The following is a 238061-nucleotide window of genomic DNA, read 5'->3' on the forward strand; positions in this document are numbered from 1 at the left end:
ATACATGGAAACATATGCTTGTGTGAGACTGATCTAACATCCACTTTCCAGATTATGAAAAGATTAAAGAGTGTGGAAATAATATCACCAAAAGTGAAGGTATTGGAGTTTTCATGGCAGAGTCGTTTTGAGTACCAAGATCACCCCACCTCCTGAGATCATTCTACTGGATATAGAGGACCACAAACTAACATAGATAGAACTTCTGGGGCCCCAGAGCAGTATTTTAGACAGAATAACATATGCTTGGGAATTCTACTGCTGCTGGGGCAGTAGTAGAGGAAGACTGAATGGATACTAAGGTGAAATTAACCCCCTGAGTTGATGTGACAGAAAACATAGTTTGGGAAGATCACTGAACTTTGTAGAGAAAAGAACTGGAGAGGAGAAAGCAACATGAAGAATGAGACCCAGAATCCTGCATAGGAGTCATCATAAGAAATCTGGAGTGGATATATTAATATTAGAAAAATTAAATTTCAGAACAAATAACCCTAACAGAGATTAAGAGGGAAATTATGTAATGATAAAGACTACATAACAATCTTAATGTGTAAACACCTAATAATAGATCTACAAAATACATGAATTGAGAGCTGAAAGAATTGAAAGGATAAAAAAGTACATCTAGATTTATAGAGATTTCTTTATTCCTCTCAGTAATTGATAGAACAAGTAGACAAAACTCAGTAAAACTATAGAAAGCTTGAACAATACTATCATCCAACTTGACCTAATAGCCATTTATAGAATAATCTTCACTCTCCCCAACAAGAGAATACACACTATTCATGTGCAAATGAAAAATTCACCAAGAATACTGGGGGATAAAACAAGTATCAATAATTTGAAAAGATAGAAATGCTAGAGTATATACTCTGACCATAATGGAGTTAAATTAGAAAACAATAACAAAAAGATATCTGGGAAATTCCCAAATATTTGAAAAATGTACAACAGATTTCCTAATAACTCATGGGTCAAAGAAGAAATCACAAGGACTATCAGAAAATATTTAGAACTAAATGAAAATTGAGATAAAATATATCTAAATTTTGGAAGTACATCTAAAGCAGTGATCAGAAGGAAATCTGTGCTCTAAATGCTTATGGTAGAAGAGCAATGAGATCCCAAGTGAATAATGTAAGCTTTCACCTTAATGAGCTAGAAAAAGAAGAGCAAATAAGTCCCAAGTAAGTACAGATGTGGCAATAATGAAGATAAAACTGAAATAAATAAAAGGGGAACAGGCAATATAATTAATGAGACTGAAGCTTCTTTTTTGAAGAGATCAATCAAATGAAATACCTTTAACTAAGCTTATCAAGTGAAAAAGAGAGAAAACATAAAGTACTAACATGAGGAATAAACAACGAGACATCAATTATTAAACAAATGTTAAAGAAAAATAAATATTATAAATAACTTAAGGTGAATAAATCTGACAACTTAAATGAAATGGAAAAAAACCTTGACAGACACAAATTTCCAAAACTGGCACAAGAAGAAATAAAAAATTAAATTGTCTTTTATCTACAAGCAAAATTAAATTCATAATTTAAATTTTCTCAAAAAGGAGACTCCTGGCCTGGATAGCTTCATTGATGAAAGCGTTCATGTAAATCAACCATACGTCAATAAAAAATAAGCTAAAAATTGAAAAAAAAACCTTTCAAACCTTTAGGAAATAGATTAAAAAAATCGTATACAACTTCTTCAGAAAGTAGATAAGGAGCTTCCAAACTCATTTTATTGGGCCAGAATTACTCTGATAACAAACCTAGAAAAAGACATTACAAGAAAACTACAGACCAGTATTCCCAATGAACTTGGATTTCTTAATATTTTTAAAGTTTAGCTGGTAGAACCCAGCAACCTATAAAAAGTATAATACACCAAGAACAAGTTTGGTTTATCTCAGAAATGTAAGGTTGGTTTAATATTTGAAAATCAATCAATTTAATCCATCATCTCAACAATCTAAAAAGGAAAAAAAAAAAACAAAAACAAAAACATAAGATCATCTCAATAGATGCCCCTTGAAAGCATTTGGTAAAATTTAACACTCATTCATAATAAAAACTCTCAGCAAATTAGGAAAGGAAGGGAACTTCCTCAACCTGGCAAAGGACATATGCAAAAAATCTAGAGATAACATCATATTTAATGGTACAACACTGAATGCTTTCCCTTAAAATCAGGAACAAGGCAAGGATGCTCTTTCTTACTACTTCTGTTCAGCATTATACTGTGTGTTCTAGTAAGTGAAATAAAATGGGAAAGGTAAATAAAAGCATACAGAATGGAAAGGAAAAAGTAAAACTCTCTTTATTTGCAGAGGTATGATAGTGAACATGAAAACTCCCAAGAAACCTATAAAACACTACTAGAACTAATATATTCATTAGCAAATTCTCAACACACTCCACCAATATTAAAAAAAATCAAGTGTATTTAAATATACTATCAATGAACCATTAGAAAATGAAATTAAGAATCCATTTACAATAGCATTAAAAGCATAAAATACTTCAGGATAAGTATATGCAATACCAGTACTATCAAAAATACAAAACATTGCTAAGAGAATTTAGAGAAGACCTGAATAAACTGAGATCTATACCATATTGATGGATGAGAAGACTCAGTACTGTTAATGTGTCAGTTCTTCCTAAATTGATCTACGTATTAGCAATCCCAAATTCCTGGAGGTATTTTTTCAAAAATAAAAATTAAATAGCTAATTCTAAAATTCATGTGGAAATGCAAAGAACCTGGTAGAGTCAAAATCATTTTGAAAAAGAACAGATTTGGAAGATTTACGCTTCCTGGTTTCAACACTTTCTAAAGTTATAGTAATCAATACAGTGTAATAAAGATAGGCTTATAGTTAAATGGAATGGATTAAAGAGTCCAAAAATAGACACTGAGTTTTCACCAGAGTTGCTAAAGCTAGTTCAGGGGGGGAAGGACTGTCTTTTCAACAAATGGTGTTGAAACAATATTATAGCCATTTAGAAAAAAATTAACATTGACTCTTTCCTCATACCTTATGCAAAAATTAATTTGAAATGTATTATAGTCCCAAATGACAAAGTTAAAACTAAATTTCAAGAAGAAAACATATTAAAAAATATTTTCTCTGTAGGAGAAGGTAAACTTTCTTACATATGTCATAAAAAGCATGAGTCACAAGACAGATGATAAATTGAACTTTGGCAAAATAAAAACTCTGTTCTTCAAAGGACATTGTTGAGAAAATGAAATGCGAGTTTAACTGTTCCTGTGTAAAAAATTTCTCCAAAGCCTAGTGACTGAAAACTACAATAAACAATTATTATTTCTCACAGTGTTTATGGATTAGGAGTATGTGAATTGCTTGGCTGGCTAGTTCTGGCTTGGAGTGTCACATGAGATTGCAGTCATCTGAAGGTTTGACAGAGGCTGGAGGATTCATTTCTAAGATGCTGCATATGGCTGGTAAGTTGCTGCTGGCGGTTTATCAACAGGTCTTAGTTCCTCTCTGCATGGATCTTCCCAAAGACATTCTCTAGAGCAAGCAATCCAAGAGGGCAGGATGCAAGCTACAATGACTCTCGTGACCTAGTCTTAGAAGTCACATGCCATCACTTTCACAATTCCTCTTGGAAAATCTGACATGGGTCTGCTCTAAAGAGGAGGAGACTGTATAAAAGTATAGACACTGGGAGGCCAAGATCAGTGGGGTCCTTCTTGGAGGCTGACCACAGCAAGCCACAGTCTGAGAGAAAAGATTCACAACAAATGTATCTGACAAAGGATTGGTATATAGAACACATACTGAAGAGACAAAAACAATTGGAAATGGACAAAAATTTGAACAAATACTTCACAAAAGAAAATATACAAATGAGCCATAATCACATGAGAAGATGCTCAACATCATTAGTTATCAGAGAAATAGAAATTAAAACACAGTGACTTACTGCTACACATCAACTAGAATGGCTAAAATCAGAAAGGACTGACATTACCAAGTGTTGGAAAGGAAATAGAAAACTGGAACTCCCATACATTGGTGGTGGGAATGTAAAATGGCACAACCACTTTGGAGAGCAGTTTGGCAATTTCTTATAATTAAATATATACTTACCATGTGACCCAACAATTCCATTCCATGGCATTATTTACCCAAGAAAAATGAAAACATATGTCATCACAAAGACCTTTAACCCAATGTTCATAGAATCTTCAGTCTTTATAGCCAAAAGTTGGAAACAAATTAAATGTTCAACAATAAGACAAATATAAAAAAATTGGCAAATCCATACAATAGAAATAATAGTCAGCAACAAGAAAAGAAGCAACTACTGCTACACAGAACAACAGGAATGAATCTTTAAAATATGCTGAGCTGAAGAAGCCAAACACGAAAAAGTGCACACTGTCTGATTCCATTTACACCAATCCTTTGAAAAAGTAAAGTTATTCTCTAGTGACAGAGAGCAGGTCGGTGGTTGCCTAGGACCAGGGGTAAAACACGGTAAAGCAGCAACCAGATGAGCAAAGGATATGAAACAAGTATATGTGAAAGAAAGAAAGTTTAAGGTGCAGGGAAAACAGGTTAGTAAAGGTTTTCTCTTGTGTATGTGTGTGCGTGTGTGTGTGTGTGTGTGTGTGTGTGTGTGTGCTGGCCTGTGCACTGAAGGATGTTTAGCACTCTCTGTCCTTTACCCACAAAATGCCAGTGGAAATCTCCCCCAGCTCCCTAGTTGAGATAATCAAAAATGTCTCACAACATTTACAAATGTCCCCTGGGATACAAGATAGTCCCCAGTTGAGAACCACTGGGTTAGTGTATTTATTATGTATTGCTGCATAACAACTTATCCCCCAAATTTAGTGGCTTAAAACAATGAACATTTATTACCTCACAGTTACTATGGGTCAGGTATTTGAGAATGATTTAGTTGGGGCTTCTGGTTCAAGGTCTCTAATGAGGTTGCAGTCAAGATGTCTGTATTATCCAAAGCCTGACTGAGGCTGGTGGATCCACTTCCAGGATGGCTTCATATACATGGAGATTGGCAGGAGGCCTCATATCCTTGCTGGTTGTTGGCAAGATATTCAATTCCTTGCTATGTGGGCCTCTGATAAGGCTACTTGATATGTGCTCATGACACGGTAACTGCCTTCTTCAGAGCAAGTGATCTGAGAGAGAGTAGAGAGGAGCCACAATACCTTTTTAAGACCTGCTCTTGGAAAGTACATACTGTCACTTTTGCTGTATTGTATCCATTAGAAATAAGTCACTAGCGCACTAATGCCTTTCCTTATGTAATCATGTGTGGGAGAAGAGAATGAACTCAGAGTAATGGCATTGCAATCCTGTTTCTACTTGAGAGTAAAATTCTGTTGAAAGAAAAAAAAAAGAAATAAGTTCCTAAGTACAACCCACATTCATTTGAAAGGGAATTAGACTCCACTTTTTGAAGGGGGGAGTATTGATGAATTTGTGGGCATATTTTAAAACCATCATAGTTGGAGAAAGATTCTTTAACAAATGAGCTGGGGGAGACCATGAGCTCTTTAGAGAAAGAAAAGGTAGATCATCACACCAAAATAAATCTGAAAGGATTAAGTTATTTAATGGATAAAGTAAAATGATCAAACATGTAGAAAAAAGTAAAGGCAGATAAATGACATGATCTCAGGATGGCAATGAAGTTTCAAAGCAAAAAATAATAGAAGAATACAAAAATGGAAAAGACTAATAATTTTATTTTGGATCAATATCTATATTGTATAAAGCGACTTTTTGTGAATATCCTAGCAAGAAAATGGACAATGGACAAACAATGAGATACCGTATTTGCCCTGTGATGAGAATATACCAAGATGAGAATATACCATGATGATTTTGGCACAGTGAAGAAGGACAATCACATACTCTCATATTGTGCTGTGGGACAATTGAGAATGACAATTATAATATCAGTAATTTATTGATCATGTGCCACATAGTTCTAGGTATTTTATTTGTAGCAACTCATTTTCTTCTAACTACAACATCATATGGTAGCATTATACCTATTTTCTGGTTGAGGCACAGATTAAGGACTTTGGCCAAACCTCATAGCTCATAGGTGGCAGAAGTGTTGACTTACCCAACTGCCACGATAGGCACAGTGCCTCAGGCTCACCATACTTTTAGAGGCCCATATAATGTTTTAATTTCTTTTAAAATCAGAAAGAAACAAATGAATGCTTAGGTCAAAGAAAATGTTTTAATGCACAATATCAGTATGTTGTCTTTAGAACAATTCAGTTATAAATATAATTTTAAATATTATTTTATGGAAGAAGAGACCCACAAAGTAAAAGTATCTAGGATCCATGAAAATAGGAATTTGGCCCCAGGTGGCAGAGCTGGGTTTTTATCCCAGGCAGTGTGAACCTAGGCCTAAGTTCTTCCTGGAAGGTAACTTGCCAATATGTTTCAAGCGGGCTAAAATTGTTCACACTTCCGATTACTTTTAAGGATGTAAATTAAGGCAGTAAGTAAGGACATGGGCAATGATGTATGAAAAGATGTTTGTAATAGTGTTCATTTGAACACCAAAGAAATATTTAATAATGAAAGGCTGGTCCAATGTTTGCTGTCAACGTAAGGGCCTAGGTGAGCACAAGGAACTTCTGAATGGAGCTCACCTGAGGCAGAAACTGAGGACTTGGGTGAGCTGGAAGTAGAGTGGGAAGTGGGAGGAGGCATGTGTGCACTCTGCAGATGGAGCGCAGACCTCTGCTGGGTATGCATAGGTTATGTCTGAGAGTGCACTTGGGAGCATGTTCTTGAATTTATTTTTAAAGGAGCTGGACAAGCAAAAAGGTGAGGGGAAAGGTTAGAGGAAACAGTACCCTTCAAAGTAGAGATGAGTGAGCACAATCAGGAACTCTGAAGAGTTTGTCATAACAGGAGAGACAGAACATGTGAGCATGAAAGAAGCCTTGAAGACCATGTTAACCTTTGTCTTGAAAGCTCTGATGAGCCAATGAAAGATTTTAAGCAGTGGAGTGATGGACTCAGATGTATGTTTGAGAATAATCATTGTGGATACAGTATGCATCAGACCCAGGTAGGAAGTCAGAGGGTAGAAACTGATGGAGTGGAGAGGAAGAGAATGTGCATTTGCATTTATTCAGTCGAGATGTTTATTGAATCCTACAAATACTCACAGAGTGCCAATGTTCTTGGTACACAATTCTTTCAAAGGTTTAGTTATGACGGAAGAAGAGAGAGAACTAGAAAGAAGTTTAAAAGTCAAGGGAAAGTTTCATACAGAAAAGTCTTAAACATGATCATGCGGAAGAGTTGTACTCAACAGAAAGGATGAGGTTAAAGATATGCCAGGGAGGGCCTTACAGGAGGGAGCAGTCAGTGGAGAGTTTCGGTTGGAGGGGAACAGGGACAGCCAGCCTGAGATAGAGGAAAACTAGTAAGCTTGGGTGTGGGTGTAGGTAATTTGTGGGGTTTGGGTGAAGCATCTGGCAAAAATTGTAGAAATCCATGCTGGATGACCTTTATTATCTCTCTGAAGTAGAGGAACAGGTCATATGGTGAGTAACGGGGTCGTTACTGATTTCTATTTGCAGGGTGGCCTTGGTTCTAAAAGCAAGGCACAGAACCAAGAGCTCTTCTCCAGGCTAATTGACTCATTTGTATAAATGGGGATAATAGGCCCTTCTTTATGGAACTGCTGTATTCCTTAAGTGCACAGACACATTGCACTTGCTCAGTATTAGTTCTATCATTGTACTCTTGTGGGGTTGGGGTAGTGAACGTTTTGGTTACCAGTAAAAGTGGACTGGAACTCTTCTGGTATGACCATCTGCTAAATGCAATTATTTACTCTTGCAATGGGTTGTAAGTCAAACACTCATCTAGGTCAAGGAGTATTTATTAACAGCCTCCTTTTGCCGTAAAGCGTTCAAGAAAAGAACGCCAGTGCCCCAAGGACCTTACTGAGAGTCATCCGCGGGTCCGGCCACGAACCGGAAAGTCAAGTCAGCAGCACCCACCACGACTTGCTGAAGCCTCTTCCCAAATCTCGGCGACGGCCCCTCCCCTTCCACAGGTTCAGGCCTCACCCCCTCCCTCCCATTGGCTGGCTCTCCCCCTCCCTCGACCGCTCCGAAGACCCGGAGAAGCGGAGTCTTGCAAAAGCAGCCTCGGGTCTCCCTCGCTGCGCATGCTCGCGGGAAGCCGGATTCCGGGTCCGGAGTTGGAGGCTCTGGGAGGCCGCGGCGCAGAACGCGGGGTCGAGCCGTCAGGGAGGCGCGCGCTCCGGGCGCGGCGCGCTCCCGAGGAGGGAGGCGTGGGGTCGGCCGGAGGTGGCGCGTGGCCGGGGTGGGGGTGGGGGGAGGGTCGGGTGTCGGCGAGCGCGGCAAGCGGGTTCCGAGTGGCTGCAGGCGGCCTGGGCTGCCGGGGCCGACGCCTGGGTGGCTGTCGCCGCCGCGCCTGCTGCGAGATGGCGATCTTGGGCACGGAAGGGTGAGGGCGCCCGCCGGTGGAGGAGGCGCCGCTGCCGAGGCCGCCGGGCCGCCGGGAGCAGACGGCTTCGCGCCGGGTAAGGACGCCGCGGCGCTGGGCTAGGGGCGGGGGTCGCGGGCGGGGCGGGGGCTCCGGGGGCGCGGGCCGGGAGCCTCCGCGGCGGTGCCCTGAGCCCGGCACGGTCCGCCGCGGGGCGGGACCCTCCGAGGGCAGTCGGGGGCCGTCCGCGCCGCCCTGGCTGCCGACTCCAGCCCGGGGGCTGGGAGTTTTCTGGGGTGGGGTCACGGGTCCTGCCCCTAGTTGGCCCTGGCACAGGCCTGAGCTAATGATACTGGAGCGGAGAAAAGTGTTTCCGTGACTCGGCAGCCGCAGTTCTCAAGCTTCCTTCCCTTCTTTCTACCTTCCCTTCCTTTCTCTAACACCTCTCCAAAAAAAACCCTAATATATGGACTTACTCCCAGTGCCCTGACTTTCCCCGCAGTTCCACCGTCCCAAACCAAGGACTCCCCGCCTTAGAACGTCTTTTTCTGACATGTTTTTATCACTCCTGGTTCTTCACTGACTCTGCAGCCTCCCCGCCGCCCAACACAACCCCCACCTCCACCTTTGTGACCTGGTAGGTCCCAGTGACCTTGCAGTTTTCACTAGCTAGTCCTTATCTAATCTGTGACTTGGACCTTCTCCTTTCATCCTTTAGACATTTAAAATTTTTTGTACTTTACCGTTGCTTTTACAGGCTTTAAATGATTAGTCTTGTGCACAGCCCTTTCTTTGCTCCATCAATACGGAGTTGAGCCCCCTTTGCTCCTGCGATTATATGAAACCTTCATTACCAAAGAAGAGAAGTATTTGTTATTTTGACATTTTTACTCTTCCAGGATAAAATATTTTCCAGGGGCTTGATGTGGCTTTCTTTTTTCTGTTTGATTGGTTTTTATCTTTTTGTGTAGCTAGTGTGCAAAATGTGAGTTCCTGCCTTAAAATGTTGTTGGTAATAATAGTGTAAAAGAATAACGTCCGAAGTTATCTTCCCCCTCTTTGGTTTCTTTTGCCTGAAATACCTGGTGTACAGTTGTATGCAGGTTTCTGCAAGAGTTCATGCTTATGTATAAACCCACTTTACCTGTCTAGTTAAGTCTCTGTATGTATTATGCAAGCGAAATGGACCTTTTAAAGAAGAAAAGCATTCTTTTATTTATGTGACTTGCTTTTACTCATAAAATAGATAGTTATCGGTGGCTGAAATGATCACTTTTCATAAATGGTTAATATTTTTAAAATTGAATACTTAGTGGCCAAGTATTGGAAGCTCTTCAGATTGAGAAGTGTGAAGTATGTGGGGGAACAGATCTTTCTGAAGTGGCTTATTAACACTTTCAAATAGTTCTTCCCTTCAAATGCAGTTATATGACCTATAACATAAGGGCTTTGAAAAGCAGTAACTAAAGGTTATGTTTTTGGAAGCCTGGTATGATAAGAGGATGTTGCATGTAAGGTCTCTGCCTTCAAGAGATAGTAATCTGCTTACCCCGCGAAGGCTGAAATTTCTTCTACTGCCTTACACAATTATTAAGCATCTACTGCATGACTGCGATGGATTCGGGGGACTATAAAGATGAAGGTGATAGCAGTTTCTGCCCTCACAGACTAGTTAGGCGGGTAAGACTATACACAAATGCCTCATTTGTCTTTTAAGACATAGTTACGTTTCATACTGAATTCAAATTCAGAGGGGGTGGAGCTCACATCTCATAGGGGGGTTATTTCATAGAGCTTCTGGTTTTTGAAATCTTTGGTTTGAAGTATGACTGTAGACTTTCGATAGGCTGGGAAAGGTAATCCAGGCAGAGAGAAGGGACTAAGAGAGCACAGAGTTCATACATTTAGGGAGAGGCAATTATGTGTGGATGGAATATAACGTATTTGTACCAGTATAATGGGTGGTAAAGCGTAAAGTAAAAATTTGGACCAGTTTATGGATTGCTTTTAGCGCTGGGCTTATAACCTTGGATTTAGTAGGCGATGAGGGTTATACAGATGATTTTTGAGTTGGGAATGAAACGATTAAACCTTTGTTTTCAGAGGATTAATCTGGCAGCAGCTTGTAGTGTGAATTGAAGTAGAGGGAACCTGGAGGAAGAACGACTTCTTTCTTCATTGCTGTGGTCACAGGTGTGAGGGTCTGAACTCTGGCGGCAGTAATAGGAATTGAGGAAGGAATGGAGGAAGGACGTGCAGTAGACAGAATTTGATGATGAGAGAGAAAATGAAGAAAATAAAAACTGAGATTCTGGTCCAGGTTGATTGGGAGAATAGTGGTACATTTTGAGCAACATCTTCAGCGTATGTGTGGTACTTTACAGCAGTAGTTCTCAGCCTCTGGGGGATTAGTAACCCTTGGTGAAACTAAAGAAATCTGCTGGCCTGGAAAATTTCCATATGCACCTGTGCTTTGTGGATATAATTTTAGGGGAGTCTCTGGACCACCTAAATCTCATCCATGGAACCCAGTGGGTTGAAGCAGTGCTTAGAATTACTGGGGGCCTTTTAAAACTATTGAACCTTCAAATGCTTCCATTTACCAATAAGAACCTCTGCTGTAGAGACATATTGTATGTACACCTAGAGACAATACCTCCTTAGACTTGTGTTGTGGTTTACAGCTTACAGAGAATTTTGACTAACTTATCTTATTTGCTATTCTATTACAGAACAGACTAGTCCAAGAGGTTAAATGATTTGGCCCGAGCATTTCAGTTAGCAAGTGGGTAAAGTAGAATCAGGAGTTGATTGACAGTGATGGTTTTCTTGTATGGAGATAATGTGCAACAAATTTACCATCAATTGGATGTAGTCACTGCCTTTAAGTGACCTCATCAGTAGGGACTAGATGATCCTGGGAGGTTCCTTTCCGTTCTTAACATTTTGTGATTCTTGGGTTTTAGATTTTTATTGGACTATCTGTACCTTTCTTGTTTTCCATGTGCAGGAGAGCTGGTGAGGCTGAGGGGTGAATTGGGTGTATGGAGAGCAGATAGAAATATCAGAACAGTCATGTTCTCATTTATTTCCTTTGTATCTCAGTTTGGGTTGGAGAGGTGGGGCTGGAGGGGAAGTAAGTGAAACAAGAAACTTTAAGAACTTTTATCTTCTCTATTCAGGTATTCCCTACTTGAAAATACTTCTTCAGTCAGGAACCCTTTATCAGGTCAAAAGTAAAACTTTACAGAATAATGAAGTGCTGAGACCTAATCAGTGAATTTTTTCATTGGATTAAGTAGCTACCTCTGGTTAAATTATTACAGATGAAGGCTGAGAACTACCGCTGTAAAGTACCACACATACGCTGAAGATAAAGCTTCCAATTGATGTTGCTCAAAATGTACCACTATTCTCCCAATCAACCTGGACCAGAATCTCAGTTATTTTTACTTCATTTTCTCTCTCATCATCAAATTCTGTCTAGTATACTTCCTTCCTCCATTCCTTCCTCAATTCCTATTACTGCCGCCAGAGTTCACACCCTCACACCTGTGACCACAGCAATGAAGAAAGAAGTCGTTCTACCTCCAGGTTCCCTCTACTTCGATTCACACTACAAGCTGCTGCCGGATTAATCCTCTGAAAACTAAATATGGTTAAAGCATAATTTGATTAGTAAACAGTTGACTTTTGTGCATCTATAGGATTGTCTTCCTGGTAGGGAACCAGAGCAGGTTATTACATAGTATCTGTTATAGCTCTAGAAAATTTGATTCTGTAATTATTAGAAAGGCTAGGATCTTTTTTACTCTTTCTGTAAAAATATGACGTACTTATAACAAGCAGTGGAAGGCAATAAATTAGCCTTAATAGTGGTTTTTGAAGTAACCAGTTACTAATACATAATGGAGGGAAAATGTCTAACAAAAAGCACATACATAGATGATTTTTTACTCTTTGCTGGCATTAAGAAGAATATCATATTTTATATATACAGTATTTTACACTTTTTCAGCATGGTTGCATATATGTCATCATTTGATTCTCATGAAAATTGATCCGTAGGTGTGTAAGGAGATAATTCCTTTTTAGATGAAGACACTGAAGCTCAAAGAAATTAAAAAATGTAAAATTTCCAGGGTATATGGCTGGCAAGTGGCCAAAATTAGAACTAGAGCTAAAACCTATTTTTTTTGTTCCTGAGTCAGTATTCTTTTCCCACCAACTCTTCATCTAAAATGGGAATTTAACTGAAGGCTCTGTGTGAGAAGTTTGAATTTACGTGTTTGGAATCTGTTAAACTTTTTTACTGTGTAGATCTGAGCTTGTTTATTTCCTCCTTTGTGTGAAAATGGTAACCTCATTTTAGTGGCTATCGGTAGGTAAATTTGAAAATTTTAAGTATTTATCACAGTTATCCTCCTATCAAGGAAAAAGCAAAAGGTGATTTCTTGTCTGAAAAAGTACATTGGTGAAATGTAGGGATTAATACCCTTTTGAAAATTTGTTGATTTTTAATTCAGGTGTTTTTACAGATAAGTTTTTTCGTTTATAAAAGTTTTGTCTATGAAAATTTGTATTTTTGGAGCAATCAGGATCTGATTTTCAAAAGTACATATCATGATATTCCGTGGTTTTTACCAGTACATAAAAAGCTTTATCATTTAAAAAGAAATTTACCTTAAAAAGCTCTTAGTATACATTTTAAATTCATATGTTTTAATGACTCTTCTTGGAGTATGTTGTAAAACCATTTGTCAGATAGTTCCTAAGGTATAAGAAACACCAGCATCTGTCTTGATGTTCCTTAAATCATTTGTTCATAACCCATCGTGGTGTCCCTGCTGCCTGTCATTACACCCCTCCTTTTTTCCTGGGTTTTGAACAAATTAGGCAAAAAGACAAGGAACCAGGTGAGCATTGTTTTGGTTATTTATTGCTGTGTGACAAAAAACCCTGAAACTAAGTGACGTAAAACAACCAGGATTTTTGGCTTTTTGTTTTGTTTTGTTTTTGGCTCACAGGTTTGCTTTCCTGGGCTGGGCTCATTTGGGCAGTTCTGTTGGTTTTGCGGGTGGTCACTTTAATAGCTGGCTTTCATCTGCATGCTAGTCTTCTCTCTCTTTCTCTTACTTTCTCTTTTACCATATAGTCTTGTCTCAGGGCCACTTCTCTCCATGTGGCCTTTCCAGAAGGATTGCTGGCCTTACATGGTGGCTTAGGGCTTCCAGGAGTGCAAAAACAGAGGCAACCAGGCCTTCTTAAGACATAGGCTTGGAACCAGCATAGCCCCATTTCTGCCACATTCTGTTGGTTAAAGCAAGTCACAGGTCCAGCCCAGATTCAAGGGAAAGCGACTAGACAAATATGTGAATCCCAGGATTACACCACACAGCTGTATTACCCCAAAATGGGGCTTCTGGAAAAACTGTTTTGGAAGCTGAGACTTGAGCTGCCTGGTACTTTTAGTACTTTGAGTCTCGGCCTGTCAGGGGGAAAGCTGAATCTAAAGTGCAAATGATAGCATGTTTGGCTTATTACACAAATAGGAATAGTCAGCACTCCTGGGGTAGAGAAGAAGAGAAAGTTTTGGGGCTCTGGGGTTTGACCCAGTACGCTACCATAATGGGGCAGGATTGACTTGCTGTACTTGAGGGCAAGAAAGTGCAGGACCCAGAGCCCAGGCTGCTCTGAAACGGTTCCCTCTGGCCTTGACTAGCCTTGAGCAAACTGGTGCCTCACAAATAGTATTTTCTGTTTGCAGTGTCTGGGAAAGTTTGGGATAAGCCACCCTTCCTTGGGGAAGAGTCATTATAGTGGAGAAAATATTCTTTCCTTGTGGAGACTGGAATGGAAGTCCTGTCTGCTTAGCGAAATGTAAGGAATGAGGCAATGCTCATCCTTCCCAGGAACAGGTAGGTTAATTGATTGCTAGCTGGTGTTTTCTCACCTTACCGTTATCTCACTATCACTCTATCTCAGTAGTATCTTTTTTTTTTAGTTCAAGTTATATGCTGAGTAATGTTATGGCTAACTGTGGAATGAAGAAAATGGGTGTTTTGTTGTTATTACATCATAGCTTTTGAGTGGAATAATGAATCAATATATTACATTTAAAGAATTTAGGTGTAGATTTGGAGCATTTTTGAATTTTGAATAGATTAAAAGATGGGCCCCTGCCTCCTAGTGCAAATCTCTTTGCAGATTTCTGAATATAGTAGTATGTTGGCTGTTGTGGGCAGGACTTGGTGATTGAGTGTACTGAGAAACATTATTTATATAAATAGGAGAGGCTAGGGCACAAAGAAGGGTGTAGATAGAGTTACCTTAAGGTGTTTCTTCATGGCTCTCCTCCCTGCCCTAAATTACAGGAGTGGTTTAAAAACGTACTAGCATTAACAGAATTGTAGGTGTGATACCTTTTTAACTAAGGAAAACAAGATCTTTAGATAGCTGTTTAGTATACCCATAATTAGGACTACATAGGATGAGTAGACGCAAACTGACTTGAGTCCTGACTTGAAGTAGGATATTCCTGTTAAACCTTAGCTCCAACTTGCCAAGATGAACTAGTCTTTGTGTTTAGTTAGCGTGGGGAGGAGAATTAGTCAAATGAATTTGCTGTGTATAAATTAGGGCATACTTTATCTTAGAAGTAAATGAACTACATCGTTCTGCTCTTAAAGTTTAAGAATTAAAGGCATTCCCGCATGTGGGTCAAGAGCTGTAGCTTTAAAGTCAGGCACAGCTGACTTCTGTCAGTGGTGCTTAATAGCAGTGTTGCCTCAGTTTCTTCTTCTGTAAAAGATAAAGAATATCTTCTGTACTGGATTTTTGTAAGGATTCATTGAAAGAAAGTTTTAAAGCAGAAAATGTGATCCCTTGGACATGAGCAGCCCTTAAATCATTTCTGTTGCTCTTAGTTCATTATTATTAACAAGTTGAAAATTCAAGCAAGTAGAGCAGTTTTCTGTGAGCCACTCATTTCTCCAGGACAGTTGTAGTTTAGTTTGGCATGAGCAGAGCTGCATATCAAATCTCACCTCTTAGCTTAAAAAACAGGTTGCCGAAAGGTTAAGAACGACTCTGAGAAAGATACTGACTCAGCATGGCTGCAGTTATCAGCTGGTGACGGTTTGGCTGTACAGTCTGGGAACAAGAAATTGTTAACACCGTCATTGGATGAAATACAGGGTAGATAAGTATTTGTCAAAGTGCAGTCCCTGCATCATGGTCATCTGGGATATTGGTTAAATGTGTAGATTCTTGAGTACTCTTCAAGATCTATGGTATGGTCCTTGATAGTGGAGTTCAGGAGTCTTCATTTTTAGTCAATACCTCAGATGATTTTATACACATTAGTTTGAGAGCTGCTGGTGTAAACTAAATCGGTAATTTGGGGTTCTGGTGTTCTCTGAGACCATTTTTTAAGCTACACTGTTCAGTAAATACACATGTATAATGTAAATACAAAGGGAGCTTAACATCTAAACCTTTCAGATATTTAAAGAGGCTTGAGATAATTGCCAAGGACTTGATCCAAACTATAGAAACCTGATACTTGGTGATTACAGTAAGAAGTAGGCAAGAGAAGTAACCCTGCAGGAGGCACCCATCAGGACTCCTTGTTCAAAAAATTACCCTAGGGCTTCCCTGGTGGCACAGTGGTTGAGAGTCCGCCTGCCAGTGCAGCGGACACGGGTTCGTGCCCCTGTCCGGGAGGGAAGATCCCACATGCCGCAGAGCGGCTGGGCCCCTGAGCCATGGCCGCTGAGCTTGCACGTCCAGAGCCTGTGCTCTGCAACGGGAGAGGCCACAACAGTGAGAGGCCAGCGTACCGCAAAAAAAAATAAAAAATAAAAAATAAATAAAATTACCCTATACTTCTACAAAATACATTTTTATGAATGAAGATGTTTCTTTTAAAAAAATGCTTTAGCTGAAACAGTTAAGTTAGATATTGGATTATTTATCCGATAATCTTACGCTTTTCACTTAGTTAAGATAAGCTACTCAGAAATTGAGATTTTGATGGAAGTGTGTCTAATTTGGTTGGATGGGGACCATGATCTGTCTCTTGTGGGGAAAAGACATTGCTTAGAAGAAGGATATTGATTTGAGAAGAAAATCATAAGAGAAGGTTTAAATTTTAGATCGATCAATCCAAAAGAATAAAACAAAACCTTGAAGCTTATTTTCTCTGACTTTTGCTTAGGGCAGTGGTAGTGACAGCCTGCATCTACGTCACTTTAACCCTCCTCAGTCCTGTGATCATATCTGTCATTGGAATGGCAGATCTTTAAATTGGGGCTGTACTTGGAAAAACTTAACCTGTGTTTGTATCAACCTTATTTTTATTGTGTGAGTACATTTTGTGGTAAAAAAAAAAAAAAACCATGCTAAACCCATGATTCTTTCTAAATTTGAGTAGAAAGGATTAGTTGGCATTTTTTTGAGGAGCCTGTTGTTTTTGTTTGTTTTCCCTGACTGTGGCCAGTTCTTTGGGAAGAAAAGCAACAATAAACTCATCTCTTTTTGTCCTTCGAGCTGTGAAATATGGTGTTGGTGTTTACATATGAATACCCAGAATGGAAAGTATACATCATACTCAGGAATTTCATTGTTCTACATTAAAATGTTTGGTAGTTATAATTTGTTTTAAAACTTTCTTTGTAATTTAATTTTCCTGTGAACTATTAGCTGTTTAAGAGCTTAGGCCTTCAAGTAAGACAAGCCTAGACTTGATTTCTGGCACTTACTTATTGGCTAAACCATCTTGGTAAAGGTAACCTTAGATTAAGCCCTAGTTTTATCATGTAAAGTGGATATTCACATGTAAAATGGTAATAATAATACCTTTTCATAGATTTATTGCATGGCTTAAACCTAACACTTAGTATTGAGTAAATAGTCACTAGGATGGGTTTTATAATACCTTGCTTTTGGTGTCAGATGTGTTACAGAAATAATTCTTTTTTAAAATTTTAGAAACGTAATACACTCCACATTTTGTGTTACATAAAACCCCAATGAAGTCTTAGGGCAGCACTCTATACTTTCCTTGGCAATTGTTTAATTATGGATAAATAAGGACAATACATAGTCACACATCTGTTCAGATGCTGCTGCCAAATGAGTTCAGGTCAGTTCAGTTTTCGTCACCATATGAGTTGAGAAGGAGCCTTAAGTTTGTATAGGTTTTGGAGTTTTGGATTTGTGGATTGTGTCCCTGTGTTTTAAACTTGAGACGAATTACATTATTCTAGGAATAAAGTCTTAGCTGTTTAACTGATTATATCATTTTGGAAAGTTTCTGTGTGTTTTGGATTCTAATATTTTCCTCTAAGAATGGGGATATCTGAAAGTTCATACCTAGCACCCTGCTTTAAAATGCTTAGGAAGAGTATTTGTAAATAGTAAATTAATATTGTGTTCTGTTACTGGAGTAGCTTTAAAATACCTTGAAATTGTGTATTTACAACAAAGAATTTAGCAGTACTATACTCCTCTCAAGTGTTTAAATGTAATTTTTTTTAACATCTTTATTGGAGTATAATTGCTTTACAGTGGTGTGTTAGTTTCTGCTTTATAACAAAGTGAATCAGCTATACATATACATCTATCCCCATATCTCTTCCCTCTTGCGTCTCCCTCTCACCCTCCCTATCCCACCCCTCTAGGTGGTCACAAAGCACCGAGCTGATCTCCCCGTGCCATCCAGCTGCTTCCCACTAGCTATCTGTTTTACATTTGGTAATGTGTATATGGCCATGCCACTCTCTCACTTCATCCCAGCTTATGCTTCCCCCTCCCCATGTCCCCAGGTCCATTCTCTACGTCTGCATCTTTATTCCTGTCCTGCCCCTAGGTTCTTCAGAACCATTTTTTTTTTTTTTTTTAGATTCCATATATATGTGTTAGCATACGGTATTTATTTTTCTCTTTCTGACTTACTTCACTCTGTATGACAGTCTCTAGGTCCATCCACCTCACTACAGATAACTCAATTTTGTTTCTTTTTATGGCTGAGTAATATTCCATTGTATATATGTGCCACATCTTCTTTATCCATTCATGTGTCGATGGACACTTAGGTTGCTTCCATGTTCTGGCTATTGTAAATAAAGCTGCAGTGAACATTGTGGTATATGACTCTTTTTGAATTATGGTTTTCTCCGGGTATATGCCCAGTAGTGGGATTGCTGGGTCATATGGTAGTTCTATTTTTAGTTTTTTAAGGAACCTCCATACTGTTCTCCATAGTGGCCGGATCAATTTACATTCCCACCAACAGTGCAAGAGGGTTCCCTTTTCTCTACACCCTCTCCAGCATTTATTATTTGTAGATTTTTTGATGATGGCCATTCTGACTGGTGTGAGGTGATACCTCATTGTAGTTTTTTTTTTTTTTTTTTTTTTTTTTTTTTTTTTTTTTTTTTTTTTTTGTGGTATGCGGGCCTCTCACTGTTGTGGCCTCTCCCGTTGCGGAGCACAGGCTCCGGACGCGCAGGCCCAGCAGCCATGGCTCACGGGCCCAGCCGCTCCGCGGCATATGGGATCCTCCCAGACCGGGGCACGAACCCGTATCCCCTGCATCGGCAGGCGGACTCTCAACCACTGCGCCACCAGGGAGGCCCCTCATTGTAGTTTTGATGTGCATTTCTCTAATGATTAGTGATGTTGAGCATCCTTTCATGTGTTGGCAATCTGTATATCGTCTCTGGAGAAATGTCTATTTAGGTCTTCTGCTCATTTTTGGGTTGGGGTGTTTTTTTGATACTGAGCTGCATGAGCTGCTTGTAAATTTTGGAGATTAATCCTTTGTCAGTTGTTTCATTTTCAAATATTTTCTCCCATTCTGAGGGTTGTCTTTTCATCTTGTTATGGTTTCCTTTGCTGTGCAAAAGCTTTTAAGTTTCATTAGGTCCCATTTGTTTATTTATGTTTTTATTTCCATTTCTCCAGGAGGTGGGTCAAAAAGGATCTTGCTGTGATTTATGCCATAGAGTGTTCTGCCTATGTTTTCTTCTAAGAGTTTGATAGTGTCTGGCCTTACATTTAGGTCTTTAATCCTAAATGTAATTTTCATCTGATTCTTACTGTGGATGTGGGGAGTTTGCTTTGTATCACTTTGCAGCATGGGCATGTGATGGAAGTGCTTCTTAACCTGCTGTCCTCTGTATTGTTGTGGAAGTATGGTGGGAAAACGTTGGAGCTTCTCAGAGTAATTGAGAGTGTGACTGGGGTGGTGGTGGTGATGGGAGGGTGTTAGGAAGTTATCAGTTATTGGGCACTTTCTCTATTCCATTCTAGAAACAGTTCTGATTTCCTAGAGTTAATGTTAACACTTCTTTTCCCCTTCACAAAACGGAGGTGGTGTCATCATTTCACAGTAAGAAAACAGACTCAGAGAGGTTAAATACACCTGAAGAGTAGAACTGAAGCTTGGACCTAGGTTTGTTCAACTCTCTTACATTACCCAACGTGCTCTTCTCACACTAGGGACTGGCACTTTGGAATTGAAGAGTTAGCAAATCTCCATGGCTACTTAAATGCTGGAAAATTAGAAACCTTAATATATTTAGAAACAATCAGGACATGTTTTGAGGCGAATGTAACTTTGGGTCATGCTATCCTAGTGACCAGTGCAGTGTAGAAGAGTGCTGGCCTTGTCAGCAGACCCAGGTTTGGCCTGACATTAAGAAGCTTTGTGTCCCTCAGTGAGTCTCTTAATCAGCTCTCAGCCTCATCTTCAGCTCTATTTCATGACTCTGTGCTTTCTGCTGCTTCATGAGATGTAGTAAATACTATGTATTTGAAGAATACCAAACCTTTAACATTTTTGGATTTGAAGGAAAAAAGTCTGGTAAGCACGTATTATATTATTAAATACCACACTTCGAAACAAATGACAGATTATTTATGGAAATGTTTGTGTCATTTTGAAACATGAGATGTTACATGATGTAATTACATGAAATTTGATCTTTGCAGAGTGAGAATGTTATGTTGCCCTGGATGTTTTTCCCAGAATACATGGAAATGATTTATTAAACACAGCCTGAGCAGCCTACCTTCTTCATTGTTAGTGTGTTTATGCTTTTACACATTTGCTGTTTTAGATTACTTTCTCAGCCTTCAGGAAAAACGTTTTCAATGACCTAGCTTACAAGCCCCACAAAAACACCCTGCTCTGAAGTTGCTTAAGTGATAAAAGAATAGGAACATCAGATTGGTACAGCAAACTGCTTATTTTAAGGTTTGGGTTTAGCTCAGCATTTCTTTTTTATATTCTGTTTTTGTAGCGCAAATGTAGTGAAAAGAACATTGGCTTTGAGCCCAGGAGATCTGGGTTCAAAATCCTGACTTTCACCAGTTTTGTGACCTTGGGCAGTTTACTTAAATTCCTGAAACCTCGTTTTTCTTACCCGTTAGTAGAAATAATGACTCTGAAGGGTGATTGATAACATTAGAGATAGTTTTTTTTTGGCAATGTGACTGCCAAATAATAGGAGCCTAATAAATGGTCACTGTGATTTTTACTATTTTTGGAGTCAGACACCTGATTCAGATTCCAGGTTTAAGATTGGCCATGTTTCTGTGTCACTCAGGCACCGCGCGTAAGTGCTGCCAGGTAGTTACGCTCTGTCATCTTATTCTTCTGCTTAGGGAGTATTTACGCAGCTCTTTTTACATATTAACTTAAGTTGATTCTGTAGGTCTGGAACTCAAGTTTTAAGATGCTGTTATTTGATTTTTCTTTTTAATTGACATTATATAAGCACCACAGGAATGGGAAACCTGCCTTCTACTGATACTTGCTAAGGTATGGGGAATATGACCAACTGCAAACATTTTCTGCATGAAAAGCTTTGGTAATTTGCCATTATAAACATAATATTGTATATTATAAGAAATTGAGAAATTATAGCAAATTAGAAAAGAAATGATTTCATTCTCATTTTGGTATAGTTTACTTTTGTTGATGGAAATACATTTGGGTATCAATTCTTTTAAAACAGGGAAATAGGAATTATCTCTCTAAATTAAGAATAATTATGAAAAAGTTAGTCAATGAATAAGTGAAAATGTAATTTTTTTTTTTTTTTTCATGACCTGAGGAAGGAAGGGGATGGAGCAGAGAGGGAAGGGAAGATTCCTGTGATAAAAGACACAGTGATAGTGCCAGAGTCCTGTGTTCTGTTTTGTTTTTAAGGACCATAACTGTTTAGCTTGAAAATTAGAATAGTTGCTGTTAAATTTGATGAATATATTTTCTTCCTCATTAATGTTTTCTAGTAAATAGAGTACAAGCATTTTTTTATATCCTTTACTTGAAGTGGAGGAAAACTATTAATTTCACTTTTTGGAAAGTTGGTGTAAGTTATTCGATTATATTTTTAAAAGGTGCATTTTATGGAGCAACATCACCATCTTGTGGCCTTCTAGAAAATTGTTGCCAAAGGTATGTTGTAAAAACTACAAGCGTAAATAAAATTGTTCTCAGATGTTGGCCAAGGGCTCAATCAAATTTGTATTCAGCAGTTCTTACTGTAAATGGGAGGTGGGAGTTAGAAAATAAAATGATTTGTACACTAGGATTTCAACTTTGTAAAAAAAAAAATCTGTATTGGAGGAAAATAATGGTACAAAACTGGACACAGTTGTGAGTTAGGTTGATGCAAAGATTGTGGATGGTTGTTACTCTCACGTTTTCATGAAATATGCAGTGTTTATAGTCAAGCAGTTCTAAGCTAGAAAATCTCAATATGTTCTGTCCTCCATTTCTTAATCAATAGGATTACCAAGGCCCAGAGAAGTTTAGATGCCCTGTCTCATTCAGCCATTTAGTGAGACTGTTATCTGGAGCAGTGTCTTCCAAGCTGGTGACTCTTGGAGGAATATTTTCTACATGAATTTTTACACTTTTTTCCTTCATCTTGATGGTAGTTTTAAAAGAAAAAAAAAAATCAATTTGAGAAGTACCGTAGTTCATTTAAAAGAGCACCTAAAAACTAAATGAGGCTATTTGGTTTTAAGCCTGTGTTTACTTAGTTGTTTTTAAGATTCAAATCGCTGACAACAACTATCCAAATATAATCATCTAAATAGTATTAAACACTCCTGTGTGCCAGGCTATGAGGGAGACATGGTGGATACAATGGCCAATGGCCAGGATTTGTCCTGCATGCTTGGAATTTATAGTCTAGGATGCAGTGAGAAAAATAAAGCTATTTTGATGAACACAGAAGTTTGAAATCAGGGATTCTGGGAAAAAATAGCTATAACTTATGGCAAATACTCATATTTACCATGTATTAGGCACCATGCAAAGTGCTTCTGGTACTTTTTCTCAGTGTCAACAGTTTATTTTGAAATTTTGCTTTCGTTTTTGCATATGCACACAAGTACGTATTTGTGGAAGGTCTGAAACACCTCTGTGGACAGTACAAGTGGTTTGACTCTTAATGGGTTTGGTAGGCTTTTGTGTCTTGGTCTTGGTATCTCACCACCATTTATAACATTTCTGTTGGGAAAATCTGTACCGTGTTCTAAGTAGCCGTCTTTCCCCTAGACTTTGAGAATCCAACTGATGAATAATTTGGGGATTAATTTAAGACTTCTGAATTATTTTGAATATTTAGTTAGGGACAGAAAGTGTCCAAGTTTAATGAGCTTTTCTCTTGTATATATACTGTTGGACATTTGAGTATTTAATAAGTCAAATGAACATTTTAGGTAACACTTATCCTTTACTTTTGTATTGGACATTTTTGTATTGAGCCTTTATTGTGGGCTGTGGAGATAAAATCACATTGGTAAGGTGGACATGGACTTGGCGCTCAGAATTATCAGAGCAAAGATGGGAGAGGGTATAGGTGGTTTATCCCACCTGTATAGGATTTTCTGTATAATATTTTAAAGTTTTAGTTCTGTGCTATGTAGGTACACTTTTTTTTTAAACATAACTACTCTAACCATTTCTACAGGTTAAATGTTTTATTGATTGGGAATCTTCATTTAACACACATTTTCTAAGTATATAGTAAGGGCTGAGCAGTGGGCTAGGGGCTGGAATTATAAAGATGAGTAGTAATAAAGAAATTTCTGGTGTAATGGGGGAGATAAAGAAATAACCTGGTTATAGTGCTATGTTTGCTTGAGCTGAATCTTTAGGGATGATTAGAAATTAGGTAGATGAGCAGTGGCAATAACATGTAGGAAGTCATGGGTGCCTAGATGTGTATGTGAGAGTCACTTGGGGCGCCTGGTGGAGTCCCCAGGTAATTCTGACATGCAGCCAGGTTGAGGAAAACTGGTAGTGGATTAGAAATATGTGTCATTAGTGAACTTTGGATAAAGAGCTTTTTTGGAGAATACCAGTTATTTTATTTTCTCTAGCTGAATTTTAATGAACAAAGGTGGCAGAGAGTGTGTGTGTACGTAATGCATCTGAATAACCAGAAGTAGTTTGATAGTAACTAGGGTATGCCTTTTTCTCTTCTGGATCCTATGTTCTAAACAGCTCTAACATATCTTTGCTTCTAAACATGAACTATAAAGATGAGTTGGAAAAAAAATCACACATCTGTGGGGATTGGTGCTGCTACCGACCTGGGCCCAAGTCTCTGCTCTGTCTGCCTTGAATTCCTTACCTACCACATCCCTGTTAAAACAGGGAATTTGGTCCATGTTTATTGACCATTGTATTCCCAATGCCTCCTTCACCGAAGGAATTGGCAGGTAAAACCTCCTTACCTTTCTTTCCAGACAATTTCAGAGATATCTGCACTTTCACTCATTCTTTTCTCTTTCTAGTCTCAGTGTAAGAACTGTGTCTGTACCTCTGCATTAAATCTCAACCAATCCTGACTTCTCAGAGATCTTGTCTTAGTAATCATTGTCTTTTCTGTGACGTCAGCTGCTTGCTGTCTGAAAGCATGTTCAAGTCTCTTCTGTCTTCGAAAACAAACCTATGTACACCTCCCTTTAAGACTATATCGCTTTTCCTATACAGTCATACATCTGAACAGAGGTTTCTGGCTGTTCATTTACTTCTGAAGCCTCTGGCCTCTGGGCCCCTCCCACTCCATTAAAATTGCTCTTGCTGGGCTTCCCTGGTGGCACAGTGGTTGAGAGTCCGCCTGCCGATGCAGGGGATGCGGGTTCGTGCCCCGGTCCGGGAAGATCCCACATGCCGCGGAGTGGCTGGGCCCGTGAGCCATGGCCGCTGAGCCTGCGCGTCCGGAGCCTGTGCTCCGCAACGGGAGAGGCCACAACAGTGAGAGGCCCGCGTACCGCAAAAAAAAAAAAAAAAAAAAAAATTGCTCTTGCTAAAGGCCTGGTAACATCCATACAGTCCAGTAAACAGTTTTCTCTTTTAACTGATCTTACTGGGGTGCTTGGTGGGCCTAGCCACCCTTCTTTTCCTTGAAATTCTTTCTTGAGGTTTTCTTCAACCTGTGCATGGTCCTCATCTACTGTTCAGCCTTTCAGAATTGCTCTTCCCTGCTGATTGTATGCAATAGGCCTTTCCTGGATGAAAGACCACCTGTCGCAGCAGGTGGCTTCAGTTCACTCTTGCAGTTCACTTTTGAACTCTGCTTACCTTTACCTCCAGTATCTATTTTCTGAGCTCTGTTTCACTCAGTCAGTAATACTTTTGGGGGGCCTTCCCTCGGCCAGGCTTCATTCAGCCTGGCTTCTGGGAATGAATAAGATGGAGTTGCTGCCCCTGGAGGTCAGCGTGGGGTTGGAGACAGAAGTAAGACGATAAGATAACTGAACATAAATCATTGAGAATGATACAATAGGGTGAGGTGTAGAGTTGAAGGAGTGAGGCTTTGGCTGTGCCTGGGCTGACTAGAGATGCTTTCTGAATGGATCATACTTTAGTGGAGCCCTAAGGCTGAGAAGGTAGCCAAGGGACTGTCAGATGGAACAGTGAAAACAGAGGTCTCTCAGCAGCACAAGGTATTCAGGTTAGGGATGGCAGGAATGCCAGTGAGAGAGAAAAGAGGGGAGGAGAGAGGTAGGAAATGTAGGGGCAGCCGGTGACATGGGGCCATGTATGAGTTTGGATTTATTGTCGTTAAAAGGAGAGAACGCTGGGTGTGAAACAGTTTTTGTGACGCGTACTGTCTTGGAAAGCCCACCCTGACCGCTGGCGGAGGATGGATGTGGTGTGGGAGTAGGATTCGAGAGGTGGTGGGAGCAGGGAGACCATGTGCCTGTAGTTCAGATGAGCATTTGTGAAGCTTGGAGAAGAGGGTTGTGTTGGGGATGGTGAGAAGTACTCTCCCTGGCTTTTATCCCTGCATCTGACTAGTCCACCAGTTATAGATTCTGGTCCTTAATATCTCTGCTTCTTCCTCTATCTCAGGCCAGTTCCAGCCTAGCCCACTTTCAGGCTACCCTCACAACACTGTTAGAGCAGTTCTTCCGAAACGTAAGTGTGTTGCTTCCCTGCTGAACGTGCATTGTCTCTCTGTGGCTTTCTTAGTGCTCCTCGTGGTGCAGCTTCCTTCCGCTTTAAGCTTTCATCTCTTGCAGCTCTCTCTCCACATGCTTCCCTGAGCAGAACGACTTGTGTTTTTGCTGCCCACCTTGGTGGTCTCACTTCTCTGAGCACAGAAGGTCTCGATAGCGCTTCTTGCCTCTCACGTTTACAGTGCCTATGCAGGAGTCCTCCACAACTCATGTCAACTGTTACCATCTCTCAGAAGCCTTTCCTGACACCTCTTCACCTGTCCCACAAAATCTGATTTAGATGCTCCTTTTCTGCACTACGGTAGTATTCTCTGCATAGCCCTGTCAGTGAGCTTGAAGCTGCTGATTTCCTTGTCTGTTTCCACTGCTAAATTATAGACTCACTGAAGGCAAAGAGCATATCTTAGACCATTTTTGTTATTCCTAGTGTTTAACACACTACCTGAGAACATGCCTAGTAGATATATATGCTGAATGACTTAAATCAGGAAAAGAGTTAAAAGAAGTACCTGTTATCTACTTTGTTTATTGATCAGCTCTTTTTTGCCCCATGGTAAATTGATTCACTTTTACTGGAAAGATTAGAGGCTTGAGTCAGGATTTCATAGGGGGTGCATGGAGGCCCAGTCTGTTTATTGAGTGAATCCTTGCCTGATGGTGCAGAGAGGTCCACGAGAGAATGGGTATGCGGTGGCCACCGTTTGGTCATGGAAGAGGAGGGGAGATAATTTCAGTAGAGAGATGAGGCGGCAACCAAATTGCATGGGTGGAGGAGTGAGTAGGAGGTGAAAAAGAAGGTTGGCTTCCCTTTTCTTTTTCTTTCTTTCTTTCTTTCTTTCTTTCTTTCTTCCTTTCTTCCTTTCTTCCTTCCTTCCTTCCTTCCTTCTTTCCTTCCTTTCTTTCTTTCTTTCCTTTTTTCTTTCTTTTTTTTTTTTAATGGCTCGTTTTGTCTTCTTGTTGTTTTTTAATAGTACACAAACCCCAAGTCTGTTTGGTGGCCCAAAAGAAGAGGCTATAAATGTGGGGAGGGAGTATATCTTAGGAGGTGAAAGTTGTGTAGGGACTCGGTCACTTTGGAAAGTGGGAGGGTATACTTCATTTTCAGAGACTTATACTAGGACAGGGTTATGTAGTATATTTTTATAAGAATCTCCATCAGAAATTATTTAAAATAAGATAGATGGCCTGAGTGTCTCAGAAGGCTGAAGTGTTAGGTTTCTAAGTAACCTCCGTATTCAGAAAAATTAGCTGGTAAAATTGCAATATAGTAAGACTGTGTTTTTCTATGAATGCTTTATTTTTCATTCTCATTTTTAATATTGTTTTTTCATGTTATATTCTTAATAATTTAGCATTTATACAGCACTTAATAATTCACAAACTGCTTATACGATACTAATTTCTTCTAAGACATCTGCTGCTGAGAGAGGTTAAGTTACTTGTCCAAGGTCATGTCAATTTATTTATTAAGCATTTGTGTGCCAGGGAGTTTTCTTAGCGATTTGTCAATATTAACTCATTTAATTCTCTTAATAACTCTGTGAGGTAGGTACTATTGTCTTTGTCATTTTATAGATATAAAAACTGAGGCACTGGGACTGCCCTGGTGGTGTAGTGCTTAGGAATCCGCCTGCCAATGCAGGGGACACGGGTTCGAGCCCTGGTCCGGGAAGATCCCACATGCCGCAGAGCAACTAAGCGCGTGCGCCACAACTACTGAGCCTGCGTGCTGCAACTACGGAAGCCCATGCGCCTAGAGCCCGTGGTCCGCAACAAGAGAAGCCACCGCAGTGAGCAGCCCACACACCGCAACGGAGAGTAACCTCTGCTCGCCCAACTAGAGAAAGCCCACGAACGACAATGAAGACCCAACGCAGCCAAAAAATAAATAAAATTAGAAAAAAAGCAACAAACAAACAAAAAAACCCTGAGGCACTGTGGGGTAAAGGAGCTTGCCAGTAGTGGAACTGGGATTTGAACCCAGGCAGTCTGGCTGCAGAATTTACTCTCTCAACCACTGTTATGCTGCCTCTTAGTAAATGTGGGAGCCGAAGTTCAAATCTAGATTCACACTGGACTCTGGCACATGATAGTTTCTTCTTTTCAATTATTTGTTTCTACCCCCACCCCACCTGTCAGCCAGGCTGCAGATCTTCTATAAGGAAAACCTTGTTGACAGTATCTGACTTGGGTTTCTTGTAATTTCTAGCATTACTAGATGTTGAGAGTTTTATATTAACTTTGCAGTAAATGTAATTTTTAAAAATTTGCCAACCTCTGACTTGGAAAAGAGCAAAAACAAGTACTTCTGTCGGCTCAGAATAGAAGTATCTTTGATATTTGATCTCTGGACTGGCCTTTACTTTGGTATGTTGTAGTTACTGCTAGCTTAGCCTCCAGTCCTCAGTCCAAAGTCTATTATTAATTATTTATTGCTTTTCTGGGAAGGAATTTGCATTCTGTATGGACAAAAAGACCTTGTAAATTTTGCTGGCTTGAAGTTCACATGAAACACGTTTTATTTGAAAGGGTGGGTTGTTAGTTTTGCTTTGGGTAGGTAATTGTAACTATTATTAATTGGGGGCAAACACCTTGATAGGAAAATCAGAGCAAGTTAAGTTGCTCTGATTGTGTTTTGTGCTGTGACTGGAGCCTTACTGTGATGGAAAGCTGTTTTAAGGCAAAGAAGTAGATAGAATTTAAAGTACCCAGAATCAAGAATTACCTTGGTTAGAATTAACGAGAATGAGGAAGAGAACTGAGTAAGTAGTTTGACCAGCTATTGGATGTGAATTTTTAGTGAATAAATAAATTGCAGGAAATAAACTAGGAAATAAATTGCAGGGAATTAATGGGCAGCGGGTATAAGGGTGTGTGCCATGATATTTGAGGAGGCATAAGGTTAAATTCAGCAAGGCTTTTGACTGGTACAGCAAGGGGCATGCAGTAACAATACAAATGTTTGTAGATTTGAGAAAGGAAAAGAAATTTGTTTTAATTATGTAACTGATAGTTTAAGAGCAGATTGATTACACAGAACAATTTTGAGAGCAAGTTGGTCACATAGTTTGGAAATGGTTAAAGGGGAATCTATAGATGGATCAAGATTTAGTGCTTAAAAAATTAAAATTGTGATGTGTATGGTGCATTTCAGTGTAAGATTTTTTTTTGCTTATTAGCTTGAGGTGGCAGCAGATACATATATTAATGAGAGGCACATTTTGAGACAAGTTAACTATAAAGCAGACTTTCCACGTAATTGTTTGAGAGGAGTAACACTTAAAAATAAAATAATACGATTGATTATAAACTCATTGGACACAAGAAAGTGAGATAGGTAAAGACTAGGAAGAGAATGAACTTACGAAAGGGGAGATATGAGATACATCTGAAAAAGAAAAGTCAAAGAGGCCTAGATTTGTGTTGCTGGAAAAGTAGAGGTAAAAATTGGAAGATGATTGAAAACAGAACCAAAAGGCTTGGGGAAAATTCATATATTTATTTACCTCCTCTGGTTGAAAGTCTGAAACTGGGTGGGGATAAATAATAAGAGTTGGATATTAATACTGACTTAGGAAATTTGGCATTTTGAAGATAAATACATTTTCCTCATAAAAAGTACTTCCTGTGTTCTTCCCATAAACTGGCATATATTGTGCACTAAAAGGAACTTTGAAATTCACTGAAAGTACAGAAAGATGGAGGAGAGGAAGTTGTGGTTATTAGATCCTATGATTAGATAGGCATTTTTACATGAAAATAAACACCCAAGACTATATAGTTGGAGGATAAAAAGTACCTGTGGATGCCTGTCTTCATTTGTCCTTTGTCTGGTAGGTAATGCAAGTGCTCTTCAAGTCACTGGAATAGCACAGTTTAAAAGTGTTATTCCTTTTCACCCAGTGGCACTTGTAAATTATCAGGAGGGTAAAATTCTTAGATTTTGTATTAAGAGGATTAATCAGTGAAGTTTATACAGAGAGGTCAGTGTGGAGAAGTAAACTTTTTAAGAAATCACCTAGCTTCTATCCCAAACAATTAAAAGTATGTATTGAGACCTTAGCACCAAGTTTATTTGAAGGTAGAGGAAAAGGCACAGTGGTTGAGAGATCCTGGTAAGAAAAGCCCCATGGGAGATAGAGTAGGAATTAAAAATAATGTTAATGTTACAGTATTAAAATTTGAAATGGTTGTACTTAGCCTACTTCCTTGAGATAGGAATGTGAAAATTTGGAACTGTGAAGTGCTGTGCAGACATAAACCAGGGATGGTATTGCCACTAGGTGCTACTAGGACAGAGGAGAGCTGGGGGGACTGAAGGCAGACAGAATCTGAAGAGAGAGTGCAGTGCTGGAGATAACTGCTCGGAGATGCCGAGCAGAGTAGCGCCTGCAAGTCCAGCGTGGGGTCATCCCTGCTAGTCAGTGGAATGGAAGTGTGCAAGATACAGTATTGGCACAGAAGCGGAGACTGGAGTGAGGGTGACTGCATGAGGTGAGGAAGAACAGTTGGACTGAGTGTTTGGAGGCTACGCAGGAAGTTGGAAGTGTCTTCAAATCCGTAGGATACCAGAGTGGTGATTATTTGGAGAGTTTGGTAAAAGTAAACAATTCTGAGGTTTAAAGGCATTGGGTATTGAGAAAGATTTTGCTCCTTCCTCTTCCCTTCTCCCTACATGTAGTCAGGGTTGTGAAATTGAGGCCTAATGATGAGTAGTCTCTATAAAATTGATTTTTCCTTTCTGAATATTTAGGTCATACAGAAATTGAAAAATCTAACAGAATTATGCTTTATTATAACAGGATTCCACTAGAAAAATATCCTTGAGATACATCCAAAAAGCTGTCTGTGCAGTTAGAGCCATTACATTGTTTACTAAGGTTACCCTTAGTAAAAGATCTCAGCATGCCCAGAAATGAGAGGTTCCCAAGAAGCAGAACTCAAAACCTAGATGGTCCTGTGCAAATCAGGATGAGCTGTTTACTGTCCTGTTTTATAAATTCATTGAAACGATCAACAGTATATTTTTATAAATGATCTCTATATAGAAGTAATATTCTTGTACTGTTTAAAATTAAATCCCCTATTTTATAGTTTATTTTTTAAATTTTTTTTCAAGGGGTAAGTTTTTGGTACTTTTTTTTTTTTTTTTGGCTGCGTCGGGTTTTAGTTGAGGCACACGGGATCTTCATTATGGCGAGCAGGCTCTTTGTTGCGGTGTGCGGGCTTCTCTCTAGTTGTGGCACGCGGGCTGCAGAGCGTGGGGGCTCGCTAGTTGTGGCACACGGGCTCTAGAGTGGGCGGGCTCAGTAGTTGTGGCATGCGGGCTTAGTTGCCCCGTAGCATGTGGGATCTTAGTTCCCCGACCAGGGATCAAACCCACATCCCCTGCATTGGAAGGTGGACTCTTAACCACTGGACCACCAGGGAAGTCCCTAGTTTATGATTTTATGAAATACTTATTTTCTGCTTTAGAGTTGTTGAATCTTGGATATTTTAGGGAGAGGGAGGCTTTGTTCATCTATCTTTATCTTTGCCACACTCACTGAATTTTAAATTTTGTGCTGTTGCCTAAATGGAGGCTTTCTAACCTTTCAAGTTCCACATTCATTGGACTAAACTTCTTTAGCAACTGGTATGTACCATCCTGTCTTGTTACTGAGATGTTACCTGTGTATTAATATCATCTTTAAAACTAGAGTGCCCGTATGGAAATGGGGGCTTTTGTCTTGTACCATTTTTGTGTCCTTGCCATACCCACTTTACAGACTAGGCAGTCAGTATGTTTATTAATTGATCCAGGCAGATAGATATATGATGATATTTCTCTGTCTTTTCCAATCTTTAATGCTATGCATAGTATGCAAAATGGATCAGATCTTTTGATATTTTTTTAAAATTTTGCTTCTGACTTAAGAATGACATCATGAAGTAAGCAGACAATTAAGATGTACCTTCTAAGTGAGGAGTAGATAGGTCTGTAACCTTGGAGGACTGGAAATGTATTTTATTATCTACATTCAGGACTCTTACTCTGTTCTTTGCAGTTGAATAATAATGAACCCATATTCAACTTTGTGGCATTTTTAAAGGGTTGAGCTGGACATAATCAGCTTACGTATAACTGGCCATATCCTCTGGGCATAGGTTATGACCTAAATTCATTTGGATGAATAACCAATTCACTTCGAAATTTGTTAAAACTCAGACTTTGTTTTTTCTTTTGCCACACTTGGTCACACAGCTGTTTAAGTGGCAGAATTGGAAATGAAATTCAAGTAGTCTAACTGCAGAATTGGCTCTTGAAAACTTTGAGCCATATTGTCTCCTACAATTTGCTTCACTTCTGTTCCCTATCCTGGCTTATGGCTCCATCACCCACCCAGATAGTGAAGTGGGAAATTTTGGTTGTTCAGAATCCTTCTTTCTAAGCCTCAGCTATCCCTTAATCATCTGTCAGAGATCTTATACATATGCTGAGCTTTTTCCTTCACATTACCAGTGCTCTGGTTCAGATAAACTGATTATTTTAAATCTAGACCCCTTGCTACCAAAGTTATTCTTCTAAAATGCAGTTCTTGCTGTGGAAACCTATCAGTGTCTATCAGTTACCTTCAGGATAAGCTTTAAACTACTGTGCTTGGTATATTTTGGATACCATATGAACTATCCCATAGGATCCTGTACAGTTTAGATTACCTTTTGCCTGTTGGCCTCATCACTTTGCACCAACCTTACCAAGAGTTCTCCAGCGCTCCATACTTTCCATAATTCTTTCTTGAAGAATTACACTTTAAGACACAGTTCATTCAAAGGTTACCTTCTCTGTGAACCTTTTCCTGATTCCTGTAGGTTGGATTATCCATTTCTCTTGTGTACCTCAGATGTACTAGTTGACATTTTGCATCTATTTTAGTAACTGTCACACTGAAAGCTGTTTATTTGTTTATAGGTTGTCTCCTCACTAGACTATGAGCTCCTTGAAAGAAGGAATCGTGTCTTACTCATCTTTCTATCTCCAGTATCTAGAACAGTTCCTGGTACAAAGTAAGTGATTAACAACTTTATTTAACTAAGACTATATTTAGGAGTTAAACTCCATACATGCTGACAGTTAATTATACCTCTGTAGACTGAGAAATACATTGCCGTAAAAAATATGGTTATAGATTTTTAACACTTCTGAGCCACAGTTTCCTCATCTACAAGATGGAAATAGTACCTCCCTACTCATATAGTGTTATTATAATGCTCAGAGAAAGGAATATATAGACATGGAAGCAACCTAAGTGTCCATCAGCAGATGAGTGGATTAAGAAGATATGGCATATAAATATAGTGGAATATTTTTTTTTTTTTAATTTTTTTTTTTTATTTACTTATTTATTTATTCATTTATTTATGGCTGTGTTGGCTCTTCGTTTCTGTGTGAGGGCTTTCTCTAGTTGCGGCAAGTGGGGGCCACTCCTCATCGCGGTGCACGGGCCTCTCACTATCGCGGCCTCTCGTTGCGGAGCACAGGCTCCAGACGCGCAGGCTCAGTATTTGTGGCTCACGGGGCTAGTTGTTCCGCGGCATGTGGGATCTTCCCAGACCAGGGCTCGAACCCCTGTCAGGCAGATTCTCAACCACTGCGCCACCAGGGAAGCCCCAATATAGTGGAATATTATGCAGCCATAAAAAGAATGAAATTTTGCCATTTGTAGCAACGGATGGACTTGGAGGGTAATATGCTAAGTGAAATAAGTCAGACAGAGAAAGACATACTGTATGATATCACTTATATGTGGAATTAAAAAATACAACAAACTAGTGAATATAACAAAAAAGAAACAGACTCATAGATATAGAGAAAAAACTAGTGGTTACTGTTGTTGAGAGGGAAGGGGGAGGGGCAATGTAGGTGCAGGGGATTGATTAAGAGGTATAAACTATTATGTATAAAATAAGCTACAAGGATATATTTGTACAAACTGGGAATACAGCCAATATTTTAAAATAACTATAAATGGAGTATAATCTTTAAAAATTATGAGTCACTATACTGTACACCTGTAACATATAATATTGTACATCAACTATACTTCAATAAAAAATTATCACATTAAAGACGAATGTATATAACAGTACATTACATGTATTTTAAGTGCCATAACATCTTTGTTATTAAATGAAGTGTGAGAACTAATTGCATGTTGAAGTAGATGATTTTGTTTGCTGTGTATCTTCCCTCTTAAGGCAAAATAACACCATTTTTGAAGGATCTTTATCATTTGCAGTTTAAATTTGCAGTTATTGGTGACTGGAAGCATGCACTCTTGAGTCTGAGGGTTGGTTTATATAAGACAAAGTGAGAAGTAGCTTGGAGGTGAGAATCTGGGTACAGAAAAAGTTTTAAGCTGTTAGAGCGAACAATCTTTTGCCTAGTTGGCATTTTCCCAGTCTGCACGGCATTTTAAACTTTACAATTCTTTTTTATGTACCTTATTCTCAACCTCAGCAATTACCTTTCTGTCTAATTCACTAATAAAGTCCCTCAAATTTCTTTTAATCTACCTCCAAATGAATTCTTATCTTCCCTTATCCTTAGGTCCGTCATTTACTGTTCAGAGGAAGAAGTGCCTTTTTCGTGGAAGACTAATTACACATCATCTGTATGAAAGCTCTGGCTTTTCTTTCTTTTTCTTCTCAGGCTGCAGACATACTCCCTTACCACCACCTTTGATGAATTAGTACTCTACACTTTGCTGTGTCTACCTCCTTGCCTTCCATGCATTCTTTACATTTTTAAAAATTCTGTAATTTGAACATGCCAATTCCAGATTATATGTAACATATGGAATTTAATAATAGAAACAAACATTTGGGAACCAACCATTCGACTTAGAACTAGGTCAGTACTAACACAGTTAAGGAGCTACCTGTGAGTACCTCTGTAACCCCATATTCCTGTCTTTCCCCAACCCCTGAAGTAACTGCTATTTTGAATTTGGTTTTTTTAAATCTCTTTTTTAAAAATAGTATTACCACAAATATAGTTCTTTGTTTTGAGTTTAATGTTATGTTTAGAGTCTTTTTAAAGCTTGCACAAATGGTATTTTATTATAGAGAAATGTCTAATTTATAAATCTTTATACATTTCAAAGAAAACATTTAACCATCATAAAAGAATAATAGAAAAATCTCAGAATGCATATTCAAATTTATGACAAGAAAATAATCATGGAGACTTATTTTTGTACTGTGTGGATATTGTTGTACCATATATGAAAGAAAGCTCCTTATTCAGAGTGTAGCAGGTGTATTTCCACACACTAATTTCTTGAGTTTGGCAGAAGTGTCTCAGTTAGATTGATAGTGTACTCCTTGGAGGAGTCACAGCTTGTCATTTGTTTGCCCTTTGGACCTCAGCAGTTCTTCAGTGGGCTTCATTCAATTGTTTATTGATAGTATAAGCTTTTGAGACTCAGGATCCACAATGCCCCCATGTTTCGGGATTTCTTTTCAGTCATGGAATCGTGGCATTTTCAAAAGAAATGCATAGCAAAAGATGAGGCCATGCTAACTGCCAGAAGAATTCATTTCTTTCTTCTTTGTCATTAGGAGTTGGAAGCATTTCTTGATGCTCAATGTAGAACGTTAAATCTTGGAGGTGGGACTAAGTGAGAGGAAGATGTTAATACCTAAAACTCCTGTTTGTCTTTTTTCATTTACTATTGTGTTTCTAAGATCCATTCATGTTGTTGCTTACAGCTATAGTTCATTCATTCTCACTACTGTTCCATTGTGTATTAGCCTAATTCTTTTTTTTTTTTTTTTTTGCGGTACGCGGGCCTCTCACTGTTGTGGCCTCTCCCGTTGCGGAGCACAGGCTCCAGACGCGCAGGCTTAGCGGCCATGGCTCACGGGCCCAGCCGCTCTGCGGCATGCTAGATACTCCCGGACCGGGGCACCAACCCGTGTCCCCTGCATCGGCAGGTGGACTCTCAACCACTGCGCCACCAGGGAAGCCCAGCCTAATTCTTTTAACCATTGTTCTACCAGTGGACATTTGAGCATTTTTGTTGTTGTTGTTATGAAGAATGCTTATACTTGGCACGCAAGTACAAAAATTTTTATAGTATGTAACTAGAATTGCTTATTGAAGGACATGCAAATGTTCAACTTTACATAATAATGCCAAATTGTTTTCCAACAATTTTACCAAATTTAACACCTACCAGCAGGACTTTACCAACTTAAACACCTAGTAGCAGTGTGTAAGAGCCACCACTGCTCCTTTTTTTTTTTTTTTTTTTGCCGTTATTTGATACTGTCAGAACTCCTAGTTATTACCATTCTAGTGAATTTGAAAACAACATCTCATGTGGTCTAACTAGTATTTCTCTGATGAATAATGAGATTCTATATCTTTTAAAATACTTATTGGCCAAACAAGTTTCCTTGTGTATAAAGTTTCTGTTCAGGTTTTTTTGCCCATTTGCTTTCTGTGTTTTTGTTTTTTGTGTTTTTTTGAGGTTCTTAAATAGTTTAAATAATAATCTTTAATCAGTTTTAAGTTTGTAAATATCTCCAGTTTCTGGCTTGTCTTTTAATTTTTTTTTTTTATGATGATTTATGGTAAACAGAAGTTCTCAGTTTCCACATAGTTAAAATATTCATTCTTTTCTTCTTTGGTTAGTATGCTTGTTTAAGAAATCTTTCCTTCTGGGAGGACACAAAACAACAGTTTTCTGCTGTACTTTCTTAAAGTTTTAAAGTTTGCCTTTCATATAATATCACTAGTCCATCTTGAATTGATTTTGTATATGATATGAGGTAGAGATCCAGTTTAATTCTTTCCATATTGATAATATCAGGACCATTTAATTGTCCCTCCTTTCCCACAGATCTGCATTGCTACATCTGTTACCTGAGTATGTCCTTAGATACTTGGTCTTTTGGGGGACTCTTTATGTTGTTTCATTTTATTTACGCTTCTTCAGTCTTGCCAGGCATTTATTTGTTTTAGTGTTTTCTAAGAACTATGATTTTGTTGATCCTTTCTGTTACACTTTTTCTACTTCATTAATTTCTGTTCTTTATTATCTCCTACATTCTTTGGATTTACTCGTGATTATCTTTCTAACTTAACAGACTGGCCTATGAACTCATTCATTTTCAGCCTTTCTTCTTTTCCTAGTATAAGTCATTAAGGCTATAGATTTGCCTCTAAGTATAACTTTTACTGTATTCTGAAAATGTTTGTATGTGCTGTTTTTATCATTTAGTTTTTAGTATTTTTAGAAAAATTTCCAGTGGGGTTTCTGATGACTCATGAAATATTTAGAAGTGTTATTATTTTCTATTTGTATTTTTAAAATTTTTCTTTCATTATTGATTTTTAACTTAATTGCATTTTGATCAGAGCCGGGGAACAGTATGATACATATTCTTTGAAATTTAGTGACATTTTCATTATCTCCCAGTGTGTGTATTATTTTTCTATATGTCTCATGTATACTTAGAAGAAAGTTTATTTTCTAGTAACTGGGTATAAGGTTCTGTTAATTAAATCCTGCTTGTTAATCATTTTGTTTTTATTTATTTATTTATTTATTTATTCAATTTTTTTAAAAAATTGGGGTATAGTTGCTTTACAGTGTTGTGCTAGCTCCTGCTGCACAGCAAAGTGAACCAGCCATATGTATACACATATCCCCTCCCTTGTGGATTTCCTTCCCATTTAGGTCACCACAGAGCACCGAGTAGAGTTCCCTGCGCTATACAGCAGTTCCTCACTAGATAATCTATTTCATACCCAGCGGTTTATATATGTCAATCCCAATCTCCCAATTCATCCCACCCCGCATTTCCCCCCCTGGTGTCCACACGTTTATTCTCTTCATCTGTGTCTCTATTTCTGCTTTGCAAATAGTTTCATCTGTTTTGGTCCACTTGATCCATGGAAAATTAGTGTGTGTTGAAATCGCCCAAGGCAGTGGCCAATTTGTCAGTTTCCTTCTGTGGTTCTAACAATCTTTGGAGGCTTTTCTCCCCCCAGGAGATGGTGAATTTTATTTTGCCTTGTCTGGATAGAGATTTGATTTGCTTAGAAATGTTCCAGGGTAAAGAGAGACTAGGAGAAAGCACAGTATGTAGAATTCTATTTTAATTTTCACTGTCAACTGGGAGAGCAGCATACTCACAGTACTGAACTCAGAGGCTGGATTCTTCAGGGTTCTTTGGCTCAGCTGCGGATTGGAGTTCTTGATCCTTTTTTTTTTTTTTTTCTTTTTTTTTTTTGCGTTACGTGGGCCTCTCACTGTTGTGGCCTCTCCCATTGCGGAGCACAGGCTCCGGACGCGCAGGCTCAGCGGCCATGGCTCACGGGCCCAGCCACTCCGTGGCATGTGGGATCTTCCCGGACCGGGGCACGAACCCGTGTCCCCTGCATCGGCAGGTGGACTCTCAACCACTGCGCCACCAGGGAAGCCCCTCTTGATCCTTTTTGTTATGTTTCCTTTCAGACTTCTTCCATTAGTCTTTGTTCCTTCATCTCTTGGTCCATGCTTGAGTTCCCACTTTCACCTTTTGGGACACTCACCAAATCTGTTTTATTTTCATCTTTCCAGGTTGATTCTTCCTGAGATGTTGAGCTGGAGTGACTTTTCCTCCATCACTTGTAGGGGATTGCTGCTCTATGTTTGAGCTCTGAGATCAAGCAGAAAGATGAGCACTTCACTTCACCCAAGCATTCTCTGTTGATGGAGGGGTCAGCATTACCTTTAGTAGCTAATCAGGTTTGGGAAGCTTAGAAGTTGGAGAGTGACAGTCTTTTGCCTTACTGAGTATTTCATTTTCCAGAGACATCTCACTCTCTCTCCTTCATGCATCCCGGTCTGACTTCTGGCAGATGTGGCAAGGTCCCAATCTGAGATGACGCACTTCCTGTCCTTGACCATCACTGTTCTAAATATTCTTCACTCTGCCAGTTTGGGTGTCTCTCCTGAGGCTGTCATTCTAGTTTTGGTTCATCGAACTGATGCTGCGATTTCTCCCTTTCCTTCTGTAGCTGGTCTTCTACTTGCTGTCTCACAGGTGGGTCAGCAGGCTTTGCTGCTGCAAAGATAGAAGCTGCTTGACTAAACTGGGAAGTACCAGCAGAGGAGTCATCTTCCTTAGGAGTACTCTGAGGCTTTAGATGCAGTTTGGGTCTCTGGGAGGGTCCTCTATCATCACACCTGTAATCATCTGGAGAGCAGTTGTCTTTGGTGCTCCACGACTGAATGTCCTGTCTACCCATCTTCACAGTGGTCCTGCTTCCTCTGTAGTCGTCATCCCTATAGTACCCACTACAACATGCATTTCTGCCACTGTTTATCCTGAAGTCATAGCCTCTACCATGGTCTCTGCTGCCTTAGTCATGATAGCAGTCCTGGCCTCTGTAGTGACCACAACGTTTGTCTTCAAACTCTCTTCACCTCTCCTAGGTGGACAGTCAAATCCAAGCTGTCTGTTGCAGAACAGCTCCTCCACTCTGTATCGGTTTTGTGAGAAACCTGATTTCTTTTTCAGCCAAAAGAATGATCATCCTTGTCTTTTTCCTGTGCTTAATTAGCAGTGTCCCCTGGAATTCTGTTACCTAGAGATTTTTTTTATTGAGGTTGAGGACACTGAGCAGGGACTCCAAGTTCTCAAACTCAGCATTTTTTTTTTTTTTTTTTTTTTTTTTTTTTGCGGTATGCGGGCCTCTCCCTGTTGTGGCCTCTCCCGTTGCGGAGCACAGGCTCCAGACGCGCAGGCTCAGCGGCCTTGGCTCACGGGCCCAGCCGCCCCGCGGCATGTGGGATCTTTCCGCACCGGGGCACGAACCCGTGTCCCCTGCATCGGCAGGCGGACTCTCAACCACTGCGCCACCAGGGAAGCCCTCAAACTCAACATTATTAAAACCTTTCAACCTCTCTGGATTACTGGGTTCGCATGGTAAATGCACTGCACTGATATTTAATCCTCTAAAGAATTCCTTAATGGAGACTTCTGTCTGTCACAAGTTGGGTTCCCCAGAAAAGCAGTGTAGGATGGCAGATGGGGAAGTGGCTCTGGTTCCCAAGCAGGCTGTGGAGCAGTGGGCAGGATGTAGTGGTTAGTTGCAGGTGCCTTATACATGTTGTCATCATAACTGTGCCAAGTGCTTGAAACATCCTCCAGATCATCTGTTTTATCAGTCCAGCTGACTGGTGTGGGGATATAGATGCTGCTTCCACCAGTGTTACCATCCTCAGCCTGTAAGCCTGTTAGGGAGATAGTGTTCCCATTCTTCTTGGCTCAGTTCACTTTGCTGGGCTGGGGGGAAGAACCAAAACGAGGCTTTTTTTTTTTTTTTTTAAGCCTGCAAATTTGGAGTTTTATTTCTACTTACTAGATTGGATCTTGTATCATTTTCTTTGTTCTCCCTAATAATGCTCTTTTTTCTGCTATTATAACTAATCCCAGCTTTCTTTTTGTTTATATTTGCCTAATATGTCCTTTTCCATATTTTTGCTTTCATCCTATCAGCATCTTTATTTTGTACGTGTCTCTTATCTTACTTTTGAATTTGTCCGTATACATTTATCGTGATTATTTCTATATTTGAACTCTGTGCTTTCTGATAGTCGTGGTTGTTTATACCTTTTTCTTTTTTTCTTTCCTTTTCTAGCCTTTTTTTGGGAGTTGATTTTTTTAAATTGTATTCTTTTCTCTACTAGTTTGGAAATTACACTCACTTATTTCTATTCTTTTATGATTACCCTTGAAATTCTGCTGGCATACTATTACTATATAGGCTAAAGTTAAGCCAGATCATAATCCCTCTGCTGGACAATGCAGAATTTACATCATCAACTCCTGTCCTCTCTCTTCCTGCCCTGCTCCTCCATTATATGTTCTTTATTCCATATTTGAACGGTTTATACGGATTTTATTTAAATACCATAATAAGATATTGTTATTTTATTCAGAGAATGTTTATTTAGATTTATTTGTATGCGTACTAATTTCTTTACTCATCTTTTCCTTCTTGCATCTCAGATCATCCTTGTGTGTAATTTTACTGTTTCATGAAACGTCCTTTAGATTTTGTTGAAGTAAAGGTCTGCTGCTGGTAAACTCTCTTTTGGTTTATCTGGCAAAGTCTTAATGCCTTCTGTGTCCCAGAGAGAGTTTTAGTGGTTGAATAATTTTTGTCTCAGTTCTTTGCACATAGATGCTTGTTCTACCTTTTGTGCTTCCGTTGCTGCTGTTAAGAATTCCGCTATCACTTTACTCTCTTCTTTTATATGTAATCACTTTTCTCTTTGGCTGCTTTTAACATGCTCTCTTTTGGTGTTCTGCAGTTTGACTGCTTTGTGTCCAAATGTGAGTGCCCTTTATGTTTATCCTGCCTCTTTTATATATATTGTATTTCTTAGAATTGTGAATAAATGTTTTTTATGGCTCCAGAAAATTAAGTCATTTTCTCTCCCGGTATGACCTCCTCTTTCTTCATTTTCTGAGATTATGAGTAGAAATATATTTCAAGTCACGTTTTATCTTTCACGTCTTTTAGCTTCTTTTTGATATTTTCAAGCTGTTTATTTCAGCATTACTTCTAAATGATTTTTTTGGTTTATGTTCAAGTTTACTGATTCTTAAGTTCTGTCTAATCTGAATAAACTATGGATTTTAATTAATAATAATATATTGATATTGGTTCATTGATTATGACAAGTGTAGCATACTAATATAAGAAATTAATAGTAGGGGAAACTGGGTATAGGGTATATGAGAACTCTGTTATCTTCACAACTTTTCTGTAAATCTGAAACTATTCTAAAGTGAAGAGTTTAAACAAATTCTATATGATTCTTTTTCAGATATGCAATGCCATTTTCATAGTCTCTTTGCTTGACCATGTTTTATTTTATCTTTTATTGCTAAAACTAATTTTTAAAAATTTATGTTTAATAATCATAATATGTAAAGTTCATAAAGGGTAAGAAACATATGTGTTAATATTTCTCAATCTTGCCCTGAATGTTCTACTTTATGTTAGTAGGTTAAAGGTGTGTAGAAGGTTAGCCTTAAAATATTTGCCATGCTCCCGTGAGCCATGGCCGCTGAGCCTGTGCGTTCGGAGCCTGTGCCCCGCAACGGGAGAGACCACAACAGTGAGAGGCCCGCGTACCGCAAAAAAAAAAAAAAAATTTACCATGCAGAAGAAAGCTGCTTTGTATTTTATTTAAAAAGTAAAAATTGGGTGGAGCAGTGAAACAGAACTTGAAAAATATTATCTATAAAAAGAAACATGCTGGGGCTTCCCTGGTGGCGCAGTGGTTGAGAGCCTGCCTGCCAATGCAGGGGACATGGGTTCGTGCCCCGGTCCGGGAAGATCCCACATGCCACAGGGCGGCTGGGCCTGTGAGCTATGGCCGCTGAGCCTGCGCGTCTGGAGCCTGTGCTCCGCAACGGGAGAGGCCACAAGAGTGAGAGGCCCGCGTACCGCAAAAAAACAAAAACAAAAACAAAAACCAACCAAACAAAAAAGAAACATGCAGGATTTACTGGGGACATGACAACTTAATGTAATATATAAACCTGCTCTAGGTACTGTATTTAAAGATTATGATAAAGGACATTGTTGGGACAGGTGATGAAATTATAATATATGGACTGTATATTAGATAATAATAATGTACTAGCTAAGTTCCTGAATTCTATTATTGTATTGTATTGTGAGAATATTTTTATTCATAGGAAATACATACTAAAGTATTAAAGAGTAAAGGGACAGTTTACTTAGGTGGTTCAGGTAGTAAATTAATAATGTATAATATTATATAATATGTAAAAATAAACATAAAAATTATTTATGTATTTGTTTGATTTATAAATCAACACATGACCCTGGATTCTTAGTACCATCATTTATTTTGTTGCTCAAGTTGACCCAGATATGGTTACTTAGCCATATTCTCTTGTAATTCTTACAATAATACTAAGTCTTAATTTTAAATGGAGGACAGCTGTGGCTGTATCAACATGTGATGGGTTGAAGTGTGGTTTCTTAGTTAATCCAAGTAAACTGTTAATCATATTGAAAATTATAATCTCTAGTCTAATATATGAATAAATTAACTTTTTTGTAGGTTTAAGCTGAATTTTGGGACATGGCCACTGCTTCACCAAGGTCTGATACTAGAAATAATGACAGTGGAAGGTTACAGTTACAGGTAACTGGTAAGTTATTTTCACAATAATTTAAAATAGTAGTTCCTTGATGAAACTTTCTTTTTAATGCCTAATTCAGCAGACTTATTTCATAAGTATATTCTCTTTTAGATTCATGCCATGGTGTATTTGTTGCAATAGGCCTCAAAGCTAGAAACCCTCTAAAAATATTTTATGTATTCAGTAAGTATTTATTGAACCTGTGCTAGATGCAGAGAAGCTATATCCTCTGGTGGTGGGAGAATTTGTGTATTGGAATAAACACCATTGATCTGGTCCTTAGATGATTATTAGGATGGAGAAGGATGCTAAAAGCCTCTTTTCATCCATTTAAGCTATTCATTCAATCATCGGGCAAATATTTGTTAAGTGGAATTCTATATATGAAAACACACAAGGCCCTAGTAGTCCAGGAACTTACTATATAATGTTGAGACAGGTTTGTTTTGCATGGACAGTTACCATGCAAAGTGATCATTAACTGGATGCAATGAGAACTTAGAGGAAAGCATCATAGGTCTGCTTGGGATTGGAGATGGCCTGTAGATCTAGGAGAACAGGGTAAGAGAAAGACTCACAGAGGGTAACACTTTGACTCTTGTAGGAGGGATCAGAGTTCATCTCAAATTAGATTGGCAGCTAAAAGCATGAGAGAGAGAGGGAACAGCACATGTAAATGCATGAAAGAGCCTTTTTTTAGGTGACTTCAGATCATTTATTTTAGCTAGTTGGAATAATGATTCAAGGAGTGGTCCTTAAACCAGCAATTTTACTAGTAGAAATTTATTTTGCAGGTATTTATATTATTTATTTATGCATATAAATAATGTCCATATATAATGTATGTATATAGTTTTTATATATATAGTTTATATATAAATATCTACAAGATAAATTAGTAGAAGTAACAGAGAGAGAGTGAGGGAGAGAGAGTTTTTAATAGCAAAAGACTGACAGTGGAATTCTAGATAAACAATGACATGAAATAAATGAATATTTATTTACCAATAGGAGCCGAGTTCTAAGATAGTATTGTTAAGTGAAAGAGCAAGGTGTGGAATAGTGTGTTTAGTATGTGACCATATGGATGTGAAAAAGGAGGGGTGTTTGTATGTGCCTCTATGCTTATAACATTAGAAAAATACTTGCCTTAGGAGGGGCAGGATTGAACTGAGAATAAGAAGGAGATATACTGTAATTCCCATGGTACTCATTACTCTGAGGTCAGTTGTTTCTAGGAGTTTTCAGTGAACAGAGCTAGGAAATGTTTATTGTCTTAGAAAGCAAAAAACAAATCCTGAGTTCATGCAGATATTTGCAATTCAAAATAATAGCTATAGCCTCTAAGTAACCATTTTCCACTAAAAGGAGAAAAAAGTTATTTTTACTTCATTTGACTTTATATTTCTATCTCTTTTCTCTTAACCTCAGAATTTTAATTCTAAATGACGTTAACACAGTTATATCTGTTTTATCCTAACATACACAGAATAGCAATGTTAAAATTACCAAAAGTAACAGGCCCACTCATCACAGTTTTAAGATTTCTTTGTGAGCTTCCCCTCCTTAGGATGTATAGTCAGAGTACCATGTTTCAAAGTAACTTAATTTTCCATTTGGTTATGCCACCAATTGGATTAGTTAGATTCACTGCTTTCAGTTATTTATTTTTTATTTAATTTTGTTTTATCACCATATAAAGCATTTATACAGTTCTGGAGTCAAAATTATTAAATTAAGGTATATTTGGAGAAGTCTGGCTACTTTTTTTTTTTTTTTTTTTTTTTTTTTGCGCGGTACATGGGCATCTCACCGTTGTGGCCTCTCCCGTTGCGGAGCGCAGGCTCAGTGGCCATGGCTCATGGGCCCAGCCGCTCTGTGGCACGTGGGATCTTCCTGGACGAGGGCACGAACCCGTGTCCCCTGCATCGGCAGGTGGACTCTCAACCACTGTGCCACCAGGGAAGCCCAAGTCTGGCTACTTTCTTTATCCCATTCCTCCCCTGTCTCTCCCTTGCCCTTCTGGTAAACATTTTTTTTTTTTTTTTTTTTTTTTTTTTTTTTTGCTGTACGTGGGCCTCTCACTGTTGTGGCCTCTCCCGTTGCGGAGCGTAGGCTCCGGATGCGCAGGCTCAGCGGCCATGGCTCACGGGCCCAGGCGCTCTGTGCCATGTGGGATCTTCCCAGACTGGGGCACGAACCCATGTCCCCTGCATCGGCAGGCAGATTCTCAACCACTGCGCCACCAGGGAAGCCCTGGTAAACATTTTTATTAGTTTTCATTTATCCTTCCATTTCTTCTTTTTGAAAATATAAGAAGATATGCACAGTGTATGTATTCACATCTCTCCTCCCAACCCTCTATTTCTTAGCACCTAGTTTCTGCACCTTGCTTTTCTTCATTTAACAGTAATATCCTGGAGTAATATCCATAGCAGGGTATTCTATACACCTTTTGATAGCTACACAGCACTCTATTGACTAGATATACCAAAATTAATTCAGCTAGCCCCCTATTGATGGACATTGGGTACCGTCTTTTGTTATTGCAGATAGTGCTATTGCTATAGTAAAGAGCTTCGTGCGAATGTCATTTCTTATTTTTGCTCATGTGTCATTAGGATAGAATCCTAGAATGAGATTGCTGGGTAAGAGAGTAAGCACGTGTAATAATGTCAATCACAGTTGATCCCTGAACTGCAGGGTTTATAGGTGCTGACTCCTGTGCAGTCGAAAATCCGTGTATAACTTTACAGTCAGCCCTCAGTATCCATGGTTGCACACCCGTGGATTCAACCAACCGCTGATTGTGTAGTACTGCGGTATGTCCTTATTTTTAAAAAACCTGCGTGTAAGTGGATCCACGCAGTTCAAACCCCTGTTGGTCAAAGGCCAACTATGTTGCCAAGTTCCTCTCCATAGGATCTGTACTATTTCTGTGTTCCCACCAGCTGTCTGTGAGAATGCCTATTTTCCTATAGCCTCATCAAGATATGCTGTCAGGCATGTTGACAGTTAGGTCAGAAGTGGTATCGTAAGTGTCATTTTAAATATCATTTCTCTCATTATAAGTGAGGTTGAGCCATGTTTAAGGGATATTTGTATTTAGTTTTCTGTGAACTGAGAACTTACATATTTTGAAGCAATTCCCTGGTGATTCTGATGTGTATTGCACTTAAGAACCAGTTATAAGTGTAATTTCTAATACTTCTGCTTTTGCTCTGCATAAGCATAGAGCCATATATTTGGTTACAGTGTTGCTTGTGCAGGACCTGTGGCCTACATATCTGAGGTGTGACTTTCTTCCTGTTCTTTACCTAATGTATGAGTACTTAATTGAAGTAGCAAAGACCTGATCTAGCTGATTTGAGCCAAAAGGCAACTTATAGAGAAACTATCAGGTAGCTAATAGAATCACCGGAAGTCTAGAGAACCAGTTGGAAAATAGATATGGACCAAAGCAATGTAATTAGCCAAGATAGTGCCTCTACAGTATTTATCATTTCGCATATCAATTATTATTCTCCTTTGAAATACAGTGATGCTCTTGGGAAACCAAACTTGGACCTGTGCTAAATGGCACCAGGTTTTAGTGCCTTGCTTTTCCTCTCTTCTTTTTTCCTTGCCTTTGCCTTTCTTTCATTTTGTTGATCTGGTTTTTTAAATTACAAAACACCTTAAAATCCACAATCTTATTGATCTAACAGTACCTTGTGTAATAAATATGTACTCCAGTTTTACCCAGGAAGGACCTGAGAATCAGATTAAATGCCTTCCATTAGTAATAAGAAACCAACCAAGGACTTAGGTTGTTGCTCCTTTTATTAGGTAACAGTGGCCTCTGTATTGATTTTTCTTTATTTTTAAAATGATCAGATAGTACCAGAATTAAGGTCCCCTCTGCTTTTGCAGTCTGGCAGGTCATGGTCTGTAAACTGAGACACTCTATTAGCTTATATATTTTTATCCTTATTTCTGTTCTTAACCCATATCTGATTGGCAGCAACAGATAAGAATAAGAATATTGGTCATGAAAGCAGGAAAACTATAACAGAAAAAAGCCAAAGTGAAAACTACCTACCATAGCGTGCTGTAACGTGTACTATAGAGAAGCGCCTGTACATAAGAGTTAATAGTACACAGAAGTGTATCATCTTCATTAGTCTAGATTTCAGGCTTTCTACAGGAAAGTGACAGAAACAAAGTGTGCAAGATGGATAAGAAGATAAGATTTGAGATTGAAAAACTAATGGGCTGTTACATTCACATTTATAATTTTTTAACTATAGTGTCTTACAGTACCTTAATAGTTTAATTTTTAAGTTAAAAAATGTAACCATACATATATTTTTGTATGAGTGTTGTGAATTATGGGTTTAACTTTATTCTTTTCAAACGCTTCAGCATTTATGGAATAATCTACCTTTTCCCATTGATTTGAAATGCTACCATTATCATGTACTAACATCTTATTTGTTCTTTTCTTTTCACCTCTGCCCTTATAGCACAGTCAGCCTGTTTTATTTTCATTTTACAGTACTTCTAAGAAATACATTGGGGGAGAAATCTATTATTACTTTGCATTGTAAAATATGCCTTTATTATTCTCTAATTTTCTTTACATTTCATTTGAATTTTAGAGTTTTCTTCCCTTCTCCTCTGTCTCCCTCGCCCAAAAAAAATCCCAATATTAGTGTTTTCATTTAGGTCATTTAAAAATAATGTATTAAAGTGCTCGCTTCAGCAGCACATACACTAAAAAAATTGGAACGATGTAAAGAAGATTAGCATGTCCCCTGCACAAGGATGACATGCAAATTCGTGAAGCGTTCCATATTTTTAGTTTATCAGTTGTAACAAAGGTACCACTTTGGTAACGGGGAAGGCTGTGCGTATGTGGGAGCAGAGAGTTTATGAAAAATCCCCCTCAATTTTGCTGCCAACCTAAACTGCTCAAAAAATAAAGGTTTAACGTAAAATGAAAAAAATAAAAAGTATTAAATTGGAGATGATTGAAATCTTTCAGTGTTAAAATTTCCAAATCCAGGAATAATCATGTCATTCCCTTCAAGTTTTTTATGTTCATCAGTAAAGTTTTATAGTTATCTTCATGTATGTACATTTCTTACGTTTATTACTAGATTTTAGGGGGGTGGTATTATGAATGGGGTTGTTAAATTCTCACACATGCACAGAGGACTCTCTTTTTCTGATGGATTTCCCATATTTATATAACCTTACAATAGAGGATATTCTGGTAAAACACCAAAGGAAATTCATGAAATAGGAAAATAAAATCTATCTTATGTATTCCACTAATTAGAATTCATATTTGAATTAATGAGGTTATCATTTAGTTATTTAAAATCATAGTATTCTCGTTATTTATTATATATGCACATTTTTGCCCGCATGTTATGAATTCCTTGTGAGATTAAAAATTAGCTTTTAAAAATTACTTTCCTTACCCTGCCAGCATCTGGTATTATTGAAGACTGTGCCAATTAAAAATATACAATGGATATATTTTGAATATGTCTGCAATTAACTCAGAAGAGTTAATACTATACAGTAAGTCATAAGAGTTAATGAGTAATAGTCACTATTGTTGGGTGCTAGGCATTCACTGATAATAATGGTACTTTGGATTCCTTCACTCACCAATCATAAGAATCAGGTACTGTTTATTGTTCCCTTATTTTTCAGATGAGAAAATTGAGGGTCAGGGAGGTTAATTGACTTACTTAAAGTCAGACGTCTAGCCAAGTGGCAGAGTTAAAATATGAACCCAGATGTGTCCAACACTTTTTTTTTAAGAGCAGCTTTGGAACCGCAGCAAGATTGAGAGGAAAGTACAGAGACTTCCAGATATGCCAACCCCCACACATGCATAGCCTCCCCCATTATCAACATCCCTCACCAGAGTGCTACATTCATTACAAGTGATGAACCTACATAGTCGCCCTAAGTTCATAGTTTACATTAGGGTGCACACTTGGTGGCGTACATTCTGTGGGTTTGGACAAAAGTCTAATGACATGTATCCATCATTATAGTATTATACGAAGTACCTTCACTGCCCTAAAAATCCTTTGTGCTCCATCTATTCATCCCTCACCCATGCTTCCCCAGTCCCTAGCAACCGCTGATCTTTATACTGTCTTCATAGTTTTGCCTTTTCCAAAATGTTATATAATTGGAATCATGAAAGATACAGCCTTTTCAGATTGGCTTTTTTCACTTAGTATTATGCATTTAAATTTTCTCCATGTCTCTCCATGACTTGATGGCTTATTTCTTTTTAGCAGTGAATGATATTCCATTGTTTGGATATACCAGTCATTTATCCATTCACCTACTGAAGAACATCTTGGTTGCTTAGAAGTTGTGGCAGTTATATAAACAAAATTGCTATAAATATCCACGTGGAGGTTTTTGTGTAGACATAAGTTTTCAACTCCTTTGGGTAAATACCAAGGAGTGCAATTATTGGATCATATGGTAAGCCTATGTTTAGTTTTTAAGAAACCGCCAAACTGTCTTCCGAAGTGGCTGAACCATTTTGCATCCCCACCAGTGATGAATAAGAGTTCCTGTTGCTCCACATCCTCCCCAGCATTTGGTGTGGTCAGTGTTCCAGATTTTGACCATTCTAATAGGTGTGTAACGGTATCTCATTGTTGTGGTGTGGTCAGTGTTCCAGATTTTGACCATTCTAATAGGTGTGTAACAGTATCTCGTTGTTTTAATTTATATTTCCCTGATGACATATGATGTTGAGCTTTTCATATGCTTATCCATATATCTTCTTTGGTGAGGTGTCTGTTAGGGTCTTTGACCCATGGGGTTGTTTTCTTATTTTAAGAGTTCTTTGTGTTTTTTTGACAGTAGTTCTTTATCAGATATGTCTTTTGCAAATATTTTCTCCCTGTCTGTGGCTTGCGTTTTCACTCTCTTGACATTGTCTTTCATAGCACAGAAGTTTTGAATTTTAATGAAGTGCACCTTATTGGATATTTCTTTCATGAATCATGCCTTTGGTGTTGTATCTAAAACGGCATCCACTGCCATGCCCGAGGTCATCTAAATTTTCTCCTGTTATCTTCTAGTTTTATAGTTTTGTGTTTTGCATTTAGGTCTATGATGCATTTTGAGTTAATTTTTATGAAGGGTATAAGGTCTGTGTTTAGATTTATTTGTTTGCATGTGCATGTCCGGTTGTTCCAGCACCATTTATTGAAAAGATATCCTGTGCTTTTAACACCATCCAATAGTGCCTTTCCCTTCTTCCCCTTCTTCTAGTGTGTAGATAAGTCCTGCATATACTGAGGAAATGACTTTTATTTGGAGTGAAGAACTTTGATTGGGGGATTTCTTGGGAGAGTTCTGTGCCTTCTGTCACTTCAGTGGTGTTGAATTTAATGCAATTTGGAACAGAGAAGGATGGACGTGAGTTTTGCCAAGACCCTGGTAGTAACACTTCAGACATAACATTGGACACTCGTTGATTGCTTTATGTTGCCAGTACTTAAGTAGAGTATTTCCTTTGAATCTTTTCCTGTTCTTCAAACGTGAATTAAGGACTACTGTATTTCAAATACTCTACTTCTGCTGCAGCGTTTTTCATATCATATTTTGGTGATTTATTTGTGTGACTACTGATTTACATAACTGTTTGCTCAAGGTAGAATGGAAGCTTACATCAGCTTGTTTATGTTCATATTCTTAACATGGGGTACACGTATGGCATGGAGGGGGCTTTCTCCTTTCTCATCTCAGACCCACAGTGTTCATAGGTAGTTGATTATAGATGTGATCTTGATAAGTTCTTATTACTACTTGGTAGTCAGGACTTTGCCCTGCAAGTATGTATTCCCCATTTGAATTAGTAGTTGTAAACATTATTTAAAAATCAAATGCTTAGCCTAAATTAAACAAGTCTTCCTCCAAGTCAGGTAAATTCAGTTTAAAATTCACTTTCTGTAAAGGGTTATGATTAACTTCTAGTGACATTTTGATTTTAAAGTTTTTCTTTGAAAAGGCAGATACCTCCTTTTTTTGAAATCAACTTTCTAGGAAAAGCATTTTTTAAAAAATTGCCAAAGTTTATGTAATTTCAGATAGGTAAGTTATGAATTCTACCTGGCAGAGAAGTTGATAGGCAAATTGAATCTGAAGACACTTCCCTTTCTCTTGATGCTTGATGCAGTTCAGTATTAAGTTCAAATGGTTGGCAAGGATGTGGATAAATCAGAACTCTTATACACTGCTGCTGGGTGTGTAAAATGGTACAGCCACTGTGGAAAATAGCCTGGCAGTTATTCAACAGAGTTACCATATGACCTAGCAATTCCACTCCTAGGTATATGCCAAGAAAATGAAAACATACGTCCACACAAAAACTTGTACATGAATGTTTATAGCAGTATTATACACAGTAGCCAAAAAGTAGAAACAACCCAAATGTCTATATCAACTGCTGAGTGGATAAATACAAAGTGGTATGCCTATACAGTGGAATATTATTTGTCAATAAAATGAATGAAAATACTGGTACATACTACAACATGGATGAACTTTGAAAGTATGCTAAGTGAAAGAAGCCAGTCACAAAAGACCATTTCATTTATATGAAATGTCCAGAATAGGCAAATCTATAGAGACAGAGTAGGTTAGTAGTTGCCTAAGGCTGGTGGGGAGGAGGTGGGATGGAATAGGAGGGTGACTGCTTAATGATATGGGGTTTCTTTTGGGGGTAATGAATATGTTTTAAAATTGCTTGTGGTGATGGTTACACAACTCTGTGAATATATTAAAACTATTGTGCAGTTTAATACTTTTCTAGTACAAAAGTTATGTGAATTATTTCAATAAAACTGTTAAAGTCAAATGGTTCTCAGGCATTAACAGTAGCCCTTTTATATTGTTTCTTCATCCTGCCAGTGAAAATAGTTTGAGTTGCACAAGACGCACAATTCCATTTTTATTGATTTATACTACTTTGTGGCTAAATATATTCACTAGTGATTATCATGTTTCTGTTAGTTTCTAGTGCCAAACTAAAAAGAAAAAAGAACTGGTTTGGAACAGGAACATATACAGAAGTAGTTGTAGATGGAGAAAGTAAGAAAACAGCAAAATCCAGTAGTTCTTCTAATCCAAAATGGGATGAACAGCTAACTGTGTAAGTATCTGGTATATAAAGAATGCAAAATTTTCAAAAGAGAGTGTGCTTCTTGGAATGTTTTTCTTTTGGTGGTGTTTTTTGTTTTTTTTTTTTTTGGTAAGATGACTTCAGAGTAAGGAATGCTATTTTTTAGTGTGACTAGACAATTTTAAGTATGAAAAAAATTTTGGTTTATTTGATTTTATTTAGAAATGAAGCATAGTAGTCCTTGTTTTTGCTTTACAAACTAATGTTTTCCATATAGTGATATTTTTTCTTGTTGTCTTATAAAGATACATAGGGCAGAAAATCATTTGGCATTTCTGAAATATAATATTATAAATTTGTGTATAGTAAAAGTGTTATAACCAATGCAATCAACTGTCTTAAATCTTTAGGTATTAGTTCGAGTAGAAATTGTGTTATTTTGAAGTCTTAATAAGACTTTTGATGTATTGCTGGTGTTTTGGTTTGTCAATTACAAAAACTTTTAATCTGGGTATTAAAGTCCTAATGTACTTGAAAGTAAATATTTGTTTTTATTTATAATTCAGGTAGTTTACTGTTTCATATATTATTTTTTCCTCAAATAAACTGAATTCATGGCTTTTCAAAATTATTGAAGTAAATCGTACTCTCCTGTATATTTGTTATAATTTTACCCTTACAGAAATGTGACCCCACAGACTACATTGGAATTTCGAGTTTGGAGTCATCACACTTTAAAAGCAGATGCTTTATTAGGAAGAGCAACAGTAGATTTGAAACAAGCTCTGTTAATACACAATAGAAAATGTAAGTTTTTTGTTCTAGTCTTTGTTTCTTTAAAAGTTTATTTTAGACACTTTGAAAATATTCTGAAGTCCAAAAGCAAAAAAAAAAAAAAAAGTTTTGTATTTATAAAGGAGGACTTCATTTATTGCCTATGATTGCTTTTAAGTTTATAGCATTATGTGAAATAGGAAATATTTACCCTGGCATTTCTCTATCCAACAAATTTATACAAAATAATCCCAGCCATCCATGAGTATACCCAGTTATCAGTGACCATCAGTGATTTATTATATACATAAAGACTTGTAAAAAATGATCATTATCTGAACCTACTCTACTTTGTTTCTTGGCTAATAACAATTTTGTTTGTACAAAATAAATTCTAACTCATAAATTTTCTTTTTTCATTATCTAACTAGTTCATTTTAGAAAATATGGAGAATGTAGAAAATCACAGAGGAATATAAAAATTATCTGTAATTTTTACTGTCCAAGGATAACCATTCCCAATAATTTGGTCTCTCATTCATAGATGTAAATTTTTTTTTCTTCTTTGTATCTACTGGTTTATCCTCTTCCTTTTTTCATTTAAAAATATAATATGAGCGTTATGTTTCCATCGTATTAAATTTTTCTAGTGTGAGGATTCTTAAAGTAGTTTAAGCTTCAATTATTTGTAAACTCCCTATCATGGTATGCAAAAACTTGGGTATATATACATGTATTTCTGATTCTGAGGAGGAGGGTTCATTGCTTTTATCAAATTCTCAAAATACTGTGTGATCCAAAGAATATTAAAAACTGGACTCCTAGTTTATGATTTAACTAATTTATTATTTGATATTTAGGTTTCTAATAGTTCACTCAAACTAATACCGCTCTAAATCTTTATGTTCATCTTATTTCCTTAGAAATTTTCTTACTCCTAACAGATGTGCTAGGTTAAGGGTTAAAATGCTAATTTTTAAGATAAGTTAATTTTTTTTTAAGTTTAAGTTTTAAACCATGTTCCTACTGTTGCCATTTAGATTGTTTCCAAATCTGTTATATTAGACTGTACTGAACCTTCATAACAAAGATTATAATATTTATCTGCCAAAGTAATTTTGTAGGAAGGTTGTAATGTCTATATACTTGGAAATGAAACTCTTATAAATTGTATAAACTTAAAGCTATCTCTCATGATTTAATTGAGCAGAATATGCTCAGAGGAAGAATAAAATTTTATAAACGTTCGTGCATGTCTGAAGTCAGTGGCTTCAGAAATTGTAGTAGCAGCATCTCATACACCTTAGGCAGTCAGTAATTTTTTTTTTCTTTTTTTGAAAATTGAAAAGTGTATTAGTTTTCCAGGGCTGCCATACGAAAATACCATAGACTGGGTCGCCTAAACCAGGGGTACCCAACCCCTGGGACATGGACCAGTAGCGGTCCGTGGCCTCTTAGGAACCAGGCCTCACACAGCAGGAGGTGAATGGTGGACGAGCGAACAAAGCTTCATCTGCTGCTCCCCATGGCTCGCATTACTGCCTGGACCATACCCCCACCCCCACCCCACCCCCCCAGTCTGTGGAAAAATTGTCTTCCATGAAACTGGTCCCTGGTGCCAAAAAGGTTGGGGACCACTGGCCTAAACAACAGAAATGTACTTTCTCACAGTTCTGGAAGCTAGAAGTCTGAGATCAAGGTGTTGACAGGGTTGGTTTCTTCAGAAGACTCTCTTCTTTGCTTGTAGATAGCCATCTTTGCCTTATATCGTCACATGGTCTTCCCTGTGTGTGTGTGTATCCATGTCCAAATTTCCTGTTCTTAAAAGGACACCAGTCATATTGGATTAGGGCCACCGTGATGACCTCGTTTTAACTTAATTATCTCTTTAAAGATCGTGTTTGCAAATAAAGTCACCTTCTGAGGTACCAGAGGTTAGGACTTAAACATATGATAGACATATAAATGGGATGGGGTTGGCGGGGGGGACACAATTCAGCCTATAACAAAAGGGAAGTAAATGAATTTCAAAAATTTAAAGCTGTGATAGAATCATAGTGCTTTAAAGGCAGACTTAAATGCCTGTGGGCATTAATCCCAGTCACTCATTTCATTGATTAAATAAATTAATCTAAGTGAATTGCTCAAGCAAGAAGTAATTGCAGTTTTGACTAGAGCACAGGTTTTCTTATTCTTAGTTGCTTAATTTTGAATAGAAGTAATGAGAAGTTAACATGGTTCTAGACAACCTGTAGAATTTATAAATGTACTCATAATTGATAAAATCCTTGGTTGTCTTTGATTCAGCCTCTTGGTTTAGCGCTTGGACATGTCCCTCTTCAAATTTATGAGGCTAATTTCTTCCTATACTCAGGACCTTAACATTTTTTTCTCATAAGTTCATGTTTTTATGTATCCCTTCTCCTGATATATTTGGGGTAAGGGCAGAGGATTAATTCATTTGAATAGGTTTTTTTTTTTCTGAATATATTTACTTTCAGCCTTCATGGTATAGTATGAATTGTTACAGTCATCCGTAGCCTTAAAATTCTCAACTAATCCAATATAAAACCATCTGTATTTTCCCAGTAAAAGTCCAACTGCAGCTTACTAGGGGAGTTCTTTCACTTCTTCACATTTAAATCCTAGTGAGCCTTCAAGTCCTTAACCTTCATTTGTTTTGCCTAGTTGGATGGCGTCCAAACCCATGCAGTCCTCTGATATATTGTCTCAGAACTTCTGTGGATTTAACCCATCATTTGCACCTCAGCCTTTAGTTAGTTATGTGTTGGGATCACTTGAACACTGTTCTAAATTATGGAAATTATTTCATTGGCTTTGCAGAAATATGTGGTATTTTTAGCTCTTTTTCTTTATGTCAGTAGCATTAGATACTGATATATGAGGTATATTTCTTCCTCTCAAACCTACTATTTCTTAAATTGCAAAGAAGAAATCCTTCTGCTGTCAAAGAAAAAGCCAAACACTAGTGGTAAGGACATATTTTAATCAGTAGTATACTTTTGCAATAAGGAAGAGGGTCCAGCTTGATCTGAACTCAGCTTCGGTTTATACAGAGGTAAATGGGCCTTTCAAAGGAAGAATGAGGGAGTAGAAAGAGGGGTGAGCCGAAGCTAAGTGGAGTTAGGGAAGTGAAAAATTACAAGAGTTGATCAGTGTGAATGCAGTTAGGCCAGCTTTCTCTATTATTTAGAATTTTATTCTCCCACGGAGACTAAGACCGACTAAGACCCATCGTTCCTGATGGTTACTTTTCAGAGGAATAGCTTTCAGGTCCCTGAGTAGGAGACACATATACATCTTAAAGGGACAGAGGAAGGATCCACCATTATAAGCCATTTTAATAAATGCTTTTAGAAAGGGTGGCCTATCACAGGTGTTGCCTTGATCAAACAGTAAATTCTTTCAAGGCAGGCTAGGGTCTCCTTGAGTTGTTAGAAGTCTTTTAACTTTGGGGAGAGTAGGGTGGATAAAATCTTTTGTGCTGAGAGTTTGCAGTATTTATGGGCCAAGGTTGAGGCCTAGTGGAGAAGGTGGCTCAGAGGAGCCTGAATTGAATTTGGGCCAGGAGAAAATCTTAGTCATCATATTCATGGGTGAACAGTATAAGAGTAGTGTAGCTAATTCCAAGGTTGAAGTGAATACAGAACTTCATTTTATATTTCAATTTTGAAACTGACAGAGCCACGTTAAACATTCCAGAGAGGAGTCAGATAGATGGCTGCCTTTCAAACACTGGAATTACACTGGTTTTTTTTAGTTTTTAGTTTTTTATGGTGTTAGTAGCTTTTGTCAACAAAAGTATTTTGAAATCCATTAAAATCACTTCAAATTGAATTATGTCCAAAATGATTTACAGTGAAAATTATCTCTTTACATTAAATGGTAGGGAAACAGAGCACAGAAATGTGTCATTTATGATAGAAGACAGAGCATAGTCAAATTTAAGTTTATTAAAGCAGTTGCTTTTAGCCTTATTTACTTAGTCAATACTAGTTATTTGCTTAGTTTACTAAGTCTTAAGTTCTCTTTTTAAAATTCACTTAGCATCAGCACAAACTAAGATATTTTAAGCCAAGGTTTTGAACAAACAGTTTTTTCATTACTGGTAATAAATGCAGATAAATGCATTTCTGTTCTTTAGAAAGATTTTTAGGATTGAAATTACTAGGTGAAAGGGAATGAACAGTTTTAAGCCTCTAGCTTTGCATAGCTGTCTAGTTGCTTTCCTGAAAAGTTATAATAATTTGTACACAAAATGTAGCATCTGAGAGTGCCCATTTGGAAATATACACCCCACTAATAGATAAAAAAAAAATGTATATTTTTCTTACCAGAGTGTTTCTTTAACTATTAATAAAGTCAGATGTTTATTGATCATTCATATTTCATCATTTGTGATTGTCATGTTCTTTGTACATTTTTTATTAATTTCTTTTTTTCCTCACTGATTTATAAAGGCTCTTAGTTTTTCCCCCAATCATTTGCCTCTATATTTGTCCCCAGTTTTGATTTATAGAAGTTTAATATTATTTCAGTCATTAAAGTTTATTCATTTTCCATTGTTATTATTCTCAAAGAATCCTTTCCAGTCCTTATATTTAATAGTTATCTGTTTTCTTCCATATTTTTTACTTTATTTTTACTTTAATTTCTTTTATAAATTCTGAAATTTATTTTGTCACATGATAGAAGATGGGAACCTAACACATTGACTCATAGTATGATATAATGGAAAGACTTAGGATTCAGAAGACCTGGTTATTCTTGGGATTGTTACTACAAGCTTTTGTAACCTAATGTACTCGTTCTTTTCTAAAATTCTGTTATAATACATTCCTATATTATATAATGTATATAATACATTCTGTTATAATACATTCCTACCTTCTGCTATTTCGTACATTTGTGTATTCCCCTCCCACATTGAAACAGAGGTGGTCTGTGTGACCAATAGAATATGCAGAAGTAATGGTATATGACCTCCAAGACTTGGTCAGTGAAGACATTTCAGCTTTTGCCCTGGTCTCTTAGATTACTCACTCCAGGAAGAAAGTCACCGCTGTGAAGACTCTCGACAGGTCTGTAGAGGGGCCCAGGTGGAGAGGAACTGAGGCTTCTTCTCAGCAGTCAATCCCAAATTGTCAGCTCTGTGTACGAGCCACCCTTTAGGCAGATTTTCCCACCCCTACCAAATTCCTGGCCCACAGAAACTGTGAGCAGTATTAAGTGGCTATTGTTATTTTAAGTGACTGAATTTTAGGATAATTTGTTACTTAGCAGTAGATAATACTGTGTGCAAGAAAAAATAGCTTCAGAATGTGACTCTGAGTTAAATCTAATTCTGTAAAATGCCTTGAAAACCAAGATTTTTGAAGATCTCTTGTTTTCTGTGGGGACAGAAAGAGTGTGTGTTTTTGACAAGTCCGTGATGAAAGAATAAATTGTCTAGTCATATATGTAGCTTCCTAGAAACTCAGGTTCAGACTGTTCTTTTCCCCGATTAAAACTAAGGAAGAATGTCCAGGAGGTAGGAAATAATCAGCTACTGCCTTGTAAGTTTCCTGAGGACGGCTCTATCTTAATAGTTTATTTTAAGTTTTATTAAGCACCTACCTTCTGTCAGATACTGAGGATACATCACTGAATTAGCTGAATAAGATCTCTGCTCTACTGGAGACTTCAGTTTAGTTGGGGAGATGGACCCCGCTGCCCCCCCCCCCCCCAATTCTGGTGGTAAGTCCATTGAAGGACATAAGTGGAGTAATGGTAGGGAGGAGGTCTACTTTAGGCTGGTCAGGGTTTATCCTGCTTTCCCAGAGTGCACTATCTGCCACACACTAGGCAATCACATATTGAATGGATGAATATGTCTGAGTTGGCTTGTTTATACCGTAATAGAGTAATACCCTCATATTCCAGCCCCTCCCAACACGCACGTAGAGAGAATTATTTATGTGATAGTCCTCCCAATTTTATGACTCAGAAATATTATATCCCAATCTTCCATATTATAATTGTGAAAGGCTAGATGTTGTGAACAGCTAGGTCTGTAGAGGGGCCCTGCAGAACAGTTAGGTCCTGGATAGGACGAGTTTCTATGGCATTGATGAGTTTTGCAAAGAGGCAGGAGTGGTCTCCAAGGGCCCCCTTCTTCCGAAAAAAAAAAAAAAAAAGACAAAACCGTATGAACTAGAGTTAGATTAGTGGATGATGCTGATAGCACTTTTGGTTGACAGCCAGCTAGGGGAGCTGAGCTTAGACTCCTGTAGTCTTGACTCTTGGGGTGCCCTCACACCACTGAAAGAATAAGAAACTGACCCCGCCTGTACTAAAGCCCAAAGATTACCCTTAGATGAATATCAGAAAATGAACTCACCATCAAAGATTACAAATTGTAAGAAGCCACCCATAAGCAGAGGTTGGCAAACATTTTCTGTAAAGGACCAGATGGTAAATATTTAGGCTTTGCAGGTCCTATAATCTCTGTTGCATCTATTCGGCTCTTCCATTGTAGTTGGAAAGCAGCCATAGAAAATATGTACATGAATGAGCATGGCTGTGTTCAAATAAAACCTTATTTACAAAAACAGGTAATGGGCCAGATTTGGCCTATGGTCTATAGTTTGCTGGCCCCTGGATTCATTGATATCCAAAGAAGGATGATAAAGAGGAGGTCATGCTTTCATTAAAGTGAAATGCATGACACCAAAGACAAAAAAAAAGCAGCTATGGAGAAAAACAGGTGATTTGCAAAGATTTGTAAATCAGGCTTACATAATTAGCAGTAATAGGATAAGATGGTGGAAAAATATCTTCAAAGAGTTGAGAGATCATTATCAATACAAAGTTGGCATGTCCAGCAAATCTTTCAGGATGAGACTCCAAACATTTACAGATTTTAAAAAAATGAGAGCATTTACCACCAAGAGACCTACTTTAAAGTGATTTTGAAAGGCTATTCTTTTTTTTTTTTAATTTTTATTAGAGTATGGTTGCTCTACAATGTAGTGTTAGTTTCAGGTGTACTAAAAAAGAGTGAATACATATATCCACTCTTTTTTAGATTCTTTTCCCATATAGGCCATTCTTTAAGAATCTACTCAAAGCCTATTGAGTAAAAGGCTATTCTTTAAGAATCTACTCAAATAGCTAAATATTTTAGGAACGAGAGCTAAACCTCCAAATTCCAGATACTTTAAATAGAGAAAGGTGACAAAAATGAAATAGAATGAAATAGAATGTTGGTCAATATAGTTTTCTTCAGACATAGATTATTAGAATCTAGATAAAACTGAAATTCATGCTTTTGTAGGGTTGGGTTTTTTTTTTTTTGGTACTTTAATATTTCCTCTAGTTTCTCTGTTTTTATTAATGTTGATTTTGTGATGTGGAGTGGAAATGAGGTTTATGGTGGTGAAAATGGTTGGGGTAGGTCTTCTACAAGGTTTTGTTTATTACATGGTTCTTAAATTTTTTGCAAAGAATTCCTGTCTAATGGTTAGTTGTTATAGATTTTTTTTTTTGGTCTTGTATTTTCTGTACTTGGGTAATTAGTCAGTATGTTTGTGCTAGACATTTGGTAAATAGAAAAAAAAAAAACCCAACAAATTTGTTAAATATAGGAGGGACCAAAGTCAAGGACATAATCTAAGAAGAAAAATGTTTCATGATTTCAGAAGTGAAGATCAGATTGAAGTAACTGGCCTCATTTTGGATAATAATGGGATCACTAATACTTTTGATGTGTATTCTGTGGGATAGGAGAAGTTGAAGCAAAATGACTTTGAGTTTAAGTAAGAATTAGATATCCTAATAATAGGAAGAAATATTTGGCCTTATATGAAAAAGAAATAATAAACTATTACCATTTATTGAGCGCTTACTGTGTGTCAGATGTGGTGCTAAGAACTTTCTCTGTGGCTTTGCATTTGGACCTTATGACAGTTCCTTTAGTTTGATGATTCTATTATCTCCATTTTGTAATGAGGAAACTGAGGCTGTAAGTAGCTTGACTACTTACTCAAATACAGCTAGAAGTTCCTGAGCTGGGATTAAGAACCAAACCCCCTGACTCTCCTGCAGAAATTTTGCCTTAACCACAAGTCTTATGTGGTACCTTGGGCCAAAGAGCAAGTTTAGGCAATTGCTGAGCTTATCATCTAGATATATTTGTATGTTCTCAGAGGTTTATACTGTACAAAGGGGCAACTAAAGATGATATTGAAAGTATGTGGTAGAGGGAAAGGAGTTATTCAACTAGGTGAGAAAGGAAGTGATGCTGGTGTAGTATAGAAGGGCCTATAGATAAAAACACATATAATTCCTTCCACATGTAGCCATCAAGCACTGAATTAGAGTAATTCTTGATATGTAGTTTTGATTTCTAAAACATTTTTATATATAACAAAAGTGTTTAAATTAGGTTTGTTTTTTTTTCCCCTAGTGGAAAGAGTGAAAGAACAATTAAAACTTTCCTTGGAAACCAAGAATGGTGTTGTGCAAACTGGTGAATTAACAGTTGTGCTTGATGGACTGGTGATTGAACAAGAAAATAGGACAAACTGCAGCTCATCTCCAACCAGTAAGCTAATAACTTCATGTGTTTTCAAAATTTGAAGGAAAAAAAAAACCAGCAAGAAGTATATAAAAACCTAGTGTCTTTCTTTTTTGTCATTCAGTGGAAATACAGCAAAATGGTGATGCCTTACATGAAAATGGAGACCCTTCGGCAAGGACAACCACCAGGTAGAATGTTTTATTTTAGTATTTGTGACAAAGTAATTAACATTTCCCACATATGAAGTTTTTAACCTTAGTTTAGAGTTTGCCATAGAATTTAAAAGCTTATATCTAAGCATGTCATTTGGTTGAATTCTTATCAAAGTAGTTTTTAGAAAGATAACTGCTTTAATGAGATAACACACATATCATAAGAATAACGTGTATATTTCAGTGGTTTTTAGGTTAACAGAGTTGGGTAACCATCACTGCTGTCTAATTTCAGAACATTCTTACCATCTTCAAAAAGAAACTGTACACGTGAACATTCTCTCTCCATCCCTCTTTCCTCCCAGCTCCTGGCAGCCACTAATCTTCTGTCTCAGTGGATTTGCCTGTTCTGGCCATTTCTTGTAAATGGTATCATGTAATATATGATCTTCTGTCACTGGCTTCTTTTACTTAGCATAAGGTTGATCCACGTTGTAGCAAGTATCAGAACTTTATTCTTTTTTATTGGAAATGGCTTTTAAAAATCTGTATTTAGGCATATTTTATCAGTAAATAGAGTCAAATAATGTGGGAAAATGGTTATCTTATTGCTGTCTGAATTGGCAGCTTCCTGTAATCACTGGAAGTTAGATGGTGCACAGATTGCGGTCTCCCCTCAGAGATCATCCTGCCATCTCTCTGATTCCCATACGTTCACATTTGATGACAGTTAATAGAGACTTCCTGTTTGAAATAATTTGTATTAGAATAAAAGCATGTAATAGCTCAAATATAGTGGAATGAACACATGAAAATATATTGCTGTGAAATTGACTTGTTGCATTTGAAAAAGCATGCTGGTATATGACAAAGTGTGACTTTCATTAATCTACAGTTACTAATATTACTCCTAAATTGCCATTAAATGATTTTCATAGAACACTTGAACAGATCAGTATGTCTTCTCAATATATATTTGGCTTAAATTTATTTAGTACCCGCATTATAATTTACACTGAGAAAATTCAGGACTGAAAGGGTACAACAGGTAGATTAAAATGCATTAGCGTGTGTGCATGTATATATATGTACATATATATATCTGTTCTTGATAATTTTTGAAATACAATTTTAGATGGGTAAAGGAGCTTGAATCACTACCAGCCTAAAACCTAATATTATTTTTTGTATAGTAACACATTTTGAATCAAAGATTAGTTCTACAAGCACCAGGAGAACTTGAGTTGGATTCTTTTACTTGGACTGCCAGATCACTGATCCTTGCTGGGTGGCTTGGGAGGGTTGTACAAATCAGAATCACTTGGGAAATTTTTCAAAACTTCACCTGCCTGAAGTTCCTCAACACATCTCATTTCAAATATATAGGTGACAAGGGAAAGTATTGTTTATCATCCAGATACTTACTGAGTGCCTGTTTGGTGCCAGACACTAGTCCAGGCACTAAGGATACAGTTCTGTTCCTGTGAATTTCCTTCTGGTGGGATAGAGGCAGTTAGTAAACAGGTGAAGAAATAAATTAGCTAATCGGAGACAGCGATACGAACTATGAAGTCATGGAAACACAGGACAGGGTGACAGGAATGTAAAGGAGCCTGTTTTAAAGAGAAATGTTAGGGGATCATCTCTGAGGAAGTGCCATTCGAGCTAAAATTAAAAGGCCAAAAATGTACCATCCATGGAGAGATTTCAGGGAAGAGCATTCCAGACAGAGGAAATAACAAGTAAAAAGACCCTATTTCTAGTTAATTTACTCTTATAACTCTAGAATATATTTAACCTTTCTTTGATAATCTTCTAAGTCATTATAATTTTACTCCCTGTATCTAATAATTTATAATAAACATTTGAAGACTTTTCTGCATGATTTTCATATAAAATTAATTTACTAGTATATCTGCTGCAAGGTGGGCAAGGAAGAACTTGGAGAGAAATAGATCAGAGACATAGATGGGGTGGGACAACTGAGATGTGATCTGATTTATATTTTTTTTAAAATTAAGGCTGCTCTCTGGAGAAGAGATACAGGGTGACCTGTGTATATGGAAAAGCTCTCTTGGTCACTTACATGGTATCGCCTAACTCCCTGCCAAAATGTTTGATTTTGTAGATTTATTTATTTGCAGTAATGAATACACTGTAAATTCTTCTAACTCTGGGATATAATATTTAGCTTTTTCTGATCATCGTGTACTCGTTATTTTAGTGCTGGTATATAATAACTTGTGATGAATTTTTAAAGAATTTTTTGGTCTTTCAGTATTCAATAAAGTTCCAATAAACAGTTTGGAATTGGTTTTTATAAGTTTCATGACCTTTTTGAAAATACTTTCAGAACATTTAAAAATAAATATTAATATTCTTAAGACTATTTAAGTCTATTTAAGACTATTTAAAATGTACAAATTGAACATTGGTTTGAGGGACTGAATTCATTTTGACTTAGTATATTTGTATATCTCAATATATTGATACATTTGTCTGACACTGTGGATGCACTTAGAACTGAAAGTAATTTAAACTTTAATATAGCAAAGTATGTAATAAAATGTAAAAAATAATCTGTTAAAAAAGTAATCAGGGACTTCCCTGGTGGCGCAGTGGTTGAGAGTCCGCCTGCCAATGCAGGGGACACGGGTTCGTGCCCCAGTCCGGAAAGATCCCACATACCGCGGAGCAGCTGGCCCCGTGAGCCGTGGCCGCTGAGCCTGCGCGTCCGGAGGGAGCCTGTGCTCCACAACGGGAGAGGCCACAGCAGTGAGAGGCCCGCGCACTGCAAAAAAAAAAAAAAAAAAAGTAATCAGCGTATCTTTTGTTCATTACTCTTTATACCTGTCATTTTGCTTCAATGTTAAGAACTTGGTAAATATTTCTTATGAAACTTCTGATGAAAAGTTATTTAATTGTGGACTTCCCTGGTGGCACAGTGGTTGGGAGTCTGCCTGCCAATGCAGGGGACACAGGTTTGAGCTCTGGTCCAGGAAGATCCCACGTGCCTCAGAGCAGCTAAGCCCGTGTGCCACAACTACTGAAGCCTGTGTGCCTAGAGCCCGTGCTCCGCAACAAGAGAAGCCACCTGAATGAGGAGCCCGTGCACTGCAACGAGGAGTAACCCCCGCTTGCCGCAACTAGAGAAAGCCCACACGCAGCAATGAAAACCCAACGTGGCCAAAAATAAATAAATAAGTTATTTAATTGTACTTAATTCATTGAAGAAAGGCTTTTTTCTTTTTTTTTTTAAAGGTTGGCTGCTGAAGGTACTAATGGAATAGATAATCACGTACCTACAAACACTGTAGTACAAAACTCATGCTGTTCATATGTAGTTAATGGAGACAACACACCTTCATCTCCATCTCAGGTTGCTGCCAGACCCCAAAACACACCAGCTCCAAAACCACTCACATCTGAGCCTGCCAATGACACTGGTAAGCACGGCTGCTTATGACACATTGTTTAAATGAAAACTAAATTAAATTTTATGTATCTATACATGTACTTTTCTTATCGTACAATCTTTCTTAATCTTCAGTTTTATAAAAGGAACGTGAAGATTGCAATACCTGAAATTTTTTCTAGTAATTTGAATTTTTCTAGATTATTTAGGAAGATATTCCAAAAATGTATTAGTTTAGAAATAACCACACATTTCACTAAGCAAGTACTTACTTGATAGCTAGATGCTTAGGCTGTATGCTACAAAAAATACTATTTAATTCATAATATAGAATATATTTCTAAAAGAACTTGAGGGAATTCATTGATTTGTTAGTAATGAATGGTTCCTTTAACCTGTCTTTTACCATACAAATATTTACTTCTTGGCACGTAACTTAGTAGTAAAATGTACTGTGAACTGATGTAACTCTCCAAAAGTTCTATATTTTCTAAGAGTAAATGTTATTCTATTACAGAAGGACTGCCTAAGGAAGATTGTTTTTTATAATCCTGTCTTTCAATGGATTCAGCTGTCATATTCATAAATCATTTTTTGTTTGATCTTTATAAATTAACTCAGATGAATTTCTTGAAACTCAAATCTTAGGACTTGCTTCAGATTACTAGCATATGCCTTGGGGCTAGAGTTGGAATCCAATTCTTTCTTTTTTTTTTTTGCCGTTCGTGGGCCTCTCACTGTTGTGGCCTCTCCCGTTGTGGAGCACAGGCTCCCTCCGGACGCGCAGGCTCAGCGGCCACGGCTCACGGGGCCAGCTGCTCCGCGGTATGTGGGATCTTCCCGGACCGGGGCACGAACCCGTGTCCCCTGCATCGGCAGGCGGACTCTCAACCACTGCGCCACCAGGGAAGCCCTGGAATCCTATTCCTTTCATTCCAGAGCCTATATTCTTTCCTTCATCTGTTTATGGGAAGGTATTAAAAAGTAGAAACATGTAAGGAAGTAATTTAGTAATTAAATGAAAATAGATGGGTTTATAGATAAGACTATTGTATATTTATACCCAAGATTGGGGGGATATTTACCATGCATTTTGTAAGTTTTTTGTAAACGTGGGAACTGACATGAATGGTTTTTTGAAAATTTAATTTGTTTATTAATGCTGCCCTTTTTAAAAAAAGATAGACTTAAAGATCCTAAGTACCCACAATAAGTAGACTTATTAGTCATTAATTTAAGGTGTCTGGAAAATTCAGAGAAGATAAACACAGATAACCAGGGTGAAATTAGTGAGCAGAATGCATTTATTTTCTGATTCTGGTATCCTTTCTAGTAAGAACATTTGCCTCAGATTTATTAGCAAAAGGGAAAAGGAAACATTTTAGATTATTCAGGATTGTCTCCAAATTAAGAACAGACCAGTTAAAATAGCTCCTATTGGGAATTTCCTGGCGGTCCAGTGGTTAGGATTCGGCACTCTCACTGCCGGGGCCCTATTTCATCTCTGGTCGGGGAACTAAGATCCCACAAGCCTCGGGGCCAAGAAAAACCAAAAAGCAAACAAAAAAAAAACAGCTCCTATTCCTGATATTCCATCTTTTGTGAATCTATATGAAAAGGTACCATAATGTGACCAGCATCCTCACTAATTCCAAGAGAGTAAATACAATAGTGAGTTTCCTAGAACTCTGACTTATATTATCTCTCCTAAATTAAATTTACAGTTTTAAAAAATAGTCTGGGAAAAGTACCTATGGCAAGGACAAATAATTTTTTTTTTTTTTAAATATCACACATAGAAAAATGGCTTATCTGAGTACCAGAGTTCTTAACAATGAAACATAAGTCCAGTGCTTTTGGCCTATGGATTTTTAGGTTATCAAATAATTACCTATATTTACCCATACCAAAAACCACACACACACACAAAAACTAGTTATCTACCCATGAATAAATTTACATTATAAGCATTGTAGCTTCCTTGAGAACACTCCAAAGAGTTGTAAAAAATAAAAATAATACCCTTATGTGACCAGGCTTGATTTGTTATATGGGATTATCATTGGATTCAGAATGGTACATCCAATTCCATTATTTCTGGAAGTAATTAGATAGCAGTGACAATTCTTGATTAAGTCTACTCTTTATTCATGAGAAGTATAAGAATGTTGAATGCTCATTTCAGAAAGGCTTATGCAACCATTCTGTTTTGTTCTCGTCATCACCTTCCATTTAAAGTATATGGAATTTGGGGATTTATCTCTTCTTTCTAAAATATTTAGCTGCTAGAGTAGATTGGCCAAAGTATCCATTGACCACTACATAGTTGCATGTTTCAGCTTTCAGGCTTATTCAGATGTTGATGCAAAAGAGAGAAGGACTTACTGCGTTCTCCCTCATTGTAGAATCTCTTATTTATATTCTACAGCTTGTTAAATACTTTATAAACTGTTTCTGTTGGAAACAGATTCACTTTCCACATTCTTCTGTTATTTAGCCTTGCCTGAAATTTCAAGGTGAAAGTAAAACACACACATGGGTGACTAGAAATGAAGGCTCCATTGTAAATAATTCCCAAGACATTCACAGTAATTGCAAGGAAACCTAAGACAATCAGAATAACAGCTAATATTTGTGCTACACATGTGCTACTACATGTTGTAAACACTATATGTTCATTGACTGATTTAACTCTCACAGTAACTCTTCAAAATAAGTACTAGTATTTTTCTTGTGAAGGAACTGAGGGATCCCAGCTAGTAGAGGAGCTGTAATTGGCATCCACCTCTTCGGCTCTCACCTCTCTGCTTTCCTGTTCATTTAGATGTGTGTGATTTTTATAGTGTCTCATAGTTACGATGTTCATCTTTTATACCATGATAAGCTTCAAATAATATTCCCCCAGTCACCTTAGTGATTGTGTTTGCATGTTCTTTTTGTTGTTGGTGACATCTGACCAAGCAATCCAACTGTCATCATTCCATTGGCTGGTTTACAAAGGCTTCTGGAACCTACTCTGTTGGTAGCAGTCACTTAACCAATGTCGTCTGTATGATCTGTCATCCCTTAGTAGGATGATGAATTCAGGTATCTTTTCAAGGGGTAGTCTGCTTTAAGGTGTTGGTGTAAAAATAGGGTTTTTTTCTAATCAGGAACTTTAAAAATCAGTTTTCACTATTGGAGTGCTGATGGGGTGGAAGTGTGCATATTCTGTGTATAACACATTACATGTTTTTAATCCATTACTTGTGATCCCAAAATCCTAAAATCTTTTTTTTTTTTTTTTTTTTTTGGCTGTGTTGGGTCTTTGTTGCTCCGCGCCGGCTTTCTCTAGTTGTGGCGAGTGGGGGCTGCTCTGTTGCGGAGCGCAGGCTTCTCATTGCAGTGGCTTCTCTTGTTGCAGAGCACAGGCTCTAGGTGCGCGAGCTTCAGTAGTTGTAGCATGCAGGCTCAGTAGCTGTGGCACACAGGCTCTAGAGTGCAGGCTCAGTAGTTGTGGTGTGTGGGCTTAGTTGCTCCGCGGCCTGTGGGATCTTCCTGGATCAGGGGTCGAACCTGTGCCCCCTGCATTGGCAGGTGGATTCTTAACCACTGCACCACCAGGGAAGACCCCCAAAATCCTAAAATTTTTAAAACCAAAAGTTTTTTTGGTAAACTCATTTGATGGCAAAATGACTGGGACTGACTTGAGGGTTTTTATAAGTTTTTGTGCTTAGTATGAGTATCCTTTTGTTTTGCTACAGAAGTCATACTGTGTTTAATTAGTGTGTAGGCCCCAATCTGAATTGGTATTAGTCTAATAAACAATATATGTGCCATACTACCTTTCTGAATTCTGAAGTTATGAATTCTGGAAGTCACTTGGTCCCAAGAGTTTCAGATAAGGGATTGTGAGCCTGGAGCTGAATACAAATGATTTCTTTTCACCAAAGACAGTACTGTACATGAGGACTTTTGGAGGGGAAGGCATTTTCCCCTCACCACCAATCTGTTCTTTTGAGTCTTAAGAGGATCCATTTGATCAGCTTAGTTGGTACATATTGGTAGTTATTTTAAGCTCAAATGGGAGGCAGTCATGACTGAAGAGATTAGATTTGGCCTCTAACAGGACTGGGTTCCAGTCCCAGCTCTGCCACTTAATGCTTTAACCATGTGACCTTGGACAAATTTAACATCCTCAAAATGTAGGTTCTCCATTTATAAAAAGAGACTAATACTCAATAATACCATATAGGATTGTTTTGAAGGTTAAATGAGATAAATTTAAAACATCTACCATAGTCCTAGGACAGTGGTATTTAAGAAAATATTATTTTCTTCTTTACTTTTTCTCCCTGCCCCTAGCTTCTAGTGGAAATGACTTTTTCTAATGTATAATTACTGTTGTATTAATAAAGTAGAGCTCAGTATGGTAAGTTTCAGGCAGAACTGATTTCAAAGTTTATTAGACTTTTGCTTTTAGTTTTTTTATTTTGAAATACAGATTCACAGAAAGTTGCCAAGAAATGTACAGGGAGGTCCCATGTTCCCTTCACTGGCCTCCCCGAATGTTAACATCTTGTGTAACTATAGTACAATATGAAAATCAGGAAATTGGCATTGACACAATCCACATTTCACCAGTTATACCTGCAGAGAGAGAGAGAGAGTGTGTGTGTGTTTATAGTTTTTATCACGTGTAGCTTCATGTAGCTAGCACTGCAAGCAAGATACAGAACTGCACCATCACCAAAGCCTCCCTTGTCCTCTACCTCCTTTAAAGCTGTAGCCACTTTCAAGTGTGAATTGACTTTTACAGAAATTTAGGGTATATATACAAGCAGTTTTTCATGTCATACTTTTACAAAGGAGTAAACATAATACTGAGATACTCCAGAATTTCTGCCTTTTCCTGCTTTATTTGGCTGAACTGTTAGAGTGAGGACAAATGCATGGTGCTATGAGATGTGCATATCATAAAGTCCATGGGAAACTTACTTCTCAAGGATTAAACCTGAAGTGATGGAGATTTGTCTCCTAACCCAAAAGTCATAATGGCAGAAAGTCAGGCTTGAGATACACTCATTAAGAAGCCAAGTCAGTGGGTGTGATCTTATATCTGTAGAGAAGGAAGTGCTTTGCATAAGCTTCTGCTGTCATTCCTGTCACATAAGATTTTAATTATTTGCTTATATAAAATTTTCCTATTCTTTCATGAGCAAGGAACCTGTGATCGTTCCCTCCCTGCCTTCCTTCCCTTTCTCATTTGTCTTTACGGTTAGTTTGTCTATTCAATCATCCTTATGTCATTTGTTAACAGGTGTTTATTTTGCAACTACTATAGCCTGGACGCTGCCTGGTAGCTGGGTACATACACATCAGTGAGGGTTTCTCAACTTCAGCATTATTGACATTTTGGGCCAGATAATTTTTTGATGTGGGTGGGTGGCTATCCCTGTGCTAATAAGATTGTAGCAGCATTCCTGGCCTCTACCCACTAAATGCCAATAACATCCTCCCTTTCCCCTAGTTGTGACAACCAAACACATCTTCAGACATTGCTAAATGTCTTTGGTGGGTGGGGGACAAATATGTCCCCAGTTGAGAACCACTGATATATATGAATAGTAATCTCCCTAATCAAATACATGCTTCCAATACCCCACTCAGAAGAAATTATTATTAACATCTTGCATTACTGTGGTATGTTTGTTACAATTAATGAGCCAGTATAAATGCATTGTTATTAGTGAAAGTCCATACTTTATGTCAAGGTTCGCTCTTGGTGTTGCATGGGTTCAGTGAGATTTGAGAAATGCATATTGCCATGTACCCACCATCACAGTATCATACAGAATTGTTTTATTCTAAAAATCCCTGTGCTCCACCCATTCATCTCCTTCCCCACGTTCCTAGCAACCACTGATCTTTTACTGTCTCTATAGTTTGGCCTTTTTCAGAATGTTATATACTTGGAATCGTACAGTATGTAGCCATTTCACACTGGCTTCTTTGACTTAGAAATATGCATTTAAGGCTCTTCCATGTATTTTTGTGGCGTGATATCTCAATTCTGTTTGTTGCTGAATAATATTCCATTGTATGGATGTACCGTGGTTTGTATATCCGTTCACCTATTAAAGCATCTTGGTTGTTTACAGTTTTTGGGAATTATGAATAAAGCTGATATAAAGATTCTTCTGCAGGTTTTGGTGTGGACATAAGTTTTCAACTCAGCTGGGTTGAAGACTGTGACTTACAGGATTGTATGATAAAGAGTATGGTTATTTTTGTGAGAAACTGCCAAATGGTCTTCCAAAATGGCTGTACCCTTTTGCATTTCCACCACCAATGAATGAGAATTCTTGCTCTGCACCCTTACTAGTTTTTGCATTTTGAGGAGAGTTTATTATTATTACTTTTTTTACTTTTAAGCAACACTGAATCTTCTCATCCAGAGATATTTTATGTCTCTCTCCATTCATTCTTTGTTTTAAAATATCTCTTAGTAACGTGTTTTAGTTTTCTTCAGATAGGTCTTGAGTATAATCTTGACATTGAACTTGTATCTATCTGATCATGGTGCTGATATGTTTTAGTCAAATTAATGATTGGTTTTAATGGTTTTTCAGTTGATTCTCTTGTGTTTTAAATAAATAATCTTATCTTTCTAGATGAATTTACCATTTTACATCTGTTATTTTTCACTTCTGTCTTGTCCTAATGCATTGTCATATATAACCAGCAGTATTGACTTGATTGTGATCTTCCTTGTTTTGTTCTTGATTTTAATTTGTTCCTGATCTTGATAGAAGTTCTTTTAATGTTTTACCATTAATATATCATGCTTACTCTAGGTTTCTGGTGGATAATCTAGATTATTTATGAATTTTCCTTGATTCCTCTCATCAGTAGTTTTATCAAGATTTTATTGAATGCTTTTTGGTTTGTATTGAAAATAATCATGTGGCTTTTGTCTTTTAACCTGTTAACATAGTTGTTTTCCTAACATAATTTCCTGATATTGAGCCATCTTTTAATTTATTCAGTTTCAGTTGTAGGGTTATATTACCCTTGCAGAATAAATTAAGGAACTCCTTTTTTCTTTTTCTCCACCAATGTACTATCACACTTCAGACAACACGGGGGTAATCTTCATTGAAGACTTCAAAAAACTAACTGAGCCTGGTGCCTTTTGGAAGGATAGTGTTAGGTCTTTCGTCACCTTTTCCATTTCTACTCTGATCTTTTCAATTTTTCTTTCTCTTGAATGAGTTTAGTTAATATAGTTTAGACTTGTTGATATGAAGTTGTACATGGTATTCCAAACTATATTTTTCTTTATAAAATTTGGAAACGTTTATTTCATGGTTTCTCCAACTTTTCCGGTAAGAATTCATCTGAAGCATTTGTTAAAAATACAGATTCCCAGACCCTTCCCTAGAGATTTCCCCTAGAGATTCAATAATTGTAGAATGGAAACTGAGACCTATACTTTCTATAAGATCCCAACTGATTCTAATCAGGTAAGTTAGGAAATTCTGATCTATTATATTGTTCTTTTAATTCCTTTCCTTCTACCATTTTCCCCTAGCTCTGGAATTGAATGCTAAGCTCATTTATTGCTATTTGTTCTTATATCCTTGGGTACTTCTTTTGCCATGTCAAATATTTGATACAAATATTTTCATTGCCCTTAGTTTCCCTAAAGTTTGTGATTTCATTATTATTTATTTCTTTAACTTAATAATTAGTTTTCTTTTTAATCTTCTAAGCAAAATTGATTGTGGGTGGGGAAGAACTGTCATTTTTATGGACATATAAGCATCAATTTTCTCACCAGTAAAATGGGAATAATGCTGGTATCTGCCTCATAGCATTGTTCTGTTAAATAAGATAATCCTTAAAAAAATGTTTAACAGACTCTGCCAGACTTTTAGTAAACATTTCAACAAGTTGTACTTTGTTTTGTTTCTAGTTTTATTGAATTATAGTTAGAATGTCACCTTCTGATTATAGAATTGGGATTTTCCTTTGGTCCCTTACATGTCATTTTTTTCTAAGAATTCTTAGATTGTTTGGATGGAATATATATATAATGGAAACTCAAAACTACCTCTCTAACTCTGTAATTTAGAACAGGTGTATTGACTGTGTTATTAAATCCTTCATATACTTAATATTTTCTACTAATGCTCTTTTTATCTGCCTAGTTTTGACAGAGGTATGTTCACTTCTTCCTCTGTGATTTGTCTTTATTTAAGATTTATTGTTTTAGTATGCCAGGCATGTTGTAACTGTTGAAAATACAAAAGTGAACGAGCCTGACAGTGTTTGCATTCTGAACTCAATGAAAAAGAAATAAAAACAAATAAAATATTTCAGAACGTGAGAAAACAGTCTAATATGTAGCCTGGAGGGACGGTGGGGCAGGTGCAGCATTAAGTAAGATACCCCAGCACTGCCTTTCCTAAGGAGTGGTTGAGTCTGGACTCTGTGTGATAAGAAGCAGCCAGTCAGAGCTATTCTGAGACGGTGGGAACAGCAAGTGCACATCCCTGAATGGGAGGGAGTTTGTTCTATTCAAGGAACAGAAAGGAGACCATTTTGAGAAGTCAGGTGTACCTGTGGAGTAGACTGTGTAGAGTCTTTTGTCATGAGCTGTGGTAAAGAGTTTGGAATTTATTCTGGTTGTAATGGGTATGTTTAATTAGGGTGTGAAAACATCTGTTGTGTGCTTTTATAAGATTATTTTGGCTGCTATTTGGAGAATGGATTGGAGTTGTACCGGAGAGGAAGCAGGCAGACCAATTAGGATGCTATTGCAGTAGAGTAAACAAGGAACGGTGGACAGGGGTAGTGGTGTAGACGGAGAGGAGAGCTGAGAGCACTTGCAGTTGAATTGTTGTAGGAGAGAGGTTTTTGCCTTGAACAACTGAAAGGTGCTATTTAATAATTAATTTTCTTCCTCTGTTTTTTAACAGTTTGTGTAGCATGTGCTATGTTTTAGTATGCCTAAAGGTTTATAATTCTTTCTTATTGGACTGGATTGTCTTTTGTCAAATATTCCTCTTTTCCCATTTAGTATTATTTTGCTTTGAAAATACTATTGCTAATCTTTTCTTTTTTTGGAAATTAATTTCTGCATTGTTGAAGAGTGAAAATGAAATGAGAAAATTCAGTTTGACCATCATATATCAATTCTGAACATCATGTAAGAGACCCAGAATTTAGTCTCTCTGCACATTCTCTTTTCTTTTCTTTTCTTCATGTTATGTAACAGTGTTGAGTACCAGTAGCACTATATAAACATTTTATTTTTTATATTTTGTTATTGACTTTTTTTCTCCCAGAGCTACTCTCCCCTGTAGTTGGTACAGAACTTCATTGGTTCTGTTGTTTTTTGTGCTTACTGTTTGATTCCTTTAATAGTACTCGTTTCTCTCCTTCCCACTATTTAAATCTCTTTCTTTAAAAATCCACCTGAACGTTCCATTACTCTTAATTATGTCTCCCTTTTCTGTTTCAATTAAAACTTTGATGTGTGATTTTCTAATAGGTTTTGTTCAATAATCTATTCTCTTTCCAGTTTTAATTTGACTCACTTTTATAGTGACACATAGTTGAAATGGATGAATCACATTTAAAATGAAAATAAAGAAAATGATATCACTGGATCCCAGTGCTGGGTTATTTCTTTAGCAAGTGTAGAACGAGTTCCTGGATCTTTTTGTAGTCCCCTGTAGTACTTTCTTAAGAATTAATGCCACTTTATATTTGGCAAGAGTTCTTTTGATATTAGCTGCATTTGAATAGGAAAGGGAGCTTGAACGGGGTCATTTTAAGGTTTTTATATAACCCATGCAGATATTCAGAATTGATTCTTTGGAGGAAAAACGTTTGTTCATGTTGGTTTCTCTTTCTCTAAGTTAGGGTTATTGGTGTATATATATATATATATATATATATATATATAGTCTTAAGTTTTATTATTTAAACGTTCATCTCTAAAATGTAAACGACAAAAAGTATCGTCTGTCTTATTTCTGTCAGTACCTGATACATTGCTCAGTATAAATTAGGCTCTGAATAAATATAATTGATGAGTTAACTGGTTGCTTTGTCATTCCTTGATAGATCATCTTACTAATTTTCCCCTTTTCAGTTAATGGAGAATCATCCTCATCTGCACCAACTGATAATGCTTCCACCACGGGTACTGCAATAGTATCTGGAGAAACCGCCTTGTCTTCGAATTGCACTAGTACTACTGTCGAAGATCCTCCAGTTCAAGAAATACTGACCTCCTCAGAAAACAATGAATGTATTCTTTCTAACAGTGCAGCATTTGGGTCTGAAGCTAGAAGTACATTAGATCCTTCTACCTCCAGTTCTGGAAGTAGCTCTGCCTTTGAAGCAGCCAAATTAAGACAGCCAGATGTCTGTGTGGAACCTGTCCGGCAGCAGTCTGGAAATGCCAACACAGAAACTCTGCCATCGGGGTATGTTAAATTAATGATTGATTGTCTCTGCCTCCAAGAAGCTTGTTTAGTGGCTCGGGTTTTTAAACATACATACAATACAGTTTGAGAATGCTGTGATAAAAGTACGGTGTATACAGTGCTGTCCTGCACAGCTTACAGCAGTTAGAATTTCTACTCTCTAGCTGTGGAAACTGCACCTCTAGAGGTCTCTACCTCATTGCCATCATTTTCTCATCACAGTCACTGTGTCCATACCCTTTCTTACTTTCTTTTCTTTTTTTTTTTTTTTGCGGTACGCGGGCCTCTCACTGTTGTGGCCTCTCCCGTTGCGGAGCACAGGTTCCAGACGCGCAGGCTCAGTGGCCATGGCTCACGGGCCCAGCTGCTCCGCGGCATGTGGGATCTTCCCGGACCGGGGCACGAACCCGCGTCCCCTGCATCCGCAGGCGGACTCTCAACCACTGCGCCACCAGGGAAGCCCCCCTTTCTTACTTTCTGAACTGTTTTTTCTCAGTGCTCTTTACTGGCTCATCTGATTTTGTCTGTTGCCTAATCGTGGTTTCAGCCTTTGGTCTTGTCCTGCCTCTCTTGAATCTTATACTCTCCCATCATTTTAACTATTAAATCTATATATCCAGACCAGACCTTTCTCTGAGCTTATTTTTATCTACTTGCTGGAAATCTCCACTGCTTCCTCCAAGCATTTTTGGCCATACAGTATCTTCCCTTTCCTCTCAGAAATCTCTCATTGTCCCTTTGTCTTCTATCTTTGGCAACTTAGGCATTTATCTTAGTCTCATGTGTCTGCCATTATGACACCGATATAGAAGAAGCTCTTCTTACTGTCAAGAACCTCATGATCTGATGGGGGGTAAGATAAATAAATAGTCATTGTCTATACAGTTCAATTAAAGCTAAGCTAGAGGTGTAAGTTTAGGGTGCTGTGGGAGGGAACATGTATAGAGGGAAGTTAGTGGGGAGTAACCTGCTATACTGAGATAAAGAATACTTTTTGGAAGAGACGACCCTTGAGTGGATTTCTGAAAGAGGCGTAGGAGTTAGCACAGCAATAATGGAGGCACAAGTGGTGAAAGGTTTCATTCTCAGTGGAGCTAACTGCACATTCGGATTTCTGACATCCATAAATGAGTAAACTGAACTCAGGAAATGGTATTTTGTTACAGCTGGAGTTGAGCATTGGAGGAAGCAAGCTATGTAGTACTGAAGAATAAACAGTCCCCTGAAGAATTTTGTATACCTGCTAAAAGTTTAGGAGTTTTTTCCTGAAAACCATGAATAAACATTAAAGAATTTTAAGCAGGGGAGTGCCACAGTCATATTTGCATTTTAGTAAAATTATTCTAGGAGTGTTATAGACAGATTAGGAGTTAAGGAACAAGCTAGAATAGCAGCTAGGCTGCTTCGTAAATGAGAGAAGTGGGCACATTCCTGTTTAAAGTGGTGAGTACATAAACTTAATTCTGTGCGGCCAAGTACATGCTTCAGCATGCCTATAGCCACCGTATGTGATCTTTGCATTAGGAGAATTTTGTAGGGATCTAGATGAGTGATTTTCAAATTGCAAGTTGCAGCCTATTAATAGATGGTGACCAGCATTTGAAAACATAATAAAGTAAGTCAACATGGACTAGAATGGAAAACTGAAGTGTGTTAGGTAAACATTGTTTTGGGAAAGTTTGTTTTTCTGATGTGTGCTTGTGTGTGTAAAATTTGTAGGTAAATAGCAGTCTAGGGTGAACAAAGGCATTTATGTAAAGTGTATTCTTACTCTGTGAGCTGTTACCTAGAAGGTTGAGATGCTACTAATCCAGGTGAGAAGTAAAAACAGCCTGCGCTAAGGTAGATGCTAGTCTCCTGGGGCGACTACGTTACGATGGGTGTGGTAATTAGCTGTGGGAGGTAGAGTCGGAGGCTGGAGGCAAGGGTGACCCCTCTGGCTTATGCAGCACTTGGCTTGTGTGACCATCTGAGCCAGCAGTTTCCAATCCACGTCATCTTCCCTCTTTCCTCAACAATCTTCTTAGCTGCCGTGTGTCCACTCTTGGATAACTTACGTGGCTAACTACACAGTACAGTCGTAGGTGCTAGAATCACGAGTGTTCTGAAGGAAGCGTATTCCAGCCCGAGTGAGTGTTATGCCAAGCACGGTCTTACCTAGAGCCCTTTCTTCGCTTGTGCTCTGACTGTTGTGCGGAGTGTTATTCCTCAGGTATCTGCGTGTCTCTGCTCAAATGTTACCTTGCTCCAGAGGCCTTTCCCGATTCCTTCTGTCCAAATCAGGTCCCTCTGTCCCCGTCCCCTGCCTCATTTTTTCCCAACCTTCTGTTATGAAAATTTACAAGCACGCAGAAAAATTTAAAGAATTTTACAGTGAACACCCATATATCTATCTACCACTAGGTTCTGTCGTTGACATTTTACTCTGCTTGCTTTATCACACATGTCTTCATCTCTCCATTTGTCTAATAATTTCCTGATAACTAAGTTGCAGATACCAGTACATTTTGCCCCTCAGAACTTCGGCTTGCATATCGTTAACTAGAATTCAATATTTGCTTAAAGATTTTTTGGTAAAGTTTACATAGAAGGAAATGCATGAGTCTTAAATGTGCCATTTTGATGAGTTTTGACAAATGCTCATTTGTCACACCTTTATTAAGATTAGAGTATTATCATCACCTCAGAAAGTTCTCTCAAGCTTTCAGTCAATCCCTGTCCCTACTTTGAGGGAGGCAGCCACTGTTCCTCCTTAAAAGCTTTTTTCCACAATAGCTTATAGATTCGTTTTCCCTGTTGTAGAACTTAACATAAATAGAATCAGTATTGTACTCTTTTGAGTAGGGTTCTTTTAATCAGCATGTTATTTGTATTACTTTTCTTTATAACACTTAAATCACCATGAAACATACATTTGTGTGTTTTTGTCAGTTTTCTCTCCACTAGACTGAAAAGGGGGCTTTTATTTTGTCCATTTCTGTATTCCTCGTGCCTAAAACTATGCCTGCCATGTAGCAGGTACTCAATAAATATTTATAAGTGAATTAGTGCTTGATTAAATGATTTTGAGTGAGTGAGCAATTGGGCAAAGGCCCTGGCTTGTAAATGCTTTGGAGGAAATGGTTAACAAGGTCAAAAGCTACGGAAAATTCAAGTAAGATAACTGAAAGGCACCCACTGAATTTAACAACAAAGAGATTATTTATTGTTGATCTCTGACAGAATAATTTCTGGGAAATAGAGCTGTGTTCAGACTGCTGTGTGATGGAGTGAATGGAAGGGATGGAAGTGTGATAGAAAACTCTTTGAAAGAGTGAGAACTAATGCATAAAACTTTTTCCCTGTGAACACACAGGGAGAGAGGAGTGTTTGGTAGAAGCGAGCAAGAAAAGGTACAGTATTGAGGAGTAGTTTTTTGTTTTAAAAAATGGCAGTGACCTAAAGGGTGGTCAGTTGCTGATGGGCAGGAGCCAGGAGAGAGATTGGCAAGCCGTACAGAAGAGAGGGGCAGCTGTTGGTCGTGGTTTATGAGAAGGCAAGTCTTACCACCCACCCCATTATCCAAGTTTGAAACCAGTAGTTATCCACTCAGCAACTAAATTCTATCATTGTTATTGTAATATGTTTAATAAAAGTCTTTCACATTTATTATTATTATTATTTTAACAAGGTCTTTCTTCAGCAGTAGGTTTTGGAAATTTATGAGAAAGGGAGGCTACATCTGAATACTAAGAAGGGAGAGTATTATGGTTGAAGGTGAGGTGTAGCGGTTATAAGTTAGCACTTATCCCCATGAAATTAAATAATTCTATTGAGAAGTCTCATCAATCAACGTGGTAATTTGCAACTATTTGAGGGGTACTCATGAATTTCCACTGCAGGGATAATCTAGTCTCTGGGCAGTTCCAGCTCATCACTTTTATAGTACCCCCGGGTACAGCTCTAGTTTGCTGTCACTGTGAGTCTCCCACATCAAGCCTGAGACCACGCCCCTTTATCCCGGTACCGCCTTTTTCCCCTGCCAGCACCTTCCTTCCTCATTGCTGCCCAAGGCCTGCTCTGGTCACCACTCACACACTGGGGACTCATTCTTGGCAACCGTCATGCCCCCAAAGGTAGACTCTCACTCTGGGAGTAAAAACTTAGCAAGTTGCCTTCCCGTGATTCGGCTGCCAGGGCAGGAGAGAAAAGCACACTGGGATCCTAGAGTCACTGGGTCAGGCGGTGAAACTGACCAGGCTCCTCCCCTTTGGGCCAGGAGTTCTTTGTCCCAAGAACGTTGTCAGCAGAGGGCAACTGGGTGCACGGCATGTCCACGGCCTGGGATGCCCTACCCCAGGAAAACAGGGTGGGGCATGACAGGAGTTTTTTTGTTTTGTTTTGTTTTTTGCGGTACGCGGGCCTCTCACTGTTGTGGCCTCTCCCATTGCGGAGCACAGGCTCCGGACGCACAGGCTCAGCGGCCATGGCTCACGGGCCCAGCCGTTCCGCAGCATGTGGGATCTTCCCGGACTGGGGCACGAACCCGCGTCCCCTGCGTCGGCAGGTGGACTCTCAACCACTGCGCCACCAGGGAAGCCCAGAGCTTGAATATTTTGAGAGGAGATTTATGCAACTAGAAAAGTATTTGTAGTTAAATTAATAAGTATGAAGAAAACAAGGAAATGGGAGGAAAGGAGACAAAGAAATCATGGTGTGTTCACAGCTCAGCTGTCAGGAGGGTTTACACAGTCATAATAATTATAAGGGAAGGACACAGTATATGTGTGTATTTGGAACAGTTGGAAGGAGGGTCCAGGTTACAGTGTATATGCGTACATCTGTGGAGGAAAGAGACTTACAGCTTCATCTTTCATAGTGAGAAATCAATAAATTATGCTTGAAATTAAATTAGAGTAAGCTTGTTAATAAGAAAAAAGAGGTAAATACTAAAAGAATTGGCTAAAACAGTTGAAAATGTTGCCTTTGGGGCGTAGAAAATGAGATTAGGAGACAGTAGGCACTATTGTTTTTTTGTAATGAGCCTCATAGACTATCTGATTGTTTAAACTGTGTGGAGGTTACATAATTATATAACTGTGAGATATATATTAAATAGTATGTGAAAGTATATATAATTTTGATAAAAAAGCTAAATTAAAAGTAGTAAAGAATATTTGTAAAGAAAGTTTGGAAACCACGAAATTTTGATATAGAATAGCAGTACAAATTCAAGAACTGATTATAGGAATTAATACCTAAAAATAGCAAAAGTACCATTATCAGGAAGCTCTTAAAACTTGATATATTTTGTAGGTATTTGGTTTTAGCTGTTAAGCTTTCCTACAAATCAGTAACCCACTGGTATGTGTCCTAGGTATTCCAGAAATGTTTTAAAAATGAAATTCCATATTTAAATCCTGCCTTCCCGTGAACATTTATTATTATATAAAAACATATGAAGTAAATCTGAAATTTCAGGTTATTATTTTTAGTAAAATACTTATGAGGAATATCTAAATTTTTGTAGTTACAGGGTAGCATGAATGTTCCAGTGTAGGATTTTATACCACTGTTTCATAATAGATAATTTTAATAATCTATATTATCCTGAATCGGTTGTGAACTTGGGCATCTTTATTGTTCATGGTTACTATTTAAGTTTGTTGTGGCTAATCTTTGTCAGATGCAGCTTAAACAAATGATTATTTTTTGCATGCCATTTAAAATATGTATGTATGTGTACACCTTGTTAGGGAATAACTTTAATACGGTCATTGTGTAGGAAAATAATTTAAAAATTAAAGGCCTCTCTAATCAAAAAGAAGTCAAATTAAATTGGATCCTTGTGTTTAAGAGAAAGGAAAATATTTTCCATTTATTCTACTTTCAGGTGAAAGCAAGAATATTAAACTCAGAAATACCAGGTTTTTATTTTTTATGTTTAAAATTTTTCTTCTATACCATTTTAAGGAAAGACTGGAAAGGAAGAAACGGGGATCACAGAGGAGAAAATGAGGGTGGGGAAAATAAGAGGTTGAGTGTCTTTGAGATAGAACAGAAAAAGATAAAATTGGATGTCCATAAACTCAGAGGCTTACCAAAGACAAGAGAGGGATAGATGTGCACAAAAAGAGGACACTATATGCAGATAGAAGAAAGAATTTTCATGGAGCTGTGTCACCACATACTTTAAGGAGATTTCTGCTAAAATCTTTTAGATGTGTATTTTCTAAATTGCAAAAATGGGTATTACTTCATTGACATTTTGTGCTCTGGGCATGATATTAGGCTGAAAGTTCCTCTGCTCTTAATTGAATTTCTGTTTTCTGATGATTTGGAATTCTGTAAATTAGTAACTTTTAAAAACTTTACGTATTATTCTGTCTTCCTCTGCTAACTGTACTTACTGAGTTGCCAGTACTGTTGATGAAAGGTGAATAATTAAGAACTTAAAAGGTACAATAGGGACTTCCCTGGTGGTGAAGTGGTTAAGACTCCACACTCCCAGTGCAGGGGGCCGGAGTTCCATCCCTGGTCAGGGAACTAGATCCCACATGCATGTCTCAACTAAGAGTTCGCATGCCACAACTAAGGAGCCCGCATGCCACAACTAAGGAGCCGGTGAGCCTCAACTAAGGAGCCCTCGAGCCACAACTGAGGAGCCCACCTGCCGCAACTAAGACCCAGTGCAACTAAATAAATAAATACATACATATAAATAAATAAATTTTTAAAGATATCTTCTTTAAAAAAAAGCACAGTAATTGAGAAAAGAAACAACTTTATTTTATGTATATATGTGACCTTTTAAAGTAAAACTTATCTGTAATTTTTTGGATTATAAGAAGGAACCATTTTTCAGATTGTCTTAGTTTGTTATCTTTTATTTTTGCTTTTTCATTGAAGGTGGGAACAGAGAAAAGATCCTCATGGTAGAACCTATTATGTGGATCATAACACTCGAACGACCACATGGGAGAGGCCACAACCTTTACCTCCAGGGTAATGTAGCATCTTATGCATCTTCAGTTGTGTTTTATACATGTGATTTTAAAAGTTTATTTAATACAATATAAAATGATTCATTCTACATGTTATGTTTCCTTGATTTGCTTTTGTGAATAATAAATGTTCAGTAGATGAGATTTGTTACATTGTGTCTCTTTTACAGTTAGTCCTAAGGGCTTCCAAGAGATTGTCAAACATTGGCATGAGTTTACTGAGAGTAGTTGTAGAATTTTGGTCCAATTTCAGTCCTTGTTATTTTTTAAGGAATGAAAGTCATATTTAGGATAGTTTATATGTATGGTTCTCCATAGATAGGGATCTAAACTATGCTATTGAATGACACTTACGTAATAAGTATTAGTGTCATTCAAAATATTATCTAAAAGATTGCTGCAAGTAAAATTATATTACATTATGACTAAAATTATAGAGGGTTTTAAATTTAAAAGCATTTCTATTACATACTAAATAAAGTTTATGCTCTTAAGTGGTCATTCAAGGTCATTCACAAACTGTCCTTCCAGATGCAACTCAGGGTCCATCAATATAAAACATATTCAAAGTCCAGAAAATTCAGGACAAGATCTATGTTATTTTTGTGAGATTGGTTGCTGAAAGGATACTGAAATCATATAAATTAATGACACAGATTGGCTTAAGGTGAACTAAACTCTGGAGGATGGGGAGAATTCTGGCTGGTAGAGAAGGGCATTCTGTTCTGAGGGGATGTTAAAACAAAGGCATGACAGAATGAAACATATGACACATTTGGGGCCAGCAAGTAATTGATTTGGCTCTCATATGGGTCCCTTGAAAGACCTTAAGGGAGGTAAGGCTGAAATGGTGAATGGGTTCATTTTTATGCCATGCCAGGGAACGGTGATAGGTGGAATGGCATGGCTCGATCTGCACTTTAGTTCAGCAGCAGTGTAACCGTGAAAGGTAGGTTAAAAACCTATATAAGTTGAGTTAAAACCCTTTACATGGGCAGGCATGATAGAGGCAGATTGCTAGGTATACAGTAAACACTCAGTAAATGTTTATCAAAAAAAGAGGGAGAAAGGATAGTCAGACTGTTACTGTTCAGTCTGTGGCCTCTTTTTTAGACAGCTCTTAGAAATCATATAGGGAAGAATGGGAAGGTAGTTTAGCTAAAATAGATAGCAAGTTACATGTTCATAATTTTTCTGAGGAGTATCAGTATTTACGTTCTTTTAAACTTAGCTCTTGGACTTGATTTTTAAATTATTTAAGTGAAGTATTACCTAACTACTTTCCAGTTTCTTATAGTAAGAGATTATTGTTTATTTTCATTTTTACTATTGCTTATTTTATTTTTGGTAGTTGGGAAAGAAGAGTTGATGATCGGGGAAGAGTTTATTATGTGGATCATAACACCAGGACAACAACCTGGCAGCGGCCTACCATGGAATCTGTGCGGAATTTTGAACAGTGGCAGTCTCAGCGGAACCAACTGCAGGGAGCTATGCAACAGTTCAACCAACGATACCTCTACTCGGTAATTAGGAAATGATAAGATGTTAATACAGCTTTTCCTCCAGGCTTTTCCCTTTTCTATCTTGGTGATTTTTCTTAAATGTTATAGATTACAAGGTATTTTTTAGTTGATCTTTAGTAAATAATTTAGCATTTCTGATATACATAAGCACTTTTAAGATTTTTTTTTAAAATTCTAGTTTACTGTCATAACTATACAATCAGGTTTTTGTCCTTATTAAGTGGTAGTTTCATAAATGCAATTTCTTAATAAAATAACTTGTCTTTACCAGTTCCTAGTCTTCTACTTTTAGTTATAATCATTTGGTTTGCTTTAAACAAAACCAGTTACCTCCTGATTTTACTTAAGGCCAGTCTTGCCATATTCCAGCTATTCTGATTCCCATCCCAGATTCTCAGAAATGCTTTCATCTGTTTTGGCCCAACAAATATATATTCTTGGGATTGGAGGTAGTTTTGTCCAAAAAAAATCTAATGCTGTCTGAAACTTTGACCAATTGGTGATCTATTTATTGCCATAAGAAAACATCCACAAGAATGGAGGGTAGGGCTTCCCTGGTGGCACAGTGGTTGAGAATCTGCCTGCTAATGCAGGGGACACGGGTTCGAGCCCTGGTCTGGGAGGATCCCACATGCCACGGAGCAACTGGGCTCGTGAGCCACAACTACTGAGCCTGCGCGTCTGGAGCCTGTGCTCCACAGCAAGAGAGGTCGCGATAGTGAGAGGCCCGCGCACCGCAATGAAGAGTGGCCCCCGCTCGCTGCAACTAGAGAAAGCCCTCGCACAGAAACGAAGACCCAACACAGCAAAAATAAATTAATTAATTAATAAACTCCTACCCCCAACAACTTCTTTAAAAAAAAAAAACAGGCAGAGAGGGAGAGAGAGAAAATAAATATAAATTAAAAAAAAAAAAAAAAAAGAATGGAGGGTAGAGGGGACTTCTGTTAAATAGGTTTGATCGCAAGAAGTAGAAATTATAAATTTTAAGTACTGGGGATCTCTAGATAATGTTTTGAGGCAACTTGAAACCCCAAAATGTAGAAAGGAATTAGGAAAGATACAAAAAGAAAACTTAACTCTTCAGAATCCTACCTCAGGATGGCTCATTCAACTCCACTTTCTTTGGAGGTTAAGTAATAAGTTCTCATTTGTAGGTTGATCCACTCTCCTGGTTGTCTGTAGCCAGCAGAGAGAGAGTGGGCCAAATCAGCTTGCACAACATCTTGTGCTGTAAATTGCTGGTTCTTTAGCAACTTACACAGAAGTCTGTGGTCAGGTTCCATCTTTAGCTGTATATACTAAACAAATTATGTACTGTGTGTGTGTGTTTTGGTTGGACTTTGTTGTATGTATGAAAACCTTAGGGAAACAGGGCAGAATTAGGCAAGTTGTGTATCAGAACTGTGTTCTACACATAACAGAACATCTTTAGACAGATTGAGGTTTATTATCTAAATAATATTGAGTATAATTAACAGTATCTATTACAAGTTTATAAAATATTTATCAAGATACATGCATTTTATCATTAAGAAATGATTTTTCAGGTAATGATTTTTATATTTGACACTTTAAAAATTGATGGTAAAATGTTTATATTTTCTTTTGAATGTATTTCTGGGTTGTGATAATGTGTATGCATTAATGTATGTATGAATATATAAAAGATATTAATACTAAGGTAAAAGTTTACTTGTATAAAGATAATTCTAGTGTTTAATACTATTTATTAATAGGCATTTGTTTTTTTTGTGGTTTTTTTTAGCATCTTTATTGAAGTATAATTGCTTTACAATGGTGTGTTAGTTTCTGCTTTATAACAAAGTGAATCAGTTATACATATACATATGTTCCCATATCTCTTCCCACTTGCGTCTCCCTCCCTCCCACCCTCCCTATCCCACCCCTCTAGGTGGTTACAAACCACCTAGCTGATCTCCCTGTGCTATGCGGCTGCTTCCCACTAGCTATCTGTTTTACGTTTGGTAGTGTATATATGTCCATGCCACTCTCTCACTTTGTCACAGCTTACCCTTCCCCCTCCCTATATCCTCAAGTCCATGCTCTAGTAGGTCTGTGTCTTTATTCCTGTCTTACCCCTAGGTTCTTCATGACATTATTTTTCTTTTCTTAGATTCCATATATATGTGTTAGCATACGGTATTTGTTTTTCTCCTTCTGACTTACTTCACTCTGTATGACAGACTCTAGGTCTATCCACCTCACTACAAGTAACTCAATTTCATTTCTTTTTATGGCCGAGTAATATTCCATTGTATATATGTGCCACATCTTCTTTATCCAGATATGTTGATGGACACTTAGGTTGCTTCCATGTCCTGGCTATTGTAAATAGAGCTGCAATGAACATTTTGGTACATGACTCTTTTTGAATTATGGTTTTCTCAGGGTATATGCCCAGTAGTGGGATTGCTGGGTTGTATGGTAGTTCTATTTGTAGTTTTTTAAAGAACCTCCATACTGTTGTACATAGTGGCTGTATCAATTTACATTCCCACCAGCAGTGCAAGAGTGTTCCCTTTTCTGCACACCCTCTCCAGCATTTATTGTTTCTAGATTTTTTGATGATGGCCATTCTGACCAGTGTGAGATGATATCTCATTGTAGTTTTGATTTACATTTCTCTAATGATTAATGATGTTGAGCATTCTTTCATGTGTTTGTTGGCAATCTGTATATCTTCTTTGGAGAAATGTCTGTTTAGATCTTCTGCCCATTTTTGGATTGGGTTGTTTGTTTTTTTGTTATTGAGCTGCATGAGCTGCTTGTAAATTTTGGAGATTAATCCTTTGTCAGTTGCTTCAAATATTTTCTCCCATATTGAGGGTTGTCTTTTGGTCTTCTTTATGGTTTCCTTTGCTGTGCAAAAGCTTTGCAGTTTCATTAGGTCCCATTTGTTTATTTTTGTTTTTATTTCCATTACTCTACGAGGTGGGTCGAAAAGGATCTTGCTGTGATTTATGTCATAGAGTGTTCTGCCTATGTTTTCCTCTAAGAGTTTGATAGTTTCTGGCCTTACATTTAGGTGTGTAATCCATTTTGAGGTTATTTTTGTGTATGGTGTTAGGGAGTGTTCTAATCTCATACTTTTACGTGAACCTGTCCAGTTTTCCCAGCACCACTTATTGAAGAGGCTGTCTTTTCTCCACTGTATATTCTTGCCTCCTTTATCAAAGATAAGGTGACCATATGTGTGTGGGTTTATCTCTGGGCTTTCTATCCTGTTCCATTGATCCATATTTCTGTTTTTGTGCCAGTACCATACTGTCTTGATTACTGTAGCTTTGTAGTATAGACTGAAGTCAGGGAGCCTGATTCCCCCAGCTCCATTTTTCGTTCTCAAGGTTGCTTTGGCTATTTGGGGTCTTTTGTGTTTCCATACAAATTGTGAAATTTTTTGTTCTAGTTCTGTGAAAAATGCCAGTGGTAGTTTGATGGGGATTGCATTGAATCTGTAGATTGCTTTGGGTAGTAGAGTCATTTTCACAATGTTGATTCTTCCAATCCAAGAACATCGTATATCTCTCCATCTATTTGTATCATCTTTAATTTCTTTCATCAGTGTCTTATAATTTCTGCATACAGATCGTTTGTCTCCTTAGGTAGGTTTATTCCTAGATATTTTATTCTTTTTGTTGCAGTGGTAATAAATGGGAGTGTTTTCTTAATTTCACTTTCAGATTTTTCATCATTAGTGTATAGGAATGCCAGAGATTTCTGTGCATTAATTTTGTATTCTGCTACTTTACCAAATTCATTGATTAGCTCTAGTAGTTTTCTGATAGCATCTTTAGGATTCTCTATGTCGAGTATCATGTCATCTGCAAACAGTGACAGCTTTACTTCTTCTTTTCCGATTTGGATTCCTTTTATTTCTTTTTCTTCTCTGATTGCTGTGGCTAAATGTTCCAAAACTATGTTGAATAATAGTGATGAGAGTGGGCAACCTTGTCTTGTTCCTGATCTTATTGGAAATGCTTTCAGTTTTTCACCATTGATGATGATGTTGGCTGTGGGTTTGTCATATATGACCTTTATTATGTTGAGGAAAATTCCCTCTGTGCCTACTTTCTGCAGGGTTTTTATCATAAATGGGCGTTGAACTGTGTCGGATGCTTTCTCTGCATCTATTGAGATGATCATATGCTTTTTCTCCTTCAGTTGTTAATATGGTGTATCATGTTGATTGATTTGCATATATTGAAGAATCCTTGCATTCCTGGAATAAAGCCCACTTGATCATGGTGTATGATCCTTTTTATGTGCTGTTGGATTCTGCTAGTATTTTGTTGAGGATTTTTGCATCTCTCTTCATCAGTGATATTGGCCTGCAGTTTTCTTTCTTTGTGACATCTTTGTCTGGTTTTGGTATCAGGCTGATGGTGGCCTCGTAGAATGACTTTGGGAGTGTTCCTCGCTCTGCTATATTTTGGAAGAGTTTGAGAAGGATAGGTGTTAGCTCTTCTCTTAATGTGTCATAGAATTCGTCTGTGAAGCCATCTGGTCCTGGGCTTTTGTTTGTTGGAAGATTTTTAATCACAGTTTCAATTTCAGTGCTTGTGATTGGTCTGTTCATATTTTCTATTTCTTCCTGGTTCAGTCTTGGCAGGTTGTGCAATTCTAAGAATTTGTCCATTTCTTCCAGGTTGCCCATTTTATTGGCATACAGTTGCTTGTAGTAATCTCTCATGATCCTTTGTATTTCTGCAGTGTCAGTTGTTACTTCTCCTTTTTCATTTCTAATTCTATTGATTTGAGTCTTCTCCCTTCTTTTCTTGATGAGTCTGGCTAATGGTTTGTCAATTTTGTTTATCTTCTCAAAGAACCAGCTTTTAGTTTGGTTGATCTTTGCTATTGTTTCCTTCATTTCTTTTTCATTTATTTCTGATCTGATCTTTATGATTTCTTTCCTTCTGCTAACTTTGCGTTTTTTTGTTCTTCTTTCTCTAATTGCTTTAGGTGCAAGGTTAGGTTGTTTATTCGAGATGTTTCCTGTTTCTTAAGGTGGGATTGTATTGCTATAAACTTCCCTCTTAGAACTGCTTTTACTGCATCCCGTAGGTTTTGGGTCTTCGTGTCTCCATTGTCATTTGTTTCTAGGTATTTTTTGATTTCTTCAGTGATCACTTCGTTATTAAGTAGTGTATTGTTTAGCCTCCATTTGTTTGTATTTTTTACAGATCTTTTCCTGTAATTGATATCTAGTCTCATAGCATTGTGGTCTGAAAAGATACTTGATACGATTTCAATTTTCTTAAATTTACCAAGGCTTGATTTGTGACCCAAGATATGATCTATCCTGGAGAATGTTCCATGAGCACTTGAGAAAAATGTGTATTCTATTGTTTTTGGATGGAATGTCCTATAAATATCAATTAAGTCTATCTTCTTTAATGTATCATTTAAAGCTTGTGTTTCCTTATTTATTTTCATTTTGGATGATCTGTCCTTTGGTGAAAGTGGGGTGTTAAAGTCCCCTACTATGATTGTGTTACTGTCGATTTCCCCTTTTATGGCTGTTAGTATTTGCCTTATGTATTGAGGTGCTCATATGTTGGGTGCATAAATATTTACAAGTGTTATATCTTCTTCTTGGATTGATCCCTTGATCATTATGTAGTGTCCTTCTTTGTCTCTTGTAATACTCTTTGTTTTAAAGTCTATTTTGTCTGATATGAGAATTGCTACTCCTGCTTTGTTTTGATTTCCATTTGCATGGAATATCTTTTTCCATCCCTTCACTTTCATTCTGTATGTGTCCCTAGGCCTGAAATGGGTCTCTTGTAGACAGTATATATATGGGTCTTGTTTTTGTATCCATTCAGGCAGTCTGTGTCTTTTGGTGGGAGCATTTAATCCATTTACATTTAAGGTAATTATCCATATGTATGTTCCTGTTCCCATTTTCTTAATTGTTTTGGGTTTGTTATTTTAGGTCTTTTCCTTCTCTTGTGTTTCTTGCCTAGAGAAGTTCCTTTAGCATTTGTTGTAAAACTGGTTTGGTGGTGCTGAACTCTCTCAGCTTTTGGTTGTCTGTAAAGGTTTTAATTTCTCCATCAAATCTGAATAAGATCCTTGCTGGATAGAGTAATCTTGGTTGTAGGTTTTTCTCCTTCATCACTTTAAATATGTCCTGCCAGTCCCTTCTGGCTTGCAGAGTTTCTCCTGAAAGATCAGCTGTTAACCTTATGGAGATTCCCTTGTGTGTTATTTGTTGTTTTTCCCTTGGTGCTTTTAATATGTTTTCTTTGTATTTAATTTTTGATAGTTTGATTAATATGTCTCTCGGCATGTTTCTCCTTGGATTTATTCTGTATGGGACTCTCTGTGCCTCCTGGACTTGATTAACTATTCCCTTTCCCATATTAGGGAAGTTTTCAACTATAATCTCTTCAAATATTTTCTCAGTCCCTTTCTTTTTCTCGTCTTCTTCTTCTGGAACCCCTATAATTCGAATTTTGGTGTGTTTAATGTTGTCCCAGAGGTCTCTGAGAGTGTCCTCAGTTCTTTTCATTCTTTTTTCTTTATTCTGCTCTGCAGCAGTTATTTCCACTATTTTATCTTCCTGGTCACTTATCCGTTCTTCTGCCTCAGTTATTCTGCTATTGATCCCTTCTAGAGTATTTTTAATTTCATTTATTGTGTTGTTCATCATTGCTTGTTTCCTCTTTAGTTCTTCTAGGTCCTTGTTAAATGTTTCTTGCATTTACTCTTTTCCAAGATTTTGGATCATCTTTACTATCATTATCCTGAATTCTTTTTCAGGTAGACTGCCTATTTCCTCTTCATTTGTTAGGTCTGGTGGGTTTTTACCTTGCTCCTTCATCTGCTGTGTGTTTTTCTGTCTTCTCATTTTGCTTAACTTACTGTGTTTGGGGTCTCCTTTTTGCAGGCTGCAGGTTCGTAGTTCCCGTTGTTTTTGGTGTCTGTCCCCAGTGGCTAAAGTTCGTTCAGTGGGTTGTGTAGGCTTCCTGGTGGAGGGGACTAGTGCCTGTGTTCTGGTGGGTGAGACTGGATCTTGTCTTTGTAGTGGGCATGTCCACGTCTGGTGGTGTGTTTGGGGGGTGTCTGTGGCCTTATTATGATTTTAGGCAGCGTGTCCAGCACTGTAGCTTGCTGGTCGTTGAGTGAAGCTGGGTCTTGGTGTTGAGTTGGAGATCTCTGGGAGAGTTTCACCATTTGATATTACGTGGAGCTGGGAGGTCTCTTGTGGACCAGTGTCCTGAAGTTGGCTCTCGCACGTCAGAGGCACAGCACCGACTCCTGGCTGGAGCACCAAGAGCCTTTCATCCACACAGCTCAGAAAGAAAGGGAGAAGAAGTTGAAAGAGAGAGAGAGAGAGAGAGGGAGGGAGAGGGAGAGGGAGAAGAGAGAGAGAGAGAGAAAGAAAGAAAGAGGGTAAAATAAAATAAAGTAAGATAAAATAAAGTTATTTAAATAAAAATAAAAAATAATTATTAAGAAAAAACTTTTTTTAAGTAAAAAAACAAACAAAATGGAAGGGACAGACAGAACCGTAGGACAAATGGTGAAAGCAAAGCTATACAGACAAAATCTCACACAGAAGTATACATATACACATTCACAAAAAGAGGAAAAGGGGAAAAAATAATATATCTTGCTCTCAAAGTCCACCTCCTCAGTTTGGGATGATTCGTTGTCTATTCAGGTGTTCCACAGATGCAGGTACATCAAGTTGATTGTGGAGATTTAATCCCCTGCGTCTGAGGCTGCTGGGATAGATTTCCCTTTCTTTTCTTTATTCGCACAGCTCCACAGCTCCCGGGGTTCAGCTTTGGATTTGGCCCCGCCTCTCTGTGTAGGTCGCCTGAGGGCATCTATTCTTCGCTCAGACAGGACTTGGTTAAAGGAGCAGCTGCTTCGGGGGCTCTGGCTCACTCAGGCTGGTGGGAGGGAGGGGTACGGATGCGGGATGAGCCTGCAGCAGCAGAGGCCAGCATGACATTGCACCAGCCTGAGGCCCGCCGTGCGTTCTCCCGTGGAAGTTGTCCCTGGATCCCGGAACCCTGGCAGTGGCGGGCTGCACAGGCTCCCGGGAGGGGAGGTGTGGATAGTGACCTGTGCTCGCACACAGGCTTCTTGGTGGTGGCAGCAGCAGCCTTAGCATCTCATGCCCGTCTCTGGGGTCCGCGCTGTTAGCCACGGCTTGCGCCCGTCTCTGGAGCCCCTTTAAGCAGCGCTCTTAATCCCCTCTCCTTGCTCACCAGGAAACAAAGAGGGAAGAAAAAGTCCCTTGCCTCTTCGGCAGGTCCAGACTTTTCCCGGACTCCCTCCCGTCTAGCCGCGGTGCACTAACCCCTTCAGGCTGTGTTCAGGCAGCCAGTCCTCTCCCTGCGATCCGACCAAAGCCCGAGCCTCAGCTTCCAGCCCCCTGCCCATCCTGGCGGGTGAGCAGATAAGCCTCTCGGGCTGGTGAGTGCTGGTTGGCACCGATCCTCTGTGTGGGAATCTCTCCGCTTTGCCCTCCGCACCCCTGTGGCTGTGCTCTCCTCCGCTGCTCCGAAGCTTCCCCGCTCCGCCACCCGCAGTCTCCGCCCACAAAGGGGCTTCCTAGTGTGTGGAAACCTTTCCTCCTTCACGGCTCCCTCCCACTGGTGCAGTTCCCGTCCCTATCCTTTTGTCTCTGTTTATTCTTTTTTCTTTTGCCCTACCCAGGTACGTGGGGAGTTTCTTGCCTTTTGGGAGGTCTGAGGTCTTCTGCCAGCGTTCAGTGGGTGTTCTATAGGAGCAGTTCCACGTGTAGATGTATTTCTGATGTATCTGTGGGGCGAAGGTGATCTCCGTGTTTTACTCTTCCGCCATCTTCCTCCCAATCTAGGCATTTGTTTTAAAGAGAACTGTGATAATTATTTTATTTTTCAACAAATAATGTTACCTCATTTTAACACTACAATTTTCTTTCTTCTTTTTTTTCCTTCAATTTTTAAAGTCTTTATTGGATTCATTACAATATTGCTTCTGTTTTATGTTTTGGTTTTTTGGCGGTGAGGCATGTGGGATCTTAGCTCCCCGATCAGGGATCCAACCCACACCCCCTAACACTACAATTTTCTATATGCTCTTTTCTCATGTCATTTCACTCCTGTGGACTATTATGGAAGGGCTAAGAGATTAAAGTACTGATGTCGATATATTATTTCTAAATCATTTTAGAAAAACTATTAATTTTATCACTTAATTGACTCCTCTTAACTCATGACATTTTTAGGACTTTGTGTCTTGAAATTTCTATATTCACATTCCTTTATCGTGTTTTTTAGAAAATTACTGTAAAATGTGATTCTGCCAAGTGCTTAAGTTTATGCTTTTATATTAAAAACCTGTTTTTTAAATTTCTCCTCCCAACCCTTTTCTCCAATTAGGCTTCAATGTTAGCTGCAGAAAATGACCCATATGGGCCTTTGCCACCAGGCTGGGGTAAGCTAATATGTTGTTGGTAAAAATACCTGAAATGTATATATAGCAAATAGTTATTAAATGCTATGCTCACTCTGTTTTTAGAAAAAAGAGTGGATTCAACAGACAGAGTTTACTTTGTGAATCATAACACAAAAACAACCCAGTGGGAGGATCCCAGAACTCAAGGGTATGTATATACTGCAGCCTTACTTAAGTGATCTTACACATGTCTGAAGATGGAATCAAGTAAACCTTGATTCAGACATTTTTAGCACCTAGAAAATGATCGCCTTGTGATTGTAACTTTATCTTTTAGCCTACAGAATGAAGAACCCCTGCCAGAAGGCTGGGAAATTAGGTATACCCGGGAAGGCGTTAGGTACTTTGTTGATCATAATACAAGAACAACAACATTCAAAGATCCTCGCAATGGGAAGTCATCTGTGTAAGTGAAGTTCTTAAATGCTGTTTAATGAGGACATAAAGTTTCACTTCTAATCTAGCGTCAAGTTTAGCAACAAATTTTACTTTGTGTATTAAGAAAATGTACACAAGTAATACCCTAGTATACCTGCCTTTGCTCTACTTTATTACAGAATAGATTTCTGTCACATAATTCCTTAATAAGAACAATAGCAAATATTTAGTGGTTACTATGTGCCAAGGATTCTTCTAAGCACTTTATATAAATTAGCTTTTTATCTTCCAGAAATTCCTTGAGGTAGATACTGTTATTTTCCAAGTGTAGAAACTGAGGCTTAGGGAGCATAACTAACTTATGCAAAATCATAACGGCAAGTAATGGAAGTGGTTTCAGACCAAGGCAGTCTGTCCGCAGAGTCTGTGCTCTTAACAGATGCATCATGCTGCTGCAACGTCAGAGAATGAGACATTCAGCAAAATTGAACTTTCCAGGTAAAAAATAGCTTAATTAAGTATTTGAAAGATCTCTCCTTCATCCTTACTCTTAGGTGTGATATCTTTGCATCACTAAGAAAATAGAAGCAGCCATAAAGTTTTGTACAAATTCCTACCATTACACCTATCTACCTATCGGTATCTGTCTTCCCTCCTCATTCTAAAGATGAACTGTCATTGTTCCTATCAAAGGCCAGTCCCTCTGGAGGCACACTAGATCTTTCCCCCTCTTTTCCAATTAACTGCTCCATCAGTGATCATGTTTCTATCTTCCATCTTTCTCTGATGAATTATTCTCATCATCTGTTAATTCTCTTAGATTGAAAATGAACAAGTAGAAAGCCATAACTCTTCAACTTATAAATCCATTCAGTGAAAACTCATTTTTATTGCCACCCTTTACAAGAAAACTAACTGAAGGAGTTGTCTCTATATTGCTGTTTCTAATTTCTCTCTCAGACTGACAACAAGGAAGTTTCACTGACCCTGACCTTACTAAGGGTACCAGTGACCTCCACATAGTTGAGGGGTTGTTTTGCAGTTCTCTTTTGACACAATAAGAAGGATTTGACAAAAACTTCTCTCTCCTGGCAAAAGTATCAATAGTACAGGGACTCAACTTTCATGATTTCCTTCTGCATTTTGGTCTTACTTCTTCCTCTTTTTGGGGGGTTCCTCCTTTTCTCTTTAGCCTGTTAACATTGAAGTACCCAGAGCTCTGTCCTTAGATCTCTTTTCTTTTCTGTCCGTGCTCATTCTCTTGGTGAATCTTATCCAGTGTCATGCTTTTAAAAAAATTTCTATATGCTGATGACTCACAAATATTATCTCTAGCTTTTCACTTTTCACTTGAAATATTGGTTCATATATTCAGCTGCTTACTTGATAGCTGTTCATAACTCTTTCCTGATAACTGCCATCAGTCAGGCTTGTCCTACCTGGGCTATTTCCATCTCAGTTGAAGGCAACTCCACTCTTAGGTGTGCTTGAGCCAGAAATCTTGGAATTATCCTCGACTGCTCTTTCTCTCTTACCTCACATACAGTCCATCAAGAATTCTAGTCACCGCACCTTCAGAAGGTATCCAGGACCAGCTGTGTCTCGCCACATCCACTGCCACTGCTTTGGTCCAAGCTACCACGCTCTCTCACTTGGAGTGGTGCCTCTTAAGTATTGCTCTGCTTTCTACCCACACCTCATGTAATACTATTCTCCATAAAGCAGCAAGACTTTTTAATTTTCTTCTTCTAATTTAAGTAAAAAGTTATTCCTTTGCAGAAAACCCTGCAGTGGTTTCCATCTCAATCAGACTGAAAAGCAAAGTATTTACAGTGGCCTCCAAGCCCTTATGGCATCTGACCCCTATTATCTCTTCAACCTCATCTCTGATATTTCTTCTCATTCACTCTGCTTCAGCTTCCCTGGCCACTTAGCTGTACCTCAGACATCTGAGGCTTCCACATCTGGGCTTTCATTTCCTCTGCTTGGTGTGCTATTTCCCTCAATATTATCTATATGGCTTATACCCACCATGTTTTTGCTCTAATACTGCTTTATCTGTGAACACTATTCTGTTTACCCTTTTCACAATTTAAAAATTCTTCCCCACGTCACTCCTTGTCCTTTTTACGCTGCCTTTTCTTCCTTCTTGAGGAGCGGGAGTAGTGAGGTATTTATCCCCTTCTAACACTGAATATATATTGATAGTATACTTATTCATTCTGTTTCTTGTCTATCTCCTTCATTAGTACATAGGATGCACAAAAACAGGTATTTTAATGTGTTTTATTAACCAATAATACTCTCACTATCTAGAATAGTGCCAGGTACATACTGTGCATTTTGTAAATATTTGTTGAATGAATTCACTTGAACCTGACAACAAAAGAGAACATTTTCCATCCATTCCAAAATGTGCCCTAAGACGGTGAAAGTTCTTTATGCCTCTCTCTTGTGACTAGTGTCAATGTGACTAGAACCTATCCCTACCTGCCACCCACCCTGCTTCTTCCCTCACTGACTAGCTGAACTGGGTGACCGGATATCACTTCTTCCTAGGAACTCAATTTTGCTTTGCTTACTCTCTTCAGCAATATTTGTTTCGATTTCAGATTAGTTTTAAGATGTGGTAGAATTTCCTTTCATGTCTCTTCTATCTAGAGCCTTTCTCCTCGTTGGATTTAAGGGTTGTCAAGAAGTTTTCTTTGAAATAGTCAGTAGTAGACTTTAGTATTTTATTTAACTAACTTTTTTTTTAATAACATAGCTTTTTATTTTTGCAATCTAATATATGGTTGAAATCTAAAATGCGGTTGAAACCATGACCTCCCAAAAAGTGTAGAAAAAGCAACATATACCATCCACAGACAATTCCTGTTGCCAGTCCTGGTGTTACAACAAAATTCAATTTTATATTTTTATATTGTAGGTATCATGCCTACATGATGACATGTGTCATGCCTGTTGGTTTTTTCCTCCCCCGCAGTCTACACTCCTGCAAATCCTAATGTCAGTTTATTTTTGTTTTCTAATAAAAATGTAAATCTCAATATGTTAGTGAGAATTAACCCTTTTTTTTTTTTAGTCCAAGGCTTTCATTGAGCACATTATTATAATTTTTTAATCATTAAAGATCTAAAACCTATAACATGAGTAAGGCTTTAGGAATTTATATTTAAAGTTTTTCCACCTACTTACACGTCCAACAATAAGGAATTGGTCCAATAAGAATTAACCCTTTGAAACATTTTTTTTCCCTACAGTACTCTATTAGGACTGCTGGATTATTTGAAAATCTGTCAGGTTTTTTTTAATATCCTTTTAAAAATTTTTTAAATTTTATTTTATATTGCAATATATTTGATTTACAATGTTGTGTTAGTTTCAGGTGTTACAGCAAAGTGATTTACTTATACATATACATGTATCCATTCTTTTTCAGATTCTTTTCCCATATAGGTTATTATAGAACACTGAGTAGAGTTCCCTGTGCTGTACCCTTGTTGATTATCTGTTTTATTTATTTTATTTTTTTATATTTTTTTGCCAGGTAAAAGTATTTTTGTGTGGATTTACATTTTTCCCCCCAATGGAAAGGTAGCTTTAATGTGCTAAAAGGATTCTTTTGACCTCTAGCTAAATTTGGGATGTTACAGAAGTTCCCTGAAACATCTCAGAGAGAGATTAAACTAATTAGATTAATTTGGTATGTTGAATTACATGGGAAGCATTGTCAAATGAGTGATGATAAACCTTCTTAGGTTATATGGGTAAATGTTATTAATATAAATGTTCTAGAAATTATATGCAATTCCTAAAATTGGATATGTCCTGGTATAATGTTATGTCATAATTTTAGTTATTATCTTAAGATGTTATATGTTGCATAAATAACCAAATTTCTTGGTCAGTTGCATTGTAATCAGGTCTTTAACCATGCCATTTTAAGTCTTTGACATTTATATTACTCTGATGCTTTTACAAAAATGAAGATCTTCAAGAAAGTTCATAGAAAGGACTTTTTTACAAATCCAGGTTTCTGATAACTTTTAAATCATGCCACCAAGCTGGGTAAGAAATTACAGAATTCTAATGGAAAACCTGATGCTTCATAAACTGCTAACAAGAGATCAGGATCAATAAGAATTAATTACATGGGACTGAATGAACTGATGAATACGATTTATGTTTTATGACTTTTGTCTGAAATAGTACTGGCTTTTAATATTTGTTTTCCAAATATGAGGAAACCTCTCCTGTTAAGCTAACTATGACTATGTATCATGTACATAAATATTTAAATTCTATCACATATTATCACTGTTTTATACATTTTTTATTTATTTTGAGTTACCAACATATTTAATTTTGTTCCTGCTTCTCCACTCTGTTATCTGGGATTGTACCCTTTTTTTTTTTTTTTTCTTTCGGTACGCGGGCCTCTCACTGTTGTGGCCTCTCCCATTGCGGAGCACAGGCTCCGGACGCACAGGCTCAGCGGCCATGGCTCACGGGCCCAGCTGCTCCGCGGCATTTGGGATCCTCCCAGACCGGGGCACAAACCCGCGTCCCCTGCATCGGCAGGCGGACTCTCAACCACTGCGCCACCAGGGAAGCCCCTGTACCCCTTCTTCTTAAAAAATATTTTTTACTATTACCCTTTAGTTTGTTATGCTAATGACAGATCTATTTTTGTTTTTCTATAAATGTTTTCATTTTTTTTCCAAAAGATGCTTTTGCTTGCATGCACTTCTTAGGTTTGCTGTTACATCCTTTTGGCACATTAACTAACTTTCTTTACAAAAGATCCATCCATACACATGGTCTCCCTCTTTGTGTGTGTTGTGTGTCCTCATTGCTCTAGTCTCTGTTGGCCCACTAAATATAGCTTTACTTCTCTCCCAACAAGTAACCTTCCTATGGCCATTTGTAGGACCCTGGTACACTCCAATTTCATACTAAATGTTAAATATCTAGCTTTATTATGAATTAACATATGGTTTGTTTTTGTTTTTCTTTAGAACTAAAGGTGGTCCACAGATCGCTTATGAACGCAGCTTTAGGTGGAAACTTGCTCACTTCCGTTATTTGTGCCAGGTACTACGGTGGTAAATAAATCTTCTGTTCATAATCATTTAGTTTTATCTTTACCCAATACATGTCCTGTAACTTACATGATATTACGATATTATTTTTGTTTTTAGTCTAATGCACTACCCAGTCATGTAAAGATCAATGTGTCCCGGCAGACATTGTTTGAAGATTCCTTTCAACAGGTAAGAAAGATGTTATCAGAATAAAATTGTACAGTCAGCCCTCTGTATCTGCAGGTACAGCATCCATGGATTCAACCAACAGTGGATAGAAAATATTCCAGGGTGGCATGGAAGGGGGACTCCAGAAAGTTTCGAAAGGCAAAATTTGAATTTTCTGCAGCCAGCAAATTCAGGCATACCTTGTTTTATGGTGCTTTAGTTTATTTCGTTTTGCAGGTACTGTGTTTTTTACAGATTGAAGGTTTATGTGAGCCTTGTGTTGAGCAGGTCTCTTGGCACCATTTTTCCAACAGCATTTGCTCACTTGGTGTCTCTGTGTCACATTTTCATAATTTCTTGAAATATTCCAAACTTTTTCATTACTATTAATTTGTTATGGTGGTCTGTGATCAGTGATCTGTGATTTACTATTGCCAAAAGATTATGACTTGCTCAGATGATAGCATTTTTTTAACAATAAAGTATTTTTGAATTAAGGTATGTACACTGTCTTTTTAGAGAAAATGCTATTGCACAGTTAATAGACTATAATACAGTGTAAACATGACTTTTATATGCACTGGGAAACCAAAAAAATCGTGTAGATTGAGTTATTTTGATATTCTCTTTATTGCAGTGGTCTAGAACCAAACCTGTAATATCTCCAAGGCATGCCTGTATTCATGTAGTGTTTATATTGTATTAGGTATTATAAGTAATTTAGAGACGATTTAAAATATATGGGAAGATATGCATAGGTTGGGCATCCTTAGATTTTGGTACCTGTGGGGGTGTCCTGGAACCAATGTACCTCGGATACTGAGAGAGACTGTACAACTTGAGTCACTGTATTCTGTATATCTAAAGGGAGTTAGGGCTTAGAGATTTTAAACCATTCAGAACACAGCTGTAACAATGACTACCACTTACTGAATGTCCATTACGATAATAGTCATAATAAGCCCCATCATGTATTGAGTGACTGCCATATGCTTAGCACTGGCACCTTAGATTTATCATTTCATTTACTTCATCCTCACAAAGTCCCTTTGAGATAGCTCCTGTTATTATCTCCATTTTGCAGGCACAGGTACCTAGGCTGAGAGACAAAATCATCCTGCCGTGAATTAGATTACTAAAAGAAAGCTTAAAGAGCTTCTGGAACAAGTTGACACATTTTGACACTTATTTACTTTTCTAAGACTTCATTAACTCAAACAAAAAAGACATGATAATGCTACTAAACTATTTAAAATTAGATTGGTATAGGTACTGTATTCCATTTAAATGTTCCTCTAATAATCCTAGTGTTAATTCTCACCTCCTCTTGGTTTCTGTTTAAGCGTCATGATCTCAGACCTTGTTGGAGCGCTCCATTTAAGATGGCAGTTCTCTGCTCACCTCCCTCACAGTGCCATTCTAGCCATTTATGGTACTTCATTCTTATTAACACCTACCACTGCCTGACACACTGCGTTTATCTCCCTTACTAGAATGAAGCTCCAAGAGATCACAGCTCTTAAATTTACTGCTGTGCACAGTACCTAGAACAGGGTTTTGCACATAGCATGTATTAATAAACATTCTGTGCATGAATAAATGAATGTAATGGGTCTATCTTTCCTGAGTCATCTGCTGAATGAAGATGAAAAGTCAAAATATTATTGTCAGTTCTTTTTTTTCTGATGAGGTCGAGAATTTTTCTTCTCAGTCCTCTCCCAAAGTATTACAATGATGAACTAAAATTCCGTTTGTGTACAGGTACATAGGGACTTTTATGTATACAAGCCAAAATGGAATAACAACTCTCTCAAGTCAGTGATGTTCAAACCGTAGCTTCATTTTAATAGCTGTTGGAGTTTGGACAAGATACTAATATAGCTGTTTATTATCAAAACTTCTTTTGGTTTGAGTTGATAAATTCTTAGCTAGTCCCAAGCTCTGTGTGAACTTTGTTTTTGTAAGTAAGTGCACATCTAAATTCATGGTAGATTTTACTTTGCCTTGTCCCCTGGCTTGGGGAGAATCGTGCTGTGCAAGACTGAGCCAGTGACTTCCTGTGAAGTGGAGGCCTGCTGGTGAGCTGTGCCCCAACCCAGACCAGTCTTGGCTTTGGGAAGAAATTCATTTTTATCCAGAAGTAAAGCCTATTTACTAGTAACCTTAGTATAAGCCTTTAAGGATTGGTATAGATACTATTTTAAGATATACTTTTTTATGCTTAAATTTATAATCTTATAAATAATTCTTCACAATAGCTGAGTTCCTTTCCTACTGAGAAATGGAATGTGTGGTATAAGCAGGACCCAGAGCAATAACTTTTGCTTCTCAGTAAGTGTTGCTAGCCAAAAAAACTTATAAGTCACCTTTTACAAGATTCTGGTAAAATTTGGAGAGTGACAGAGGAGGGAATGTTTTCTATCCTTAAAAACTTTTCTGTGTCAAACTGTTCCTCTCTGCTACTAACCCAAAGTAGAACTATCATTTAATACCAGAAGAGGGGAAAGAGATTTATGAAAGTGTATCAGAGAAAGCTTAGGAGAGTAAGATACATCTTTGCTAGTTTGTGGAACAAACCAGTTATCTCTTGAGTTAAAAGCGTTGTATAAGGTAAGGAAATGTGTAATTTTTGAAAATACAGATGAAATTAAAATAAAATTGTTTTGGAGGAAACTTGTGTTATACGTGAGTGATTAAATATCCTTGTTTTTGTTTTTAATTAGATTATGGCACTAAAACCCTATGACTTGAGGAGGCGATTATATGTAATATTTAGAGGAGAAGAAGGACTTGATTATGGTGGTCTAGCAAGGTAAAATAAAAAACATATCTGCTTTAAAATAACTATCTCCATTGTATGCAGTGGATATATTCTTGAAATGATACATTTTTTCAACAGCAATCCAAAATTATTTTTAAAAACAAAAATTGAAATATTCACATAAGTCTAGCAGTAACCATTATTATTATTATGTTGGTTATCCTGTACATTTTCTCTGCCTATTCGGTTGACCCTTGAAAACATGGGGGTTAGGGATGCTGACCCCTACATTGTCAAAAATCTGTGTACTGCTGTCTCTGCTTCAGAAACAAAGGAGTATGGGATTAATAGATACAAACTACTATACATAAAATAGATAAGCAACAAGGATTTACTGTATAGCACAGGAAATTATATTCAGTATCTTGTACAAACCTATAATGGAATATAGTCTGAAAAAAATATAACTGAATCACTTTGCTGTACACCTTAAACTAACACAATATTGTAAATCAACTATATTTCAATTAAAAACAAAACAAAACAAAGGAATTGATAAGTGACTCACCCAAGGGCAGGAAGCTGAAGCAGTTTGGATAGAATCTGGACTCGAACCCTAGTTCTTTTGATTCCACACACTGTTATCTCTAATTGAACACAAACATTTCCCCACACTTAGTTAAAGATTTGTAAAATGAAAAGACAGGTACTATGTTTATTGAAAACAATCCACATATAAGGGGACCTGCAAAGTTCAAAAGCATGTTTTTCAAGGGTCAACTGTATATAAATTTGAATATATGTGTAATATCGTACATATTTGCTGTTTTTTTAAACAGAATTGATCATACAGTATGCACAGTATAGCAGCCTGATTTTGTTATTTTGTATATCATGGACATCTTTCCATATCATATATAGAGCTAATATTAATGGTTGCACAATACTCCATTGTCTGGAGATAGCATAATTAATGTATCAGCATCCATAAGGTTGTTTCTTATTCTTTGCTACTATATCAGTTTATGCTGGTTTTATGTTTGTGTTTTTAATCCAGTCTGAGTCCTTTTGAGAATAAAGTTTTCCACATTCACTAAGTATATTGTTAACAGGCACTTGTGAAGCAATAAGAATAGGCAATCCTTTCTATTTAATTTTTTCCCCTCAATTGCTTTGCCCAAACCTAATTTGACAGCAATTCACTTTTTAGTAAAACACTTTCATTAAATATTTCCAAAGAATTAAACTTGCTTTTCATAGAAACAACTCTGTTTGAACTCATATTTCACAGGTGTACAGAATTACATAATCACAATTTTAGTACAGCTGGCTTTTAAAAAAGAGTTGTGGGACTAGGTACAACTGGTGGAGGTATATGTGTGGGATTATCAGAGCTGGTTGTATTAACATATTTTCTCATCTAAAACATTATTAAGTTTTTTCAGAAAAGAAACTACCTGTCACAATGGATATTCATATCACATCTATTGTGATTTATCTCAATTTCAGAAATGTTCAGACATTAAAAAGAAAGGTACATCTTAGAAATGAAATACGGTATTATTTTTACAGTGTCTGACTTTATAACAGTCACATTCTTATCTGAACCCTTTTTTACCTTAACTGTTTGGGTTTTATTTTATATTTTGATGGTTTTAATGCATATAATGTATGTAGTCAGTTACTCCACCCCATGATTTTCTTATTCCCAAATTCTTTATTTTGATTCATGTATTGGTTTTGGTTTAGTCAGGAGTTCACAAGGGTGACATATTCCTGTAGTTTTGCATGCTTGAGAATGTGTTTTCTATTGCTTTTTTATTTAAACAACAACTTCACTAGATATAAGTTTCTCACACAACACTAGTTCCTCCAGTACTCTGTAGACATTGTTTTCCTGTCTTCTAGTATTGAATGTAAGCACTGTGAAGTGGGAGGCCAGCACCTTGTAGGAAGCTTTTTCCTCTGGGTGCCCACATAAGCCTTTTCTTTGAAGTTCATTAATTTCATTGTTGATTGTTTTATATCTTTTTTTAGAAACATATTAAGATCTTCCTTAATTTAAGGGAAATTTTCTTCTATTATGTCTTTGAATATTTTTTCTGTTCCATTTGTTCCATTTTTCTTCAGGAACATCAATCATGGGTATGTGGAATCTCCTTTGTCAGTCTTACATGTCTGTCATCTTTTCTCTGATCATTTTTATCTTTGTGCTTTTTCATTTTGTTTTGATTTTTTTGAAGCCTATCCTCATGTCACTGTTTGCAGTACTGCCCTACATTTTGCTGCTTCTAATGTGATTTTTCATTGTTAGTGGTTTTACTGTTTTCTTCTCTAGGCTCCGCTAGCTCATTTGTCGTATAATAATTTTTTCAACCTCTTGTAACTCTTTAGTTCATTTGAGAGTATATGGAAGAATATGTTGAAAGGGAACTCTTTGCCTCTTGCTAGTTAGAATTTTTCCTTCTTTTTTGTTACCATTAGAGTATAGGTTAGAGGCCATGTTGTAGTCATTCTTTTTTTGAATTTACTCAGTTTTCTCTGGGCTGTTTGCTAAAAGTGATCTGCAACAGCTGGGAATTTTATTTCTAGTTTTTGTGTCTAAACACATTCTCACTAGATCTGTTCAGTCCTCTTCCCTGGGTACATGTCTTACTTCTGCCTCATTACAGTGCGAAGTTGACTTGGTTCAGCTACTTATGTTGGGACTGGATTTTGTTTTATAAACTGGTGTTTATCATTTCTCGGTTGATTTAGACTCCCTTCTCTACCCTTCAGTAAGTTTCCAAGATTGTGTTTTAAAAGTTTTGGAAAAACATTTGTAAACAGGCTGCCAGGCCAGATCTAGCCTGCACAGTGATGGCCCCCCATTGTGATTTTAAATTTTTTTACATTACTTTACGACATTAAAGGAAATCACTAGATTATGCCTGTGAATCAAGATTTCTGGCTTATCTTTAAAATCACTTGCCCCACCTTCTCACATGGCATCAATTGACTGAATCAGAGTAGCTTCTTACTCTGTAGGGTAGCATACACTCTTTTTCACTTCCTGCCCACCACTGCCAAGTTGTCTAATGACTATGATTATATGCCCGGAAGTAATTCTTCCTTAAGACTGATGATAACTTTTATCAGGGATACAATGAGGAATAGGGGGTTGTGGCTAAGTAGAGAATGTCAGCCCATGCAGAGAAGGAAGCCCCTTGTACTCACTTACTGATACCTGTAGACATTTGAGTTTGGAACCCTGCATTAGAAGAAATTGCTGTTGAAGAGAGTCTTTGCAAATTGAGTTTATTTTGTAATATAAATTATTAATCTTTTATCTAGTTGGGTTTTTTATATTGGACTTTTTAAAATGAGGCAAACTAGGTGGTAATAAGTTAGAGAATGCCTATCACATTTAAAGATTTCATCTTTTAAAATTATAGTTCCATTTTTAATGCATTGGCAAAAAAAAATTAAAACTGTTCCATAGCAGCAGTGCTGTGTATCTCAGTATCACCAGCAAATATTTACTAAAATCTATTGCATATAGGTTGTAGGATGCCTATGAGAGTTAAAGATATAAAAAATATATAGAGGTATGGCTTTTGTTTTTGAGGAGCTTACAGTCTGGTGGATGTAGTGGTCAAGTGGGCCAGTCAAGTGCAGAAAAATGACTACTATTGTGAGGTTGTTACCACAAAGTATTCAGTGACTGAGACACTGAAATACACTGAAAATTGCTTCAAAAAATTGCTAAAGTGGAATTGATCTAAGCTGGACTTGAAAGAGAAAGTGGGATCCCCATAGGCTGAGTTGACGTGGAGGATTCATACACAAACAAAAATATGGCATAGGAAGAAGCACAGTATATGTCAGAAACACCAAGTTTATAGTTTGGCAACTCAGGAACTGGCAGGTAACTTGGAATGGAGGGCTACATTGCAGAGAAACTTAAATGGAGGGCTAAGGAATTGCACAGCGGAGTTGTTAAAGGCTGTTGAGCAGAGGTATGATGTGTGTATGGATGTATTTAAGATCTGTTTTTAAATTCATACGTATAGGTGCTAAAAATAATGTTGACCTATTTTCTTGTAGAGAATGGTTTTTCTTGCTTTCACATGAAGTTTTGAACCCCATGTATTGCTTGTTTGAGTATGCTGGCAAGAACAACTACTGTCTGCAGATAAATCCAGCATCAACCATTAATCCAGACCATCTCTCATACTTCTGTTTCATTGGTCGCTTTATTGCTATGGTGAGTCCTGACTTTCCATTGCCTATTTATTTATTTAAACTTTGCTTATTTCAAAAGTATTTTAGAGAGGACTTTATAAAAAATTATACGCATTATCCTTGATTATGTGTGTTCACAAATTTTCTTACCAAGGAAGTTTGCCCAGAGAGTATCAATATATAGTTTATTTTTTGAGTACCTGTGTGAAATCAAGATTATGAATATGAAGATTATTGATATAGCCACTTGGTCTTTAAAAGTCCTTTCATTTAAGCCTAATTATAGTATGACCACTTTTCTATAACAGGAAAATCTGAGTTGTATAAATAATTGAACTCGATTAATGTTTTTGGAATTTTCAGAGCTTTGCAGAAGGTCTTGTGGGACTATGGCCTTCTTGAGAAGTGTTTGTATTTATTTATTTGCACTTTATTGTCTGTTCATTCACTCAGCAAATATTTATTGAGTGCCTACTGTGGTATCATAGTATGAGAGGGATGAAACCATGAAAAAAAGACACAGTCCCTGTTCTCAGGGATCTAAATTCTGTTAGAGGGAGGCAAAGAATAAATAAGTAGGTACTGAAGGAAAGACAGTGTTGCTCTTTTATTTAATATGATTAGAGGAGGCCTCTGATGGGTAACACATGAACAGAAATAAGAAGAAAGTAAGGGGTTGAATCATGCAGGAATTTTGGAGAACAATATTCTAGGCATAGGGAACAGCAAGAAAAATGGGTCTTAGGTGGAAGTACATTTCTGAATGAAAAATGTCATAGCTGGAGCAGAGTGTCTGAGAGAGAATGCGGTAGGAGATGAGGTTGAGAGGTCGTGTGTGGAATCTTTGGGAAATTCCCTTAAGCGTTTTGAGCAGGGAGTGACATAATCTAAGTAACATAATGTGACTTAGGTTTTATTAAGCTGACTTTCCTGCTGTTTAGAAAGGGACTATAGTTGAGGGCAGAGGAATGCAAGAGGAGAAGCAGGAAGACCACTTGCAGCCACCCAGGTGAGTGGCAGTAGTGGCTTGGACTTGAACGGTATAGCAGCGGAGGTAGTGAGGCGTGCTTTGGATTCTGGATATACTCTGCAGGTAGAGCCGACAGGGTCTCCTGACCATTTAGATGCAGGTTGTGAGGGAGAGTCAAGTACGGCACCAAGCTGTCTGGCAACCAGACAGCTTGCCGTTTCCCAGGACAGCAGGGCTGTGGCCAGAGGAAATGGAGGGGGTGGAGGGAGTCCAGAATTGGAATTCGGTTTGTTTAAGATGCCTGCAGACACTCAAGTGGAGATGTAGAATAGGTAGTTGGATATACAAGGCTGGCCATGTGGGGATATCTAGGTATGGTGTGTGACCATTTAAAGAATAAGTGTGGACAGAGAAGACGTTTAAGGACACATAAACTGGGGAGGTAAGAAGGAACCAGCAAAAGAGCTGAGGCAGAGGAGGAGATAGGAGAATCAAATAAGAACGGTTTCCAGAAGACAGAGGAAGAAGGAAGTGTGTTTCAAGAAGGAAGAAGTGGTCAATGTGTCCACTGCTGGTAGGCTGAGCAAGATGAGGTCTGAGAAGTAACCGTTTGACTTGGCCAGGTGAATGATATTCAGGGGCAGTGGAGAGGAAAGGTTGGAGGGAGTGAAATGACAAGAGAATGGAAGGAGAAGTGGAGACAACAAATACAAGCAGATCTTTTTAAAGAAGCTTGCTGTAAAAGATTATAGAGAAGTTGGGCAGTAACCAGAAGTACGTAAGGAACCAAGAATAGGAGGAGGATAAAACATTTATATGCTGATGATAAGTAAGAGAAGAAAGAATTTGAGGAGGTCAACGAGATAGGGAATATGGGAGCAATGACCTTGAATAGGAGAGCAAGGAGGACATCTGTTTAGTTGCACAGAGAAGTAATAGAGAGCTTCTCCATAATAAGAGTACATAGATTCAGATGCCATTAGTGAGCAGATGTGGTGGAGCACACAAAAGTTCTCTTACGATGGCTCTGTTTCCTCAGTGAAATAGAAAGCCAAGATCATTTGCTCCGAGTGAGGAGGTACTTGAGGAATGAAATAGTCATCTGGGAGAGCGGGAGACTGAATGCAGTGGGCTCCCACTTGAGGGCGTTGGTCATGAACCAGTCACATGGTTGCATATACACTTCTGGCGTTTTCCACTGCCCAGGCATAGGCATGGAGTGGGTGGACAGTTGTATTTAGCTAGGCTTTGGATTTTGCCAGAAATACAAAGGTATTGATGTATTGTATTTTTACACCAGGGAGACAGGATTTGAAGGTACAAGGCAGTAATTTTAATGATTGAAGGTGGAATCTAACCTGAGTAAGGGGAAAGAGAACTTCACGAGGGGGCTGAGAGAGAGAGTGATAAGGTAACAGGTTCCCTGATTTTTTTAGATCCCAGTGGAATCAGACATTGATGGTGTTACTACTAAGGGCAGTGAGCTGGAAAATTAGGTGTTTGGAACTGCAGGATTGCAGCTAGCGCTAATCACAGTGTCTGGGGTGTGGTGTTGAGAATGGTTAGCTAAGTTAGAGGCTAAGATCATGGAAAGGACTATAACTCCAGGGTAGTAAAAGAATCATCAGTGTAGATGTTGAAATCTTCAAAATGATGGTGGTCATGTAGAAAAACACAGGGAGAAACCCGGAGACCTAAGGATGACTGCAGCAAGGAGGTGGGGGCTGGTGAGCCACCAAGGCAGTGGGGTGGCATGGGCTTGAAATTGAAAGCTGGGGCGGGTTAGGGAGGTGACATTAGTAACGAGAAGCAACACGCACCCCACTCCTAGGCCTGGTGACATGAAGGAGGATAGGAGAGAAACAGCCATCCCTCTGAGAGGATTTGAAAGGAAGCAGGATCCTCAGAAAAATGCCAGATTTGTGTTAGAACAAGATGCTAAAGGATCTTCAAAGAATGAGTGGAGGATGTGGGGGGTTTTGCTAATATGATGGATCATGAGCTTCAGAGGGCAAAACACAGTAGATGGTTTTGAGAGTTTGGGGAGATGAGAGACATGGAATCAGATATCAAAGTGGACAGGCAGATGGTGGTGAGAGTCAAGGTACTGCGGGTCTGGGACTTCCTGCTTTGACTCTTGTGAATAGGAGTGAAGGCACGACGGGGTTAGTCTTGAAGATCTCTCAGGCAACTGTGGGATAAGAAAGCGGGGGTGGGGTCTTTCCAGGTGCATGCACGGGGGCCCTGAGATGCCTTCATTTCTCCATCCAGTGGGGTTAATGTAATTCATGAAACAGAAAGAGTGGGGGTTTGATAAAGCTCCATTATCATCCTCTTTTACAGTTTTTGATAGGACATGATAGAGCTAAGTGTTTGACCTCAGTTAAAGAGATACTGTTTTAACTCTGTAAATTTGTTTTTCATACTTAGCATTTTATATAATATTTTAGTTTTCATGATTTATGCTGATTACTTATTCCTTTTTTTTGCCTGTAAAGCCTCATGATTTCTGTGTTATCATTGTGCTCTGAATAAGAAAATTGTTACTTAGTAATTTTTTAAATAACATTTTTTGTTTTTCTTGGCAGGCACTTTTTCATGGAAAGTTCATTGATACTGGTTTCTCTTTACCCTTCTACAAGCGTATGCTAAGTAAAAAACTGACTATTAAGGATTTGGAATCTATTGATACTGAATTTTATAACTCCCTTATCTGGATAAGGTTTGAAGATTTATCTTTCAATAAGGTATTTTCTTGAAATCAGTTTTACATATTTTGTTAATTAGTAGTTGTATATATTTATATCACCCAGAGACAACAACATTGAAGAATGTGGCTTAGAAATGTACTTTTCTGTTGACATGGAGATTTTGGGAAAAGTAACTTCACATGACCTGAAGTTGGGAGGTTCCAATATCCTGGTGACGGAGGAGAATAAAGATGAATATATTGGGTAAGGTGATTACCTGATTGACCTTAATTTTTGTAACTACTAGAGCATGTTAGAACTATCTATACCCTTACATTTATCCCTTGTTTGCGCCTCTGGGAAGATGTTCCACATTCATTCCCTCTTTCACTTATCCTTTTTAACCATTTTTCTCTCAGTCTTCCTCTCAATTTATAAACATGCTCTGACACCACTCAAAAATCAAATGTAGTAAAAAAAACAAAACAAAAGAAACCCAGTTCCCTTGCCTCTGACATACATTTAAGTTCTTCTCAACAGTACCAGTGTTCTTGAAATAAGAGTATGTATGATGACCTTCACTTTCCCACTGCCACCTGCTCTATGCATCCTACCATTGTCCCGATCAAAAATCAGAGAACATTGGTGCTAAAAAAGGAATTTACAAAGCCCATGCAACCTCTTCATTTCTAGATGAGACAGAGGTGCTCTGTTCGATAGTAGCAAAACCAAGCCTGGAGTCACACCTGCCTAAGCACTCTAATGCTCATTTCCTATTCCATCTCACTTTCCCTTTTTAACTTAATAGTGCTCATCACAACTTCTGTTTTGAAACTGTGTTCTCTTGAATTCTACGATTCATACAGCATACTGATTTTCTTCATTTTCTTTTTTAATGATGGTTAAGAAGTACTCTGTGTTTTTAGCCTTTTACCTCACATACAAATTACCTATTTTTAAATACCATCTTTATTTTCAGTTTAATGACAGAGTGGCGTTTTTCTCGAGGAGTACAAGAACAGACCAAAGCTTTCCTGGATGGTTTTAATGAGGTTGTTCCCCTTCAGTGGCTGCAGTACTTTGATGAAAAAGAATTGGAGGTTAGGATCTTTTATTATGCTATTATAGGGAATGTTAATGGGAGGAGGGACTGTTGTTACACTTTTATAAAAGAATGTCCACAAGTTTTAAAATCATGTGGCACAATCTTCAATCCTCTCTCATTCATCCAAATGTTCAGGGGATACTAAAATCCCAGCATTGGGTAAAGGTCTTAAGTTCTCCAGAATGTGCTGATGTCATAAGCACAGAATCATCAATCAGTGCCAACTGTTAGGGCTCCTAAAGAGTGAGTGCAACCTTATTAATAATTTGGGGAACTCCTGGTTTAGTAGCAAGTTACCCCAAAGATTAGATTTCTAAGTCATGAGTTCTTAGTGGTCTTAACTGTACTTTAGAATTGTTAAAAGTACAATATATCAGAAATGCTTTTTTTCTTTCTTTTCTTTCCTTTTTTTTTTGTTTTGGTGATGAAATACACATAACATAAAATTTACCATCTTGAACGTTTTTAAGTGTACAGTTCAGTAATGTTAAGTATATTCACATTATTGTGCAACCAATCTCCAGAACTTTTTCATTTTGCAGAACTGAAACTCTATACCTATTAACTCCCCATTTCCTCTTCCTCCCTAGCCCCAGACAACTACCATTTTACTTTCTGTTTCTGAGTTTGACTAACTCTTGTTACCTCATATAAGTGAAACCATACAGTATTTGTCTTATTGTGGCTGGCTTATTTCAGTTACCATAATGTCCTCATGGTTCATCCATATTGTAGCATATGTAAGAATTTCTGTCATTTTTAAGACTGAGTAATATTCAGTTGTATGTATATACCACATTTGGTTTATCCATTCATCAGTCAATGGATCTTTGGGTTGCTTCCACCTTTTGGCTATTGTGAATAATGCTGCTATGAACATGGGTGTACAAATATCACTTTGAGACCCTGCTTTCAGTTCTTTTGCATATATACCCAGGAGTGGGATTGCTGGATCATATGGTAATTCTCTAGTTAACTTTTTGAGGAACTGCCACACTGTTTTCCATAGCGGCAGCACCATTTTACATTCCCACCAAAAGTATGTGAGGCTTCCAACTTTTCCACATCTTTGCCTATACTTGTTATTTTCTGTTTTTGTTTTTAATAATAGCCATTCTAATGGATGTGAGATGATAGCTCACTGTGGTTTTGATTTGTATTTCCCTAATGATTAGTTATTGTGAATTCTCCAAGTCTTCTCCACGTAGATTAGAACACAGGCAGGGCGTTAGGAAGGTGCTTGCATTTCCCCCCACCTTCTTTGGGGGGCAGTAGTTTAACTTCAGCCACCTTTGGTCCTCTATTAAGAAACTTGGGGGGCTTCCCTGGTGGCGCAGTGGTTGAGAGTCTGCCTGCCGGTGCAGGGGACACGGGTTCGAGCCCTGGTCTGGGAAGATCCCACATGCCACGGAGCAACTGGTCCCGTGAGCCACGGCTACTGAGCCTGCGCGTCTGGAGCCTGTGCTCCGCAAAAAGAGAGGCCGCAACAGTGAGAGGTCCGCGCGCCGCAATGAAGAGTGGCACCCGCTTGCCGCAACTAGAGAAAGCCCTCGCATAGAAATGAAGACCCAACACAGCAAATCAGTCAATCAGTCAATCAATAGAAATGCTGTAGAATTATAAAAAAAAAAAGAAACTTGGTTTGTTCATGTAATCAAATGTACATATGAAAAATTAGCATTTTAAACTTTATACAGTAATATCCCTGTGTAGGAATTAGCCTTCTAGAAACTCTGACATGGGAAGTATATGAAAATCAGGACTCTGAGCCTGAATTACATGTAGACTCTGTAAACCTGGTTAACATCTCTTAATAGTTTGCTTACACAAACTAGCAGAAATGCATTAGTAGAATGGAAGCTACTTTTTAGAGTAGTATTGATCATATTTTAAATCACTGACTTCATTAAGAATCTGAAGAAAATTTAAAAACTCTGTATACTCAAAATGCATATACCTAAAATATTCCATACCCCCAATTAAGAACTCCTGCTTCAGAGGCCCACTCAGTGAAAGAGGGATGTTACGGCAAGAGCCTGACATTAGAGCTGAGATGAAACTGAAACAGTAAATCAAGAAGGATGTTAATAGGTGCATACTTTGTATCACCCTTGGCAGCATTTACAGTCTACATAGAGCCTTGTGAAATAGTTTGGCCATGAGATAATTTCCTTACACAGAGAAGGAGACTAAAGCCCTTATGATTACTGATTTACCTTTAGCTCATAGTACAGAGCTGTGAGAAAATGGACATTTGTGTTGTTTTGTTTTGCTTTGCCTTGACTTTTCTCCTCTTGTTCTTTCTTTTACTCCCATTCCTCTCTTAGCCATGAATAATACCACAATAAGGGATATTCACACCATTATCCAAAATAATGGTTATTCATAATCGTACCATGCCCCTTTTTACAGGTTAAAATCTGTTTTAACTTTAAGAAGATAAAACAGTCATTCTTTATAAAAAAAACTCTCATCACACTAGGAATAGAAGGCAACTTCCTCAGTTTGATAAAGGGCATCAACAAAAAAGATAAACCCTAACATCATTCTTAACGGTGATACCTTGAATATTTCTCATTGAGATTGGGAACAAGGCAAAGATGTCCACTCTCACCACTTCTGTTCTACATTGTACCGGTTCCTGAGCCAATGCAGTAAGGCAAAAGTAGAAGCAAAAAGATTGAAAAGAAGTAAAACTGCCTTTATTCACAGATGATAACATGATTGTCGACTTAGAAAATCCTAAGGGACCTACCAAAAAACTACTAGAAATAATAGTGAATTTAATAAGACTGTAGGGTACAAGGTCAGTGATTTTAAAAATCAATTGTATATCTTCTATATGCTAGCAGCAAACATTTAGAAATTGAAATTTCAAAGTTTCACTTCCTAAGCATCAAAAAAATGAGCAAATTTAGCCAAAGGCCTGTAGGAACTCTACACTAAAAACTTAAAACATTGCTCAGAAAAATTAAAGAAGACTTTAGTAAGTGGAGAGATATACCATGTTATGTATTGGAAGACTCAATACTGTAAATATGTCAGTTTTCTCTAAATTGAGCTGTATATTCAACACAATCCCAGTCAACATCCCAGCAGAATTTTCTATAGAAATTGACAGGCTAGTTCTAAAATTACAAGGAAATGCAAAGGGTCTAGATTAGCCAAAACAATTTTGAAAAAGGACAAGCTTGTAGGATGTTAACTACCAGATTTCAAGAATTATTATAAAGCCATAGTAATTAAGATAGTGTGGTATTTGTGCAAGGATAGACAAAGAGATCAGTTGGAACACTTAGAGAGTCCAGAAGTAGACCCATATGTATATTGTCGATTGGTTTTCATCAAAAGTAATATAGTTTGATGGAGAAAGGGGAAGTCTTTTAAACAAGTGATGCTGGATCAACTCGATATTCATATGGAAGAAAATTAATCTTAACCCCTACTTCAGCTCATAAACAAAGATTAATTTAAAATAAATCGTAAACATAAATATGAAAGCTAAAAAGAAAACATAGAAAAATCTTAGTGTAGACACAAGTGTCTTAGGAAGAACACAGTAAAGCAGTAGACCACCCACATCCACAAAGGATGTTGGACTTCATCAAAACGAAAAACTTCCTGTCCAAAGATGCTGTTAAGTAAATGAAAAGGCAACCTACACACTGAGAGAAACTCTTGATACAAAGGTCTTGTATCTAGAATATATTAAAAACTTGTAACTCAGTAAAAAGACAATTTTTTTAAAGTGAGTAAAGACTCACTTTACAAAAGAAGCTATGTACTTTTTTTCTTTTTTTAATAAATTTATTTATTTATTTTTGGCTGTGTTGGGTCTTCGTTGCTGCGTGCGGGCTTTCTCTAATTGCGGCGAGCGGGGGCTACTCTTCGTTGCGGTTCGCAGGCTTCTCATTGCAGTGGTTTCTGTTGTTGTGGAGAACGGGCTCTAGAGCGCAGGCTCAGTAGTTGTGGCGCACGGGTTTAGTTGCTCCACGGCACGTGGGATCTTCCCAGACCAGAGCTCGAACCCATGTCCCCTGCATTGGCAGGAGGATTCTTAACCACTGCACCACCAGGGAAGCCCAAGAAGCTTACTGATGGCACGTAAACATTCGATGCTCACTATTCATTGGGGAATTGCAAATTCAAACTAAATGAATTACCACTTTGGGATACTGTTGGTAGTTTCTTACAGTGTTAAATATCCATCAGCCGTATGCCTTAGCAGTTCCACTAGTAGGTGTTTACTCATGTGGAAATGAAGTATATTTTCACACAAAGCCTTTTCCATTAAGTGTTCATCACAACTTTATTCATCAAAATCAAAAATTTGAAGTAACCTAAATGTCCATCAACAAGGGAATGGATAAATAAATTGTTGTATATTTATATAATGAAATACCACTCAGCAATATGAAAGAAGTACTGGTACCCACAACAACATGGATGAATCTCATAAACATTGTGCTAAGTGGGAAAAGAAAACAGAAGAGAGAGGGGATATGTGTAGTATTGTCTCATATTCTCAAAAATCTAGTCTATGGTGAAATCGTTGATCACCTAGAGCCAAAGATAAGGATGGTGGTTTTAACTGTGACAAGGGACACAATGGAAATATTCTACCTCTTGATTATGGTAGTGGTTACACAGGTGTATACATCTGTCAAAGCATCTAACTCTGTACTTAAAATATGCACATTTTATTTTATGTAAATTATAGATCATAGTTGACTTATGAGAAATAAATTAAGTATTATACTTTTTATTTTATTATGCCAAAAATAGTTTTCATCCCATATATAATAAACTGGAGTTATTTGAAAATTTCACATATGTAGAATATTTTATTCCCAAAGCCTGGATAGATGAATAACAAGAGGTTAGTATATTTTTAATTTTAAATAGATAAGGTAGCATAGATTTAAAAAAAAGAAGAGCTAGAAATTTATTTGTAATTTGTATATCTAATTTGGGATATATTTATAGTAAAAGAGCTTGTTTTGGCACACAGCTGATATTTTTCTTGATGAATAGTTACTTTAAATGTTTTCAATTTAAGTTCAGTAAATATGGGCAAGATAAAGTACCATAGAACTCTGCACGTTAAATTGCCACAAATTTTGTTGGATTTGCTTACTGTGACCTTTATTTGATGTACACATAGCTGTTTACATAATTATGCATGTGCATAGCTGGGCATTAGCAGATTTCAGTCATATGGTTACTCTCTTCAGTAAATCTTTACTGTGATCTGATACTGTGCTCCTTTCCCAGGTCATGTTGTGTGGCATGCAGGAGGTTGACTTAGCAGATTGGCAGAGAAACACTGTGTATCGACATTATACCAGAAACAGCAAGCAAATCATCTGGTTTTGGCAGGTATTTGCTTTTATCTTTTTGAATCCAAGTACTCAAAGAAAATGTTTTCTAATGAAACGGGGGTTTGAAAACAGTTCACTTTAAAGTTGAGACTGCTTTTAGACATGGTATTTAGTCTTTGAGTTTTAAGTCGGAAGTGGATAGTGTGAATACTTGTTAAAGGATTTTCCATTGCTTTTTTCCCAAATGAAAGAATAAATGACTATCTTCTTTAAATAATAGTTTAATGGTAATAGTTGTAGGTATAACATTTTTTTCTAGTAGTATGAAAGCATTCTATAAATTCCACTTAATTCTAGAAGTAAATGAGGAAGTATGTTTTTAATGAGAAAGTCAATGCAGATACTTAATTCCTCTAAAGGTGATAATATGCCAGGGAGTTAGAACAATCTAGAGGATAATGTCCAGGAATGACTCTTCTTTCCTCTCTCTCCTTTCCCTTTCTCTCTCTCTCTCTCTCTCTTTCTCACTCACTCACTCTCTCTCTCTCTCCCTCTGCTTTCTTTTGTTTGTGTTTGTGTGTTGTTTGAAATTTAAAATCTCTAGGCCAGGAATATTATCCACATAAATTTACTGATTGAGACTCATTTGAGCAACTTAGTAACTGAACATCTGGTGTACTTGTGCTTAACTGTTTCACTTTCAGGTGAAAAGCCAGGGTTTTTCTGTTACTATAGAAAGATTTTCCAAAGGTTGCAACTTTTCATAAGGATATGTCATATGTTTATTGCTCCATACTTTAAAGAAGTGTGGACACTTCTAGAAATTTATCCTATGGATACACTTCACATATGCAAAATGGCTCATACCAGAGTATTTATTGCTACATTATTGGTACACTAATGAAGACTTGAGACACCTAAATGTCCGTCAGGGGGAACTGAGTAAATAAATTGTAATATATCCATTATGTAATTCTGTACATTGTCATCATTCTTTTTCTTAATGCAAATTAACAAAAATATTGGAGGATAATATTTTTCAATACAATATTAAGGGAAAAAAGGTGTGTATAGTATTTGGTTAAAAGGAAAATATATATTCTTTATAAACAGAGTGTCTGCTAGTGTATGAATACAGCCTCTGTAAAGGTAGAGGGCGCACGAGCAGCAGTTGCAGAGGAGAGCTGGCATTGAGGCAGAGGTGCACGTGTGGGCTGCTCTTCCTGCTGTGCCCTTCTCCTGCCTTTGAGTTCCACACTATGTGCATGTATTATCTATTGTAAAAAAAAATAAAGAAATAAACAAAAAGGTAAGAATAACCCTATTTTCAAGCCTAAAACAGCAGAATTACATCACATACAGAATATGTGCAGGTATCTGTAATCTTCCCTTTTAGGCTCACTACCAGCTTCTTTACTCCTTTTGTTCCCTGACTTTCCCTTTGGACTTTGTATTTATATACCCGAGGAGCTTAAGCCTTGGGTTTTGTAAATCCAAATGAATAGTTTTGTTTTCTGAATTGGGTTTGTTTCAGGGACAGTGGTGAGGTTTATGCCAGACCTGGTAATCAGCTGAATTTCTTTGTCTTGATGAAATATGTTGCCTCAGCACAATTCTGTGCAGAAACATTTTTGGTCATAATTAGCACAACATTTTTTCCTATTGTTAGCTAAAGTTTAGTCCCTGTTTTTAAGATACATTTCTACTCTCAGACTGTTCCCTAAGTTCCTTGCCTTCTGTTGTAAGATACTCAGACCAATTCAGATCAGTATTTCACATTACCCATTTATGTCCACTTTGAAAAGAGATAGTCTGTGAACTAGATATACTTTTAGAAGAATTCATACTTTAGGTTTTCAAGTGTGAAGAAGAGAGTTGGGAAAATGGTGTTTAGTGGAAGAAAATACCACAAACTATTGAAAGTGGCAGTTGGGAAGTATTTGTTCATCTTTGGTAGCTTACAGTGGAGAAGGGTAGGTGGCTCAGGTCAGGATAACAGTGGTTTAGAGCTCAACCAGACCTGAGTTCAAATGTTAGTTCTGCTACTTATTAGCAGTTTGAGAAGGACAAATTATCTCACCTCTCCAGGCCTCCATTTTCTTATATGTATAGTGCGGATGCTAATGATAGTAGCTATCTCATAATATTGTTGTAAGGGCCAAATACACAAAAAGCATATGGCACAGCACATGGCAGGAGCCCTCAACAGGTGATAGCTGTAATAGTGTAGTCCAGCCACAACATCTGCCCTGGTCAGTGGTCTGACTGTGGACAAATGACAACCTTTCTAGGCCTCCATTTCCTCTCTGTAAGATGGATATAATAATAACAATAGTGGCCAACCTATGCTGTGATTGTGAGGATTAAGTGAAGTAAGATTGATAGTGTACTGAGCATAGTGCCTAGCCTGAATAAATGATGAATGCTGCAGCCACTTACCACATATATTTTAAAACTAGTTTGTGTTAAATTTCTTCTTCTTCAAGTTAAATTCTTAAGTTTCCAGAAGAAATTTAAGAATAAGGCTCTACTATTTTCACTATTGAAGATAATCTATTATTTATTTTATATTAAAGTAAATTTGATTTTGTTACACAGTTTGTGAAAGAGACAGACAATGAAGTAAGAATGCGACTACTGCAGTTTGTCACTGGAACCTGCCGTTTACCTCTAGGAGGATTTGCTGAGCTCATGGGTAAATGCAGTTTCTCTGTAGATAATTTTGGGATAATAATGGCGTTTAGACATACAACAGACTTGAACCTAAGGATTATTCTTCTGTGCTTTATGTAGGGCATCTACCAGAAGAAAGACAAATTAATGGTTAATATCGAATACACTTGTAAGACAAAAATGAAAATCGGCTCACAAAGCCTGGTTGGCCATTGCTTTGTGAAGGGAGCAAGATTCTGTAGAAATACTTATCTTTCCACTTTGTAATTCTTATTGCTGGATCTTTGCAGCAATAAGAAGCTTCTCTAGGCAGAAGTAACTTACATTGTAGTTTATTCTGTATCATTCAGGTTGACTATGTGACATGTTCTATTATTTGACTAGTTATCAAAACCAAAATGTTTAAAAGACCAGATAAATTTTGTCTTATTTTCCTGATTTAGGAAGTAATGGGCCTCAAAAATTTTGCATTGAAAAAGTCGGCAAAGATACCTGGTTACCAAGAAGCCACACATGGTAAGTTCAAGAATCTTAAATAGGAAGGTGAAAGCCAGAGTCTTTTTTTTTTTTTTTTTTAATGTAAGACACAATATAATTTCATTAAAGTAGTCAGAATTTCAATTTTGAGAACAGGCTGATTAATATAGTATTCTATAACTAAACACATTAGAATGATCAGTTAATATAAATACTTGAGAAATGTATCCATTGATTCAACAAATATTTAGCATATCCACTATGTATAGAATGAGATTGAAGTGCTCCCTGCCTTTTATGAAGTTTGTGCTCCATTGGGGATGGGGACACAAAAGACAGGTAAACAACTCTTTGCAAATGCTAGGAGTCCTTCAAAGGAAACCAAGAGAACAACTAGAGGGGAACCTCCTTTGGATTGGGTGGTCAAGCAGGTTTCTTGAAAACAGTGATGTTTGAGTTTGATAAATAGCATGCTGTGGGAAGGAACAGGGGAAGTGCTCTCTTTGTACAGGGTCATTTTTCAGGGAAATAAAAGATGACTTGGTGTGAATGGAATTTAATGAATCAGGGGAGGGGATAAAAGAATTTGAAGTGTAGGCAGGGGCTAAATTATATAGAGCCTTATCAGCTATTATAAGGAATTTGTTTCTAAGAACAATTAGAAGCCTTTGAAGAGTTTTAAATAGCAGATAATGAGATCCAAGAAAAATCAGTCTGGCAACAGGACAGAGGGAATTGGATGAGTGAGTGCGGGGAGATTAGTTATAGAACTCTTATAGTCATCCAGGCAAAAGATGGTGATGGCTTAAATGTACGTGGTTCTTTCAGGAGATCAAAACTATTTTCACACTAAGTCATTTTTGCCTTTTTATTGTTTTGACATTTGCACTTGTGGTACCAAAGTAATGGTGGGTCAACTGCTGTTGACTTAGCGTAAGTCAAGGCAGTGGCACAAAACTGCTATCTCTGCATTTTTCAACACCACACATTTGAAGTTTAAAGCAAAAAAAAAAAGCCAGGCTTATTGAAGGTTGTTCTTTATGAAGTATTAAAAACTATTAACTTTATTAAATCTTGTTGCTTGAAGTATGTATGTAGCTTTTTTAACATTCTGTATGACAAAATGGGAAGTCTGCATAAAGCACTTTGGTGGTTGTCTTGAGGGGAAGCTCTTAGGCAGTTGTTGAGTTGTAAGCTGAACAGCTTGCTTTCTTTTTGGAACACTTTTTCTACTTGAAAACATGAGAGACAAACTGTGTTTATTCATACTTTTTTCCTTGAAAATTAATGAAGTAAAACTTGTCACCTTAAGGAAAACAACTAACAGCATTTGTTGGTGATGATAAAATTGAGGTTTCATGCAAAAATCAGAATTTTGGAAAACTTGTATATACCACCTTGAGCTTGACAGCTTCCCAAGATTTTTTTTTTTTTTTTTTTTTTTTTTTTTTTGCGGTACGCGGGCCTCTCACTGTTGTGGCCTCTTCCATTGCGGAGCACAGGCTCCGGACGCGCAGGCTCAGCAGCCATGGCTCACAGGCCCAGCCGTTCCGTGGCATGTGGGATCCTCCCAGACCGGGGCACGAACCCGTGTCCCCTGCATCAGCAGGCAGACCCCCAACCACTGCACCACCAGGGAAGCCCAAGACTTTTTTTCATATTTGAAAATTCTTTATAACTTGGTGAACCAGTATTTCCAAATGACTGATGCATGATGTTACAAACTCATGCACGGGTAAAAACATGGATTCAAAGTGTAAAATAAACCAATAGATTTCATATAACAGAGTACAAAAAGTTCTTTGATATGATTTCAAAACCCATATTATGCATAACCTTGTCAAATTTAGTATATTATCAAAGAATAATATCCACAGGTATCTGAAAAAAATGACTTGAGTACATCTGTTTTCTAACTGCATATCTGTATGGGGACAGTTTTCATATGCTTAATCTAAAACAATATAGTCCCACAGAATAAATGCTCACATAGGTATCTGAATCCAGATGTCTTCTATTAAGCCAGATATTAAAATGATTTGCAAAAATATGAAACAAGGTCACTCTTTTCACTACTTTTTTGAAAATAGTCTTTTTTTCCATAAAAATTTTACTTTTATTTCAAAGTAAATTACTTTTAAAATTTGCTTTAACTTATAATATGGTAAATATCAACACCTATAATTCACATAAACAGAAGCTTTTTTTTTGGTTTCTCAATAATTTTCGATGTGAAAAGGGATCCTGTGACCACAAACATTTGAGAACACCAGGTTAGATTAAATTGGTGAATCCAATAGAGGAGAGATTGTTGAGGCAGGGACAGAGAGTTCATAACCAAAGAAGATAATTCTTTAAGAAAGATGAAAAGAATTGGGATTTTGAGTGTGAGCTAAGGAATTCGCCTTTTATAAAAACAAGAACATTTCCTTTGTTGTAGCAGAAGAGGAACAAAAGTTGGATGTAAACTATAGATAGATTTTAGATTTTGTGAAAGAATAATAGAGTTAATCCACTGTTGGTTTGTTTTCTCAGAGTATAAGGTTGAGGTCACTGGCTAACAGTGAAGAAAGGAAAGACTTGAGGAGAAAGAAAGGGAGAGCTTTCAGAGAGTAGAAATATGGCTAAGAATGCTGGACAACATTAGATTGCCCACTTGGATCTACTAGTTCATCTAAAGTGACACTAATCTACCTAAGTTGTCAGATTTTCCCTGCAGTAATTTTCAACTGTTAAGGTACAAGGAATGAGAAAGTAGAAGGTTGAATTCATTCAGGGTTTGAGTTTGAGTAAGTTCAAAAAGGAGAGAGAGGGTTTTAAAATATTTGCAAGGTAGTGATTATAATGATGGACCATGACCTCTAAAGTAATTATAATGATGGGCTGTGGCTTAAGTAAAAAGTGAAGATAGGAAGAGTCTGAGAACAAGATAGGGTGGTGAGAAAGTAATAGATTAATAGGTTGGCATTTTAATTGAAATAAGTTGGGAAAGGCAGATAATCAGAGAATAGAGTGTTGATGACAAGGTTCAAGGTATGATACTGAAGTAGAGGAACAGGTCACTGAGGAAGGGCAAGAATTGAGAGGCTGTGGCATTGCATGTCACCCATGTGAATGAGAGGACTATGAAGAAGGTGCCAGAGCTTTCAGTGAGTTAAGGAACGTGGTCAACAGGTGATAGCAAAAAGTGCAGAAAGAAGGTTGCATAGCCAGACTGTGTTTGCCTCAGAGGAGGAAAGTTTGTTGACCGGCTGCAGAGGAAATAGAATATTTCAGACTAGCTGGATTTCAGTTAAGGCAAGAGAGGAGCTGTTAAGACTATAGAAGCCTGCAAATCATAAAATATAAGTCCAAAAGAATGGATTGGAAAGGTCTGAGATGGAGGACACAGGTGGGGATTTAATTCAGATCAGGGGAAATACGGTTGATCAGTATTGGGATGAGAATTTAGTTGAAAATAGATGATCCAGAAAGACTTGAGTTTTCGGTAGTGACTGAGGTAAGCAGTGCCATAATCCATGGTGGAAGCAGTCTTGATTATTCTCAGATTGGGTCCTACTGCTTTCATCCCGTGCTTTGCTTAGTGAGGTGGCAGCTTTCAGGGCAGGGGTGCTGCAGGCTATATACAGTGTATAGCAAGCCAGTAGCGTACTGTTCCCTTAGAGTCCATGAGAAAAGTACTGATGTCTTCCCTTTTTATATATAAGAAAATAGAAGTAGCAAACTTTACTCAAAGCTGAAACTAAAACAAAAGCTAAAATAAAACTTAAAATAGTATTCTGATATTCACATAGTAAGTACTCAATAAAAGATGAATAGATTTTAGTATGTCTTTGTCCTTTTGTAAGCCAGCACAAAACATAATGGCTGGTGTCTTAAAACAGAACCCTGTTTTGGATGTTTTAAAGTAATACATTTTCTTATGTGGTTCAACTCAACATTTACGAAATGTCTACTGTATACAGAATGGATCTGTGTTAGGAGAGTAGAGATGACTCTGCCCTTGTGGGTTTTGGAATCTAATGGAAAGAACCAGTCAGTCATAATACAGAGTAAAGTAAATGCTAAAAAAGAAGTAAAAAGAGCTTATGGATTACAAATGCCAACTCTCTACATATATTCACCTTGCATATTATATACATGGATAAACATGACCATAACTTGTGTATAATGTTTTAATTTTCACCAAATCCAAGAATTTACAGCATTTGCTAGGTCCTCACATGTGAAAAATTTTTTACTTCATCCTTTTGAAAAAAAAAAAAAAGAGCTATGGAGAGGGGCATTATTAAGTCTGTATAACATGTTCAAGGAGAATTCTTGGAGGAAGTTGTAGCATTTGGACTGATTCTTAATAATATTTTCATAGGCAGAAAAGGGTATTCCAGAACATAGGAGAGCCATAAGAGCATGGTCATAGAAAAGTGTGTGGTATGCTTGGAGAACATTAAATAAGTTGATAGGGGCTATACCAAACAGCATAGGCTTCCTTGCCCACTTCCCCGTCCATAGCCATTAGAAGCAGCAGAGGTTTTTTTAAACCATCATGTCTTTTTAAGAAAGTACCCCTGGCAATGATATAAGGCTAGATAGGTTGTGAAGAAGTTAAAAAAAAAAAAAAAAAAAAAAAAAAAAAAAAGGATGCAAGATCAGTAGGCAGGAAATACTGATGGTTTAGATAAAAGATGATGGGGAAGTATATAGAGGAGAATATAGTAGCAATAGAAATGATCAGGAGGGAAAAGATGGGGGAGATTTGGTAAATAGAATGACAATTTGACAGAGGCAGGTGACTGGTTAGTATAGGGCTCTATTGAAAAATTTTTTCCTGACCTCAGCTCAGTATCAGACTGTACCTTGAGGCATAGTTTAAAGGTGGGGCTGGGGAGGGGGCACACGATGGGAAGATATATAGTCCTCTTAATTGTTACTGTTAAATTAACAACTTTTCAAACAGAATAACATGGTCTGAGAAGAATACCATTTTAATTGGCTGCCTTGTTTCAAAAGGCTCTTTCTTGATTTACAGGTTTCCTGACTCTTACAAGGGCAGATAACTGGTAGGAGTAGTAGAAGGGAACTGGATAATCTATAGAAACCTTCCACATGAGAAAATGAAAGTACAGAAAGGTTTTGACTTCTCAGAGCTACTTCACTAGACACTAATAGTGGGGATCAAAACCCAAAATCCAAAACTCCTGAATCTTAACCCAGCTACTCAGCGCTGTATCTTTAAAAATTAAATGTTATTTCACACCTTTGTAAATTGTAAAACAATACATTGATGTTTTAAGCATTTTCAATATTTTCTATATTTCATCAGTTAATCCCAGCAGGGAATTCTTTGAGTCTAGCAAGACTGTAAGCATATTATTTTAGAAACGGTTATACATACGATATTATTTGAAAAGACAAAAATATATATTTGGTTATTGACTGTCTCCACCCTAGAATGTAAGTTCAATGAGGACAAGGACTTTACTTTTTCATCATTGTATCACCAGCTCCTGGAAAAATACCTGATATATTAAAGATTCTCAATAAGTAACTGATGAATGAATTGGTGGGTGAGTGAGTGAAAGAAATGGACTCTTTAACCCAAGAGAAGTTAGGGGGACTCATGACACAATGTAACAATAATAGTATAGAAAAGAGAAAAATTAGTGCTTTAAAAAAAAAATTCCAGCAGTTTTATCCATATTGCTACAATTATTATTTGTAATTCTAGCTTTCTCTGGGAAACGTTAAAATATTTTTGTGACTAGGTCTTAAATTTGAATTAAATGCTGTAAGAAAATTTGTATATTTAATGTTATATTTGTTAAGTAATAATACAGTAGTAAATTGTGTTAGAATACTTCTGGCAAAATTTTTACATTCTTCCTCCATTTAGTTTTTCACATGTGCTTTAAAAAAACATTGTATTAGAAGTCTTTTCAGAGTTTGTTTTATTGAAAACACATCTGATTTTGTTTTTGTTTTTGTTCAGTTTTAATCGCTTGGATCTACCACCATATAAGAGTTATGAACAACTAAAGGAAAAACTTCTTTTTGCAATAGAAGAGACAGAGGGATTTGGACAAGAATGAATGTGGCTTCTTGTCTTGGAGGAGCTCTTGCATTTAAATACCCCAGCCAAGAAAAGTTGCACAGATAGTGTATATAAGCTGTTCAATCTGTACAGTGAATTTTCTGAACCTCTCGAAGTATAAATGTTTTCCGTTCTTCCACAGAAATATGCAAAACAGTTCATCCTTTTCTACTTTATTTATTGTTCCCTTGAAGTGACTGACTAGGAAAAAAATCATCCTTAAATTTTGAAGTTGAAGCAAGCAAGAGACTTTATTAAAAATAAGTATATATCTATATAAGCATATATGATAGTGGCTCTAGTTTTATAGAGCTCAGAGTGTATTAAACATGACAGCCGTTCATTCAAAAATAATCTGGATTTGCTTTACCTTGTTTCTGTTATCCAGGGGAAGAAGTACAAATTACTCCATGTTTTTTTTCCCTTTGTAACACCTCTTGAGGGTGTTTTGTTGCATGGCTGTTCAGGAAGGTATTAAGGGCTTAGGCCAAAATCTTACTTTGAATATGTTAAAAAATGCTGCTGGCTTTTCTTAAGATGGGTGCTTGAACCTGTCAGTTTGTTTTAAATAAATACAGTAGTTGAAAATTTTCCCTCTTTGCTACATCTCTAATATAGTCAAAGTCATGAATGAAACCGTAACTTACATGAAAGTCATATACTAGATCTACTACCATTTAGTTTATTCTAGAAATTGGAGAGAATTCACTGAGTAGCATAGAGGTTTGTTTACATGTTACTTTGGGATGCTAGGTATTTGTGGAATTAAAAAGAATCAGGCACTTCTGTACTTCAGTTTTAAAATATGTGATGTTCTTTAAATTCATAGTAAATTGATGCAATTTCATACCTAGGAACATATAAAAAGGTAATGTGAATTTTTCTGCTTTTGTTTATGTTCAGAGTTTTGGTTTTATAAAACCAGATGGATTGAAGACTTACATAAGCATTTGAAAACTCAAATAAGTCTACTGATTTTCTGTTACTGTTTGCATATCTTCATTCCTCTTAAATTCATGAAAATTCCATGTATCTGAATAAGCTTATACAAAATATTTTGGTCTTCCCCCTTTTTACATAGATTATTATTTTTGTCCCAATAACACTTTCTGTTTTTCATTATCAAGGACATTTACCGAACTACAAAAATGTATAACAAATTAAAATCTGATGTGAATATTAATGCTGCTTTAGCAAGCTGGGCTTCCCTATTAATATAAAAACTTAAATTTCCACTTGTAGCATTATTTCAGTATGTACTATAAATTTCATTAACTTAAATTTTTTTTTTTTACAACCATGGAACTGACGTCTTAGATGCTACCTGTAACATATTTCACTACTAAGTACATACAGAAGATACTAGTATACAGTTTAACTTCCCTAAACAGTAGTTTTTGTTTCGCCAAAATTTTATTTTTCTACATATTAATTTAGATGGTCTTCTGCATTTTTATTTAGAATCCATAGTAAAGATGAAATAAAGTCCGTGATCCACTTGCTTGAATAGACTCTTTTCCCAAATCCTCACTATTAATGTTCTAGTTATTTTCATGCCTAAATAAAAAACAAACAAAAAACAAGAAAACGAATGTACAGAACAGACTATGCAATAGAGGGTGACCAGTCTTCAAAAGGGCTGCTTAAATTACACCATGAAAGTACCACTGCTAATGAAGTTTGCTGACAGAAGTTACTGTCATTCAGTAGAGGCATGAGAGAACATCCTGTAGCAGATTGGAATGAAGACAGGAAGCTTTCAGGGTGCCCATCCCCCCTTCTCACTTCAGGTAAGAAATTACCATACAACAGATGAGGCTACACAGAGCCTACAGAGAGACCAAACCAGCTTTCTGGAGAAGGCTGGTTTGGAGAACTCATCAGGTCCTTCTATCTTTCATACTAATTATAGAAATCCAGACCTATAGGCAGGATTTATTGTCTTGATACACCTACTCAGTGTCAGTGAGAGAAACCTGAGACTTGTTTCCACCCCACCCCCCCATCCCTGTCCTGTGCTGGGCCAAGCATAGAGAAATTAGAAGTGCAGGGCTCGCTGCGCTTGAACACAGACACTTCATGAGGAAATCAGCAAACGAGGGAGGCTCAGAAACAGGTTCATACTGTCACTTCATCTCAGTGCCACTACCCACCACCACCACCACCACCACTAAACAGCCCCGTCAGTGGGTCACAGGCACAACACAGTTTCAGCAATCAGATTAGTTGTCTTCCAGGAAAAGAAGCTACAAGTGGTGTTTTTGTTTTTAGTACTTCCTGGGCAGTTAAAGCCAAAAGGGTTAACAAAACTCTGCCCTCCAGCCTTAGGTCAACCACCTAGCTTTTCCAGTTCTCAAAACTAGATAGGGTGGTATGGGCCAACAATGTCAGGCAATGCTGCTGCTGTTTAAAATGGCCCCTGACTGGTGTGTTGCATCTGGACTGGGATAACTCCAGGCACTTGATAGGAAACCATAGCTTTGGACTTCCCAGAATGTGGAAACTTGTAACTGTATTTCCCTTTGAGATTTCCTGAGCTGTCACCTGGGGAGATGATACTCCTAGGAGCTGCATGGATATGCTGCTACACAGACTACTGCTGTAAGGTCATCTTTTGAATGTAAGGGGGCCTGACATTGACCTGCTGGGTGAGCTATGGTTTCTGTCCTGAGTAAATTGGGGCCAGATGAGGCCTACTGTGGGCTTTTTGAGTCTTAATATTTGGTTGAACCTAAGAAGATCCTCTAGTGAGCATTACGGAAGTCAAACAGAAATCTTCTCCGGTTGAAATAGGCAGATGAGAGAATAAAGGTTCTTTTATAACAGTCCATTGAACTCCAAACTTGAAGTCTACTGGGGATTTGGTCTGTCTCTCAAGGGAAAAGCCCAGACCACATCAGAGGAGCCTTTACCTTAATGAGGTTCTTTTGTACCTAATGTATACTCTTCAGTCACAAGACAGAAACATACAGGGCAGTGCAATGGGCCAGAACAGGACATTCGTTAAATAAACTTGATGGCCCTTGCCAAAGTAATCAACCCCTCCTATTTTTTCTTCCCAGTAATGCCCAGGTACAGTCCAAACAGGTTGTAAAGTGAACACCACATGAATGCAACAAAAAAATAAAAGGAAAAGGGGAAAACCGCCCCCACCCCCCACCAAATCTACAAAGAGTAAAAGTCCAAAAGTGGCCTCTCCTGTGCTCACTCTGGCAGCACGTATACTGAAATTGGAACAAAAGCGGCATCTCCTAAATTCCAAATTTTCTCTCCCCAGTCTTGACCAAGGAGAACACTATCAGATGATAATAGCATTTTAAAATATTTACCGATACTCATAGTAAATACATGTTCTTTAATCCTCACAATTCCATTAGGTTATTGTTTTTTTGTTGTTTTGTTTTCTCCTTGTAATTATGCTTATTTTAAAAAGTGAGTCTGAGAGAAGTCATTTTTCACAAAGTCCACAGCTGGTCCATAGTCTATGATTAAACACTCAGATAGGAAAATGTCTGGTAACAAGGAGTTAACAGAGCTTTCAGATTATAGTAGGATAACAACCACATTCCAAATCAGATTTCTTCTCTCATTCTTAAAAGAAGGAAACAGATGCATAAGAGGCAGTTATAATCACCCACAGTCCATGTCTGTAATATGTTTAGAAGACAGAATACTACAAACTTCTGTTTACATATATGTGGAGAAATAGGCATCTCAAACGAGCAGGCAGCTCTGGAACACACAAGAACCAGTCAAGTAGGGACTGCACAGGAAGGAGAATATAATGGGGTCTTAGGGTTCATTCCCGGAAGTAGTAGATCCCCCCCTGAGTGGAGAAATGCAAAGAACCAGTGTGAGAACTGGTAAATCAGACTCCTGGGAACTCAAAGAGGTTGAGGAAGCACACAGAATCTTGGGAAAGTGCCACACCTTGGAGAAGGCAGCTATTCCTTTGTAAAGAGAGAAAAAAGATAGCAGCTCTATAAAAGACCCAGCAACCACACTTCTGGATGTTTATCCCACAGAGATGAAAATTTGTTGATATAGTTATATCAGCCTTAAGTTCACAGCAGCCAAAGACTGGAAACAGCTTAAATGGCCTAAGGTGGATAGTTAAATAAACTGGTACACCCATACAATGAAATATAATCAACAATAAAAAGGAACTATTGACTGAATTTAGATGCTTCTCAAAAAGGAGTTATGCTGAATGAAAAAAGCCAATCCCAAAAGGTCACATTCTATATGATCCATTTATATAATCTTCCTGAAATAACAAAATTATACAGAACAGGTAAGTGGTTGTCAGACTTCGGGATGATGGCAGGGAGTGGGTTTGATTATAAAGGGATAGCACTAAGAATTTTTGTGACGGAACAGTTCTGTATCTTGATTGTGGCAGTTACAGAAATTTACACATGACAAAACTGCACAGAACACACATACAAGTGAGATCACTTAAAAGTGGTAAAATCTGAATAAGGTCTGTGGACTGTACAGTTTCCTGGTTTTGATATTGTACCATAGTTATGTTACCACTGAGGCAAACTGAGGGAAGGATACACAGGACCTGTGAACTATTTTTTGACAACTTCTTATGAATCTATAATTATTTCAAAGGAAAAAAAATTTTTTTAAAGCCCTATATAATATCAAAGACAGAGCCTCCCCTCCATAAAAGGCTTTACTACTGAAAGACAGATACCTTATTTTACAAAAACTGTGAAGCACAGGATATTTATTACTGAACTAATCCTAACCCCTTACCTCCCATTTGATAACCTGGCATTGCTGGTAACTCAGCACACACAAAAAGTTACACCTACAAAAAATAACATTCAAAGTCGCTCTAAAGTGCAACTGAAAATGAGGAAATTTCAGATGAAAATGCTCAACACAGAGAAAACAGTAAAATTCTTAAGCACAATATACTAGTATGAATTAAATATAAATAAATAACTGCAGACATGAAAAAATCCAAATTAGAAATTCAAAAATTCAAAACTGGACAAAAACCATGAGGATGTGAAATGCCTGTTAACTGAAATCAATCAGGAAAAAAAAAATTGAAGAAAAAGACAAAAATATCTCAGAAGTGAAGACAAACAGTATCTAAGGAAGAAAACATTAAAAAAAAGGGACATGGAAGATAGAAATGAAAAAAGCCAAGAAAATGAAACTGAGAGGTAAAAGAAAAATCAGAGAAAGTGATAAATACAAAAGGCAAAGAAGATCTAATATACATATAATTAACTTGAGTCCCTGAAACTACGATGGAACAGTGTTTCTTTAAGTGCAGTCAGTAAGGCCATTCTGGAATGAGGGACAATCTATAAGATATTTGGACTGGCCCCTTCAAAAAGTCAATGCTGTGAGAAAAAAAAGATGGGGCTACTGTTCTAGCTTTAAAAAAACTAAGGCAGAAAATTAAAAGTGTAAGACATTTTGGGACATTTGAGGATATTTGAATATGGTTGGATATTAGATGATAATAAAGAATTACTGTTAACATTCTAGTTGTGATATGGACTTGTATTTGTTTAGAAGGATGTCCTTATTCTGAGACAATGAATGCTGAAGTATTTAGGGATGAAATATGTTGTCTGCTATTAATTTTAAAAGTTTAGAAATATATATAAATACGAATATATACACATAAGTAAAATATAGCAAAAGATTAGCAGTTGCTGAACCAGATATGGGTTTATAAGAGTCCAATACTTTGTTTTCCCTTCTGTTTGAAAATATACATAATAAACAAACAGCACGTACCCACATTACCTGCATTTTCCCTTTGAGAAAAATCCACCTATATATACACTCTCAGATTTCTGTAAGTGGCATTCAAGATACTACTTTTTACAAAACAAGATTTTTGTAGTGGTGGCACCCCCAGTATCACTGTCCTGCCTATTTAAAACATCTTAATTTCCATTTCCCCCTTGAGTTGTGTTCCTTTCACCCCATTAGGGAATAGGATTTGAGCTCGCCTAGTGACAAAATCAAACCACTTGTAAGACTACCTCACATTTTAAAAAAGAAACCACTCCATTTTCAGTCCTCTCATGACTTGAGTTCTTTCCTTATGCAGGTTGGCTCCAAGATACATCATTTAACTACTTTATACCAAGAACTCTCATCATCCTGACCTCCTAACATTCACTGTACCTTCTCTGCAAGATCTCAGCTTTGAATCAATCCAACTAGAAAATGCACTCCCCCTATGCCACCTCTTCCACAGAGCTTTCTTTTCTTGATCTCCCATCCTGATGTGATCCAATTCATACCCTTTGTATTGCTGGTGTCTCAGGTGCACAATAATCTCAGCCTCTAAGCCATGGATATCTATCTCTCTACCACTCTTGTAGCAATTATTTCTTTTGCCTTGTTATTTGTGAAGAAGTCTAGAATTTTGTATATTTAATTTGTTAAGTGGTCACAACATTAAAAGAACTGAGAAAACAGCCATAGAACAGTATAGTTAATGTATTTATTATCTTTATAACTTGATGAAAAGGCACTGCTTCTTAGATATTTCACTGAAAACTTCTCAGTTCTTGTCACTGAAACCTGTAAGCAACTGAGCAGCTTCTGTCTGTATCTAAAATGGAAGAATACATATTATAAAACAGTACAGCACAGAGATCAACTTGTGAAACAAGTTTATAAAGTAGTTTCTAAGAATTTCCAAAAAACCAGGATAGCACATTGTAAGAATAAAATTTCTTAGAGAACTCAGAGATGAGACTCTTAGAGAACTCGTCCACATTAGTACATGTCCCTTGCCTTTTATGTTTTAGAAATCTTTTTCGATCTGCTATATATAATGTCAAACAGGAATAATTCTATATTGCAGCAAGTAATTCATACATGTTTATTGATAGTAACTAAATATTTGCTATACACATTTGAAATAAACACTGTTATTTAACAATATGCATTTGGACAATTATGTTTTTAAAGAAGTTCTTGATTCACCTTTACTTAATGTGCCTCACTGGAAACCTATCTGCCTTACTTTACTGGAGATGTTTTACCTGTTTATCCTCTTCTGTGTGCGCTGGATAGTCCTTGGCTTTTGTTAGCCAGAAAGCAGCAAGCTTTTTGTTGTGTAGCTTCAAATATGTCTTTCCTAGAAGGAGCAAGTTTTTGCTGTAGAAGTTTGGATCCACTGTACATAAGAAAAATAATTTTAATTTATCTCATATGAAATAGTATTGCTCTTATTTTTAAAGGCTTAATTTTTTTCATCTAAATTCCAATAATATACTTGTGTGGTCAATAAATGATTAGGCTAATTAGAATTCTCTTTTGTTCAACTATTCATATCTCAAAAAATTTTATAATTACCATTTATTGAGTGTCTACTATGTGCCAGGCACTATATTACACACATTTCTCATTTTCACAGCAATTTTATAAAATTGGTACTCTATTTAATAGATGGAAAACAGAGTCCTGATAGAATATAAGCTCCAGAAGGACAAGGGTTTTCTTTTTATCATCTCTTTTGCTCCCTGCATCCTAAGTGCCTAGAACAGTGCCTAGAACTGTACTCAATATACGTTTGCTGAATGAGTAAATGAAATCATGATGATATGTGTATGTGTGTATACACACACACATTTGGTCAACCTCTACTGAATGTGGGCTGTGTTTAAGCATAGATAAAACAAAGTCTTTGCTCTTTTGGAATTTATAATGAAAAGGAAAGACAAGCATGAGCACAACTAAATGTAATATAGGAATAAAAGGAATGCTTTGATAGGTGTACAAATTTTAAAGTGCTATGAGAAACCAAAGAAAAAGCAGCTAACTAAGAGGTTACACCTGGGCTAACTTGGAGGCTGAATAGAATTTTAGCAGGATTCTTGGCTGAAGCAAAAATGTGAACAAAAAGCTTATGAATGAAAGCATGGGACTGTCTCACTAACTTCATTAATTCTTTATACAGTTTCCTCCTATCAACCTGGGACCCTTCTATATTCAAAGCATAATTCTTCCTGGATATAATTTATGATTAACTCTATTTGCCCCTTAACCCAAAATTGTTTTATTTCTTTAATTTGAACATTATTTGTGAGACGCCATGTTGATGTGCTTAAAGTTTCCTTGGAGTTAAGTAAATTAATTCCTTCATTCATTCATCTACTTACTCATTCAGCAAATTTGCCAAGCATTATGTGCTAAGCAATGAGGATTCAATTGTGAGCAAAAAGACAGAGTCCCCATCTTCCCTGAAATTAGTTTTAGACATGTAAACATATATTCATACTAGGGAGTGATAAGGGCCATGATGGAGGAAGTAAAAGGTACTAAAAGCATAGGAGGATCTTCTAAACCAGACATAGGCCATAATAAGGAAAGGGCCCCCCCCAGAGGAAGTGAAACTTGAAGGTAAAACCTGGAGGATAACTGGAATTACCAAGGATTATTTTAGTTCCACAAGAGTATGACCATGTTTTTTTCAACAACCCGAATCCTTAAGCCTCTAAGGCCCTATTTTAACTTTGCAATTACACTTCGAAGTCTCTGAGGAAACTGCATTCCCAGATCATATCCATGATATGTAAAACTACTATCTTAAGAGGATATCAATGGAAGGTAGTAACAGTAAATCAGAATTAATGTATTACAGATAAGAGTTAAAATTCAGACAAAATTCTTTAGAAGAAATGTGTTTTAAAAAATGCTTTGCTATCATGAAAACATTTGAACAAGTCCATATGCGTAGGCTCTAAAATTTAATAAATTGTCTTTAATTTTCTTCTGATTAAGTTTTATAGAAATATATTTGCAATGGGTTTTTTTTGGGGGGGTGTACTTGGTAACAAAGGCTTATGTCCCTTACTTCTCTAGTTTCTCCTATTAATATTAGGAAGGATAATCTTAGGATAGGCTGATGTTCTCTAGGCTGGATATTTCTTCAAAGTAAGAGTGCAGGAAACTCTTTGTCACAAAAGACAGTATCTACAATATAACAAAAACTGGCCTGTTTTAAAACCAGAGAGTTCTCATTTCAGTGCCATCTGAAATTTGCTGAGAGTCCATCTTAAAAAAGTATTTTTCTGTAACTATATGTAAGGTGACGGGTGTTAATTAAACTTGGTGGTGTGATTGTTTCGCAAGGTATACAAATATCAAATCACTATATTGCACACACGAAGCTAATACAATGTTATATGTCAATTATACTTCAATTTAAAAAGAATAAAAACTTTAAATGAAAATAAATAAATGCCTCTGATTAGCTGTGTGATCTTAAATAAACAGTTAACCTGTCAAAGCCTCCTCTCAAAAAGGAAGGTTGAATTACATCAAATGAAGGACCATTCCAGAATTACAGCTCTAAATTCAGTAGCAGTCTATTTCTTACTCAGGTGATCTTTACTAAATAAGGACTTTAAAAATTACTTGATAATGTCTAGCTCAAAAAGAAGTTTATGAAGTATATCAGAAATAACTTATTTTTGTTTAAAAAATTCCTATTATATGTGAAGCATTCATACAATTTTAAGTATATTAGTATGTGAAATAAAAAATTTGTTACCTTCCTCTGCCCTGTGAAAGTAGCCTAAGGCCTGTTAAAAAGACAAAAAACCCAAACATAATGAAAAGTATTAAAACAGAGTCAATTTTAAAAAAGCATTTTCTCAAAAGTTCTATTCCTGTATTAAATATAAGACAGGAAGTAAATTAAAACATCTTAAAATAATGGTCCCAAATGTAAACTAGATAGCTAATGGGAAGCAGCCACATAACACAGGGAGATCAGCTCGGTGCTTTGTGACCACCTAGAGGGGTGGGATAGGGAGGGTGGGAGGGAGATGCAAGAGGGAGGAGATATAGGGACATATGTATATGTATAGCTGATTCACTTTGTTATAAAGCAGAAACTAACATACCATTGTAAAGCAGTTATACTCCAATAAAGATGCTAAAAAATAATAATGGTCAATTCATCAACAGTGAGAGGTTAATATAGCAAAATTGACCATAACACTATTAAATCATCAGAATACAGATTACAATTATGTGGACCATTTCTAGTAATAACTTGACTACTACTACTTAGAACTCGTACCAAACTGGCATCACATGCAGAGAGGAAAGAACATTATCATGTGCAACTCAGATACTTTGACCTTTCTCTTCTTAAGTCATAACAGGGACTACCAATAAAAACTAGATAAAATCAAAAGCTGAGTTTATTCAGTGATACATAAGTCATGCCAAAGAATTTTTTTAAGTCCTTTATTACTGAAATTCCTGTATAAAATTTTAAGGTCAGTCTGAAACCCCCTGCTGATCGTCTTTTTTTTTCTTAGAATGCACATTGTTTTTAATAACAAATATTTCCCAACTCTGTTCTAACTATACAACTAAATATTCTTTGCATCAAATTCTGTACTATAGCTTCACAGAAAACATTATGATACAAGTACTGGAACAACTTTTTCAACTGTCTGCTTCCTTACTCTGAAAATTTTGTGATAAGTAAACCCAAAATATTTGCCTAGAAATCCCTTTCAAATTTTATGTTTAACAGGAGAAGCAAAAGGCCTTGGAAATATGAGAGACCATGAGCCTTTCAAACCTGCTGTGAAAAAAATGTTATAATTACTCTTCATTTATCAATACAAACACATGCTTTAATGTCCAGGTAAATGACTCTTATCTTACAGAATGTGTACCTAAAACATGCTAAGAAGCAAATGCTATATTTCTTGTTCTATTTTATGATTTTTATGTGGTATAGATTTCAAGCAGAAAATGAAGGTAGATTTTAGCCATGGGTTATTTTAGCTGACAGTATACCAGAATTATCAGCCACTCACCTGAAGTGGAAAAAAAAACACTCACGAGTCACAGATTATAATTATTAATAAGGCTTTCTGATAAGATAGTTGCACTGGATCATTAGAAACGTGCTCAAGTCCCTCACTGATCAGAACTCCAGATGTGTGGACACTGTAGAGTGGCAGAGCAGTTAAGAAATCAGTAATAACTTAACAAAGGACATCACACTACCTCCTCATAGGTGGAATTAGGAGGAGTTGCAAACAGCAGTTGAGCAATTCTTCTTTGATACCAAGGCATTTCAGCAAATGTGTAACACCTATAGGGAAATAAAATGACACATACATTCAAATTAGTTCTTAAAGAGAACTAAGCATCTTAACAGATATAAAAGGAATCTTTTCCTATTATATGTTTAAACAGTCTGTACTTTACATAATATCCAGTAGGTTAATATTTATACTGAATTATCTAGGGATTGATTTATGTTGATCCATCAATTACAGTGTATACTGTGACAGTATAAATAGTAAGATTTATAACAGTAATGATAATACAGTACATCATTCACCTTTTGAGTGCTCACTTTGTGCCAAGTGCTGAGCTAAGTGATTCCCTCATCTACTCCTTACAATAACTAAATGAAATAGAATCGTTACCCCTATTTTTTTACATAAAAATTAACTCAGAGAAGTTAAAAAAAATAACAAAACTAAACATGATATACCTAAATAACAATGGCAACCAACAATTTAAAGTCTACATATTTGAAAGGGTGTGGCAAATATTTAACATCCAAAGCTCTTGACAATTTTCTGAAATAAGTAGGAAAAAAAGTGTTGGATCTTTGATTAGGGTCTGAACTCCTTGAGGATGAAACTATTTCATTCATGTTTGCTTGCCAGCATCTTAATTACTGACTGTCCCTCAACTGTCATTAATTCTCAGTAAGTGTTTTCTTAGTTAAATGTGTCCTTTATCCTGAAGGATATTTACTTCTCTTTTAAAAGAGTTTGATATGGGACTTTGCACTGTTACCCCTCATAGAAGACAATAAATACTCAGCTCTGTAGACTACACCCAAAGAAAACAGTGGCAAACCTGTCTCAAGAAAGACTCTCAAACCAGTAAGCATTTAACACATTGGTTTATGCTCATACCAGCAAAATAATGATGTGCTCTGAACAAAGCTTACATAAACATGGAAAGATACTGAGAGTCAGATTATATTATACCTCAGATGAATCAAGACTGTATTTGACACACCTTGAAGATACCAAGACCCTCTTAGGGCATCCTACTGTATTACTATAGTTAGATTAATCCAATTCCATTTAGTCTGGTAAATAAGAATAGTCTTTCCCCAAAAAAGGAATTTAAAGGTCTAACGAAAAGTTTCAATGCCTTTTTAGTCTTAGTACGTTTCTAAATGATCTGAATAACAATGTTTAACAAGATCACAATCAAATTTAGTATTTTCTAAATAGTAAACACTAAATAACCAGTACAACTGCTAGTTAATATAATGGATTAAACACTCTTTTTTTTTTTTTTTTTTTTTTTGTGGTATGCGGGCCTCTCACTGTTGTGGCCTCTCCCGCTGCGGAGCACAGGCTCCGGACGCGCAGGCCCAGCAGCCATGGCTCACGGGCCCAGCCGCTCCGCGGCATATGGGATCCTCCCAGACCGGGGCACGAACCCGTATCCCCTGCATCGGCAGGCGGACTCTCAACCACTGCGCCACCAGGGAGGCCCTGGATTAAACACTCTTGACGGCCAAATAATATTTTTAAATATTTTACATTTTTCTTTTTTATATACTATCAAACAAGATGTGTATGTATACATACTACAAAATAAGATCATACTAAAAACCACTGAAATATTTATTTAAAGAAATTTTCTTACCAAATACCCATAAGGTGAATTGCGGTAGCATCTTTAGGGTTGAGTTCAATTGCTTTCTAACAAGAAATGAGAAAATGAATCATATTAGTTTCCTAAACACCAATAAGTACTTTACTATGTTTGCTGAAGAAACCATGATTAAAAACACTTGCAACCCTGCATTTCAATTTTTCTGATAATCAACACCAACTTTTTTCTTTTTTTTTTTAACACCTTTATTGGAGTATATAATTGCTTTACAGTGTTGTGTTAGTTTCTGTTGTATAACAAAGTTAATCAGCTATATGTATACATATATCCCCCTATCCCCTCCCTCTTGCATCCCTCCTAATTTTTTAATTAAATTTATTTCAGTACACTATCAATGCCTTATACTAAGGTTACTATTTTATAAGATTCAGAGGGACTTGGTCCAGTGGGTAAGAATCTGCTTGCCAATGCAGGGGACATGGGTTCGATCCCTGGTCCGGGAAGATCCCACATGCCGCCGGAGCAACTAAGCCCGTGCGCCACAACTACTGAGCCCACGTGCCTACAGCCCATGCTCTGCAACAAGAGAAGCCACCGCAATGAGAAGCCCGTGCACTGCAACGAAGAGTAGCCCCCCGTTCACCGCAACTAGAGAAAGCCCGTGTGCAGCAACAAAGACCCAGCACAGCCAAAAATAATAAATAAATAAAATTTTTTAAAAATTAAAAAGATTCAGAGAATGATAGGATTCATCAAGATGAAGAAAATGCAAAATCTGTAAACAAATCTAATTTTGAAAATGAATAATCTATAGCTCTCAATATTTCTTCTAGATTAAAGGAAAAATAAATAAGAAAGTTCCTTTTTGGCAAATCCTATATGACTATTGAGTAGAAGTATTCTTTGTTAAAAGAACAAAATACAAAATAATTTTAGAAAGTCTCTTCCTATGTGCAAATTTTGTTTAACTTTCCCATCTACACTTAACAAAGGAGAAATAAATACTACTTGTTCACAGAATTTATTAATTATGTATAATATAAAATATATTGATAAAGTCTCCCTAATTTCTATTTACTATGTGAAAGTCCTATGTGAACTAATGTAAAGCATAAACTACAGAATAACTTTAAAGAAATGACTCCTTCTTTTATCCATTATTTTGTTGAAAATCACTCAGGAAATCTCATAGATTAATGTTAATCCTACTAATGATAAAGAAAATTTTAAAAAAATTAGGACTCCCTAGCTTATGCTTTTCTACAGACACATAGTTTCACTTTCAGTTGATAATGTGTGAGATACACATTTTCAAATATCTGTACTGGTTACCAGAGTGGTTCTGAAGCCAGACCACCAAGGTTTAAATCACAGCTCAATGACTTCTTCCTTTTTGACCTTGGCAAGTTCTATATTTTTTCCATGCCTGAGTTTGTTCTTGTATAGGATCAAGAAAGCAGTACACCTACCTTATAGGGTTGTGGTGAAAATTAAATGAACAAGTAATGGGAGGTGCTTAACACAGTAATATTTTCTATCATCAGGATCATCATTATTTTTACCTTTCATAAGTTTCACTCTTTATTACCACCACTAAGAGATAATAGCTAAAATAAGGCTAATCAAGTATGACTTAGCAGAAATCCTGTTATCAATAATATGAGTAAGAATCAGCACTGACCTAATTTTTACTTTATTTTATAGAGTGATATGATTTACATGGCAAAATATATTTTAAAGTATATACAACTTATATTCAAAGCAACCTTTCCCAATCAGAGTTCCACTAGAAAATTAAGCCCTACAAAAAATTATATGAGTAACTACATTTTCCATTCTACCAAGAATGGTACAGAGCTAGTCCATTTTGATGCAAGGAATAGAAGTTAATTCATCATATACAATGGATGCCTTGGGGCATTACAGTTTAATTTTCTTTTGGGATGGATTGAGAGGGGCTATTCTCAAGCAAACCTTTTCTTTTGTAATTCTTTCTGCCATTAAACGTCTTCAAAAACAATGCAAAGATAATAATTCCTTACGACTTTAGATGTAATAATGGAATCTGAATACAAGTAGTATAAATGATCTTTTAGCATGTAAATACTTAACACTGTCATTTTTAAATAAGACATACACATTTGAAAACTTATGAAAAACATTAGTTATTTTTAAATAATCTATAGCCTTCACTGTTTCTTTAAAGTATACATTAATATATTTTCTGCAGCATTTCATTATTCACATTGGAAGTTATCTGTCAGGTATTTCTACATCCCAAGATACAGAGTAATTTAAATGATTTATCTAATGACACTAAGTAAATTATTATATTTCACTGAATCTAAGATACCATAAACTTTATGACACATCATTATTTTATATACCACTAAGAAAAAAGCACTGCCAATTATAGGATACCACTGATTATATATAATGCAATCTGATTTCAAAGGTCTTAAAACGTGAAAAATGTATATTATTAAATTGAAATATATATGTGTATCAATATATACGTGTATTTGTGTGTGTGTGTGTGTGTGTGTGTGTGTGTGTATACACTACTGATGCCCAAATAAGAAGCTAGGTCTCCTGACTCCTAGTCCAATGTTCTTTTCCACTAGTCATTACATTAACTAGGAATTGAGACTATAATGATAAATATGTCTGTTTTCATCACTTTCTCTTCCTGTGTGTTTTTGAGATGGTCTGTAATATCAAAAGACAGGGACTTCCCTGGTGGTGCAATGGTTAAGAATCCAACTGCCAATGCAGGGGACACGGGTTCAAGCCCCGGTCCGGGAAGATCCTACATGCCGTGGAGCAACTAAGCCCATGCGCCACAACTACTAAGCCTGTGCTCTAGAGCCCGCTAGCCACAACTACTGAGCCCATGTGCCACAACTACTGAAGCCTGCGTACCTACTGCCCGTGCTCCGCAACAAAGAGAAGCCACCACAATAAGAAGCCCACGCACCGCAACAAAGAGTAGCCCCCACTCGCTGCAACTAGAGGAACCCTGTGCGTAGCAACAAAGACCCAACCCAGCCAAAAATGAAAGAGAGAGAGAGAGAGAGAGAAAGAAAGACAAATACACTGCAGTTTTTAGCTGCAGTTTTTTTGTTGTTTGTTTTTGGACTATGGAATAGTGTGTATGCACATCATGAAATATACAAACTCCTGGAGAATTTCTGGCACCTAAGGAAGAGCTTACCATAAATAAGTAAATTAACTTTGGGGGAAATATTAAAACACACACAGAGATCATAATTGTATACACTACTATTACCTTTGGGAGTGGTATGTCAATTATATTAGATTGTTAGATGAGACTACACCTCCTGGCACTCAGGACTTTGTATAAGCCTCTCCCACATTCTCTAGTCTTGGCCACGTTACTTGTTTAGGTCGACAGGTTATTACCAAGTGTGATGCAAACATGCTTGATGAAACTTTGCACAATGGAAATTTTCCCTTGGAATGTTCACTCTTGGAAGCCAGCTACCATGCTATAAAGAAGCTTGGGCTACACTACTAAATGATGAGAAGAAAAGTAGAGAGAAACTGTTGTAGATGAGAGGGCATCTTCTATATTCCTGTCCCAGCTGAGGGTACAGGTGAATGTAACCCTCTAAATGACCTCAGCCACAACAAACAGAACAGAAGCACCACTGTGCACAGTTAATCCACAGAACTGTGAGAAATAAATAGTCATTGTTTTAAGGACACTAAGTTTTAGGTGGTTTGCTATACAGCAAGAGATAAGTGAAACAAACCTATTCAGAAAACTAATGACTTTTAAAGTTCATCAGTACCTCAAAATGCTCCTTGATCACATAGGCATTTGCAATTTTAGCCTTGGTTCCTTCATAATCTCCAACATCGCTAATACAGATTGCATACCACTAAAAATAGAAGAAAAAAAGGTGTAAGAATAATAATACTCAATAGTATTCCATTCAATACAAGGTAAAACTGAGTAACTATTGATATTTATTCCTCAGTGGTCATTTAACAAAAAGCAGAGCACAAAAACTACTAAATATACTGGAATATACAAGAAAAAGTAGACATGGCCCTCAAGGAACTTGGACATGTTTTTAGAGGACTATAATACAAGGCAGAGGGTAGTGAATCTCTACGAAAGTTACCAACACAATGGGGAGATAACGATTCATATTTATGGTATGAATATAAATTTAGAGAAACGTGCGATTTAATAATTATCATTTTATTTTCTTATCCTATTTTCTTGGAGCTGCTTCTTCTCCCACACCTGCATTGTTATAGTAATAACAGCCACATTTGTCAATTGTGACCTTGTCCTCATACCCATAGCTGGACACAGACCCAAACTGAGATAATCTGAGTTTCTTCCCTAAGAACCAAAACCAAAATATCCAAGCTTCATAAACCCAGATGCTGTGGAAAGTCACAAAACTGAGGATGAGAAAAAAACTAAAGTAAAAAAAGATTTGCAGATAACAGCAAAGAGGAGAGACAATGAAGCCTCAGAGTAATTGAGCCAGTTTCTCCTGAAGCCTAAATGCATCTCGCCTTTGGGTTCTGTGAGATAACAATAGTTTCTTATAAACACGCACCATTTCTTTTTGTTTGTGCTTATATCTGTGAAATTTTAATAATTATAACCATAAAAATGTTAATACTTAAACTTCTGTTTAAATCTATTCTCCACCAAAACCTTTTGTATCTTGATATTTTTATTGAAAATAAAAGAGTATAATTTAAAACACACACTGACTATGCTCATTTAGTCTCCATTGACAGTCACCCAGCTGCCCAAATTCAGATGACTAGAGGTGTCATACAGGGTTTCAAATTTGGTGCTCTCTTTTCCCACGTATCAGGGCTCTAGATAAAATCACCTTCTCTTATGCATTTAACCATCATCTATATCAAAGCAAACACAAACTTATGGATGAATCCTAAACATTCTGCTTAGATTGGCATTTAGTTACTACATAGGACTGTTAATTAATGATCATACTAGCAAGAGCTGATGGTAGGAGCTGTGATCATGGGTGATTTTTATTTCCATATTGGTACTTTTTTCTATTTCCAAAATGTCTATTTTCTGTAATGAGTTTACATTATTTTTAAAGAAAACTTTTCTTTTATAACAGATAATCTAGCCAAGAAGGGGTAATAGATACTATACCTACCTTCTTGCCTGAAAGGCTAAAATAAGCAGACAAAATATAAGAAATAAAGACTCTCAAGATATTATACACATCAGGCAACAGTGACATCTCACAGATGAGAAACAAATGAGATGAGCCCTATGGCTGCCCTGGAGAAATTTCTAGGTTGAAGCCCAGGGAGGCAAAATAGGCCAAGCAGTGTCTTTGCTTTGAAGAGATGGAACTGGGAGTCTGGGGAAGCCCAGGTGTCTGGAGTTCACAGAGCAGAATACTGTAGAAGAAATAGCTGACCGGAGCTAGAACTCCAGATGAAGAACTGCAGAGGGTCACCCTTTTCAGCTGAGTAAAGATCATCGCTTGCATATGAAGAGACTCTCCAAGGCTGAGAAATGAACCACCCAAAAGGTCTGGAAATCAAGAGCTCACAAAGATCTAGGAATATCAGTTGTAAGGAAAACAACAACAACAAAAAAGCCCTCCAAATTAAATGCTACTCTAGTCCTGCCTAAAAGCCTTCTTTCCTGCTACTTTGAAGATCCTCTTTGACAGTTACTTGACACTGAAAAATTACACAACACTGATGAAAAAAAGACCTAAACAAAGGGAAAGAATGCATAAGTTCATGGATTGGAAGATATCGTTAAGATGGTGATAGTCCCCAAATTGATCTACAAATTCAATGAAATCCCTTTGAAAAATCCAACTGGCATCTTTGCAGAACTTTACAAGCTGATCCTAAAGTTCATACGGAAATTCAAGGGACTGAGAATAGTCAAAACAAAGGAAGTCAAAAGAAAAGAGGAACAAAGTTGGAGGACTCACACTTCCTTATTTCAAAACTTACTACCAAGCAATAGTAGACATTGTGGTACTAGCAGAAGGATACACTGACCAATGGAATAGAACTGAGAGCTCAAAAATAAACCCATACATTTATGTTGAACTGATTTTCATCAAGGATGCCAAGACCATTCAGTGGAGAAAGAATAATCTTTTCAACAAATGGTGGTAGGACAACTGGATATATATATGGCAAAGAATGAATGTGGACTCCTACCTCTCACCATGCATAAAAGTTAAGTCCAAATGTACCAAAGACCTAAATGTAAGAACTAAAAAATATAAAACTCTTAGAAAGAAACATAGGTGAAAACCTCTGTAAAACTGGATTGGGCAAGTTTTTTAGACATGACATAAAAGCACAAGCAATCAAAGAACAATAAATATATTGGACCTTATCAAAATTAAAAACTTTTGCAAAGAACACTATTAAGAAAGTGAAAAGACAAGCCACAGGATTGGGAGAAAATATTTGCAAGTCATATATCTAACAAGGGACTAGTATACAGAAAATATTCTCTTACAATTCAACAATAAAAAGACAAGTTTAAAAATGGGCAAAGAATTTAAATAGACATTTTCTCCAAGGAATATATACAAATGTCCGATAAGTACATGAAAAGATGTTCAATATCACTAGTCATTAGGAAAATGCAAATCAAAACCATGATGAGATACCACTTCACATCTGCTAAGATGACTATAATTTTTAAAAATGGACAATAACAAGTGTTGGCAAGGATGTGGAAAAACTGGAACCCTCATACACTGCTAGTCACAATGTAAAATGGTACAGCTACTTTGGAAAATAATTTGACAGTTCCTCAAAAAGAATTACATAGAATGACCACATGAACCAGTAATTCCACTACTAGGTATATACTCAAAAGAATTTAAAACAGATATTTAAACAAATACTTGTGCACGAATGTTGATAGCTACATTATAAGCAATAGCCAAAGGTGGAAATAAATGTCCATCAACTAATGAATGGATAAACAAAATGTGGTATACAATGAATATTATTCATCCATAAAAAAGAATAAAGTACTGATAAATGCTGCAAGGTGAATGGACTTCAAAAACAATATAAGTGAAAGATGTCAGACACAAATTATCCCATATTGTATGATTCCACTTCTATGAAATATCCAGAATAAGTAAAGCCATAGAGACAGAAAGCAGATTAGTGGTTGGCAGGGGCTGGGAATAAGAGGGAATAGAGAGTGACTGTTTAATGGGTAGAGGGTTTCCTTTTGAGGTGATGATAATGTTTTGGAACTAGAGAGAGGTAACTATTGCATAACACTGTAAATTTATAAATGCCAATGGTATAAGAATGCGAAATGTATAAAATGGTTACTTTTATGTTATGTGAATTTACCTCAATTAAAAAAATAAATAAAAGCAGGTGTTCACAGAAAAACTTGTACAGAATTATTTATAGTAGCATTATTCATAATAGCCAAAAAGTGGAAACAACCCAAATGCCCATCAGCTGATAAATGAATAAACAAAAATGGTATTTCCATACAATGGAGTATCATTCAGCCATAAAAAGGAATGAAGTACTGTCATATACTCAGCATGGATGAACGTTGTTCATCCATGGCTAAGTGAAAGAAGCCAGACACACAAAGGCCACATATTGTATGATTTCATTTACATGAAATGTCCAGAATAGGCAAATTAGTAGAGACAGAAAGTAGTTCAGTGCTTGCCAGGGGACAGGAGCAGGAGACAACTGGGACAAACTGGTATAGATATGGGATTTGTTTTGGGGGTAATGGATGTGTTCCGGAATTAGATAGTCGTGAAGGTTGAACAACATAGGAAAATATGCTACAAACCACTGAAGTGTATTCATTACAATGGTGAATTTTATATAATGTGAAGAATATAAAACAAGTAAAAATAAAACCAAGAACTAGCATCTCCTTACAAGAAGTATATGTTAAATATAAAGGCACAAATAAAAGTAGAAGGACAGAAGAGGATGTAACATGTTAACAATCAAAAGAAAACAAGAGTGGTTACATTAATATCAGACAAAGTAGACTATAAAACCAAGAATATTTCTAGAGATAAAGAAGATCATTTTACAATGATGAAGAGGTCAACACATCAAGAAAATATAACAATGCTAAATGTTTATAATCCTAATAACAGCACTTTAAAATACATGGTGTAAAAACTAAGAAAACTGCAAATAGAAACAGATAAATTTACAATTATACTTGGAGGTTTCAACATCCCTCTGTCAATAATTTATAGAAGTACACAGAAAATCAGTAAGGATATAGAAGATTCAAACACCACTATCACTATCAACCAACTTGACCTGAATGACAACAACTGAATAAATATTCTTTTCATGTGCAAAAAGAACATTTACAAATATGGACCATATTCTGGGCCATAAAACAAGTCTCAGCAAATTTAAACGGTCTGTATGTTTAATCCTTAATATAAACAAGTAGTAGTGGAAGTGGGGGGTGGGGGGGAGAGAGAACCATCCCCTAAAGGGAGCATCTGGAAACGCATGGAGACAGAATTTCGTTGTCACAATGACTTGGGGGCTCCACTGAGGACAGTCTAGTATGATAAAGTCCTAATCCAAAATACCAATAATGTCCCCTAGTCTCCCCACAGTATCCACTGAATAACATTCTAAACCAGTCAGGAAACCCAGAAGCTAGTGGAGTTACATGTAAGAAGTTATACTAGATCTCAGCTGTCCAGCTGCTATACTCCTACCTCCACATAAAACAGAAATATAATGTGAGGAAAAAGAGAAAACATTTGTCCAGTGTTTGTACTACTAGAAATAAAGATAGAGGTAATTCATGAAACTACTAACACTTTGGTTTAAAAATAAGCTTTCACAAAAGTAGTTTATCAAACATACTAATGAACTTAGAATAAATGTTCAAGAAAAGAACTACTTCTTTTTGAAAAAAATGTTATAAAAATAAACCTCTTCCCTACTTCTTTAAAAGAGAGCTATTTCTTTCCTATGTAAATTAGAGACAATAGATAAGTACAGACCAATGTCCCTCTCAGTACACGGTAACAGTTACAGTACTGTAAGCACCTCACCTTATGAGCTGCAAAACTTGATTCATTTTTTTCTAGTGCCCTTTTTGCATACTCTAGGGCTTCATACACCAAGAGCTTTTTCTCCCCTTCTGAGGTTCCACTGAGTTGAGCTAAATCACGTGATGCCCGTGCCAAACGCCACAGTAACTCTGCATCTTCACTGATTTGAAATAAATATAAAACAACAACCATTTTAGCTCAATTTTAAAATTGTTAAAGGTCATATCACTAATGAATACATATGGTCTTTCAGGACAGTGAGGATACCGCAAGCAATATGATATCAAAATCCATTTTTCATGTTAAATTTATTATTTTCTACCATACAAAAACTGTATTTGACAAAATTTCCTACAAAATATCCAATATTATACATAAACATTAACTTACTTATAATATCTAAAATACTAACTTCCTTAGAAAATATCTGTATTTGAATTCTCTGAACACTTTCCCTACAAAATTCAACATATAACTTGAAGCTTGACTTCAGTGGCACTGTGCTTCAGACAGCTAATTAACTGGTTCAGACAGTATCCTAAAATACATAAATTTATAGACAAGATCATGCTCTATAAAACAAAATGCTGTATCCATAGCTCCAAATACAGTACCTGGCACACAAAAAAATATATAGTAAATATCTGTTAATGAATGAATGATTAAATATATTGTAATCTCAAAATAAATCTTAACTTTGAATGTATCATCCATGCCATGATGCATGTAATATTTACAGCTTTGGACTCCTTAAAGAACTGCCATTTAAATATAATTATATAAGACTTGAAATGGCTAATAAATAAAACAGAAACCAAGATTAAAAGTTAGGAATATTTCTTTAAAAACTAACCTTAAATTCCTTTTTATTAAATGCTTGTCTTTAAGCCTACTACATTATACATTTCTTAACAAAAATACTATTCACATAAAGTTGAATGAAATTAAAGGTAGCAATAGTATATTTATAATTCAATGAATATGGAATCACTACCTCGTAGCTTACTTTTCAAGTAATTACTAAAATGACTATAAAATACCAAGCCAACCACCTCAAGTTAGGGGACAATGGAGAAGGAAAGTTGGATCCTATAGATATTTAGGAAGTAAAATTGATGGGTCTTGGGGGGAAAACTGGTTTGGGGAATCTAAGAAAGGTAGCTGAAAGGTAGTTGAAAATGACTCAATATTTTTAGTTCAGGAGATGAGGAAAATCAGTGATCTGGAAATGCCATCTAGCCTGATTTGACTTATTTTATTGGGCTGAATCTCCCTCCTTCTCCATCCTTCCCCCAAAAACGAGGGCACATTAATACAGCAGAATAAGCATGTAAGCTAATACTAAAATTAGAAAAAGGAGGTATTTTTAGTTCCTCTATGAGACTGTGCTTCACAGTGATAACACAGATATCATTCAATGGTGACAAAAAATCATCCTAGCTCATTCAAATCTTTAATATGAAATTTAGAAGAAATGAGAAATATACAATATAGATAAGATAAACATCTATTCAATGACTACCTTGTATTCAAAGCAAAGTAACAAAATGAAAAAAAATTTCAACATTCAACTAGAATAAGTAGAACCACCTTTTCTGAATCAATGAGATATATGTAGCACTTGTGAGTCACTTAACATTAAGAAAAAAATCATACTATAAATTAAACTCTAAGAAGCATTATTTTGAAGTAAAAACTTTTAAAAACTATAAAAATTCCAAGCACCAAGAATATTTTAATTGTTAAATAACAAAAAATTTCAGGAAACCGCAAAACCAGGCCTATCATACATAGCCCACCTTTCCTTGTACTGGGATAGCAACTGGTAAAGTTTTTCTGTTTCTCCACTTTCATATAGGTAGTCTGCTTGTTCAAGGATTTCTTCAACTTTGAAGACTATAAAAGAAAAAGAAACAATAAAGTAGGTCTTCCCAAGCCAGATGGCAATAATTCTAAGAAACGTGAACACTTTTATATAGAAGCTAAAGAAATTAGATACAGAAATCACCTATAAAGAAAGATCAGAAATTCTGAACAATTGAGATGTAAGTATAGTAGAAATAAGTATGAAGCTATCACACATAATAAGTGATTTATTAAAACCTTGGAAAATAAAAAATTAGAAAACTTATTCTGGTACTGACTTAATATGACACATTTTAAAAAAGGAAAAAAGTAATTTTCTGTGAGGAATTTATGGTACCCTTACCCTCCACACAAAGCCTTTGTTATTGTTGCCGCTGTGAAGTAAAAATCCACTGCAGAAAATGATATGATATCCACTTAAAGCACAGAAAATTATTAATTTGCGTGGAATGCAACACACTGTTTTACTAGATTCTTTTTATGATCTAACTTATACAGACATTGTTATGGAAAAAGAGTCAAATTTGTCATCAAAAAATTTAGATGAAGTTAACTACACAGAGAACCTGAAACTTAAATCAGAGGCACTATACTCCAACCAACTCATTAATGAGTTTAGATATTACAACAAAAACCATAAAACTTATAGACAGTGTAATGCTCTAAAAAAGTTGACTAGTTACTAAAAAACCCAGTTAGTCTGAATTTCAGATATTCCAATTATTACTAATGAACATACACATTTAATTATGTCTTCTATAAGGGTGCTGTATTACTTAGTCTTATGTATAAGCCAACATTCCAATATGTTCAGTAAAGTTACTTTATTATTTATCTTAGTATGCTTTAATCATAGTGTATGTGAGGCTAAAAAAATTTTTTTTCATTGAAGTACAGTTGGTGTACAATATTACATGTTACATGTGCACTAAAATTTTTTTAAGTTTTATGAAAAATTAAAATCTAGACCAGCAAAAATAACCTCATAAATATATGGCACAACTATGTAAACTGAAGTATTTTTTAAGTTAAAATCATCATGTAATTATACTAATTTAAGAAAAATTAAATGACAACAGCAAGGAAACCCTAAAATAAAGATTTTTTTTTCCTCTATAATCCTACTTCAGTCTGGTTGGGTGCTATAGTTTAGTAATATTCTCATGGCCGGTTAATTTTCTTAAGTTTGCTTTCATTCTATTCTATATTTTTATCAGTGGCTCATTTTCCATATTTGGGTTATAAAAAGCCAAAGATTCTTAAAGAGTAAGTAGTAGGAAGTAAATAGTCTCAGCATTCTTAGTCGATATTTGTGGTAGGCAAAAATAATGGCCCCGGACAAGTCCATATCTCAACCCCTGGACCTGTGAAAATGTACAGGTTACTAGGGCAAAGGGGAATTAAGCTTGTAGATGGAATTAAGGTTGCTACTGAGCTAACCTTAAAATAGTACATTATCTTAGCCAGGTGGGTCCAGTATAATCACAAGAGTCCTTAAAAGCAGAAGCAGGAAGCAGAAGAAGAAAGTCACAGCTGGTATGACAATGGAAACAAAGTCAGATACACTTACTTAGGAATAGTAAAAACAAAAAAATATAAGTATCATCCAGCATCTGGATGCTAAATAAAAAGCTGGAGGGCTAAATAAACAGGGGAGTCACTATACCCCATTTCCTTTTTCCAACTTTTACGAATTCAGGTTTATTCAAGTTTGTTAAACAATCCTATAACTACTATCTCTTCAATAACTTCAGAATGGTAGCTTTAACAACTTTAAAGCATGAGCTCCTTCTGAATTTCCCAAAGTTTTTCTGCACTCTTTTTCAAACGGGCCTCCTCTTCAGGGGTCAGCTTTATCTTTGTAAGGTGTGCAATACCATTCTCTCCCAGAATACAAGGAACACTAAGGAACACTTCATTTATTCCATAGAGGTCCTTACTTATGGTGGAAACTCTCCTAAGACTCTTAAAAATGCTTTCTGTTAAATCAGCTAAAGTTAGGCCAATGGCCCAATTAATATAAACTTTCCTTTTAACCATTTCATAGCCATAGGTAATCATTTCTTTGTGGACATTTTTCCACTGTTCAGGATCTTTATCTGTTCCTATATCTAAGTTTAGATCCTTCAAAGGGACACGGCAATGTTAACTTCACTCCACACAGGTACACTTAAGTCTCCACGTTTACCAAGGATCCATCTATGACAGCTTTCAGAGTGGATAGCAAGCCTTTGCCCAATGAAGAAATGGAAATGGGTAGACTTCAGATTACAGCCACTTCCAGTAACATGGTTTTTGGGAAAGGCACTCAACTTCCAAGCTACGTAATTAAGATATCCACTGGATTGGAAGCAAATATCAGTTTGCAGCCAGGATTACACTGGGTAATACTAGAAATCATTAATTTAAAGATGGGCACATTTTACTTGACTACATCAAAGTGTGTTTCTCTTTTTCTTGGGTATGCACCTGCTATGATAATCACTAGGTTGGAGTTTGCAGTGACAAGGTAATCTTTGCTGGAAACAATATTTGGCATTTTCATGAAAGGGCTGCCATGCTGAAGAGCCACTGTCTCACCCTTCAGTTTGCCTTCATCAACATCCACAAAGGCAAGTTCATCACTCAAGCCTTTTAATAAGATGCTATTAGCACAGGCCATGACAACCAATCCACTTCCTATAATGGAGATCTTATTGTGATGAACGGTTTCCTCTGAAGTGAAATTCTTAATAAGTTCACACTTGACAGTAGCCATCTTGGAAACGGGAGTGAAGGGTCAGCCATTGCTCAGCAGGATGTGTGAGTCTGGCTGGGACACAGAGCAATCTCTGGGCAAGGGAGCCTACCCACTTGGTGATCCACAGGACTCCTGTAGCCCAGTTCATGGCCATTCATTCAAGAGGTGGAGGAAGAAAATGGAGGAAAGCCACATCAAAGTACCTTGAAGTACAAAGTCAGGAAACAGTTGACGGTTTGACACTCCCCCTTACCCTGTACTACTGTGGCTGTGCAAGGTCACACCCCAGATCATGCAGGCCTCACAGGGGCCTAGCACCTTAAAATGTTATTTTTAATTTACCAAATATGCAGTAATTTTCTGTCATTAGGACACTTCTGAAAAAACCAACTATGATCATTAAGGCTATAAATAATTTTGACTTTGCCTTTCAAAGTGCCATATTTTGTTCCTTAGGGAAGCCCTAAAACTTTGCACTCATTTCTGTAATGGTGCTAAAGCTCACTGAAACTAAGTGTGATAGACATGAAAAGAAATAGGTAAGGTCTCTGCTCTGGTACTTTGAAGAAGTTTAACTTTTTGAGTTTCTTTACAAAAATTAATATAATGGGGCGCACGCACACAAAAATCTTAAAAGTGCAACCACTGGGCACGTCTCTCAAGGATGCTTTAAAAAAAATTAATATTGTAATGTGAAAATATGGCTTCTCCTAACTACTTTACAAGGTTGCTATGAGAGTTAAAGTTATGATGAAAAGTCTAGGGAGCTTTAAAAAGCTGAGTTTTAAGTATTTGCCAAAATATGTCATTGAGCCAGTGACAAAACCAAGTCCTCTACTTTGTCTTTCATGAAAATAAATGATATATTAAACGAAAGAAAAAATAAAACAAAAACGTAGCAATTCAAGTATCTGCTTTTTTAAAAATATAAGAATAGTCATGGGCAAATGAAATCAACAAATAACTAGTACTCTTTAATTAATCTCAAATTCTTCATCTACTAGAACTTTAATAAGAACATCTATTCAAAATAAAATCTCTTCTTTCCCAAGTACCTTCTTGATAGTTAAAAAGTGAGGACTGTGAAAAACAAAAAGGCTTATTAACTCATAAATTAAAAGTTTTTCTCTAATAGACTGAATTTTGGCTCTGTCTACATACACAACTGGTTTAACTAAATTTAATTTTTTAAATATGGCAAGTCTTATTTTATGTTTATATATCTATAGTTTTCTAAATTAAAAAATAAAAAATTTGATGGAATTTTTCTATTTTTCAGCCATTTATTTGATATTTAGTGCCAAATTGCATTCTGTTTATAAATAAAATGTTTTTATCTCCAAGTAACTGGACTTTTCTTAACTACATCAAGAAGAATTAACACCTCGGCATTAAAGAAGCAAAAGAATCATTGTATCATTATAAAGTAGGCACAGCCAAATAAATACATAAATAAATACATAAATAAATAAATATTTTAAAAAATAGAGGTTGACAAACTTTTTCTATAAAGATCCAGAGAGTAAATATTTTAAGAGCAAATATTCTTTGTGGGCCAGATATGGTCTCTGTGGTATATTCTTCCCCCCCAGCCCCACAACCCCTCCACCCTTTAAAAATATAAAAAAACATTCTTAGCCCAAGGGTCCTATAAAACTATAAAGTATTGAGTGTTTCTCACTGAAGGAGCTCTAGCTGCTAGAAGACATTTTATATATTTGAATAGATAATGCAACTAACATATTAGAGGCTAGATTATTTTCTGCTTTTCTCTAGTTGTCAGTCTGATTATATATATATATATATATATATATATATATATATATATACATATATATACACATATATATATCTGTCTGTCCACAGTAGAGACATATAGACAAGTAGAGAAAAGTAGAGAAAAGCAGAAAATAACCTAGCCTCTAACATGTTAGTTGCATTATCTATTCAAAAATAATAAGTTATTAACAAAATATAACAAACACAAAGAACTCTAAGTGTTCCTGATGTTTACCTTAGGCTTACCTTTGGCTGCGGCATGAACCACAGCAGCCTGGGAAATGACTTGATAAGTTTCAAAACCCAAATAAGACAAGGCAGAGAATAAAAGACTTCTTTTGAAAGCTCCAGGGTTTCCCATCACCTATGGAAAGAATTATGGTCAGGGTTAACAAACTTAGAAAATTTGAAGAAACTGCTATCCCAAGCAAAGATTACATCAATTTTCTCCTACCCCCAAGACAATCAATCCTAAGAGTATTGGAAGCTCAAAATTTACTTTGTCAAATTCTTCAGTGAAACTATTTCACATAATTATTTTATAGGGAGAGCATATCCTGCTAAGAAAAGATTCTTAACAACAGCTGATAGTGGTAGCTTATGTAACAATCACAGTTATGCTGATAAGTGCTGGACTGGAAGATCTACATTTTATTTGAGGAAGCATGGATATTATAATTTCTTGAAATAAAATAAGAGACACCAATATAATATCAACCTTAAGAACAGACAAGATTAAAGATATCAAATATGGTAATTACACATAAAAAATATACATGGCTTTAAATAAAGCTAACTTCAAAAGTGATCCATGAAATCCAGTTTTAAAATAAACCATGAATAAAATAAAGAGCATATCAAAACAGATTTAGAAATTAATTTTCATAATTATGGCCAGAATTCTCAAGACCAATGGCAAAGGAGTATATAGATATCACTGCAGCAATTCTTCCCTTTTTTTCACATCAATTTTTTCCTTTCTGTCAATTTATTCCCATCTGTATAAAAACAAGCTATACTATCTTTGTAAGCTGTAATTGTTCCCTTCTTAAAAACAAGACAGGGCTTCCCCGGTGGCGCAGTGGTTGAGAGTCTGTCTGCCGATACAGGGGACACAGGTTTGTGCTCCGGTCCGGGAAGATCCCACATGCCGAGGAGCGGCTGAGCCCATGAGCCATGGCCGCTGAGCCTGCGCGTCCGGAGCCTGTGCTCCGCAACGGGAGTGGCCACAACAGTGAGAGGCCCGCATACCGCAAACAAACAAACAAACAAAAAGCTTCCTTTTGACTTCACATCTCCCTTCAGTCTCATTTTCCAAATTCTCTTTTCAGCAAAACTCTTTCAAAAAGTTGTCTAGAGCTCTGTCTCCACTTCCTCTCTTCCCATTTTCTCTTGAACTCACACAAATCACTTTTATCCCCACAACTCCACTGATGGTATTCTAGTTAAGGCAACCAAGGATGCTACTTCCTAGTAAACTCTCATCTTACTTGATCTATCAACAGCATTTGACAGCTGTTCACTCCCTCTTTTTTTAAAAAAAAAATCATAAATGGATGGTTAATGTAAGAAATTTTTAAAATATCACTTTATTGAGATATGTGACATAAAATAAACTGCATATTCATAATGTGTACCATGTGTTAAGATATATGTAAACCCGTAAAACTATCACCACAATCAAGATAATGAACATAGCCATCAATCCCCCAAATTTCCTCATCTTTTTATAATTCATCCAACCCCTTTCCTCAGTATTTGCTGTGTTCTCTCACTCTTGAAGCACTCTTCACTTAGCTTTTGAAATACTACTCTCTTGAATTTACTCCTATTTCAATAACTGCTCCTTCTCTTTTGTAGGTTCTTCATCTCCAAAACCTCACTGCCCAGGTGTGTCCTGGGTTTAATCCCAGACCTTCGTTTCTCTATACATATCATTTTGGTGATCTCATTTTGTTTCATGGCTTTAAATGCCATCAACATGCCAAAAACATGCAAACTTTAAAAAGCCCAGAGGTCTCCACTTAACTTCAGAATCATATATCCTGCTGCCCAAACAACATTTACCTCCACATGAAGTATAACAGGCATCTCAAGTATCAGCCAAAACAGCTATTGCTTCCCTCAAGTCCACTTCACTCAGTTTTCCCCTTCATGGTATTCACCTTGTACATTACCCATTACTCAGCACAATGCCTTCCATACAATGAATTCTGAAAAAAAAATTTGTCGAAAAAAAAATTTGTTGAACAAAAGAAGCAAGCTATCTCTTAGATATGTCTTTTCGTCAACACTGATTATAATGATTTTAAGCTAAAAGGCATTCAAATATACAAACTCATCACTAGATGTAAAGGAATGTGTCACCACCATCTCCTGGTTTTTCTAACTTCTTGCCAGCTCCTCCTCCTCTTAAATGCTGGAATTCCTCTGTGATAGGCCTTCTTCTCACCTTACTATTAAATACATTTGACCCTCCAACAACACAGGTTTAAGCTGTGTGGGTCCACTTATATGTGGATATTCTTCAATAAATATGTACTATAGTACTAAACAGTTGAACCCACAGATACAGAGGACTGTAAAGTTACAAGCAGATTTTCGACTGCTTGGGGGGGTCAGCACCCTTAACCCCTGCATTGTTCAGGGGTCAACTGTACTTTCAACTTCTACCATGGCATCATTTACAACCATATGCTAAAGTCTCCTGAATCTCGATCTCCAGCCCAGGCATCAGAAGGTAAAAATCAGACCTATCAAACTACTGTCTATTCCACATGTTAACTTGGCTATCTCATCATATTCACCTTAATTACCCCAAAAGATAACTCACCTCCTCCTTTATCCCTCCAAATTGTTTTCTTTGGTCCTATCCCAGGAAATAGCACCACCATCCACACTGCTAGAGTAGCCAGAAAACTGAGAATCATCCTTGACTTCTTCCTTTGAACTCCCACATCAAAGCTATCTTTCAGGTCCCCTTAGTTTACATCATTAATATCCTTTTATTTCCATTTCCATGGCTACCACTAAAGTTCAAACCACCACATTATCTCACCTGTCCTATAGTGATGATCTTTTATTTGGTTTCCAGCATCCACTCTAGCCTATCTATTCTTGACACTAGAAAAAGTTATTTTTTAACTCAAATCTGATCTTATGAATTCTCAGTTTAAAACTCTTTCATGATTTCCTATAACCTTTAGAATAAAATAAAAAAATATTTAACATGGTCTACAAGGTTTTCAGAGTCTAGTTGTGGTAGGCAGCCTCTAAAATGGTCCCCAATGAGTGCTGGTTCAAGATGACAACATAGGAGGAAGCTGAACACACCTCCTCCCACAGACACACCAAATCTACAGCTACATATACAACAATTTCCTCTGAAAGAAACCCCCAAACTAGCTGAGTGACTCCTCCACATCAGACAACGGAGGAAAAACCCACATCCAAAACAGGTAGGAGAGGCTGAGACAAAATTTTCCCGTAAACCCACCTTTGGTGTGGAGACCCAGTATTGGGAGCGAACTCACAACCCTGAGCTTCTCCCTGAGGAACGAAGGGCTTGAACCTCACACTGGGCACCCCAACTTTAAAGACTTGTACCTGAGAGGTGAACTCCAAAACATCTAACTTAGAAAGCCAATGGAGCTTGTGTCCATGAGACCCACAAGGCTATAGCAAACTGAGAAACAATTCTTTTGTTTGTGTGTTTGTTTTGTGGTACACAGGCCTCTCACTGTTGTGGCCTCTCCCGTTGAGGAGCACAGGCTCCGGACGCGCAGGCTTAGCGGCCATGGCTCACGGGCCCAGCCGCTCCGCGGCATGTGGGATCTTCCCGGACCGGGGCACGAACCCGAGTCCCCTGCATCGGCAGGCAGACTCTCAACCACTGCGCCACCAGGGAAGCCCTGAGAAACAATTCTTTAAGCGCTCACGCAAACTCATCCATCCCAGAGACCAGCAGAGACAGTCAACTGAAAAGCACCCAGACTTTCTGTGAAAGACACTTATTTGCTTATCTTATCTTCAGCCAGAGGAGCAGGTGTCTAATTTAACACACAGTAATCATTTCTAGAGATCTCAGAGGGTGGGCACTATCAAAGCACTCTTGCTTTGCCATGCTCCAGGTAACCAGTATCTCCCCCAAAAGCATTTGTGCATACTTTTGGTACCCCGGTTTTTGCAGCTGCCACCAGGGGACACCCCCTGTTCGCTTGACTCTGGCGGCCAATGAGGCTTATGTTCATGAGTTTCACAGAACTGTAACAAACAGAAAAACAGTTCTAAAGTGGCTAACTCCCCACCCCCACAGGGCACAGTACACTATGTTCCCTACATACGAACATTCAAGTTGAGAACTTTCAAAGATTCAAACATGCTTTCTCATGTCCAATCACGTAAGTTAGTTCACATGTCTGGCACACATTGTCATGTGTGGGCATCCTCTACAAGTGGTTGTGCTTCTGTGTACTTTACTATACAGTACTGTACACATACAGTAGTACAGGATCTTTATTTCAAGCCCAGGATGTCCAGAAGCAAATGTAAAAGCAGCAGTGATGCAGCTGGTACTGCTAAGAAGCGTCAAGCGATAACAATGGAAACAAAAGTGAAAATAATTGAGAGAGTGGAGCAAGGCAAAAAAATTGTAGACGTCACTCATTCTTATAACCCGAATGGTTCAACCATTGGCACAATTCTGAAGAACAAGGACAAGATCGTGGAACATGTGAAGTCCACTGTGCCGATAATGTCAACAAGAATATTGAAGAAGCATGGAAAAGTGATGGAGGAGATGGAGAAACTTCTCAGTGTGTGGACGCAGGATCAGCATCAGCGCAGAGTCTCATTAAGCTTAATGCTGATTCAAAAGAAATGTAAAAGCCTTTATGAAGCCTTGAAGAAGAAACATGGCAAAGAACAAGAGGGCACATCTTTTAATGCCAGCCATGGTTGGTTTCATCGGTTCAAGTCTAGAGCCAACTTTCACAACATAAAAGTAAGTGGCGAGGCAGAGGGTGCAGATACGGTAGCTGCCCAGGAATTTCCTGAAATGCTTTGAGAAATTACTGATGAAGGAACATATTTACCCTAGCAGGTTTTTAATGTGGATGAGACAGGACTACCAGACCAAAATTACATCAGTAAGGAGGAAAAGTTGATGCCAGATTGTAAAGCAACAAAGGATAGGCTAACTCTGTTGTTTGGTGGCAATGCTTCCAGTGATATGAAGCTGAAGCCTCTCTTAGTTTATCATTCAGAGAACCCAAGAGCCCTTAAAAATATAGCCAAGGGCTCTCTTCCTGTTGTATGGAAAAGTAACCCCAAAGTCTAGGTTACACAGGCCATTTTCCAGGATTGGTTTTTCCACCCTTTATCCCGGAGGTAGAGGAATATTGCTTGGAGAAGGATGTCCCATTCAACATTCTTCTGTTGCTCAACAATGCTCCAGGCCACCCCCCATTCATGGGTGACTTTCATCCCAAAGTCAAAGTAGTGTATCTGCCACCAAATACTACATCACTCTTCCAACTTGTGGACCAGGGAGTTACAGCGACTTTCAAGAAACATTATCTACGTCACACTTTTTGTCAGGCAGTAAAGGTGCGTGATCAATCAGGAACAACCTTGTGACAATTTTGGAAGGACTATAACATCTACAAGGCCATAAAAAATACTGACTTTGCTTGGCATGAGGTTATGGCCGTCACCGTGAATGGGATTTGGAAGAACTTTGCCCACAGTTTGTTCATGGATTTGAGAAGGTGGATGAGGAGTCCAAAGAGGTCTTCAGCAACTTAGTGACTCTCAGTGATAAGCTGGAGCTAGATCTGCAAGAGGACAATTTCACTGAACTCCTTGCTGTGCAACACAAGGAGCTTACTAATGAAGACCTGATGGAATTGGAGGCCCAGAGGAAGGACAAAGAAAGACAAGAGGAAGAAGAAGTAACTGAAGAACAAAAGAGATTCACGATGCAGGGAATGGCAAGGGGATTTTCTTTATTTGAGGAGTCACTGTTAGCTTTTGAGGCACAGGACCCGAACATAGAACGGTACACAAAGGTTGCAGCAGCCATTCAGAATGCAATCCAGTGCTACCGTGTCATTTATGATGAGAAAAAAAGAGCTACTACCCAGACATCACTGGATAATTTTTTCAAAAGGGTAGATAGAATTGTATCCAGCAAGGAACCAGAACATGTGCCATCAATGGCAGGCATGAGTGAAACTGCAGCTTGCCCTCCATCTCCAGATCCTTCAGCTCTACCATCTCCCACCTCCTCTCCCTCTTCCAGTCAGTAACTATTCCTGCCTGTTCACTCGATGCCAGCCCCTGTATGCCAGCTGCTGTACTGTACTACTGTATTTTTCAAGGTACTATAGTGTAAGATTAAAAATGTTTTATTTTTTGTGTTTGTTTTTTATGTATTATTTGTGTGAAAAGTATTATAAATCTATCACAGTACAGTACTATGTAGCCGATTGTGTTAGCTGGATACCTAGGCTAAGTTTGGTGGACTTACGAACAAACTGAACTGATGAATGTGCTCTCGGAACAGAACTTGTTTGTATGTAGGGGACTTACTGTACAGAGAAAACAGACTGAAATGCACCTCCAGGCCTTCTGTGATAGAGGCCTATTAGCTTATCTTCATAGCTAGGCCTAAATGGAAGGTCACTAATTAAATACACATATTAGGGGCCAATTACAATCCTTTCCAATTATAAAACCTCAGAAAAAGACCTTAATAAAATGGAAACCAGTGATTTACCTGATAAAGTGCTCAAAATAATCCAAAAAGATGCTCACTGAGCTCAGAGGAAGAATGATGAACAAAGTGAGAATTTCAACAAAGGGACAGAATATATAAGAAAGTACCAAACAGAAATCATAGAGCTGAAGAATACAATAACTGAAATGAAAAATACAACAGAGCAGTTCAACAGCAGACTAGAAGAAGTGGAAGAAGGGATCAGTGAACTTGAAGACAGGGCAATGGAACTCATCCAATCAGAGCAGCACAAACGAAAAAAAAGAATAAAGAAGAGTGAAGAGAGCTTAAGGGACTTAACGGACAACATCAAACAAAGCAATATTTGTATTATAGATGTCCCAGAAGGAGAAGAGAAAGGGGCAGAAAACTTATTTGAAGAAACAGTGGCTGAAAACTTCCCTAATCCAGGGAAGAAAACAGACATCCAGATCCAGGAAGCCCAGAGAATTCAAAAAAAAAGATGAATCCAAAGAGACCCACACCAAGACACATGAAAATTAAAGAGTCAAGACAAGCAGGGAACCTTAAAAGCAGCAAGAGAAAAGCAACGTGTTACCTACAAGGGATTTCCCTCCCACCCCAAGACTTATCAGCAGATATTTCAGCAGAAACTTTGCAGGCCAGAAGGGAGCTGGGCACAATATATTTAAAGTCCTGAAAGGAAAAACTGCCAACTAAGAACACTCTACCTGGTAAAGTTGTCCTTCAGAATTGAAGGAGAGATTAACAGTTTTCCAGACAAGCAAAACCTAAAGAAGTTTATCATCACTAGAATGGTCTTACAAGAAACCTTAAAGGGACTTCCTTAATTTGAAATGAAAGGGTGCTGATTAGTAACAGGAAAACATATGAAAGTACAAATCTCACCAGTAAAGGTAAATACATATGAAAATTGGGAAAATCTAATGTTGTAAAGGTGGTGAGTTAATTGACTATAAAGCTAGTAGTAAAAATAATTTGTTAACAGACACACAAAATAAAAAGAAATAAACTGCAACATCAAAAACATAAAATGTGGGGGGAAGGGAGAAGTAAAAACATACAGCTTTAGAAAGCATTCAAATTTTAGTTGCTATCAACTTAAAGTAGATTGTTAAAACTCTAAGAGGTTTTATGTAAGCCTCACGGTAACCACAAAGCAAACACCTATAGGAGGGGCTTCTCTGGTGGCACAGTGGTTAAGAATCTGCCTGCCAATGCATGGAACACGGGTTCAAGCCCTGGTCTGGGAAGATCCCACATGCCGCAGAGCAACTAAGCCCGTGCGCTACAACTAGTGAGCCTGCACTCTAGAGCCTGCCAGCCACAACTACTGAGCCGGCGTGCCACAACTACTGAAGCCCGCATGCCTAGAGCCCATGCTCTATAACAAGAAAGCCACCGCAATAAGAAGCCTGTGTACTGCAACAAAGAGTAGCCCGCGCTCGCCACAACTAGAGAAAGCCCGTGCACAGCAACAAAGACCTGACACAACCAAAAATAAATAAAAGAAAATAAATTAATTTAAAAAATAAAACTATAGGAGATACACCAAAGAGAAAAAGAATAAGCATTCCACTTCAGAAAATGAACAAATCACAAAGGAAGAGAGCAAAAGCAGAGGAAAGGAACAAAAGAATTACAAAACAACCAAAAAACAATTAACAAAATGGCAATAGTAAATCCATACCTATCAGTAATTACTTTAAATGTAAATGGACCAAATTCTCCAACCAAAAGACACAGAGTGGTTGAATAGATTAAAAAAGAAAAGAAAAGAAAAAAACAGACTCAACTATATGCTGCCTACAATGAAAACAATTCAGCTTTAAGGACACACAGAGACTGAAAATGAAGAATGAAGGGATGGAAAAAATATTCCATGCAAATGGAAAACAAAAGGAAGTTGGGGTAGCTGTGTCAGACATTAAGACAAAGACTGTAATAAGAAACAAAGAATGTCATTATATGACGATAAAGGGCTAAATCCAACAAGATGATATAACGTTTGTAAATATGCATCCAACATAGGAGGACCTAAATATATAAAGCAATTATCAACAGACCTAAAGACAGAAATAGATGGCAATACAATAATAGTAAGGGACTTCAATACCCCACTTTCATCAATGGATAGATCATCCAGAAAGAAAATCAATAAGGAAACACTGGCCTCAAACAACATGTTTAACCAGATGGACTTAATGGGCATATATAGAACATTCCATCCCAAAGCAACAGAATATACAAACGTACATGAAACATTCTCCAGGACAGATCATAATGTTAGGTCACAAAATAAGTCTTAATAAACTTAGGAAGATTAAAATCATATCACGCATTTTTTCTAACCACAATGATATGAAACTAGAAATCAATTACAAGAAGAAAATTCACATATATATGAAGATTAAACAACATGCTACTGTACAACCAATGCTTCAAAGAAGAAATGAAGAGAAATTTAAGAAAAAACACCTTGAAAAAACTGGAAATGGCAATACAGCATACCAAAACCTGCAGGATGTAGCAAAAGCAGTTCTAAGAGGGAAGTTCATAGTGATAAATGCCTATGTTAACAAACATGAAAGATTTCAATTAAACAACTCACTTGACACCTCAAGGAGCTGGAAAAAAAGAAAAAAGAAAAAGAAAAACAAACAAAACCCAAAATTAGCAGAGGGAAGGAAATAACTAAAATCAGAGGGGGAACAAATGAAATACAGACTAAAAAGACAAGAGAAATGATCAATAAAACGAAGACCTGGGTTTTTTTTTTTTTTTTTTTTTTTAAGGTACACAAAATAGACATTTAGCTAGATTCACCAAGTAAAAAGGAGAGGACTCAAATTAATAAAATTATAAATGAAAGAGGAGACAGCACAACCAATACCACAGAAGTACAAAGGACCATAAGAGTCTACTATGAACAACTATACACCAACAAATTGAACAAACTAGAAGAAATGGATAAATTCCTACTAACATACAACCTACCAAGACTGTATCATGAAGAAATAGAAAATCTGAACAGACCAATTACCAATTAAGGCAATTGAATCAGTAATCAAAAGCCTCCCAACAAAGAATGGCCTAGGACTAGATGGATTCACTGGTGAATTCTATCAAACATTTAAGGAATGAATACCAATGCTTCTCAAACTCTTTCAAAAATAGAAGAGGAAAAACTTCCAAACTCATTTTATGAGGCTAGCATTACCCTAATACCAAAGTCAGAAAAGAACATTGCAAGAAAAAAAAAGTACAGGCCAATATCCCTGATGAACATAGATGCAAAAATCTTCAACAGAATTAGCAAATGAAATTCAATAATACATTAAAAGAATCATAAGCCAAGATCAAGTGGGATTTATTTTAGGGATGCAAGGATAGTTCAACATCTGCAAATCAATCTGATTCACCATATTAACAAAATGAATGCCAAAAATCATATGATCATCTCAATAGATGCAAAAAAGCATTTGTCAACATTCAATATCTGTTTATGATAAAATTCTGAACAAAGTGGGTATAGAGGGAATGTACCTCAACGTAATAAAGGCCATAAATGACAAACCCATGGCTAACATCACAGTCAATAGTGAAAAGTTGAAAGCTTCTCCTCTAAGATGAGAAACAAGACAAGGATACCCTCTCTTGCCACTTTTATTCAGTATAGTATTGGAAGTCCTAGCCAAAGCAATTAGGCAAGAAAAAAAAAAAAGGTGTGGGGCATACAAATTGGAAAAGAAGTAAAAGTATCAGTACATGCAGATGACATGACGGCATACACAGAAAACCCTAAAGACTCCACAAAAAAACTGTTAGAAATAATATACGAATTAAGTAAAGTTGCAGCATATAAAATCAATACACAAAAAATGTTTTTATATACTAATAACCAACTATCAAAAATAGAAGTTGAGAAAATAATCCCATTTACAGTTATGCCAAAAAGAATAAAACACCTAGGAATAAATTTAACCAAGGAGGTGAAAGACCTGTACAGTGAAAACTATAAGACACTGATGAAAGAAATTGAAGAGGACATAATGGAAAGATATTCCATGCTCATGGTTTAGAGGAATTAATATTGTTAAAAGGTCCATACTACCCAAAGCAATCTGCAGGTTCAGTACAATCCCTATAAAAATTCCAATGGTGTTTTTCACAGAAATAGAACAATCCTAAAATTTGTATGGAACTACAAAAGACCCCAAATAGCCAAAGCAATCCTGAGAAAAAAAGAGCAAAGCTGGAGGCATCATGCTCCCTGATTTCAAACTAAATTATAAACCTATAGTGATCAAAACAGTATGGTATTCACATAAAAAACAGACACATAGATCAATGAAACAGAGTAGAGAGCCCAGAAATAACCCCACGCCTATGTTGTCAGTAATAATTGACAAAGGAGTCAAGAATATATAATGGGGAAAGGACAGTCTTTTTGGTGTTGGGAAAACTGGACAGCCACATGCAAAAGAATGAAACTGGACCACCACCTTATACTCCATACACAAAAATTAACTCAAAATGGATTAAAGACTTCATTGTAAGACCTGAAACCATAAAACTCCTAGAAGGAAACATAGGGGCTAAGCTCCACGACACTGGTCTTGGCAATGACTTTGAATTTGACACCAAAAACAAAGGCAACAAAAGCAAAAACAAACAAGTGGGACTTCATCAAACTGAAATGTTTCTGCACAGCAAAGGAAACAATGAACAAAATGAAAAGGTAACCTACTGAAAGGGAAAAAATATTTGCAAATCATATATCTGATAAGGGGTTAGTATCTAAAATATATTAAGAACTCATACAACAGCAAAAAAACAAACATCCAATTAAAAAAATGGGTAGAGGATCTGAAGAAACACTTTTCCAAAGAAGACATACAGAGAGCCAAGAGGTACATGAAAAGGTACTCAACATCACTAATCACCAGGGAAATGTAAGTCAGAACCATAATGAAATCTCACCTCACATCTGTTAGAATGGCCATTATCAATAAGACAAGATATATAACCAGTGCTGGAGAGGATTTGAGAAAAGGGCACTCTGTGCACCATTGTTGGGAATGTAAATTGGTGCAGCCACTATGGAAAACAGTATGGTGGTTCTTCCAAAAATTGAAAATGGAACGTCAATATGATCCACCGATTCTCCTTCTGGGTATTTATCCAAAGGAAACAAAAACACTAACTTGAAAAAATATATGCACCCCATGTTGCACTGCAATATTGTTTACAATGGCCAAGACATGAAAGCAACCTAAGTGTCCATCAATGAATGAACAACAACAAAATGATACACACACACAAAATGGAATATTATTCAACCACTGGAAAAAAAAGAAATCTTGCCATTTGCAACAACACAGACCTTGAGGGCATTAGGCTAAGTGAAATAAATGAGAGAGAAAAAGACAAATACAGTATGATCTAACTTATATGTGGAATCTAAAAAAAAAATCCAAACTCATATACAAGAGCTTGGTGGTTGCCAGAGGCAAGGGAAGAGGGGCTGGGGGTATGTGGAAGAGGTAGGTGAAATGGGTGAAGGTGGACAAACTTCCGGTTATAAAATAAATACATCTTGAGGATATAATGTACAGCACGGTGACTATAATTAATAATACTGTATTGTATATGTGAAAGTTGCTGAGAGAATAAATCTTAAAAGTTCTCATCACCAGAAAAAAAATTGTAACTATGTGTGGAGATTGATATTAACTAGCCTTATTGTGGTGGATCATTTCACAATATATACAAATACTGAATCATGATGTTGTACACCTGAAACTAATACATGTCAATTATCTCTCAATTTAAAAATAAATAAAATAAAATGGCCCTCAATGAGCCCTGCTTTCTGATATTCACTCCCTTGTGCAATCCTCTCCCCTTAAATGTAGACTGAACTTACTGACTCCCTTGTAAGAAACAGAATATGCAGAAGTGAAAAGATGTTACTTCTAAGATTAGGTTATAAAAAGACTGTGGCTTCCATCTTTGATACTCACTCTCTCATGTGTTCCTTCTGACTGCATGCCTGCCATGGGGGAATCTAGCTGCTGTGTCTTGAGGCAGCCCTGAGAAGAAGCCCTCCTGGTGAGTAACAAAGCCCTGCCTACAGGCACATGATGAGCTTGGAAGCAGAACTTTCCCTTTACCCTCAAGTTGAGCCTTCACACGAGCCCTTAGCAACTGAACAGGCTGATTCAACCTTATGAGAGATCTTCAGCTAGAGGCACCCAGATAAACCTCATGTGGATTCCTAATCAACAGAAACCATGAGATAATAAACGTTTGTTGCTTTAAGACATTATGCTTCGTGATAATTTGTTATCAAGAATAGATAACTAATAAACTGGTACTTGCCTAACTTTTCAGCCTTGGTTTATTTCAGTTTACTCTTCCACTCCAGGCTTCAGTCATACTTTCAGTTCCTCAAAAATGCCACCTTTTCTTACCTCAAAGCCTCATGCTACTCTCTCTACAGGCATATTCTTTTGTCCTCATTTTCCCTTTATCAAGTCTTTATATCACATCTCTAACTGCTTACACACTTCCCCTTTTCCCTTTAAGATGAGATTAGGTGTAATTTTGCTTCCCTTTTCCTAACACTTAGCATTCATTACATTTACTCAATAACTACCTTTCCTTCTGTCAGATCAGTGAGAAAAGGGTTGTTTCTCACGTTCATTATACCCCCAGAGCTTAGAATAGTCTTGCTCATAGTAAGCACTCAGTACAAATTCGCTGAAAAATAAACGTTCAGAGATGAGTGTTTTGTAGTGTAGATTACAAATTGAAAAAGACAGAAAAATTAAGTCTGAGCTACTCAAAAGTAGCCCCCAATCTCTGCAAACCCCTGGGAAATAAATACCTCAAACTCAACTTACTGACCTCAAGCAGGGAGGAAGGTCTAGGAAAAAGAAAAACTGAAATGATAAGGCTATGAAAACACATGAAAAATTGGAAATCTGGTAATAATAAATAGTTCCACCTCCCTAAAAATTCAATATACTTAGAGGGAGGAAAGAATTTTCATTATTGCCTTTGGCTTAGAGCAGAGTTTTATTACCTACAAATCTCTCTAGTATCTCGTGATTGTGATTTTTTTCTGTCCTTTTCTATCTTGCTTCTCTAGTTTTCAGTTTTTTAGCACAATGGCCATATGCAGGCTCATGTGCTCTGTAGATACTCGGAGTATCTGGAGATACATCTTTCTAGCTGTGTGACTTGGATACATTATTTAACCTTATTTCAGTTTCCTCTTCTAAAAAAATGGATAAAATAACAGTTCTTATTTCATAGGGTGCATGGAAACATTTCAGTACACAATTAAATCAGGTAATGCTTAACACAATGCCTGGTTATAGTAAACCTTCAATAAATGTTATTATTATCTAATAATAGTGGATCATTCCACTAAAATGAAATTTTTAACTCACCAAAGCTCTAATTTGGAAACTTGAGGCTAGTTTCATACTTAGTACTCCTCCCATCCCTCTGCTCATATCATCTAACATCAAGCCATCTGACTATAAGCTCTTACTGTCTTTCAACCCTCCCCCACCCCACAACTCTGAACACATAGCAGGCAGTCAAAAATGTATATTTAACATAGTTTAAAATAATGAAGCACCTAGTTCAAATGATATATATCCAATGCACACCCTCACCCTTCAATCCCCTTTCAGAGATAAACCTAGGCCAATCAGTCTAACAGAAATGCGAAAATTGGGATGACAATCTAACATCCCAACATCCTTCCTTAACGTTATGTAGACGAAACAAGAAACTCAAAAATAATTTTTAAACCTAAATAGTGCATAAATCTCTGGTTCTGAGCCGTAGGAATTTTCAAAATCACACCGTAAACTTCTCAAAGTCCTGTAGACTGACAGCCTCAGGTGCTATTACCGTATCTGGCCGTCACCGAAAGTTAAAATTATCTCACAGAGGTCAAGGTCTTTCTCCCCTACAGTTCTCCCTACAGGAAAGACAGGCTTGAGGCAGATTCTCCGGAGTGATGGGAGGGGCTGGGGGGGACTCACTCCTCCTCCTCCGACCCCAGTTTTCAGAGAGGAACTGGGCTTGCGAAAGGGAGAGGAACTGTCCGTCGCGGTCACCGGGAGAGCTCCAGGCACACCAGGCCCCGAACTCGTTCCTCAGTTCACCACATACCCTAAGGTGACGCGGGACCGCCGAGCCTGAAGAAGGAAGGGGCCGCCGGAGCCCAGCCGGTAGGGGAAGAAAGCGGGAGCCAGGACGGCGAGGGTACCTCAGCGCCGCGGAGTCGCCAAAGAACGCACTGCTCCCGGCTGCCAGCAGCACCCGTCGGGAGCCGAGGTCCCGGGGCAGCGCTACGTCCCAAAGGAAGGGAGCGCCAGAGTCGCAAGACTTGCGCCATGATCCGCAGCTCGCACGCCTGACCCCTCACCCCTTCGGCTACTACGAAGCGGGGCGGAGCGAAAGGCGGCCCAGCCTCTCCCCAGAGAGCAGCGTCGGCCGGCTTCCGGCCCCGCTCCTCTTCCTCTCCGCAGCTTCCGGTCCACGGTTTCTGGGGGCGGGAAATACCTCGATTGGGTGGGACTTAGTGGCCTTGCTGCGCCTGCGCCGAGTGGACTGGGGCAGGGAGATAGCGCCCTTCGGGCTGCTGGCTTTTGGCCGTCTTGGGTGTCTGTTTTGGCTTTGGCTAAAGGATAGATCACCAGAACAGACCTGAAAGCGCTGAAATAGACCCAAGAATTTCCGTATGCAAGTAAATAATGATTTGTTATTTATAATTCTCTGCTGCCTTCAAAGGTGGGGAGAATCCTGGTACTGGAGGGTCCTTTTAGGAAATAAACGCTTGTTAGAATTAAACTGTTCTACATAAAGAAGGGAATGGAAGAGATTGAGAGTCTGGAGGGGGAGTTTCTCGGGGAGAAGAGAGAAGCCAGAGACGGGCAAAGAATGACCAGCCCACAGTGATCCAACCAGAAAGCCTAGGGAGAGGAGGCCTCTTGACAGAAGGTTGATGGCGTTGTATGCTTTGGGATGTGTCGTATAAAAACCCCTGGCTTCCCCTCAGAATATTCAGTAAGGTCGGTATTGCTTTTTCACTGGACTGGAATTCTTTTGGAGGGGATGAAGAGGTTTTGAATCCTACTTCAGAGTTGATGTGGGAGAAAACACAAGCTGCAAACCTACTATATGGATTATATGAAATTTTTTTATGGGCAATAAGGGAAGATAGTTTTTTAAAAAATTAGGTTACATTTATGTAGTACTTTCAATACTATGTAGTGAATCGACAAACACTTTTATTTCATTTGATCTTCGCAACGACCATGTCAAGTAAGTGGTATCCCAAGTTAATAAACAAGTGAACTATAGCTCAAAGAGATTTATTAACCAAGGTTACGTAGCTGTTAGGTATTGGTAGAAGACTAGAATCCATGTCTTCTTACAATAAGTCCAAAGCTGCTTCTATTGATTGCTCCTTCCACCACTTCCCGTTAAATCAACCATATTTCTTTAGGATTACATCAGTGATATCCCTATTTTCTTTGTTTTTAACATATATTTTAAAAGATATATAGATATTCTTCCAAACTTTCTTTTTTAACATATTTCTACTGGTAGTTTTCTCAGTATTGCTAAATAATATGTTTATACCACTGAATGCCATCATAATCCCGAGAGTGAGTTTCTGATATTTCAGCCAGAGTAAAATTTTAATTAAAATTTTCATTTTGAAAAAAAATTTAGATCATTAGGAAAGTTGCAGGAAATCCCACATATTCTTCACCTAGATTCATCCATTTTTAACATATTGCCACATTTTCTTTATCTTTCTTTACATATACTACATATACTATGCATATTCTATTCCTATTATTATTTTCTGTTGTTGAACCTTTTTAGAATAGATTACACTTATCATGACTCTTCATACCCAGAAACAAAGACGTTCTCTTATTTAGTCCCAGTACAGTTACCAAATTCAGGGAATTGAAATTGATAGAATACTATTATTTAATATACAAGTTTTGCTTATTGTCCCAATGCTGTCCTTTATAACAACCATTTTTTCCCCAACTCGTATCAAATCCTGATTATGTGTTGCATTTAATTGTCCTGTTTCTTTAGTCTCTTTAAGTCTGTAGTATTTCTCTCTTGGCTCCAGGCACAGTATCTTTTCTTGCCTCCCATGAGCCTCAGACTTCCCTATGTGATATTCTTTCTTTCAAGATTCCTTCCCATTTCACTACCTTAGCACTCTCCCCTTTCCCCTACCCCACTCCACTATTCCTGACCTAGCTAATTCCTATTCATCTTTCAGCTCTCAGTCCAAATGTTACTTCCTCAGAGAAATTTTTCTTGATTCCCCTTAATATATTTTCATTTTCTTTATAGCTCTAAACACATTTTATAATTTCATTTTTATATTTGTGATTATTTGTCAATCGAGTATATTTTAGAGGTAGAGTTGATAAGAATTAGTAATGTGTGCCTTCACTGTACTATAAACTCAATGTCATGTCTCCTTTTGCCTATAACAGGGCCTGGCACAATTTCTTCATTCGCTAATGAAATATATTTGCTTATCTATAATACGCCTGGTATTCTTCTAGATGTGAATTCCTAGTGGAGCATATATTCCAGTTGGGGAAAGATAGTAAGCAAGGTAAATGATATAATAAATCATAAAAGATATAATAAATGATGATAAATGCTGAAAAAGGAAGATAAAGCAGAAAGGGGCATAGAGTGTATTTCTGCGTAGGCATTACAGTTTTAAATAGGGTGGTGGCCACAGAAGAACTCACTGAGGGGGAAGAGGGAATGAGCCATGAAAATATCTGGGGGCAGAGCATATCATGCCAAGTGAAATGAAAGTGCAAAGGCATGAATTGGGAAGGCAAGTGGCATTTTCTCTGAACATAAGTCCGCTCTAGGTTGAGTGAGCAAGAAGGAGACTCTTAAGGTCTTGAGTGACCTTAAGAGATAAGGTCAGAGAGGAGATGGGGACCAAGTAATGTAGGACCTTGTAGGCAATTGTAAGGACTTTGGCTTTTTTTCTTTGTATGATCATGTGGGACACAGTCTAATTTACATTTTAATTAGATCCTTATGACTGTTTTGAAAATAGACTGAAGGGGAGCAGGAAGGGAAGCAGTTACTGGGTATTACAGAAATGTAGAAAGAAATAGAGGTGACTCAGACTAGGCTGGAAAATAGGATTAGTCAGAATCCAGGTGTATTTTGAAGGTAGAGTTGACAGGATTAGGCAACACACTGGACCAGTTGGGGTGGGGTATGAGAGAGGCAAAGATGCCTCCAAGTGTTTTGGCCCAAACAACTGGAAGAAGCTTTGCCATTACTTGAGATAAAGAGGACTGTGGGAGATACGGATTTGGGAAGGAAGATCAGGAGGGTTTACGTGTACATTGAAATTTGAAATGATTATTAGGCATCTGTGGTAGCCAGCCTTCAAGATGGTCCCCAGTGGTTCTTACCTCCTGGATTTACTCCTCTGTGGGATTCCCTCTCACATTAGATATAGGCTTGTCTATTTGACCAGTAGAATACTGCAAATGTGATGGTATATGACTTCTGAGGCTAAATCATAAAACTCATGAAGCTTCTCCCTTGATCTCTCAGATTGGGGAAGCCAGAGGCCATGCCATTAGGGTACTCAAGCAGCTCTAGTAAGAGGTACACATTGGAGAGGGAACCGAGGTCTCCCACCAACAAAGAGCACTACTGTTAACGTGCGAGTAAGCCACCTTGGAAGTAGATCCTCCAGCCCCATAAGATGACTGCAACTCTGCATAATACCTGATTGCAACTCTTGTGAGAGATGATAAGCCAGAACCCAGCTAAGCCACTCTGAAATTCCTGAAACAAAGAAGCTGTATATAATAAATGACTACTTAGTTGTAAGTCCCTAAGTTTGGTATAATCTGTTATGGAACAGTAGATAACTAATACAACTCACAAGTAGGGAGTTGGAATCTAGAGTTTCAGGATTTGGAAATTTGGGAGCCTTTAGAATATAGATGGATTTCAAAGCTGTAAGGCTAGATGAGGTAACTAAAGGTGTGGATGAAGATAGAAAAAAGAAAAGTCAAGAACTAAACCCTGGGGTACTCCAGTGTAAGAACTGGGAATATGAGGATCAAAAAGCAAAGGAGATAAAAAGGAACAACCAGTGAGGTAGAAGAACGCCAAGAGACTATTTTGTCAATATCTCATTCATTTTAGCGTCCCTTTAAATCTCCACCAGGTGTTAAGTCCCATGCCTATTTGTTCTTTGTTTCTAGAACCTTGTTATGCCTGATACATAGTATGCATTCAGTATGTGTTGAATAAATGGGCGAATGAATAAGTACAAAAGTAGAATGGAATTTAGACTATAGTTTGAGGAAAATGAATAAGTACATTGAATAGCTATGACACTGTCTATTTAATTGAGAGATTGCTTATTGGGTACTAAAAGTACAAAACCATTTCATTGTCTCTACTCCCTATTTTAGTGGAGACAAAGGTGGTGATGAAAATTGGGTATTGATACTGTGTATTCTGGAAATTTTGAAACTTGTAACTAAATTAGTGGTACCCGAGGACCGTCACTTTAATGTAAAAACAGAATCAAAAATAAAACAAAAAGATTGTTTTTACCAACCTTTAGTAAAAACAAAATAAAACACTTCTCTTTCCTCCCTACTATGTTCCAAGCACAAAGGCCTTGTTTCTGTTCCTGCAGTTATGCTAAGTCTATTCCTGCCTTTGTCCCTGCTCCCATTCCTCTGCCTTCAGATCTTTGTACGACTGGGTCTTTCTTATTTTTCAGTTTTCACATAAAATATCACCACCTTTGAGAGGCCTTCCCTGTCTGAAAATGTTCTTATTATCCCCAAGTCCCTTTCTATCACATTACCCTGTATTACTTTCCTCATAGCACTGTGAACAATAATCAATATCAAGGTTGCAATGAACAAAGAGCTTTATTTGGGGGTCTTAGTAATTGCAATTTGGGAGATACAGACTTGAGTAAAACCTGAAGAGTGTTTCTGGAAAAAGAAAGAGACAGGGGCTTATAAAGGCAGATACTACGAGGTGGTTAAAGTTGTCCGGCAAGAATTATGGTTGATTCTGATGCAGAAAAGAAGATACTTGTTCTTAATGGATAGGCTATCACAAGGGTCTAATAAGTATCTTGAGTTTCATGAACATTGGGCGGACGTTCTGGATGCGCCTATTAAGATTCCACCTGAGCTGAGATGTGCGTAAGTCACACTTCCTCAGTGGGCTCCTGGCTCCATTTTAGAAAGCTCTTTTAGCAATACTGACTCCATTTTGATTTTCCTTTCACAGTACTTATGGCTATCTGAAATCATTTTGCTTCTTTTTAATAACTTATTATTTGTTCTCCCTCTAGGGTAGTAGCTTCTGTCTGTCACTATTTTATCACAAGTCTCTATAGAACAATGTTTGGCACATAACAGGCACCCAGGAGGTGTTGAATAAAGGAATGAATCTTCACTTGCACTGATACAATTATTTAAAAGTGTTTACTTTGCATTTTTTTGGATTAAAAGAAAAGTTTGGCTTAGAAAAGTCTATATTTCTTCTTTGGTTCATTTTTCCATTTCTTCTGTAATTAAAAAAGTTATCTTTTGCCCATTTTTCTATTTTTAAAGGCAATTATACTTAAGATACTAACCCTTTTTTTTGAATGTCAGGTTTGTGGCAAATATTTTTTCCCATGTGTTTGCTATTGATTTTGTCCCTGTTGTTTTGGACAGAAATTCAAACTTCAAGCAGTCAGATGGAGCAATATTTTCCGTAGTAGTTTAATCTCAAGCAGCATCAAGTCGCAGTCAAGTGGGGCGCTTAGAGGTTACTCTGAACCTGTGACTTTGGGCAAATAGGCCAATTACGTAGCTATCAAATCTCCAGTTACTCAGTCGTATTTTTCTCACTTGCGAAATGGGAATAATGGCACTAATCCGTTACAAACTCGTGAGGATTAAATGAAATTAAGAATATCAAATGACTGCGATAGTTGCACATTGTAAGCGCTCTAAATAAGAATGGTTAGTAGTTAGCATTTCACTACTTTCATGCTGAAGCTGATTCTTTCCTGGTTCAGCTTGTGGTATAAATTTTCTCAAATATAACTTCTTTTATTTTCAGGAATTTATTTTGGTGCACCAAATAACTTACTTAAACGCCTTAAGTCAACTTGGAGTTTTCGGTAAGCAAGCGATCTACGTAGCCCTGAAGCATCAACCCACAGGAACAGATCAGAGTCTACGAGCTCTGGGCAGGCAGTGGCCGGGGTGGGCGGAGCCGCCCTCAGCCCTGCCCCGCCCCGCCCCTCAGCCGGATCCGCCCCAGGTTTCCGTGAATCCCAGGCGGCCGGGAGGTTCTGCGGTGTGTGCCTGTCTAGTCTCTACCTTGGAGCGACTTCTACACCTTAGACGGAGAAGTGAGTGCGGACTTCTTTCTGTTTCGGCCCCGGAGTGGCGGGGCACCCGCAACCCACCGGTCCTCTGGGGGAGAAGAAGAGTCCGGGTCGGGAGAATCGGGCCCGCAGGATCCGCGCGACTCGGCCCGCCCTGCCCTCGCGCTGGAAGTGCATCCTGGGCTACGCGCGGCCAGGGATAGGCCTGGGCGCGCGGGGCCTCTGGATCCGCTGGACGCGAGGTCGGCGGCCTGCCGAGACCCAGGGTTGCCCCGCGCCTCCCGGTGTAGCCAGAGTTCCGGGCTCAGCTCCGGGCCGCGAGGCGCCTCTTGGACCTGGTGCTCGTGCACCTGGGCGGGCGGTGCTCGGGATCCTCCAGGCGGGGAGTCAGGCCTGCGGCCCAGGGAAGGGTGACACGCCCAGAAATTGCCGCAGCTCCTAGCCGGGAGAGGTACTGGGTCACGCGCCCCGCTCTTCGCTTAGCGAATACCCAGAGGAATGGGGTGGGCCTCAGAGTAGGCGATGGTTCCAGGGGAAGCTGCTAGGTAGGTGGGGTGGGCAAAGGTGATTCTTGATTTTGGTGTAAAGCAGGAGGTTGCGAGATGGCGTATCCTAGCGGCTCCAGTTCAGGCTCCAGCTTCGAATTTCTTCTGTTTGGGGCTCACTGCAACCAGGGGCGTGGAGGAAGTGCGGTTACATTAGTTGTGCAGTGCCGGAACCCCTGGGAGACCGAGCAAGCCTACCACTGACGTTGTGCTTGATGATGATCCGCAATTTTTGCTTATCCTTGGTGTTATCTTTTCGTGGCTGCCTCTATAACTGATAATCAAATAGAAGGAAGGGCGGGATTGAACGCAGTGAGTATTGATTACAGTATCCCACAAGCCCTGCCCGACAACTTTTATGTGTTAGCTCGTTTAGTGCTCACAACCGCCAACTTAAGTGGTATTGCTATTCCATTTCATACTCGAGGAAACTCAGATTGAATAATTTACCAAACTGCACAAATGGTAAGTGGTAGCATTAGAGTTGAAATTCAGATCTGTATGATTTCTGAGCGCAGGCTTTATGGCTTAATGTAAAGAACATTATTGCTCTTTGGGATAAGATGGATACCTAGGTATGAGATCTATACGTTGAGATTTGTTAGCTGTATGACCTTGGGCAGGTTACTTAATCTTTTAGGGCCTGTTTCTGCATCTGTAAAATGGAGATAAAATACCTCCTATGTCATAGGGTTGTTATAAAGATTAAATAAGATCATTTTTGGACTACACTTAGCAAAGTGTCAGGCACATAGTGTGGTAAGCTATATATAGCTACATATATCCTGCTGTTGTCATGAATTGAGGACAGCAAACTCCAGCTCTGAGTGCTGCCAGCTAGAGCCAAACACAGTTTGTGTGGGCCTAGAGCATAGGTAGAGGGAAGCAGAAAAGGATAAGAAAAGAATGGAGAACTGAGAACAGATGACATGTATGATGGCAATTATAGGCACATCAATAGATTAATCTGTGGTACCCAGGGCCACTCTTTTGCCTTTATGAGAATTTTTTAAAAGGCAGTTCCTTTTAGCTGATGAATTGGAGAAATGCATCCCACTCTGGGCTGAAAACATTCTGAGAGGTAGGTGTCTGGGACTGGACCATGCTGAGGCTCTCTGCCTCTGAGGGGGAGCCGCATTTCAGCACTGCACAGCATTCAGCACAGTGCCTGGCAGAACCCCACAGTCAAGTGTGCAGTTCTCTTTCAGGATTTCTTCTCTCAGATTGAGCCCCTAAGAAAGGAGAAGGACAGGAGATTTCAGGACGGGGGAAACAAAATGGTTTTTTGCCTTTTTAGGGTTGCTTAATGACTGAACGCCTCTCCTAATTTTACCTATAGCTGTGAACAGTTTATAGACAATGGTCTTCATTTCCACATAAATTTAAGGCAACCTAAATATTACGTATGTTTATAAACTCTTTACAGTGGTATCACTCTTGCCCTGAATATTGTAGCCTGGGTTCAGATACCGAATTCATACTGTACCCTAACTCCTGTCAATTTTTGGTATAGCTTTAGGCATAGTGTTGCTTGCCCTCCTTCTTTCTTGGCAATTGCTGTGCTTTTTTCCTACTATTAGAGTTTTCTTTTCTCTTTCTTTTTCAAAACTTTCTTTAGCCAGTGATTTATTGTGCTAGAAAGTATGCCTGTCAGCAAAACCAAGAGAGTTAGTGTAGGATGTGAAATATGATTAAATAACATTTGACCTTCAAGGATTTGTGACTAGCCACCACTGCTCATCAAAAGCATGATCTTTTAGGTGGATCTTTTAGCGAGGATAAATACTACTTTCATTGGTGGCACTCAACAAGTTTGAAGAGTCCAAACTTGGCCATTCCTTTAATGTGCCCATTATTACCTACAGGCCAGCTTCCTTCCCACCAATATTTTCCCTTCATGTTCTTACTTACCTTATAAGGATTGCTAATCGGGTTAAAGTCCAAACAATTAGGTAGAATACTTGGTAGAAGATTTATTAAAAGACTGACTAAAGGAGGTTTAAATTAGCACCTAAAAGTAAAGTATCATAGATTTTATTTGACTACATTATTTAAGTTTCTAATATGATGATCGAAGGCAGACATTATGTGTACGTTTTTATTTATTTATTTATTTATTCAATTGAAGTATTACAATATGATGAAGTGCTACTAAATTGAAGTACTACAATACTATGTTAGTTCTAGGTGCAACAGTGATTTGATATTTTTATACTTTACAGAATGATCACCACTCTACTTTTTGATAAGATTATGATAACTACATTTAAGCCAGCTATGCTGGTTTAAATGTATTTGAGGAAGCTGTGGGGGGAGGGTATTGGGATTCTTTTGGAGAGACTGTTTATTCTTTCAATATATAACAGCGTATGAGTATGCAATCATAATTTTTAAAAAGACATTAAAATAGTCAATGTAATAGTCAAATTTACCAATATAAATTAGATGGATAGCATACTAACACTGTTTCTCCATGAAAAAATGTGACATACTACCTACTGATCTTGGCAAATAATTTTGAAATGTCCTCTTACCAAGTGGATGTATTATGTCTGGTTCCTGTGAAAATTACCAAAGCAGCAGTGTGGTTGCAATATGCATTGTCATCAGGCTACTTCAGTACTCTGAGCATTTAGTTTACCATGCCTCTAGACCCTAAGGTGATAGTAGATGTTAAAATAGATATCTGCAACTGAAAGGAGAAATTTGTCTGCTCCCTCTCCCCCCTTTCTTGGTATTTGGCTTACTTTATAAAAATACACAACTTAAATACATATGACACTCTCTATATTAGACAAACAACTGTTAGATTTAATATTTTCAGTTATTTCAACTGAAAGCAAATATGTAAATTACATCTTAAGAGCAAAGGGTTTCTTTAGAGATCCTGCGTTCCCGGTCCACGGGAAGAACACCCCTTGAGCGATCCATGCAGGAAGCTCACCCAAACCTCCAACTTTCCAACAGGTCATTTCACCAGCAGGGCCTTTATCTCATGGCTTCATAATGCACTGCTTGTTAGACACAATCTAACTTATCCACACCCCAAGTTTAAGCTTTTGTCTTCCCTAGAAACAATTAATGGAAAAACCAATGTACAATCTGCTTAGGGGTCAGAATTTTTTAAAAAGAAGGGAAAATTTTAAAAAGTATTTTTCAATGGTGTTGTCAAAATAAGTTGATAAAATACTAAAATGACACTCCACCTTCAATACTTCTTGCTCCCCTTCTGAGCTTTGTTTTTCTCTTTAGCCCTTACCATCACCTATAATACTATATATCTCCCTACAGTGTAACCACATGAGGGCAGGGATATTTGTCTGTTTTGTTCATTGTTGACTCCTCATCCCTTAGAACAGTGTCTGACACACAGGCATTCTGTGAGTATTTGTTGAATGAGTGTTGAGTGAATGAATAGTACTATTAAACTGTTCACGATTGGGAAATATAAGGCGATTTGCCAGAAAGTTAAAAACAGCTGGAATGTGTATGCTAAGCAACCATAAAATGAATATTCTTGAAATCAGGAAATGTGTAAACATCTCAACAGTTCTTTCTCAACATACAAACTTTTAAACCTTGAGGACAAACCAAGCTTTTAAACTCTGTAATTGTTGCAGTTTTAAGTGGAAAGAATTTTCATGTCATTTTTCACCATGAACTAGAGAGGAGCATGTAGTGTTAAGATGGGAAATGCCTGTCTTGCCCAATTAGATAGTACATGTGCCCAACTGAGAAGAGGAGGAAGGGAGCCAAGTTTTCGAAAGCATTCTTTCAGAGTTGGGCATAGTTGGATAATAAGGGTGGGTGAAACGTTCTGATTTCTGGTCCAACATCTGGGAGATTGCAGAAGGTGGGAAGTTCTTAAAATGCCCTGAGGGGAATGAGAACCCCAAGGGAATTCAATCTCAGCAGGTTGCTGTGCCTTAATATAATGTCTAACTGCCTGCTGCACAGCTGGCCAGCAGCTTTACTGAGTCTTTATTGTAACTTAACAAAATTTTCAGTTGAGCATCCTGGAATTTTCTCCTAGGGGATGCAGCTCTGATTTTTATCAAGGCAGTTTTTGGTAAAAGATGATTCACTTAAGTAGGTAAGTTATGTACTGTGTAGCTAACTTTGCCAAGATGCATGTTTCATAAGGTGAGGCAATACTGAGATGTTGTCACTGCTTCTAACTTTTATTAACACATCACTCACTGCACCTATGATGAACTGTTCATTTGATACGCTTGCAAATATAATCAGTTACATTTCTAAAATGTATATACAGGGGGGCTCCCCTGGTGGCACAGTGGTTGAGGGTCCGCCTGCCGATGCAGGGGACACGGGTTCGTGCACCGGTCCGGGAAGATCCCACATGCCATGCCGCGGAGAGGCTGGGCCCGTGAGCCATGGCCGCTGAGCCTGTGCGTCCGGAGCCTGCGCGTCCGGAGCCTGTGCTCCGCAGCGGAAGAGGCCACAACAGTAAGAGGCCTGCGTACCGCAAAAAAAAAAAAAAAAAAAAAAAAAAAAGTATATACAGCAGCCAGGGGATTAGTAAAGCAGTATAACCTGAAACACATGTTAAGTAAATTCTGTAGCCTGCTGTGAAGCATAGAACAGGTGAGATTTCATAGAGAAATCAAGGAAGGGCCTTAGTTGATTGCTCACTTTGTAGCAATGAGGACAAGGTAGAACGGCACTTACTCCTTGTGTTCAAGGAAAGAAAAGAGTGATCAAGTGTCAACACTTTCATATTAACTCCTGCTGTCTCCAGTTCTGCATGTTCAGGTATCAGCAATAGATCTACTTAGATTTTGTTCAGTATAACTGAAGAATCTGGAAATTCATTAAAAAAACACATGGTGGCCAAAAGCTGATTCCCTTTGCTGCCATGATATGAACTGAGAGTTTCATAATGTGAAATTCCATGGATGGTAGTAAAATTTACTTCTGTACTATGCTGCATGTACCTAATAGACTGGGCCCTCTGTTTTGTTTGTTGATATGCATTATTTTTTTCTAGTCATCTTGGGTTGGGGGATTGAATAACAATTTCAAGCACATTTCCTTCAGTGGGAGAGTAACTGAATAAATATTTTTTTCAGATACAACTTTTTCAATAGTGGGAGATAGAGGCTGAGTTTGGAAAACTTTATCCTTTTCCTTTTATTTCTCTTCTTGGTTACTATAAACTTTCTCCTCCCTCCTTTTAAAAAGTTTTTTTTTTTCCTACTCCTTTACTACCAGTTCCTAAACAAGTGTCATGTTCACTGTAATTAAATTAGGGTCATAGAACACTAACTGGAAGCAGCCTTACAGGTTAAAGTGATTGACTCACTTTTAGATTTAATGATTGAAAAACCCCGAGGCCTAGAGAAGCTGCAGCACTTACCCACCTATGGTGTGACTGACACAGAACTGCAGTCCAGTTTTTCTGACTCCTGAGCCAGTGACCTCTTGTGGTCCCTTTTGCACATTGAAAAGAAAGCGTGCTCCTTTCTCTGTTTTTTGTGCTTCTGTACTTGACCTAATTCCCTATCCCCATCTCTAGTATCCCATGGTAGGGATTAAGTAACAATGTAGGCATCACTGTCTTCTGAATACTGGTCAAACGTAGTGTAATTTTCTTTATTGTAAGTTTTTCGGTATCAGAGTCTTGGATATTAAGTGTGGTGTATTCCTGAGAATTAGTTTTGCTTCCTTAAGATGGTCCAGCAGTGCGCTCAGAGAACACTGAGATCCAGTGACCCCCATGTAGATCTGCTTGTATGGAGACTCTAGCACAGGGCAAATACTTTCTTAGCCTTAAGTAATTTACAATCTAACGGGCTCTCTTGAAGAGGAACTGCTATGATGTAAATATAAACCATTCGGCTCTTATTCTGGTTACATTTGTTTAAGAAAGATAGTGATATGGGCTTCCCTGGTGGCGCAGTGGTTGAGAGTCCGCCTGCCGATGCAGGGGACACGGGTTCGTGCCCCGGTCCGGGAAGATCCCACATGCCGTGGAGCGGCTGGGCCCGTGAGCCATGGCCGCTGAACCTGCGCATCCGGAGCCTGTGCTCCGCAACGGGAGAGGCCACAGCAGTGAGAGGCCTGCGTACTGCAAAAAAAAAAAAAAAAAAAGAAAGAAAGGTAGTGATAGTTATGGTATAAATATTAATCTTGTAATTTTTAAGATCCTATTCATTAAGTTGTATCAGGCTGAATATTACATTTGATATACTAACTAAAAAGTCATAAAGAAATTAATTAGAGAATATTGCTGTTGTATTAAGTAATGATTAATTAGAGGCTTTAGTGCCCTCAGGGCATTCTGGCATGAGGGGGAAAAAAACCTGGGTTCTTGCCCTGGCCTTGCCGTTTATTAGCTTGTTTATGTTGGGTAACTAATTTAACCTTTTTGGAGAAATTCATTTTTTTAATAGACACTATGCATTGTTTTGAAAATTAACAATGTGCTGAAAATTATGAACATATTTTGAGGCAATCCAGATATTTTCATGCTTAGTATTATAGTTATAGCTACGATGTATTGACCTCTTACCATATAGTAGTACTCCTTAGCCTGGCCAATTCTCTAGGGTTTTTTGGTAAAGCACAGAATATAATATATTATTTGGAAGCACTTTGAAAATTGCAAAAAGCAAACCCCCAAATTATCCAGATGTATGGAATTAACTATCTTTCCTTTCCCTCTTTCCTCCCTTTCTCCGTTCCCACACTCTCTACCTTTAAGTTTAAGGGGAAAAAAAATCCAGTAGCAAGTGACAATATGAATGCAAATTCATTTGTAATGGAACATAGTTTTAATCCTTGGTTTCTGAGGATTAAAAACCTCGGAGGGGCTTCCCTGGTGGCGCAGTGGTTGAGAGTCCGCCTGCCGATGCAGGGGACACGGGTTCGTGCCCCGGTCCGGGAAGATCCCACATGCTGCGGAGCGGCTGGGCCCGTGAGCCTTGGCCGCTGAGCCTGCGCGTCCGGAGCCTGTGCTCCGCAACGAGAGAGGCCACAGCAGTGAGAGGCCAGCGTACCGCAAAAACAACAACAACAACAACAACAAAAAAAAACCTCTGAGGCCTTTTGTTGCTCTCCGTCTGCACCACACAGTTTTATACGTCTATGTATACAGAGATAGCTAGGTATTTATTTCGCCTTTTTTTTGTTTTTTTTGTTTTTGCATCCCTCCACCCTCTGTATTTACAATGCATAGAAGATATTGAGTGTTGAGCGATTGGATCACCTGGTACACTTATAATGAGCACTAAGGTCTTCTATTGTCGTATCATGCCCCTCACCCCCATCCTTAGCATAGTAATGGGTATACAGTAACCTCTTAATATATACACCTGTTGGTTTGACTTGGGACTTACAAATAGTGTAGCAGCTCTTGGATTTACTGACATATTACCCTTTTCCCACTTTTTTTAGGAGGGGGATACCTATTACTGTTGTGAGCCGCACAATTTGAGAAACACTGTAGGCATGTACTGCTGATGTTACTGGGCCACATTCCAGCTGCCCCAGGGTGACCCCAGCTCTCTTTCAGTGGAGGTCATGCAGGACATACTATGGATAGCAACTAGTGAGTCATGGTATTAGAACCAGAAGAAACCTTTGAGCACAGTTTAATATTGCCAAACTTCTCATTTTGTAGCTAAAGACTGATATTTACTAAAGGCATTGGTGGATGGGCACCAACTTTTCCCTCCCAATTGTTTTAGGGCAAATAATGAGTCATTATCACTGGTCACTGGTCCCATATATATTTGTCACTGGTCACTGGTCCCATATTATATATATTTTAATATAATAAAAATTATCCTGTGCTGGATAATTACTTAGAAAGGAAATGAAAAGAAAATCTTCATAAATGTTGCTGTTAAGAACATTTCAGACCCAAGTGTTTATGTAATTTCTTCCATTTGCCATTCAGCCATAATGGGTTTCTAGATAAAAACGATGCTGCCCTAAGAGTCATTTTCAGGGGGGGATTGCTGCTAATAGAGGAAATTTTTGTCCCAGCTACAATGCAGTAATGTAACTGTCAGCAATTTACTAAATAATCAGGTGTGCCTGGCATGTTATTTTTGTAGCTCTTGTATGAGCATGTTTAAGGAAAAAAAATAATGCTCTTCTGATGTGTTGTGTCTCTTTGCTATGAGACTGACATTACACATAGGTATTATCTTCATTCTCTTTTCCGCATCCTTGGAAATTTGAGGGCTTTCTGGCTGCTAGTAGTGAATTCTTTACAAGTTGTTTTGTGGGAGCCTTAGAGGTCCTTGCTCATTCTAAGTCCCCGCAAGGTACTGCATTATCCATGCAGCTTATGAGACTCTAAACTACCTTATGCAAAAGAAAAAAAATTACACAGTTAACATTTATTCCATAGATTCTGTGTTAAATATGAAAAGCAGGGTGCCTGGCACATGTCAGATGTGCGAGTTCACTTGCAGTGTCTTTATTTTTACTGATGAGGAAATCTAGGTTCTGAAAGTAACCTATACGAGGTCACACAGCTAGCGCCAGATGCAGGATTCGACCCAGGTATGTATTGCTCTAAATTTGATATTGTTCTGTACTGTAGTAATCTGTTACTATTAATGCAGCAGTAATTCAAACAAGGGACTTGGTGCGGGTTGGAATAATTGGGAAACATGGAATGGAATAATAAAAAAAATATGAAACATGGGATAGATAGGAGAGGATCAGACCCTGGAGGCAGGTAGTCTTAAAATAAAAATTATAATAATAATAATAATGATAAAACAACTTTTACCATGTTCTAGGCACTGTTTAAATGTATTAATTCATTTAGTCCTTACAAAAGCCCTATGAACAGTTATTATTTTCATTTTGTAGATGAGGAAACGGAGAGGTTAAGGCTCTTGCCTAAGGTCACATGTTAAGCCAGATGAGAACTCAGCGGTCTGATTCCAGAGCCTATGAAATGAGGCAATGAAGAGGAAGGGGCCAATCAAGGGAGGATGCTTCAGGGCTGAAAACAGTAGATGTAAAATAGGGTAAAAGTAATTGTGCATAGGGACAGGGGTGAAGGATATAGGTTTGGGAGTACCTTATGCCAAGTGGATGGCTGAAGCCTTGAGAGGGGTCAGGTCAAAGAAATAAAGGTAGCCACAGGTCAGGAGGTGACAGAGCCTAAAGGGATGCTCACAGTTTCTTGGATGGGAGGGGAAGAGGTACTAGTCAAAGGCACAGAAGAGGAGAATTAGGCATGCACAATCTAAAGGAAGAAGAGATTGAAGATAAGGCCCCAGTGTCAATATGCCAGAGACTTCATGGATGTGCATAGCTTCAAAGTCCCTGGACCATTGTCAATGTGCTTTTGAGTTTTGAGGTATCTCCCCTTTCCTACTAGATTCTTCTTGCTTCTTATTATGTTTTTAGCACTTTTTCTTTTTTCATAAATCAAAGTGAGAAAGAATGGTAATTGTATTCACACTATTTTTGCAAATGCCTCTAGTATATATTTCAGAAAATAAATAACTAATCTTCTGAATTAAATTGGTGTGAAGACATTCTAATTTTGGTAAGTTCTGTATTTTGCGTATTACTGGATGAAGAGACTTTCTTCATATGTTGGAGTATTCTAAATTCCAAGATAAAATTAGAAGTGGTTTGACACAAGTGATATTTTATTTTATTTTGTTTTATTTTGAATTTTATTTATTTTTTTATACAGCAGGTTCTTATTAGTTATCCATTTTATACACATCAGTGTATACATGTCAATCCCAATCGCCCAATTCAGCACACCACCACCACCACCACCCACCCCCCGCCGCTTTCCCCCCTTGGTGTCCATATGTTTGTTCTCTACATCTGTGTCTCAATTTCTGCTCTGCAAACCGGTTCATCTGTACCATTTTTCTAGGTTCCACATATATGCGTTAGTATACGATATTTGTTTTTCTCTTTCTGACTTACTTCACTCTGTATGACAGTCTCTAGATTCATCCACGTCTCTACAAATGACCCAATTTCGTTCCTTTTTATGGCTGAGTAATATTCCATTGTATATATGTACTGCATCTTCTTTATCCATTTGTCTGTCGAATTTATTTTATTTACTTTTATTTTATTTATTTTATTTTAAAATAAACCATTTCATCCTGTTATCCCCAGTTTGAGAACTTGCGGTAGTACCTTATTACGCACCTACTGAGTCCTTCAACCTGGCTCTCAGGACACTCTATACTTGCCCCGCTTTCTGTCTTGCTTGGCTTTCCCTGACACAGATGCTCGCTTCTCTTGTCTTGTTGTTTCCTGTCCCTGTACTGTTTCCCTCTTCACCTGTTTAAATGAGATTTCAAAGCCCTGGCAGTGTCAGTCTCACCTGCACTCTTAATACTGTTAATTCTCCTCTGTCTGCTTTATTGATTTCTCCTTGACCTTAGTATCTTACGTACAGGTTGTCAGTACTGTGTATTTTACCACTTAATAATTTTGATGCATGTAAAGTGGCCAAAAAAAAAAAATCTGACTTCATAGTAAAAGGCCGTAGTAGTTTTAGTCTTACTACAACATCCCTACATAGGGAATTTAGGAAGCAAATTGGGAATTTGTGAAGTTTGTTGCTTATTAGGGAATAATTCTCTTCTCAGGTGAAGGGACATATATATATCATGGCTTTTAAAAGGAATTTTTAGCTACTAAGACTACAAAACCTACCTTATTATTCTGTTTAATTTAGGAATCTTAAATGCTAGTATTGCATTTTTTGACACACATTGAGGATTGCTGCTGTTTTTAGAGTCTAACAGCGTATTTAGTTTCTATAAGATATGAGTTGTTTTTTGACACTGCCAAAGAGCTCTTCTAATCGTGATCCTTATTATTTCAGAACTGATCACACATTTTGTACAGCACAGAAATCCTGTTTGAATCTAACAAGATGATGAGTAGATTTGTTCCTGTAGTCCCAGAATGTCAGCTAAATCTCAGAGTGGAAGACAAGGGCACTAACTACTCCACATTCTAAGGATGTTGCCAGCAGCTCTAGGGGAGGAAGTACCTTTCTGCCTCCAGAACCTGCAACTCCACTTTGCTTTAGACAGCTGGCTAAGTGGACTTCCAGCTGGGGCATGTAATGCCTGCCTCCTCTTCTTGGTGACACCTGCAGGCCCTTTCTTTCCCTGGGTTTAGGAAGGAAAGTAGCTCACCCTCAACACTGCATCATCTCTCAGGGCCAGCCCCCAGCTAATCCGCCCTCTCCCCAGTCCTCTTCATATAATGATTGGAGGTTGGGGCAAGGAGGGCTGGGTGAAAGTTAGGCTAACTCTGGTGTTTCTTAGCAAGTCTTGAAGAAAAATGAGCCATGCCTATTTGCTGGATGCTCTCTGTAGAATAGTGGGTTTGTCAACCTTGTCTGCACATGGAAATCATCCAAGGAGCCGATGCCCAGGTTGCACCCTAAACCAGTTAGATTACATCTCTTTGTGTGGGACACCAGCATCAGTGGCTTTGAAAGCTCCCCAGGTGATTCCAAAAGCAACAAAGCTTGAGAACCACTGCTGTAAAATGTGCGGGGATGGGGTGAGGAGAGGAGGGGTGTTTGGGGTCTTTTATTCCCCAGCCTTGGGTCTTAGCCAAAATTTCCTTGAAAATGGCAAATATCTTACTCAGTATCTTGTCAGATAAAGATAAAATTAAGGTTGAGGTTTAATCTGTTTTGTTTTGTAGCAGAAGGCTATGTTTAAAAGAAGGATCAAGAGTATACTTGGAGTTTTTCTGAATGGTAAAATTTGTAGTGATGAAAAGATTAATATGTCTTTTTTGCCATCTTCAAAGCTTCATTTTATTGTCACACAGTAAATGAGTTTTATCCCAGCAAGAGAACCTGACTGAAGCAATATCACTGGCATGGGCTAATAAGACGTCTGAATTGCCTGGAAGCACATATAACAAAGTCTTATTCTAGCAAGTTCACTCTGTTATCCTATTCTGACAATTTGTCTTAAGAATTCAGATACTTCATTAGGAATGCATGTTCCTCTTTTTTTTTTTTTTGGCCATGCCACACAGCTTGCAGGACCTTAGTTCCCTGACCAGGGACCGAACCCAGGCCCTGGCAGTGAAAGTGCCGGGTCCTAACTGTCCTAACCGCTGGACTGCTAGGGAATTCCCAAGGAATGCATGTGCTTCTTAAAGGCATCATTTCACTGGCTTTCTCATTTCTTTGTTTTTCTTACAGCTCAAGAGATGGCTGCCCAGTGTGTCACAAAGGTGGAGCTGAATATTTCCTGTGACAATCTTCTGGATAAAGATGTAGGGTCAAAGTCAGACCCTTTATGTGTGTTATTTTTGAATACGAGTGGTCAACAGTGGTATGAGGTAATGTTAAATACTTGTAGGCGAAAAGCAATCTGTATTGCTCTTTTGATAATATGAAGAGTTTATTAAAAACGTTAAAAATAATAAAACCATCTCATCTGTTATTGCAGTTTTTTGGTCAAGTTTGTCCTTGATTGTGAAATTTTTCATACACATATAGACACTTCCTTTAGCTACCATACCTGTATTTAGTTACATGTAGTATGTAAAGATATTAAACACATGCACCTTTGATCTGAAGAAACTTTTTTATTTTGGGGGAGTGAATATAGGTTGAGCGCACAGAAAGGATTAAGAATTGCTTGAATCCCAAATTTTCCAAGACATTTATTATTGATTACTACTTTGAAGTGGTTCAGAAATTGAAATTTGGGATTTATGACATTGACAACAAAACCATCGAGCTGAGTGATGACGACTTCTTAGGAGAATGTGAATGTACCCTTGGACAAGTGAGTATATATAATATAAATGTTTTGTCTAAATTTGAACCAAAGAATTGGGTGTTTCTGATAGGTGCTCATTAGTTTAATTGCTAAAGTTGAAAAACGCTGTAATCACTTTAAAGACTGAGTTCACATATTAGTATGTTTGGCTTGAACATTATAGAATTTATCTTATTTTTCATGAGGGTAGGGACCATGTGTGTATGGGTGTTTCATTCAACATTTCAATAAATAATGCCATTGCTCTAACTGCTTGTCTGCAGTTTGCAGATTTCAATACAGTATTGTTTTTATGTTTAAATCATAAATGCTGTCAAAGTAACAGCTTCTCCGATGTTCTAATAGCATGACTGGTGCCCCTTGAGCCCCCCAACCCCCCCACCCCACCCCCACCCCCACCCCCACCCCCCGGCCCCAGCACCATCCCTTTACATGGCTTGCTCCTCCTCTAACCTTAGGTGTGGACCTTACTCCCCCTAGCAAGCCTTCTCTGACGCCCTAGAGTAGTTTGGATCACCTCCGTGTGCTCGCTTGGTCCTCTCTACCACTTCTACCTTGACACTCACCATATTTTATTGTAGTTGCTTAATTGTCTGTCTCTAGGATATGACAGGTTGGGTCAGAGCAGGGGTGTGTCTGTGGGTTCACCATTGTGCTTCTAGCTCAGTTTGACTTGTAAGGAGAGATCATGACCATTTATGATAGAACAGGGAAGGCTTCAGGAGGGAGGAGTCATTTTTTTTCAGTGATATCTATTTCTAAGATTTGTCTTTTATGAATTTATTTTTTAGTGTTGAATTTTTTGGAGATCATGTTATTTCCTATGTCTCAAGGACAACATGGAGCTGATCAGTTTTCTCAAACTTTGATAAATAGTATCAAAGAGAAAATTAAAGAAGTATTTATTGTTTGGAAAAAAATCACAGTGTATCTAAAATTATAATAAATTTGAGAAATATATCTATTTGAGAGTACCTAGGTCTACTGTATTACTTTAATCAAAATGATATCTTGTGGGGATTATATACTGAAGTTATGTGTCAGCTGAAAAATTGAATCCCATGTATTGAGTATTCTAAGACCCACCTTTCACCTACAGGGGCTTCATTTCAGCTCAGTGATTTGTATATGTGATGAGAATCTGGCCTCTTTTTTCATTACAAGAAAGGATTTACCTTTGAAGTAGTTGATAAAGAAACTAGTGGGTGGGGAGATTTTATCTATCAGGATTGGCTCCTTGGAAATCATTTGCAGTGGGTGTAGATGTGTTTTATAATCTCTAAGTCTTTAAGGAATGGACTTAATGTTTCCATTTCTAATGACTTTAAGGGAACTTTATATTCAACCCTTTTTGAAACCATTCAGTCTAAACATTCACATGTTGAAGTGAAATAGCTCTTTCTATCACTTTCCAATTTTAACAGATTGTTTCCAGTAAGAAACTAACTCGACCGCTGGTGCTTAAAAATGGCAGACCTGCAGGGAAAGGAAGCATTACGGTAACGATAAGATATTTGTCTTTTTTCCTCTGAAGATTTAGCATAATAGGACATGCTAAAACTGTATATGTCAGACAAATATTCCACAGCCATGCTTTATCATTTGATCCCGAATGTTGCCTTGCCTTAAAGTGATCACAACTGGAAACTGTTGTGCCAAAAAGAAAGAAAAATGCAGTGTGGGAATCCCTTCTTTGAGTTTTTTAAGTTGCCTATAGAGTCAGGCACATCTTGGTAACGCTTGCCTCTTCCCAATGGAAGCATAAATTCCCAAGTGAGAAAGAAATTACTTAATAATCTGAATGGATCAATTTGGCTCTCAACAAAGCAAACATGGCAGAGACTTTCCGTAATGGTTTTGATTCCAGAATGATCTCGTATTATGACATGGCCATTGAACTTCTTAACTCTTAACCATGTTTCTTTTGTGCTTGCACTTTGCTGTCCAAATTTTCCATTGCTGATTACTGGACCTGGGCAAATGAATATATGCATTATCTTGTTTCAGATTTCAAATTATATAATGCCATGCTTTTACATATTTTATCTTCTAGAGTTTCTGTCCAGGTAATCACTGCCTGAAGAGATAGTTGTTTTACTTTAGCTCTGCCTGAGAAGGCTGGCTCTCTGAGAAAACCGTGTTTGAAGATTATTACGATTATCAGACACATTTCTCTGAGCAGCTGTTTTGCCCTAGTTTAGATTCCTGAGGCATGAGAATGTTCAGTCTTTTGAGGGTGTTGACTTCTGTGTGTGGGACAGAGATCATTATCAGTAGTTAGCTTTATTGCTTTTGGGGTCGTGATAGCCTGGAACTTATTTTTAAGTAGAATAAGTCTTTCAGTTACCTTGGATGAAAATATTGATCCTATATTTGAATTTATAGTGTGTGATTTACTCATGCTTCTCAATGTTTGGAGAGCTCTCACTAGTGTTGTGCAATCTTCCAGGGCTTTGATTTTTCACTGGAAGAGGGAAGATCCAGTTTGGGCAACAACATTAAAAAGGAAATTGCATAATGCAGACTAGGCATATTTTGGGAAAATATTTATTTCACATGCATAAAAGAAATAGTGATAAATCTTTCTTAATGGTACCATTTTGTTATTAAACCTTTTAGAATTCACATATTAGTATAGACTTTATATACCATTAGATAACAGAATAATTCAGTACTTCCTGAGTATATCAAAATCCCCAAAACATTTTCTTTCACTTACCTTGTCTACTCATAGGTTTCAGCTGAAGAAATAAAGGATAACAGAGTTGTCTTGTTTGAAATGGAAGCAAGAAAACTTGATAATAAGGTAGGTAGGTGATGCAGATTTCAACAAGGGTATCATGTTTTGCCTCACATTGATTTCTTTTTGAGAAAATAATAATGGAATTAATACTATGAACTCTGTCATCTAAGCATCACTTTGAGTGTTAGTTACTTCCAAATTCTGCTTTCTGTTTGTGTGTGTTTAAGCAGAAGCCATTTCTCTTTACCTCTTTCCTCTAGATGTAATCAAAGTGTTTGTATAGCTTAAAAGGAGAATTAATACAATCATTAATATTACTGTAAGAGGCATTTGAGAGTATATTTGGACTACTTAAGGAAAAAAGTGAAAATTCCATGCTTTATTAATTAGATTTTCCTCTGTGTTCAAAATTCAATTTTTTTTTGAAGAATGAGTACCAGTACATAAGAACACAACAGTTTAGTTTATAGCATGGATTGGAATAATTCTTTAAGTGATTTTTGTATGTAATCCTGTAATCCAATCAATAGTCTTCATCATTTTCATATACCTTACAATTCAGTGTGCAAATATCTTAGACTAGTAGCCAGTATCTTTTTTTTTTTTTTGGACAAGTTTAAACATATACAAAAATAGAAAAGTATTTTTTAAAAATCCCATGTTCCCACCACCTATCTTTAACAGTTTTAACTCATGACCAATTTTGTCTCATCCCTACCCCTATCTACTTTCTCTCCTCTCAGACGTCACATCATTTCATCCATATATGTTTTGGTGTATCTCTAAGGACTTTTTAAATAATATAATTGGTTAATATGTCTCTTAAATTTTTTTTAATCTATAAATTCTCCCCTTCCTTTTATTTCTTCCCTTCCTCCCTCTCTTCCTTTCTTATTCCCTCTCTCTCTCCCCCTCCCTCCTATCCATCCATCCATCCATGGAATTTATTCAATAAACTGACTCCTTTGTCCTATAGAAGTTTCCACACACTGTATAAGCTAATTAAATCCCTGTGGTGTCATGTAACATGTTCACCTCTCCACCTTTATTTCCTGATTTCTGTAAGCTGGAATTGAATCTAGAGGTATGATCTGGTGGTATCTTGAATTGGTATGCGTTTCATAGGTGGTGGCATTAATTCCATCAAGAGGCACACATTGGGGCCTCCCTGGTGGCGCAGTGGTTGAGAGTCCGCCTGCCGATGCAGGGGATACGGGTTCGTGCCCTGGTCTGGGAGGATCCCATATGCCGCGGAGCGGCTGGGCCCGTGAGCCATGGCTGCTGAGCCTGCGCATCCGGAGCCTGTGCTCCGCAACGGGAGAGGCCACAACAGTGAGAGGCCCGCGTACCACAAAAAAAAAAAAAAAAAAAAAGAGGCACACATTGTCAAGTTCTGTCTTTTGGGGTATTAGTGACCATTGATGACAACTACCTAGATATATTATTTTATTAAGGGTCTTAAAATAGTGATATTCTCATGCTATCATTGCTTCTTTATTTACTTGTGAGAATACTTCTACAGAGAGAAATATTCTTCTTCACATTAGGTATTTATTTATTCTGAGATACAGTTTGTCCAGAAAAGACAAGTTGAAATGTTTGATTTTTTTTATCATATTTACCATTTTTCAAAATAATAAATTCCTCTATATGTGACCAATGAGGACTTCTAAAAAATTTTTTTAGTATTGCTGTGAACTATATTGATTAATTTTTATTGATGCCTAAAGTATCCCAACTTTAGCCTATGGGAGGAAACCTATTTAAGTTTGTTCATGAGACCATTTGGCATGACCCCAGAGGTCTCTGGATAGCTTCCTGCTCTGTGGCATGACAAATGTTCCAGGCTTATTTTATCTAATTACTGCTCCAGATTGACAGATCAAAGGGAGCCTTTCTACAGTGAGTCCACAATGTGGTACTAGAAGTGCTTAACATTTATTGATTGTTGTCACTCATCGTTTCTAGGATTTTTCAGTGGACAGATATAGGAAAGTCTTTTCTTTTTTAAGGGAAACTAAATCATAAATTTGTACAATGATTTCCAATTTAGATGTAGAATTACAAGGCTGTATTTCTTTAATTCTGTAGTTAACACCTCTTTTCACTTATGTCAAAAATGTTGATTCCCAAAGATACTTACATAATTGCTTATCTGTTTTGTCCTAGATAATATCTAATAGTTGAAGAATATAAATATTCATGTTATAATTAAAATATTTTTACTGTAAACAGTTTGAGCTTTCTTTGAAGTTCTTTTTGTCTTTAGGCTTATATATTCCACTTGAGTTCTACAGTTCAACTCTTGTGTTTCAAATAATTCTTCTCTGAATGGTTATGCTGTAACATTAACACATAATCAAATTTTGCTTTTGATATTTAGGGATTGCTTTACAATTTTTTTTTGGATTTAATTTTGTTTTACAATCATGTATAAGATGGTTCCAAAGCCAAATCTAGGCATTAGGCATCAATAAGAATTAATCAAAACAAGGTATGTTCAAGAAATTTAGCTTCTTTCCCTGTCTGCTCTATATTTTTTTCTCTTTCCTGGCTGTATGTAATACTTTTTTAAAATTTATATTTTATGGTTTAATCCTTCATTTTCCAAAAAAACTAAGGTTTTTTTTGTGTGTCTATACATGTGCATATGTGTATGTATGTCTCTGTGTATATGTCTGTGTGTATATATAAACATACAAATAGACATACATGTGTATATCTATATACGTAGATATGTGTGTGCATGTGTGTATGTATGTATTTGTATTTATATTCCCCAGCCTCAGCCCGTAAGTGTAGCATAATATATTATGCATACGTTCCTCTACCTTGCTTTTTTGACTTAACTTATCCCAGAGTCAGGGACTTTTAATCCTTATTTTAGTTCTACTACTGTCATATTAATGAACTTTCAAACAAGGTCTGTTTTCTGACCTTCAAGATGGTAATAATGATATTCTGCCTTTCTCAAAAGATTATTTCTAAGATAAGTGAGACAGGGCATGTTTATGTGTTTTTGGAAAGTTAACTTCTCTATGTATAATGCTGTTCTTAGTTTTATAAAATGGGGCATAGAGAAGCTTAGTACATTACTTAAGTTTCTTCTTAAAGATACGATTAAATTTTAAAAGTTCTGCTTAGTCTTTGTGTTTATATTTTTGACTGTGCCAAATGTGTTACTTTCTTAACATTAGACTGCTGAGGAAGGAAGTAATATTATCTTCTTAATTTAATACTGAGGTAAATTCAGCACTGAAAAAATTTTTATCTTCAGTTTAGCGACGTATCTGTGTATATTACTGTGAGATTAACAGGTGTCCTTTCGATTTCACAAATAATAAGTAATATATGCTAAGGAGTATAGAAATTTCAAAATGAAGATAAATAAAAATGAGAAAATAAAATCATCCACAATCTTACTATCTGAGTTTTACCTCTGGGAACGATTTGTACATTTTTCCAGAATTTTATCTCCCTGTGTAAGTGTGTGTGTGTGTGTGTGTGTGTGTGTGTGTGTAAGATGGCAATAAGGGTATTTTTGAACACTCATTGTACTTGAGCATTATACAGGAGTGCTGTGCTATGGTGAATTACAAAGGAAATAGGGGATGTACTTTGTGCCCTTGAAGTACTTCTGTTGTGCATTCCACATATCTACTTGTGTGTGCTCCCTTGTGTGTGTAAAGAAATGTGTGGGATTGCTGAAGGAGTATTGGACATAGAAGGGTAAGATATGAACTCAAGGCTCAGATCCATCAATTAATTAGTTATGTGATCTTGGCAAAGTCATTTAACTCCTCTGAATCCATTTTCTCGTTCTGTCTCTCATGGAGTTAGTATGACTAATGTATGGGATCATTTATATAGAACTACTCAGTGCTATGTGAATGAATGAACACTGTTAATAATGAAAACAAGCTAAAAACATATTGTATGGATAATGGGTCCTATTGATCACTGTATTTTAAAGCCATCATGTAAGGGCATGATATACAGGATTATGAGCATTTATCACAAGTGCCTTAAAAGTTCTCCTATGAGACTTGAGCAGGCTCATATGTTTGTGAGGAAGGTGTTGGGATTTGTATTTACTGCTGTATTGTACTGTATATATCTTTACTGTAGAGTTAAACTTCAGGTACTGCTAACATGTAACATGTATAAAGTGTGGTTTCACATGGTTTAGGTGGAGAATAATTGCTTTTTTATTTTAATGTAGGATCTATTTGGAAAGTCAGATCCATACCTGGAATTCCACAAGCAGATGTCTGATGGAAACTGGCTAATGGTTCATCGAACAGAGGTGAATATCTGAATTTGAAAAGTAGGGTTGAGGTTTCCTTTGGAATTGTAGTAATCTGAATTTTTAAAAATTATGTATTTATAAAAATATTAATCTGAGTTCAGACATATAATTGCCAGAGACACAAAATCAGCATGCTCATTTTTTTTCTTTTAATGAGGAGGTGCTACTATGCTTAATTTTTAAAACCCTATAAAGAACACTAAAATGTATACCAGTGTATCCCTCACCTAGATTTATCAAATGGTCATAACTGCATACATGTGTGTTCTCTCTCTCTCTCACACACATATCCATGCCCTTTTGCAAAACTATCACAATGTAGGCTGCAGACATCATGGCTTTTCAGCTTTAAATGCTACGGTAGGTATTTCTCAAGAACAAGGGCATTTCTCTACACCTCCATAACTGAGAGCATTAACATTGATTTAGTAACATCATCTAATATACCATTCATCTTCAGATCTCCCCAATTTTCCCACATTTTATATATGTTTTGTTTTGTTTTGTTTAATACAGGATCCAATCGAGGTTCACATTTTGCATTTGGCTATTATGTTCCCAATATAGTCCTCTTCTCCCTACCTCCCTTATACCTTCAGGCTATGAATCTCTTGAGTAATCAAGACCAGTATGTCTAACATACTGGATTCTTTTGTTTCCTTACAATTAGGTCCAGATCAAACGTTTCCATCAAGAACACAGTATGTGTATCTTCCATCATCAGGGTGTGTCAGGATGCCCAGTACTGATGATTCCAGTCTGGGCTACTAGGTTAAGCTGGTGACCACCAGATTGTGCCATGATAAAGTCTTACTTTTTTCCCTTTGTAATTAATAAGTGATTGCAGTGTGATTCTTTGAGACTGCATGAATAACCTCCATTTCGCCCAGTGGTCCTAGCATCCATTGATGATCCATACCTGAATCACTTATATTGGGGGTTGCAGATACTCTTATTTCTCTCACTTTTATTTTTAGTATCATTATATACCCATGGATTGTTATAGTATATTCACTGTATTTATAATTCATTACTGTCATGAATTTTGCTGCTCATATTAATCCAGATTTGACCAGGAAGAGCTCCTTCAAATGGTTCTTGGGTTCTTTTAACATTACTCCATTAGTCTTTAAGCAGTCTCTTATTTTATGTGAAATTATGTTCTTAATTCAACGTGTACTTAACCTATCCCAAGTCTGGAATGAGCTATTTCTCTTATGGAACCCTATTCCTTTAAGAGGGTAGTAGTATTTGGACAGTAGGGTATATGAGTGCTCATTCTACTGGGATGTCATTGCTTTTAGACCTTTTCAATGGACACAACTGAGAAATATGTATATTTGTGTATATATGTTTATTATATATACATATTTTAAAAATTTTAAATTATGAATTTAGACTATTTTTCCAATTTACAACCAACATAGCAAGGTTCTTTCTCAGCCTTTCTTATTCCATATTTGAATCTTATGTCCTGCTGTGAAAACTCTGGTTTCCAACAAAATCAATAATCTTCGTTAATTTTTAAGTGCACCTTATAAAGGGTGGATATATTTCCCAGTGTTTTTCTTTCTCACAGTGTATCACAATTAGACAATCTATCGCATTTTTCATATAACAGCTGTATAATATTATCCTAGCTGGGTTTTCATTGACAAAGTTGGGTGGGTGAAGAGGTGAAGGATGAATGATGAGAGTGGTGGGAATCTAGGAAAGGCAAGAACAAAGCATTAATGAATGGAATATTTTTCTAACTTGTATTTAAATCTTTTTTTATAGGTTATTAAAAACAATTTGAATCCTGTTTGGAGGCCTTTTAAAATCTCTCTTAACTCCCTGTGCTATGGAGATATGGATAAAACTATTAAGGTAATTTGAAATTATACGTTTATTATATATACACACGCACTCACTGCTTTTATAAATTAATTCATTAGATAGTATTTAAAGAAAGAAATGTTTGAATTTTAGTTATGTTATGAATAATAAAATAGAAATGTTTCTGGTAAGTAGTCAGTTTGAAGGAGCAGACATTTTGAGTGATCTGTTGACCTAATCCTTAATCAAACATTGTGATTTTTATTTTTTAAAATAAAATATTTAATTAAATCTTCCTTTTAATAAGATTCCTCTGCTCTGTGAATAGGAACCTTTAACTCCACTCTTTGCCTTTGGTGTGTCCTTTGCAGATAAAAATAGATGTTACTTTAACTGAGAACCCAGAGCTTCCTCCTGCCCTTAGCACAGAGCAGAATAGTGGTGACATTTTCTGTCACTGATATTTTCAGAGTAAGGTAAAATGTATTAAAACATTTGGATGGCTTTAGTTTTAGAGTTTTGAGAGGAAAGCAGAGCGGGAACAGGGAGCAGAAGCAGATAGCTAAGAATTTTTTTTTTAATGTTTTCACTTATAGCCGTTTATCAAAATAGATACATTATTTTTAAGACACTTTTATACTAGAGTCACTTCGTTACATAAGATTCCAGATAGAACCCCTTTCTTATGTTCAGAAGTCAGCAAACTGAGGTGAGTTTTTTGTTTATTTGTTTCGGGTTTTTTTTTTTTTTTTTTTTGATAATTAGTATTGTGGAAGCAGGAAAGGTGATGGCCTGGGACAAGCAAAGGACTTAAGAGTCAAACTGTAGTCCAAGACTTGACTTAGGTCCTTAACCAGCTAAGGGATCTTGGGCAGGTTATCTAACTTCTTTACTTATATAGTAGAGAAAATAATGTCTACATAACAAAATAACATAAAGATTAAATTAATGAAAGTGAAAAGTTTTATAAACTCTTAAACACAGTAGAGGTGCTGTTATTATTGAAAACTACTTCATTTCTTAGATCCATAAATTGTTTCCTCAGTTTGCAGAGAACTTTAAAAATCAATGAGTGTGATTTGTGTGATATTTCAAATAGCAATGAATGTCTAGGTACAAAGTAAATAATAGAAAAGTAGCTTTACAAATTACTTTTTACTGTTATATTAAATCTAGAACTTTTGCTTTTCACATTAAAAATAGTAAGTTGAAGCTTCATTAGATCTGAGAAGCAAGAAAGGCTGGGGAAAAAAGATGCCTAAACCATAACTATTTGACTGATTGTAATAATATGTTAACAATGAAACAATGTTTTTTTAAACTTTTTTTTTATGCACAGTGGCATGCTTACAGGGCTATTTTGTTATAGTAAGTAAATTGATTTTCTGAGCTTTCTGTGATGAATGTCTTCCACTTCTTAAAAGTTTCTCCATTTGTTTTGACTATATACAACTTGGTTTGCCACACCATCACTGTCTTTATTTCTTTAGTTCTATATTTCTTTGCAATATCAGAAAGTCATACATCAGTGATTCTCTTGGTGTTTGGAAATTGGTTAGAGGTGTAGTAAAGAGTTATAGAGCAGAGAGTAGAGTCAGAAACATCAGTTTCTTTGCTGCAGTATGAACGTGCCAGTGTTATCACTCTAGCATGTATTATTATTTTCATAAAATTGTGCAAATAAGAAAAATAATCATGCATGCCTAAACGGGGAATGCCTTAGTGAATGTTGTATTGTGTGATGTGTGCATTCTTTTACATGTATACATATGCACATATGTGTATATGCATACATTTCAGTTTCACAAACCCCGCTGATGGTGTTGTTTAAAACAGCCAGTATTACTAGTTTTTAAATTCTTGAGAAGAGAAATTAAATGACACAAATCATTACATCATCTACCTCAAGCTGTATCTGAACATATGCCAGCATTATAAATGTCACATTTTCCTTTAGCATCAAACATTTGCCTTTAGTGAGGCAACAGTGAACTTTTCTTATATATTTATTGTAGTGAGTTATTGGGAATTACATTTTAAAAATGTTTTTACACTCCCTGAAGCTCCAGACAGTCTAAACATGAATAGTTTTAGCTCCTGCATAAGCTTTGTTTAAATAAAATCTTGGCCTTATCAGAGCTTGCTCTTGTTGTCTTAGGTATAAATTGGAGTTTCCTGAGTGCAAGTCTAAAATGTAACATTCTGTTTTCCATAATAAAAAAAACTCTTAAAAATGAAATTATTAAAATATTAAGATTGTTTTGACTTTATCTTAATTTTAGTTCCCCTAGAAAAAATTATTAAGGTCATTAATTTTCTTTTCTGTCAGATAAAGGGCTTTTGGTTTAAAAATTGAGTATCGGATATGTAGGGCAAGAGTTAGCAGGTCAGAATTGGTCAGTGACTGAAGTGCTGGGAACAAATAAAAACCCTTACTGTTGCTCAAAATTGCAATTCTAGACCTTGTTTGTTTTATTTATTGATTGTTTGATTTTTAGTCTTCCTGAATAATAATGAAAATATAAGGGGTGAAAGACTTCCTATTATGATAAGCACTCAATTCACCTCTTAGAGAACTGAGAAGAAAATAAATCACTTTGCTAGGTGAATATATATAAATCCTGAGCATTTTAGCTTGGTGATTAATATAACTTTGTAAAGGATTATAGCAGGACGGAAGATTGGCATAGGGTAAGATGCAAATTGCTTCTCAGGTACAGGCTTTTATTTTAAATCATAGGCTCTAGAAGGATTCAAAAGTTTCCTTGACACAGATTTACATTGTTGGTTACCACACAAGATATGTCATCTTCTAAGACTATTTAATTCTTCTCCTACCTGACAAGCCTCAGTAGATATTGTGTGCAATGCATGTAATAAATGTTTGCAGAAAGAAATGTTTGAAATTACAAAGCACTATAAAAACATCGGGGCTTCCCTGGTGACGCAGTGGTTGAGAGTCCGCCTGCCGACGCAGGGGACACAGGTTCGTGCCCTGGTCCGGGAAGATCCCACATGCCGCGGAGCGGCTGGGCCCGTGAGCCATGGCCGCTGAGCCTGCGTGTCCGGAGCCTGTGCTCTGCAACGGGAGAGGCCACAACAGTGAGAGGCCCGCGTACCGCAAAAAAAAAAAAAAACAAACCCATATCAGTTATTTATGATCACAGTGAACACCTCTGTTTGCTAAGAGTTCACACCACCTTATTTTCTCATTGCAATGAATATTCAGGTATTCTTGTGAATATTTACTCTTTGGCTACATCTGTCAACCTGGTGCAAAACTATATGGAAATCAAATACCCTCAGCTCTCTTCTGTCTGCTTCAAGAAAGAGCGAGCCTTTAATGAGAGCCATAGCCAAGATTCCTGTCTTACATGGAAATAAAATAATTATGACCCAGTATAGATACTTCCTCAGTGTATAAAAAACTGTTTTCCTGGAATTTTCCTTTTCATTGTGAGAGTTGTGATCCTCAGAATGATGCAAATCTGACTTCATCATATCTAACTCCTAATAGAAGCCTAACCTCACCAAATTGCAACTAATGAAATACGTTTTCTGTAGTTACTAATCATCTAGAATTTAATTATACAATTTTTAGCTGCCTAGAATACTGACTTCCTTTCTTCCTCCAGATAGATAGTGGCTTTTAGCCATTGTAAATGATAACAAGGTAAAAAGCAGATGAGAAAGAAGGTCTAATTCCATTTTTATTTTATCAGCACTTGTAAAGGGCATGTACAGGAGCTGGAAACTGCTTAATGTGGAATTTGAACAGTATTTGTGTTTTTCATCTGCCTGTGATGTGTCCTAGAACCCCATTCCAAGAATAGCGAGTGTTTGAAAGTGTTTCAGTATTGTTCCTCTAGGAAGTTAGCTCCTACTTCTCCAAGTAGGACTATATGTTATACATTTTCCCTAATTTTAATTAAAAGTACACTTCTTGGTAAGTCCCATTTATTGCAGCCAATACTTTTTAACAAAATAATATTGATTTTTATATATTTTTATTATACTTACTTCTAGGTAGAGTGTTATGATTATGACAATGATGGGTCCCATGATCTCATTGGAACATTTCAAACCACCATGACAAAACTGAAAGAAGCCTCCAGAAATTCACCTGTAAGTTACATCCTTGTCATTTGCATATACCTTATAGTTTGGCCCTGTATTTATTCATTTTTTTCTCTTGGCATACAAAATAGTTTTCCCTGCTTTTACTCTATATTATGTAATGCTCTGAAGTCTGTGGATTTTATTTGTTTAGTACTTGGATGATCCAAAATTCTTACTTGGGATGAGTTTTCATTTATGTTTAGAGGTTTGGTTTCCTTTGTCTTCAGACAATTTATATGGTTTGATTGAGAATCCTTTGTTTTAAAGATCTTGACATTTCATTGGTCACAATAATTAATATCTACACTAGACAAATACCTGGACTTGAATTGGGTTCATTTATTCTCCTTTTGGACATTTTAAAAATTGGCTTTTACATTCTGCCTGTGGCTTTCCTGTGACTTGTCCTCACCCAAGGGAAGGATAAAAGCATAGTTACGCTATTTCAAATTATGTAATATTAAGCTGCCATCTAATGGTACTAATTTTGTTAAGATCATTTGTCCGGGGCTTCCCTGGTGGCGCAGTGGTTGAGAGTCTGCCTGCCGATGCAGGGGACGCGGGTTTGTGCCCCGGTCCGGGAGGGTCCCACATGCCGTGGAGCGGCTGGGCCCGTGAGCCATGGCCGCTGAGCCTGCGCGTCTGGAGCCTGTGCTCTGCAACGGGAGAGGCCACAACAGTGAGAGGCCCGCGTACTGCAAAAAAAAAAAAAAAAAAAAAAACCCCAAAAAGATCATTTGTCTGCCTTAACTACGTTCAGTTTATTAGTTATCATCCCCACATATTTCTAAGATTGCTTCTTGAAACTTTTCTGTCTGTAAGGCAAAGTGCCTAAAAACTATTCCAGAGTGTTGTTTCCCTCTTACTTACCTTTCTAGTTTGAATGAAATAAGTTGTTAATTCTCTTTATAGCTTACTTAGAATAATATGAAATGTTTATTACCTGCTTAGAGACCTGAATAATGCTCCTGTATATAGCATTTGGTTCTGAAAATCTAAACATGAGGTTTAAAAGGTAAGAGATTATGGTCAGGTGGGAAGGTCTTTTTTACGAAGTCATGTAGGTGAGGTGACCCAAAAGAGGATACTGATAGTTTTAGATCAAAACTTAAATACTAAATGCATAAATAAACCTTATTAACTATTTGATTTAAATAATTGGGAGAAATGAGTTTTGAACAAACATAGTGGGACTAGAATTTTCAGTAGGTCATGTAGAGATCTCTAGTCCTGTCCCTACACCCTGGTCACAAAGCCCAGATACTAGAAATAACAGAAGTGCTTGTATGAAGTAAGGAAGGCTTTCAAATCACACTCAATGGTTTAAATGCAGAGATTGAATTAGGTTAACAGTTTGAATTAAAACAACAGCAAAATTCAGCTGTAAATAGTCTATTTAAAGATTTTTTTTTATTTTTAAAGGCAGAAATATTGGAAAATAATGAAAATGTGAACATTTAAAATAAAGCAAGCTACCTAAAAGAACTAAATATGACGAGTGATCTGGATTGTTGTTTCACTGGTTTCAGTTTGTTGTTATTTTCCAGAACCAGTCAGTGACCTCTTTTTAGAAGATAATGAACCAATAGCTAACTGTATAATACTTTATGGGGCATGTAAAGTTCTCCTAAGTCCAGCTAACTTGATCTTTCCCTCCCGCATGACAGAATGAATCTTTTAATATTGCTGTAGTGACAAGGTTTACCCACTCTTGTTCTTCAAAGGCAGGACTTTGTCTTATCAACTCTGTGTTCTCAGCGCCTAAAACAGTGCCTGCCACTTGGGTAGACACTGTTAAAATGTGAATAAATGAGGTGAAGTAATGCAGCTTTTTACCAATAACAATTCTGTTTAGGGCATTTCTGCATCTCTAATGTTCAATAATTAATATGTATGATAAAGGCTGAGACTCTGGCAAGATCCTGAACTATCAAGGAATTTTTTTAACATCATTTTGTTTTGTATCATTGTATCAAAAGTATTTTTAAATGTTTGATTCTTTGAAAATTAGTAATGTCTCTGTCCAAAGTATATAAGTTGCTTTCTGTTAACCAGAAGAGGTGACTTATCCAGTATTCATTGAGTATCTCTTATTATTAGGCAAGGCAGTGAGAATTTGAAGGTATAACTTGGAAGTGATTATACCCCAGCTATGGAAAAAAATTAATGAAATGAAATAATTGACAACAATACCAAGTATGTAACTAAATTTTATGTGGTTGTAGAAGTTTAATGAGATAGATGGAGATCAGAGAAGACTAGAACAGGAGTTGATGTTATAGAGGAGGATGACTTTAGCCAAGCCTTACAGAGGGATAAGTGGATAGGAGGTGGAAAGGAAGATGATCTGTTTGGAGGAAGAAACTATACTGAGAAGATGTAAGATACTAGATCGATTTCTACATATATTCCCAGTGGAAAGAGATGATCTTTGCTGCATATTTTACCATAAAGTTGGGCTTCATATATTTCTGTTTTCTGATGGTTGGTTTTTTTCTTTTCTAAGCAGTGTATTTTTGTACTTTGTGTGGGTAACAGCTAGAAGTAATGTTTTATTTCCTTTATTATAAATAAAAAAGGTTATTACTCAGAGCATTTGTAAGGAAATGATCTACAGAGGCAAAATTTATACTTAGGAACTATTTTAAAAGGTACACAATTTTAGAAGTGCTTTTCAGAAATATCACTGATAAATATTTCATATATATGACATAGTATGCAGTTGTTTCAGAGTTGTGTTTTGTAACAGACCTACATCAGTAGGTGGTTTGATTCCGAGAGAAAGAAGTCATTCATTTAAATTTACATTGGCATTTCTTATATCACTAGTAATAATGAACATTTTTGTCTTTTCTTCCTACAGGTTGAATTTGAATGCATAAATGAAAAAAAGAGGCAAAAGAAGAAAAGCTACAAGAATTCAGGTGTTATCAGTGTGAAACAGTGTGAGGTAAGTTTCTCTTGACCACTTCTAATGTAATGAGATCACATTTCGAGTTCTTCTAAACAAACTGTTTGGACAGTTGGAAATTACATGAGCAACTGGACACCTTTAGGGAAAAGAGAATAGGAAATAGTAGAGAAATCGTCCAAGTAACTTTGCTTCCAAGGTTTGACAACTTTTTAGCAAAGGACAAAGAATATCAAAGTTTTTCATTATCTTAGGAAATATAAGGCACCATTGGCATTTTTCCAGCACATTAGTGGAAATGGCTTGACTTAGTGCATCTATCCTGCTCATTATTTCAAGATGAGATGTTATGAGTGAAGGGGAAAAAATCCAAGAGATTTCTTATAAACAAGTGGGAGTTTTTGTTTTTGTTTTTAATCTTGCTTATTATACTTATTAAAGCTCTCAACATATTACACTCATTACTAGTTTCTTAAAACTTACAGTGTGTGTATTTCATCTTTGGCCATTAATATTCTAATCTTCACATTGCTATAACTATCTTGAAGTAAAATCTTACAGATTCATGACATGTAGGGGCAGGGTGCCTTAAATTCAAATGCAGGGGTGTTTTCCATATGTTTATATCATGTGCTGTTCAGTTTATAGATGGTTAAAAATATATGCCAGAGAGCTATTTGCTTTTCTTATGTAGTAGGAGAGTTTTAATTTTAAGTTTACTATTTGTTTTTAGATTACAGTGGAATGTACATTCCTTGACTATATCATGGGAGGATGTCAACTGAATTTTACTGTGAGTAACACACTGAATTTTTCAAAATAGGGCTGTAACGTGATTTTATTTCCCTCCATTTTGCAGTGTTCTTTCTTTCACTGCCAAATTGACTTTGTGATGAAATTTATACAAACTGTTGAGTATGGTCTCCTCAGAGAGTTTGTTCACCCTGAAGCTTTTGGCCTTGTTAAATATTTTCTTCTGCAAGAAAGCAGATATGTACAAATCAGTGATTATCCTGCAGTAATTTAAATAATAAAAAGCAGTAATCAAACAGACATATAAAAAAAACAAGCCCTATGCCTAAAGCCATGGATGTAATAATCCATGATTCAAGACATCTAGAAAAATAGGGGTTGCGGGTTGCTTCATGCTGCGGCTTTAATTGTTTACTTGTCTCTGGAAATACCCCTAGGCTCAGGCATTTGTTAGGAAATGGCAGTAGCAGGCTCTGGGATGAATGTTTCTGTCTCAAAATTCAATGTTTGTGTTTTCCTGGACATCAAGCAAGGGTGTCCCTGCCTTCATCTCAGTAAGGGCTGCAATTGTTATTTGGCAGGTGGGAGTGGACTTCACTGGCTCCAATGGTGATCCAAGGTCTCCCGACTCCCTTCATTACATCAGCCCCAATGGTGTTAATGAATATTTGACTGCAATCTGGTCTGTGGGACTGGTCATTCAAGATTATGATGCGTGAGTATGACTCCAACACATAACTCCCCAGAAAGGGCACTTTCTGTATCGTCTGCTGGTTCTCTGATGTAGTTGATGGGATAAGAATACTGGGGAGGAATAGCTTTTTCCCTAAAATTTCTCGTCTTATCTTTTCTATTTTTCCCTTTGTGACAGTCTTAGTTAGTGTTTACCTTTGACCTCTAATCTCTGGCTGTGATTAGTTATAATGTATTATCTATAGCTTGCTTCTTTAACAGCTGACTGAAGCTGGCAAGGCTTTTTGTTTCTTTGATATGGTTTCCTTGGGGTTTACTCATTTGGGGTAAGTTATCTGTGTAACTGAAGTCCAGGAGACACATTTTGTAAACACTCATAGATGCTACTTCTTAACATGTCTATTTCCTTGGCAATCATTGTCAAATTATTTTCTTAATGGTGATTTTCAACAAGTGTTGAAGGATAACTTGACATAATTGCTATAAAATATTTTGAATAGATTCTCAATGGATAGATTTTGAATGGATTTAAATAGGTCCTCTTGAAGGTTTAGTAAACAATAGGAAAAAAATCCACATTATTAATTTTTTGTTCTCAATCTATTAGGGCACAGTAAAAATTTTCACTTGTTTTTGCCTATTATTTTATGATAAAAGCCCTTACATATTTGATGGAGCTTTTCATTAATTTGTTATGACAGTTAAAGAGATGAAATTTTCAGGCAAATGCAAACAAGTCTAAAGCAGGGGTAGCAGTTTCAGTATCAGCCTAATAGAATTTAAGACAAAATTCATTAAATATAATTTAAAAATTACTTTATAGGACACTTTGTTATATAATCCAAAATGAAAATATAACGGTGGACATGTTTAGTAACAGACTATCAAAATATTTCAATTGAAAATAGCTAGAAATATAATAAAAATCTCAAAGTAACACAGTTGTAATGGGACTTAGGTAAAAAGTAGAAAATTTACAGGGTTACTTTCTCAGACTGGTTCCTGGAAGGTAAAACAAAAGGTTAACTAAAAAAAGTTTACCACATGGAAATTAAAAAAACTCTTAAGTAGTTCTTAGATCAAAGAGGAAATCAAAGAGTAATAACAGTCTATCTAGAAATAAAGGGTAATGAGATGACTGTACATGGTCCTGTCTTTATAGAGGAAAATTTCTGGCTTTATGTGTTTTATTTTTAAACAAGAATTGAATATAAAATGAACTAGCTTTTCAACAGAATAAAATTAAAGAATAGGAAGAAAAATATAGATATAGCAATAGTAGGAGATTCCATATACATGTTAGCTATTATGTGTCAGAGAAAATTTTAAATCCTTTCTATATGGTATTCATCAAATCCTCATACTTAGTTGTGAGATAGGTGCTGTTATCATCTTCATTTTACAGGTGAAAAAACTGAGGCATAGGTGGTGATAAAGTAACTTGTCCAGGGTCACTCAGCTGGTAACTGGCAGAGACAGGACTGAACCTCAGCTGTCTGGCTCCAGGGACATGCTCTCACAACTCTGCTGTGCTGTGCTTCCTCCAAACACACAAAATAATGACTTGGAAAGTCACCAAATTAATAAATTAAATGAAGAGATGATTCTTTGCCAAGTTCAGCAAAGCTTAGGCAAACCTTTGGCAACACTGACCTCCGCAAGGGAAAGAGAAAACGTGTAGAATATTAGTTATGAGACAGAGATTATAAGCATAAATTCAGAAAAAAAAATTATGTTAATGTTCTATAAAAGCTTATGCTATTTCATTAAAAAATCTAGGTTAAAGGATGATTTTTTTAGAAAGCTGTAAATTACCAAATTTGACTCAAAGAAGCAGAGAACCTGCATAGACCAGGAACCATGGAAGGAATGGAGTGGCTGGTCAGAGAGCCTCTCCTCACGAAGGCACTGGCCAAGACAACCTTCATACATAAATTCTACCAAACCTATGAGGAATGAATTCAAACCTGAGAGAATCAAGTGAAAAATATTAGAAAGTGTGAAAGTTTAAAAGGTGGTCAGATACAACATAAAATAAAAATCAACAATTTTTCACTAACCAGCAAAAACCAAATGAAGAAATTATAGTGGATAAAAGATCACAATTCATAATGCAAAAAAAAAATGAGAATGAAATTAGTAAAAGGTCTAGGATCTTTAGTGAGGAAAAACTACAGAATTGTGCTGAGGGACAAAGAAGGAAACTTGTTTAAATGGAAAGATATACCATGATTCTAGATAGGCAGATGTCACAATGATGTAAAATATAACATTTCTCCCTATATTAGTCAGTTTTAATCAGAATTGCAGTGAAACCCTGACAAAATGATTCTTAAAATTTTCTAGAGGGTAAAATGAATCAAAATAGTCAAGAAGTTTTTCAGGGAAAAAGAATGAAGGGGAATTTGTTCTAGCAGGTACTAAAACTTATTTTAAAGCTATATATATATATATATATATAATTTAATTTAATTTAATTTTGTAGTGGTTTATAACATTATATAAGTTTCATATATACAGTATTATATATTAATTGAGTATGGGACTAGTACATGACCAGTAAAAACAATTAAGCACCCTTGAAATAGACCCAAAAGTGTATGTGAATTTAGTGTATGATAGAGATGGCATTTGGGGGGAAAGGGGTTATAACAGCTGTCAAACAGGACAGGAACTGGATTTGGATCCCTGACTCATGCCTGTGTATGTTAGGATACTATTCTGTATAGATTATAGACAAAATTGCTGAAATGGCTACCCCAAAACAAAGTGGTTTTGACAAAATAGAGGTTTATGTCTCTTTCATGTTGCATCTCTAGAGGTAAGTAGTTCAGGACTGACAGGGCAGTTCTGCCGCTTATAGCTTCCACCCTGGGTCCGAGGCAGCTGCTATGATTCTCATCCTCTCTAGCCAGTGGGAAGAGGACCAAGGAACTGAGAATGCATGTGCTTTCCCTTTTAGAGTGTGATTGAGAAGTGGCTGACAAATCACTCTACTCACATCTCCAGCCACCTAACCACTGCCAGCCCAGAGAAGCTAGAGTACAGCTAGTGTGGTTGGCAGTAGCCCAGGGGATCCATAATTAAAAAGGAAGAGAATGGATACTGGTGTAGAGTAGCAGTTTCTGCTTCATATCCTACTCCAGATGAATTTCAAGTTTAACATCAAAAACAAAGCTTGGAAGTTCTAGGAGAAAATATATGTGAATTGTTTATAATCTTGCAGTGAGGACAGCCTTTAAGCAAGACAGAGAAGGCAAAAATCATGAAAGAATTTTTATGTGTTCACATTTATTAATATTAATAACTAAAAAAGGGAAGATATTTTAAACAAAGTTAAAGACAGACTATCAACCGGGAAAAATATCGTGACATGTAAGATACAGGTTCTATCCTCAATGCAAAAAGAACCATTAAGAATTAATATAAAAAAGAATATCCCTAGTAGAAAAATTAGTGTAATCATTACAATGTTTTATAATGGCTAGACATAAGGTGTCTATCAGTTGGGGGAGAATATCCATACAGTGGAATACTTAACAGTCATTCACATGATGTTATATATTCTGGTCCATAATTATGTCTAAATACTTGGGCCAAATATTCATACATTTTGCTGCAGAAATGTGAGAGTTTTACAATATATGGCATTTGTACCATGTTTCTGTGGCCAAATGTATGAATATTCATATTAAGTGACATAAATAAAGGCTATAAATAACTTCATGTCAGTTGAGGTCAGGTTTTGCTGCCAAATGAGTGTTTTTGTAAATAAATGAAAAAACTTGTGCTTTTTAAAATTTTACGGATTTATTTATATATTTATTTAGTGAAATGATAAGCTGTATAAGTAAAAAAGAGTATGTTATAAAATATTAATATAAAGTCCATTTTAATATATAGAGAGACATTTTTCTCCTTAAATGCACAGAAAAATATTTAGAATGAGAGTTGCCAAATATTAACATTGGTTCTAATCTTTGTTTTATTTTTATATTTTTCTAAGATTTCAAATTTTTAGAAAATAAGCTCATATTGGTTTTATTATGAATAAAGATAAAAATGACCTTTTGCTTTTTTCAAATTTTCTTTTCAGTGATAAGATGTTTCCAGCTTTTGGTTTTGGAGCTCAGATCCCACCTCAGTGGCAGGTAAGAGGAACTCTCATTGCGAAGCTTTGCCTCCTAGCAAAGCAAAACAAGCCTCATCAGTCCTTCTTTCATCTTTTGACAGGTTTCTCATGAATTTCCAATAAACTTTAATCCATCCAGTCCCTACTGTAATGGTAAGTTTAAAATAGACATGAATTTTTAAACTGAAAAAAGCTACTCAAATTTCCTCTCTAGGTTTCTTTTTGTGACATATTGAATTTTCTGTCATGTAAAGTAGTAGAATTTTACCCCAAGTTGGTGGTTAGTGTGGTAATGATAATAATGCAGATCACTATGATGATGATGAAGATTGCAGGCTAAATTCTTCTACCTTAAGAGTTTTACTAGAGCAAAAGATTCTCAATCTTGAGGGTAGATCCATAAGAATATGCATATTATTTTCACATATAAGTTGATTTTAAAATAAACCTTCAATGAAAACAGGTCATTCAGTATACAGATGCTTTTCTCAGATTAGCAGTTAACTCTCTTTGAAGAAAAAGTATCTAGCATCAAATTACTTGTTACACAGTGTTCTGTAAGGAGATGGGGTGGGCTAAAGAAACACAGAACTAAGCTCCAAGAGTAGCTTTCCTTTGTGTGAAAAACAGGGACAGGCATTTCTTTCATTTCACTTTTCTGTTTATCCCTCAAATATTCCAGTGCCTCTTCCTTTTTGCCACATTGAGCAATCAACCTAAAATGCCAAATCTCCCACAAAAGTATGTAAGACTGAACAGTTTGGAGGAGGAAACGATGTAGGGGCAAAGGCATAAAATTATAGACAGTAAGCTAATTTTCTGCAAAGGGTCCTTTTAACAATTATAAAACAGGAGAGAGTGTTCTTTCCTTCCCTTCCTAAATAATATTCATAAAGTAGAAGAGCATGACCATTTTGTTGGGAGTAGTTTGTATTAGGATTTTCTCCTTTTTTCTGAAACTCTTTTCTTGTACTAATTCAGTGTTCTTTTATGCACTTTCAGAGGCTGGTTGTGACCTTTTGTATCCCTAGGCATATGAAACTGGGAATATTTTTCTTTTCAAGAAATGTGCTTCATGCTTATGATGAAATTGGAACAATTTTTGGAATTTGTTGTAATTAGATTTTATTTATTGCAAGTAAATATGGATGACATACCATGGGATAATTCATTTTAGAAGTTCATTTACTCTTTGAGTAACATGAGCCCATCTTTGGGCTGCCACCAAGCAGAGCTTTTCTGCTTTTGGTTTAGTCTGGAAAAAATAATCAATTTGATGTTAGACAGAGGAAATACTACACAGAAAAAAATACAGCCTTATTTTAAGACAAGGAAGTTTAATCCCGTTTTCCTAATTAATCATCGACCTTAGTTGCCCAGAAAGAACATGTCTAACTTGTTCCCTTGATGTAGTAGGAAGATTTTAGCATAATTTAGTTTTAGTTGAGGAATAGAAGGCAATTGATGTTTATGAAGAAATTTAATTAACAGTTTTGTATACCTTGAGATTGAAAAGCAAGCTAGATGATAGAAATGGAAGAAAATATTACTATTGCTGTGGTTATGGGTTAAATTTTTCTATAGCATATATCATTACAGTAAGATCCTGCTGCTGGCCTATGTTAAGATTATTTTTGTAACTACTGGACTGACTAACCTCTAGTTCCAGCCTCACCTCATGCATGTAAAATCACTCTACGTATAAATTAGTTACATTCTCAAAGGTTGTTCATAAAACCACTTATTCCTAAACTCAAAGTGCCTAACAGGAGTTTATTGGCAAGTGGAGAGACTTGGTCTTGTGAAGCTTTTAAACCAAGTATATGCTTTTCCTCCTTATTGATCTATGTCCTGCTGGACATTTTTTAAGCAAGAGACCTGTTTTGGTTTACATTAAAAGTCTTTAAAGATTTTCTTGTTAATCTTAGCAAAACACTGTTGGGAATTTCTAGGATTTCTAGTCTCTTACCTACATCCCAGACACTCTGTTGTGTACTAGGGGCAGATTCATCAGCAGTGCTTTAATCAGGAATGCCAATCAACTTTTGATAGGTTGTGCTATTGTAATCAACAGTCTCTAAATCTCAGTAACTTGTAATGACAATAATTTATTTCTTGCTCACTTTACAAACCACTTGATGCTTGGCTAGACTGCTGCGCTGCTCTGTTTCTACTCATTCTGGGTCTCAGGCTGTCTGGGATATGCTGTTCCCATGGCAGAGGGGGAAAAAGCAAGAGAGCTGGCAAAAACAGGCCGTGATTCTTAAAACATCTGCTTAGACATGGATATCATATCCATTCATATGCACTGGACAAAGCTAGTCAAATGGGCCTGCCCAGTCTTCCATTACATAATGCCCAGCAGGCCTAAGGTGCACCCCATAAACAAATGCTTTAGTGTTTCTGCAGCAAAATGTGATAAATAACCTGGAAGTGAATATTTGCAATTAATATAGTCTACTATACCATGCTAACCTTATATGATATTTCTGTAGAACCTCGTCATATATGCAAAAGTTTTTCCATTTTATCAGTTACTTTTTCTTACCTTGTCATCAGTTGTATGCTGCAGCATCTTTTGTATGGTTCTTTTTCCATCAGAGTCTTATTCCCAAAACATATCAAAATTAAGCAATATAACAACCCTACTTTAGACTAATGAATAATTTGGCTGAGGTGAAAACAAATGCCTTCTAGTGGGGGCGAGTAAAGTTTATAGGGTTTTTTTGTGATAGAGCATAGCTATGGAGTTTTGTAATTCTATATACCTTAGAGAACTCCTGAATATAGAACTTTTGACTGTTTAAAGCACTGTATGTTGGTATATAAATTAAATTAGCCAGTATGGTGAATAGTAAACAATTAAACTGTGCTTGAGAATTTTTAATCCTGCTTTTTTTGTCTAGGAATTCAAGGCATTATAGAGGCATATCGGGCCTGCCTTCCTCAGATAAAACTCTATGGACCAACTAATTTTTCTCCAATCATAAATCATGTGGCCAGGCTTGCTGCTGCAGCCACACAACAACAGACAGCTTCTGTAAGTGCCCTGTCGCCAGGGGGCAGGGAGAATGTGGATTGGTTGTTGTTCCCAGAGCCATTTTTCTGCTTATTTGGTCTGCTGAGATACAAAGACAGGGCATGAAGCAATGATATATCATCCTTGGTTTGGGAGTAACATCTGTTGTTAAATTAGTGATCAGTAAGAACAGGACAACAACAAAACAACCTGTATACTTATAAGTTTTTTCTCTGTCTTTTGAAATAATTTTCTCAGGTAGGTTCTCAAAAATTTTTTTTAAGTAGCCTTAGCAAGTTTAGGCTTCAGGAGACCTACCACTTCAGTTGCTGTTGCAAAATTACTTAACATACTAAAGAAGTTTGAATTAGAGAGTCATTTCCTGTTGGACCCTGGATACCAAACCCCACTCAGCTTCAGTATCCTCAGAAATAAGGGGTACATACCTCATGCAGTTGTTGAAAGAGTGAGAGAAGATAATTCACATAAAGTGCACAGTGCCTGAGTCCGAGTAAACACTCAGCACATGATAGCTACTATTATAAATCTTATTTCCATTTTAGACTTAAATGGCCCAAAGGATGGAGTACAACTTTATGTAACATTTTACCACTCTCTAAAATGATTTATCAGAGATGATGGGATTGAGAGAAAGATTTCCCCACCTTGAACCATATCCATTTTTAAAAAAGTATGTTTTAGTTTGATGAACGATTCTACTTCCTCCGTATTTGATCTTTTAAGAACAGAGGTGCCACTTGCTCCCTTGATAGGTACTTTGACACATTCAGTACTTCAGTTAAATCAAAATGTTTCCGTGCTAACTGAAAGTTTAATCTCTGACATTTAGGTGTCTTGCTTCTGTGTATTTATGCCAGCCCTCTTTTGTGGTCTGTTACACTTTTAACGAAACTACAGTTTTTGTATCAGTTAATTTCCTTGTCATCAGAGAATCTTACAATATTTCATATAGATGGTATCCTGGGTAGAGACTGACAAGGAAAATGAGCAAGAAAGAGACTAAATGACTCATCAGGCTGGAGATGTCATTCACCATTGCTTTTTTTTTTTTTTTTAACATCTTTATTGGAGTATAATTGCTTTACAGTGTTGTGTTAGTTTCTGCTGTATAACAAAATGAATCAGCTATATGCATACGTATATCCTTATATCCCTTCCCTCTTGCATCTACCTCCCACCCTCCTTATCCCACCCCTCTAGGTGGTCACAAAGCACCGAGCTGATCTCCCTGTGCCATGCAGCTGCTTCCCACTAGCTATCTGTTTTAAATTTGGTAGTGTATATATGTCAGTGCTATTCTCTCACTTCGTCCCAGCTTACCCTTTACCCTCCCCGTGTCCTCAAGTCCATTCTCTACATCTGTGTCTTATTCCTGTCCTGCCCCTGTGTTCATCAGAACCATTTTTTTTTTTTTTTTTTTAGATTCCATATATATATGTGTTAGCATATGGTATTTGTTAGAGTAACCATTGCTTTTATTGTTGGGGAGCTCGGCTGGCTCAGCGGACATAATTGTCTTTCTTGGCAGCAATATTTTGTGCTCTTAATCATTACTGATGGCGTCATCACAGACCTTGATGAGACCAGACAAGCTATCGTTAACGCTGCCAAGCTGCCTATGTCCATCATCATTGTCGGAGTTGGAGGTGCTGACTTTGGTGCCATGGAGTTTCTGGATGGTGATGGAGGAAGTCTCCGCTCCCCGTCGGGCGAGATAGCCATCAGGGATATTGTCCAGTTTGTGCCTTTCAGACAGTTCCAGAACGTGAGTACCAGTCCTTCCTACTCTTCATGCACTCTAAGGTGTTTGAACACAGACCTTTGCTGGTCCATAACCAGGCAGTTGAGTATGTGTCTGGGGTTAGAGTGTGTGAATTTTCCATTTTAAGAGCCTTGATTAAATTTGGCAGTTTTTTTTCAGGTTGTATACTTGTGTGCCTCTTGCAGTCCATGTGATAAATTGTTTAAAAAGATGTTGTGAATGTTTTAGAATATATTTTATCTTTACCTATGTAATAACAGAAAAACTCTATGCAAGTATATGATGAATTTACCAAACTAGAAGTTGATTTGATGAAAATTGTAAACAGTAAACTGTTTTACCCAGTTTAATGGTAACATCTTGTAAAACTATAGGTCCAGAATCCTAACCAGGATATTGACTTTGATACAGTCAAGGTCCATTATAGCAGGCTACCTCATGTAGCCCTTTTATAAGCACACCCACTTCCTTCCCACCTTCATTCCCTGCTTAACCCCTGGCAACCACTAATCTGTTCTCCATTTGTATATGTTTGTCATTTCAACAATGTTATATAAATGGAATCATACAGTATATAACCTTGACACCGGCTTTTTTTCACTCAGCTTTATTCTCTTGAGAGTCTTCCCAGTTGTTAAATGTATTCCTTTTTGTTGCTAAGTAGTATTCCATGGTATGGGTGTACCAGTTTGTTTAACCATTCACCCAGTGAAGGATATCTTCAATTGTTTCCAGTTCTCATCTGTCACATACAAAGGCTGCTGTAAACATTCGTGTACAGGTTGTTGTGTGAACATAAGTTTTTATTTCTCTGGGATAAATACCCTGAAGTGCAGTTGCTGGGTTGTATGGTTGTTGCATTTTAGTTGTTAAAGAAACTGCTGAACTTTTCTGGCACAGTTATGTCATTTTACATTCCCACCAACCAATGTATGAGTGGGGGTGGGTGTGGGGAATGAGGTGGGTGTGTATTAAAAAGGTGGTAACGTTAGGGATGTTTGTGATGATGAAACAGTTCTGTATATTGATTGTGATGGTAGTTACACAGATATACCCAGATGATAAAATTACATAGAACTACACGTGTGCACACACACACACACACACACACAAATGAGGACATGTAAAACTGGTGAAATCTGAATAAGTTCTGTGAACTATACCAATGTTGGTTTCCTGGTTTTGGTATTGTACTAAAGTTATATAAGATGTTATCTTTGGAGGAAACTGGGTGATGGGTACGTGGGACATTTCTGTACTATTTTTGCAACTTCCTATGAATCTGTAATTATTTCAAAATAAAAAGTTAAAAAAATTAATACCAAGTGAATGAAAGGCCCACATTTAAAAGTTAAAGAGCAAAAAAGTGATCATTAAATGCCAAAATGCGGGCAGCAAAAAAGTACTTGATAAATGTTCGTGAGCATACTCAAGCATTCTTAAGTAACATTGGTTTATTCCATGTTTCATGGACAGTACCTGAGACAAGATACAAGCTAGGAATTGGGAACTAACTGCTTTTTCCTAGTCTTTTATCAAAATGCCAGTAAAAATTTGGTTGCTAATAAAATTGCTTTGATTTTGTTTTTTCACAAGGCTCCAAAAGAAGCGCTTGCTCAATGTGTCTTGGCGGAGATCCCCCAGCAGGTGGTAGGCTACTTCAACACATACAGACTCCTTCCTCCCAAGAACCCGGCTACGAAATGAAAGGCGCTCTGGTCGCCTGAGCAGAAAGAAGTCTTTTGTGCTGTGTGGAGCAATGGATTTCCCTCTGACCCCAAATCATGAATCTGTCATTTTACACACTTCTCACGAACCCCAGCATTTATGATGCAAACCTAGTTCTCTATGGATTATGTCTATTTAAAGCATTCTTTTATACTTTTTTTGGAGGAAAGTGCTAACTTAATCTTTGCTCAGTCAATTCGGTGATTGCTAGTGATTTACAGTAATTGCAGTGAGGCTATTTGGATTAGAAACTGGTGTAAGGAAAGCGGATTTTGTTCTTGTGGTTGTTTACTTTCATATGACGAAAATGCTGTTTTTGAATGTTTGTAAATACGAAAGAGTGGAAAATTGTTGGAATGATGCGATTTACAGGTTGCTATGCTTTGCTCTAGGCAATATATGTTTTATAAGCCAATGTCCATGCCTGACAACAAGAGCTTCTTAAATTAGATGATACTGAATTTGTTTCTAGAACTATACTTAGTGCTATTCCATGGCATAAAACTACCTTTACTTGTGCCTGAATTTTGCTGCAATTTAGACATGCACAATTCAAAAGAGCATGCATCCTCATAGGACTTCATGAAAAGTACCGAATGGGAAGGGAAGCACATATTCAGTTCTTAAAATTGTACAATCAACAAGTAAAAGGAACCTCATGTAAGTAAGCCATTTTTATTTGCCTTCCTAGATCTTTCATTTTCATTATTGAATACCGTAAACATGGTCAGATTTGACCTTTTCATTGATTGTATGTGACACTCAGGATTCTATATCTGCATTGATGATAGGTAGCCCTAGATTCAACATTATTAGATTATTTTAATTGGAGTTTGTTAAAATGGTTAGGACTGGTTTATGCAGGAAAACTATAAGGACCAAACATATAAGGGAAAATTCAGAATTCTACTTCCTTTTAATCAATGAAAGACTTTACTTATTAAAAAAGACAATGTTTTTACTTTCCTTGTTAAGGTCCCATATATTGATTTGTACATTTGTGTAGATTCATTTAGATATTCTCTCTTTTTTTTTCTTTAACATTTTTAGTCTGATTTTTTTAAACTTATGATAGTGGTTATTAATCAAAATCATATTTTACGTTTTAATAATGTGCTATTTCCTAATTCCAGAATGTATTGTATTAAGCATAAAACCTGTTATAACTTTTAAAAAGGATCCAACTGCTGCACAGGATAGAGTGCTTTTTTTTTTTTAGTAGAATTTTTTTTCCTGATTTTTACCCTTTAGAACATAATACTTAGCAAACATTACCTTTTCAGAATAGATTCAGTAACGTTTTATTGAGGAGCTGTGTGCCAAGTACTATGCATATCTGTGTACTGGCCAGTCATCTTGAACAATTTAACATTGAGAATTACGTGTTTATTATGGATCTGTAAATGGATGCACCCTAAGCCTATCAGTATTACTGAAAACTTGCACCACAGCTCAGATCTCTTGTTCCCTGAATGTCTGAAGCAAGTGAGCTTTCAGCCACGAACAGCTTTTGGCTTCTTAGAAACTGCTCATTTCCAAGGTCAGTCTGAGAGGGGATCTGCTCGCCACAGTGGTTGCCTAGCCCAGGTGAGCAGTTAACATTTTCCCACTTAGCTAGCTCTCCTCTGGATATGTGTTGTTAACCTGAAGGTACCTAACTAGTAGTCTGTTGCGCTATAGTATGTCTTATTAGTTGACAAGTCATCTTGACATCAGTTGGGGGAGAAAAAAACTGATGATTCTTCCAGTAGTTCGGAGCCTTTGTTGTCTAAGATGTCCTAACTTCAGTTCTCTTTGTGTGCTTGGAAACAGCATATATATGTTACAGTGGTTTTCGGAATTTTTTTTTTAAACACATGAAGCCTTTAAAAGAAACGATTTACATATGTTCTCAATGTATGGTAAAACAGAAGTAGAGGTTTTCTGTTTGAAGCTGGGGCAGGGTCCACAGCCCCACTCACTGGGCCTCCTCCTCACTCTCCTGAACCAGATCCTGGCAGCACCTGAGTCACCTACACAGGACACCTGGAACCACTGGTCATGAGCATTTATTGTTTTTATTGGCCAAATAACAGTACTTCTGTCACCACTGTCAAATTGATTTGGTCTTCATAATTTTATATTCTGATTTTAACCAGAATTGTTCCCTTTTGAAAATTAATTTTGTATTATGCATTCTTTTTTTTTTTTTTTTTTTTTTTTGCGATACGCAGACCTCTCACTGTTGTGGCCTCTCCCGTTGCGGAGCACAGGCTCCGGACGCACAGGCTCAGCGGCCATGGCTCACGGGCCCAGCCACTCCGCGGCATGTGGAATCCTCCCAGACTGGGGCATGAACCCGTGTCCCCTGCATTGGCAGGCGGACTCTCAACCACTGCGCCACCAGGGAAGCCCTGCATTCTTGATTTGGTTCATCAGTAGATGCTATTATTCATAAGACCTGTGATTCCAGCAAATTAGAGTAATTGATACCTTTTTGCAGTTTTGAATAAAAGCATTTATAATTTCTAAATTATTTTATAAAATTCTTATAGTTTCAACATTTTACCTCATCACATGCTGATATAATATTGTTTTATATTAAAATAGTCCTTTTCCCTATTGTGCCACCATTCATTCAAGTGCCATTAGTTCTCTTTTTTTTGCCATTAGTTCTTAAAATGCATTTAAAGAAAAAATAACCAAGTTTACTTTCACACTTCATATAAACAGATATATTGCAAACATATATTAGGGTGACAGTGCCCTGGATAGATGTAATATTTCTCACATCTGCCTGTACTGAGAAAATAGCAATTAGCATGGTCATGTCACCTTGTGCTTAGAACTGAAAATTTTAAGATCATAAAAATTTAAAGTCAGATCAGGGATTTACAACTATCCGTTTTGGTAGTGCCTTAGGCAGCCTTTCCAGAGTAAATTCAGGGCCGTGTTGCTGCCTCTGCCTTATTTGACATACTTTGCCTTTTTCATTTTGTAAATTTTCTGGAAAGTCACCTTCAGTAAATTTCTCCTAGTTTCTTTATGTGTGTGATTGATAGTCATGGAAGTGACACATAAGGTAAGCTAGAAGCTTGGTTGAGATCTCGAGAGACTATTTTGTGCTTTTATGGATCTCACAGTTGATAATAAATGTATAAGTTACTAATATATGAATTGATGTTAAATGTATCTTGCATCTGAATTTCCTTTGGATAAAATTATTTCGTGGTGTGAGACAATAGTGCTTTGTTTTCATTTTTATTCTTTCTCTAAATGTTATTCATTGAAAAGTTAGAAATAAAGTTAGTATTTTAATCAGCCTGTATTCCATATTTTACTGAATTAAACAGTTTGGGTGGGATTTTATTATTTTATGGGATGTATTCACTTGAAAGATATTGAATGCATTCAAGATATTTTTCAGGGTGCAGAGGAACCAAGGGAAAGGTTCTCAGCTTAACTAGAGCGGCTGGAGAATTATGGTGCTCACATTTTATCAGTTGTGTTAAGCAGGACAGTATATTCACCTAACTTTTTTTTGTTGTTTTTTTTTTGTGGTACGCAGGCCTCTCACTGTTGTGGCGTCTCCCGTTGCGGAGCACAGGCTCTGGATGCACAGGCTCAGCGGCCATGGCTCACGGGCCCAGCCGCTCCGCGGCATGTGGGATCTTCCCGGACCGGGGCACAAACCCGTGTCTCCTGCATCGGCAGGCGGACTCTCAACCACTGCGCCACCAGGGAAGCCCCACCTAACTTTTTAAAAAGTTGCTACTATTATGTTGCAGTCATTGGGCAAGGTCTTGGGGTTACAATGGTGACCTAGCAGCCAAAGTTTCCACCTTCATAGAAGTAAAGGATTGGAGGAGAGAAAAAACATTAAATGAGTAATTGAGAGACATGAGATTAGTGTGTGATATAACATATTGTAGGGGGGAGACCTGAACCATCTAGCTGTCAAGGAGCACTTTCTTGAGGATGTGCTGAAAGATAAGACCTGAAAGTTCACTGGATAAAGAAAGTTTAAAGCATTTATGAACTATGGCATTGAATGTTTCAGGAACGGAAAGAATTTAAGTTTGCTGGAATACAAAGTGCGAGAGGGAAAGTGGTGAGAGAAGAGCGGAGAGATGAGGTGGAGTGGTGGGTAGATGTTACCTCCTGTGAGGGCCTCAGGGGCATACAGGGAGTTCATACTTAGGCTAAAAGTAATGGAATGCCACTGAATGGACTTAGTAAAGGACTGATGTGATCAGAGTTGTGTTTTTGAAAAACTGGAGGGCCTTACATTTTAGGGCAGATAGGAGGGACCCTGTTGCCAAAGTTGCGTGGCCAAAATGTCTTTGTCTTGGTGAAGCCCTGATGAGGGATTTGGTGGTGGTCACCTTATGGCAGAGACTCAGCTGTTTGGTTACACACTTGCTAAGTTCTGGTTCTAGGTCAATTTCTGAATTCTGGGCTTTTCCTGCCACAACCCTGCCTCTGCATCAAATCACCTGTTAGCCCCATATTATCAATTCCATAATGGTTCCAAGGCTGGCTCACACCTAATGATGACACAGATCTGCAGGATTGCCAAACCCTTGCTTGTAGCAAGACCATCACCCTTGTCATTTGTCACTAAGCATGGCGGTATTTGGCCAAATTCTCCAGACTACTCACAGCAGGTTGTAGTGTCCTTGGAGAATTATACTTTGTCTTGGCTATTGATTCTCTTCTTTCTAAAAGGAAATGATCAGTGAGGCAAATATTACAAGCAGAATTGTGACTTCTTACGATAGGGAAGGGAGAGCCCTAATATCTTTGGTTTTTTCATAAACTCACAATGTGCCAGGTTTTATAATAGCACTTGGTCTTCTAAGACTGGAGGCAAAAATGTCAGGGGTTGGGGAGCTCTAGAGAGTTCTCAGAGAGAAGACTAAATATGAAATAATTAGTCTTTTCAGCCATGCCTTCCATCCAGTAAAAAGTATTTACTTGTTTTTGAACAAATATTTATTGAATAGCTTAGTACTGGTAATCAACAGGTGAAGTCAAAGTGAGTAAAACTTCTTACTAACCTTAAAGAGCTTATGATCTAATATGAAAAAGGAGGCAGTATATGATGCTAAAACAAAGAAGGAATGAGCAAGGTGAGGCAGCCTTTTGTGCTTAGAGTGAGGCTATACCTTATGCCTTCAGTCATCTATGGTCGAGAGTACAGAAGGGACCCTGAACACTGCTTCTGGCAAGATGCTCCTCCCTCCCCGCCCTCCAGCATTCGTTGCCCCCCACCACAGTCCTAGGACCACCAGGATGGAGCCTGCCTGTCCTCACAAGAAGCTCGGTCATGATCTCCCTCCCTCTAATCTCCATATGGCTCCTCTGTGCAGCCCATATTCTGACCACACCCTACTTCTCTCCAACTCCCCAAACACTTTCACTCTGCCCTTAGGAACTGAGTCATTCATTAGCAAAATCTTTATATCAGTGCTTTTTCTGAACAATCCCTTCATGTTTCTATTCTAATTAAAACCTGACTCTCTTGAAGAACCTTACTTCCTCTGCAGCGCTCTCAAAGTGGTTATTTTCTCTTCCGGATCCACCACTGGGCTTGGAAGCAGGTTAAGTGTCCCCTTGTGTCCTCCTTTCTGCTTCCAGATAAACTTTCCCTACTCTTTAAAACAACCGGCTCTGGGCTTCCCTGGTGGCGCAGTGGTTGAGAGTCCGTCTGCCGATACAGGGGACACGGGTTCGTGTCCCGGTCCGGGAAGATGCCACATGCCGCGGGGCGGCTGGGCCCGTGAGCCGTGGCCGCTGAGCTTGCGCGTCTGGAGCCTGTGCTCCGCAACGAGAGAGGCCACAGCAGTGAGACGCCCGCATACCGCAGAAAAAACAAAAAACAACAACAACAAAAATCAACCGGCTCTGAATATCATATCCTTAGACTACACCATGCTCTATCCCTCCTCCTAATAATCTTATTCTCGCCCTTACCTCAGCCCTCACTCCTAAGGACATATACTAGACCTTATTATCATTATTGATTGCAAATCCCCCCCCACTCCCAATTTCAGGTATTCCATTTTCCAGTAACAATCCACTTTCCAATTTACTTCCTCTAGTACTAAAACTCCAACAGATCATTCTCCATCAGTACCTTCAATCCACTAACCTAAGTGTTCAGTGGCCTTCATGGTGTGACCTCGCCCCCAACCCCACTTCTTTTCTAGACTTCTTTCTTGCTAGTCTTTGCCTTGGCCATTCTGCTGCAACCACCTGGGCTTCCTTGCTCTTATCCGAGTGTGCCTGGCATCCTCCTAGCTCAGGGCTTTTGCACTTGCTTGCTGTTCCCCTTCCTGAAGAACACTTCCTGATCACTTGTGAGCCTTGCTCCCTCACCTCTTATAAGTCTTCATTCCAGTATCAGCCAGTGAGTCCTTTGCTGATCACCCTATTTAAAATTGTACCTCTTTCCTCGGAACATTCTTTTCCTCTTCCCTTAGTTTTTTTTTTTTAATTTTATTTCTACTTTATATTGGAGTATAGTTGATTTACAATATTGTGTTAGTTTCAGGTGTACAGAAAAGTGATTCACTTATACATATACATACATCCATTCTTTTACAGATTCTTTTCCCATCTAGGTTATTATAGAATATTGAGTAGAGTTCCCTGTGCTATACAGTAGGTCCTTGTTGATTATTTTATATATAGTAGTTTTAATATGTTAATCCCAAACTCCTAATTTATCCCTTCCCCACACCTTTCCCCTTTGGTAACCATAAATTTGTTTTCAAAGTCTGTGAGTCTGTTTCTGCTTTGTAAATAAGTTCATTTGTATCATTTTTTTAGATTTCACATGTAAGTGATATATGTCTTTCTCTGTCTGACTTCACTTCATATGATAATCTCTAGTTTCAACCATGTTGCTGCAAATGGCATTATTTCATTCTTTTTTATGGCTGAGTAACATTCCATTGTATATATGTACCATACTTTCTTTATCCATTCCTCTGCCAATGGACATTTAGGTTGCTTCCACGTCCTGGCTATTGTAAACAGTGCTGCAATGAATATTGGGGTGCATGTATCTTTTCAAATTGTGGTTTTCTCTGGATATATGCCCAGGAGTGGGATTGCTGGATCATATGGTTGCTCTATTTTGAGTTTCTTAAGGAACCTCCATACTGTTCTCCACAATGGCTGTACCAATTTTCGTTCCCACCAACAGTGTAGGAGGGTTCCCTTTTCTCTACACCCTCTCCAGCATTTATTGTTTGTAGGCTTTTTGATGATGGCCATTCTGACCAGTGTGAGGTGGTACCTCTTTGTAATTTTGATTTGCATTTCTCTAATAATTTGTGATGTTGAACATCTTTTCATATGCCTTTTGGCCCTCTGAGGGTTGTCTTTTCGTCTTGTTTATGGTTTCCTTTGCTGTGCAAAACTTTTAAGTTTCATTAGGTCCCATTTGTTTATTTTTGTTTTAATTTTCATTACTTTAGGAGGTGGATCCAAAAAGATCTAGCTGTGATTTATGTCAAACAGTGTTCTGCCTATGTTTTCCTCTAAGAGTTTTACAGTATCCAATCTTACATCTAAGTCTTTAATCCATTTTGAGTTTATTTTTGTGTACAGTGTTAGGGAGTGTTCTAATTTCATTCTTTTACATGTAGCTGTCCATTTTTCCCAGCACCACTTATTGAAGAGACTGTCTTTTTTCCATTGTATATTCTTGCCTCTTTTGTTGTAGATTAATTGACCATAGGTGCATGGGTTTATCTCTGGGCTTTCTATCCTGTTCTATTGATCTATATTTCTGTTTTTGTGCCAGTACCATACTGTTTTGATTACTGTAGCTTTGTAGTATAGTGTGAAGTCAGGGAGCCTGATTCCTCCAGCTCTGTTTTTCTTTCTCAGGATTGCTTTGGCTATTCGGGGTCTTTTGTGTTTCCATACAAATTGTAAAATTTGTTGTTCTAGTTCTGTGAAAAATGCCATTGGTAATTTGACAGGGATTGCATTGAACCTGTAGATTGCCTTGGGTAGTATAGTCATTTTGACAATATTGATTCTTCCAGTCCAAAAACATCTATTTATGTCATCTTCAATTTCTTTCATCAACATTTTATAATTTTCAGATTACACGTCTTTTGATTCCTTAGGAAGGTTTATTCCTAGGTATTTTATTTCCTTGTTTGGATTTTATTTATTCTGTTGTCCTTTTCATCCACTGGCATGTCAGTTTCAAGAAATCATGGATTTTTGTTTATTTTGTTCACTGTCTGGAAGAGAACTTGGCATTAAGTAGGCCCTCCCTAATCAACACCGAAAGAATGAATGAATTAGGTATGTATGAAAGCACATGTAGGCGTAGAAATTAATTTATATGAGAAAATATTGAAGCTTAGAGTGGAGAGATTTTCTTCTAAATGTGGGGAGCAATTAGAACAATGGGGAGAGCTAGGAGAGCTTCACGGTGGTTTGGCACTTCATCTGGGATTTGATGGTTACATAGGGTTTTATATTGTAAAGAAGAGGCTCCAGGCAAAGAAATAGACATTGTCCATGGCTTGAAGTCAGAAACTAGGGTGAGCTGGGAACATTATTGGTACAGGGAAATGAATATGTACTTGTAATAATCCTTTTATTTCATAACTGAATCTCTTTACTCACTTTTACAAATGGCATATCAAAATTATAACTGTATTAATCTTTCACATCCCTATTTTAGTGAAATTTGTGGTTAGTCCATTTCTGAAGGACAAGCTAAATCTGAACGTTTCCTGTCAAATTTGGAATATAAATATGGTCCTAACATGGAAGACTTGACCATGATTTTGCTCCATGAAATCTCAGGAAATGTACTTGTTTATTGGAAAAAGTCATTCTTCAGGTGGATGCTACTTTCATCGAGCTTGTCCATCATCTTCATGTTTGAAAAGCAGTGTGGTATCTTTGCTCTTGGGCTCTGCCATCACACACAAACATCTGCTGATGTGATCCTGGACACAGTATTTTGTTTTGTGTTTTGTATAATGGCAGCATGGAGTAGGAATCTCTAAATTTCTCTTCGAGTCTGAGGTTTTGGGAATAAACAACAGAGCCTGATTTATTTAAGCTAGGTGCAAGAAATTACATCACGAGCCTGTTTAACAACGATTAGCACACACTGTGTGCTGAATTCTGTATTACATAGGAGTCCCAGCACAGAAAGTCCTTGTAAATTTGTAGCACAATCATTGCATGTAGTGGGCAGAGATGACCAGAGGAGCAAAGGGACAGTAAGAAAGGCTGTGACCTTTCAGGTATGCTTCTGTTTCCTCATCTGAGAGAGTTACTGTCTAGAAATATCAGGTTGTATTGCTTAATGATGCACATTTATTTGACCTTTGCACTGTCAGTTCTAGTTACAAAAGTTATAGTGAGAGAAAATCAGCCAGTCGTAAAACCTCATAGAGGAAAGCATCAAATTTTACTAGTGTATGGGTAAGGTGCTTAAAATATGACTTTCAGGTATCTTTGGTATGATTAGATATAATAAATTCCAGGGTAGCATAATGACTAATATCTTCTGAAGATTTTTAAAAATTCCTCCTAGGTAGGTAAAAGAATTATTGTAAGTATAGAAGAGGTCCAAATTACAGAAAGTACAGACTCTTCTCTTGTTAGTGTTCAATGTGGCATTTTTTCATCTAATGCATAACTGAAATGAAACATAGTCTGTTATATTTTATTTTAGGGTTAGTTAATACCAGTTAAGCCAAGATGGTTCCTAGACTGTGGAGAGGGACCAAGTTACTCCTTTCCTGTGGGTATACTTAGAGCTTTTGGCTCATTTTAACACAGCATTTGGTATAATTGTACATTTTAAAAATAATTTCAAGTTCAAAGTTCTCTTTCTCTTTTAGATAAAGAAAGGTTTTATCTATTTTTGACATGGTCTGTGTGTAGGGTTGCCAGATTTAGCAAACAAAAATACAGGACATCAAGTTAAATTTGAATTTCAGGTAAACAAAGAATAATTTTTTAGTATAGACATGTCCTAAATATAACATGGGACATACCTATACTAAAAAATTATTCATTAACTGGGGGTCCTGTATTTTTTCTGGCAATCTACCTGGGTGACAGATTGTAAAAATGGCCAAAATCCTTCCTCTGTCTGTATCTACCCCTTTTGCAATGTGACTTTGCAGTTGTCCTATCAAGAGGTGGATTTTATTTCCCCACCCCTTGTATCGAGGCTGGTCTTATGACTTGGCTAGTAGAATCTGGCAGAAGTAATTATGTGCCAATTCTGGGCCTAGATCTCAAGAGCTTGCTCACTTCTGCTTTCTCCCTCTTGGAACCCTGTGCAGCCTCCAGGCCTAGGCTTGCCTTTTGGAGGATGGGAGACCACATGGATTAGAGACAAGCTGTCCCATCTGAGACTTCCTAGACCAGCACCCCTCAGCCAGTCCAGCAGCTGACTATAGAGCGTCAATCACCCCAGCTAAGACCACAAGAAACACCAGCTGAACCTAGCCCAAATTGGCAATCTACAGAATCATGATTCATATTTTAAGTCCTTAAGTTTTAGTTAGCAAAGCAAATTGATACAGTCTAACAATGCAAAGTGGAGCTGGGCATTTTTTAAGACTAGAGAACAGCTCATAGGTTGTGCTGAGTTTTGAAGGTCACAGATGAAAGTAATATAAGAAGTAATTTTTGTAATCCATTTTGAGCAAATAACACTTGTAATCAGAGGAAATTGCTTGTTGAGTAAACACTTGGGCCCACAGGGGGAAAAAATCACTTCTGTACAGAGACATTGTTTTGCTTCTTTAACCATTTAATATTTATAAAGTGTAAAACGTCTGCTGAGTGCCTCCCGACTTTCTAGTTCCTTCTCTGCAGACCTTTTAGGATACCTTCCTTTTAACCAGCTTATTTTGCATTACACCTTTGATGACATTATTGAAGTGAGAGCCAGGTGGGGGTGGGGGAAGAACTTTCATATATCTCTGCATCATCAGTTAGCCAGTTAGTCAACAGCTACTTGTTGACTAGTCAAATGATAAATGAACATGGGCTCTCAAGGGTCCAGAGAAGAGAGTTGGCTTAGCGGTAGTAAGAGGAGAAAGAAGAAATAGGGAAAAGCTCAGTCTTTATCTCTGGAGACCCCTAGATGTCTGGATTTTGACTCTTGGTCAAGAAAAGGGCAGTAGGATTTTTGAGGTGGTGCTTAAAGTGCTGAACTCTGCTGGTGACCCCCAGAATCAGTCTTCACTGAAGGTTTTCAAGTGGCCTAACTGGTTAGTTGGCCTGCCTTTAATCTGTGGCTCCAGGGGTATAAGACCCCCACTGGGAACCTCAGCTCTGAACTCTCCTGAAGCCTAGATTCCTTACAAAGTATGGGTAATTCAGTCCTGAAACAATGTGATCAGATCCTTGTGCGACTAAGGACACTGGGAGCTTGTTCATGGGATGTTAGTCAGACCCCTCAGTGCTTGCCTGGGCTCTTTTTCTCTTTCTGCATTGTATCGATTACCTTTAAATAAAATCCCTATTGAGTATGAGTATGCTCTGTGGAGTGTGATGAGCCCTTTCCAATATCCTAACTTAGGAAATCTTTGTACTTACAATGATCCAGGGCAACTTAATTATTACCATGTCCCATTTTCCTCATCTGGAAAAGGGTGAGGATGACAAAAATAATAACTACCTCATAAGGTTATTAAGATTAAATGAGTTAATAAAAGCACAGCACACAGAACAATATCTGGCACATATAAATGCTATAAATAATGTAAATGTTATATTATTATTTTCAGCCTATCTGAAAACTTAGCATGGAGGACTTACTTTTACCTCAACTTTTTTTCCCATATGTGTGTATATGGTAATTGTTTCCTGTTCACTCACGTATTATTTTTTAAAATCATGTTTTAAAATAGTTGCTTCTTAATTGTTCATATTAGTGGGTCACCCGGTGATGGGGCACATAATAATTAAAAATTTATTTATTGTTTTTCTGCAATTCAACATTAGGATTTTTTTTTTTTTTATTAGTTTCTGCTTTATAACAAAGTGAATCAGTCATACATACACATCTGTTCCCACATCCCTTCCCTATTGTGTCTCCCTCCCTCCCACCCTCCCTATCCCACCCCTCCAGGCGGTCACAAAGCACCGAGCTGATCTCCCTGTGCTCTGCGGCTGCTTCCCACTATCTATCTACCTTACGTTTGGTAGTGTATATATGTCCATGCCTCTCTTTCGCTTTGCCACAGCTTACCCTTCACCCTCCCCATATCCTCAAGTCCATTCTCAAGTAGGTCTGTGTCTTTATTCCCGTTTTACCCCTAGGTTCTTCATGACATTTTTTTTTTTAAATTCCATATATATGTGTTAGCATACGGTATTTGTCTTTCTCTTTCTGACTTACTTCACTCTGTATGACAGACTCTAGGTCTATCCACCTCATTACAAATAGCTCAGTTTCGTTCCTTTTTATGGCTGAGTAATATTCCATTGTATATATGTGCCACATCTTCTTTATCCATTCATCCGATGATGGACACTTAGGTTGTTTCCAGCTCCGGGCTATTGTGAATAGAGCTGCAATGAACATTTTGGTACATGTCTCTTTTTGAATTATGGTTTTCTCAGGGTATATGCCTAGTAGTGGGATTGCTGGGTCATATGGTAGTTCTATTTTTAGTTTTTTAAGGAACCTCCATACTGTTCTCCATAGTGGCTGTACCAATTCACATTCCCACCAGCAGTGCAAGAGTGTTCCCTTTTCTCCACACCCTCTCCAGCATTTATTGTTTCTAGATTTCTTGATGATGGCCATTCTGACTGGTGTGAGATGATATATCATTGTAGTTTTGATTTGCATTTCTCTAATGATTAATGATGTTGAGCATTCTTTCATGTGTTTGTTGGCAGTCTGTATATCTTCTTTGGAGAAATGCCTATTTAAGTCTTCTGCCCATTTTTGGATTGGGTTGTTTGTTTTTTTGCTATTGAGCTGCATGAGCTGTTTATAAATTTTGGAGATTAATCCTTTGTCAGTTGCTTCATTTGCAAATATTTTCTCCCACTCTGAGGGTTGTCTTTTGGTCTTGTTTATGGTTTCCTTTGCTGTGCAAAAGCTTTGAAGTTTCATTAGGTCCCATTTGTTTATCTTTGTTTTTATTTCCATTTCTCTAGGAGGTGGGTCCAAAAGGATCTTGCTGTGATTTATGTCGTAGAGTGTTCTACCTATGTTTTCCTCTAAGAGTTTGATAGTTTCTGGCCTTACATTTAGGTCTTTAATCCATTTTGAGCTTATTTTTGTGTATGGTGTTAGGGAATGATCTAATCTCATACTTTTACATGTCCCTGTCCAGTTTTCCCAGCACCACTTATTGAAGAGGCTGTCCTTTCTCCACTGTACATTCCTGCCTCCTTTATCAAAGATAAGGTGACCATATGTGCGTGGGTTTATCTCTGGGCTTTCTATCCTGATCCACTGATCTATCTTTCTGTTTTTATGCCAGTACCACACTGTCTTAATTACTGTAGCTTTGTAGTATAGTCTGAAGTCAGGGAGCCTGATTCCTCCAGCTCCGTTTTTCGTTCTCAAGATTGCTTTGGCTATTCGGGGTCTTTTGTTTTTCCAAACAAATTTTGAAATTTTTTGTTCTAGTTCTGTGAAAAATGCCAGTGGTAGTTTGATAGGGATTGCATTGAATCTGTAGATTGCTTTGGGTAGTAGAGTCATTTTCACAATATTGATTCTTCCAATCCAGGAGCATGGTATATCTCTCCATCTATTTGTATCCTCTTTAATTTCTTTCATCAGTGTCTTATAATTTTCTGCATACAGGTCTTTTGTCTCCTTAGGTAGGTTTATTCCTAGATATTTTATTCTTTTTGTTGCAATGGTAAATGGGAGTGTTTTCTTGATTTCATTTTCAGATTTTTCATCATTAGTGTACAGGAATGCCAGAGATTTCTGTGCATTAATTTTGTATCCCGCTACTTTACCAAATTCATTGATTAGCTCTAGTAGATTTTCGGTAGCATCTTTAGGATTCTCTATGTATAGTATCATGTCATCTGCAAACAGTGACAGCTTTACTTCTTCTTTTCCAATTTGGATTCCTTTTATTTCCTTTTCTTCTCTGATTGCTGTGGCTAAAACTTCCAAAACTAGGTTGAATAAGAGTGGTGAGACTGGGCAGCCTTGTCTTGTTCCTGATCTTAGTGGAAATGCTTTCAGTTGTTCACCATTGAGGACAATGTTGGCTGTGGGTTTGTCATATATGGCCTTTATTATGTTGAGGAAAGTTCCCTCTATGCCTACTTTCTGCAGGGTTTTTATCATAAATGGGTGTTGAATTTTGTCGAAAGCTTTCTCTGCATCTATTGAGATGATCATATGGTTTTTCTCCTTCAACTTGGTAATATGGTGTATCACATTGATTGATTTGCGTATATTGAAGAATCCTTGCATTCCTGGAATAAACCCCACTTGATCATGGTGTATGATCCTTTTAATGTGCTGTTGGATTCTGTTTGCTAGTATTTTGTTGAGGATTTTTGCATCTATGTTCATCAGTGATATTGGCCTGTAGTTTTCTTTCTTTGTGACATCCTTGCCTGGTTTTGGTATCAAGGTGATGGTGGCCTCGTAGAATGAGTTTGGGAGTGTTCCTTCCTCTGATATTGTTTGGAAGAGTTTGAGAAGGATGGGTGTTAGCTCTTCTCTAAATGTTTGATAGAATTCGCCTGTGAAGCCATCTGGTCCTGGGCTTTTGTTTGATGGAAGGTTTTTAATCACAGTTTCAATTTCAGTGCTTGTGATTGGTCTATTCATATTTTCTATTTCTTCCTGAGTCAGTCTTGGTAGGTTGTGCATTTCTAAGAATTTGTCCATTTCTTCCAGGTTGTCCATTTTATTGGCATAGAGTTGCTTATAGTAATCTCTCATGATCTTTTGTATTTCTGCAGTGTCAGTTGTTACTTCTCCTTTTTCATTTCTAATTCTATTGATTTGAGTCTTCTCCCTTCTTTTCTTGATGAGTCTGGCTAATGGTTTGTCAATTTTGTTTATCTTCTCAAAGAACCAGCTTTTAGTTTTATTGATCTTTGCTATTGTTTCCTTCATTTCTTTTTCATTTATTTCTGATCTGATCTTTATGATTTCTTTCCTTCTGCTAACTTTGGGGGTTTTTTGTTCTTCTTTCTCTAATTGCTTTAGGTGCAGGGTCAGGTTGTTTACTCGAAATGTTTCCTGTTTCTTAAGGTGGGATTGTATTGCTATAAACTTCCCCCTTAGAACTGCTTTTGCTGCGTCCCATAGGTTTTGGGTCGTCGTGTCTCCATTGTCATTTGTTTCTAGGTATTTTTTAATTTCCTCTTTGATTTCTTCAGTGATCACTTCGTTATTGAGTAGTGTATTGTTTAGCCTCCATGTGTTTGTATTTTTTACAGATCTTTTCCTATAATTGATGTCTAGTCTCATAGCATTGTGGTCGGAAAAGATACTTGATACAATTTCAATTTTCTTAAATTTGCCAAGGCTTGATTTGTGACCCAAGATATGATCTATCCTGGAGAATGTTCCATGAGCACTTGAGAAAAATGTGTATTCTGTTGTTTTTGGATGGAATGTCCTATAAATATCAACTAAGTCCATCTTGTTTAATGTATCATTTAAAGCTTGTGTTTCCTTGTTTATTTTCATTTTGGATGATCTGTCCATTGGTGAAAGTGGGTTGTTAACGTCCCCTACTATGATTGTGTTACTGTCGAGTTCCCCTTTTATGGCTGTTAGTATTTGCCTTATGTATTGAGGTGCTCCTATGTTGGGTGCATAAATATTTACAATTGTTATATCTTCTTCTTGGATCGATCCCTTTATCGTTATGTAGTGTCCTTCTTTGTCTCTTCTAATAGTCTTTATTTTAAAGTCTATTTTGTCTGATATAAGAATTGCTACTCCAGCTTTCTTTTGATTTCCATTTGCATGGAATATCTTTTTCCATCCCCTTACTTTCAATCTGTATGTGTCTCTAGGTCTGAAGTGGGTCTCTTGTAGACAGCATATATATGGGTCTTGTTTTTGTATCCATTCAGCCACTCTGTGTCTTTTGGTGGGAGCATTTAGTCCATTTACATTTAAGGTAATTATTGATATGTATGTTTCTATTCCCATTTCCTTAATTGCTTTGTGTTCGTTATTGTAGGTATATTCCTTCTGTTGTGTTTCTTGCCTAGAGAAGTTCCTTTAGCATTTGTTGTAAAGCTGGTTTGGTGGTGCTGAACTCTCTCAGCTTTTGCTTGTCTGTAAACGTTTTAATTTCTCCATCAAATCTGAATGAGATCCTTGCTGGGTAGAGTAATCTTGGTTGCAGGTTTCTCTCCTTCATCACTTTAATTATGTCCTGCCACTCCCTTCTGGCTTGTAGAGTTTCTGCTGAGAGATCAGCTGTTAACCTGATGGGGATTCCCTTGTGTGTTATTTGTTGTTTTTCCCTTGCTGCTTTTAATATGATTTCTTTGTTTTTAATTTTTGACAGTTTGATTAATATGTGTCTTGGCGTATTTCTCCTTGGATTTATTCTGTATGGGACTCTCTGTGCCTCCTGGACTTGATTAACTATTTCCTTTCCCATATTAGGGAAGTTTTCAACTATAATCTCTTCAAATATTTTCTCAGTCCCTTTCTTTTTCTCTTCTTCTTCTGGAACCCCTATAATTCGAATGTTGGTGCGTTTAATGTTGTCCCAGAGGTCTCTGAGACTGTCCTCTGTTCTTTTCATTCTTTTTTCTTTATTTTGCTCTGCATCAGTTATTTCCACTATTTTATCTTCCACCTCACTTATCCGTTCTTCTGCCTCAGTTATTCTGCTATTGATCCCATCTAGAGTATTTTTCATTTCATTTATTGTGTTTTTAATCGATGCTTGATTCATCTTTAGTTCTTCTAGGTCCTTGTTAACTGTTTCTTGCATTTTGTCTATCCTTTTTCCAAGATTTTGGATCATCTTTACTATCATTATTCTGAATTCTTTTTCAGGTAGACTGCCTATTACCTCTTCATTTGTTAGGTCTGGTAGGTTTTTATCTTGCTCCTTCACCTGCTGTGTGTTTTTCTGCTTTCTCATTTTGCTTATGTTACTGTGTTTGGGGTCTCCTTTTTGCAGGCTGCAGATTCGTAGTTCCGGTTGTTTTTGGTATCTGTCCCCCGTGGCTAAGGTTGTTTCAGTAGATTGTGTATGCTTCCTGGTGGGGGGGACTAATGCCTGTGTTCTGGTGGTTGAGGCTCGATCTTGTCTTTCTGGTGGACAGGTCCACGTCTGGTGGTGTGTTTTGGGGTGCCTGTGGCCTTATTATGTTTTTAGGTAGCCTCTCTGCTAATGGGTGGGGTTGTGTTCCTGCCTTGCTAGTTGCTTGGCATAGGGTGACCAGCACTGTAGCTTGCTGGTCGTTGACTGAAGCTGGGTGCTGGTATTGAGATGGAGATCCCTGGGAGATTTTCGCTGCTTGATATTATGTGGAGCTGGGAGGTCTCTTGTGGACCCGTGTCCTGAGGTTGGCTCTCCCACTTCTGAGGCACAGCACTGACTCCTGGCTGCAGCACCAAGAGCCTTTCATCCACCCGGCTCAGAATAACAGTGAGAAAAAGTAGAAAGAAAGAATTAGTAGAAGAAAGAAAGAGAGAGGGAAAGAAAGGAAGAAGGGAAGAAAGGAAGGAAGGAAGGAAGAAAGAAAGAAAGGAGGGAGGGAGGGTGGAAGGATGGAAAGAAAGAAGGAAAGAAAGGAGGGAGGGAGGGAGGAATGAAAGCAAAAGGAAGAGTGAATGGAAGAAGGGAGGGAGGGAGGGAGGAAGGAAAGAAAGAAAGAAAGACAGGAGGGAGGGAGGAAGGAAAGAAAAAGAAAGTGGAAAGAAGAAGGGTGGGAGGGAGGGAGGGAGGAAAGAAAAAGAAAGAAGGAATGGAGGAGCAGAGGGAGGGAGGGAGGAAGGGAAGGTAGGAAAAAAAGAAAGAGCAGGTAAAGTAAAATAGAATAAAGTATGAAATATAGTAGCGTTATTAAAATTAAAAAGTAATTATTGAAAAAAAAAAAACACGGACCGATAGAACCCTGGGACATATGGTGGAAGCAAAGCTATACAGAGAGAATCTTACACAGAAGATTACACATACACATTCACAAAAAGAGAGCAGGGGGAAAAATCAAAAATCTTGCTCTCCAAGTCCACCTCCTCGATTTGGGATAATTCGTTGTAAAAAGAGGAAAAGGGCGAGAAGTCTGAAATCTTGCTAAGTCCACCTCCTTAATTTGGGATAATTCGTTGTAAAAAGGGGGGAAAGTCTTAAATCTTGTCCTCAAAGTCCACTTCCTCAATTTGGGATGATTCGCTGTCCATTCATACACTCCACAGATGCAGGGCACATCAAATGGACCGTGGAGCTTTAATCCGCTGCCTCCGAGGCTGCACAGAGAGATTTCCCTGTCTCTGCTCTCACAACTCCCGGGTCTCAGCCTTGGACCTGGCCCCGCCTCTGCGCGTAGGTCGCCGGAGGGCGTCCGTTCTTCGCTCAGACAGGACGGGTTTAAAGGAGCCGCTGCTTCGGGGGCTCTGGCTCACTCAGGCAGAGGGGAGGGAGGGGAATGCCCTCTCCTCGCGCACCAGGCAACAAAAGGGAAAAAAGTCTCTTGCCTCTCCGGTAGCTCCAGACCCTTTCCCCGGACTCCCTCCGGTCTAGCACTAACCCCTTCAGGCTCTCTTCCTGCCACCAGTCCCAGTCATCTCCCTGCGCTCCGACTGAAGGCCGATACCCGAGCCTCAGCTCCCAGCCCCGCCCGCCCCGGTGGCCGAGCAGACAAGCCTCTCGGGCTGGTGTGTGCCTGAGGGCACCGATCCTCTGTGCCAAAATCTCTCCGCCTTGCCCTCCGCACCCCTGTCGCTGTGCTCTCCTCCGCTACTCCGAAGCTTCCCCCCTCCGCCACCTGCAGTCTCCGCCCGCGAAGGGGCTTGTAGTGTGTAGAAACCTTCCCTCCTTCACGGCTCCCTCCCACTGGTGCAGGTCCCGTCCATATCCTATTGTCTCTGTTTATTCTTTTTTTCTTTTGACCTACCCAGGTATGTGGGGAGTTTCTTGCCTTTTGGGGGGTCTGAGGTCTTCTGTCAGCGTTCAGTAGGTGTTCTGTTGGAGTTGTTCCACGTGTAGATGAATTTCTGATGTATCTGTGGGGAGGAAGGTGATCTCCGCGTCTTACTCTTCCGCCATCTTCCTCCGGCTCCTCCAACATTAGGATTTTTATTGGTCACATTCAAACACCCTTGGTTGTGTTCAGAGAATAGTACTAGGGTAACTTTTGCTTTCTTAATGATATTTGTGGGGTTTTTTGTTTGTTTTTTTCGGTTTTTCACTTTTTTTTTTTTTTTTTTTTTTTTTGTGGTATGCGGGCCTCTCACTGTTGTGGCCTCTCCCGCTGCGGAGCACAGGCTCTGGACACGGAGGCTCAGCGGCCATGGCTCACGGGCCCAGCCGCTCCACGGCATGTGGGATCTTCCCAGACTGGGGCATGGACCCGTGTCCCCTGCATCGGCATGCAGACTCTCAACCACTGCACCACCAGAGAAGCCCTGTTTTTCACATCTTTATTGGAGTATAAATGCTTTACAATGTTGTGTTAGTTTCTGCTGTACAACAAAGTGAATCAGCTATATGTATTCATATATCCCCATATACCCTCCCTCTTGAGCCTCCCTCTTACCCTCCCTATCCCATCCCTCTAGGTCATCAAGAAACACCAAACTGATCTCGCTATACTATGGAGCAGCTTCCCACTAGCCATCCATTTTAGGTTTGGTAGTGTATATATGTCAATGCTACTCTCTCACTTCATCTCAGCTTCCCTTTCCCGCCCAGGCCCTCAAGTCTGTTCTCTACGTCTGCGTCTTTATTCCTGCCCTACCACTAGGTTCATCCATACCTCTTTTTTAAATTCCATATATATGCGTTAGCATATGGTATTTGTTTTTCTCTTTCTCACTTACTTCACTCTGTATGACAGATTCTAGGTCCATCCACCTCAATACAGATAACTCAATTTCGTTCCGTTTTATGGCTGAGTAATATTCCATTGATATATATGTGCCACATCTTCTTTATCCATCATCTGTTGATGGACATTTAGGTTGCTTCCGTGTCCTGTCTGTTGTAAATAAAGCTGCAATGAACATTTTGGTACATGACTCTTTTTGAATTATGGTTTTCTCCGGGTATATGCCCAGTAGTGGGATTGCTGGATCATATGGTAATTCTATTTTTAGTTTTTTAAGGAATCTCCATACTGTTCTCCATAGTGGCTGTATCAATTTACATTCCCACCAACAGTGCAAGAGTGTTCCCTTTTCTCCACACCCTCTCCAGCATTTATTGTTTGTAGATTTTCTGATGATGCCCATTCTAACTGGTGTGAGGTGATACCTCGTCGTAGTTTTGATTTGCATTTCTCTAATGATTAGTGATGTTGAGCATCTTTTCATGAATTTGTTGTCCATGAGTATGTCTTCTTTGGAGAAATGTCTGTTTAGGCCTTCTGCCCATTTTTGGATTGGGTTGTTTGTTTTTGTGATATTGAGCTGCATGAGCTGCTTGTATATTTTTTGGAGATTAATCCATTGTCAGTTGCTTCATTTGCAGATACTTTCTCCCATTCTGAGAGGTGTCTTTTCATCTTGTTTATGTTTTCCTTTGCTGTACAAAAGCTTTTAAGTTTCATTACGTCCCGTTTGTTTATTTTTGTTTTTATTTCCCTAACCTTAGGAAGTGGGTCAAAAAGGATCTTGCTGTGATTTATGTCACAGAGTGTTCTGCCTATGTTTTCTTCTAAGAGTTTTATAGTGTCTGGCCTTACATTTAGATCTTTAATCCATTTTGAGTTTCTTTTCGTATATGATGTTAGGGTGTGTTCTAATTTCATTCTTTTACAATGGAACTGTCCATTTTTCCCAGCTCCACTTACTGAAGATGCTGTCTTTTCTCCATTGTATATTCTTGCCTCCTTTGTCAAAGATAAGTTGACCATATGTGCGTGGGTTTATCTCTGGGCTTTCTATCCTGTTCCATTGATCTATATTTCTGTCTTTATGCCAGTACCATACTGTCTTGATTACTGTAGCTTTGTAGTATAGTCTGAAGTCAGGGAGCCTGATTCCTCCAGCTCCGTTTTACTTCACGATTGCTTAGGCTATTCGGGGTCTTTTGTGTTTACATACAAATTGTAAAATTTATTGTTCTAGTTCTGTGAAAAATGCCATTGGTAATTTCATAGGCATTGCATTGAACATGTAGATTGCTTTGGGTAGTATAGTCATTTTCATGATATTGATTCTTCCAATCCAGGAGCATGGTATAACTCTCCCTCTGTTTATGTTATCTTTGATTTCTTTCATCAGTGTTTTACAGTTTTCTAGGTACAGGTCTTTTGTCTCCTTAGGTAGGTTTATTCCTAGGTATTTTATTCTTTTTGTTGAGATGGTAAATGGGATTGTTTCCTTAATTTCTCTTTCTGATCTTTCATTGTTAGTGTATAGGAATGTAAGAGATTTCTGTGCATTAATTTTGTATACTGCAACCTTACCAAA

General features: G+C 37.4%; 3 protein-coding genes and 1 pseudogene across 4 annotated transcripts; 2 read left to right on the forward strand and 2 right to left on the reverse strand.

Annotated features, from left to right (window-relative positions):
* The first annotated feature begins 33026 nt into the window (after nt 1-33026).
* On the forward strand, nt 33027-126317 carry WWP1 (WW domain containing E3 ubiquitin protein ligase 1). The gene is made up of 24 exons (XM_079722795.1): nt 33027-33049; nt 43150-43240; nt 52277-52415; nt 53068-53192; nt 61627-61764; nt 61862-61928; nt 65154-65338; nt 75452-75788; nt 82677-82772; nt 84123-84297; nt 93705-93759; nt 93844-93928; nt 94058-94186; nt 99180-99255; nt 99363-99434; nt 102137-102225; nt 106261-106420; nt 109957-110090; nt 110182-110322; nt 111038-111158; nt 116438-116542; nt 119083-119179; nt 119601-119673; nt 125624-126317. The coding sequence occupies exons 2-24, from the start codon at nt 43171-43173 to the stop codon at nt 125721-125723; spliced, it is 2769 nt and encodes a 922-aa protein (XP_079578921.1). The 5' UTR covers nt 33027-33049; nt 43150-43170; the 3' UTR covers nt 125724-126317.
* A 5879-nt stretch (nt 126318-132196) lies between these two features.
* RMDN1 (regulator of microtubule dynamics 1) lies at nt 132197-169071 on the reverse strand (the record flags this gene model as incomplete). Its single annotated transcript, XM_079722755.1, has 10 exons — nt 132197-132326; nt 132763-132896; nt 135276-135306; nt 136757-136844; nt 138434-138489; nt 142219-142308; nt 147505-147664; nt 149304-149400; nt 154136-154253; nt 168943-169071. 10 exons carry the CDS (start codon nt 169069-169071, stop codon nt 132276-132278), a joined length of 954 nt encoding a protein of 317 aa, XP_079578881.1. The 3' UTR covers nt 132197-132275.
* LOC307065745 (L-lactate dehydrogenase A-like 6A) lies at nt 151144-152140 on the reverse strand (annotated as a pseudogene). Its single transcript has one exon. The product of its transcript is annotated as an L-lactate dehydrogenase A-like 6A (transcript).
* A 912-nt stretch (nt 169072-169983) lies between the features above and the next one.
* Nucleotides 169984-216439, forward strand: CPNE3 (copine 3; the record flags this gene model as incomplete). Its single annotated transcript, XM_079722257.1, has 17 exons — nt 169984-170000; nt 174849-175143; nt 187867-188006; nt 188279-188458; nt 189877-189951; nt 191187-191258; nt 195418-195501; nt 197284-197373; nt 201349-201447; nt 204305-204391; nt 205086-205145; nt 205687-205820; nt 209895-209949; nt 210032-210083; nt 212837-212970; nt 214499-214735; nt 216329-216439. The coding sequence occupies exons 3-17, from the start codon at nt 187875-187877 to the stop codon at nt 216437-216439; spliced, it is 1602 nt and encodes a 533-aa protein (XP_079578383.1). The 5' UTR covers nt 169984-170000; nt 174849-175143; nt 187867-187874.
* Nucleotides 216440-238061: the final 21622 nt, after the last annotated feature.

Source organism: Hyperoodon ampullatus, assembly GCF_949752795.1.
Source record: "Hyperoodon ampullatus genome assembly, chromosome: 17".
NCBI lineage: Eukaryota > Metazoa > Chordata > Mammalia > Artiodactyla > Ziphiidae > Hyperoodon > Hyperoodon ampullatus.

Excerpts from the sequence above, each read along its gene's own strand:
- WWP1 (XM_079722795.1), top strand. The coding sequence starts at position 43,171 with ATGGCCACTGCTTCACCAAGGTCTGATACTAGAAATAATGACAGTGGA. Across the intron at positions 119,180-119,600 it reads AGGATTTGCTGAGCTCATGG|GAAGTAATGGGCCTCAAAAA; the intron begins GTAAATGCAGTT and ends TTCCTGATTTAG. Across the intron at positions 119,674-125,623 it reads TTACCAAGAAGCCACACATG|TTTTAATCGCTTGGATCTAC; the intron begins GTAAGTTCAAGA and ends GTTTTTGTTCAG.